We start from the raw sequence: 262,306 nt of genomic DNA, 5'->3' as shown, positions 1-262,306 counted from the left end.
CAGTTCCATGGGTCTCGCAAAAAAGTAAAACCTTCTAAGCAGAAGCCCCTCGCAAGAATTTTGATAAGTGATTCAAAGGTATAAATTCCAGTGAAAGTGTACCTGAAAAACAGCAGAGCAGGAATAATGAATTTTTGCATACTTATGCTTATAGACAATGCCATTCTTTATCAAAGATGACTTACAAGAAAAGAAGTATGTAGAAGTGAATGGAGGAAATAATGAACTTAACTTGCCCCAAACATTTAAGAATATAATCATTGTTCAGTAGATGAAATTTGAACCTGACACATATACACTGTTCATTTTCTAAAAGGTTGATCTAATCTCGGGTTTTGTGCTTGCAAATAATTTCAGACTCTAGTATTTATAGATATGTTCAGACTTTGGTCTTTATATCTACATTCTCCAGCACTCACAGAGCTGCTTATTTGCTTGCATTCACAAATCGGGTAGATGTCTAAGTGTAACAAAAAATGAAGATATTTTTTTTAAAATGTAGAAATCAGAGAGCTTTGTGAAAGTCAGTTCTTGGTAATAACTATACTCATGCCTTTAATACAAGTTTATTTCATAAATAATCATTAAATATAAGAAAGCATGCCCAGACTGCTCTTTTTTAAAGGTGTGGAGCATGATTACCAATTTACCTCGTGTGAGAACAACCATTCATTTAAAAACACAGAATAGTCAGTTATAACCAGCGAAATGCAGGGACTTCCTCAGACCCACACAGGTCTGTGTGGACCTCTGGGATAAAGGAAATCTGCCTACAGACCCTACTGGTCTCCTTTCAGACTCTCAGCAACCCTAACAAGCCATAGTCACGTTGAACATACTGGGAACAGAGTGCAGTTTCTAAATACAGCATTCAGAGTAAGATTCCTTAATGCAGTGAAATAAATAAACAGAAGTCAATAATGGTTATTGGAGAAAAGGGGGTAGTGAAAGAACCCACAAGTGGTTAGAACCAGGTTTTTCATGAGTAGTATTATTTCAAAGAAAAAAAAGACACTCAACCTGGCTTGTATCCAAAAGAGTGACCAGCAGGACAAGGGAAGTGGTTGTCCCCCTGTACTCAGCACTGGTGAGGCTGCAGCTCAAACACTGTGTTCATTTTTGGGCCCCTCACTTCAAGAGGGACATATTGGTGCTGGAGCGTGTCCAGAGAAGGGCAGCGAAGCTGGTGAAGGGGCTGGAGCACAAGTCTTATGAGAGGCGGCTGAGGGAACTGGGGCTGTTTAGTGTGGAGAGAAGGAGGCTCAGGGGGGAACTTCATGGCTCTCTACAACTGCCTGAGAGGAGGCTGTAGGCAGGTGGGGGTCGGTCTCTTCTCCCAGGTAACAAACGACAGGAGAAGAGGAAATGGCCTCAAGTTGCACCAGGGGAGGTTTAGGTTGGATATTAGGAAAAAATTCTTCACTGAAATGGTAGTCAAGCGTTGGAACAGGCTGCCCAGGGAGGTGGTGGAATCACCATCCCTAGAAATGTTTAAAAAACATCTAGATGCGGAGCTTAGGGACATGGTTTAATGGTGGACTTGGCAGTCCTGGCTTAATGGTTGGACTTGGTGATCTTAAAGGTCTTTTCCAACCTAAATGGTTCTATGATTCTATAATATTTGAAAGGAAAATGTGTATCTGTATTTGCTTAGAGAGCAAATATGCATGTATAACTGTGAACAAGAAAGAGAAGCAGAGATACTTTGTGGTTTCCTTACTCTGCCAGCTCTTTGTTACTCCTTCATAGGTACGGCCCCTTCTGAGCAGTTTGAGTTTCTAGTGGTTTGAGTGCTGTGTGTGCTTGCTGTGGCTGGCAGTTGTGAGTTTGCATCAGTGAGCCATGATGAATGTCCCACTGTGCTGAGATCATGGATACTCATGAAATACATGGCTGGCCTCACCATTGGCATGCAACAAATTTAAATCACATTTGTAGTTCTGGAGCTCCTTTTCTGATTTACAGCTCAGAACACCCAAGGAAAAGAGCTCATGTTTGTACATTATGGTAGAAGTTCAGATATTCCTCAGACATAATTTTGAAACAAGACATTACTCTTAAACCATTTGAATTATTCAGGAGGGAACCAGAAAGATACTGATGATCTCATGGAAACTGATTCTGCATAACTCTGGAAAAACCCATGCTGGCATGCAACTTTCCATAAATGCTTCTGGTTTGGAGTTACACACAAAAAAAGATGTAAAAATAAAGAAGTAAAGATGTTTAACTTACTCTACATTCTTTGTCCAGTCTGGAGGATTACTCATGGTCATAAATACACAGTTGGTCAAAATAGTGCACATGATAAGCATGCTGAATAATGTAGATTGTAGTCAAGGCACGTAAGTAAAAAAATTACGGCAGTTTTATAACACTGAAATTAGTACTAGAAATATTAAGTGTATAAAAATATGTACAAAGAACACGACATTCCAAATAAAATCTGAAAATACAGTTTCACACGTAATTTTATCCATTCTAAATGGTATACCATCTGGCATGTTATGGTGCACTTACTGTAAAACAATGCATTACTTTTGGAATTATGGCAGGTTTAGGATTTAAATGAAACTTAAAACACATCCTTAAGTCTGTAAAAATATGAAGTAAGTACCCAAACGTAATTACTCATTGAAGCCAGCGAAATCATTCTAAAAGATCTTTAGGCAGAGGTTGATTGTTTACGCCCAAGTTGTTCTTTGAACATGATTGAAATATTTTTGAAAATACTCTCCTTCATTCTGACCTGGATCTTTTATAGGACACCTACCCCAGTGCTGAAAACACAATGCTCAAGAAGGATTCCTGACAAAGCAGCCCTTCACTCATACTCTTTTGTCCTTGCTAAGTGAGTCTAGCTCATGAATAGTACTGCTAGTCTTGGTAAAAGTGTGACCTTAGATATATTCAAGTGCAATGGTTTGTTCCAAATTTGGCCTTAGCTGCAGGGCTTAGTATGGGATATGGTCTCCTTTTGTATATAAAGCCTGATATTTAAACTCTGACAGCTTTAGGTGGCTCAGTAGAGAATTCTCTCAGTAGGAATGAAGATCATACTGCAATTCACATGTGATATTGCTGCTTTTTAAGTGTGATCAGCATATGTTTAGTTGGCATAGTACACCCACATGGACATAATTTGTATATCTGTATGAAAAGTATTATTTTGTTAATTACAGTTTTAAATGGCAACCCTTAAATCAACATTAAGAAAAAAGGATATGAATGTACCAAAATCTTGATGGCAATTTTTCTGATGGGATTAAAAGGAGTTAAAATGTACAAGGCAGATGTGGCACTGAACCGGAAAATTGCCTTTCCTTTATTCAATACTATGAAAGTCTGCAAAAAAAGAAATACAAAATTAAAATACAGTGCTGACTACATAAATGTCTTTACCTCCTAGAAGAATCCATTCTCCACCTGGAAGTTTCACGCTCCATTCTACTGTCTACCTGTGATAGGAAAATAACTGATTTCTATGAACACAGTCGATTAAGCCTTCTACTGCCAGTTCTCCAATTTGCTAAATTTCCCAGCATGTAGACTGAATATTGATGTTATTAAAATTGGTGGGAAGTATCAGCACCAACTTCAGTTAATAATAGCAAAATGCAACATTTCATCACTAAAATATTTTCTATTTTATTTTTAATGAAGTCTTTGATTAAAGTCAGAGTTTCAAATTAATCAAATATATTCTACCTTGTAAGCAAACACAAACAAAACCAAAACAGCAAAACAGCCATTCTAAACACCAGTTTGAATTTGGAACAAATACTTGACAGAATTATATTCACACATATATATGGTGACAAGGATGAACACCTGTCACTAAACAACCACAATTTTAAAACAAATTTTGCTATAATTTCAGATTGTTAATAACAATATCAACTATTTGTGTCTTCTAAAAATATATCTGTGAAAAAATAAAAGGGATTGATAAATTGCCAGCTGACATCATTCTGAGCAGTCTGAGGTGTACATATGCCAGAATTTGGCATCCTATAACAACAAATCTTTTCTTCAAAAAAATGCTGGTTTAATTTTTAACAATATGCTCTTATTTTCCCTATATGTGAGCACCAAATTTAGGTAGTTACTGTATTTTAAAACTTGACCTGATAAACCTGTGGTTCGTGCTCATTTCATTCTGTTCCTGTTGGCGGTCATTGCCTGTGTTTTCATTTTTATTCCAAGTGTATTTGTGTGTAAGGTTTACTTGCATCTTTGGTGCTGTTTGAAATATCCTCAGGACATGACTATTCTTCATTCCTTTTGCTCTTTGTCAATGGTAATGGCTCTGCTTTGTGTTACCATAATAGAGTCTTTGTTACACTCTCAGCAGAGCTATATAGTATCACTGTTCTCCATGTTGATTTCCATTGTCTGTAAAAACTTGGCTGTGATCAGAAAAATGCTGCCCTCTCCATGGCCTTTACTGCCTATCTGGTCTGGCATCTCTGGAAGAGAAAGCAAGTATCTCTACAGTAGGAAAGAAAACAGGTAAAGAAGTGTTGCCAGTGCCTGTTCACAGAATAACATCAAGCACAGAGGATGGACTCACACTCATTGGCATTTGTCTCTGCCTTACAGTCCTGCAGCCAGATAGAAATGCTAGAAAGATGTTGCCTGTCCCAAGGTCACTGCTGTAGCAGAGCCTGAGGACAGACTACAATTCACGGATGATTTTCTCTGCATTGACAAGTTGATGATTAAGCATAGTTTCTGCTCTAAACTGGAGGAGGCATGACTAATTCTAGTTCATCATTTAAGATGTCCATTTGTTTCCTGTTGAGCTTATTAGACTGGTAAATACAGACGTTACCTATGACAAAAGATTTTGCAGTTTACAAATTACTCTCATAGACTAAGTCTATCAGTAGGCAGAGTTTTTATGCTTTTGTTCCAAAAAACCTGACTGCTTTGGCATTTAGAAGTTATACTTCACTACTTCTCAGGTTTTCTGATTCATTTGTAGAAGACTTCTTTAGAAAACTTTACTCCTAAACTTATTTACACAACTTTATTCCCGATTTTTTTTGCAGCTAGTCAAGAAAAGGGCTTAGTGCACACAATTCTATTGTAAGTAAGGATCTGCATGGAACTGCCGATATAACCAAAAGCATATAAATGAAAATAAACCTTGGGAACACTCCTTCTTTGAGATTTCATTTCTTTAAATTTTCTTAATAATGTTAATATTTGTATTATCTACAGCACTGTTTATTTAACTTTGGCAACTGTTAGGTTATGCTGTTACATATGGATTCTGCTTTATTTTCAGTTCCTTTTACTGAAGCCGTAATTTTAAAAACAGGTTTGTGAACCAAAGGTAAACACAAATTTAGCCACAAAATTGAGAGTACTATTGGCATGATTTTTTCCTAACAAGCTGAGCTTCTTTGCAGTTTAAAATATTTTATGTCTTCATTTTTTTGTAGTTGCTCAACATCGAGTTCCTTATCTCAATGGTAGCCTGGGATGTTTTGTCAGCAGAGCGTCAGAGCAACTGTGTTCATTTCCTTCTCTGTTTCAAGAGATGGGAAAAGATAATCCCAAGCATTTGTCCATAAAACACCTTCCCCATTTTTTAATTTAGGGTTACTATCCACAGCTTCGTCTTCCTTCACTCTTATTATCCACAACACTTTGCAGGTCTATCAGGAACTGATCGCATCTTGATGTTGCTAAAGGAGAATGCAGAAACAAGCAGATAGAGAGTTCAGAGAACCTGCTTTTACTGTCAACTGTAACTTTCACTAAACTGTGCAGGACATAAGGTGTTTTTAGCTATTTGCAGGCTGGACTATTTCAGATCCTAGAGTAGTTTAACAGTTTACAACTAATTCCAGCTATGGAGATGTACTTGTTAGTTCCTTGTCTTTCTCTGAAGTCATATAATAGTAGTCTGTTTCTAGAGTGCACGCATTATTGTTGCAAGACCAGAACCCATATACTCTACTGCCAATCCTGACATTTTAAAAGTTCAAGGGGCAAACTTTTTACTTGAATGGATCTGTTTGAACTAGCCTTCCTATCTCCAAGTCCTTGGCTTGTGGATCATGTGAAAATGAGGATTTTGTATGACTGTGCAGATCAGAAGGGGAAGTACACCTGGTTTAGTTCACATTCTTCATGGAACACATCTGTTGATATTCTAGTTGTGTTATAGCCTCACACATAACTCAGGCACATTACTTTTCTCTCACAACACAGAACTCTTCACTGTGCTCTATCTGTATGAAAACTTTCAACAAAACTGTCTTTTTTTTTTTTTTTTTATTCCTTCCTCAAAACTCAGCTTTTCTGTTGTGTCTGCCACAGATGTCCAACTGACAGCTGTGCAGCAGAGATCTGTCATAGCAATCCAAAGCACCTAAAGCAACAGTTTTCATTGTGGTAGTTTTATATGACCCAGGATTTACACAGAATACATGCTACATATATATATATATTTTATACATACATGCATAGATATAGGTTTACATTTGTTATATTGCTGTAACAGATACGAAGTATAGTTACAGTCCTTTATTTCACTAACCTGAATGGATGCTACCTGGTTATCTACAACGATCTCCACTGCAAAGCCACGCTTGGAACACCTTATTTGTCATACCAGTCTTACTGCTACCTTGAAATCAGGAAAACTCAGTCATGTTCTTGAGTTCAGGCAAGCTCAAGGAAGCTATAACTTCCTTACAATGAAGTAAGTAACAAGTAACTCCATGGAAGTTGAATGATTCACAATATAGAAGAGCATAAATCTGTTAAATGAAAAGATGTTTCTGTTTCTGCATATTTAGTGACTTCACGGCTCTAACCATCCTATTTTGTGATTAAACTTTTCCAGTGTAGAAAATTATATTCTGTTTTGTGCAAAAGATTATTCACTCACTTTTTTATTGATATAATATGGGTCCAGGTCTTCCAAAGGTTCTGATACCATTTCTGGAGGTATGTCACCATAAATAAATGGCAGTGTCTTTCCTGCTTCCAAGTCACTGTTTGGTTTTGGACCATTTTCATCATCATCATCTGTATGTTCTTGCTTGGGCTTTTTAGCTTTTTCTTCTGCAGAACGTTTTTCAATAGCTGTGAGGGAATCTCTAGTAAAATAGCGGAAGCTTTCAGGTCCTGGTGGTACCAGCAGTGCCTGTGCCATGTTTTCATCCTGCAAATTTAATTACTTTTAGCCTCTTGCATAAGAATGACCTATAAAAGAAAATTAGATGATTTAGGAAAACTAGATTGTACCAACAGAAAAAGTCCAACATTTGCTCAGAAACCCTTTCCAGGCCTGAAATAGAAGCAGCATATTTCAAGGCTGAATGAAAGTTAAAAGCAACTGCTCAGAATTTATTTAGATATTTCATAAATTATTTTTCAGCTTTTTCCTGCTGGTCTAGAAAAAGACACTACTTCTGCCCACAAACAGTGCTTTGCCTACATCCTTAGACTCTCCCAGTTAGAACAAAATACTGATACAGGTGTTTTAACAATATATATATTTTAAAGATTTTTTTTAAAGCATAAATATATATTCTATGAGGTACTCTTGAAAATTGTAAACCTATATTTTACCAGTTAATACATTATACCTTCACTTATTTCTTCAAGTATCAGTAACCCAACTTTACACATGTAAGTACTTTCATTAAACACAAAAGAAGTTTTTGTCCGATTAATGCTGCTTAAATGACAGCAACTGAACTATGGCAGAAACAAGCATACTTCTTTCTTACTGACAAGTTTACTGTGCTGAGGGTTAATGTTAGATACCAAAGCAGGTTAGGTTGCATTTACTGACTGTCCGTGAGCCGTGAACCAAAATCACAGGCCTTTTAAGTAAAAGGAAACAGGATGTATGATCAACACTGTGGGAAAAGAATGCCGCTCCTTTTTTTTATGTCATAAGATTTATATTTATGTCATATGCCGCACATGTCATAAGTTTATTTCAGGCTAAAACTACTTTGAAATCTGAGATTCTGGTTCCCTACGAATGTCTTTGGTGCCAGTGCTGGATGATTTAGTCCCTGCTGCTGCTTCCTGTTCTCCGCACCAAACTCTCCACTCTACAACAGGTCTTTTTATGAAGCCCTGCAGTGCATCAGCTGAAAATAATATTCTTTTCTCTCTTCCAGGTCCTTCTACAGCAGGACCAGTTGCTTAAACTGATGCACTGTACAGCACAATGGAGACGGTTGAATCGTTAGAGGGAGAGAACAGCAGAAGGAAAGCAGATCTGGTTAAGGAGCAGTGCCACCAAGTAAGAAAATATAGCCTTATTTGATGTCTACTTTGGAAAAGTTTGTGACATAGTGTAGTAATAAGTTTAATTATGAAAACCAATCTTTAAGAGTGAGTTTCAGTGCCTGAAAAGAGTTCTAATTGTGATTTCTGTACATGAAGCCATGTAGTCTTCCCTACGTTACCTCATGAATGTGCAACATCTGGTTGACACATCTAGATTTGAGACATAGTATTATATTAATTTGCATTCATTCAGTAGTCTTTCTCCTAAAGCTTATCACCTTCCTGGAGCAGTTTGTAGGAATCACATACACACACACATGAAGCGCTACAGTAATGATCTTACTGAATAAAGGATTCCTTTTCAAATGACCCCCGCAAAATGAAATACTGTATGAAGGTAGAGGGGCATGTTAAGAAGTGCTTTAAGAATCTACAATAGAAAACTGGAGGAAAGACATGAAACTGCACATTCCTAAATCTAAATTACCAATCCAATGATATGATGGGTAAACCTGCTCCTGTGCCACCTCAAGTCTTTATCTCTGGAGCACAGCACAGCATCAGTGTGTACAATCAGCACTGAGATCACTGAAATAATCTAGGTGGGTAGATTATAGCACTAAGCATCTAAGTGACACAAGACCAGAACTGAGGTACTTGTCCCTAAATTCATAAATAAAATATACTAGAATGTAGACATGGAGAAAGCTTTTCTCAAGGAAGATCCTGGAGACCCATGAGTTAATGTAATGTGTGGAATCACAGAGATCCTGGAGGGGCTGGATGTACTGATGCAGTAGAAATTGAAAAATGAAGTGTTAAGCCAAACAGAGACTCCAGCAGGCAACCTTATCACCTGTTGCTACACTGAAACTTCTGCTACTAATTTTTAGTTTGCACAAGATGGAAGCCTTTGCTCGTACCTGTTGTTTAATAATCTAACTCCCAGTTATAAGGATCCTAAATCAAAATTGTCCTTTATTTGAGAATTAAAAGCACACACATTCTCTGGATACAGTCCACACTCCTTTGATTATTGCTTTTGCCCATCCAGTATTAATAAACATAAGAATATGTTTGAGGTTTCCCTTTGGTCTTTCTGGATAATCGATTCCTTTATTTCACATTTTGCAGGTCTGTGATTCAAATTGTTGACCTAGGTGCCCTTTCTATGAAACTAGTCTCAAAAGGTGCACCCTCCTAGAGTCATCAGTGGGTCTGTCTTCTTTTTATAGTTCAGTGCATTTGGTTAGGCTGCTTTTCTTTTGTTAACAGTTACAGTTATGAATGGTGTAACAAAATACATTGTCCTCACTAGAAATATATGTATCTGTATTGCTAGAAGTTCACAAAGGGGTCAATGAATGACTGGGAAAAGTAATATTAGCAGACTTGGGGTTTCACTGTATTTCTCAGAGAGTCATAAAACAAGTTTTTAAAGAAGTTTTCTTGACAAATTGGAAACATTACTTGAGTCCTGCCTCCACTACTGTCTGGTGCAGTTGTGTCTTCCCTGGCTGCTGCTGTTACACAAGATTTTTCCTATACTAAATATGCCCCAAGTGTTTTCATTCAGATTACAAATCTTAAAAGAACAATACACAAATATGTAGTTGACTACTATTGATATACATGCAGTAGTTTAATAGAACAATGAAAGAAAAGTAATTCTGTTTCCTACACTGAGCCCTGAACAAGAACCATTCATTTGTAAGTGATAGCTTTCCTCTTCTTCCTTCACTGGTTTTAAAATCGCTTGTTATCCAGTAACTAAACTGCCAGGTCATGAATGATACTGGACAGAATTCAGACAAAGAATTCTGTGTAATACTTTCAGAATAGCCTTCATTAGCAATCAATCTTTAAAGGAATAGTCTCAAAAATGCATGTGGTCCAGGCCCCTCAGTACCTGATACAGCTCAGCAAAAAGAATTTCAAATATTTGAAATACAATTTGGACCTAGATACCATATGTGTAATGATCTAAAATTTGATAGATTTCATTAGAAAAAAAAAGCTCCAATTTAATAAAGACATGCTTTTGCCAAATAGATCCATTTTGTTATATTTGAGCATTGCATTCTGTAAATCCTTCTCCAGTTTTCCTTCAGTCCCTTACTTTAAATAATAAGATCAAGCAATAAGCAGAATCCATATGTTCTTAATTTTATGCATATTTCAGTTAATTATATTATGTCCACGGAAAACTTGTTAAATTTTATTTTTTTATATAATTATTGTCTCACCATTTACACAGAAGATGACTCAAAGTAAGTGAAATATCTGTGCTAATGATGTCAAGTTAATTTGTGTGAGTCTTTGAAAAAGCCAGAAGTGGCCTGAAAGTATCTATTCTTACAATATCTTAAATCAGGCAAATGGTAAAAGTGAAAGTGTCAGTGTAAGAACCAGGTGGATACTATGATTATTTATTAAAATCATCAGGTCACTGAACAGGTTATTTGCATTCTGCATGAAACAGACCACATACACCCTTCACAATTTTCAAGGTGGAGATATAGCAAGGCTTGCAGTCTTTCTTCTGGTATGGGGTTTCTTTTGCTTTTACAGGGCTGGCATTAGAATTATTTTCCTGCTGAAACCTTGAAAGAGCTGACTACTGAGATTTTCATTCCATTAAAACTGCAACATTGGCAAACACACATGTATTTGATTAGAGTTGGAATAAGTGCAAGGACAGCAAATTGAATCTGTAAAATGACCAACTATCGTAACTTTCTTATGCTAATCCTTTATTCAAGAGGCTGTAATCTGGGAACAGTATCTTCCTCTGTGCCAAGCACAGCAATAGTGTCTCAGATGCTAAAACCTGGACTACAAACTCTGCTCTAAACCATTAGTGTTAATAAGACCGGCTGTCTCACATTAGGCCAGTAGAGATCCTTGTCCAAATCAAAAAGGTGGGGCTCCCACAGTAGGAGAGACAGAAACAACAGGGCTAGTGGCACCACTTCAGCATCAGGTAGAGATTATTTTCTGCAGCTTTAGAGGTAAAAAGTGTAGCTGTTTTGTGCTGATGTTGTCAGGAAATTGCCTCAACAGAAACTACCCCTGTCCCAAGGAGGAAAGGAGTACAGAGGGAGGGTATGCAGGAAGAGTCTAAAGAAATGAGTTATCTTAACTCCCCCTCAGTATTTGCAAACTTATTTTGCAAAATTCAGGCATTAGTTTTCTGGAACTGAAGATTATTATGTTTAAATTACTATGCTTTGATAAAATTTCAATTGGGTAATTCAATTCAAATTGGGTAATGGTGCATTCAATTTGTCCTAAAAACAAAAGGATAGGTAAATATTAGTTCATTGTGAAGATGATCTAAAATACTTTAATATATTATATAGATAAAAAAATATAAAATATTTTTATTGAAATTTCTCAAGGTACTTTTGCATGGAGGATAATTTCACAAAGCAAAAACTATCCCCTTATCTGCTGAAGCACACTGAAGTATTTTTTACAGTTATAGATTATTATCTTTTCATAAAAGATTACTTTGTTTTTCCTGGCATCTTTACACTATTTTTTACTGCTTTAAAATTTTTTGAATAAGAAACAGAACTCTAAAGAGAAAAAAAGAGCTCTCAAATGTCACTGTAGTTCAAATTGGTCAATGCAATGAATTGCAGGTTTGAGATATATAACGAGATACCACATCAAAACTATGCACAGGTCCTAAGGCAAGGAATCCATGAATGTTGGTTCCACAAAAGTAGGTATTTTCAAGGAAAGGAATACTTCCTCAAAGCTGAAAACAGCCTCCAGCATTTAGCACCTGCTAAGAACCTGCTGATTATTTAATCTACTAGTTTAAACTATGGTAATTTATGTTTACAGGTCCTAACTGACTAATATGTAGGATTTTCTTTCTTTTTTTTCCATTCCTTCCAACATTTATCATTCATCTATTGTCTCATTTTCCTTAGACTATAATTTATCTGTAGGAATGACTATGATTTTTGTTTGGATTTGTGCAGTCAGCCTCAGTAGCCTATAGGCATTAGTGTTACGTAACCATCCAAAATAAAAATAATTAAATCATCACCAGGTATTTATTAATAAAATTAATAAATGACAGAAGACAAAAATACTTCCTTGTTATGAAACTATGAAATCAACTAATAAGGGTATGTAACAGAAATACTACATCCTTAATAAAACCTTACTTTAGAAGGATTTAGAATAGGATAGTGGTAAGTGGCTAAATATGAATTGGTAGTTCACATTGGCTGAAACCTGTCTGAAGAACAGTAAATAGAGTAAATACTAATGAATTAATACTAATGTGGTGCTTCAGGGATCTTACATGCAATTTTATTTAATGTCCTCAGTAATGACTTGCAATAAGGTGTGAAAGCACATCAACTAAATCTTAAGAACCTCAATAAAAGTACTGTAAGAGTTTGCAGATCTGGGTAGAATGTAATACATGACGTTCAGTCTGACGAGCGAAATTCTAGGCCAATGGGAAAACACTCAGATTAGATTAGAGACTGGAAAGTAATCTCAGACCTGTCTGAAAGATCCAGAAGCTGCTTCTTGGGAGGATATTTTTGGACGCTGCTCTACCTCACCAAGACATTGCTATGGATAGTCTTTCCCCCCACTTATTTTTTTTGGTTTTGCCCACTGCCATTCTACACTCATCTCTTTTCTCTCTACCTGCAACATTCACTTTTGAATTAAGTTGTTCCTGTTTCTTGTCTCCTCTTGCATAGGAGTGGAAATAGTGGATTAAGATTCTTATATCAAGGCCATATATGCTTACTTAGTAAACTGGAGTAATCCAAACTAGATATGTAAAGAAATGAACCTGCATTTCTCAGTGCACAATACATACTCGCAAGCTGTAGAAACCCCAAAACAAATCATTTGACCCATTTAATTATAAAAAGTGACCAAAACCTCTAAGAAGTCTTTAAATGCAGGTCTGCCTTACGTTTTCTTTAACACCGTAAGCTGCCTCTGAAAAAGTGTGGAAAGAGATCTAGTGTGAATACTTGAAGTATTGGAGAAAAAGGCTAAATGAAAACCATATGCAATTTAAGAGGAAGAGTGTCTTAGCCCATCAGCCTAGTTGGAATACAGTACTTAATGAATTAATTACTTAATATTTTACAAATATATTCCAATGTTAAAGATTCTTACATTCTAAAGGAAAATAGCTACAATACATGTAACACAAATTTCTACTGCTAGACCTCATTAAAATGTTTGTTTCATTTCCCCACCGATATTTTAGTGAAGATATATAGTGCTATATCAAATGGTCATCTTAACTGAAACATCACTTTTGTTCTGTTTTGGCTGAGCAGAAAAGATAGTCTTACCTTTATTTTTCTAAGAAATGCCAAATCTCAGAATTTAGCCACTGGATCTTTTGCTATCATGAAAACAAAAAGGCCGCATTTCTAGCAGAAAATGCAATTGGTAAGAAAAGTTTCTCCTTGGGAGCTGAAGCTTCTTCAAGACTGAAGTTTCTTCAAGACTCTCTAATTCTTTGTTCCTGTGTCCAAAGCTTCTCAAAATTAATTGTGGCAGACAAAGATAACTCTACGTATTCGTGTAGACACATTTTTCTAACCTAAAAGCAAAAAGATGTAGGAAAAGCAGGATGAAACATGGGTTTGTCCACAAAACATAACATAGACCAACAGTCCATTTAAGAATATCCTTTGAGTGATATGTTTCAAAAAATCCATTTATTCTTTTACCTGCATGCTTTAACTAAAAGGGGAAAATGGGTCTTGAGATTACTGCATAACTAGTGCAGTCTTTAGTAGACACAGGATAACTGTGCCCAGGCTAACAGGGGTGTTCTCATCTGTCACTTAGGGAACTGCACAGTGTAACATTATTCCCTAAGGGATTCACTGTCTTTAACCAGGAAGAGAAGCTAATTCAGTCTATATTTGTATGAAAATATGGACACATCTTCATGTTACTTATCTTAGAGAATGTTGGTATGAGTGTTTGTGTGACAATTTTTTTTTTCATCTCAAGCATTTTAATAGCAGAAAAAGATAGTTTCTTCTCCACATTCTTCAATTTAAAGCTTGCTCCACTGCAAGAGCTGACCAAAGTTTGGCTATGGCTTCCTCAGTCTTTAAAGCTTTAATAATCTGAGTATCTGGTTCACTAACTTTAAATGGTCTCCTTACAACTTGCAAATTTTAGTCTTCAGACATTGAGATTGAGATGAAGTGTCTTTGAGGCATTTATTCTTACTTGAACTAGATAAATTTATGGCTCTTTTTGTACTTTTAAATGTTGTTATTTTGGTTTTACTCCTAGAGAAGAAAAGAAACAGACATCACTCTCCTAGGTCTCTGCTCCTGCCAAAGCAGCCCTTAATGATACTTTTCTCCAAATGTAGTAAGAATGAGTAGCCACTGTAGAAACTCTGTAGATAAAATAAAATCTGTGTAGACACAGATTGGGTCAAAGAGAACACAGAAGGTGGGAAGACAGAAAGTGAAAGTTTTCTACTAGACCACTGCTGCTCTTGTTTTTAAAGACAGATCTTCAAGTACCCCTACAGAAAAATATATTTCAAAAACTAACACAGAATTTACCTAATACTAGTTACTATTAATCTATAATTATGCTGCCTAAAGATACAGCAAGTGGTACCACAATTATTGCTTCTATTTATTTGATAGTCACGTAAAGTCATTCCAACGATTGCTAGCAGAAAACTCTTTCAATGTTCTGGTCATTTTGAGTAATGCACTGATTCAGCACATCTTACTGTGGTGAGTCACTACTGGAGAGGCTCCACTGAAGACATCTGAAAGCTGTGCCTCCAGCGCTAACCTCAGGGGATCATGACTCTCCTACTGCCACCAATGATACTCATCCACCAATGCATATTATCCACTGAATGCAACTTTCCCTGGGGGTACATAGGGGATTTCCCCATCCCTTTGCCTATTGGGTGCATCTGGATTCTGCCCCTGAAGTAGCCAGCTGAGCTCACGGTCAGCTACAGTGCAAATAGGCAAAATGTGTAAGTGCTGTTACGTGCAAGTTTTAAAATAATATGAAAGGGATACTATAGCTTCTTAATAAAAGAGTAATCACTAATACTAAGCATTGATATGACATTTGTTTTCAAAAGAGGGAGCGTAACTTCTATCCAGTTAAAATATTTGCCCATTTGCAAAATGTAAGGAATTAATAGTCAATGTGTGTTGAGGAACTAATCTTTATGTGAAAATTGTTAATAACACTAATAGCGCAGGTTAATTTCAATAAATCCGTATTTTGAATTAGAGCACAAGGCAAAGAACCTTTTTTCACATGTAACCCTATCACCTAGTCTCCATCTCCCTATTTATTACATCCTACCTGTGTTTGTACTTGCTGTATCTCCAACGGATAAGAGATGCAGGTTTTTATCTACTAATGCCATACATTATTGGTAGTATAGTGGTATCAATGGGAGTCACAGCAATAATTGAAGGAAGGAGGCTGGCAGAATTGTGAGCCCTTTCTCCTGAATTTATAATAGGCCTGGGCCATGTCAGAGTAATTTCATTACAGGATTTCAATTAATAATTCATCTCATATTTTTTAGGCGTTTTTTTTTTCCCCTGTATAATGCAGATATTGCAATATACCAAAAAAAAAGCCAAACTTTTGGGTTTTTTTAATCTAATGACTTTGGTTCTCACCCCAAGACTAGAAATTTTTATAGGTAGGTCCAGATCATACAGTTTTACTGTAGCTGAAGGTGATGATAGAGAATTATTTTGGCTGATATTGACCAAAATAATTTTTATTTGGGGTAGATTATCCTGATTCAGCTTCTATGACTGAATCATAGGTAAAATCTCAGGCCTAGTCAGTGGTGATTCCTGATGGACAGACTATATATGTTCTTTCCTGGGGGACTATTTCTTAAGCTCTTCCATCTATATGGCATCAGCATTTATTTTAAGACTGGTTAGAATATCCTTCAAATTCTGAGACATGATATTGCTTCAAAAAAAGTTTCAACCTATATCCTCATGCACTTGAGCTCCCTTTCAATGTAATGATGACCTGGAAAAGATAGTTGCATATTGTTGTCACTTTATCCTGTGGCAAAATGTGTGATTCCATCTGAAATGTGATTTAGAAAAGAAATCAGGTTGTTCAAAATTAGATACTCTTGTAAAGACAGTTATAAGACAATATGACAGTGATGGCTTCAACTAAGTGAAATCACATGTTAGAGACAAATGTCAGACAATGAACGGAAATTGTGGGCAACCATATGGACATGTGAAGTGTTAAGTGATTATAGAAATGAAACCCATTTTTAGATTGACAAGAAACAGAGTTACACACAAAATTAATTGTCCAGATTCAGAATTATTTGTTGAGTGTTCCCCATAATCTAGATTTAGCTAATTCCTAGTAATTTTTGTACTCATATTAAAATTTAAATGTGCTGATAAGTGGAACACTGGAACATACCATTATCCACTGTGAAGGTATTAAAGAAGTCACAATAAAACATCAGTTAGCAATATCTAAATAGATCACAGTATCGATTTTGCTTTGTAAAAAAAAATCAAAAGCTCTGTTTATAAAGTAATACTCTTCTAAATTTTTCTAGGGAAACTTATGAAAATGCATTTGCAACAGAAAATATTGCTTATAAACCTAAAAATATGTAAAAAATTAAACTCAGAAAATTAACTGAATCATTAAGAACTATGCAGCTGGAACACTTACTTTCCTAGCCTTGCTAAGCCCCAGAAACTAATCAATACAAAATATGAAAGAATAAATTTTGTATAGCACAAGATTAATGGATCGTATTTAGACTCTGACAGTTGTCTAGGAAACTGAAAGGGAAAAAATTGGAACTTCTGGCTTGAGAGGCTTACACACAATTCCTGGCTGAATGTTGTCATTACTACACAAGTAGGAAAAAGCACAGAAAGTCAACAGGAAAATAGAGTGCTTTATATCTGTGGTTTAACACAGCATATGAAAACTGTACATGGATTTCTTTAAGTTCATTCAGGCATCATGGAAGTACCTAATAAAATTTAACCAAGCCCTACGTTTGGAACATTTTCTAAATGGATTATGGAAGTATGACTTTGACCTAGCCACTACCCCTATGTAATAAATCCAAAGAGGCAAAGCCTGTGAGTTACAAGTTCTACCACTTCTTTAAAAGGTGTCTCTTGTAATGCTGAAATTTCAGTACATTCATGAAATATTGTACTGATTAGAGGCCTATAGCTTTAAGTAATATACACTACAGAATAATAGCTAGTGTTACAGCAGCTACTAGAATGCTAGTATTCTTCCTATTGTAACACATACTAAAGTGAGTTGATACGTAGGAAATACACAGCAAGTAACTTAAACTGGTGTTTGTAAAAACCTTCCAGGAAGACTCGTGATACTCAGTTACATCTTCACTCAGTAGGAAGAAATTGCTTCCTAACACAGGTTGAATTTTTTTTTATATTGCTTTTGGTCAGAATTTCTGTCTCGAGACAGATTTCTTCACATGAACATTTTGGCCTTAAATATTAGTGACAGACATTTCATATGAACGAAGGTTAACATTAGGATTGCCCTCTTTCAGTTAAATCTGACCTTGGACTTTTTGGCCTTTTTGAGATTAACTACTTATTTCTGTCATCAAGTTTTTTCCACTCAAGACCTAAAATAACAATTGCCTTTCTTAATGTAAACCCTAGCACTTTTTCTTTCATCTACCATACACAAGTTTTACAGCTGTTTGGGCTTTAAGTTAAAATAAAATTAATGAGAATTTTTAAAAAAGATTCAAAGCTGTTGGCGATGAGTGCAATTTGCTTTGCTCCTTGATAGGGTGCAAGAGTGCAAGTTAGGTGTATGCCTTCACTCATCATTTCAAAGTGCTCTTTCTCTGTGTAACATAAAAGCTATCACAGGAAACTTGAGGTTTTGGATACAGTTTAGATTTAGGGTATTCTTTCCCTCTAAAGAGTGCTTTTTAAGAAAACACAATCAAATATCTGTTCAAATAAGAACCAATTATCCATGGTGAAAAATGTCTTCTTTTGACTGTCACTGTGGAGTTAGGTTAACTTTTCTAAAATGGATAGGGCTTCTTCATTCCTATGACTTAATACCCTGATTTTGTAGTCCACCAGCTTGACCCTTATTATTTAACCACAGCACAATTAGATATACATTCAAAAGCAAATGCTGTTAACAGTAGTAACTGTAGAGAAATTTCAGTGCTCAAGGAGATTGAGTTGGTATCATGTTAACTACACCTGAGAAAAAAATTCCCGTGTTTTAGGTGGGACACAGGTGAATTCATCTTCAGGTTTCCAAGATTGCCACACATATATTTCAAATATGAATAGAAAGATAAAAATATTCTTGTATCAAAGTCTTGGTACAGTTAACACAGTTGTACTCTGTGCCTGTCTTTTGAGAAGGCAGTGAGAGATGTTTGCAAAGAAAGTGCATTCACTTTCACATCTGAAAACTTCTTATTTGGACATATTTAAAACCAAAGCAAGGACTTTCGCTTTCTGAGAATGTATTTTTATTTAACATAAATTTGAAATTCCTCAGTGTGTCCAAATATTAAAAGACAGTACAATAACGAATAAGAAAGGGCAGACTTTTCAGGATACTCGAAGCAATGTAGGCAAGAATTTGACACAAAAGGGCCCATATTCAGGCTATATAGGCTCAGAAAATTTCTACTCCTATCCCAGGACTACCAGACAGTGAAAAGACACATAATTGATGAGAAAAGATGGCAGGTTTTTTCTCAATGACTACAGTAGCCAGGCCACATAGTGCTACAGTGCCCTATATAAGAGTAACTATTTCTCCTGTGAACAATTAATTTCCCTTTATTCCTTGCTTATTTTAATTCACAATCTGCATTGCCGTAGTGGTTTTGAATACAAATTTCTTAGAAGTTCTTGTAATTTCTTAGAAACATATATAATCATATATAATCCTATTTTATAGTTAAGCAGAGCATGCAACAATTTGTGCTAGCCCCAAATTTCACACACACATAAAAGAAGTTTCTCACTTTACATTGTTCTTAAAATAAATTACCCTAAAAGACCAGAAACACTGCTCCCCTCTCGTTTCAGAAAGGAGGGCCTAATCTTAAATAAGCAATGTCTAACAAGCATAAATCATCCATACATGGAAAATGCCTGCTATGTATCTATCTCAAGATCTTCCTGTTAAGTGGTTATACTGGGTATATAAAGGGGATCAGAGCCAATAGTATTGATACTCTTCTCAGCCATTTTCCATACTGTCATCTGTGACATCCTTCCAAATCTACTAGTGTCCCTCATACTTTCATTCAAGAAATCCTGCAAAGAAATATGAGGACGTGCTTGATGCAGTGCAGGTGTAGGGAGTCAGCTGTATGTGCTGTTCATCTGATCTATACATATATAATGACTTCAACACATGTTGAACATCCAGCAAGTTGACAGATCAAGTTAGAAATCCACAGAAGTAGCAAGATAAACAATTCCAGATTGAAAACAGGACCTGTGCACATGGCAGCTCTATGATTATACTTGGCTAAGTAAAACTACTCAGTAAGAAGAGATCAATAACAATAAAGAATGAATAACCAGACAAATAATTAATCTGAGCATAACCTGTTCCTTAAGTTTTGTACATGTGAAAGAGCTTCATAAAACCTTAAGCTCTTCAATTAAATTTTAACTTTTTAGTTGCATTTTTTACAGTAAAACACATTCCATTATCTGTCTTTGTTGGTAGAGTAAGTGAACAGTAAATTTTGTAGCAAGACCTTACCAAGACTGGCAACCACCTTAAAGTTTAACAATTTGAAATGACAGTGTTGGGGTGGGTTGGCTGGTACTTCTGTTTCAGGATTTTTTTTCTAATGGAATTAAATCGTTTGAGGATGGATAATGAGCAAAAGAGAGACCAGATAGTTTTGTGACCTAGAATTTAACTGGCTTACTTCTGTTTAGGATTACAGTGGTAGTACACACAAGTTATGGTTACTCAAGAGCATATGGTGCTCCTACTCTATATTTATATTTTGAAGTAATACAGTCCCTGCCTGAGCCGCTCTTATCCCTAGTCCCTGAGCTTTACCTCATCATAAGACAAGGAAAATCAAGCAATAACACTATCACAGTAATATACTAAGGTTTCCAGTTGTTCATAAAGAAAATTTTGATGAAAGCAGATGAACTGGTTGCAAGATACCAGCTGCAATATCAAGGTCCTATGGGAGGGCAATCAATAGCAAACTCGGAGAGAGATGCCATTGGCAATGCGCTTCAGCGCTTTTAATCAGAAGTAGTAGCTGTAATAAGTAACAGCAGCTTTCCAATGAAGAGGACGCAGTTTCCTATAGATGGATTTTATGATGGTTGACACTTGGTTTGATGGACTCACTGAAGCCACAGCTCAATGTGTATATTTGTTCTGTAAGCAGTCTGAACTAGTGAGCATCAATTTTATGATGATATTTTAAACCTTTTATTTATTTGAGGATTAAAAAGCAATATTCCCTGCAAATAGCAACAGTACGTATTACTGATTAACAGCTAGAAGCTAATAAAATATAGAAGAGTTACACTGAGTGGCAAATAACCTAATTAGACCTTTGAAAGTTAAGTTTCTAACTTCTAACTAGAATTTCCTGATAAAGAACAGAGTATATGTAACTTCCTGAAACTTACTTTCAATAGTCATTTTCAGAGTTCAACAAACAGATCATCTTAACAAATCAGGTACCAAGTATCAGACATTTGCATTTTTTTCACCTTAGGTTTAACTCAAGCACGGTTCAAGCAATTTTTTTCATTTGTCACCTTATGGCAAGAACAGAATACGGATAAGAAGGGCCAGGATCTGCACTTTAGAGAACAAGATAACAGCTTTCTTGCCTTATAAAAAGAACTCTCTTAGCATCTGCTATTCTGTGATCCATCAAAAGTTGTGGGATTCCAGCACTGTAATTAATACATAGCATACATATAACAAATTATATAGGGCTGAGAATGTGAGCAGCAGAAGGAAATGGATACCATCAGTCAGAAAGTTCCATCTCACATCCCACCATCCTTTTTGCTTCTAAAATCCTTACTCTTCTGAGGGGAAATAAACTTATCTCTGTGCCTGATCTTCTTAAGGTACAAGTTAACTCATTTAATGATATCTGATGAAGAAAAAGAGGTGAAAACACAAAATTTGTCATTCAGCATATTGATTAAAACCCCCATGTTTTCTATACTTTCTCTTTTCCTTGATCCTTCCCCACTCCAGGTTACCTGATAATAAAGGAAAATGACCAGACTACCACTGACAGAATCTGAGAGGGCACAGAGGAATCGTTTCATGTTCTCCATTGAAAACATGAAAGTCTCTACCTCTGCTAGCATCTAGTATTATCTAAACAGAACTTTACAAGACTGAGTTTAATTGGCACAGCTAAGAAAATCAGTACAGGCTTCTAATTTCTGCTCATTAGAGAGAAAAATCATAACCTAACAACACAAGTGTAATTTCTATAAATATCAAGGCCTAATAAACAACACATCTGTTTAAGAGGTGCTATGAAGCTTCAAATTACTGCAGCAGGTCGCATTCTAGTCTTTAACAATCTTTCCACCCAAAATGAAGATGTGCAAGAAGCAAAGATTAAATATTAAACTATTAAAAAGTCCTCTGAAACTGTTTTCTTGACAAATCACTTATGAAATCAAAAACATGGTATGTTTTTAAAACAAACATCATCACTATTATAAATTATTTATTTTGAAGTTACACAAGGACACCACAGGCACAATGATTTGGCACCACAAAAAATACAAATTAACAACTTTTATACTTAAAAACATCACTACTTTAGGTACAGGCCTCAGTTGCTGCTCTGAGTGCCACCTGAGACCAAATCCTGCTTTCTGTTTTTTGGTACGTATTGAGATGATGTTTTGCAAACAGTAGGCTCTTTATTCTGTTGTATAGTTGGGTTTTTTTGGCTCACCCCCGCCCCTCCCCCGCCGTTTTCTCTTGGAAATAATTTCCAAAATAACGCTATAGTAACATACATAGTTTTAATGTGAATATGTGTCTGTAGAACCACAACTGGTAAAAAAATTCACATGTCAAAGTGATCTTCAATATTTTCCTTTTACCTTTAATAAATGACAGATATAATTATTACTGATAACAATGAATGAGACAATATATCAACGGACAATAATATGAAGAAATATAATAAGCCTTGTGCTGATTTCTTTCAACAGTCATATTAAGAAGCACGTATTAAACTAGACAGTAATATTACAGGCAAAATGTGAACTATCATCAGTGTGGACCTTTGCTTAATTAACAGTTGGTCAGCCTGTTCTCTCATACACACAGACAACCAACCATGCAAAAAATGGCACAGAAAGAAGATATTTTCTTATACATCTTTTCAAAATCTAGCTAATAAGGGAATTTCTTCAAATACCATATATATATTGAAAATAGCTGTTACAAACCACACAGATTTTATTCCTGGATTATCAGAATCTGAGATGCTCAGAATCTTATGAGACCTGCTGCTCCTGAGCCTGAATATCACCAGATTTTTCTTCTTAGGAAACAAGGTCACTTCTACAAAATGCTAGGAATTAATTTAGTATACCTTGATTATGAATTGATCTGATTTTGCAAGACTACTGCATCACAACATCACATTAAGAGTAAGAGGCCAGATATCAGATTTAACGAGGTTAAAATGAAAAAAAAAAATCACACCATCATCACAATCAGTCAGTACAAAATGGCTTTGAATTCCCTATTCCATCTTTGGCTCTACCTTAACAGCAAACCAGAGGGTACAATCTGATTCCAAAATGTGGAAAAGATTATATTGCTAAGATTTATTATGGGTACAATTAAATGTTTTGCCATCTTACCTGATTGAAAGAGAATGATAAATCACTGCAAAGCCCAGCATCCAAGAATAATATGATAATATATGTCTCCTCCTGAAATAGTCCAGGTTTCCATCCACAAAGCTTTACTAATTAAATATCATTTCTGTATTCTCAGTGGAAAAGAAAACACAGAGACCTTTCCAGAATCCTCTCTGATTCTGCCTCCGCTTCCTGTTCTCAGTCTCACTCGATGGTACCCAACATATATCAGAAAACAGCTTATTAGGAGAAGGAGGGGGTGAAGGGTGGGGGAATGGAGGGGGAGAAGTGAAAAAAACGCAGCACCTAACGTGGCAGCTCCACCTACTGGTAAAGATAATGAACACGTACAAAGCGTCAGCTTAGGAGGCATCTTTATCCCAGTTTATTCTGCATTACACTTGGAACAGCTCCTGTGTAGTAAGTTCTTCCAGGCAAGAAGCGGAACAGACCAATAAAACCACAGTGACTATTGAATAACCCTATTAAAGATTTTTTTCTTAAAATAATTAAATTTAAAAACAGTTGCCTGTATACATTCAGCAGAGCACTTAGTTTTAAATGTGCTGTTTCCTTTAAAAATCCACAGGGAGACAGAACTGTAAATAAGAAAGCACACACACTGACTGCACTGCTAACTCATGTATGATGAACTTGCTGATTGTCTTGATACTCTTATTCATTAAATACTACCATGCATTTTTGGCATCATGGTAATTTCTTTATTGTGCATAAAATGTACTATGCTTATGTAAAAAGCATAGCTCAAAGTCTTTCCCTTAGACAGGATTCCTGGGCATGTGCAGCTTTCCATCTGATTACCTAGGGTTCCTCTGGCCATCCTGGGAAGAATTATTAGAGCAGTGGCTCCATCATTGCCTGGTCCATGGGCAACAGTATTGAGTGAACAATGTGCTTCAGGCAACATATTCCGTTGTCCTGCATGTCAGTTTGAGGAGTATTGTGTCAGTGGAAAGCAAGATGTAGAACCGTTAAGCAATGTCTGCAAGTGTGTTCAATATAATAACTCATAGCCCTGGGTCAGAGACCACTGGAGTTCCCAACTAATTTAAAATCAAGCTACCAGCTTTATTCAGTCATGTGGGATTTAATGAACAAATGTTATTCCACAAAACAAGAAAAAAGAGTATATGAGACAATATTTTGCTCTCTGGCAGCCCCTGTATTTCCTTTGCGTACCTTTTCAGCAGTGGCTACAGATAGCCCCTTCTCTGTCCCACTGGTCACATACTTTTGGAAGCAAGGATTCCAGGGCAGCCAGCATGTATCCAGCCTGATGGCTGCTACCGTATCACAACTACACAAAGCAGCAGTAGTGGTGACAACTGCCTACAACTGGTGTCCCTTATCTCTAATATCATACAGATATCCCTATTTAATTTAGCATACATAAACCAGAATCCTTAAGCATTTATGCTGAGTAGTCCATTTCAATTAAGCTTGCTGCATGATCGACAGATACAAACACCAAATTCCTGAATTTGGCTAATAACAGCAAACAGAAATACATTTTCAGAGGTTGTATGTATTCTGTATGTACAGAATAATCTCTGTATATTAAGTGAGAGAGATGTGCCCCCAGCTTGCAGTTGCAGCTGTATTACTTCCCTTGTTTGACTGGGGCACATCGTGACGCTCCTGATCAATCTGTTCAAACAAATCCCCCCTTTTATTTCAAAGAGACTTTGAGGGTGTGAATATATACCCCAGTTTTATATGAAAAAAATATAAATATTTGGTCTCCTTTGATTTTATTATTTACATTTTCAAACTTCTAGAAGTAAGGAATATATTTTTAATAAAAATGTTCATTTTTCTCTAAAGCATTGGTTTTGCTTTCATAGGTTGATGTTAATTTAGCAAACCCTTGGATGAACGGAAGATGATGTCTGGATTTTAAACTGCTTGGGAACATTGTTTTGAAACTGTATTGTGTTTTGAAAATCAAGCCAGTCCTTGGATAGAACTTTCACTTGCTTACATGCTGCATTTCTTTTATTTATCATTTTTAATGATAAAAATTTTTCTTAGTTGTCTTTGCATGTTTTCTTTAGAAAGTCTTTATGCCATGATTAAAATATAATTATCATCTAGTAACATCATAGTTAAGAGTGTGTTATACATGTTGAATCTGTTTCTGCTGGAAAAATAAGAAATTCTAACCTACATAACAAAGATTTCAACCTCATTAAAACATAGGAAACAGTCCTTAATGCCAGCAGTATAATTCCAGCAGAAAAGGGTGTGTAAAAACACGTTTTAAACCTGAGTTGGTTCAGAGATTTGATTCTCTGACAACTTTTATGACAGGGTTGTCTTAGAATAACTAATTTTTGTGTGCTAACTTTCCAAAAGATGGTTAGGATAACATCGTATTACTACAGAACCCCCAGTCCTGCTTTTCTGTGGTGGTGTCCTTATATCGATTGCGTTCTTCTGTAATATACCAGTTGGCAGAATGACTATACATAATGTATTAGTCTATACCAAGATAGCCTTCTCATAGGCGTAGGTCTGATATTTGAGCAATGTTGCGTCACCGATTTAAACAGTGCAATTGTCAACCCTCACACTAAAAAAAAAAAAAAAAGAGCCAGAAAAGTAAAGTTTTATTTGTAGAAATGATCATGCCAAACAAAGCCATGGTAAATATTCATTTATTAATATGGCTCATATATGGCTCATATTCTTTTTTAATCAATGTACAGGATTGCCTGTATAGTTCATTGAAACCAGTCAGAGTCTTTGATTTAATGAAACAGAGTTTGAATTGTGTTCTTAAGAATTCCTTTGCACTTTTTTGATCTACCAGTGAAACAACAGGGCTGAAACAAATAACTATGCAATATGCATAAATACACATTTACACTATAAATACACCAAACCATTTATATGGAACAACCTCCCCACACACACCCTTAAATTTCTTAACATGAAAATTTAATTTTAAAAAATCATCTTTCACCACAAATCTATATAAAATGTATATATGCAATGCATGCTATGTAAGTACATGTATATATGCAATATGTGTATACCAAATATATACATGCTACGTATACAAAAGCTCTCTCCCTCCTTTCTTCTGCCTCACTACACCCCACCGAATAGTTAACTGCCAGATGTGAAAATCAGAAGTGGTCATTCAAAAGACAACAACAAATAGACTATTTTGACAAACGTCATTTATAACAATGCCAGCCTGGCACTGGTTTCAATTTAAAATATTAGTACAACTTTTAAAGAATCATCACTGGAAGTTTATTTCAGAAGTTACATTTAACAATATAACTTGAAAAGCCCTGACATTTCTAAAGAATCTGTTTGTCTGGGAATCCTGCCCCAGGTGCAGTTATGCTTTCAGTCATGAGTGAATAAATGCAAAGCTATTCAGTAACTTTTAATTAAACAGCTGAAACAGAAATGTTGAGGTATCTTAGTTGGAAAGAGAAAAATAATTTTGAAGTGTTAAACATGGATGGATACAGCTCCTGTATGAGGTCTCATATAAGGGCAAGTCCTGTACATAGCCTGCATGTAACTACTCAGCAACACAGACATCAGCTTGTTTTAACATCAAATATTTTGTTTGACTAATAGCATTATTTTCGGGCAATAGTTATCTTGAATAATTCTCAGGCACTTCTGTGAATATTAACATAGTTAAAGGCGTCAAAATATAAGACATGTTGTTATAACTATTCCTTCAACTACTTACCTGTATTAGCCTTTGAAAGTGACCTAAACAGCAGTATTTAGCTAAGTGTGGTGGATATGACTTTAATTCAAGTTCAAGACTGGCTGACACAAGTGTATAAACCTATTTTTCCACCTTTGGTTTCTCTCTTTTTCTTTCTCCTTTTGTCTCTAGAGTGCAAAATAAGAAAAACCCTGCTTTTGTACCAGAGTTAATAATGCATATTTACAAGCCATGGACCTGATGTAGTGGGTTTCCAGCTAATAATCTGCCTGCCGCATGGGGTGGTAAGCAAATTTTAGGGAAGGCAATACACTCAACTGCAGTGGAAGAATCCGGTCTAACATTTAAGGAAGATCTGTGGTAGGCTGGCAAAGGAGTTTCTACAGTGTCTGTCTTTTTATTCAAAAACATGTAGGTTGCACATGTGGAATTTCAAAACTGGGAAAGAAAATACAAAAAGTGGCAAGCAGTCAAATGCTATAGCACAGAACTGCAGAACTTCTTGAAATAAAGAGGAGCCTGAGGCTATGCCTCAACTCCAGTCCTCTCTGTAGGATCAGTGAAAACATAATGTTCTGTTTGTATAGGATCACTTAGAAGTATAAGGACTTCATAGTATCTTAAGTCTTTGACTGCTCAAGTAGTTTAACAGGCCATAAAGCATACTATCTGAACAATTATCTGCTTTAAGGTATTCATAATAATATCATAATAAAGATATGTGATTAGCAATCTGTACTTTAACAGTTGTAGCTTTCAATAGCAACAGAATAGTTCTAACATTAATGTAACTACTAATAGTCAGACCTCTCCTATTGTTGCAGAAAAACGATATGAAGGCCATACCAAATAATTCCACCATTTTAGTAATAAGAATTAAAAATAAGTCTCCAAGCATAAACCACTCTGACCACCTTCCACATGTGCCTAAGTGCTTCCGAAACATTAATCTCCAGTTACAACTTTCCTGTCATTCAGATGAACTACAATCAAAATTATAAAATTATTGTGAGCTGAACTAATTGTACACAACAGTCAAAGCTAAGAGATGTCTTAAAATATTCACATTATATGTACAGTATATACATATACACACACGCTTTAAGTATATAGAGTAGGATTCTTTTGTATCTATGTTTTGAGTAAATAAGATCATCATATGAGACTGATATCTGTTTAGTCTAGTGGTTTAACAGTAGCCAGTGCCACAGGTTTCTAAGTTCAAGACAATTAGCAGCAGACAATAATAAAATAACTGGTCAGTAAAAAGATTTTTTCTTATGCCAGTAATCCCCAGTCTAGAGGTGGGTCTAGCTAGCGTGATACTCGGTTGCAGGAGCTTCACAGCCAACTTCACCTGGCATTGTTAATTACTTAGTGAGAGAGTGCGTGAAAAGTTCTGTAGGTTAACTGGGAAAATGTAGCTTTCCCACCATGTACATGCTAGATGTTTCTATCCTCTAGCACGTAGCACTGCATCTGTTGCCACCACAACAAGTAGTTTAGGAATTTCTAAGTGCTAGAAGCAACATTCCTTCTAATCTTGTTAATCTTGCTTGATAAGACTTCTTTTGTATGTTTCAACACAACAAAGGAGAGTTGTAGAAGGCAACTAATTCAATAGGAAATACTTTTTTGTATGACACATAACTTAAGAATTTACAGATATACAGGCTCAGGAGGATTCTGAAAAACACTAGATATTTATGTGAGTAATAAGAGTTAGAATAGGGAGCAGGTGCTGACTCAGATAATAAGGTTTCAGTATCTAAGGCCTGGAAGCTTCTTGTGTAACTTCCAGAACATAACGTATGTTTGTATCTCGGTTCCTCACCTATGGAATGGAGATAATAATTCCTGACTTCAGAAGGGGCTATAGGATAAACTAATTTTGTTAGCCAGCCATGCTGTAGAGAACAAGACTGAAGAAGTATTTTAATATTCCTTGTAATGCCCAAAGAGGCAGACAGGCCTAGGAAGTTGCTGTTTTAGGCACTATATATATATTTTTTCACAGGACACAGAGCATGTTCAAAAGAATCTACTATATATGTATGACAAGACCAATAAACAAAGATGAAATGCAAGCAAGCAATTTCAGAGTGAACAAATACAATTTCAGATAGACAGATTTTAAGAGATGGACAAATGAATTAAATGATACCTCTGCAACAAGTGCAGTAGTGCTCTCAGAGCTAGTAACAAAATGTAATAATGTTCTCCCAGGACACCTATAAACAGAAAGATTGCATTCATATGTTTTCATTCCATTTATTGCTACTGAGTCATGTGGTTTAATTGGTCAGATGAAAGGTAATCATCACTTGGAGAGAGGGGAGGTTTTGTTAAGCAAACCTCAAGTTATGATTTATTTATTTGCCAGTCTTTAAAAGCTGGAATGTCTAGAAGCATTGCTCTGTTTAATAACATACACTTGCCAAGCTGATTTTGCATTAGACGGTTTCTCTGCATCTCACAGTAAGCCTAGCAGTTATCCACACTAAAAATAGTACCATTATAATTAAACCATGAAAATATACTATGCTGAGAGAAATGATACAAAATTTCAAACAGTTGACTGTAGTATTTTAAAGGAAAATAACTCTACTTTCATCTACTTTCAGCCATGAATGATAAAGATACAGAACATGTAAACTCTTTGGTGCATTGAATCATGAAGTTAGCACAAGTGAATGCCTTAATGGTTCTGACTATGGGCATACTAATGTCTCAAAGAGCAAATGGAAGTGATATGTACTTTCAAAAACTGTTGTACACATTCCTTTTCAAATCTGTCTTCACCATTGGCCATTAAAAGTGACTTCAGTATTAGCCCTAGGCAGCCAAGAAATGACTGGCTTTACAATTTGAAAACATGAATGTGATTTAACATATTCTATTTTTCAAAAGTAATTATCAAGATTGCCAAATAGTTTTCATCACGTAGAAAAATGTTCAGAAATCTTTTAAATTCCAAATCTATCTTTCCTTTTAGGCAGACATAAAAAACTGGCAGCCTGCAGTAATACACCTCAGATGCAAAGACGTCAGATATGAAAGAAATGTAATAAAATTAAAAGATTGCCAATTTTTAGTAGTCACCAGGGTAATTTCTGTTAAAGTAACTCTGGAACAGGTCAAAAAATATGCTTCATATTTAGAATCATCTTAAAGTTCAGTTTCACTTCAATGAGTAATTTGCCAAGTTGACTCTCAGACGTTAAAGGCAAGAATGATAGGCTTTCTGATTTCATGAGAACTAAACAAAGACTGATAAGTTTTGATTGAGATTCATTTATGTCTTTTAATAAGATGACACTTCAAGGAACCATGAACCTGCTCACTCTGCAGACCTGTCTTTTGCCTTAGCAATTTACAGATTCAGGTCTAGAGTTTAAAAGTTGAGAGATTTATGGATAAAAAGACAAGGAAAAGTAAGGGTTCTAAATATGTGAAACAGCTATTTCTTTGAGGCATGTAAAAGACAAGCGTAGATAAGTGTCTGTTGGCCAGAATAGCTATTGGCATTACTCCTTAGGCTTAACATCCCATGCACTGTGGAAACTGAAGGTTGACCTTTTGCTCCATCTCTTCCGGGTAAATGTTTTTGCATGATTTAATAGAATGGTTATTTTTTATACAGATGACTGTTAGCCATGCTCTGAGAGGAAAAGAGAAATTTCTGGTAGAAAGGAGCTCTATCAGCCTGGTTGAATAAGCAAAAGACTCCTCTAGCTATCCTAGTTTTTAAGATATTTAAATAAAAAAATCAGAAAATCAGAAAATGAGATTTATTCAAGGGCTATTTTTATGCCTATACAATTACTATTACAATGATTACTTAACCCATAAATAAACGATGTTTGTAGGTGTTATTGGAGAGCTTTAGTAGATGCAGAGCCACCTCTGAGAGATTCACTGAGTTTTGTTGATTCTTACAGTGTTCTGAATTTTTCACAGAAAAACCTATTTTCTCATGTACTTGTAACTGGGCAAGTTTGTGCCACTGACAAATGCAGTCTTTATAGGAAAATGTAAACTTAGAAAATTCCTGTGAATTTCAGCAGTTAAATTTTTATTGTCTTTCACTTATTGTGGCATTTTATTGTGGTATATATGAGATATAATCATATTTCATTTTCATTGTACTCTTCACAGAGATACAGAAAAGCAAATGTATCTTTGCCAATGAGCTTTACTATTAAGATGTCATTGTCATATACCTACAGATTAAAAAATTGAAAGAGTGATAGGCTGTAGAAGGATTAAGATTACAGAATATAAAAAAGAATAACAGTTTCTTTGAGTTTGGGAGAGAGAAAACAGTGTTTATAATGGAGCTGAAATGCATATTTCTTCCCAGTACTCCTTTAACTGAATGGCTGCTCTACAGCTAAGTATTATATATTAGTATTATTATAAGTAATACAGTTTCATACAGCCTCAAAATCTCTTATAATACTTTTATCTCACTTTTAATATTGCAGATATTATTAATTCAAATGATCTTTGGGTTTTTTAGATGGCATAGAAATTTTTGTTTGGTTTGTGAAGTAGTTTAAATTAATATTCGAAGTTTTAATGTTACATATGCCAATGAAATAACTGTTTTGTGAAAAGTACATTCAAGGGGTGACTTCATTAAAGTAAGCTTTAGAATATCACCTTCACCAATATAGGTTTATAGTAGGCCTAAATCCTTTCATGGTACATTTCCATGTTTATACAAAGTTGCCAAAGTATATTCACAAGCATTTAAAGTCACATGACCTTTAGACCTTTAGACTCCGGGCATTTCGAGTGCCAGGTCCCGGGGATGGCAGAGTGCGCTTCAGCACCGCGGACAGCGCCCGAGCCCACCCCCCTCCCACCCCCACCCCCACCACCCCCGCCGTTCAGGCGCTGCTATAGGGGTGAGTAAAAATCGTCTGTATTTTTCAGTGAAATCCTTTTTCGAGGTATAACTATTACTTTTAATATAAATTAGTATTATAGGGGATAGGGGAAAATTTCCTTAAAACAAGGTCAAATGAGAGCGTATTTTTTTGTGACAATAGGATTTCTAAAATACTCAGCCTATGCTCACACATGAGGTATTTTGACCTATTATCATTACTTGAACTATTTTAGGACTTTGGAGTTCTTTCATGGTCTAAGATCCCATTGTAGGGATTGGACAAGCATACAAATTGATCTTTTTCCTGAAGAAGTGTCACTCCATGGATTTGTGATAACCATGAAGAATGGTTTAAGCTGATACAAATATGAGATGCTACTGAAAGGGAGTCTCCCCAGCAACTTCCCTGTCTTGACATTAGTGATCATTTTGATGAGTTAGATCGTGGATCCCAATTAAAAAAATCCATGTGTTTCATCTAGATGCATTCCTAGTTAACTCTTGCACTTTTTCCTCTCCCAATCCCCATGTTTTGGTGCAATGAAATTTTCCTCCAGAGCTGAGAATTGTTGAGCCAGCCCTGCATGCAGGTGTGTGCTAGCTGTTTGACGTGACAAAGCAGGTTTAAGAGATAGAAAGCTTTTAAGGAAATAGAGAGAGAAAAGTAGATACACTCAGCTATATAGCTCTCCAGTATAAGGCATGCTTTAGTAACAGTAAATCCAAAACTGCTGTCAGGTGGATCATGGCTAGAGACAACTGAAGTGAGGCAGACAACTTGTATATTAGTCTTTTGCAACTAATAGCTTCCAGAGTATGAAAGAGCCATTTCAGGATGCTATAAAATTCAGGACAGCCTGGGATGAAAATAAGCAAAACAGATCACCACAAAGAAATTTTTATTGAGCAACAATGTAATAGCCCTTGCTAAATCCAAGCATCCATTCCTTTCATCTTACGGGTTTTTTTCCCTCTGGCTTTTTATAAAGATATAAATGTAATTTATATTTTGCAGAATCAATAATCAAACAGAAAAAAAGTAGGTGCTCTTATTCTCAACCACTTGTAGTGGTGTTTCTGAATAAAGAATTACTTCTTTATTTTTAAACATAATGGCGTTAGTACATAGTGAAACAAAGACATCTGGCAGAACCTTTAGTTTTCTGCAATTATTTGTGTACAGATGTATCCAAATACCTACTTCGTTATTTCAAAAAAAAGTTTTGCAGTTTAAATCTCAAACCAATTTTTAAGAATATATAAGCATTCGTTAGTCCTAACCTACTTACTTCATTTAAAAGCTGTATAATCAAGGGCTAATATACGACTATAAAACTGAAATACAGTTTTGACGGCGCAAGAACCCGGCCGAGCTCCCGTCCGCGCCGGCAGGTGGCGCTCGCACGCAGCGTGCCGCCGCCTGCCTCCCCCTCAGCCCTTCCCTCCCCTTCCTCTTTTATTCCCCACAACCAATTTTCTGATCGATGCTGGGATTCAAAGAGTGAATCTCTAGAACAGGAAGCAGGCGAAGTGACTACAGAATACTGCAGAGATTCCTTTGTTGCTTTGATGGGGAGGTTCTTTCTTTACTTCTTCCCTTTTTCATTTCAGTGAAATTAAGAGTTACAAGCTTCTTTTCCCAGAAACCTGAACCTGCAGTAGAAGGAGCCTCATCATCTACAAGTGTATGGATATTTCTTATACCATGATTTTTAATTCTCTTTTGATCAGGTAAGACAATACAATATTTAATTAAAATGCTTAGTCAATAGATTCCAGTTATTTTGTACCAATATTCTTCTCCTGTGGTGCCACACCTAGCTTTCAATTAATATTAATAGAACAAGAGGAGAGGCAGTAATAGCCATCTTTGCCACTGCATGGATTTTTCATAGTATTTAATTAGGTCTTAGCACAATAATAAAAAATGTTGTTGCTCTTGGGAGTTCTCTGGTCCTATGTATTTTTAAGATTGTGTGTTTATAATTACAATTGAGTTTGTATTTTTCATCCTAATAGTGGTAATTTGTTGCTGTTGTTTTGAGGTGGTCATCCACAAGTGTTCTCTTTTTCTGCTGGAGGCTATATTGGTGCTGTATCCAGAATACAAATTGGACTGTAATTTAAAGCATACAATTAGATCTCTGGGATTACCCAGTTTTAATGCAGAAATGTGCTGTTGCTTCTTTATACCATATTCAGTCAGAGGCTTTCTTTACTTCCTAAATTCATCATTTTGTTTCTGTGAGGTATAGGAGATTTACAGGATTTTCCCCTCCCTCATCTCCCAAAACAGCCTCTCCCTGATGGAAGACAGAATGGAGGACTTCTCTGTGACTAAACATGGTTTTGCACTGCTGCAAATGTCATATGCAACACATGTGTTTTGTAAATCATTTTATAGATATAAGAATGATTTTTTTATTGTAAAAACTTAATTCCATATTGCATGAGAAAGGAAAAAAATATTCCTTTCATTATCTTTTTAGATGATACATACTGGGAGAGACAGCAGAATGACTCAGGAGGTGGGAAGCTCATGCAGTACCCCCTGACTCTTCTTTCAAACCTCCAGTTTTTTTCTTTTACAGCAATAATTTATTTAGTCAGGGAAAAATAATGTAGAAATGCAATGATTTACACAGTCATAAACCAGAGAAAGGGCTCTGTAGTCAGTATGTGAGAAAAAAGAATATGTGATTAGTTTAAATGCATTTTGCTTTCTATTATAAAGTGGTAAGTAGGAAAGCACTTAATCTTACCTGTGAAAAGGTAAACTTTTTTTTTTAGTGGTGATTAGTGAAGCAACAGAAAATTGCCTGTTGGGATTTGAATGCTAGATGCTGCCTTGGCTTTAGATGATTCCCTAGATACATGTGAAATGTTAAGAAGGTTCACAGCATTCTTGCCACCTATGCTCATTTGGATTTTTCTGACCAATGTTTACAATATGTATATATGGGTACGGCTCAGCCATTGTAATGTCTGAAGATATCTTGACTAGATGGTAAAGGATCATCCATTCTTGAATAGATCTGGAGAAAAGACTAATAATCGCATCCAAATGCTCTGCAATTTCCTCCAGTGACAAAAGCATTAAATAAATGATGTTCTCTTATGTCTATAGGCCCCAATTCAACAACAAAAAGGCATGTCAATAGGATGACTCACGTTATTAGTATTAGGCAAGTAGATAAGTACCTGGCTCTGTTCTCTTGATTTTTAGACTACACCAATGTTCAGGGAGAGAATATTTTTTTTTAATCACAGAAATTTTGCAGTGTTCATAAAATGCAGTTAGTAGGGTAAACAAACATATAGCTTTAAGATGAGTTATAGATTTACTTTCACATTTAAAAAATAAAAAGAAAATCCACTTGGCTTCTGCAAGCCTTAAAGGAAAATATTGAAGCTGAATTCTTACAGATTTTGAGTATGTTACTTGTGAACATTAGTCTTGGGGAAATATGAACACATAAATAGTGATATTGCCTCAAAGCATGATCCAGTTACCCTTCAGCAGCAATGAAGTCGGATGTTTCTGGAGGACTTCAAGTGAAAGTTGTCCCCAAAAGAAAGCCGGCCCTGGGAGGGCCTTTTGTGAAACTTAATTTTAGGAGATATTTAAGCCCTCTTGTTAGTATTGTTCATCTGAACTACTCTAATTGAAGTGTACTTTCTATACCTATAAACATCAGATCCTGCAGCAGGGACCAGCAGACCCACTCTGCAGCCAGAGCAAGAGGCCAGCAGCAGTTACGCTGTCAGCGCTGCTTGCTCAGTTTCTTCATCACGGACCTTGATGTGTTGGGTCATGACCTGCAGCCCTGCTCTACCCCTGAGTAGCCCCTAAACTCTCCTGCAGAGGGGACAGAAAGGACACTGAAATCTAATATAGCCTATTTGCTTGAATCGTACTAGGCTCCAAATGCAACTGCAACCCCTTCTTATGCATACAGCTCTCCGCTGGAGCCTGAAAATCATGAACAAGCTTTTTACTGTGTGGCTTCCATTGTTTTAAGGCCATGCACAGCTTCTCCAGAGGACAGTGTGGATCCTTTGCAGCAGCAGACCCTGGTCCTGTACTCCCCCAGGGTGGGAGCAACCTCTCATGCATCAAAGCCCCCCCCATTCCTCTCTCTTTGCCCTCGCTTGCTGAGCAGGCGTCGGGGATTGTGAAGGCCTCCTTTCTAGAGGCTTCCTGAAGCCACTCGAAATAATCCATTTCTTATGCCTCCTTCTCCTTTCGCTGACACCTACGAGTCTCAGAAGTGCTGGGTTAAAAGACACTTATGCCAATGGTGGACTGAATCTCCTGTTCTTCTTCAAATAATGTACTTGATTTCAAAGAGACATTAATGTGGGGAGGCAAATGGTGGTGTGAACCACTAAATACCATAAGGCTTAGAATCATAAAAAATAGCTAAGGAGGAAAATAATAATTCTGTAATCACTGCATATTAGGGAAGACATGCAGTAAAGAGGGTTTGGGACCAAAATACTGAAAGAGGACAATTTTAAGAAGCATTGAATAACTACGTTCAAGTTATTCAGTTCAAATTCCTGTTGTTTCCAAGCTCACAACATTACCTCTCTTATTTCTGCTTCTGAACCTACTATTGTTCTTTTTTCCTACCCTTACCTCCAATTTGTTAGGCTGCTTCCTCTTCCTGCCTCCAGCTGGTTTGGGACCAGCAGAAGGGCTTTGCTTCTGCTCCTGGTTTCAGCATTTGATGCCTCAGCAGCTATTGCTATCAATTGCACTGAATTGCTAATGCTAGGCAGAAACACAGTCAACATGTGGCAGCTCTGTAAGTATTTATTGCAAGCTGCTAAGAAGCTTTTTCTGAGCGCATTTAGCAATTATTTTAGAGAGATGCTGAGTGGCCAAATTTCAAGAAATTTAAACAGGAACAACAAAATACAGACTCTTATATTGCTTGAGCAGCCTGCTTGACAAAATTCAGAGTAAAGAGATTGTAGCAAAAGTTCTAAAAATATGGCAGGAAATATATTTTAGTGCTGCAGTATTACCAACATACTCATTAAATAATTACAAAAATGGTTTTTAATCTTCCTATTAAAAAACCTAATAACATAGATTCATTGTTCTTGCCTTTTGGTTTTTAAACTTGTAGATTAGTAAAATAATACTTTCAAACTTTTCCTAATAAGCAGACTACAAATGTGTTTTTTTCTATTAAGTGGTGAAGTTTTTGTTGTTATAAGCATTCAAGCTGAAAGAATTAAGTATCATGAGGACACGTGGATCCACATTGTCAAGTTAAGCTTTTCTTTGTAACTTCATTGAAAGAAGTATCTCACCATTTATAATGCCATTAAAGAAAGAAATCAGGATGAGACCAACAGCACAAAGAAATTCAGTCCCAACAATTAATGTCTGGCAAAGCTGAAAGCATTAGGAAGAGATTCTCATGATGGAAATCATTAAGCAAACAAAATTTTGTCAGCTCTGTTCATACTATATAGAAAAAAAGATCAAAAAATATTAAAAAATCAGTAATAAATTTTTTAGGTCTTTCTGCATGAAGTTCGGTGATTGTTTCTATATGAAGTTTTCTTGGGTTTTGTGTAATTGCAATTGCAGTTGCTTCTTGATTCTTAGCTCAGATTCCATTGAACGTGGGCAGAATCTGATTTTGGCCAGGTGAGCTCTTGAACTGCTAGCACTAGCCAGTTCTCACTCCTCTTTCTGGACATCCCCACAGCTACTTCCCATTATGCAGCAAAAATGCTGACTTCCACCATCAAGAAAGAGGCTCGTGTTAAAGAACATAATGATTGCTCTATGCAGTGTATACTCGGAAAAGCTCATAACATGTAACGTTAGCAGACTGTGTTTTAAGACGATGGATGTCCAGGTTTTGAACATACAGTAAGAGGTCTTCTCGTGGTCTAATGTGGACTTGTCACATAAGAGGAGATGCCTGATTTCTATGCCATATGGTGCTGCTTGTCTGGGCTTAAATGGAGTCGTAACGTACAGCTTTTGAGTATGTTTAGAGGATGTCAAAGGACTCACTTTAGCCAAAAATATTGGGTACAATTCAACCCTGCAGTAAAAAGTACAACTGCAGTAGGTTTAGCCAGCTCTCAGCTTAGTACTATGTTTTCAAATGCAGTGTATGTGCTTTATGGAACTGTACCAACCCACCTGATTATTTTGGCTACTCATTCGGCCTGCTAGCCTATCACTCCATAGCTTTCTGGTCATTGGTACTGAGCTAACTGAATTAAAGCTACAATATTTCCACATCTGCTGCTGTCATTCTTCTGACATTATTACCAGCAGGCTTTGAGTGGGGCAGAAACAGTGTTCCTGTTTGAATGGGGGTTAGTTAGACACTACTTCTTTCTATGCCATCCTCACCACATCTCACCTTCCTCAGAGTAACTGCAAAATCCTGAGCAGACTTTGACCCTAATGCAGTTTTGTTTGATGATAAATGTAAATGACTCACACTGAAATTAGGAGTCTGACTCAAGTTCTCAAAAGCAATACACCATCTTCTAGACTCCTGCATTTTTCTCGGTAGGATCAGAGATATACTAGGAGCCAGATTCCACATATGTATACAAAATGGAGTCACATCCATGCAGAAAAAATTTGATAGTCTGATCTCAAGAAGAATAGTGGCCAGTTTAATGCATCATAAACTTCATACAGATAGAGCAAGGTCAGAAACAAGTGTCCTTGCCCTAGACATTGGTCTGAATTTGCTGTTTAAAAATGAGTTCCATAAATAGATGCCAACAAAAAGAAGGTTGAAGTAGCACCTGAGCATCTAAACAAACGATGTGCTTATAGGGGAGTGTATGGCAAATTTCTATACAACCACAACTATTATGAAACAAGAACTCTGCCCAGGGAATTTGAAATTTGACAGCCTATCTCTAAGTATACTCATTGTATTTTGTTTATTAGTAAATACTTGTACCAGATGCAAACCAGTGGAAAATCCTACCTTTTGGGCCACAAGGCAAGCTTTGTGAGATCAGTTTTCCACACTGGAAGTCTGGCGAGGTTGTTCTAACTGGGACTGTGGCACACAAGGTCATATCACAAGAGGATAACAGGTATATTTGTAGAGTGTGTGAGCTTCATATGCTTTCTCTTTCCTGATAGTCAATAATAAAACCATGGAAACTAAAAGATAACTACCGAAACCAGGCAGAATGAAAAAATATTCCTTCTGTAGATGCATTAACCTGAAAGCAGACATGGGGCAAACACTGCATGATTGTATCCAGGCTGAGCTTTCAGTGATGGCTGTGCAAACAAACTGATAGCAAATGTATTCACACAGGTTACATTTTGCAGTGCAGGGGCAGGTTTCCATTTTGTAGAATGGGAAGTAACACAAAACTGCTGACAGCAGACAGCCTCCTAGGTACCGCAATAATACTACTGAAAAATTCTCCTAGCAAAGCAATGAGAATATGCTTTGAAAATGCTGAGATGCAGGATAAGCTGTTTTATTTTTATTTGGTTTCTGCAAAATACTAATAGACGCAACAGAAAATGCCCAATTTTACTATCAGTAGCAATGGTAAGATGCAAATCTTTAACATTATTAAGGAAATCAATTTTGTTAGGAAGCAATAGACTGTTACTGGGCAGATTTGAGAGTCACTTTTCAATAGAATAACATTTTACATCTTGCAGACAGTTTGCTTTTGTAGTTTTGTTGACTAAACATACACAACAAAATGTTTTCGAGAGTTATTGTTTCAAATTATTTTTTTTCAAAATTTTCTGTGAAAGTTAACATTTAAAGCATTTTGCAAAATTTGTGACTGTAAAAATATACTTGTGCTTTTGCCAGCTGTAGTTGCTATGAATTACATGATCTTTGATCTGAAGCAAAGCTTTGGCCCTCTAAGCCAAGCTGGAGGCAGGCTATTCTTTGCACAGAGAGAAATTTGTTACTCTACTCCACCAGTATCCTTCAAGAAAAAACAAATATTAAATTTGAATGTAAGCCTTAGAGTATGAAGATGATGACCTTTAATATTATATAGGACACTTGGGTGCTATTACTCATGTTGATATCTTGCTCTATGGAGTGGCAGAGGCTGGGAACCCAGAAGCATTCTCCATTGCTAGGAAAGGGATTATATGGCTTTTCTCAGTATTGACCTCACTTCCAAATTAATTTAAGGATTCACACGTTCTCAAAATAATCTGTCCTTAGTGAGAGAGATGATGGATACAATGCAGGAATCGAGTGAGCTGGTATAAATATTGTGAAGATGGGCAAACAGCTCTGAAACTGTGATAAGGAAAGGAAATATCCTCTGGGAATCTAAAAGAGAGTGATTGATGGGGGAAAGCAATTTATTGTGGGGCGGGGGAAGTGAAATTTTAGGAGTGTACACAAATTTATTTCATACGAGAAAAAAACAGAATCCATTGTAAAGCAAATATTGAAACGTGTATCTGTGTTCCTGTACAAAGGTGAGCAGTGTGGTGTGCATGGCTCCAGTGGGAAAATTTTGCAGTGGTACAGCTCCAGGTGGCAGGTGATGCTGTGAGCCAGGAATGCTTCTAGGAACTCTTTAGGGAGCTCTTGTATTCCCTCTAATCAGAACCTGTTTTGCTGGCTCAAACATAGTGGGAAAGGATAAACTCTCCTGAGGAGGTTTTCAACATCTGCTCCCTTGCTTTATTCACATGTACCAACAAATGCAAATGAAATATACTCAAATAAAATTTACAGTTGGAAATTATTCCAAACTGGAGTAAATTGTCAAACTCCACTGAACAAATCTTGGTTCCAAAACACCCAGCTATCATGGGCTGCAGTTGTATTTTAGCCAAGACTTCCGTAGATTATCTTGAACAATCCTTCCTTTCCCCATAGTTATAAAAGGATACTATAATGAACAAGCCTCACCTTTTTTTTTTCAAGTTACCTTGAAACTGAATCTGCTTTTTTAAAGAGAGTGATTGAATTTTACTGCTGTTGGTTCTCTGAGATATGTTTCATGAGGTTTTTTCTCTCTTGTGAAAAAAATCAGGAGATAGTTAGATTTGGGTAAATATATGGTGTAACTGTTCAGCTTTCCATTTCTGACAAATCCCTATACTTAAAAGGAGAAGCGGCACAGAAGTTTTCTTGACTTCACTACCCAGAAAAGTGATGTCTAAGTATAAAATAAGGCACCCATGTTATTGGAATAATACTTTGCCATCAGGTGACACAGTAAGAGACTCACATGAGTTTGGTGTGTTCCAGCTGAGGGTCATGTTAAATCAGGGGACTGTTATAAGCCACACTGTGCAGTGTCAGAATAAACACTCATAGTGATCTCTCTGGTCCTGTATTTATGAGTCTGGGTTGCTCTCTCAGGCCCTTCAAGTTTCTTGATGGAATAGTGATATTATCTTTCTGTTCTTGCTTAACTGCATATGTCTGCCATATGCACTTTGTCCCTCAGGATAACTTGATCCATAAATATGATGTTATAGTGTTCAGAATATTCCTAATTTATTTCTTGATCTGACAGGTTATCAGGACACTATAAAAGGCAAGCAGAAACCGGCCCTGGCAAGCTGTTTGTTGGTTTGGTTTTGGTTTTTTTTTTTTTAATGGCAATTCTATTTAATTGTGGGCCAATTAACTACTCTGTTTCCTTTCAGATAAAAAAAATCTTCTAAATTTAATAGAGAGTTGTTTGTTGCTTCCTAATGTTGTATATCTGTCTAAGCTTTTCATTACTCAGAGAAACAAACATGCTGGTCAGGTCACCGGGGAGTAGTGGTGATGTTTGCCGTCCTCCTTTGCATGGGAGGCGGAGGGGGGATGAAGCTGTAGCTCTTAAGTGTTCTAATGGTTCCTGCATGATAGGCTGGGAAATGCTGTGTAACACCTGGCTGTTCTGCACAAGTCACCAGCCATATTATTCATCATGGGATCTAATTTCATGCTGTTTGGTTTAATTTTTCCTTTTTGGTTGCCAAATTTTGAATATACATCCAACCTTGTCACACTGGTGACATCTTCATTTAAAAGATATACTTACTCATCTGTAGAGATGCCTGTAGCGTGAAGTTTTGGACAGTTGGTAGAGCTGCAATAAATCATAACTATTAAAATTACAGTAATTAACATACATGCGAAGTACTAGAACAGGAATATTCAGTTCCCGCCCTGCCTCTGTTAATGTGTATCAGTATGCAACATATATTTTCATGTCATTCTGTTTCCAAAACCACATGTGCTTCTGTTTCTCAAAATGTGAAGTGGGAATAATGTTAATAGCTGAAAAATAAATGGCTGATATTTAATAAAGCAGGGCAGAAATAAAAGTTTCCACTAAATATTTCACATTTTTAAAATTGCATTAAAAGTGTGTTAAGTGGCAGATTCAAGCAGTCAGTTATGGGACACTGAACTAAAGCTGTCTTTACATTCTGGAAATCAAACATATGATTTGTGAAAAGAGTGATTTGAGTGAATTGCCTGCCATCATATTGGAATACTGAGTAGAATTCATCCCATCTCCCTATACAGTGGAGAGAAACAGGCACTTCTAGGGCACAACTTGCCTCCTCGAGGTAGATATCTAAAATGGGTCAGAAGAATGGCTTATCGAAGGACTAATTTTTCTCCAGTGGATATGAAAGGAGTTCAGATTGGCTTAGACGTGCATGCCTACAGATACAGACATCTGACACCACGGAAGGTGAATCCTACTCATGACACAGGTAGAGGTGACATCCAGTTCTCTGGGACAGCATACAGACCTTGCACAAAGGACAGTACTTTTTGCCCACGTAGTTATTGTCCTTTTTCTCCTTCCCACTAGTCACTTCTCCCAATCCACATGCAGCACCAATGAATCAAGGAAGTCTCCAAAACAAATCTCACTGCTTTTAAGAGCTCATTCATATTGTGTACTACAGAAGACAGTGAGTGTTGCATTATAGTATCTACTGACAAATGGACTGAAAGTGAGATCTTCATTCTTGCAAATGCTGTCATTTGAGTCCTCCTTCCTGCAGTAATAAGTGTTTCTTATTGGAGTGTCTGTACACAATTTTAGGGAGATCATACTGATACCCATATGAACAATCAGGAGTTACTGAAGTTATGTTTAAAGATGACAGGTTCAGGGGTCTGTGAAGTATGCATATAGTACTCTATAAACTCAGTTTCAGATCTTATTGTCCATCCCTCCAATTAATTGCAGTCCAGTTATTTCAGCTTTTTATTCCCTTTCTTGCCCATCGAGCCGAAGCTTTTTTGCTTTGTCCTGTCTCAGCTTGCCCCCTTATACTGACTCCTCCCTACCCCTCTTCCCTTTTCCATCACTTTTTCCCAGTCTAGTCTCCTGTGAGGCCAAACTGATCAACCTAGATTATTTTCTTCGTCATAATAATCTGCAAGTCCTTGAGCTTTTCACGTCTCTCCAACCAGCCTCCAGGACTACTACAGCTAATTTTGAGACAATCTCTTTATCCAGGCTGACAGTTCTTCCACATATCACTTCCCTGGAGGTTTTTTCTCCTGCCAGTCTTCAATCCCAGATATGTCTCTGTTTCTTCCTAATTTTTTTTTCTGTATTCTTTCTTCTTTCTGTATTTCCTTCTGGTTTCTTGGTTTTTTTGTTTTGTTTTGTTTTGTTTTATTATTATTATTATTATTATTATTTTCAAATAACCAATGTATAGGGTCATTAAGAACAGAAAGAGGAAAACATTCCCACTCTTAGGTCAGCACAGTCCACACAGACTTCAGCTGCAGGAAAATCCTCTCAGCTGGACACTCAAACATCAACAGAAAAGGCATTATCTCTGGAATTCACACCTTTAAACCTCTGGGGTGTTCTTCCAAATATATGCAAACTACTTTTTCAAAAGCTTTCAACTCTGAGTAAATGTTATAGATATCACGCCAACAGAAAAGTCCAAAATGCAGAATGCTGTTATGCAAGAGGTTCTGCAGGGCTTCATATTCATGCTTCGAAAATTGTCAGCTATAAAATTTTAGAAAGAAATATATATCTGTAGCTTTTTCTTAGAAATAGTTGCATCATTTAAGTTGCAGCTTCCATCCAAAAATCAGCCTGAGGCAAAAAGGAAATTTTAGCCCCAGTGCTTCAAGTTTGGCTTAAGTAAGCAAGGGAAGGGTGGGGGTGGCGGCATAAAACGAAAGGAAAATGGGACAGGTCAAGTATCTCAATAACAAACAGTACCATCAGCCCCATCTGTAATTATTATGAAACAAGACAACCTGTAACTAGTAGCTAGCTTGGACCCATCTGCACTTTATCCCTAAGGATATAGTAACAACTGCTAACCCATAAACCACTGTAAGACTAAAAGAATATTTAGAAGTAAATATGGGACTTCATCTATGACTTAATTTCCAGTATCACTGAAATGACTTTGCTTCTGGCTTATTTGAAGTGGCATTTCCCTGAAACAAAGCCAGTTCTTCCATTCTAGTGGCAAAGGGAATCTGGTGGAGACCAGGTGTGGGAAAGGGAGTTGTGCTTTTCAGTCATGCCTTTTTCTGTTTCTGCCTGCTTCAGAGACCTTGGTATGTTTCCAGGTGCAGTTATATAGTAGGACATGGAGGTAGGGGCATGAGTAGTGCTGATGAGGAAATACAGTCTGTGGCATCTTGCCCTTGGAAGCTGATGGATATCCAGGGAGTTAATGCTTCTTTCAAGCTACGTTAACTCCTGCAGGATCCCCTCGGCAGCTGGTGCTGTGCAGCTGCAGGGAGCCTGTCAGCGGCAGTGCAGTTCCCAGGGGGAAAATTCTCATATGTTATCCATGGAGATGTTTGTTTCCCCTCTGTGGGATGGTCCTCACGCTTTTAGTGTCTATTGTGTTTTGCTTTTAGAAATAAGTTCCTCACAAGGCAGTTGTCTTTGTTACTAATGCACTATCTTTGCAATTGCAGGACTATTTAGAGAATACCCCATTTAGATTCAGATTCTCTTTATTTTGCAGAGTTACAAATTAGATACGTACCTCCTGATGTGCTTTCTATAGACCAAACCTAAGGTCAGGGTTATTTAGCATGTGGTGGAGGAGGTTATTTTTTTTTTTTTAAACATACCAACAGCTTGAAATAAGGGCAACATCTTTTAAAAGGGAAGATGATGTAAAAACCGTCCCAGCATCCAGCTCCCCATGTCTGTTTCTATGGTTTTAGTCACCATTTCGTAGTCAAAAAACCAAACAAACCCCAGAAAAACAACAACCGCCCCCACTTGAAGAAGGGAACTGGCCGCCCGCAGGCAGGCGGCAGCAGCATGGCTGACTGTCCGCACCCAACACAGCCGGTGAGCACACCTCACCGGAGGGATGGTGCTCCCCGGTTCCTGGCCGCCTGGGTGGGACAGCCCGGACCGGGCTGGGGACAGCGCTCGCCGGGCTCCAGCCCCTGCCCAGGGCCTCGGCTCCTTCTGGCCGACGCCCCCGGCAGGCGCAGCCACCGCGGAGCGCGGCCCCCTCCGCGCCTGCCTCCCCGCAACCCTGCCGCTACCTACGCTACGCTAAATGCCCGCTCTTTTCCGCCCCTCCTGCCTCCCCCGTTTGATTAGGCCCCGCTGAAGCAGGCTGGGGACGCTTTCCTTCTGGAAAAAATCATCTGCCTGGAGCAGGTTTTCGCGGGGAGTTCCCGCAGCCCGCGGGCGGCGCTGCCGCTGCGCTGCGCTGTCTGCCAGGCCGCAGCGCGGGTGCCGGTGCCGCAGCCGCCGGGCCGGTTGCTACGCAACCGCTCTCCGCTCCCCTCGGCGCCGCTCCGTGCCGGCGGCCCCCGCCGCCATTGCAGAGCCGCGTCCCCTCACAGCCCGGCCGCTCCCCGCCCGCCTCCCCGGCCTGGCTTTTCCCTCGCGGCACCGCGCTGCCCGTCTGCGCTCGTTGCAATCCCGTGTGGCAACGGCAGCCGCGGAGGCCGCGGGCGGCGGCCCGGCTGCCGCACCTGAGGCGCCCGGCGGCGGGGGCGGGCTCTGGAGGCGGCTCGGCTCGGCTCGGCTCGGCTCGGCACTGCGGCGTGCGCCCGGCCCTGCCCTCCCCCGCGGCTGCCGCAGCGCCCGTGGCGCCGCTCGCCGGCTCCGCCAAGGCCAGAGGAGCCTTTGGGATTGGAGTGGAAGCTGGCTGCAGCCCCTGCGCCCTGGCCTGAGGGGTGCTGGGCCCCTGCGCCCTCGCCTGAGGGGTGCTGGGCCTGGCTTTTCTGTGGCAGCCTGACCTAGGCTCATGTAAACAATAACCACCACAGCAGTTTTGTTTGTAGGTTGTGTTTGCAACAGAAGATGGCAAGAGGCTATAAAAGTGGAAATGTATTTTCCACACCACTTGTCAGTAGGTTCAGAATCACGACTGAAGTTGTTCATCCAAAATTTCTAGGCAGTTGTTAGGGGCATTTTAAAATTTCCCATCAACCTGGCATCCTTTATCCAAAAGGATCTAAATTATATATGACTGAATTTTCTGTAGCCATGCTGTAGTTACGATTAATGGAGATTTTATTCTAAACATCTTTACATAATGCCCATACTGGGAATGTTAAACTCAGGGTTCTGGTTTTTTGGGAAAGAAATCACAGCATGTTTTATTAACAGCATAAGTAATCAGCACATTCTCCTATTCAGGCATCTGGAAATATCTAGCTCATCCCGTACATATGGCACTTCTGTTATCATTACATCTTTGAATTGTATAGTCACTCTCCCCACACAAACACACTAAAAATGGATATATCTCTAGCTTGACACTTACTTATACAAGAATGTACTTGTGGGGATTCATTCTTCACAACAGATATCAGGGCAAAGATTGATTTGATGAAAAGCCCACCTCTGATGGCTGAAAGGCCTTAATCACTTAACCAGCCTCATTAGGGATTTGGCAAATGCTCTTCTCCCATTACTTTGTCTCCCACTTTGCTGTTTGCTTTGGAGACAGTCAGTATGTATCCCTTTTTGTAAAGGGGAAACTTGAACTGTGGTTTTGAATCTTTCCCAGGTGTGAATTGCCCTTTTCTTTTTCCTCTAGTCCTGGAGAACTGGAGGAACTTATCACCTGAGTCTGGCAGAACGCTTGTTTTACTGTACACAGAAAGAGAACGGTATTTTCAACAAGTGAAAAATACCAAATTGTCTAATGCTAGAAAGAAGTACTTTAGGGCGTCTTACCTGAAAAAAACAAGTAACGTTTTTGTTCATTCACTGACATTTGATTGAAAATCAGCAATTGTTCAGAGATCATTTCTGATAAAGAGGAAAATGGAGCATGTAGCTATAACCAAATGCAAGTCATTGCCAATTACTGGCTAACAGTAAGCAAAGATAACAATCAACCGAGTTTTAGCAATGTATTTTTCATACTTCCTTGGAGCACTTCTTGCCATAGCCCTATGGGCAGTACCCTGAAATAACTTTTAGACTGAGTGAGAAAACTGATCTGAAAGAACGCCCAAACTTTCCCAATAGAGGTTTTTGTATACCTATTTTCACGCTAGATGACTCTTGCCACATATTTTGCATAAAATGCTGTCCTGATGTCCTAATATCCATGTTGAAAGGTGGAGGGTGATCCTGGTCACCTTCTGATCTTGGAAGAGCAGTCCTGAGGCTGCTGTTTCTGAATGCTAGCCCTGTTTCATCCCTAGATTTGCTAGGGTTTGGGCATTTTAAGAAACCTTTTTGGTTTTTTATTCTACCTATACTGGGTTCTACACTAGGTACAGGATCCATGCTAATATTTGTTGACTGTACAGTTGTTAAAGCTCTGTTCAGCTTCAGCATTCAGGCACTGAAGGTCTGTTTGTTCATACTCTGGCTCTTTAAGCCCTATTGAGCTTTGCACTTAGGAGAAGCACTAAAATTTGGAAGACACTGTAGGCAGGTAGCTAGTCCTTTGCACTCTAAAAGTGAGGGGATGTATTAAGCCTCTTAATTTCTGTAGTGTGGTGGATCAGCTCTTTGGTCTGTTTGACATCTGGCCACTTATTTGTAGTTTTCAGGCAGACCAGTAAGCTGATACGGCTAAGATGCAGAGATGCAGAAGTGCTCGAAGCCATCACAGTGGGAAATGACCAGGACAAGAATGGGTGGAGAATGGGGCTGTCCCTTCTGACAGCACCACCTTGTATCAGCTTAAGATTTTCAGAAAATGTATTTTCAAAGGTGACTTGCTAGTTATGCATTCATTTAAAATGTTGGACAATGTGTAGGAAGCTGTATTTTTATATAACTCTTCCAAGCCATTTGGAAAAAATTGTTATATAGAAACACCTACTGTTCAAATTCACAATTCAGCACATAGGTACTGGATGAAGAGACCTCTGTCAGAGCTCTGACTACTGATGACACGATGCAGTGTAGCATGAAACACACAAACCTCAGTTGCAGGAAAACTGATTTTTATTTTCTGTCCACTAATTTCAGCAGTGGAGTAGTAAGACCGTAAACCTTAACAGATGTACCACACCAGCTGTAAACCTTCCACCTTCATACAGGGCAATCATATACAATCTTTCATGCAGTGCCATGGGGTGCTGACATATCCAGAAGGTCTATAGCCCTTTGAGACAGAACAGGGTTTTTTCCAGCACTTGTTCTACCCATGTATAGGAACAGTAGTGATGCTAGTTGCAAGTAAGAGAATGGACTATGAAATAGCTTTTCTAAATGTGATTGGTTTTATTTCTTTTTGTTGGATTAGGGGAAAATGAAAATGCTGGAAGGAGACAGGGGTGAGCAAAGAGAAACTGGGGGAAGATCTCTCCTATTCCACACCAATGCTTCCTTAGGCGCCCTCGTCTCTTTGTAAAGAAGTCCTTGGGACTTTCCTGCATATGATGTCACTCTTTTGTATCCTGCACCCCACTGATTCTTCAAGAATTTTCTCAGCCAACAGTGACTGAAATCAAAACCCCATTATTTTCTGCTGCTCTGGTATATAAACAATAAGCTTTTGCTCCCTTGAGGCCCAGGGAGAAACTAACAGCTGGAGCAGCACAAAACAATGAGAAACCTATGCTCATTAAGACCCTAAAACAGTAAGGGCCTGTTACAAGTTTCTTGATTCTCATTCTGATCAGTTTTGCTACAAATCTCACGCTCATCACTGATCTTTCTTTTTACAAGGCCTAGCCTTTCTTAAAGGCCTTGAAGGGTTGCGGTCTGTCTGCTCTGTTCATTCTCTATTTTCACTGGTAAAAGTGAAAATAACACTTTCCTAGCAAGTCCCTCTTGCTGCAGTTTAACCCCACAACCTGTTTGCCTATATGCCTCTTCCTTGGAGGAGCTTTCTAGACATATGAAGACTGTCATTGTCTCCTCCATCAAACTTTTCAATGTAAAATAAAGACAGAAAGAACTCAAATTCCACAATGCCTTGGATGTTTTCTCTTAAGTTTTGTTTTTTATACTGTGGTCTGAATTCTTTCCAGGTGGCCCCATATTTTTTGAAATGCAGTACCCAAGTTGGACATACTGCTCCAACTAGAAGGGTAGAAGATGATTTCACAAGTTTATAAATTTAAGTACTTGCACTTTTTTTCCAAAACTGACAGTTTTCACTCATGCTTGGTATGTAATGCAGTTAAGTACTCTAGATCTTCTCCTGTAGAGCTATTGGTGGGATTTTGTTCCTCATCCGCTAATTTTTTAGTTGTTTATTCTTGCCTAAATACAAAATGTAGGACTTGTATCTCTTGAATTGCATCATTTTTCAAGACCATTTTGTTATTTGTCAAAACATTTCAAATTCTAATCCTCCAGTTTACCTGTAGCTCTCTCAGTTTCATGGAGTCTGCAAAGCTAACGAACATGTTTTTCAGTCATCTAGATCATCATGAATACTTTAGTAGTATAGTAAGTATTTTAAGTACCAGGGGGGGAAGAGGTGTCAGGAATTTCTTTAGATTCAGTGTACTTGATTAAATGTATACAATTTACAAGTTTGAATGTATATTACTTACAAGAAGAAAAACCTCCATTTTCCCTCCTCTACCCCTTTTTCTCTTTAAATGCAAAAAATACTACTTCATTTTAGAGTATAAATTTCTGATTTTTTGGCGTTTTTAAGATTAAAGTTCTCAAAGTGGTATTAACGTTATTTGCAAACTACAGCAAGTATCACAGTAACCTACACTTTGCTCAAAGTTGCTTGTCACTGTTATAATTTTGGGACAGATTTTATTTAAAATTTGATTGTTTCAGCACAGAAAGTAGAAATATGCCAATGTAATTTGCTGCTATCACAAAGTTGGGAAGCATTGTCAATGAGCAAGCTATTGGACAAGATGAGCTTGATGACTGATGTTACTGGAATGAGATGAAATTCAGAACTATATAAATGAAAAGTCATGCACTTAGGGACAATTGTAACATAGTGTAGGAACACACAGCTGGAGAGTAAAAGGATTACAAAACCCCCGAATGATGGCACATTGCCACTTGTACATTTTAATGCTTTGCTTTAACATTGAACGTAGACAGTTAATTTTTATAGATTTCTGAGGAGAATCTGGTAATCTGTTTGCTTTCTGATTTTATTAATCAAGATTGTCTGTAGATGAAGGGCTCCTAGACTGCCAGGAAAAAACTCAGAAGTTTCTCTCAGCTCTGTCCTGTCAAAAATCATTCACCCTCATGCAGATTTTCTTTACATATGACACTGAACACTTCTTTAACTCTGCCCTTTATATGGGCCATGACTGTTTTGCAAAATGATTAAAAGTCAAAGTCCACTTCAAGCTTTCAGATGTGCCAGAGAGGTGGGAAGGTGGATAGCATTGGTGATAGAACTACTCATAAAATGTACCCAGGGCTGTAGGTAGGAAGCTAGACAGCAGCTGGAAATTACATATTACCAGAATTATTCTTGTTCAGTTATTATATTTTAGGTAAATTTTGTCCATGTTTTTTGAAGCAGGTTATGTTGGATTGGTTTTTGATTGGTATTTACTATTTCATTTGATCATTTTCCCTTCCTATATCTACTAATTTTATCTGTTACATTTACTGTAGTATGTAGTATTTAATTTTTTCAATATATTTTTAAGGATTGTTTCTAGCTTCTCTAGATGTAGTACTGTGGTCTCCTCTTCAAAAGTATATATATTTCTCTTTTAGACTACAAAGATCGTATTGCATTTCCTACCTGTTCTGTCTCTCTACAATACTTGTTCTTTTCACCTTACAGCCTAGTAAGACTGTACACACAAGAATCTAAGCAATGGGATACAATGTCCCACTAGCTATTTCCTTTTTGTCTTTACTTTTCACTGTCCTTCCTAATACTATGCATGTGGATTGTATAGCATATAGCACTGGTGGAAATCAAATTGAGATCTCAGGTAATTTCAGACTCATACAATAAGAAACAAATAATCAGACACTTAATATACCATTGATGGCAGAACGAAGGTCCTTTTCCATATTGTGAATTAGCCCAGCTTCTCAGGTACTTGGTTTACTGCAACTTTCATCAGTAGCTGCATGCACACATATGTACATATCCACACATATAAATAATGAAAATACTTTTGTAGTTAGAAGCTGCATTACTACTGTGAATCTGTGCTGTCTCATAATCCTCTTACGTGAGACTACAGAGCAGCTCCAAGTAAACCACAGTCCCAATTAGAGCCAGCCAGAAGTTTTCATCCAAAGCTTTTTAACAAAAAAAATATTGGTTACATGGAAGTGTTTACACAATTTCTATTTATTTCATTGAGTCATTTGTGAAATTAGAAAACCTTATCAAATAAAAGACTTTTTAGAAAAGGCTTTTAACATTATTTTAAAATATTGTGTAATGTTTAAATGATCCAAACCCAAATCAATATTTGTGATGTCGTTAAATTACATTTGACACATTTTCTTCTTAGTTGCCGAAAATTTCAAAAACAGTGTTTGGATCCAGTCAGACTGTTCATTTTCTCACTACAATTACCAAAGAACCAAATTATCAGTATTTGTCCCTCTCTTCATTGTCCTTTTTTCAAATGCACAGTGGCATTTCTTCAGCTACTGTATTTGTTCCTTCTCCAACCTTTCTCACTTTAGAGTGACCCTTGCTTTTTTTTCTTTTTTACTTTCCACAGCTCCTTTAGTCCACTTCACAGCTGAAGGAAAGGAGATGGCAGAGAGGCAGAAGTAAATGATTGCTTGAAAGTCTGAATCAGGAATGTGTTGCTTGAAAAGTTTGAAAGAGATTTGGGTACGCATAAGACAAGGAGGGAATGACAGAAGATCGATGGTGGGGAAAGAAAGAGGCTAAAAAAGTTTTATTAGTGCAGTGAGAGAAAAGGTATGATAGAATCATAGAATGGTTCGCGTTGGAAGGGACCAACCTGCCATGGGCAGGGACACCTTCCACTAGACCAGGCTGCTCAGTGTCCCATCCACCCTGGTCTCGAACACTGATGAAAATCAGTAAGAATAAGAAAAACAGAGAAAGCAAGAGAGTGAAAAGAAGTAGGATGTCATTTAGGTGATGTGGTGCCCAGAGGTGTTGTCTTACTGATTTGTTACATGGGAGGGGCGTGCAGTGCTCCTGATCATCCAGTCTGGCTCCCTGCTACCGTGGGTGTTTTCTGTACAGGCATTCATCACTGCAGTGAACATTCAGAGCTGCCATTCTTTCCTCTCTGGCTTTCCCACATTTAGAAAGAATACATATCAAATATATTGTATGAGTTTACTTTAGAAAACTCATACAAGCTATATCTTAAAATACTCCAGACTGCTGATAATCCAGACCCGGGAACTGCTTTGATGGTACACTGCCTGTGCAACCTCCATTTTTCTGTTTCTCTTACTTTGCTATCCCACCCACTTTCTTTCTGTGTCACCTTCACAGTTTAACAGCTATGGTCTCATCAGCAGTAGCTGCTATATATTCACAAGTATGTTTGAGAATCCTGAGACCTGGCTGGTTATATAAACCCGTGTATTTTAGTCCCAGAGTCTCAGTTTAAGCAAGTGTTCGAGTATGCAAAAATTCTTTACCATTTCTAAAACCGTTTATGGATGTCTATCAGTACCATCTAGTGGCCATAAGAGTTATAGCACTTAGTAGGCTCGCACAGGAAATGCGAGATTTGACTTCAATAACCAGGATCCTTCAGCAGGAAGTTAGGTGTGGTCTGTAGAAGGAGACTTTAAAAAAAAAAAAAAAAGGAAAGAAAAAAATGAAAAAGGAAAAGACATGATGGAATTTTAGCTGCAGTCTTCCTTGGTGCCATTCCAAACCCACATAAGTGCAAGATTCTTCACTGGTAATGAATTTTTAATTGTTTCCTGCAGTATTGAAACAGGATTATGCCTTTTATTTTTTTTTTTCTTCTTCTGTAATTAACAATAAAATCTAACAGGATTCTGCTGCAGGACCACTTTCATTTTCCTAATTAACCCTTCTACTGCTAATAGTGCAGCTTCCAGCAGCAGTTTGCTACAGACCGTCCATGACAGAATGCACCAGGTGCATTTGCCCGCAATGGAAGAGCATGCTCACGGGGAGACCTGCAGGAGTTGGGATGTGTGTAGATGTCCGTATAGGTGTAAATGGCTGTGTGCGTATGGTTGAAAAGGGGAGGAAAGCATCATGTTGCAATTTATTTAGCGGGCTTCAAAAATATGAATTTGTTGCAGCTGTACTGGAATATGTATATTTAGTGAGACAGTAAAATAGGATCATGCTGATTGTATTTCTAACTATTGTATTGTTTTAATTTGGTAATTGTTTCGTGGGTATATTGTCTTACTCAGAAGTTGTTACTTTTTTGTTGCATTTGCTATATTTTTAATGTGCTTACTCAGGAGGAAGACTCTTAAGAAAGATTCTTGAAGGCTACAGGAAAGATGCCCTTTGTGTTTTCAGATCAAAGTATTTGCATTGGGAATATTTTCCACTTGTTCTTTTTAACTGAACTGTCTGGAGACATTAAGAAGAGATGGGTCTGCTCTTGTTAGTGAAAACTGTGCAAAATATATACAGCCGATATGGTATCAGACATAAAAGATATAAATGCAGTATGTAATGATTAAAGATCATTTTTGTTTAATTCAGCAATTCTTCCAGTGCACAGTATGTTACCAGGCAGGGGATCTGAATACAGGTGCTTATGCCTGAATCTTGTTTCCTGAGCTGGCAGCTTTGCAAAAGCAGCATATTTGTACCCAAAGAAAAAGAGCATCTTGCATTGCTTGCAACTGATCCCTCTGGCCGTACATGGCAGTAGTGGATTCTAGGAGTCATTTCTGGTCCTTGTAGCTAGAGGGAGGGTTAGTCCAAGGTGCAGCTTTTGGGATAATAAGGATAATTGTCTGGAGTCTCACTCCTCAACACAAGACTAGAAACACTTCAGGATTGTTGATTCCTCACACTGAATGCGGTGGAAAACATCTCCTGCTTTATTCACTAGAACAGACAGCATTATCTTTGATAAAGGCAAGATGTTATTGTATTGTATGTGACTTTTTTTTTTTTAATACAGTCTGTAGAATCGATACTCTATTGTCATAAGCACTAAATGAATTTGAAACTAAATATTTTAAGAATTGATACCTTCAAGACAGCTCTAAGAGGCCAGCTCCAAAGGAAAATGGTTTGTCTTGAAATAAAAACAAATTAAAAAATCTGTTTCACAGCAGCCTCGTCTTGGATGATAATTACTGAATTTAACAAGATGTTCCACAGAAAATTCTATGAAGGTATATTCTTTTGTATTATTTGTAGCTATTTGTGTTGCTCTAAATTTTTTCTGTGTTTTTTTTTTTATATATATATATTTTTAGCACTTTTTTATGAGAGAGGCTAAACAGTAATTAAGAGGTGCAGGATGAAAAGATGGCACAATCAGTGCTGGTACCACCAGGACCTGACAGCTTCCGCTACTTCACAAGAGAATCACTTGCAGCTATTGAACAGCGTGTTAATGAAGAAAAAGCTAAAAAATCCAAACAAGAACGCAAAGACGATGATGATGAAGATGGCCCAAAACCAAATAGCGACTTGGAGGCAGGAAAGACACTGCCATTTATTTATGGCGACATACCTCCAGGAATGGTGTCTGAGCCCTTGGAAGACCTGGACCCATATTATATCAATAAAAAAGTGAGTGTGTTGTATATTTTTATCAGACTTTAAGAAGTTTAAAATACAAGGAACCCTCTCACAGGCATAATATTCCCAGTATTTTGGACATGGTCTGTAGGTATTATACATTTCCCCCATTTCATTGGCAGAAATCTTAACTGTAAGAACAGAAGTTAATAATGAAAGTTTGTGGGACCTGGTTTGTTTGTAGAGATGCATTTAGGTTTATTTTAATATACCTGGCATTATACTAAAACTTGTAACTTTCAGTGTTTTACACACAGGAGAAATTAAGAAGTAGCACAGGGGTTATCTTTAGAATTATTATTTTATGAATTGCTGTATTATAGATGCGAAAAGATCATGTCTTCACTATGAAACCCATCTAAAAGGTAGCTGAATGCCTTTTCACTAGCTTTCTTCACAGTCACGTGGAAAGTCTAGGTCGCATTCTCTTGTTGCTGGGAAGGATAGGGAAATACGTGAAGGTAATTTCTCAGGATATGCTGAAGATCATCCTCTTCTGTTTTGTACTCTGTAGAGGCATCATATATCTCAGTGAAAAACTTTTCACATCCAGATTTATATTGTTCTATGATTTTTATCAAAGAGATGTTTGAAAGAGGGACAAAAAGAGGAGGCAGGAATTAATCTTGGAGTGTTGGCAGAATGTTGCGTAATTTAAAAAAATATTTTATAGATATGTTCATTTTTGAAAAAATAAACCCACATATTTACTTTCTGTTTAAAGTAACAACAATTGTTGTGGCCAAGCACAGAAGTGCTGAACTTTTAGACTTTTGACCAGATGGCCTTGGGTTTCCTCCAGAATTCCAGTAGCTCAGATTCTGGCATCCTATGTATTGCACCATCATTATTTTATCAGTAAAGAACAAATTGCCATTATTTTATTTTCTGTCTTCACAATTTTTTCTTGTGCTTTCTTTTCTTTCCTGTGGAAACTAGCTAGTGAATAAAAACAAGTGAATTTAAAAAACAACCATGAAAGCAAAAAAAAAAATACTTCAAAGAAAAAGGAAGAAAACTCCCAGCGATTGTTAGGAGTCAAACTTGAACTAAGTAAAAAAATACAAATTAAGATACCTCCTGCAGGAATTAAGGGTATGCCTCATCACAAATATGTTGAAACAATAACAACATAGGCATACTGTGATAAACTAAACAGACAGAACAGCTTTAAAAAAAAATCAGCTCTACCTTAAATGTTCATTGCAGAATTTCTAAAAGCTCAATTTGTGCTACAGGGAATCAAGAGTTAAATTTGAAAACAAAGTTTTCAATTAAATATAATGTTCTACTCCCTTTACTCAAGTGATTTACCCTGTTGAAGTCTGGAAGTAAGGCAAATGGAAGTTGGGTCAAAGTGCTGATCCCTTTCCTTCCTTCTTTCCCAGTTCTGCAGTATTAAAACTCTCAGTTCACTGTTGGAAATCCTAAAGTTAGTACACATATTATCACGCTTTGGAAACTAGAAAAGTAATTCTGCAATTAAGTGTGGACGTAAAGTGAAATCCTGCTGAATTTCTTTTTCCTGATTGAGAAATGCCTATCAGTTGTCTTGATCTTTTCCAAAAGCATAGTGGTTTCTAGTAGATGAGGTGTAAGACTCCAAACTATACATGTATTGCCACAGTAATTTCTCCCATTATTTTTCTTGGTGTTCTTTGCATATCTTTGAACATCCTCGTTTAGGTCAGGCTCCATTTAAATTTTTTAATATGTCTTTATGAGTCAGCATCACACAACTGATGCTTCATCAGGTTTTTTTTTTCAGAGTAAAGGGAACAGAAAACATATGAAAAACTTTGATTTGAGGATATATTTTCTTGAACTCCAGGAAGAATAGTAATAGAGTTGAAAGGCAATGGTAGCAAAGAGTACATTACAGACCAATCCTTTCTCCTCTACAACAAAGGACCAGGGCATGGCTTGTGAATCAATGGGTATCTGGGAATGCAAGTATGTTCTGTTTGGAAGCGCTGAAATGATTTCAGGCAGGGGGAGGCATTTTGTTTTCAGGATTTCAGCTGCTGTATTTGGCACACCTGCTCAGAAAGTAGAGCATAATTTTTACAAATGCTGCCCTCTGATTCCAGCAGAGGCAGATCATGGCTACTGGCTGTGCTCCAGGTTTGCATGGCTTGTGTTCCCTTTGGGCTTTTTAGGGCTGCCACAATGCGAGCTAGATCCACTTACCTTCAAAGAGCATGAACTTTCACCCACGTGTAGAAAGAAGTGATGATAGAAATAGAATAGGAATTTCCCCAGATGCATGGAAATCTAAATAATTTTAAAACTTTCTGCATGTTAAATAAAGGCTTTATTCTTTATTTCCCAGGTCTTAAGAAAACTATTACATTTATAAATGCTTCTTAAAATGTTGATAGTATGCATGAGCTATTGCTGAAACTGTGGAGACACAGTGAAAATACATGGATTATTGAATTCTGTATTGGGTAAAAGTAAAGCATAACAGAAGGAAAATAGACAGAATTGCAGGTATGAAACTCACAAGAAATAGTTGAAAAGAGAACCAATACGTTTACTCTTGCCTTAGAGTACAGCAAAAACTGTTCAGTACATCAGTGTAATGTTGAAAACTGGTTATTGAACACTCTTCCTTATTTTCATGAAGGTCATTCATGAAATTTAGATCACTTTGTAAGTACTATTGCCTTAGTGCTTTAATGTGATTAACTAATGCTGGCTATTTGATCAGGGAATGCTGAAGTTTTAATGGCTGTCATGTTTTTTAAAGTTACATACCTCACTATAAGGGACAAATCGTCATATACTAATTCTTCAGAAATTATGTATTATGTATACCTCTCTGTCTTCTAGGTAGCAATATCAGGATTACTTGTAGTATCTAAATGAACTTACTTGAATGTTTTCATGCAACTGTATTTATAGTAATTTGGGTTCTGGACTCTCCTATGTGTGAACTGGACAAGGGAATTGTGATTCTGGGGGAGGTATAAATGGAAGAAGAGTTTCACCAAATATGATTAATGATTAAATGAAAATGATACTGGACTTTAACCTGTAACTTGTTTGTAACTTGGTGCCTTTTAAATGCTTTTTCATTCTGTCTTTTTCCAGACCTTTATAGTATTGAATAAAGGGAAGGCAATATTCCGATTCAGTGCCACCTCTGCCCTGTACATGTTAACTCCTTTCAATCCTCTTAGAAAAATAGCTATTAAGATTTTGGTACATTCATATCCTTTTAAGTGGTTAGTCTAAAACTGTAGTGAATGAGATGTTATGTAGTATTTACATCATTCTCTGGCACATGTCCCAGGATCAATGTGATCTATAGTGTTTTGTCCCTCTTCTCTCTACTATTTGTCTTGCATTCTTTCTGTTATTCCCTTTTTACATTTGTGTTCGTTGCTGGATCTTAATATAGTAGAATCAGAAGATAGACAGCCAGTCATTGCCCTTTACAATTTTTTCCTGTGTCCTTTCCACCCCAACACACCTGTTTTTTCCCTTCCCGCTTATTTTTCCTGTAATCATCATATTTTTTTATCTTTTCCTCTCCTCCACACTTTTCATAAATTGCAGATATATTGCTCAAAATACTTTCAGTTCTTCACTGACACTGTGTGTTAAAAAGCAAATCTTTGATCCCACGTTTGTGCTTGCATGAATATTTGGTGAAAATACGGTTTCATAATTCCTTTCTTTCTGATTCAGATCACAATTGCAGAAGGATAGGTTGATCAACAGCTTAGGCTTCTTGTTTTGTTACGCATTCTCAGTCCTATATGTATCTTACTTGTCTATTTTATCTCTTGATCGTTATTCAATTATGCACTCGTAATTCTGTAGATGTTTTCATTTCAGTCTTCAAGTAGGATGTGAGACTTCCACATTGCAGGTAGACATTTGCAAAACTAAATGGTAATAGTGACTTATGTATTCTTTTGTCTTTTTTAGTGTTTTGATAGCTGACTATAGTAGGCATCCCACTGGTCTGATGCCAAATGCTGATCTGAACAGTGAGGGCATTGACTTCAGCAAGGCTGTTTACTTAAGGAGCAAATACAAAAGTTTGCACACTTACATTTTACAAAAGTCTAACATAAGTGCACTGAAAGTAGTTTTGTGATAACATTACATACAGGGATACTAAGATCGCATAGAATAAATCTTGAAAGGATTTTTTTTTCAATCTTGGTATAATGGAATTCTGATAATTACAATGGTTGTTACATGTTGGATGTGTTATCAATGCTAGCTTACAAATGGCTTCAGGATCAATCATGACACTACATAGCCTGTTTTATATTTGCTTGCTACAGGTGTCACTACAAATAATTGTCAGTTATCTGACATTCCTTAGGAAGTTATAGAGCATTATTCAATTACAAGGAATAATGGGAGATCATGGGACTGAGATGGTGGTGAAGAGCTAGAGTCACCAAAGAATGTTAAAAAACATTGTTTAAATTTGTGGGAAGGTATATGCTAGTTATTTTACCACTGATGAAAGAATAGTGACGATTTGCGGCTCTGAGAGGACATTTCATCGAAAAGGATTTTGAAAGCCTATGTAAAATACAGGCTTGTGGAACACTTTAATAACACATGATTTTCTATGTTTTTTAAAAATACCTTTCTCTTCTGCTTTGCTCATATATGAATTACATAGTGAGAAGCTAGATGCTGAGTAAAGAATTTGAAATATATTTACTGAGCAGAAAACCCGAAGAATTGTTGAATGTAATGCCACACAGTTGTTTGAAGGTTGAGAAGGCAGAGGTATTTGCTGTCACTTGAAGGTTTTCTTCATTAATGTAGACATGCAAAGAGAACTTCATGTGGGGAACCTCACAGTACTTCCCACCCCATTATACTTGGACTTCTATTTAGAAACACCATGTGAACCTGCATTTTACAGTTACAGAAGCTAAAGCTCTTCTCATAATCGAGCTTTGTCCTTTCTAGTTTTAGGTTATCGTGCCATCATGTGGACGTTTTGTGCATCATCATTATGGTTTTCATTTTGGTGTTTGTATGTTCATTTCTGAGAAGAATGTAGTCAGTCCAGAGAGTGAAAGGTTGTAGATCCAGAGCAGTTCTGTTAAAATCAGTGGAATTATTTATGACTTGGACCTGTTCTGGAATTCTTTTTAGATTTCTTTTCTTTTAGAATATCATGTGTCTTCCCTCTGCCAACATTTATACTACAAAATCTATATATAAAGCAAACAGTAATAAAATAATTTTATCACTAAGATTTCCCTATGTTCTCTCCTACTATATAATAACTAGCTTTCAATATATGTATTACAATGATCAGCAAAAACATTGATGTGTGCCAAATTTTATGGTGAAACATAGAAAAAGAAAAGTCAAGAAAATTTATTTTTCACTGTTTTGTATGAATGATTTAGATCAGATTTGGCTGGATCATCCAAAACAAGTGCCTTTTATGTTATTCTACTAAATTAGGAGCTACTACTTCAAACTTTCACATTTTTATTAAAAAGAAAAAATAATCTAAGGTCTTCTTAAAATTAAGGGTTGGGGCTTTTTTAATATCTTTCATATTTTCTAATTTTTAGTATGTGATTGTTCTCTTTTAGCTATAAAACAGTGACTGTGGAAGCTTTTTACATATTCAGGGCTTTTCCCCGAGTGTGGAGGGATAAATAGCTCCTGATAGTGGAAATCTGCCAAAGCAGTGTGTTATTTGATAGTCTTTTTATGAGATTTTCTGGCTTACATTCCTTAACTCTTAACCTACATTATTCAGCATGCTTATCATGTGCACTATTTTGACCAACTGTGTATTTATGACCATGAGTAACCCTCCAGACTGGACAAAGAATGTAGAGTAAGTTAAATGGATTTTTTTTTTTTTTAAATAATAATATTCGGTAATCTGAAATAAACTGCTGTAAAATTATTTTATATTTGGGTGGCATCCACTGGCAGCAGCTACCTGGTTGGCATATCCTCTCAACAGATATTCTGATGCTAGTTTCTTCTGTGCAATATTAAGTACATATATTTTACAATGCCTCATTACAAATTGTTCAATGTCCATCCTCTGTTTGCAGTACTAGATGGAGAATGTAAGAAGAGAAGTTAGACTTATGATCATGCAAAAAAGTGGATTATAAATATTTTCCACTGCATTCTATGTTATGTTTGTGCAAAAATGCGGGGAAATACTCTCCCATGTCTGTTGCAATAGCCATTACAGATAAAGGGATCGTGTGATGGATGGCTGTGTTCACTGTAGTGCAGCTTTCCTTTACCAAAGACAATCTAACAATGGAAAGTTTGTATGGAAAAAAAAGAGCTATTAAAAAAGCGTTTAAGTGGTTGGCTAATATTCCCATAGGAAAAGAAAAGGTCTAGCACGGTGTCAGCTACTTGGTGCTGATACACAATTGGTGTATATTTTGTTGTAGTTCCAAGGCTGTAGACCCCAGTGTGAAACGCTGCTCTTCATGGTGCTTCATTTTTGCAATAGCATTTTATACTGCTGCTTCTTCATTCCTAACTGCTTTGGATGATACTTACCTGCTTAAACTTCAGTATTCAAAAGTGAAGTCATAGAGCTGTTAAAGTCAATGCAGGCATCCTCATTTTGAGTTCGATATGAACATGTATGTATTCAGGATGTCTACCATCTAGTAAATATTTATGAATAAAGATATCTAGCTTCAGTATTTCTTTATGTCATTATATTGTACCATTTAGATATACAACAGATAGATACATGTAGATACTCAATATCTGTTGAGTAAAGTTGTACAGGAAAGAAATTTTTTAGTAATTAAACTGAAAATACTAACATTGGAAAAATCATTTCAGTTTGACTCAAGTTTGAAAACCATTTCAAACCTTTAAATAGTTTAATTTGAATTCTTTTTTCATTAAAAATATAAATGAAACTATATTTCAAGATGACATCATTTGCAGGTAGCAAATTGAAATTACTCAGAATGCCAGAATTAAATATTATTACTTTTTAAATTTCAACCACATTTTTTAGTCAAAATGAGTAGCTGAATTTTATTTGTATTTGTAAAAAATGTTTAGTTGCTCTTACACAGGATTTTGCATCTGGAAACTCTTGGTTCATTTAGGTACTATGCCTGTCTTGCTGAAGGTGAAGTACTGGATACAGCTACTCTGTAACAAAGCCAAAGAGGACTGATGAGGGTTGGCACACTGCCAGCTCATGGTACTAAACATTTCAGCATAAAAATAACATTGAAGGAAGACATTTTTAGTCTGGAAACAAATTCTGAAATCCTAACATGATCTATCCGCATGTTTTGTTATAACATGGATTCAGATTGGACATAAACATGCATCAATGATGTAACCAGGAGTTTTGTAGCTGTCTTACTGTACAGATTATAGAATTTGAACTTAAGCTATGGGTTGTCATATAGTCTTTCAATCATAATTTTATTCCTCCTTCCTTATGGTATGCATTCTGCAGATGTTTAAAGTTGGTTGTAACTGCCATTAAATTCTTAGGCAACTTAAAAAGAAGAAAATGAGAATAAAGCAACTAAAGAGCATCATGTGTAAAACTAACATTTGTGTGTTTCTGTAAACTCTGTCTTGCATATTTTCCTCAGATACACATTCACTGGAATTTATACCTTTGAATCCCTCATTAAAATTCTTGCAAGGGGCTTCTGTTTAGAAGATTTTACGTTTCTTCGAGACCCATGGAATTGGCTAGATTTCACTGTCATTACATTTGCGTAAGTCTTCTACTTATTTTTTTATAAAAATATCTTCTGATAGCATGAAATTAGTGACTAAAAATTGCCTCATATTTTGTCAGCCAGAACATTTGGAGCCTGGACTTCCTGCAGTTTCAATATGTTTCTTTTACCTCTTTTACACATTTTAGTATTTCTAACTAAGCATGTGCTGCAGAGGCCAGCATGGTGTGCCAGCCCATTAGGATTGTGAATGCCATCAGCCTGAACTGTTCATATCCTGTCTCCTTTCTGCATCCCAGAATTAAAGGAATCCTTTTGACTTCCTGCTATAAGCTGACCAAATTAGGTTTCAAACACCAAGTCAATGTGGTTTATTTTGATAAAACATATTTTAATTTCATGGTCAGGAGCATATTTATAACACAGGCAAAATACAGTGAATGGTGAAGAGGTCTTGATCAAAGACCCAAGCAAATAGGATAAAATCTGCCTCAATTCTGAGTAACTGTGATTTAATCCTACAGGTATGTAACAGAATTTGTAAACCTAGGCAATGTTTCAGCTCTTCGAACTTTCAGAGTATTGAGAGCTTTGAAAACTATTTCTGTAATCCCAGGTAAGAAGTAGTTGGTGTAAGGTGTTAGGCCCCTCGTATCTCCAACTGTTATTTGTGTGCTGTCATTGTGTTTGTGTGTGAACTCCCCTATTACAGATATGTGACAGAGTTTGTGGACCTGGGCAATGTCTCAGCGTTGAGAACATTCAGAGTTCTCCGAGCTTTGAAAACAATATCAGTCATTCCAGGTGAGAGCTAGGTTAAACACTGAGGCTGACTTTTGTTCTACAAAGGCTGTACTCACATTTTTAAAGCATAAGCCTTGTTTGCTGCACATTGTTAACAAAATAAAAAAGCAGGAATCAAGACATGTAATTTTATTTAAATTGATTCTTGCTTATATTACTTGTATTTTCTTTTCAAAAAAGGTCAGCCTTTGAGTTTAACAAATTCTTGCATGAGATATTTGCAGTAAACAGCCTATGTGATTTGCATCTTATGACATCAAGCTTTCCTGTACGTGTTTTAAATATAAGTTATTTTTAAGCTTTCATACTGATGCAAATTTTATCATTTATTGCAGGCACTTGATATAGCAACTCAATTCAGTTTTAAGTCATGTATAAAAAATTAAACTCTAAAGGATAGCATGGACCATGCATGGGGTATTTTTTTAAAGATGTCTTTCTTCTCCAAACCATCACCCCTCTTATGATACCATTCAAATATGCACTTATAATGTCTTGGTACTGGGTTTACTAATGCAGAATACTTTTCAAAAGGTTCATATAAGAAAGGTTTGGGCAAGAAGCATCAGCTACAGTAACGATGCTTTTCTATGCAGGGTTGAGATATAGCATGAATAATAAAATCACTTGTTTTGGCATAAACAATATGTTTGGTATATGTAGTTTTTATTTCTGTACACTGTAAAACAGGCATAAACTTACAGCTTTTCATTCATCTTCACAAGTAATAAGGCTTTTCATGAAAATTACTGTATAATAAATATTAGACTCATTTAGTTGTCATTTTGCATGAAATCTTTATCTTGTCAGGTAAAAGCACTTGAATTTTTGTGTGTTTAGTATCTGTTTAACATCATAATAAAAATCTTTTCTCTTTGCAGGCTTGAAGACTATTGTGGGAGCCCTAATTCAGTCTGTGAAGAAGCTCTCGGATGTAATGATCCTGACTGTGTTTTGTCTGAGTGTATTTGCACTAATAGGGCTGCAGCTGTTCATGGGCAACTTGAGGAATAAATGCCTGCAGTGGCCTCCAGACAATTCTACTTTTGAAACAACTGTTATTTCCTACTTTAATAGCTCTATAGGTGAAAATGGTACATATATTAATACAACAATGACAACATTTAACTGGGATGAGTACATCGAAGACAGAAGTAAGAGTTAATTGTATAATCTACTTCATTGATTTTTCTGGAAATTTTTTAAACAGATACAAAAGCATCAGTATCTGTTGCATTTAAAATGGTGTAATCTGTCAAAAAGACATAAAAGCACTCATTTAGTGTAGTAAATAAAAGAACAGTCATAATGTAGTTTAACATACTCATAATATTGTGTTTGGTACAAAAATACCTTTTTTACCTTTTACTGAGTATGACTTTTAGAGTAAATCCCCATTGCGGTACAAAGCAGAAATTTCCGTGCTAGCTTCAAGCTTCCTGAAGTAGTGTGACAGTCCTACCTAATATGGGATCTAAAAAAGTATAGCTACAGTAGCGCAAGATAATGCCCAATATCATAAATCCACATTTGAAGATCAGTTAGCTCATGAATCCTGTCATAGCACGTAAATGCAGCTGCATTGTTTCCTCTGGAACTTGGTGTTTCTACAGTATAGTCCCTTGCACAGCATAGACATGCCTTGATGAGAGTGCTGATGATTTATTCCGTGCTTGTTCTTCTAGCAAAATAAGAACTAGATTTCATATCATGTGTCTTCTAATTCGTTTCTTACCTGTGGAAAATCAAAAAAATAGCATTTTGGTCTCCTTTGTACCTTATAATACAGTATTTTCACTGCTTTAGGTAGTTAACTTCACTACTGTGTTAATGAAAACTGTTTTAAAATTCAGACAGAACAACTCTGAACATATCTATGGGAGATTGCTATTCTGTCTTTCGTCATGGTAAACAGCTTCAGTCTCTCCTGTTTATTCAGTGTTTTCTATTTATTTTAGTGTATTAGAGTTTTAACTTTGTAATTAGGCATAATCTTAATTTTTTTATAAAGTCTGTATAAATGTAACTGATGCCTGTATCACTGGAAGTTAGGAAACCTCAGTTTGACAGCTAAATGCTTTTGGATCCAAGTCTCATTGCCTTATAATCTTTTAATACACTTATCTCAGCATGCTTGTAGTATCATAGAAATGTCATCTTGGAGAAGAGCTTGGATGATAACCTATTCTTACAAACGTCTGAAGAACAGATTCTATTCCATTCCCCTTTAGCTGTTTCTGGTACTACAGAACACAAATAGAAAGTTTTTTTTTTAAAATGTCTAATGTAAATTTTCCTGATTTCAGGTTGAATATATTACTGCTTCTTCTGTGGTCTTAGAAATAAGATAATCTTAGACTACTTTCTATTAGTCTGTATGATATTTTAAAACCTTTATCTTCTTTATTTCTGGTCTTTTCTAAACCAAGCAATCCTATTTTCTGTTTTACATTTTATAAACCTTTTTTCACATTTCTTTGCTTTTTTGGACTCTTTGCAATTAGTCTGGGATTTGGGTTGGTTTGGGTTTTGGTTTTGTTTTTTTTTATGGTTTTGGTTTTGATTTTTTTTTTTAATAAGATGCTCAAGTCTGGTACTTCTCTAATAAAGGGACAAATCAGAAGTAATTATCTCATGTGCCATATATGAAACATTCCTGTTAACACATCTGAAAACTTATATCATTTTTATATCAGCACTGTATTGTTGATTCACAGTCAACTTGCAGTTCTTGAGTCACTGCATCTTTTTGTACAGCAGTGGCTGTGGCTAGATCCTGTCTATTTTGCATTTACGTATTTGATTTTGCCTTGTCAGCTGTAGCATTTTCCACTTGTCTCTGTTGAAATAAATCAAATTGCTTTTGGACCAGCTTGTCAGTTTGTAAAGGTCATTCTAAATTTCAATCATCTTCTCTCCTAGCTTGATGTCTTCAGAATACTTGGTGCATTTTTTCTATTATTTCATGTCTTGAGTTGGTAATGAAACTTGTTGTGAATGTATAGCACAAATCCCTGGAGGATGTTTAGAACGATGCCCTTGTGAATTGACATTGCGCCACTGGCAATTGCTCTCTGAGAATCTTTTTTCATATATTTTGTGATGATTCCAGCCAGAACGTATCTCCTTTATTTGCTTATGAAAGTGTCATGTAGGACTTGCACCCATGACTGTTGTCCTGTTACTAAGTTGGCAGGAGACAGCAATAGTTTTATATATGATGTATTTTTTACAAACTCATATGGACTATCTTTATTACTTGATCATCATCATCTTTGTATTGAGATAATTATTATGTAAATGTTTTCCAAAATAGTGGGCTGAGAATTGAGCTGACTGGATGGTTTAACAGGATCATTTGCTTACCAGTGGAGGAGCTGTGCCACGTAAGAACGTGAATTAGGCCCACAGACAGTTTTGAAAATCCAGCTTGGAGCCTATCTGCATCTTTAAGCTCTTTAAGTAGGGGTTAGATCTCTCACAAGGCATGACTATGTGAGCACTGGAATGTCTGAAAATCCACTATTTTCTTATCTGATATCTGAGGGTAGATTGCAGATGCCTAAGTTATTCACATAATATACCTCTCTCTAAAGTAAGCTGATTTTATGCTGTCTCTGTTGTATGCTGGTGGTGACAGAGGAGAAGCGGTCAATAGGAATTGGTTGCAATTGTCTTCTTGTCTCCTTAGCATTAGCCCTCAGTTAGTTCATGCCAGCTAAGCTAGTTCATGCCAGCTGGAAGTGAATCTCAAAGGAACCATCTGCTTCCTGGGAACAGCTAGAACATACCTAATTCTGGCAACTTTAGCTTAATATGCCACCTGACCCAAAAATCTCCACTAGAGATTCCCATTTTACCTTAAAAATTCCAAACTAGGAATTGATGGCAAATTGATTTTCTCTTTCTGCCTCAAAACATAACAAAGAAAAGAAAACAATGTGCCAGGGGCTTTTAAGACTTCCACCTCTTTAAATTATATTTTACCTTATTTTAGTAGTTAGCCTATTGGCAAAATACATATAGATATTTCAAGTACATTCCTCTGCTATAGAATTTTGTGTAGTAATTTTTTGTAATGTACAATAAAAGCCTGGTTTCTCCCTCAGCTGCTCAAGTCAAGATCCAGTTAGCAATTTCTTATGCATGTTGTGTTATGTTTTCATGCTGCAAAAATTTCAGTACTTTTTCAAGTAATATTTGGATAAAATAGTATGTAATGAAATAACACTACATGATATATATGAAAATGCATGAACAAAGGCAGGGAATTGCCCTCATCCTTTGTCTTGGTTTGCTGCTATTTGTTCACTCATTTGTTGACATAAACAATTTGGTATTCCACCCATTGTATCTTACTAATTTGGGTAGGCTACTGAGAATTATCTGTACAACTACCTTTCTATTTTCTAAAGAAAGGCCAGCTTCAAGACTCTATAGTCAAAACAGTATTTTTCATGCTTTTTTTTATTCCTAATCATTATATATTGCAGTTAAACTGTTAGCTCTGCTTATTTCTGTAAAGGTCTGTATCATTGCTCAATTTCCATTTGGTATAAATGATCTTTCTCATAACCTTTTTCATTTATTTTTTTTTTAAAACAGGTCATTTCTACTTCTTGGAAGGACAAAATGATGCTCTGCTGTGTGGCAATAGCTCAGATGCAGGGTAAGAAAATGATCATCGTTTTTCATCATGCATCAAGAAAAAATAATTAGCTACTTAGAATAGCTCAGGTGGTCAACTGTCGTATCAACTGTACATGCAGTTGCAAATTACCAATGTTTTGCCATTGAAGCTATTATACCTGAATATAACCATCTATGTGATTTGAGTTTACACAGGCACCTTCATCAGCATCTTAGGCTAATTTTGTAGACGTAACCACATGATTGCTATGTGCATAAATGTTGCTGCTAGCTTGCTGACAACTGTTTATCATCAGCCATGCTAGTTGACATTCTCTTTTCCTGGTAGAGATGTGTTGATATGACAGATTGTGGGGAAGGGTAGATTGCTATTAGTTATATTATTGAAGTATTAAAATATCATTAGGAAATGGAATTAACATTTGAAAACCAGTAAGACATATATTTTTATCTTAGGTATGTAGAATAAAATTTTACTTGTTCATAATTTCATTAGCAATTGGTACTCCTGAACAATTTTGTGATTTACTATAGCATATCGTAATTTAGAGTAGTTGTTAAAAATAGCATTTCCTCTTCTTTTGTAGTCAATGTCCAGAAGGATATATATGTGTGAAAGCTGGTAGAAACCCCAACTATGGCTACACAAGTTTTGATACATTCAGTTGGGCATTCTTGTCACTGTTTCGATTGATGACTCAGGACTTTTGGGAGAATCTTTACCAGCTGGTGAGGACTTATTAAAATAAACAGCACCATCACCAATACCATTACTACATAGTACTTGCATAGTTATTTTCATTCCCATGTCCCTAAGGTCTTTGGGACAGAAATCATCTTTTATTTTGTATATGTAAGCTGTCTAAAACAATAGGGCCCTTGTTCATGATTTAGGTTCTCATGTGCTACTCAAATACATAATAGGAAATAGCTGCTATTTTTTAAGGTGGTTAAGCGTTATTGTTTCTTTTCACAAGTGAGTAAATGAACTTAAGTTGTTAAAGCTTCTTACCCAAACATGCTATAAATAGATGCGAGTTAAATTGATTTGAAGTTAGTACAAATACGTTGTCTTTAAAAAGGTTACATCTTGTCCCTGAACTACATGTATCCTTAACCTGAAGGACAGTGATGTTGTGCAACGTGACATTTTGTATACTGCACTGTCTTTGTGGCATTGTAGTTTGGGACTGATGAGACAAGAAGGTAAGATGCTGGTTAGTGGCCCCACTACTGTTAGATTTAAAGGCTGTAATATAGACAATATAGTGGGGGCAGCAACTGCTACTCATTGGCAGAAGTTCTGAAGTATTCAAGCTACAGAATCTTACTTACCTTGACCATAGTATACACAAAACTTGGATTTTTGTATACATAGCCTGGATATAATCCTATTTGTATATGGAAAAAATAATTTTGTGCTAATACAAAACAATCTTATAATGTGTTTCTAGATCATGACACAGATGCTACCATATTATGCAACAGTATTTAAAAGTCTGCTAAAAATGTGAATTACCTCTTTTTCTCCAGACACTGCGTGCTGCCGGGAAAACATACATGATATTTTTTGTTTTGGTCATTTTCCTGGGTTCTTTCTACCTGATTAACTTGATCCTGGCTGTGGTCGCCATGGCCTATGAAGAACAAAATCAAGCAACCATGGAAGAAGCAGAACAGAAAGAAGCAGAATTTCAGCAAATGCTGGAACAACTGAAAAAGCAACAGGAAGAAGCTCAGGTATCCCTGTAAAGTAAAATTCCTTCTTCCATTCATGATTGTGATTGGATACTTTATGTCTACATATCAGAATACTTCTACTCCCCTACTCCTAACAATAGATTAGCTTCAGCCTTATAAATTCCTTTGTTTTGCAAACAGTCTTTAATGTTTTCCATTGCACTGCTTCTGCTGGCTTGAGTGAACCTGTTAATTCGTGGCAAAAAATGATAATAAGCCAAAGTACTGGATTTTCAAATTGGAGATGGAAATTAGCTTTTTTACTGAGCACTTGAACAAGTTGCTCAGAGTGCTTGTGGCATCACCATCCCTGACGATAATCAAAAGCTGTTTGGATGTGGTTCTGGTTGCCTGCTTTAGGTGATCCTGTCTGTTCTGGGGAGTTGGACACGATGGCATCCAGAGGTTCCTTTCCAACCTCAACCATTCTGTGATTCTGTGAAATGGAGATGGAGATGTGGGGGAGAAAATCCCAGGAATTCTGCTTATTTCAGCAACAAAAGCAAATATATTTGAGGCGTTGTGGAAGAAATATTTTGCTTCAGCAATATTTGGGTTTTTTTACTCCTTTCCCAGCTCTCACAGCAGAAAGCCGTAGTGCTTCAGTTTTAAAGAAAACGGGAAAAAACTGAGAAACTGGGGAAATGCTTCTGTGGTACAGAAATCATGATTACATACTGCTTTGAATTTCCTTTTCATTTTTTGAAGACTCTGAGAACTTTAATAGGATAATTGATAATGTCTGCTTGGTGTGTAGTCACATAGAGCAGAAGGTGCTCTGTGTCTTCCATGTAAGCACATGACTAGTCAGCAATAGGGGGTTTTGTTTGGTTGGTTAGGTTTTTTCTACCACAACTTATAAATAACTGTCAATCAAATCCTCCACAAATGTTTGAAACTTCAAACAACAACAGGCCTCTAATAGCCTGCAATTTAACTCAAATCTCTGATAATGATTTGCAAAACTGAGACAAGCAATGTTACACCAGATCTGTAGTAGACTAGAGAGCATTCAAAGTCCAGCAAAATGGTGTAAGAGTGTTGCTTTCTGTTAACAGGGATTTTTCCTGTTGTTTGAGCTTTGATCCCTTCCTTTTACATAGTATTTCAGGTGAAAAATTCATTGCAACATATTCCTCCCATCTAAAACAGATGCTTGTTAACTCGGTTCTCTGACAGCACAGTTTTCCCTTGGGCTGCTCTAGCTCCTGGTTTACAGAGCAGTGGCAAATTATGGTTCCTGTGCTATTTCACAATTTATACTTGTAAGGATATGCTGGGTTCAGTGAAGTGGGATCATTGCTTTTATTTAAAAGTATTTTTTTTTAAGAATGGCAATAAATTTAAAATAGTGAGTGGTGTGTGTTGGTATAAATGTTGTAAATTGCATATGTGCTTGTACATATAGGCAGCAGCAGCAGCTGCAGCAGCTGACTCAAGAGATTATAGTGGAGTAGGTGGAATAGGTGGATTCTCCGAAAGTTCTTCTGAGGCGTCAAAACTGAGCTCAAAGAGTGCTAAAGAGAGGAGGAACAGAAGAAAGAAAAAAAAGCAAAAAGAACAATCTGAAGGCGAGGAGAAGGACGGGGAAGAATTTCACAAATCTGAATCAGAGGACAGCATCAAAAGGAAAGGTTTCCGATTTTCCATTGAAGGGAATAGACTGACTTATGAAAAGAAATTCTCTTCCCCACACCAGGTACCATAGTATTATTACCTCTTAAACACCTTTGTTGTTTGCTTATCATACAAAATGAAACACTATAAAGTAGTTTGGTCAATTCTTGCAAAAGATACTACAGATTCTTTAATACCTTAGATCAAAGTATGACCAAGTTAATATTTGCAGCCAAAGATGAAACTGTAAGAATTTGAGCTATTTTGTTTCGTTCTTAATTTGTGTGAAAAATCAAAATAATGTGTATTAATTAAAATGAGTTGTATTTCAACTTTCTTAATGAAAATGGACCTATCTCCCCATCAAGATGGATGTATTCAGCATTATCAGTGGCCTCAAAATTTGGTGCACACATACAAAGGAATTTAATGTTTTACATGAGAAAGGTACTAAAATGTGGGATGCAAAACCCCCCGTAGAAATTGCATAAATGTTCATGTGAAATCTGACAAATTAATTGATATTAGACCGTTAATTGTGTTATCTTCAAGAAGGTGGAAATATGTGTGGCAACGTGTCCTTGCATGTGTTCTCTTACATTGAAACACCATGACTCAGTGCCATCTGCATCTCTCCATCCAGACATCTATTTAATTTGTTAGTTTTGTTATATTACCCCTTCTAAACTTTTCAGAGCTCCTCTTCATTTGCCGACCTCCGACTCTCTCCTCTTCAGCACTTCCAAGGCCAGATCTCACATCCACTCTCCTTTTGCTGCTCCTTTGTGTGCCTCAATATGCTGCTTCCTTTTATGTCCACCTTCTTGATTCTCCCTGGTCTTTATGACTTGCTTTCTCCCTCCTTTTAGTCACTGTTACTAAACTCATTCCTTCCTTTTTAATCCTCTTCTGTTACTGTCTCTGGAAAGCCTGTTTCATCCCTAAATAGATCATGAGCATTCATATTCTCTTCATGTATCACTTTCTCCAGCTCCCATTCTCAAAGAAGCTCAGACCTCTTCATCCAATATTTTATTAAGGACTCTCCTTGTTAGATCAGACTGTGGTGGGAAATAACACTTCTAGCTTCCTGCTTCTGGCAAGTTAACTCCTCCTTCCACTTACTTCCTAATGTACTTCCTTTTTTAATAGTACTGCATCCTTCCCCACCACCCCCTGCCACCCTTGGTCTACCACCATTTTGTGTTGTTAACTGTCTAGCTAATCTCTGTAAGACTTCACTGCTGAATTGAGTTAGTTCATGATTCATTCTGTTCCTTATGCAGATTTTCACACCTATATCCATTGACTTCAACTTTGTGTTGAAGACCCATCTAATCCCTTAGGTACATATTCTTCCTTGTGTCTTCATTCAGACTGCAGCCTTATTCAACTGCAGCTCAATTCATCCATCTGGTAAGAAATGAAGCATTCCTCATACAATTTGCTTCTCTTACCTTTCATCTCCAAGTTCATTTACAGCTGTTTACTCTGACAGTCTAGCAATCCCCTCCCCTCTGGTTTTCCAGCTCTAGTTCCTTTTCACTCTGGATTCTAGCCACTCAACAGAAATTCCACTCACCAGTTTTTAATAACCTTTTTCTAGACAAAACTCAAGTTTGTATCTCATTTTGACTTTTTCCTTGACATTTCACTTGCCTTCAATGTAACCAGCCATTATGTTCTTCTTGAAAACTTATTCTTCCTAATGTTCATTATTTCATTTCCTCTCGTTTCTCCTGGTGTAGTTATGCTTTAGAAGATTCTTTTACCCCTTTATCCCGTTGACAGTTTTCTAAGGGATTTCCACATGACCTTTTGATAGTTCCTTCTCTCTTTCCTTTTCTTTTTCCTTTTCTTTTTTTTAAACTCTAAATGTACAATTGTAAATCATTTTTAACTTGGACCTTTTTCCATGTCCCAGTTACTGCTGTATTCATCAACAATGTTGTTGCAAAGAGCACTAACCTATCTCATTGCTTTTACCTAATCTGCTAGTAAACATAATCTAACTAAAGATATTTTAATACCATAAAACGAACTGTGCCTAAAGTTCCCTCCAACCCACCTTGTGTACTTTACAGTAAACAAGTCCCAGCTTTGATTGACCCATGCCAGCATTCATAACCTCCTGTTAAATTTTCAAAAGTTTCTTTGAGCTCTTTCTGGTATGCTGCCCCTCATGCTTGGAAGAAGCTCCCATGGGTTTCCACAGAACACTTCATTGCTTTCCTCAAATCCCTCTTTAAAACTCTCTTTTACCATGCTGCCTACAGAAAGCTTGACAGGGAAGTGACTTCAGGTGAGCTAAGACCACTGTTTATCATACCCATCAATTTTGCCTCCTTGTATTCCCTCTCTTTTTGTTTCCATCTGTTGTGTTACGCTTAGATAAGAAGTTCCTTGCAGAGTGCCTTTTTGTTCTGCATTTTGCAGTACCTAGAACAATGGGGCTCAGGTCCATAAAGATAAGTTGCAGAAGAGAAACAAAGACACTGCTTTGTTATTTATCATCTCTGCTGTTCATAGAGGTCTTGGGTGAAATCAGGTACTAATGCTAATCAATCAAGTCAAGAGAATCATTGATATGAATTAAAGTTAACAATCTGTAAAATTGTTTGCAAGATTAGAGCAAAATTTGCAAGATTATTTGCAAGATTAGGGATTTTTACTCTGATCTTGATGGCAGAATGTTTACTCACATGGGTAAATTGGCAAACATTAGTGAGACTACTTATACAAAATTACAGGCATATGTTTGCATATTCAGGATAGCTAAGACAAACAAAAGATAAGATAACAAAAAACTTATTGTGGCCTACTTGACTGATATCTGGGGGAAAAAAAAGTATGTTTATTAAACTAGGCAGTATTTGGAGCTACCTTTGTGTGCAGACTAAGTCACAGGAAACTTGCCTAAAATGTTATTTACTCAGCCTGTTGGACTAATGCCAACCTGGGATAAATAGTGTCTAGATGTGCTTGCTCAGTTTATGAACAATTGGTAATAAACCGGGCAGAATGGCAGAGGAAATAAGTCTGTCAAGCAGTTTCTTTTACTCTAATTAAACCAATGATTTAATATATCTGAAGTGGTGAAACAACTAGTCTTTGTCTGTCACTTATGTGCTCTTTGTTTACTACCCAAAAGGGAGGGTACAGGGGTGGGGGGTGAGGAGGGCTGTACCAGTTCATTTCTTTGTAGATGACCTTACCCTTAAGACATATTAACACTGTGGTTTTTTCCTCTGTATGAAAACATTATATTTTAAATTATTTTTATCTGATAAACATTGTTTTTATTTGCCTACAGTCTTTGCTGAGCATTCGAGGCTCCCTGTTTTCCCCAAGACGCAATAGCAGAACAAGTCTTTTCAGCTTCAGAGGTCGAGCAAAAGATGTAGGATCAGAAAATGACTTTGCTGATGATGAGCACAGCACTTTTGAAGACAATGAGAGCAGAAGAGATTCTCTCTTTGTTCCTCATAGACATGGTGAACGGCGCAACAGTAACATTAGTCAGGCCAGTAGGTCATCCAGGACAGTACCTCCACTTCCAGCAAACGGGAAGATGCACAGCACTGTGGATTGCAATGGAGTAGTTTCTTTAGTCGGTGGGCCGCCAGCTTTGACGTCACCTACTGGACAGCTTCTGCCAGAGGTGATGATTGATAAAGCAGCCACTGCTAGCAATGTAAGGAAGTCTGCAATAGCTCAGGCATGATGTTCTCCCCCTCTGTGATCAACTACTGTTTCTACAATATTTAGTCACTTGGGAATGATTCCCTTTCTGACCAAGCTGTGAATGCTCCTTTCATATATTCCAGTTATAAGCTAAAGTAGAAACTGAAATTTTATAGCTCTCTAACTAAATATGTGGAAAATATATGCTAATTTACTGGGAATTAACAGAATAAGATAGAAAACCACTGAATAAATGTAGTATGTGTAGTCTTACACCCTTTGATTCATTATGCTAACTGAAGACTTAACTGGAAGGTTCTCATTCAAATATCAGACAGGATATAAAAATAAAAAAATATTAATTTTATTTACTTAATGGAATATATTAAATGAGTATTTAAATTCCCACTGACTATATGTGAAACTTATGAGTAACACTGATAGTACAACTTACATGGGTTGTGATATTCTTCCTGTAACACAGTTAATTTTTCTAGTTTGGTTTTTTTTTGAGATGTCAACATGTCAACATTATGAAATATTTTTGCTTTTATTTTGTTTGAAAACGTGCTAGAAAATTGATAATTTATTATAAATTAAGAGTTATCTTAAGAAAATACACTTATATGTGTTTTTACTGCTAGCTGTGTAGGGTGTGCATTTTCATGTTTAGAAAAAGACTTCACTGCCTAATTAGAAAGATATTTATGGCAGAGCTTATTGACAAGCATTGTGGAACTTTTTATAGTGTAAAAACTATTCACAGTCTAAAATATGTTTTAAAATCTCAGCCCTGTTTCAGAAAAAAACTTAAAACCGTTTTTTAAGCACAAGAGCAATCCTATTGATGTGTCTGACTATTTACAATATACAAAGTTAAGCATACAGTAGTCTATTGCAAAACTACAACATAAATGGAGCATGGTGCAGGACAGCAAAGTGTTTTAAACCATTGTACTTCTATAATAATTTACAGTGTTATTCTTACTAAATGAACAATCAATAGGTTATTTTATCAGTGTTTTATTTTTCAGGGCACTACTACAGAAACTGACTTAAGAAAGAGACGGTCTAGTTCTTATCATGTTCCTATGGACTACCTAGCAGATCCTAGTGCAAGGCAAAGAGCAATGAGTATAGCCAGCATGCTTACAAACACAATGGAAGGTACGTAACACAGAATTGTTATATGATGATACCATAAAGTGCTATTAAACATATGATAAATTAAGTAGTAGTGGTGGTTTAAGGCAGCTATTTCAGCTTAAAGGGTACCAGCAAGATGAGATTTGTATATAGAGGTAGTGTTTTGATTTTTTTTTTTAGAATGGACTGATGTATATGGAAAAGCAGTCAAGCTTTCAATATACTAATAGGTTTAAGGTGGAAGCAGCAAAATTCCAAGTTAAATGAATGCAGAAAGCAATTGATCAATGCAGTGTTTTCTAGACAAGTTATATTTTGGTGTAAAAGGTCTTTTTAGGTTAATGAAATGGCTATGCTTCTTGCAGTAGAACAATCCCCTTCTACCACTTCAACAGACATGCTGTTTCACAAAGGAAGGATTGCATTATTCTTTCTGTAAGGCTAAATACAATGAATCTGAATCATGGAATTAAGCAACTACTTGCAAAAAAGGGCAAAACATTACTCTGAGGCTTAAGTGACTGCCCAAAATAGCAAACAGGAAGGTAATAATGAGCAGTTTTGCACATGTGGACCATAACACTGTCTAAATACTTGTCTGACTTCTGTTTTTTTCTAAGCATTTATCTTTTATGACACTTTTAAATATTTTATTCATTCTATGTGTAGAATCATAGAATGGTTTGGGTTGGAAGGGACCTTAAAGATCATCTGTTTCCAATCCCCCTGCATGGGCAGGGACACCTTCCACTAGACCAGGTTGCTCAAAGCTCCATCCAGCCTGGCCTTGAACACTTCCAGGGATGGGGCATCCACAGCTTCTCTGGACAACCTGTTCCAGTGTCCCATCACCCTCACAGTAAGGAATTTGTTCCTAATATTTAGATCTACCACCTTTAATCTTAAAACTCTTACCCCTTGTCCTATCAGTACACTCTCTGATAGAGTCCTCCCCATCTTTCCTGTAGGCCCCCTTTAAATATTGGAAGGCTCCCTGGGGCCTTTGCTTCTCTAGGCTGAACAGCCCCAACTCCCTCAGTCTGCCCTCAAAGGAGAGGTGCTCCAGCCCTCTGATCATCTTCATGGCCCTCCTCTGGCCCTACTCTAACAGGTCGATGTCTTATGCTGGGGACCCTGGAGCTGAGCACAGTACTCCGGGTGGGGTCTCACAAGAGCTGAGCAGAGGGGGAGAATCACCTCCTTCGAACGGCTGGCCACACTTCTGATACAGCCCAGGATGAGACTGGCTTTCTGGGCTGTGAGTGTACGTTGCCTACTCATACGCAGTTTTTCATCCACCGATACCTCCCAAGTCTTTCTTCACAGGGCTGCTCTTAATCCACTCATTGTCCAGCCTGTATGCCTGATTTCTAAGACAAATTTCTGTTTTGCATACTATGTGGCATTTGCTTGTGAAAGGCTATTTTATCTATTGAATATTTACTATTCTTTTTATATCAAATTCAAAAGTGGGACAGATTATTTTTAATTGTAATTTCTTTTGACTGACAGTATCCTTTGTTTCTAAAGGTCTACAATATCAACACAGTTTATCAACAGTACATTGGAAAACAGCATTTAGGCCTCAAGGAGATACCCAGGTGATAATAGAATAGAAGAAATATGTTTAAAATGTTATTTGATTTTTCTTTCTAGAACTGGAAGAATCCAGACAGAAGTGCCCACCATGCTGGTATAAATTTGCTAACACTTGCCTGATTTGGGACTGCTGTACTCCATGGCTGAAAGTCAAACATATTGTAAATTTGATTGTGATGGACCCATTTGTTGATCTGGCCATTACTATCTGCATTGTCCTGAACACCCTGTTCATGGCCATGGAGCACTACCCAATGACAGAACAGTTTAGTGGTGTGCTTTCAGTCGGAAACCTTGTAAGTCTTTCATGATGTGCCATGTATGTTAAATGCATTTTTTTAAAGTAAGTCCTTTGTGATCTAGGTACATCTGTTTAAAAGAAAACGTTGACTAGACATTTATAGGCTTGGGATGGTTGAGTTTAAATTTAAGCTGTACTGAATCCCTCTGTTGTCATGTGTGGATTTTGCCACTTTTGCTTTATAGAGCAAAAAATAGTAAGATCTGTTGGGTCGATGTGCATTTTGGTTTTTAAAACCTTCAGCTTCTGTAATTGAAGCTGGTTAAAGGAATTTATCTAATATGTTTTCTTGGATGGATACTTACACATCACAAGAGCTTTTGGTTCTATTCCCTCACCTGTTCTGCTCCACACTAGCACCTCCTGAGGTCCTGAGTGTTCAGGGAATTGTAGAGGGGAAAGACCCGGTAAGCACAGAGGATTAACTGCAACTCTGCATGAAAAGGTGAAACGGCATGACAATGCCTTCTGTGGGTCATTCTGAAGAATAGTTCCGCTCAACTTTCAGTATATTTTTTTTTCATAATAAAATAATTGTCCCTCTCATCAACTTATCTTTATCCCTAGAAACAAAAAGATTTCTGAAGGGCAAAGATGAGATCTAAGGGGGAAAATCTGAGCATTAAAATCAGAAGAGATTCCGTGTATCAGTATTTATATATGCATGTTAGCATGCTAGATAAAACCCATTTTTCCCATTTATCTCTTTTTCTCTGGAAACCAAACATTGTCATGCATATGTAAGCTTTAAATCTGAATTTAATTCCTAACTCCAGTATATGGTAATATAGAGAAGCTATTCAGATTTATCATGGATTGCTTGTTAAAAATATAACTTAACAACGGTTGATACCATTAGGTTTACTTTTTAAATATTTTTTCATTAAATTGGAATAAGAAACTGTCTTTTTCTTGCAGGTGTTTACTGGAATTTTCACAGCAGAAATGTTTCTTAAGATAATTGCCATGGATCCTTATTATTATTTCCAAGAGGGGTGGAATATTTTTGATGGTTTTATCGTGAGTCTTAGTTTAATGGAGCTTGGCCTTGCAAACGTAGAAGGATTATCTGTCCTTCGATCATTTCGATTGGTAAATATACTAAATAAAATATATTTTCATGTTCTGTTTTTGTATTTATGCAGTTATATTGTTCATTTTTCATTTGTACATTATGTATTTGGCTAACACAGAAGACCTTTTCGTAAGAACTTACAAAATATTAAATTGCATACCCACTAGATGGCATGTATATATTATGTCAGGTTTGTCTTACATATTAACATCTATTTACTTAAATATTAACATCTTACATAGTAACACCTATTGCTTCAAGATATTGTCAACATCAGTTCTGTTCTTGCAGTGAGTGTGCTTTAAGGATTAACTTTTTTTAATAGTAGTACCTATTAGAGTCTTTTTCTCCCTAGATGAGGAGAATAAAAAATGCAAAAGCCAGAGGCCCTCACTACCTGTGACTGAAGATTAGTAAATTACGTAGTAAATAATGGAATAGTCAATAAAACTTTATTGCCAGTTTTAGTTGATAGTCTTCCGTTACCAGCTGGCTTACATAGTTTCAGAAGAGAGCAGTGTAAAGATTTTTCTTTGGATAGGGATTTTTCCTCACTGCAAGCCTTCTCTTTACCACCCTCTGCAAGGGTTCATCCACTAACAGCTTTTCTCTTTGGAAGTCACCACAGTATCTCTGCCTTTTATTAGATATTTCTGTCATCAACAGGAGCTTGGTAAACCTTGGTCTTGCTGAAGACTAGGCTAGCATGCCAGCTGATGTTCAAATTGTTTTCTGAGAAGACCTACACAGTAAGAGACATGAAGTTAGACGTCCTAGTCATCAACCAGAAATTTTGCCTTAAATAAAGCAAAAAATATTTAACTTTAAATAAAAGCCCTTTAAAAAATGACAGGGGTTAAATTTGTTAATTTGCTGGTTCTCTGTATAGCTTTATATTGCATTTTGCCTAAAGTTGATTACATGTCTGGATTGACCTCTCCTTCAATAATAGAATTCTGTGTTTAACTTCACATCTATATATTTTAAGTTTCATGCCATGAAATAGTATTTAGATTTAGATTCTTTTTGGTATTCTCTTTCAATTGTCTGAACATTTGCTGTGTCTTTCCAAATAATTGTGTTTTGTCATTTTGTTTCAAGTTGTACTTTAATGTAACACTTTTCATTCTCTGGTTTTCTCAATGTTGACAAATTTTGTAAGACACATCACACTTATTTTAAATGACAGAAAAGACATTGTTAAAGGTGCTTGCGAGTAACTTGTATGCCTGTCATTAACAACTCTAGCTTGTTTCTCTTTCTAGGAAAACCATGTCTTCCATCTCTGCCCGTTAAGATGAGAGAGATCTGGAAGTGTGTATACACCTACAATCCTGTTAAACTGATCATGTTTCATATGTGCGGGTGTATTTTTAATAATACTCTTAGAGTTAACTAAAGGAAAAAAAGTGTTGTTCAACTTGTCCAGCAAGTGCAACTTGTTTATAGATATCTAAAGTGACCAAAAGAGGTAAAGTCTCAATTGGAGACTTTGTGATAATTGCAGTGTAATTCAAATGAGCATAGAGATGGCATTTTTGATTTCTTATGACTTGCATCAGGGCTTAAGACCGCTGATGTCATTGTAGATAGAACTGGAAAAAATTTACCTAAAGTATCTAATGGTTACAGGAGACGTGATTTAGACACAGGGTAACTGAAATATGAAATGTATAGCAATAATTTCATTACAATTAGTAACACAAATACCTGTATGCTATTATTCTGTTTTGCAGCTTCGAGTTTTCAAATTGGCAAAATCTTGGCCAACTCTAAATATGCTGATAAAAATTATTGGCAACTCAGTGGGGGCTCTGGGGAATCTGACCCTGGTGCTGGCCATCATTGTGTTCATTTTCGCTGTGGTTGGGATGCAGCTCTTTGGGAAAAGCTACAAGGAATGTGTCTGCAAGATCTCCAGTGACTGTGAACTTCCACGCTGGCACATGCATGACTTTTTCCACTCTTTCCTGATTGTATTTCGAGTGCTGTGTGGAGAATGGATAGAAACGATGTGGGACTGCATGGAGGTCGCAGGCCAAACCATGTGCCTTACTGTCTTCATGATGGTCATGGTGATTGGAAACCTAGTGGTATGTAATCAGTGGGGATTTTTAAAAACTATTAGAACATATTTCCTATTTTTTATAATTTTAAAGTCTGAGAGAACTGGAGATGGACATCAGGAGATCATGCAATTCATTTGCCCTTTCTCTAAACCAGGTTCAAATATACCTTGATCATTTTTGAAAAATGTTTGTCTACCTTTTCTTTTAAATCTTCAGTAAGTTTATAATCTCTTTAGTAAGATCCGTGCTGAATTACACTTAGAGTTAAAAATACCTTTTAAAAAAAATCTGCCTTAAATCACCTTTTACAGCCAATTAAACTGGTCTCAATAGTGATGGAAAACAGTTGGTCTTCATGACAACATCTATAATACTTCAGGGTTTACTGTTTCCACTTTTAATCTTCTCTTTCTGAAACAAAATAAGTCTAGCTGTTCAATTTTTTCTCATATGTGATGATTTCTAAACTACTTATCCCTTTTGCTGCTGGCCTCTGAATTCTTCCCAAACAGCATTTTGGATAGAGACACAAATACCAAATAATGTGGAATCATTACAATTCCATGTCTTACACCAAACATTCCTTGTGGTACAGCCCGAAGTGACACACAAAATTTCTGTACCAGCATTGCTTTCCTGATGCAGCCTATATGCACTTTTCCACAGTGCTTCGACCTTGCAGTTTTCATATCTTCTGTATATGTACCCTTCATTTTTCATAACCAACATTTTCAGAGTAGTGCGTCAGAATTAAATGCGGTAATGATTTTGAATGATTTCACCAATTTACCATGGTTATGCCTATTTGTAGTTCTTTTTTGTTGAGTGCTAGCATCCCTTCTCTTTTTGGTATCACCCATGAATTTTATAAAGTTTAAATGGACTAATGTGAGAGTCCTGTGGTATACCCTCTAAAATGTTCTTTAAGTTTGAACAAGAAGAATTGACAAACATAATTTAGATACTATTTTTAATCAGTTTTGCACATAATGTTGTAATTACATCTAGTCCAAATTTCTCTTGTATGTTTGTAAAATGTCATGCAAGAAAGTCTGAAATAGTTTCCTAAAATTTAGGTGTGTCACATTTGTGGACTCTTTATCTCTTAGCTAGTTATCCTGCACAAAACAAAAAGAGACTGATATATTCTTGGCAAATACATAAGTTTATTATTTTCTGAATTAGAGACACTGAAACTATGGCCTGCTGAACTGTAGAAGACTGGGGTCTCTCTGCATTCCCCTTGTCTATGAACACTGTAGTGGATGTAGCTTGCATAAATTACTACATCATGTTGTATCCTGCTTGCTTATCTCATTCTCCATTTTGAGGCACAGACCTGAACAACTTCCAGTGTGGAGAAGAAAGTCAAGTAACAGCTCAGATTTTCACCTGTTAGTCAAGTTAAACATGCTAAAAATGTTTGTGGCAATTTATAATAAAAAATGGGGGACAGGGATTATGGACTGGAAAGAATAGTAGGAAGGTGGGTTGAATTAAAGTGCTAGCTGTGAAATAAAAATTATGTCATATTGAACATCCCATAATGGAATTAATTTTATGACTTTAAAATAAGAGATCCAGTATATTTTTCTCCTTACTGTCTTGTAGGTACTCAACCTCTTTTTGGCCTTGCTGCTGAGCTCATTTAGTTCAGACAACCTTGCTGCTACAGACGATGATAATGAAATGAACAATCTACAGATTGCTGTGGCAAGGATTCAGAAAGGCATAGATTATGTGAAGAGGAAAGTGCGTGAGTTCATCCAAAAAGCCTTTGTTCGGAAGCAGAAAGTTTTAGATGAAATCAAACCTCTTGAAGACCTAAACAACAAAAAAGACAGCTGTATTTCCAACCACACAATAGTAGAAATAGGTAAAAACCTTGCCTATCTTAAAGAAGGGAATGGAACTACCAGTGGCATAGGCAGCAGTGTGGAAAAATACGTTGTTGATGAAAGTGATTACATGTCATTCATAAACAACCCAAGTCTCACTGTGACAGTGCCCATTGCTGTCGGGGAATCAGATTTTGAAAATTTAAATACAGAGGAGTTCAGCAGTGAGTCAGACCTGGAAGAAAGCAAAGAGGTAAGAGTATTTCTGTGTTTAAAATTGATGCTTTGCTTTTCTTCCTAAGGTTTCTAGTGTTGAGTTCAAATCTCTATATAATTACTCTGTAACAGGGTATACCAACTTGTAATGGCATTTAAGGTAAATTGATGGAAGGTTGTGGGTTTTGAAGAGATGGTAGTACAGTATTGCATTTACAGTAATGACCAAGATGCGTAAGACATTTTTTTTAATTAATATTTTTTTTCTATTTTATTGTGTTAAGTTAGCAAGAAAATGAAGCAATTTAATAGCCCTGGAGACCAAAAGTCTTACAAAATATGTGTGGGTTGTTGGAGTTTCTGCATGCTTATTTTATTAGTGCAATTTATTTACTCTTCTGTCTGCTTTCTGGAGTGCCTCCTGTCAAATTAACAATTCATTCTGATACTTGTAACCTATTTGATATAGTCAAAATACATCTAGATAACATTATAATTACATTTGACTACTGCACCAACATCACCAAATGATTTCATATAAATCGCCAATAATCTTTCTGATAGTAGCAGAACCACTGAAGAAATAATGGCCTTATGGTAAAAAAATGATGAAGCTTTATGTCTCAGTATAAGACCCTTTTATGCAGCTACCCATTGCCATTTTCAAAGCTTTAAGATATTTGAATCTGTTACCTACTGTGACCATAATAAAATATACCTCTTTCTGGCACAACGTGCTGCCAAATGGACACATCCAAGCTAGGACTTAGTGAGTTACAGTGGGTGCTGAAGCCATTAGTATTGTGTTAACCCAGTGCTCTGTCCTGCACAATTGTACGTGGTGGAGGCACATCTCCTCAAGTGGAGTAAGTCTATACTATGCTTAATACCAATGCTAGTTCATTCAGCTTTAGCATGTGTATTTTTTAACAATACTGCATGCTATGGTGCAGACATAAACTAACGTGAAGGTTTTCATAAGTGATACCCCTGCAATTGAATCTGAGGGTATAAATATGAGTAAGATACGGGCTGAGGCCACAGAAAGCCTCCCAGCCCCATCCCAAGTGAGCGAGAACGGTTGGCACATCTCACGGCAAATCTAGTAATTCTCACCCTGAGATCCTTTTCTGTACAGACTGTATCACACATTTAGTCATATTTTCTTGTTTCTTATAAAAAATGTCTTTATTTATTATTATAGTTCTTTTGAAAATATTTCTTTCTGCAGATTGTTTGTATTAGTATTTCTCTTACTCTTCAAAACCATGACTTGGGTGTAGAACAAAGCAGAATTTATTGTAGTTTAACCTTTAATTGCTCTCTGTAATGAAGAGGGTATTTATATGAAAGTTTCTTGGTCTGAATGTAGGATTTTTGTTGATTGTATTTTATCTTTGTACATAAGATAAGAAAAGGAGTCCTCTTCAGGCGCCTTTACATCACATAGGGCTAGTGCATTGTTCTGTGTTCCCATTGTTCTGCTGTTCCATTGTTCTATTGTCCCATCCTTAATTGTTTCAAAACTCACTGCTGCCAAAGGAGCAGCAAATTCTACTGCAAATCTGGTCAAATTCCACCTATCCGTGAGATCATCCATAATGATTGCATACCACAGTAGTGGCACAGGTTATTCTTCTGTCTTTTTGTAAATCATGTAGTTTCTTGTTATACACCTGGTCCTTCTGGATTTGTTCTTTTTTCCTGCTATTCTTATGTTCAAGTCCATCTATGACTTCCAGCCCTTTCCCTGCTTAGCAACTAGTGATAGCCAAAGGATGTACTGAATGTTTGGGAATAAAGTGTGTTAAGTTTAAAGTTCAGTACTAGGTAAGACAATACTTTGGATTTCTTTATTACAAAATATTTAGTGCTTAGTGGAGTAACAAATACCTATGTCATTCTTTATTTGTCTGTAAAGTTAGTATCATATTTTTATCAGTGTCAAGGGTGCTGTCAACCTAAACCTGTATTTTTTTTATAAAACATTCTAAATGCCTCAATTGCAACGTGTGAAGAAGATACTCTTAGTTTATTCTACAGATATATTGTAACTGGCAATGATGCTTCAGATATTACTGTACAAACAGTATGAAAAGAAAATCTGACACAGATACAGTCAGATGTTGACTGTGAAGTCCCAGTATGATCATGAGTATGCACTCAGGAAACCTCCTCTCTTAGTTTCTTATTTTGTTCTCCCACCCATATCATATTAATTCTGATAATGTTACTGATTCTGATACTGCCGCTACTCATGGTAGTAGTAAACCATGTTTTAAATTGTCCTATATACCTTTCCCATGCTTGTTCTTTTTTAAAAGTTATGAAGTTATGTATGTATTAACTGAAGTTTTATCGACCTAGATTATAGCTCTGATAATTTTTAATTGGCAACTTTTCTGTAAAAAGTAATTTGTAAGTTTAATTGGATTCTACTAATTTAGATACTATATGTCATTAAAATGACTGAGAAAGAAGTAACTTAAATATTTTCATTAGTGATTATTGGATTAATTAGCTGATGAAGTATGTTCTTAAAACTGTAATCAGGACTGTTCTGTACTAGTGCACTATTCTCCACTTCTTATTCTGAAGCTGCAATTGTGCAGAAAATAGTTTCTGATACACTGAACAGTGGTGGCAAGGAGGAACATGATGTTTGGTAGTGCCTAATGATTAAGGCATCTGTTTGAGAACAAAATCTTTCCCTGCTACAAAATCTGTTTATAATTTTTAATGTGGTTAAAATTTATTAAAAAATGTAAAAAATTCATAAAAATATAAAATTAAAATTTATATTAAAAAAAAATCAGTGGCTACAGTGCAGAAACTGCCTTGAAATAGGGACCAAAATCTGAATTTCCCATTTGAATTCCCTGATCACCAACTTTCTTCCTTTTGTTTCTTTTTGTAGCCTGCTCAGTCTTTAACTATTTACTGCACAAGAGCATTATGTCAGTAGAAGAGATGGAGGATGTAACTTATTCAGATCTGTTGGCTGGTGGTTAGCAGGACTGAGTATGACCACAATGACAATGGTGCATCTGTTTCTTCATTGTATAACAGGATGGTATGACTGCTGACTGTCTTGATTAGCCAAATCTTTCCTTTTCCTGATGGAAGGAATTCAATTGGGTGGTTCTACGACATGACAAAAATATTGGTTTGAATTCCTATAGGGAAAATTTTAAAGTCAATTACCCATATTTGAGACATGAGCTCCAGTCATTAAGCTTCGAGCATAAAAGAAAGGCTTTCTCCTCCAGATACAGTATTTAAAAGAAAATGATGTCTTAACTTCATTCTTGGAGGCACTTAATCCTGTAAATGTGTGTGTTAATCATGCTTCAGGAACTGCAAATTGATCAGGTGGTAAAACAAAGAAATACATATTCACAGAATGGCTAGGGTTGGAAGGAACTGCTGGAGATCAGCTAGTCCATCCCCCTGCTAAAGCAGGTTCACCTAGGGCAGGCTGCACAGAGTCGCATCCAGGTGGGTTTTTAACATCTCCTGAGCAGGAGACTCCACAGCCTCTCTGGGCAGCCTGTCCCAGTGCTCTGTCATCCTCAAGGTAAAGAGGTTTTTCCTCATATTGAGATGGAACTTCTTGTGTTGCAGTTTATGCCCATTGCCCCTTGTCCTGTCACTGGGCACCACTGAAAGGAGTCTGGCCCCATCCTCTTGACACCCACCCTGAAGATATTTAGATGCATTCATAAGATCCCCTCTCAGTCTTCTCTTCTCCAGACTGAACAGGCCCAGCTCTCCCAGCCTTTCCTCATCAGGGAGGTGCTCCAGTTCTCTCATTGTAGCCCTCCGCTAGACCCTGTCCAGTAGTTCCCTGTCTCTCTTGAACTGTGCACAGTGCTCCAAATGCAGCCTCACCAGGCCAAACTAGAGTGACAGGGTCACCTCCTCCACCTGCTGGCCACGCTCCTCCTAATGCACCCCAGGATCCCACTGGCCTCCTTGGCCACAGGGCACACTGCTGGCTCATGGGCAACTTGCTGTCCCCAGCAGTCCCAGGTTTGTCTCCGCAGAGCTGCCTCCCAGCAGGTCAGCCCCCAGCGTGGACTGGTGCGTGGGGTTGTTCCTCCCTGGGTGCAGGACCCTACATGTGCCTTTGCTGAACATCGTTAGGTTCCTCTCTGCCCAGCTCTCCAGCCTGCCCAGGTCTGGCTGAATGGCAGCGCAGCCTCCTGGTGCATCAGCCGCTCCTCCCAGCTCTGTATCAGCAGCAAACTTGCTGAGGGTGCACTCGGCCCCTTCGTCCAGGTCACTGATGAGTCAGTTGGACAGGACTGGACCTAGTACTGACCCCTGGGGAGCACCACTCGCTACAAGCCTCCAGCTAGACTCTGTGCCACTGACCACAACCCTCTGAGCTTTGTCATTCAGCCAGTTCACAACCCACCTCACTGTCCACTCATCTCAGCCACACTTCCTGAGCTTACCTATGAGGACGCTGTGGGAGACAGTGTCAAAAGCCTTGCTGAGGTCAAGGTAGACAACATCCACTGCTCTCCCCTCCTCTACCCAGCCAGTCATTCCATCACAGATAGTCTTGGTCAGGCATGATTTCCCCTTAGTGAATCCATGCTGACTTTTCCTGATAACCACCTTTTCCTCCACATGCTTCAAGATGACCTCCAGGATGGCGTTCCATCATATTTCCAGGGATGGAGGGGAGGCTGACTGGCCTGTAGTTTCCTGGGTCCTCCTTCTTGCCCTTTTTGAAGACTGGAGTGACATCAGCTTTCCTCCAGTCCTCAGGCACCACTCCTGTCCTCCATGGCCTTTCAAAGATGATGGAGAGTGGCTTGGCAATAACATCTGCCAGCTCCCTCAGCACTCGGGGGTGTATCCCATCAGGGCCCGTGGATTTGTAGGTGTCAGGTTTGTCTAAATGATTCTAACCTGATCCTTCTTGACGAAGGGAGAGTTTTCCTTTCTGCAGGCTTCTTTTCTTGCCTCCAGGGTCTGGGAAACGAGAGGGCCGGCCTTGGCAGTGAAGACTGAAGCAAAGAAGACATTCAGTAACTCTGCCTTCTCTGTGTCCTTCGTCACCAGGGCACCACCTCATTCAGGCACGGCCCACATATTCCCTAGTCACCCTTTTCCTGCTGATGCATTTGAAGAAGCCCTTCTTCTTGTCCTTGGCCTCCCTTGCCAGATTTAATTCCAAACACACCTTAGCCTTCCTCATTGCCTCCTTGCATGTTCTGACAACATCCCTATATTTCTTCCAAGTGGCCTGTCCCTCTTTCCACATTCCATAAGCTTCCTTCTTCTGTTTGAATTTTGCCAGAAGCTCCTCGTCCATGCAGGCCTCCTGCCACCTTTGCTCGATTTTGTATTCATGGGGATGCACTGATCTTGAGCTTGGAGGAAGTGATGCTTGAAAATTAGCCAGCTCTCTTGGACCCTCTTGCCTTGTACAGTCATAATGCATGGGATTCCTCTAAGCAGGGCCTTGATGATGCCAGCGTTAGCTCTCCTGAAGTCCAGGGCTGCAATCCTACTTGTTGCCCTGCTTCCTCCATGCAGGATCTTGAACTCCACCATCTCATGGTCACTGCAGCCAAGACTGCCCCAGCCTTCACATCCCCAACCAGCACTTCTTTGTTTGTGAAGACAAGGTCTAAAAGCACTCCTTGCCTCATTGGCTTCTCTACCACCATGTCAAAAAGTTATCATCAGTGCTCTGCAGGAACCTCCTTGGCTGCATGAGCCTAGCTGTGTTTTCTTTTCAGCAGATATCAGGGAGGTTGAAGTCCCCCATAAGCACAAGGGCTTGTGATCATGATGCCATCTGCAGTTGTCTGTGGAAGATCTCATTGACGTCATCTTCCTGATCAGGTGGCCTGTAGCAAGCACCCACACACTGACCCTCATTTCAGCCTGCCCCTTAATCTTTACTCATAAGCTCTCAGCTAGGGAGAGGTTGATACATTCCAGTTGCTCTGTCACATAAAGAGCAACTCCATCACCTTGCCTTGCTGGCCTGTATTTCCTAAAAAGTACACAGCCATCCATGACAGCGTTCCAGTCATGTCAGCTATCCCACCATGTCTCTGTAATTCCAATGAGATCATGGCCCTGTGACCACACACAGATCTCTAATTCTTCAGAAATCAGTCAGGAATGATCTAGTACCAAGTAGTATTGACTGGTCAAGCCTGAAACTCTTCTGAGCACAAAATTTCTTACTCTTGCAGAAGCTGCAGTTGGAAAACTGAAAGAAAATGTTTAAAAATTTGAGGCACCTTCAAGAAAGCACAGCAAAGGTGTTGCGAGCATATTTCTTAAGTGCCTAAATTTCAAATAGATTTTAATCACAAAAGTGCATATTTGTTATCTTAACCCTAATTCCTACTCTTCACTAGATAATTCTTATCCACCGTGGCTTTTGATATAGAGAAAAGGGATGGCTTATTAGTCACAGGCCCCAGACTCTTGTCACGAAAATGATCAATAGCAAAAGAAGGCATTTTTTAATTTTTAAAAAAGTGACTACAAATGGCTTTTTGTTCAAGGCTTTCTCTTTTTTTGCCATGCCATAACGTGCCTTGCGTTTTTGCCCTCTCATGTTTTCCCATTTATATGATTCTGCTGTTGCTGAATATTGATCTGCCAGTCACTTCATTGCTTATACCATAAATTAAAAGAACTGAAATTAGAAACTGCCACCAAATCACATTCAATTAGCAATATCCCAAATGAAAGGCAACTGAGGCATCCATGTACTGTGAAAACACTGCACAAGATAGCCAGATGCTAATGAGTGTGTGTCTGTGTGCTTTTGCTTTTCTTTATGTATAAACATGCATACACATATTCACTGTGGTATAGGGCAATAAGCTGAATTTCTACAAAGTAATTATAATTTATTAGTAAGTTTTAATTAAGTATATTAATGTTTGGTGAATTCTTTATTATATCAATCAAGTATTTTGATTGAAATGTTAACTAGATTATGCCTTTCTAGAAAGAATACATACATTATTGTACATGCTTGTAGGTGTGAATTTGCAAGAAACTTTCTAGATAATTGCCTGAAACCTAAAATAGAATTAACTATGAGAACATTGTGTCCATAAGACTGGTAGCAGGGGAGTACAGTGTAATAAGGGAATTAGAAAACAAATACTAAATAAAACTTTACCGTGGAAGTAGTGCCATGAACGAATATGGGGCTGCTGTGCTGAGTCTGTTGTCCTATATGTAAAGATACGTGGACATGAGCTGCGTTACTGCTATCCAGTGGAGAAACTATAAAAATAATTTTTACTTTTTTGGTCCTGAAGTACTATGGGGATGGTTTATGTAGAAAATTTTGTAGTGCATGTATAGCTGTGTAATAATTAGGTTTTTATGCTAAGTGTAACTTCTAGGCTAGTAATTGCACCAAGATAGACCAAGTTACAAGATATTTTCAAATGCCTTGAAAAATATGGGTTCTTCTAATGCTGTTGCAGACACCTTAATAATGTATATTTTACTTTAAGCAGTATTCAGTGCAAAAAAAAGCAGAGGTGCTGTATCCTGAACTTCATTTCCTACCATTCTTACTTCTCACAGGAGTAGAACCAAGCTGGATCAGTCAAGCGGGCAGCTCTGGTGCCTTTTAGCGAGGCAGAGCGTCGTGTCACCAATTTTACACAGGTTACCTAAGCAAGTTATACATCTATATGTATATAGTATATAATCACTTTTTAACGGATATTGACTGGCCTGCATGCTATTCAGCTATGATCCTGTCCCATTCATTGCAATAAAGTACAAACATGCACAGCTGCTCTCTGCTGAGTCACGGGACTCGCATCACAGCATGGTCAGGCAAGATTGGCAGCCCCAGTATTTCTGTGGTTCAGATGCTATACTTCCCATGATATTTTAACAGTATTTTGCAGTGCATGCTATGTACCATTCCCAATCTTGATGGCAAAGTTTTCAAGATTCTATTTTTGAAGGGTTTTATTTCCTTTTGAAAGAAGACAGAATATGTAACTCATAAGCTATGTTTCTCATCAGAAGCGTATATAAGTCCATCTGTAAATTGTGTTGTAATGAAAAACTGTTAGCTGTTTTGGAAAACTTTCATACTATTGTATTTTAGCTTATAATGGACGTAACTTGAAACTCATGAAAGTCACATTTTTATTTTCCCCAATTTTTTTTTTAGAAATGCTTCTCTTCAGTACTTGTATAAGCATTAAGCTATTTCAGAGATTAATATGCAGTACTTGAAGCACCATTAAGCATGAAATTCATTTAATTTTCACAGTCAAAGCATGTGACCATCATTTGGTAAAAAAGCTCATATAAAACTGGTATTTGGCTGGTCAAACATTCAGAGATCAGTTCTGCTCTTACTTACGCCCACACTTAGAAGTGTAGAGGTGCAAAGAGAAAACTGATAGCAAGATCTGGCCCTATTCAGTCTTACCATAGCTCTTTAATTTATACTCAGAAATTGACTACCTCCCCAAATGTTGTCTGCCCTGAGAAGCTTTTTCTCATCTTATCAGTAATAAATAAGGTTCAGCAGTCTAGTAAATAAGCTACTGATTTTGAACCACAAGGTCCCCAGCTTCAGCAAGATTTACATCTCACCTATTAAACATTGCCATAATATTTACAACACCATAGTTGGATGCTGATGCTTTCAGTTTGGTAAATCAGTAGAGTTAAAATATACTATTGCATAGCTTTTTGTCTTGTATTTTCCTTATATTTTGTAAGGAATAATCTGACAAGTCATATTTTGATTTTAAAATATTCATTATTCAAAATCCTTTGACACTGAAGAATTTAGGCTTTAGATTGTGAATTGCTCACATCATATTGGCATACTGTGATTCATAGCAGATATTAAGTTGTTAATATTAGAGTTAATTGGAGTTCACTTGATTAATCTTTAAAAACACCAGTCCCTTGCTCTGTTTCAGAAATATTCTTTCGATATTGCCTGTGTGAATTAAAGAGCCTTTTAAAGTAGCTTCCAGTGAGAGTGCTTTTTCAAATACTTCCACTGCTACTTATGATGCTTTTGCTTTCATCCAATGTTCTTGCAAATATTTTCTTTGTGAAATGCTGGCAAATAAGTAGATCAAAGGAATTACGAATAGCAATAAAGTACAGTGGATTGTAATTTAGGGATCCTGTTTTTTTGCAAACAATAATAATCACAGAATTGTTTTGCTTTTACAATATTCTGGTTTTTTTGAACTGATAGAGTCATTATGCCTGACTGTATAAGCACTAGAAAGAGTGAGAACCGGATTCCACTTAATTATACCAGTGGAACTGCAATGATATTTACCACTTGGTTGATTTTATAGGTGATGTAGCTGTACTGAAGAAGACTGGATAAATTTGGATATAATGCCATTTACATCACAGAACATCTCATTTTCATACTGACATCCACACAGCACTGAAAAAATAAAACCAATATATTTTCCATTATTTAACGTTTTCACAGGTATTTGGGAGGAAAGGAAATCAAAAGCAAAACCAAAACGGTGGTTTCTCTTGGTGCCATCTTCCTGCTTATGTCTGTTCTGCTCTTTGCTCCTTCAGTCCCTTAAATTATGATTTCAACAGCTATTAGTGGCTTCCTGGCCAATCATGAAATTTCAGGCTTTGTTAAAAATGTTAAACTAAGCTGTTCAGCTACTCTCAGATCATCATTTTTGAAAGAAAGAGAGAAAGAAAGATATGTTAGAAGCTCAAAGTGGCCTGGCTGTAAGTGAAGCAGAATTGTATGAATCTATGAGATGTTGAGGTTCAGAAAGTAATTATGTCAAAAACTTCCTGACCTAATTTTGGCTGCTGCTTTTTGCAATGCTGCTCTGATAGGCAAGCTGCTTTCCACTTCCAGTTTCTATCTTGAAAGCTAAACTAAAATCTGTATCTCATACTGTACTGTATTGCTGACTAAAGCATGACTGGCAAGGCTGTTGGTAGATGTGACCTAAAAAAAATATATATATATATATATATCTTTATGATAATCAGGATACTGCTGCTTTAGAACCATGTAAGTACTTTTTTCCCCTTACTGTCTTCTGTGAAAAGGAGATGGAGTATGTAGATTCTGAGGGTTTTGAAAAGTAGATTTCTCTTAAGAATAATTTCCTTAGCATACTATTCAGAAAAAATCTAGCGTCATAACTCTTGAAGAGTGTCTAATACTTGACCCTGATAAATCTCTTACAATATGGGTGACTGAATACTTTTAAAACCTAGAACCATGGTATAAAAGAGGCTTGCAAAGGACTTAGTGTTATATCAAAGATAACGTTTGGGTTTGATGATTATCTTGTTTCCACATGTTCATTTTTTAAAAAAGCTCTATACATGTTAAGTATATAGTGTTGCCTAAATCCAGTAATGCTGGTGAACAGAGTAGAATTTATCAGGTACAACGGTAACTGAGATATGTTAAGATAAAGAACTGGGACATACACTACATATCTAACATACCAGGGTCTGCAGTTAGGGGGGCAGTCTAGCTATCCAGCTGGATTTCATATGTGAACACTGGCAAGTCACAGTAAGTGGCAGAAAAAGTCTTCCTATGTATTAAAGCATATGGACAAAACATAATCAGCAATAACATGGTCCATTCCCAGGTGATGTCGTGTTGAATACGTAGAAATCAGTACAACATCCCTGGGTCAGTTGCTTTATAATAGAACAGAAGTTCGCTGTGGAAATAGGCGATTGTCACTGTGAAAAGTTTTCCTAGCATACTGAACTTAATTGATTTGGTAAAATCTTGAGATGTTGTATTGTAAAACCTTCCTAGCTGTTTGTAATGCATACTAAATTTTATGAATATTATATAGTGTGCCATACAATAAATACATTGTTAACAATAACAAAGAAAAACAAAAAAAGAGTAATTATTTCTGTTGAAAAATTCTGATTTTTTTCTTCCCCAAATGATACTGAATTATTAGAGATTGCATTTATTGAATAATTTTTCTAATATGCTTCTTCATATACTGATCGGATTGGGGCCAAATTCAGGTATAATAGAACAGCATGCTAAGGAAATACTCTGTTACACCAACAACAGAAGAGTAACTTATCAGTGGGATAAGGCATTTAATTGTTGTGTTTCAAGTATCAACTGCTGTTGATTAAATTTAGGATTTTTCTGTTTAGCTTAACTCCTGTGATTATTATTACAGCTCTTTAAAAGAAGCATACCAGATTTTCAGTGAGAAGAGACTTGTACAATACAACTCGCCATACATACTGCCCCACATAAATAAAGATGGCTTTCTGATGTTCCTGATAATTGACTGTTCTACTGATCACTTTCTACTTTTTCTACCTGATTTTTTGGTCTCTCCTTATAGTGGATATCTCTAATCTTTCATCTTGAGTTAACTGTTAGTCTTACACAATTTCAGTAATAGGAATTCTTTAGCCCTTCTTAAAGTTAATATGCTGATTACATTAACTGCGTAATATCTGTGTTACTGAACTCTTCATTTCCTTGTAAAAGAATGGACAGTAGGTCTTTTAAATTTATGTTTTAACCTGTTCATAGTTTTTGTTTGCTCTGCTACTACTACAGCATTCTGCTAGAAATGCTGTCCAGATCGGAATGATGCAAGCAACATTTTAAGAAAATGCTACATAATCAAACAGATAGTCACTTCTCAGTTTAAAAATTCTTTACTGTGTATTATTGATAAACATTAATTTTTAACACTACATACAAATTTCTTTGGAATGTACCTTGCGTTTATGGTATTTCTGGCCTTTCCTTAAACTGATGATTGACTTCCACTAATGTTTAAATGCTGTGGTCCTTACTTGAGGACTACAGTATTCATCCCATACTTTCTAGTTTCTCCCTTTTAGAGGCAGTATTCCACAATGACCAAACTGCCATGCATTATCTATAATCTGAATACTTTGCAGTGGGAAATTTGAAATAATAATCTGCAGAAAAGTGTGCATCCATGTCTTTGTATATTGGACCTAACCTCGTAGATTCTAAATCTCATGCACAAACATGAGACATGAATACATAAGATGGGATTTTGAAAGAAACATAAAGGAAATGGGTGCACAGATATCACTGAAAGTATGTGCATAATAACATCCCACAATACATGTTTCCATTTGTTTGGTCTTCCTCTAAAATGTGGGCTATGGTGTACCATGGTACACAAAAATCAAAGTTAAAAATCACAACACAATATACTGTCAGTGTGATTTGATAAAATTAGAGTGGAGGATAAAGGAATCAATCTTTTTTTGTTTGAAGAACATACTTAATATTGTCTGCAATGTAAAATTCCATTGAAGTCTTATGGTACTTTCTGTATTCACATACTAATAATGTTTAATTTCCTTTACAAAAAAAGTATAGAATTTGGATCTTGTCAAACATGTTTTAAAGGAATAATGCCTCTAACTTAAGTTTTAAATTTCAGCAAAGATATAGCTTTAATGTTACCACGGACCATCTCTCTGTCTAATATTAATACCCTATAGACTGTATTCTATAATCTGCTTACATCATTCCCTTTATAAAATTAGCTACTTATCAATGCAGCCATTTTACTGATGTTATACTCCACATAGTGATAACATTAGAAGAGTCATAGAATGCCATGATCAAACTACTTTTACTTATTATAGTACTCATATTTGTCTGTTGCCAGCATAATGCAATGGTGTGAAAGAATCACTTTGAAGATTTGGATTATTTGCAGTATTGTTTTATGACAGTATTGTTTTAAAAGCATTTCTTTTCACTTTAGTCTTAAAAAAATAAAGATCTTTGGGGGCTTTTATAGTGATTGGACATGTATGTGTACTGTACCAAAGTAATAAGTAGTTTCAAAACGCACAATAAATTCAGAAAATGCATTGGCAAGTGAGAATGCAAAATATCAGCTACTGCTCTTAAAGTAATGTGCTGCTCATTTGGAAGTAAAGAGGATTAAACTATCCTATACAATTAAAAACATGTGTTTTCATGTCAATTATAATGAAAAGTTTATATTAAAACTTTTTAGATTTTACAGATTTGATAGAATAACTTTTACTTGAGACATGAAAATACATCTGTGTAGCTTGCTGTTGGTTTGGTCATGACGTTGGAAAATTATTTGTATTAACACATGCTATCTGAAGTGTAATCCAAAATGCAGCCACATGATTGGAATAACTAAACAATACGAAGTGTGGAAGGCTCCCATGCCTCTTACTGAAATTTCATTTCAGAATTCTTATGTCTGGCTCAGAATATTAGTCTAATAATTTCTTCAATTCCTTGTATGAAAATACCAAAATATTTTCAATAGGAAAAACGCACATGATGTAGTTTCTAATCTTGTGACCTCACCTGTAGTAGAGCAATTTGGCATTATAGATTGTAGATAAGAAATTAGTTTAATATCAGAGCACGGAATACATGCAGAATATTTTGGTATGCATTTCAAACGTGAACTATTCAAAATAAATAAAACTGAAAAAAATAATTATGTGGGGTTTCATTCACAGAAATTAAATGCATCCAGTTCATCAGAAGGCAGCACTGTTGATATCGGACTACCTGCAGAAGGGGAACAGCCAGAAGCAGAACCCGAAGAAGTTCTAGAGCCAGAGGCTTGTTTTACAGAAGGTAGGTGAAGTAAAATATATGTGAAGTGATTAGACCTCACTCTGTCGATTTGGACTGGATTCTATTTTTATTCAAAATTAAGAAGCAGCTTTGTGACTATAGTTGTATTTTCTGTTTGTATTGTTTGTATTAGTAACTCCTTCAAAGGTACTACCATAGATGTACTGTTCTTGTGCTCTCTCTGTCCTTGGAAGGTATTGTAAGAATTACAAAGCTTTAACTTTAAATATTGAAACAAAAATCCTTTAACAGGAGATGCTTATTTACAAGAATCTATTGCAGTAGCACTGAAATAAGCCAGATTACTTCCACTCATTGTGATTCCTAATAAATATTTACCTTATACTAACATCTCAAAATCTATTATTGCATTTAGGCTGCGTGCGGAGATTCAAGTGCTGTCAAGTCAGTGTAGAAGATGGGAAAGGGAAAATCTGGTGGAATCTGCGGAAAACCTGCTACAAGATTGTTGAACACAACTGGTTTGAGACCTTCATTGTCTTCATGATTCTTCTCAGCAGTGGTGCTCTGGTAAATTCAGTGTGGAACTATTGTATCTATTTTAAGCAGCAGGCAATTAGAATTACAGTTAATTATAAAGCTGCACATAAAACATCAGAACTTGATATTCAATTCATAAATGTTCTAATATCAACATATATATATCAACAAGCATTGAGCATGTATTGTAGGATACCTAAGAGTGCTCACAGGCTATGCAACAAATTGTTTGGCAAGTTCAAAATGTAGTGTTAATGGAAATAAGAAATTGGTTATATCAGACTGGTATTCACATGGTTTCATACTGATGATAATAGCTTTTTTTTGCCTTATACGCATTTAAAATAAACCACAGTTGAGCTAGGAACTTATCAACAGCAGCTTGAATTGTGAAACTGAGATGTAAGGTGCCAATGTGATTCCCTCAGGTATTTTACCAGACTGATGTTAAATCAGGTGCGCTAAGTACCGAGGTAATTAGTTCCTCATAGCAGGAGCAAAATACAGCGTACTTGCTACACTTGAGTCAACGCAGAGTGATTCACTGTCAGTGTAGACATTTTCTTTTGAAAAGGAGTTATTAATCTTTGTTATTCAAAATCTTTCTTGGCTACTATATACCACACTGCAAACTGTGACAACATTTAATGATACCTTCAAAAATCTTTTTCACAGGCATTTGAAGATATATACATAGAACAACGTAAAACTATCAAGACCATGCTGGAATACGCTGACAAAGTTTTTACTTATATCTTCATTCTGGAAATGCTTTTAAAATGGGTGGCTTATGGCTTTCAAACCTATTTCACTAATGCGTGGTGCTGGCTGGACTTCCTGATTGTTGATGTATGTATTCTTTTTCATGTCCTGTACAACAAGCTCTAAAAATCAGAATATTGTTTTCAGGGTAAGCTTTCTGTTCTATTCAATGGAAACTTTATTTTAAAACTGTTGCTGTGGTACAGTTTACAATTCTGTTCAGAAAAGAAAAAAATATTTAGATATACTTATCACTCCAGAGAAGGTTTGTTGATGTTCTCTAGTTTGGTCAAGTTGTAATGCTTTATTGACATGATGCTTTTCACTTTTTTTTTTTTTTCACGGCGTGGAAAGGATGCTGTTCATCCTCTTCAGTTTTTGCTGTATATGGAGCTTAATTATTTCAGAGCAATTTCTTTAAAGGTTTCTAACATTCTGATCAAATACTGTAAGTGTCCTGTCACTTACTCTATGTAGTACGGAAGGAAAATACTGGTAGGAACTCTCAATTCCATTGTACTCTTGCACTTTTCACTGCATCACGTGGGCGATCTTAGAGAGACACTTGGAGAACTGTAGATGAGCTCCCTTAGAATGGGTTCTCAAATGGTTTTCAAAAGGCTGCACCACCAAGGAGGAGATACACTATGCCTGAAGGAGACCTAATGAGAAGTGCATTGTAATTTCAAGTATACATGCTCACCAATGTATGCACAGTACTGGTAGCATAAATGGAAGTCTGCAGATCTTTAACCATATAGGAGATGTTCATTTCCCTTCCATCCCCAATAGCCTTACTGCATCTGTCTGTGCTAATAGGCTGTCTCTCAAATGCACCTATGTAATTCCCATGGAATGCCAGGTAAGAATCTGTTTTGAATCACTTGTTTGTTCATTCCGAAAAGCAGCAGAATTCTATAGAAATCACACTGTATCTCCTTAAAACTATGATATGATAGACCATGAAGTTTTTACTGCACAGAGCTTGGAAAACATTATAACTTTTACATCCATACCAGCATTGCAAACCCTATGATAAAACACGACTCTATGCACACTTAGTATCCTGTGATTGAGTCTGTACCAATGTAAAATATTTGGCTCAATCATCAGATGTGTCAATTACTATGCATATAACCAGAGCTTTACAGAGACACCGTGAACAATACTTTACACTGTCATTATATGTTTATAGTATTTATGAACAAATATGTAATTCTTATTTGATAGTCTGTGTTTAGTTACTTTTGTGAACTTTATAAATAACTTCATTAGTTTTTCATGGCAACCTAACGCTGGTGCATTTTTTTTCATGGAAAAAATTAATCTCTGAAGCATGTTTTTTAGTCTTTAATCAGAGGATGGAACAAAGAAAAAAGATTAATTTGGAAATGAAAGAATTAAAAGAGAACAGGAATGATGTAAGGGAAGGTCATTAAATGGAAAGAAACAGAAGATTGTTGGATGTTTTTTTTCTTTACTAGAGCCACTCCTTCCCAATGGTTTACTATAAATATATTTCTAAGGATTATTGATGAAGGATAATTGTATTATTTATTTTACAGCTATTCTAGTTTATTTACTCATCTGCCTGCAGACCAGACCAGCGTTATGCAAGCCAGAATTGATGAAGTGGTTGAAGGAGTCACAGGGAATGAATGAAGTGTGGTTATGCCTAACAGTGAAGCTTCTACCATTGTCTAACAAACAGTTGGATATCAGTGTTGATTAGTCTGGTTAAATCTGAACACCACTGGTAGCTGTGGCTGTTGAATAAGATTTTCTGGAGACTAGAAAGTTACATTTGACTGAAGGCCAGGTCTGGCTGTGTTTTTTGAGAGCTTTTACATTCCCATCAGGTTCTGAAGATATCATGGGAAGTCCTAACCTAAACTGATCATTCCAATTCACCCAACTTTTGGGATTTTTCTTTTTGCGTGTGACTTCATTTTTCTTTAAATACCACCAAATGTTGACCAGTTTATGTGAATTTAAAAGGCATTTTTATACCATTCTACCAACATGATTTCACCAACAGGTACCTAGAATATACTCCTATTCTACTTTGTCTGACTTGAAAGATCTTTCTGCATTATAGAGGGTTTCCTGGAGAAAGAGGTCCAGCCTTGAATCTGCTTGAGAAGTTCAGGGCACATCATTCCCACCATTTGTATTGAAAGGATATACAAGATGAATGAGCAATATTGCCTTTCTGTTTTTGTGTAGGTCTCTTTGGTTAGCTTAACAGCTAATGCCTTGGGCTACTCAGAACTTGGTGCGATTAAATCCCTTAGGACACTAAGAGCTTTGAGACCTCTAAGAGCCTTGTCGCGATTTGAAGGGATGAGGGTAAGACAAAATGAAAGAATCGGAAATAATGCATGCATACACAGAAAAAATGCATGCAGAATAATCAACGGCAAATCCATGCAGAAATGCTACACTATCATCCTATATATTTTACATTTGTCACTAACATATAAGCAAAAGTCTTCATCTGCTTATATGAATTCATGTGTTATCGCACACATTGTTACACTTATTTAGGCTCCTTGGCCTTTCACCCTATTTCATATTTTCCTGGAGGGCCGAAGGATTTATCAGCTGCATGGATCTATACAATGTTACTACAAAACTGGATTTATCCCATATAAAAAAATGCTGCTGTAGTCAGAAAAGTTTTGAAAAAACAATACTTCTTCACAATAGTGTGTGCACATGTACACACATATGTATGCACATAAGTATTGCACACTAGTATAGAATACCACGTGTAGTCTATCAATATATTTTAACTTACTGTTCTGTAAATATTGATTGGGAATTTCTGTTACAATTTAAAAGTTTTGTGATGAATTCCTATGTCAATAAGTAAATTGGCAGTGTTAAAATACCTTCTTTCTTTCAGATTAGAGCTATTGCATTCTATTTAAGACAACTTTTCTAGTATACCAAAGATGGAGCTGGTTTTATGATTTCTGGCCTAAATTGGTTGCTTGCTGCTTTCCATGTTGATTTTAAAATGTTGATTTTAATCTAGAGAGCACTGAGCATCCTGAAAACATATCAGAAGACTTTTGCTGACAGAGTTGGGTATATTTGAAGAATTACTGTCTCCAGCTGTTATCCCCAACTGGTATCGCCATACCAGTTACTGCAGCTGAGACCCTCAGCCGCCCAGCTGGGCACTCTCATGTCTATTCCAGTGCAATGTGAAATTGATTAGTTTAGATCACTTCTTTAGTGCACTGAATGGACAAAGACCTTATGTGTTCTGCTATGACATGAAAGCTCTAGAAGGGTCTCTTAGGGGGAGTAGTTAACAACTAGAGATAGTAGATATTTCTAGCTCCAGCCACAAGGAGATGTCTGATTTACACCTTCAGAGTCTATCTGTCTGCCTTGGACATATTGCCACAGATCTGATCAGCAGGTGCACCTGAGCTGAAACCCTATTGCTAACTAAAAGGGGTCCTTGTGGGAGCTCCCTGTGCAGTCACTGATCTTTAGCACCACAGGTTATAAGCTGCTTAGCAAATTTATAAGTCATCTACAAATTGGTGAGCTTCTGAAGAAAATGGGATGCTCTGTGTGTGGCAAGTAAAAGACTTCAACTAGAAAGGAAACAGGATTTGATGAAAGGTTATAAATTCAAATAGAAAATACCACTTCCTTGCCTCCAGCAGGTTTCTGGAACTTTGCTGAAGCAAATTTTAAAATTTGGGATGTTTATATTCGATATAAGGCCTATCTAAAACATCAGTAATATCTCACTAAAAAACCACATTAGCTGTTGTTTTTCTATGAGAATGATGAGGGAAAATGAGCCAAAGACAAAATATGTCACTTTTTATATGCACAGTTGCTTAATGTGGCAAGGAAGAAACAATCACTTTGTCAAGAATGTTAATGGGAAATTGTCAATCCCGTAACTTTCCTGTTGGTATAAACTACCTATTAATTTTATACTGATCTGCTAACTGTAAAATACAGTAAAAATACACAGATAAGGAGGAGATTTATGACTTTAGCAAAAGTTACAATCAAAAAAAAAGTTAAAATAAAAAATAGTGGATGAAGTCAGTTAAGTTCAGACTAGAAATGCAACCTATGTTTTTATTAGGCAATCAACCATTGACATTTTCCTATGGATATAATGAATTTTGCCTTATTTAAAGTAAATAATTTCAGGCTTAATGTCTTTAAAGGTAGAGTAGCTCAAGCTGGTGAAGAAATTAATATGAGAAGATTTTAAGGTCTGATACATGGAAATTGAAGATGTCTGTTCATAACATAGTAATATCATTGGTGTTTCACATCTGTGGACTGAAAATATGACAATATAGTATGGTGCACATATTTGCATAAGCACTTAAAATTGCTTCTAGTGAGCATTATATTTCCTACATACAAGCAAGAAATTCCATTCTACACATCTAAAAATTTTAATCCACCATACTGTTCTCTAGGATCAGGGCTTGCACCTGCCCGAACTAATAATTAATAGAAAACATTGCCCCTATGGAAAACATGGTGTTTCCCCTGCATCTTCCCACCACTAGTATTGCTAGGAGAAATACATTTTAATTTGCACTTGGGATTTCATGGCAGTAGCCTGTGGGAGTATAATTAATCTGTCTATGCTCTGTCCCAAGCAATGTCACTCACTGCTGTATGGTGCTAGGCACATACTACCTTTATTTTAACCAGTAAAGAACACTTTTAATGTCTTTCTAACGCTTTCCCTGCTTTAACTTCTCTCAGGCCTTGGCCTGTTTTCTCACACTCCTGCTACCAATGGAGGCTAGGAGGTGTCTGGATCAGTGTTTTCAGTAATGCTCAACAGTACATTTTGAGTGTCTTCAATTGGTTCATATTACAAGCTGGTTCTGCTATAGCTTCAGGAATCAGATTAAAAACAGAGAAAGTAGGTCAGCTGTAGAAATCCAGCAATTACAGAAAGAAGAACATGACTGGACCTGCAGCTGTAGCAGAAAGAGGAACACAGTTCTCGGGTGTAATGAGACTGAAAGCTCGAGGACAAATATTTTCACTTCATTAACTGTCCTTTTATATCTCAATAATTATTCCTGATGGATTATATTATTATGTTTAAGAAATCTGCTTATATTTTTAAGTAGAAGAATTGAGATAACTTTAAATAAAAATAATGTAAAAATAACAGCACATATATTTGGAAAATATTCCCAAACTGGAAAAAAATGATGTCACAATTTATTATTCCAGTCAAACTTCCCACTAAAATCAGTGGGTTCATGGATTTCCAATTTAAACTAATTCAGCATTATTATTAAACTATTTGTTTGTTTATGTCAAACTACTCCTCATCATGTTTCACAGTCATGTCGTAGAGAAAGCTGAGAGTACACGTCTGTCAACATAAGTCAGCACTGTTGAAATAGTCACAAGGGATTTATCCGGTAGTCTGGGAATCCTCTGTGCCCAGCTGTTGAGTCATAAAATGCTGTATTACTTTTGCTTATTGATTTTTAGTAGGTATTGCTAAGGAGATTTTTAGTATGAGTAAGAAACTAATTTGCTCTCTTTTTTTTCAATTTCCCCATTAGAAATAAACATGTATTACAACATGTGATTTAAAACACGTGGCAAAAAACCAAACAAACATGGAAGCTTTGGACTTCATCCACCATTCTGTGCTTTTATAAAGTCATAGAGTAATTTACATTGAAAGGAACCTAAGTTGGTCCAGCTCCTAAATTTAACATAATGACAATTTCATTGAAGTCCTATAGGATCTCGAATATTTTCCAAAGTATGTATCATCCAAAAGAGGTATTGTTTTGGCAGGAATGGAGCCCTGCAAGTTGCAAGTATTTCTCCTTTACATCAGCCTAAGTCTACTATATGCTATACATGGTGGTGGTTCATCACCTACTCTAACATTGAAAGGGCTTATTTTCTATTCTGTAAAATGGCATCGAATGACAGGTGACCTACCTAGATGACTAATTTTACAAGTAATTGATTTATGGAACATATTAATTGTAGATGTAAGTGTAATGCCAAAATATTTTTCAGGCTTAATCTACATATTTGTATTTCAAGTAGAAACAAATAGCATAGTGTGCTAGAGGATCTGCTGTAGCACCTACATCATATAAAGTAAATGAATTATAAATAATCTCTTCTATGTAATACCTAATGTCCTGCATTTTTAAAACAAAATCTTCATTAGGGTATAAGGACCTGATTTGGTTGTTTTGGCAAAACTGGCAGTGGTGATCCATAGTTATTAAGTTCTCTATTTTAGACTTACTTACAAACACATTTAAAATAGGAGTTAACTAGTTTAGGAGTTCATCAATTCTATCATTAAAGAAATAATTCTCATTCATAATGGACCTACTTTCTCCCTAATTTTTCTTCACCATTTTATTTTTATTCTGGCATGTTTTTAATCATTGCTTGTCATCATACATAAACTCATTTTCATAGTTTTCTTTCCTGAAACCTGATTTTCCCAAAAAATAATTTGGGAATTAAATCAAGTCTCTTCTTTTTTCAAGTCTTATCTGCCACTTGTCTGAATGCTACCAGCTTTTCTGTGCTCAGACACTCAGCTGGCTTCCTGGTTTGAACATGTCTTTTTCTGATTTTATGTAGAACCATCCGAATGAATATGCGTACATCCCTGAGTTTTCTTTTATTTAAAAGAACTCTTAAAATTACTTTCAATTAAAGATTTGCTCAGCAACATTGATTTTGAATCTTTATCTAGCAAGCATGTAATAAAAAAAGATTTATTGTGTTTGATGCAATCAGTCATTAGAAATATTATGAAGATAATTTGGCAGACATACATTAAGTAAATATTCAAAAAAGAATTAATTAACAAATACAGATTTTTTTTCTGTTTGGCTTTTTTTTAGCTCGTTACCTGTTTGTTCTTCTTTTTCCCATTCTTTAAAGCTACTGTTTGTATGTTTTTCCTCCTAAATATGTTGATGTTTTATCTTTCCTCTATACTGCTTTTCTCACTTCTTACTCTCAACAATTAAAAAAAAGTAACACTGATATTAGAGTTAAAATAGAGTGTTTAAGAAAGGCTGATGAAATATTTGTAACATACTGGTGCCTGTGTTCTTACACTCTTTCTCTTTGGTTTCATCTATATACTAGGTGGTTGTGAATGCCCTGTTAGGAGCGATTCCATCCATTATGAACGTGCTTCTTGTTTGCCTTATATTCTGGCTGATCTTCAGTATCATGGGAGTAAATCTATTTGCTGGAAAATTTTACTACTGTGTTAACACTACAACTGATGAGAGATTTGATATCAGCCAAATCAACAACTATAGTCAATGTGAGGAGCTCATAAAAAACAACGAAACTGCCCGATGGAAGAATGTGAAGGTTAACTTTGACAATGTAGGCCTTGGTTATCTTTCTCTGCTTCAAGTGGTAAGTCACCACTCCTTAATTTCTGTTTATCTTTCTGTATATCAATTGTTACAGTAAAAAGTAATTTTTCATTTAGAAATTTTGTTTCTTCTTGGTTTGGAATTACAAAATGTGGGATAAATCCATGGCTCTACAGAAATAATATGAAGCATATAGGCTATGCTGACTATGAGAAAAAATACATAATTCAAACCTAATTCACCCTAGCTGCATTGAATCTGTATCAAGTACATCTACTTTGCTCATACACAGAAAATAACTTTTGTATCGGATATAACTCATAATGGATAAAAGTTCTTAATAGATGTTGTGTCCTCTATAGTCAGATATTGGAATTTGCTTGCAACTCTCATATATGAATAAAACATAGAATAGAAGGCAAGAGTTACGTATTAACATTTCTCTGTGGTGGTGTTTATGATAAGCACTAAGGACACTTGGTCTTCAGCTCTTAAACATGTTTCTGACAAGCTGTTTTCCAGAAAAAGCATGAGGTAAACACCAGTGTTCTCTTTATAGGCTACATTTAAAGGATGGATGGATATCATGTATGCGGCTGTGGATTCTCGTAATGTAAGTATAGCCCCTTGACTCCATTTGTTTTGACTGTAAGAGCTCCAAGATTTAACAATGTAATTTTTTAACATCTTTCAGGAATAACAGTAACAGTGAGAGAACAAGGAGTTATTATGGGTTTGTAGTTAAAGAAAATGGAAACCATAGGAAAAATACGAGACAAAGAAAGCAGAGGAGCAGTCCTAAAGGATTCCATGTTCTGTATGGTGCAGCTGGACCAAAATTCCTCTGTTCCACAGCAGATTCCACTATTTCCATGAAATGCCTTTTCCTCCTCTCATTATGTGCGCTGAGGCATTATTTGCATTTAGAAAGAGGCACCAATACACAGATTACAGATATTTTTTGTAATACTGATCTTGTTTTAAAGTTGAGACTTCCACTGTGCTGTCCAAGTTGCCTGACTCCTTTCTTCAGGGAACAGTTCCTATTCTTAAGTCGGCCTGTGCCTTTTCTTACCATTTTGCCTTCCCCTTGCTCCCTTGGTGCAACTTGTCCTCTAGTTCTAAGTAGATGACTGAATAAACTGTACTGGTAGGACTCCAGCTTTTTTTGGTAAGCTACACTCACAGCGGGAGGCCTGTTGTAGTATAGCACATGTGCTTACTCTAAAGACAGCTTGGATGCTTCTCTTCCATAATCCAGCACAGTTTCCTAAGTGCCTATAGTAGTGAAAGCTCCACAAGCCCACATCAGAGGCCTCTCATGAGATACACAGAAAATTTTGCAGCTTCACACACTGGTGTTTCTGGTTGTCTGTAGACACAGACAGATGATACTATACTAGTTTAAACCAGTTGTGTCTTCAGTATTTATTCTACGCTCATGTAGGCCAGTTACATTTTCTTAAATGTAATATGAGGTTTGATAGCAAAGCTCTCTGTCAAGAATGTAACTTCATAGACTGAAGATCAGTGGAATGGATATGTGGGAACTTGACCATAAGAAGCAAAGATCAGAGTGACAGAGCCCTAAATTCTATCCAGCAGATTTTTGATTCTCTGCTCACAGTTAAACTAAGGCTTAGTTTCTATGCCTTTTTTGCAGGTTTTGGATCAGCCTAAGTATGAAGATAACCTGTACATGTATCTTTACTTTGTCATCTTTATCATCTTTGGATCATTCTTTACTTTGAACCTTTTCATTGGTGTCATCATAGACAATTTCAACCAGCAGAAAAAGAAGATAAGTACTTCATGATTATTCTGGAAAGAAAGCTAAAAAAAAATGCTTATTTTTGGTTGACAGAAAATAACTTTATTTCTAAAATATTATTTTTCTACTTTATGATAAATTACTATGTGTTCTGCATATTAAATAGTTTACATTATTAAAGCATATGATTTTGCTTGATGAGGGTTTGATGGACAAGTGACAACATATGTCTGTCCATGGTTAATGAAATAGTAATCTTTGTAAAGATGTGGATTTGGGGCTGAAGTCTGTAATAGACTCATAAAAAGGGAAAGAAGAGGTTCTGAAATATCAGCATCTGGATACCTTCTAATTCTCCTTTGGTATTTGGCCAAAATCTAGACTAGAGGAAAAAAAAAAAAAAAGAGAAGGGGATTGGAATATTTTATTAGTTTGTGCCTCTGTAATAACTGATGGAATTTAGTAGAAGAAAGATAAAGCACCTCTCCTTCCTCTGTACGAGCCCTCTCCCCAAAGAAGAGCAGAGGTCTACCACAAACAATGCACATTCAAGGGCCTCTCAAAAAACTTCCCAGTCATTAAGAGTGGAATATGTAAAGCAATTCTTCTGTTAACAAAGTGCTAATAATCACAATAAAAGGGTCTTTTTATGTCTGTCCTAACTTTTCTCACAGATGAGAATGCGAACACTAGTGATTATTACTGTTCAGTATCTTTATTTATAAGTAATCGGTAGAGATATGTGGTTGTCACCAGTTTTTGTCTCTTTGGTTTACTTTGGAGGTCAAGACATTTTTATGACAGAAGAACAGAAGAAATACTACAATGCAATGAAAAAACTGGGTTCAAAGAAACCACAAAAACCTATACCTCGACCAGCAGTAAGAATAAAAATATTTTATGTTATTTTTACATTTCTTTAAAAACAGGTTTGTTTCAGTTATGCCTCAGCCTGAATTAAGTTGTAAGCTAAAAACCCAAGTGACATCAGAAAAGCCTTTCTCATCTGAAATCCTATTTTTTCTCTTTTCTAGTCTGAATTTGGAGGACTCTTTGCCTTTTTTGCTCCACCCCCCCCTTTCTCTCTGTTGGTGGCAATGACATTTTATGTGGCATTTTTTCAAAATGCTGGTTTGACTAGAACAATAAAATCTGGCAGTGCATTTGTCAAAACACATGAAAGTCTTAGGGCACAGGCTTTTTCAGTCATTGAGGAAGACTCTGAAACTGCTGTATGGGGGCAAGGTACCTTATCATTGTTTGAAAAACAGTCCTTTTGCCCCTCACATTCCTGTTGCACAACCCATATAATGCTTGTGGTCTGGAGCAGGGCTACCCTAGCACTGCAGAGCAGAGTCTGGCTGGGGCAGAGAGCGATTCCAGCTCTGCAGTTCTGCTTTGGACTGTGTAACCTGCTAAGTGGCCAGTCCAGCCATCAGTAAATTTTTCTATAGCTGAACAATGGAAGATATTGTTCTAAAAGTTATTTTGGTGACATGAAGAGTGTGAAGTTTTCTATCAAATGAAGCGCTATTAATTCCCAGCCTGCTTACATCACCCCGTTACTTACTTATATCCAAATTTTGCCAAGCTAGGCATCAGTTAATAATCTGTGTCACAAGAGGTTACAATTAACTGGTTCAGGGTGGCAAAATCTCCTTGCAACTTTAAAAAAAAGTAGCGTGCATATTTTGAAACCATCTTTTGATGCTTATAAACACAGTAGCTGTAAACAGAAATTAAATATAAATGCATATACAAACTGGAAAATTCATGCAAATGGAGGAATTCATGGAAGACATGAAATCCCTTTCATATTAGATATAAATAATTTGTAGTGATTTTGAAAAAGAAATTTTACCCAATGCATATCGTAATGGATCTTATTTTTTCTCCCCCCCAGAACAAATTCCAAGGCATGGTCTTTGATTTTGTAACAAAACAAGCATTTGATATCAGTATCATGATACTTATCTGCCTTAACATGGTCACAATGATGGTAGAAACAGATGATCAGAGTGAAGACATGGAAAACATTTTATATTGGATTAACCTGGTATTTATTGTACTTTTCACTGGAGAATGTGTCCTGAAATTAATTTCACTTCGCCATTACTACTTCACTATAGGCTGGAATATTTTTGATTTTGTGGTTGTGATTCTCTCTATAGTAGGTAAGAGAAATTCATTTTTATGAAATCACTAAATCTGTGAAAATTGAAACATTTTTGGCATGTAAAGTCTATTTCTGTTTTGGTTTGACATTGTCACTAGGAAGTCTGACCATAATTTTTCTTTCTTCTGATTTCATATTATCCATAAAATAATGGATCAGTATAGTAAGAAACTTTTTAGCAATAGGTTTTCATTTCTCTAGGACCTGAAATTAGATCTTTGTTCTGAGTTCTGTAGAAATTCCTCAGCATAGAAACAAACTCACACATGAAAGTCAATTTTGATATAAACTGATGGTGGCAAGTGCAGGAAAAGAGTCCATCAATCCAAAATCCAAGAGCAAAATCTGTGCGGGACTGTTAGGCTCGCATGCAAGCACCCCAGACAGCAGGGTAAACCCTTAGATTGCTTCAGTTTTGTTTGATTCTGAGAGGTTTTAGGCGTGAGCTAGAGTGAGCAACTGGAGAAGCAGAGCTGAAGCAGAAGTGGTAATAAATACATGGCTCCACCAATCTTTGCTTTATCTATAGCACAGAGCCTAAAAGAACTTGAGTAAAAATTCTGTCATTTTAACTTCTCAGAGCTCCTTATATACAAATTTGTTTTGCCATTTTTGTTTGGATTTTTCATTAATACTAAACTTGTGGTCCATTATTTCATGTGTGATTAAGAAGTTGCAGTTCTCTTCAAACTTACATATTTTCTTTGAATACCATAACTTGATTACACAGCATTTTAATACTACTGTAAATATGATCTTTCCTTAGATTAACTGAGATTATATTTCTTACAGTTAAACAGAAAGCTGTTCTTCTGGTCTCAGCATTTGCTAGTCTACATACACTAGTTATCAGTTTGTCCTAAATTTTATATGTTTCTGCATCTATCTGCACATTTATGTAGTCATACAGTTAATACTTAGAAATGTCATTGATGCAGTTTTTCATTATGCTGTAAATTACATCAGAATTTCTATTGGTATTTATGGGTTTCCAAAGCATACCAAACTGTAAAGGCCTTGTAAAAAGAGCTGAATGGCTAATTCCTAAAATCTGTTCAAATATTCTATTCTTTTTAAAGTTCTACAATGTTTGTAGGATAAATCTTTAGCAGTGTTTTTGAAATTTAATAATATTCTTTATTAATTTCATCTGGTTTTCAACAGGTATGTTCTTAGCTGAGATGATTGAGAAGTATTTTGTGTCCCCCACACTATTCAGAGTCATCCGACTTGCCAGAATCGGTCGAATCCTGCGCCTCATTAAAGGCGCTAAGGGAATCCGCACTCTGCTTTTTGCTTTGATGATGTCGCTTCCTGCTTTGTTCAACATTGGCCTGCTGCTCTTCCTGGTCATGTTTATCTATGCGATATTTGGCATGTCCAACTTTGCCTATGTCAAGAGGGAAGTTGGGATTGATGACATGTTCAACTTTGAAACGTTTGGCAACAGCATGATCTGCCTCTTTCAAATTACCACGTCTGCTGGCTGGGATGGTTTGCTAGCCCCAATTCTTAACAGTGGGGAGCCAGACTGTGACCCCCATAAAGACCACCCAGGGAGCTCCGTTAAAGGCGACTGCGGCAACCCTTCCGTTGGGATTTTCTTCTTTGTCAGCTACATTATCATATCGTTCCTGGTAGTGGTGAACATGTACATTGCTGTGATTTTGGAGAACTTCAGCGTTGCTACTGAAGAAAGCGCTGAACCCTTGAGTGAGGATGACTTTGAGATGTTCTATGAAGTCTGGGAGAAGTTTGATCCCGATGCAACACAATTCATAGAGTTCAGTAAACTATCAGATTTTGCAGCTTCGTTAGATCCTCCTCTTCTTATAGCAAAACCAAACAAAGTCCAGCTTATTGCAATGGATCTGCCCATGGTAAGCGGTGACAGAATTCACTGCCTTGACATCTTGTTTGCTTTCACAAAGCGTGTTTTGGGGGAAAGTGGGGAGATGGATGCCCTCAGAATACAGATGGAAGATCGGTTTATGGCGGCCAATCCTTCTAAAGTCTCCTATGAACCAATTACAACCACATTAAAACGAAAACAGGAGGAGGTATCTGCTGTCATTATTCAGCGTGCTTTCAGACGTCATCTTTTAAGGCAAAAAGTCAAAAAAGTTTCATGTATCTTTAATCAGGATAAAGGTAAAGATGAGGACGATCTGCCCATGAAAGAAGATATGATTATGGATAAACTAAATGAGAACTCCACTCCAGAAAAAACAGATATGACCCCATCCACAACCTCCCCACCATCCTATGACAGTGTAACAAAGCCAGACAAAGATAAATATGAAAAAGACAAATCAGAAAAAGAAGATAAAGGTAAAGACAGCAGGGAAAGTAAAAAGTAACACAGAATTCTATTTGTGATAAACTGTTTACAGCCTGAGAAAGTATGTATTTGTGTCAACAGGACTCCTGTAGGAGGTACATGCCAAACTGACAGTTTTTACATAATATAAATATATATATAATTATATATATATATATATATATATAAAAGGTCAGTGCCTATAACAAGACAGTGACCCCTCGTCATCAAATTGCAGCTCTGTAAAACAGGGTAACATCTTGACAGGAGGTTGTTGTTTTTATTACCAGCTGACACTGCTGAAGAGAAGATAAAATGGCCAATCAGACTGTAGGGACCAGTTACAAAAGAAAGGTGCAAACCTATGAATCTCTGTGTTGAACATGAAACACACAGTACAAAAATTGTGTCCACTGTTTGCATTTCAACAGCCACATTTGCCATATTTTTACAAAAATCAGTGTTGGTGAACTTATCATTTTTTAATTCACAGGTTGTTTACTATTATATGTGACTATTTTTGTAAATGGGTTTTATGTTGGGGAAGGGGGTACGAGAACCAGGTGTTCTACTCTCGGATTCTCTATAATGTACAGACAGAAGTGATTTGCATGAAGGCATGCTGCACTTGTAGTTCATGCATGGAAAAACATGACGTCGCACAAAGCAGCAGAGTCTGACTACTTCCATGTTTCAGGGTGGCTCTATATTTTGAGGTGCTTACTAACAGTATCCATCTAGTATCCCATCCAGACAAATCTTAATGTGCCTGTAAAGTCCCATAGAGGCTAATAATAGAACAGATGTTTTATTTTTTCATAAGTCATTTAACTGTAGTTGAACGAACTCTGCGTAAAAAAATTTACTAAGGGTCATAAGAGCCCGTTTTTAAGTACTCCGTAGAAAACAGCTTACCTGAACTTGGGAAATTGAATTTACCAAAAACCCGCAAAACCTAAGGATTATGAAGTTGTTCTGCTTCACCCTGCAGTATTGTTTAGCCATCTTCTGCTCTCAGCAAGGTTGACATTGTATGTGTTGATTAAAAAAGTACCGTCTATGTAAATAGTTATTTTATCCCGTGGTGCATGTTTGAGCAAACAAATAATGACCTGTGCACAATATTTATTGCATCAAATATGTACCACAATAAGTGTAGTTTGCAAGCTTTCAACAGCTAATATGAAGTATTCTGTACCATTATAGATAGTTTGGAAGCTATCACTGATGCATGTTTATCTTGCCTTTGCTGCTGTAATTTTACTCCTTCCACTGTTAAAAGTCTAATATGGGAAGCCATATCTCAGTGGTTAAGTGAAACAAATTGTTCAATCGGTCATCATTCTTTCATGACATCAAGCAATAGTTTGCAGCTAATTAAAAGCTTCTTGCTTTGCATTCTAAAATTTTAAGTGACTACTGTACGGTGTATAGTCAGACTGTACAGGATATGTTGCAAACTGCTTAATCTGTTGAAAAATACATGGATAGAATTTTCTAAGAAAATATAAATATTGTAAAAAATACCATTTTATTTTATTTTTCAGCGTTTTGTACATAAAATAAGAAATGAGAATTATCTTCAGGTTGATGTCACTGTCACTTTTGTTACTTTCTATCCATAGCACTTTTTAATTCAAGAACTTCACTAACTAAGAAACAAAGGAAAGAATGGGGTAGCTTTAGGTTTCTGCTTTTTTATTAGTACTGTATTTTTGCACACATTTTAATGTGAAATAAGTTTCAAACTGATTCCAAAATGCACTTGCTTCCAAATAGATATAACTTGTAATTGAAATGTGGTGGGGAAGATTTGTTTAAAATTCTAGCACTGCCTGCATCAGAAGTTTCAAGGTAGTCTTTTATTCATGAAATCTTTACCAGTGTTTGTTTACATAGACTATTCTTATTCTTGTCGATTCATGCTGCACTAGAACTGTTCTAAATATAATATGGGATCCACAATGTTGTTTTCTTTTCCACAGGAATTAAATAGCAAACTTGTATAATTGATCACATCAGGACATTTTGTGTTTCTTACACAAGCAAAAATTTGATGTTGACTCCTCCTTTTACAAAAATATTGACTTGTGTGTCGGTGAACTGCATGCAGGAAAATGCTATTACCATAAAGAACAGTAAACCACATTACAGTTGAGCCAAAAGAATAAAGACTTCATTTTTTATTGTATTTATTTGTTCTGTCTTTGTTTTCATTACTAAAAACTATTAGCTGTCAAGAGGTGCTATGAAAATAAGATATGAATCTATAAAGTGAATCTTAGAAATAAGGAGTAGCGATTAACTCATAATAATAATCTGCAAAAAGTAAAAATTTGAAGCCATATGCTTTCAGAAAGATCTTTAACATGATTTCAATGAACAATCTTCACATTATTAATCCTATTTAAAGATATTCTTTAGTAGGATAATGTTTATGTGTACATAATGCCTAACCCCCTTTTTCATGTCAGGTATTCATAGACAACTAGAAAAACACATGTTAAAGAAAGTAGCTATCAAGGCTGCAAACCAGTGTGCATAATTTCAATGATATTTTAACATTTTAAGTGAAGAATTATCTTTGTGTTATAAGAATAATTTTGTTTACTACATAATTTGTAAAAAAAATTACTTTGCTTTAAGATATGAGGGGTGGAAGTCAGGAGAAACTGCTGGAAGTTTTAGTAAAGCATCAAATTCATAGGGTTTTTATTAATCTTAGGGTGCTGAATGCCAATTATAATGTGAAAAATCCTATAATTTTAAACTTCTGTGGCGAATTTACAGACACTACTATTCACTGTCAGGGAGCTGGCATACGTATCGGTTGATGCGTACATACCCATGGAAAGGCTGATAGCAGAATACAGGAGACGGGTGTAGAACAGGCATTGCAAGAGCGGTGGCAGTGGAACTGAGAAGAATTTTGAATTTTGGGGGAAATAATATAAATAAGTATTTATTGTATCAGTCTTGTCAGTCAGCTAATCTGTCTCCACTTTACAGAATCCCTCATGAGATGCTTGGAAGTATGTTGGAAGAATGCCTAGTATCGAAGTGTTTCTTTTTGCCCTAGCAGGGCTTCCTATGCTTTGAGACACAAAGCACCTTCCGGAAAAAGTGAGGGACAAGAAATTGTCATTAGTCTTTCTTTCGACTGTGACATATGACCATCTTCTCGACACATTAAAATGGGAGTTCATTTATATTGTTGCAAAGTCATCTCTGATGCCATAAAACATGCTAAAATTGGTTCTGAATAAAATAGCACTTGTGACCCTGAAAGCAAGAAAGCTGAATTTTTAGGTAGCTGTCCTATTAGAGTACTATTTCTAAAACCAGATTGCCTCTGTTGTAAATGTAAAGGAATGCCCTGAAGGCAGGATACAGTGAACAAATTAAAAGCTAAGAAAAACACGTACAAGTGCTAACAAACATCCTAGGGGGTGCAGCCGTGTCAGTATGAAGTATCGGGAAAAGCAGAGGCACCCAGCGGCGTGTGTGCGGCGGCAGCCGCAGCTTCGGGTGCAGATCCCGTGGGACGCACCTGCAAAGGGAGCCGCGGGGTAGTGAGCGGCCTTCACCTGTGCCCCCGCGGGTCTGAGGCCCCGCGGCCCGGCCGAGCTGAGGCAGCGAGCTCTCGGGCTGCAGCGTTGCAGTGGGACGGTTTAGCTCTGCCGGTGCGAACAGCGAGGGCAGGGTGGGCAGGGGCCGAGATCCCGGGCGGTGGCAGCATCTGAAATGCCGTGATTGCAGCGCCAACGGGATGGGCGTTTGGTTGGTGTTGCGGGGGGAAAGCTATGGAATAAAATGCAGATACATCTATTTGTGCGAATTAGACGAGAAAATCATCGCTGTGCTTCTTGCAGGGATTTATACTTCACAGAAGACTCCTGCAAATAAAAAATAATAAAATTTCTCAAACCTGAGCCGCAGGTATGGTTTTGCATGCGCGCCCCCCCCCCCCCTTTTTTTTTATTATAGCTGTAGGTGTGCGAAGAACACCCGCTCACGCACCCAAAGGCAGCCACGCGCGGATGCCCCCCCGCGGCGCGGAGCCTCGGCAGCCCCCCGCTGCTGTAACGCGGCCGCGGCCACCGCTCCCTGCGGCCGGCTCTCCGCGGACCCCTCCAGCGCAGCGGCGGGACGCCCCCGGCCCGGCGGCCGCCGCCCGGCTTCCCCCCGCCGCCCACCGGGACGCGGCGCCCTCGGCCGAGCTTGCGGGTCGGCCGCCGGCCCCGCCGCCACAGCGCCGCCACCCGGCCGCGCCGCGCCCTGCACCTGGCGCAGCGCCGCCCGGCCCCGCGCGCGGCAGGGAGCGGCCGGGGTGAGGGCCGCCGCGCGGGCGGGCAGGTAGCGCGCGCCCGCTCCCAGCCCGCGGCCGTCGGGCTCCTCAGGACCCGCCGCGCCTGCAGCCGCCGGGGGCCGGTAAGGGGAGCGCGGGCGGGGCGGCGGGACGGGGGCTGCCCGCGTCCCGGGGGGGGCAAGCTCGGGCCGGGAGGCGGGGGCCGCGCGCAGCCCCGGCCCAACGGCTGCCCTGGGCGGCGCGCGGCGGCAGGTGGGGGCGGCCCGGGGGGGCGGCGAGCGGCGGCCGCCGGGAGCGCTCGGTGCCGCCCAGCCGCGGAGCCCGGGGCGGCGCTGGAGGCGGGGGACCGGCCCCCCGTTGCTCGCGCTGCTGTGGCGGCCGGCGCAGGGCCGATAGACCCGGGCGGGGGCAGCCCCCGCGGGAGCCGCAGCGTGTCAGGCCAGGGCCGCCAGCGCGCCGGGCGGCTGCGCCCGCGGAGGGGCCCGTTAGCCGGAGCCGGGGCTCAGCGGGGAGGGGGACGGACCCCCGCAGCGCGTGGACGGCGCCCAGCGGCGGCAGCGGTCGGCGAGTCACGGGCTCTCGTAGCACCGCCGGCCGCCCGGAGCCGTGCGGGGCGAGGCGGGGCGGCTCGCTGCACCCCGGCGGGGCTCCGCTGTCCCCAGGCGCGGCGGGCGCCCCACAGCCCCCGCTCGCAGCGCAGCCGCTCCGGTGGGCGCCCGAGCCGGCCCGCCCCGCCCCGCCGCACGGGTGCCGGCCCAGCGGCCCGAGGGCGGCTGGCGACCAGCCGGGGTAGCCACAGCTGCCCGCCGGGATGGCAGAATGACTAGGAAGCGTTTCGTGCGGCTGCAGTGGCTCTGGGGAAACCTGCGCCGTGTGCCGGCCCTGCGTGAGAGGCGTGCGGTAAATCCGCCTGAGCGCGACGGGCTCCGGAGCAGCCGGTACCACCGGTTCGTTCTTGGCCTGAAGCACCTTCTGCACGGAGCAGGCAGGGGAGGCAGGCGGCGGGGCAGGGCAGCGCCTGCCGGGGCCTGGCACAGCTGAAGAATTAACGGATTGCTTCAGGGTGGCCGGTACCGTGTGCCTTCAGTCCTGCCGGTGAGTTGTGCCCACCTGGTTTTGCGGCTCTGAGTGATGAGGGTCTGTTTTACCGGGAGATTTGTCAGCTGAAGTCCACCACAAATGATTGCGCATCCACATCTGTGGCTTTTGTTTCATCAGCGTGCAGATTGAAGAATGGATTTTTTTACATACTATGTGTGGAAAATATGAAGCTCTAAGAAGTTTGTAAATTTTAATAAGTTTACTCTGCAAAGCGGTAAAGTAAATGAAGACACAAGGGTAGTAGAGTGGCATACTCTAGGGTGACTCCAGGATGACTTCTGTGCTTTGTAGTCTTGTCAGAGGAAAGCAAGCTATAGCGATGTCAAAAATAGCGTTTTAAAAACTGACTATAAGGAAAGGTCTGCCCTTTCTGTATGCCTGTTCTTATCTGTGGTTTTTGGTTTAATGTTATTTTTGTGTTTATTGTATGAAGTGTAGTTCAGGCTCACCCAGCAACATACCTGGGTAGGTGAGGGCAAGTCACAAAAAATGTCTGTCTTTTGTTTAAGATAGAGCATTCAATAAAGAGCAGGAAAACCAGAGAACTCTGAGAGATTGTTTCAATTTATCTTTGTGATGAAGCATCCTTTATTTTAAAATAAAGCTTTTACCATGAAATAAACAGAACTTTATGCAATGTGTAGCATAAGTTTCATTGAACCTAGAGAAGTCTATCTGTAATTTGAGTTAGGGAGTCCCAGAATTCTGGAATATTAAGGCACTTAAAACTAGGCTGGCTTCTTCACTCTGTGGGAGCCCTTACTTGTGCAATAGACTTGAGAAGCGTTTGCAGCATGCAGCGTTATCTTGCTGTGAATTTATGGTCGTTGTGTGTTCTGTGCTGTACTGTTTAGATTTTGGATTCTGTCAGGTGTTTCTAATGACAATTTAAAATTATTTCCTGCCTTTGTGATTGCATAGCGACGGCTGGGAGGGAAATAAGCGATAAGCAGCTGCAGGAGGGTGTAATTGTGTCCTTACAACACACATCCACTATTGTAAATTGTCGTACTTTGGAAACAAAAGGGCTTGTAGAGAGGCAACAGATCAGAGTACAGCCTGGTTTGTGTTTGTCACATCGATGGTACAGCAGTAGAAGTCGCTTACTTCAACCGCAGACAGATGTTATAGCACTGATGTAAATACATCGATCTATTTGTTCAAAGTGGAGATGGGGGTGAATGGGGCTGAGCTGTGGTTTGGTTTCTATTCTAAATAGCTAAATATAAATAAGGGAATCTCCTACAGGTTGGAGATAATGAGTAATTTAGAGAAACAGTGAGCCAGAGGACAAGGAGGGTTGAATATCCCTGGCAGTGAAGACATCTGCCTAACGTTTCTATGAATCTGAGAAATGCAGAGCATCTGTATTACTGAAATAATGACTCATCAAAGAGGTGCAGTGTTAAGTGAAGGACTGATAGAGGCAGATAAAATGAGCTAGAAGATTAAACATTCTCCTGAGTTTTTTTACTATTTGTAGTATAATACTAGTTTCTTACTCCGCAGCCCTTTTTCCTCAGCAGTCACCTCTTAGGAAAAGACACTTGTATTTTTACTAATTCTAAAAACTTGGCAAATTAAGAATGCGCGCTATTCTGAACATAAAATTTTACCTTTAAGTGTTGCATGCTTAACTGTTTCACTTGATGGTAAATTGCTTGAGTTCTTGAGTTCAATTTAAATACATTTGCAATTTTTGCAAGTCATAATAAAGATGCAGGTCACCTGCCCACCCCCTACCCATCACTGGAAGTGCCTTCTATTACTCTAAAATATCCTCAGCTATGTGATGATTTGTCCAAGCATTTCACAAGAGCTGTGCAGTTCCGTGCCAGGGTGTGCAGGCTAGGTCAAAAAAGAGAGTGGGCATGGCTAAACTGGGGTTAGGTGCCCTAATCTGTGCTCTGAGTTAATCAAAACTAATTGCTTTGATTGATACTAGGTTCTGTATAATGTGTTGTCTGATAAGCAAGTGGTGTTAGAACAAATGAAAAAGTATGTATTTAAGAACACGTGAAAAAGAATGTATTTCTTAAGTAATGGTTCTGTAGAGCCATCTGGAACCAGGAACCAGTTTGCAGAAACTTGTACTTAGTTTCCAAGGTTTCTTTTTAAGGCAGTTGTCATAATCTGATATTTAAGTAGTTATAATGTTAAAAGAAAAATGTGTTTCAAATATATATTGAGATGGCTTCGATGTGCAGAAGCAATTTTGGCAGTTACTCTTATGGAAACCTGTTTTCTCCAGGGTTCTTCCTAACTTCATTCTTGTGTTACAAATCAGCATATGGCCTAGAGGTTGCATAGTTCAAACAGCATTTTTATGCAGTATTCTTCATGTGGGGCGCTTGAGACGTTTTGTATCATATACATATTTGACAGGAAAATAAATAGCGCCTCTTTAGACTGTAACGGGGTGCTGAAAAGGGTATGCTTGATACTATGAATTCCATGTTATTACATGACTCCTTTGATCAGCCTGTTGACTTTTTTTATTCATACTTCTGGGGACTGTGTTCAAGCAGGAATTGCATGACTAGGTTTGCCAGTGATTTTTCATTTTGCTTTGAAGTGCCAACAGCCTTCTCAAAAGGCATGATATTCCATTTTAATATCAAATGTTAATGTTTTGTTACCTGAGAACGTGGATACAAAGGGCAAATTGCAGGTATAACTAACCTTGAAATAATGTTCTAAACATTTGTATTATAAATCTTGCTTTATGCAGTCTGGTTTATGCCATGTTCTTTTTTTATGTATGCTTTGCATAAAGTGCTATAGTTTTTTTAAAAAAGATCTGTTTATTGTCCTATGTGTAGATGGACTGAGCAATGTAAGTCATTAGTGCATGCTTTGTACCAAGTGTACCTGGAAGAGACATATGCGGAAGTTGGTGTTCTTGCATTGTATATAATACATCTTAAAAAGTAATCATATGAGCTGGTTTTAGTGAAAATTTGCAAAATACTTTTGTAAGGAGAGTTTGGAAATTAGATTTGAAGAAGCATTTTGTTTTCAGGCTGAAAATGCCCAAGCATTTTTGATACAAAAACCTGGACTACTGGTAATTTCCCAGCAGACATGTTTCTGTTATAGCCTTGCTATGTCATCACTGGCAGTTTTTACAGTTCCCATGGCAACGAGGATTTTTGATCTGCAAATACTGTATATGGTTTGAGGGGGTATAGATTTTCTTTATTACTGAAGAAATTTTGATTCATGAAAGCTGACCAGCTGTGCCCTCCCCGCCGCCCCCCCCCCATCCCTCCCCTTAATAATTTGTGTGTTGCCAGTAAGCTTATGTGTAAACATGAACTATTTGACAGGAATACAGTTACCAGTTCTAATTTTTGACATAGTATAAGAGATGGTGGAAAATTTGTAAAGACTTACTGTAGTGATAGCAGGGAAAATGTCTCATCTTCCAGGTGGAGTCTTGACAAACAGGAGACCATTGTATATGCATATAAATTTGTATGTGTATGTATTTGTGAACATTGTATATGTGTATAAAGAGTAATGAGAGTTAAAGTTGCTCAGGCTTTGCCTTGGCTTCTGCTAATGTTTACTTTGGCTTGGACTGATTTCCAAGGTGCATTCATAAGATATTTACTTTTAAAATGGACTTACATATATTAACTAGAGAATCTCAAAATCCTGTATCTGATTCACAAACTAAAATTACTTCACAGTGGCACTACTCTTGCGTGATTTTTTGTGTGTGCCTGTCCTTCACCTTCTCAGATGAATACATGGGCTGGTATGGGATGTTTGGGAGGTATCCTGAACCAAATAGGTATAGGATAGAGTAACTTGTGCTTGGGGCATGAGTCTTTTTTTTTTCCTAAATTAGATAGGTTTTCTATGTTGTTTTTGAGCATTCATTCCAAAAAAAGAAGCCAATTCAGATTTGTCGAGTTCCTTCCACACCCTGTTGGTTTAGTTTGGGGTGGTTATTACTGGGGTTGAATGGGTTTTGGTTGTTTTTTGGGGGTGTTTTTTGGTGGTGTTTTTTTTGTTGTTGTTGCTTTTTTTCTTTGTGACTGGTAAAAAAGAAAATGGGAATGACGTAGTTACTGAAATAAATGGCATAGGTAAACTAGGCAATTACTGTTTATGATGGAAAAATCTGTGAATAGTGTATCTAAGACAAATATTTTTATATCTGAAAGGGTGTTTAGAGATGCATTAAAACAAATTTGGAAAGTAAAGTCTGCTGCCAGTGGCCTGCTGGTCTTCATGTGATTTGGGCTGTGAGACCTCTGTCTTCCCGTGCTGCTGTTCACCACACACACGTAGGATTATTATGGAATCATGAAAATGGAAAAATGCTGCATTGAACTCTGCATCTGAAGCTACTTATCCAAAGACATGTAGTTCTGCTGTAGAAGTACTGTACTGGAGTAGGGCAATCTAGTATTTAGGTAATAACTTCATCCAAATGCCAGTTTGTAAAAGATTTTTCTGTCACTAGTGTATGTCGTAGCTGTGACAAAATAACTTGCATATACATGAGAGAGAAATCGAGCTTAATGCCCATACCCAGGCATGAATACCCTGGATGCATATCAGTTTTTTCAAGTGAAGCTAGAAGTTCTGAAATGACTAATTTACTTTTTTTCTCCTCTTCCCCCCCACTCCCAATGGCCTTCTAGGAGATAGTTTGAACATGGTGGGTGCATGGTAGGTAGTCCCTTATCATGAAGAACAACTTTCAAGTCAATTCAGTGCTAATGTTGAAAAAAAAGCGTATAGCCTGCAGTTGTATATATTCAGAATGATGTATGTGATTCTGGATCGTTCTTATATTTGTGAATTCAAGGAAACAAAGGTATGAAACCTGGAATTTTTAGCATATGTCTGCAAAGATTTGTGGGGACTGATAGCACCTGGCAGTGTATTGCATACCACCTCCCTCCCCGCCTCCCAACGCAACCTCAACCCATTTATTAGAGCTTGAAGGTTTATTTTGATATTTTTCTGGCTTTGCTTGTAATACTAGGCAGTACAGGTTTTCATGGAACAATTTGTCCAGTGCTCCTTGAGAATTCAGGAGAAAAGGTAGTTGCTGGCTTGGGCTTCATGTTTGAGAAATGTGCAAAGTTTAGGAGAAAGGGATCACTTAAACGCAATTAAAGAATGCAAAGAGTTGTGAGTTGCAATGTCAGATATTTTCCATAGTATAAGGAGAGGATGTGAGGCTGGTGATGCTGCGTAAAACTGGATGAATATGTCAAACAGCTTCTGCATTTCTGTTGAGACACATTGAGTTGTTGAGGCTGTTAAGGACTGACATTGCGATGACATAATCGCTGACCCCATATTATTCTGTTATAAATCCTCTGGTTGCAGTCTCCACTGTTCCTCAGCATGTGTGGTTCACACTTAAGGGCTTTGCCGATAAGCTCCATCACCATTTCCTACATAATGGAAACCAAACAGTAGTGCTGTGTGTGGGCCAGCTGACTCCCTGAGTGGAGATGGAGGCTGGAGAATACACCTCATCCCTAAGAACTTGTTTGTCTGGTTGGTGTCATTGGCATACTGTGCACTCATTGCTAGGCTGTCGTTACGGATCAAAATTAAATGAGGTAGTGACTCATTTACAGGGACATACACCGTTTTTGAACAGGTCAGATGCTGCATACTGTACGTGTGTTCTTATGCTCGTGTACAAGAAATACTGCGCATCCTAATGTTTCCCTATTAGAAGAAGGGAAACATAGTCCATATGTGAAACATCTTATCTTATAACTTATGTATATAGTGGTAGCACTTGTCCTGCGTGGGCAATGGAAAAATAAGCAAAAAGATTTCTTAACTGCAAGTATTCACTAGGTGTCAGTGCATGATCACACTGAACTGATGTTCTCACAGTTCTTTGATGATTGTGGTGTCTCCCTTTTGTACAGGGATTTTTAAAGAAAATGCCTACTTCTGTCTCCAGCATGCAGCTTGGATTGAATTTAAAAATAACTAATGATTAGTAGTAATTAATTAAGTCTTGTTTTGGGGAGCAGCCTGATAAAAATGCTGATTCTAATAAAAACCAACATGTTTTGTGCTTAATGAAAGGTAATTTAAAGACTTAAAATGGCCAGTGTTGATCATTATCCAGCTTTCTTGTCAATATCTGCTATATTGCTAATCAAGCACTTGGTGATACTGCTGCTGATCCTGGGTGTGACTAAAATTCCTTTTAAGATGAGGCAAAATGACAGTTTTCATAGTGATACATGATCTGTAACACAAACACATTCACTTAATTATTTGCAAAAATATTATTTTCCTTGAGGGATGTAAAAGGTCAAGTCTGTAAATGTAGTTGAAGCAGAGGAAAACCTCAATGAATACAGCTAAAATTGCCTGGTTTCCTGTAAGGAAATCTTCTTGATCTCTTGCCGTATAATGTCACTAGAATGAAATATCCTGTTTATTGAAGTATCTCATATGACTTGCATCTCAGTATTATTTTTTTTTTATTATTATCTTTAAGCAGATTTAAGTTCATAATATTTAGCCTAGTTTTAGTGATATATGATTAGGGAATGTATCTTTTCAATCTCTATAGAGTGATCAGCATTCATCTAAAATTTTAGGTTTTGAGAAATGGGTATTTTCTGTCTTATATGTAAAAGTATTTGGTTAGAACTGTACATTAGTAGGTTAAAATAGCAAAAAATTGTCATTCAGCTGATAAATGCAAATATTTGAAATGGCTCCCTTGTGTCTTGCAGTTCATACTGACCTTTTCCTATTGTATTTTAACCATAGCACTTAGTGAATGGTAAAAATATTCACACATTTTGCCCTCTTATATCAAATCTATTTACGAGTGTGGCCTTTTTTAGCACTACTCCCTGGTACCCTAAGGGAAGCGTTAATACCTGTGGTAATAGGTAAGAGGAGTTAGTTTAGTTACAATTACACATTTTTTGACTTGAGCTTAACATGATATTGCTACCTATTCAGTATGTAGCAGAAATACCGATGTGATTGTTTGACGGCCGACCTTCAGCATTTTCCCTATTGTTGTAGCTGTATGAGGACTGTCTTTGGTGCCATCTTTGTTTAGTCATGCCACTTCACTGTCAGATAGAAACTATCTGATCATCAGACAAAGGCATATTTCTTCCACCCTGATGTCCCTCCGGTTACATCATGCAGTGACATTTAAGCACTGATCTTTCATCATGGGACGCAGCTACCTGCCTGACCAGATACTAAGACAAGTTCTGATTGAGCTTGTACAAGAACTCCATAAAAGATAAGGTAGGAAGACTGTAAAGATTAAAATAGACTGTTGTCTAACATACACCTCTCCCTTACACAGATATGTGGAATACTAACACATGCAAGAAGTTCTAAATAAAGGAGAGCTTGAGTGATTTCGCATTGCGTATGACTCTGTGTCTCTGAACATTGCATGAAAACCCATCCTCCAGCTTGAATTGCTCATTAATTTCAACAGATTATCTATTCAAAATGATGCAAAATAAAGCAGATTCTGTCACTGTCTTAAAAATTGTTCCTAACTGAGGCTTAATTATGTATAAGAAGTGCTGATTTTTGTTTTTAATGACGACTTCAGGATTCTTCCAGGACCTCTCTTCAGAAGTTGATCTGTCTGAAAAGAGCTCTCTCTGCCCAATGACAAAATTTTAATCTTCCCTTGTTTGACATGTCTTGAGAAATTTGTTTAAAATAATTCCTGGTGCTTGCTTTCTACTGTCCTGCTTTTCAGTGCCAACTGTGACATTCTGTTGGTATGGTTCCTTTGAAGTTCATGATTCTGCTAAGCATTTTCTTGCAGGCCTACTGAAGGTGATTAAAAAGGCATTTGCAACTCAGGAAATCAATTTGATGGATCTCTGCAGCTGCAACTTTTGGAGTAATACATACTGTGTTTTTAGCACAGAAAATGGAGCTTGTGTCTCTGCAAAATATGCAAAGAGAAATTCCATCATCCTGCATTTTGCTGGGGTTTCTGCCTTGCCGAAATGGACATACTAGCACAGTAGGATGTCTGAATTTCTGACCTTTAAAGTATAGGCAGCTGTGTGCACTGAGAATCCAAACCACTAAGCCCTCTTCTGTGGGTGGACTCTTAACGTAATAGGATTTTCTCTTTCACCAATGATAGACAGGTACTTGTTTATTATAGTTGACAGCACTTCCTAAGAAGGTGAGAGACTTGGTTACTGTTCTTTCCTTAGCCTGAAATTGTTCAAATCCACACCTGAATCTTCCAGAAATGTACCATAATTGACAAGCTGTAAAATAATTTGGGGAAGATAGTGCTAAGCAAGGGTCTGTCGTTTCTTTAGGAGGATATTGGATGGAAAGGAGTATAACACTCTAACCTAACAGTGGGCCATTCAGTTGTGTGGAGGGATAGTTGGGCTTTCTTGTTCACAAGATTGTTTTGGAAATGGGGACTAGACCCCTGTTCTCTTCTAGAAATCTTTCGCAAGTCTGTATGTGAAGACACAGGTGGATTGTTTGCAGAGCACTGTTCTTTGGTGCAGCTGAGGTTCATGTCACTTGGGAAATGAGTACATTTTAATTTATCAGCAAAACTATGCACCAAAATCTTGAACTCCACCTCAGCTACAACAGAGCAAAAAGGTAAATAATGACCTTTCTTGTTGCAAGAAGCATGACAGATTAGCACATGCAGAATTTCTGAAAAGGCAACTGATCTCTCATATAATTTCTTTAGGGCTTTTTTCAGCTCTGCTGCTTACAAGCTTTATATTTGTTTACTTTTCATTCAATAGCTTAATTGAATGCTGTACTGATCATCTGGTAAGATTAAAGATCTTTACCCAGTGGCAATGTGATATATAAGTTCTTACGTTTGTTGCATGTATGATGGTGAATTTTACCTTAGAGAGACAATTATGGTTGTTTTTTTGTTTGTTTTTTTGTTTGTTTTAATGCCTACTAGAAAAAACATAAATGGTACAGGTGAAAAAATGGCTGCAAGAAAGCAGTAATAGTGAAAGGATGGTACGTACTGGTTAGTTATGTGTCCTTATGGACTGGATGTGATTTTCTTAGATGTTCTCTTTCTGTCTCTATTTTGGGGAGCTATGCATCAGCAGCACTGGGGAAAACCAGTGAGTGCTATCGATAACACCGGTGCATGTCCTTTCTTAAAAGTATGCATGGGGTAAAGGAGGAGCTCCTTCAATGACTTCTGGAATTAAATTTTGCACAAGTATATTTAAAAATGTAGTACTTGTATTGGTAGAAATGCAAAGCAGTGTTAGGGTTTTTTTAACCAGAAATTTGGTTACGAATCCAACCCCCCCCCCCCATGTTTTATGCTTGTATGATGTACTTGAGGACCAGATTCACCAGTTGGTCTCTTCTCTTTGATCGCTGGTTGGCACATGGATGTGCAGAAAATCAAAAATCTGGTGCAGAAGAAGGGTGACCCTCAGATATTAGTGTAGCCTCATGAGCTGTCTAGTAGTATACCTGATTGTGGGCAGTCCCCCAATATTAACTGTGCCTGAGTATAAGGCTGGTTTTAAGTGAATGCAACCAGTATGTGAGGCTGAGGACAGGGTAGCTGTAGAGTCATGCATGAAGCTGGGCTGGATGGAGAGAGCAGAAAGATGTAGGGAAAAACCGAAATAAGAGGTGCAGGACACTGCATGTGTTTGAAAACAGGATGGTAGCACACATGGCATAATTTATCAAATAAAAATTAAATTGATTTTTAATTTTGTTCCTTGAAAAATGAGAGATGCCCACAATGCTGACTTGGGGTCAGCATCAAATGTTTGGAGGGAATGAATGTTGGTATTAACCCTGTCCTTAACGTTTTTCACCTTTCCTGTCTGAATGAAATGTTTTTTACTAACTGCAGTATAACTACTTACGCTTAGTATATTTTGCTTCATACGTTTATGTCTTTGGACTTTTTATTATGTTGTAGTACTCTCTTCAATTAAGATTTATGAAAGAACTATTAAAGACTGTAAAAAAAGGAAAAATATTTATATCTGATTTAATAAACTTCCAAGAATATTTGAATACCCGCACATATGATCTCTCAGATAAAATTTCAAGTATTTTCTCTAAATGCAGGCTCAGTAACATCTGTGGGAATCAATTACCATGAGCATTCCATGTAAACCATGCTTGCTTTTGAATAGGAACTTTGATCCCATGACAGCAATACAGGTATTAAATGATGTTGAGTTCCTTCATCAAGAAAATCCTGTGTTCGTCACCCTAAAAGGGGGGGTGGGGGTAATATACATTATATTTTTCATGTATGGTCTTTGGTTTATTAAGGTAATAATTAATTACAATCTCCAGGCATCCTAGGACACATGGAGGCGTATTTTTTTCAGACATCTTTAGGCATAATTGCCAGCTAGGTCAGAACTGGATTGACTCAAAATCAGCTTAAAGGTTTCATCCAGTTGGTGCATTAGTAGTGGAAGAAGGAATATAAAAAGAAAAACCAAAACAAAAAACGAAACTCGCCTAACCTGCAAAACAAGCAGAAAGAAAAAGAACCCTTATTAATCCATCAGGTACTCGGTTGTGGTGACTAAGTAAAATCTCATAAGGCGCCTGTCATAGCAGTGAAAAGTGGTACTCCTCCCTGACCTAGCTGTCAGTCTGCGTCTGTGTTCCTTCCAAACGGGGTAGTACCTCATCTTTTCTTACCGTGCTGTGCCAGCATTATGCTCTCACTGAAGCAGATATGGCTGAAACCCAAGAATTTTTGTTACAGCTAATGAAAACTAGGTTAATAAACTTGTTCAGGTTTACTTAATTTTGCCTTTCAGTCGTGAAGTCTGGATTATGGTTCAAAAGAAACTTGTTTTTAAAGTCTGATGTTTTAGGCTTGTGGCTGTTATTTAGTTACAAAAGTCGATTCCTGATTTTGGGAAGAAATTACCTGACTTAGTTGTTGGTATGTAAATAATTGGAAATAATTTCCATGCTAGAAAGCTGCTTTATAAGATAGTCACAGATGAATTAATGAAAATCCATGTATACTCTTGTGCAGAAGTTCTTTGCTTGCCTTTTCTCTTGTCATTTATTATACCACTTTTGATTTCACTGAAGGCAGATGACACTACTTGAGTTGATTAAAGGAATATAAATGGAGGTTGGTAAGTGGGTGGGAGTCTGAAGAAGCTGAAATTTATGTAACTTGCATTTCTAAGAGGTGAAAATTAGTCTGCCTTGAATGTGTTTCTCAATTTTACCCTCGGATTTGTTTCCACCTGGCACTATTTTTGTGGAGGTTTCTGTTTGTGTTTTTGGTATTTGGTTTGTTTTGTTTTGTATTGTTACACAAGCTATGTTTGTTTGGTTTTTTAAGAGGAAAGGAAAGTTTGTTTCGGTTTTGCTTGGCTTTGTTTATCAAGGAGTAAAGAGGAAACTGACTATTGTCACAGAGGTGCTGCAGTACTGTTTTTCTTAAAGCTAGGGAAGGTACTAAATCACTCTGCTTTCAGCCTCACCACCCCCACCCCCAATCTTAGAATAGTTTTTAGAGCTCCTTGATAGATAAATCTTCCTAAAGTAAAATGTATTCAAGTGGCAGATCCACTGACCAGTATGGTCGATTTCTGGCAACCTTGTGTGCCATATAGAAAGGGCTTGGTTTGTTACTGTTCTGACTTGGAGCAAACACTCTTTGGCACAGCTGCTTCAGAGACAGCAGAGTCTTCTAAGATCTATTAAAGAGTAAAATTGTATGAATGCTGTGGTAAAGTAATCCTATTCTTTTTTCCTGAAGCAGTTTTGATTTTCAAACTATAGGATGATGTGTTTTCGCTGTGCCTTGCCGTAATTATCCAGCTTCTTCTCCAGCCCGAACAGTCATCCCTTCAGGCTTCATTAAATGCAGTCAGTAGGGCATTGAAGCTGCTATAGCTTGTTGTATGGCTTCTGAATTTTAATACATTGCTATTTCTGGTTGTGTAGTTCTGGTTTTTTTCAGAGACTAATAGAAACTGTATCACGTGCATCCTAGTAGATAGCTTCTCGCCATTTAAACCTCAGACTACTGGAATTGCATGTGCCTTGAGAGATTTCTAAGGCTAGTAGGCGATGGCATCTGCCCACCACTTGTGAGAAAGAAACCTCAATTCTCCATTTGTATTCAGTCATAAATCACAAGTAATTTCCGTGCAATGGCAATAGCTTCCAATTAAGGAAACCTTAACCTGGATTTCATAATGAAACATCAGTGGGTTCCAGTTCTTTTGACCACACAGGATTTTTCCAGGCAGCAACCCTGAGTACACACCAGTAAGTCATACCTAATTCATTCATCACTTTCTTCTTTTTTCTTCTATCAGAGTTTACTCTGCCTGGGGACCGTGTTGGCACATTTCTTGATGGCATTGGGTGCTGAGTTGCTGCATGGTGGCTGTGAAACTCGGATAGTCCTGTTGCTGCCTTACCAGCTTTGTCCCTCCCACTTCAAGGATCTTCCCACAGACATATAGGATGCTGAAAAACAAATGTCTCTCCCCATTCAGGAGGTCTAGTAGATCTGATGTGTGGAATATGACGTAGCTTCCTGGGATCTTGCTAGCAGAACAGTGAATAAGATCCTTATTTCTAGGCCATGTGTGAGAAATTTGTTCTGACATCCTAATAACAGTCTGTCAGGAGAGTGATTATGCTTTAGGAGATCTGACCTCTTCCAACTTCAGTAAGTGAGGCGATGGCTCTTTTGTTCCTGAGCTGGACAGTAGCTTCTATTTTTCTTACGCAAATGCCTGATCCTGCAGTCAGTAGCCTGGGGAACAAACTGGTAAGTCTCACATGTCTGCTTGTAACTTTCAAGTAAATATCAAGTTCCACCTGTGTCTTCATTAAGCAATATGTTTGAGCTGATCTCACACTTGATGGAAGAAATCTACAGTAATTGGTTTCTAATGAAGGACTATTGTGATCAGCTATCACAAAGTTGCATAACCTGAGGATAGCTGCCGGGAGTCAGGTGCTGTATGAATGCCTGTGCCCATTATTGAGTGGAGATCAAGAGAGATGTTAATTACTGGAAATCAGACTTCTCTGAGATATGTAAATCTACAACTATCTTTTGCCCCCCAGCCATTGTTTCCCTTCCCTCCTGCTTGTGAAGATGTATGTTTCAGAAGAAGCTAGAGTGATGCATAAAGTGCTACCCAGTGTCCTAAATTCGAGAGTGGTTAGGAAATCAGCACATCTTATACAAGTCTGCAGAAAGAAAAAGTGGTCTAGTCTCTAAGTGAATTTACATGTGAAGCACAGGGAACTCTCATCCCCATCTCACTATATATATATTTTTTTTTTTTCTCTCTCCCAAAATGTGAAATAAAGGGCACTAACAGAAAATTGTATGCAGAACCTAATAAAACAAGGATCCTCTTTGATATCAAATGCTGTTGACAACAGGTTTTAGTATTGATTTAGTTTTAAAGAATTTTTACCTCCTCTATCTTTTAAGTAAGTAAATCCTTCATGGTTCTAGGAAGGAAATGGGTATGCACACCAAAGAAGCAAGTGTGGACCAGATGTGAGATAAAGGAGAGAGAGAGGCAAATAAGCTGACAGAACAGCTGAAAACATTTTTTTATTTAAAAGAAAAGTAAAAAAAAGAAAAGCATAAGGTCTACAGAGAAGGATAACTGGACTAGTGATTAAGCCTGCTGAGGGAGGGGAGTAGAACAATTAGCTCTGCTAAAGGAAGAGACTGAAAGCAGATATTGTAGGAAATACCATGTTTAGTTTTAGCAGCATATGTTATGAAATACAAGAGGTTTGTTTGAAGTTCTAATTATTTACTAAGCTGTTTCAGTTCATATTTACAATCAGGGTTGGCTAAAGTGTTAAGATAAACATGGCTTTTATTTGTTTTTTCCAGTATCTCTGAGTGTGGAAGTGTGTATGGTTTAATCATCATTTAAATAACTTGGTGTGAGTGTCATTTTGCTTGTCTCCTGTGGGTCTGTGCAGCACCTTTCAACTTTGTGTCCACCATAGTTTATCATCAACTCTGGAGTGGGAAGTAAAAATCTTGACTGATAAGCCTGGATGTTACTAAGCACTGTGAGTTGTGAGTGAAACCTGAACTGGGATCTGTGAATGGTTCCTAATGCACCAGAGCCAGGAACCGCCTCCAGCCCGGACGGCACAGCTATATAGATCGCGTCAAAGGACACTGGCAGCCTTGCAGTTTCTGATTTCAGCGTAGATTCTTCTAATTTACTCGGTCAGTACCATTATATAGTAAGGCAGAGCGGATTACTGAGATGTATTTTACATACACTTTCTAAATTTTTTTTTTTCTGAAGCTTTACTTCAGGAAGGAGATGATCCTGTAGCATATTATCTTTCCATAAAGGTGTTGCCAAAAATAGCTTCGTTCTCTGTAGTCAGAGAAAATGGAAGCAAATGTTTTAATAGCAACGGACATAGGCAAGGAAAGGAGAAGTAAAGAAAGTCCTTGCAACAGTCTGTTTCCCGAGGAAGTCTTCCTTTTGTCTGATATATAGCTCTGGAGAAAAAAATAAAACTTATGTAAGGAGTATTAAATATAGAGAAGTTAAGAAAAAAGGTGAAATAGCCGAATGAATACAAACATACAGACTAATCACTTGAGTCACAGCAGGGACTAAGTACAAACCTGGATTCTGAAAGGACCTGCTTTCCCTTTCTCCATCTCTGTGTATCTGTGGTTGATTAGTCCAGTAATAGCACTTTGGAGCTGGAAAGCACCACTGAGACTTTGCAGGAGCTGGCTCAGGAAAGGGACAGTTGGGCTCAGGTGTGCTGGGGAGCAGCCAGGGCGGCCGGCTGCTTGGCAGGGGTGGGGGGGCTGGAGGCACCTGGCGGCACTGAGGGGGCCAGGCCTGGCCATGGCTGCTGGGCTGGCGATGGCCTGGTGGGCTGCCCTGCAGTGGAGCAGCAGGTCTGGGTCAGGCTCAGCCGCAGCGGCGTGGTGGCACAGCTTGGGCAGGGGCTGAGGGCAAGAGGCTGCATTTAAAAGCAGTGTCCTGGCAAGGGGTGGGCAGGTCCCCAGTAGGGCCACCAGCTGTGCTGTCTGCACGTTGGCCTGGATCCCAGGCAGCCAGAGCCCCCCGCCCCCACAGGGAGCGCCCTCAGTGCCCTGGCATACCAGCAGAAGTGAATTTCATGTATTTAAAAAGCATTTATCAAACAGATGAGTGTACTTAATTTTTGAGGTGCAAATTGAAGCAAATTTCACACAGACTCTCTGATGTTCCATAGAATTCTGAGGAACACTGGCAAGCGTAGGTTACAGGGGCTGCACAGACCCTGCTCTGCTGGGCAGACATGTGTGTGCAGGGTTTGGGAACTGCAGGGGAAACATCAAGCCTACTTAATCATTTTTTGTAGCAAGGCTATTTGTGTTTTACTTTAGAAACACTGACTGTATTAGAACTGCTTCATTCTGGGACTATTTTAGAGGTGTTAGATTTTCTTTTGTTAGTAACCTTTCTTCATAGTAGATTTTGCAAGGCATTCCAATTTATTTGTTTGTACCGCCCATTTCTCTGTGACTAGTTATGGTAATAGTGCTTCAGGGCTGGAATACCGTTGCACCTTGCCATCTGTATCAAAAAGATTTTTTAAAAAGTCCAGTTACGACCCTACAATTCTGCGACACACTGCGTTTCCCTCAGCAGTCAGGCTGGTTGAGTGGTGAAGCCTTGGTGCTCAACTCTAGATTTCTTTCTGCAGATAAAAAAGTTTAAGTTGTCTTCCAGCCAGTCGCTTATCAGAGCAAAGTAACTGTTTAGGTCTTTGTCAGTGTTCCCCACAGTTCCTTCCCACTAAAGAAGATTGTATTGGTTGTCTGTATTTGAAACTTAAAAGTTATTTTAGTGTTTAATGCTTACAGGAATGGATTTCCATTTTTCTAGGCATCTAGGAAGAGGTTTTATGTTAAACTGAGGTAATTTGGTTAAAAAGGCACCCGCTTTACTTGTTAAGGCAGAATCTGAATGTTTTTTCTCAGGATCTGCTGGCAGTTTGTTGTGATAAGACTGACAGCTAACTTTTTCAGAAGCTAAAACAGCTATTACTTTATAGTGAAAGTATGCTAATTTGTATAGTCTTGCTGTGTTTAAAGATCAATAATTCAGTGAAGAGGATAGATGCTCTTATTTAAAGGAATTCACAGTTAATTTTATTGGAAGGCTATAGCTGAAGATTGAAATTTGTAAACACAAAAGGTGTCTGCCAGCTTCTGCTGCTTAACGTTTTCCTTTCAAGGGGAAATCCTGGAGTAAAAATGCTTTGTTGTGGCAGTAAATGTTACCTTAGTTGAGACTGAAGATTAATTCCTGATTTTGATTTTAGTTTTAATTAAACTATCATAAAATAAATCTGATGCTGTTGTCTTCAGCTGAGCTGATACCTGATTTAGAGGGATATATAGAAAATAAAAATTCCCTGATCTTGGAAAAAAAATTTTTCAACTAGATTTAAGGGGCTACAAATAGACTTCACAGTATATTTGGGGCACATGAAAACTTTTCACCCAGTCATTTTTTGCATTTGAATTCTTAATTAGGTAGAAGGTTTTGCGTGGACAAAGTTCACGCAGCACACTAGATTTTGGCTACTGTATTATAAATACAGTAAATTAAATGCACACATACCAGTTACACAGGTAGAGCTTTATATAGGTAGAACTTCATGAAAAAGTATCTCGTAACAATCCTCTTTCAGGTATTGTATAAATACTGCCTTGAACAGAAAGAAAATGTATTTAGTAGGAAATTACTGGCATCCATCTCTGAATTACTCAAATTTGCATTGAATTTCAGATTCTTGCTTTGTATAAAAGCACCACTGTTATTTTGATAATCACAAAATTTCCTGAATACACAGCAGCACTCTTCACTGAAGATCTGAATAGCTGAGTCGGTCTCAAAGGATGTATGCAGGCAATAACTGTGTTCCTGCAGCTGTTTGCTTGTGTTTTCCATACAAAAAGGAGCTGAAGGGGAGAACAGCTATTCACTAGTGGAGCTGGAGGTTATTAATGGAGAGGCATGTTTTTTTCTTGTCTCTAAATTTTGTCCCTACCTTTCAGTACAGAGCATCCTCACTGATTACTAAGTAGCTCATTAAAGTTGGATTTTAGATGTGCTTTTTTGTTTTGTTTTCTTGCTCTTTTCCCATTTTGCGAGCATGCAGATGGGGGTGGGGAGTGGGAAATAAGGGAGAGAGCATGTTCTAGAGGATGCCAGGATGACTTCAGTTATTGGATGACTGCTGTCTGATGGATGGAAAAAGGAGGAGTAAACCTTTCAGTCCGCACTGACAGAGCTGAAACACAGAAACCCGATTTACAGGTAAGGGTGAAAAAAATTCCTGTTCTGAATAGCTGTTCTTGATCCTTGCCACAATACTTTTTGGGTGTAAAAAAATGCATGTGCAAGCATCTTGTTTGTTCCTTAGTAGTGACTTTGAAGCAGCTTTTCAGGTTATTATTTCTCCTGCTTAGGAGGTTTCAACTGATGTGAGATCCATAGATAGGGAAATCATAAGCATGCCTGATGCTATCTGACAACTTTCTCATGTGACGTGTAGGCATTGGATCTCATTGATGGCTGAAGTTGTTCAGTAAGCTGTAGGAATAGAGGTCTTTTGTGTGATGGAAATACTGGCTGTTGAAAATACAGTATGTGCTACCAGCAGGAAAATAGTGGTGGAAGATCTGAAAGTGTTTTCTTTTGAGTTTGGATAGGAAAGGGGCTTACAAATGAACTGCTTCTAAAACTGTATGTGTCTTATTTAGTGTTGAACGTACAGTACGAATGGTATCTCAGAGCAACTCTTAGGGGTTTTGTGGATTTTTGCATTATTTTTAGGTTTGGAATGAATACAACTTAAAATTCAGTTATAAAATTACCTTTCTCATAAAGAAAAAGCATGATATATACAATTAAATTATGTGCATGTGGCAGATAGATCTTGTATACCTACAGCAGTTACATACCAGTTTTAATAAACTGTTGAATTAGCTCATATGAAACCTGTTCTGCTGATTTTATGTTAGCAGCAGCTGTTAATTCACAAACACTGAACATGACAAGTAGCAAATAACTTGGTACAGAAAATTGATTTGTTTATTAAGCTGCATTATTTGAGGATATAGGACTACAGGCAGAAGTCCAGGCCTCAATGAAAAAATCGGAGACTTTGATATTGGCCTTACTGGGGCAAGGATTTCAACATGCCCACTCTGTTGACTTATTTCTACATTGTAGGTGTAGAAAATAATCGTTATACTGCAGGACCCCGTTTTGCTGATTTGAAGCAGAAATATTCAATGAAATAAATGAATTGTAATTATCATTGGTTTGAGAGTATATAGTCATAAAATATAAAGTGAAAATGCTGGAATTTAGTTTTAATAATTTCAGCATGATCAGTAAATGCAAGTGTCCATTTTTGTTTTATTGACCAAGTGCATTCCCTTACAGCAGACCCAAAATTATTAAAAAGTGATGTTATTAAAGAAAAATTGGACCAAGTCAATAGAACTCTTGCTGAGTATTAAAAGGGACTGGAAGAAGCTTTCTCCTCTGTCCACTTATTTATACACTTTAGTAGCTGCAAGCATCTGGAGCGGTGTCCCTTTTTCTTGGCTGTTACTTCAGAGAATGGAGCCTGATACATTTGCTAAACAATCAATCAAAAAATCACTGACTTCGAACAAATGTCAACAGTCCACAAAATTATTCTAAACCACTGACAAACTGTATCTTTTTTATACTGGAATGTGAACACTGGTAAATAATACTGACTGAAAAATAGATGAGTTCATCCTAACATTTGTTATTTGTAGGGAATAGATACGTATCTGAAAGCATAAACACAACTGTTAAATTACAATCTCAAATCTATGTAATTCAATTGCTTCCCTCCCCCCCCCCCCCCCCCCCCCCCCCCCCCCCCCCGAGAAAACTGACTTAAAGCAGCTCCAGTAACAGAGAGGAGTTGATGAAAACAGAGATCTAGTTCCACATGTATTTAAATTATTCTGTCTCCTTGGAAACACTGCTGCTGCAGATGGATTTGGCTTTTGGCAGCTAAAAATATCTCCTGCTTAATAATGACAGCATAAAAGATACTGAATAAAACTACAGTGGTGTCATTAGTTTTAAAGTTCCCTAATGATTCGGGTATTCTACATGAAGTACCGATTTGCGTTTTCTGCCCAGAATTCCCTATCAGCTGTTGCCAGCACTCGCCAGCTTGGGGGAAATGAGACAAGCTCATTAGCCTTGGTTGGAGACCCTAATGAGAAGGGAGCATGTGGGTGGGAGGTAGGGTAGGCAGTTTGAAAGCAGGTAGAAAGTTGGAAAAAAGTTCATGGTGGGGGTGCAGGTATGTGTTGTCTAATACTTGAGGATAAAGCTTATTCTCAGGGAAGCCTGTGGTTGGAAGAGTATGCTTAAGCCCTGTGTTTGTAAGTGAACAATTTGTAAATAAAAGACTGCCTTTTTCTTTTATTTGTTGCAGAATCTATAGTGAATGCTTTATCAGTTGTATGTATAGGTAACTGAAATATCACACAATACATTTCAAGTCAAATACTAAATGACCTTAAACAAAAGCCAAAACCTAAATTACTAAAGAACTTGTTGTGAGAAATAGCGTTTATGTTACTTAGCGTTACTAAGACATTTCATCCTCTAAAGAATTAACTCTTTTCAATTAAGAAAGTGTAGCCACTACTTTTTTTATTCAGTGTTTTATTATTTATTCCCTCCATGTAGCACAACTTTTTTTTGTTGTTGTTGTTAGCTGGTATTCAGTATATACGGAAAAAAAAACCCCACTTCTGTTTTTTTGATCTCTCCTTCATTTCCATTGCATGGCTTCCTGCTTGTGCCTAGAAAACAGAACAAATGACAAACACTTTTTTCAGTGTGGCGTGGTGGGCTAAACATACCTCTTTCTTTATTCTTCTGTTTTGTTGGTGTGTATGTGAATTGTAGCATAGATCAAAATTGATGATTCATTTTCTATTATTGAACAAGGCATTTCTCCTGTTCTGCAGTGTCTTAAAGACAACATTTAAATATCATAAGATATTGTTACACATATAAAAAATTAATCCTCTGCAAATTAATACTAAAATCCATTTTTAGCTGACAACACAAGTGCCAAAGGTCATTTGAAGTAAAAGTTGAATACTTGGTTTTGATTAATTGAAATAAGAGGAAAGGATCTGGTATCTTCCATTCTGTAAGAGACTGTTAACATATTAATAAGGGAGATTATTAAATGGATTATAGAAACTTTTCTGAGGACAATAAAATTTAATCATAGCAGGCCGCCTTATTGAGAATAATTTATTTTGTTTTAAGATGAACAAACCCGGGTTGCTTTAATTTTAAGACCCTCTTGTAGTATGTAGTTTAAGATTTTGGGGAGGTTACAAGTAAGTCTAAACACTATTTGAGGAAGTTGTGGTGTGGTAAGTTGCTGGAAGTAGCAGCTATGTGTATTAAAGTGGTAGTCAAGTTGTGCCAGTTTGACACTTTTTGAATGCTTTGATTTCTGGATATAGAAGCAGAAGTTACCTGCTGAAAATAGCAATGAGAAAGTTTGTTGCACATGGCCTCTGTTAAACACTCCAGATTTCAGAGGAGAGAATGGCGAACCCTGGGTCAAAATGCAGAAATCATGGGGTGGTAAGAAGGGGAGAGCTGCTGAATTCATGCTCTCTCTGCTGGCTTTGATGGCAACGGTGAATGAGCTGCCAGGCTGTGTGTTAAATAGCATGCAACAGGGAGCCAAGTACCTTGTACTTGGGCTGTAGAGGTGTGAAGGCACCATTGGCATATACCAATCCTGACCATGCTGTACTTTGGCAGGAGCATACTGAGCTATACAAGATAACCTACCGTGTTGTGCAGTTCCTCTGCAGGCAGTACACAAGATTGATGTTCATGAAAGAACAGTGTGGAAGATCAGTACTGAAATAGTACAAAGGCACATCACAGTCTGGCAATTAGTACTGTTACTTGGGCTAATCTGGGCAAAATTTACGTTTCCAGCACTCTTAAGGTGACAGCATTTCCAGTCTTTACTACAGAGTGGGACACTGCTGCCATTCTTGTAGCTGGGAGCAGCATAATGCAAAGTCACCGTGCCAAAAACATGCTGAAAACACTACTGATGGTCTTGGAACCTCACTCCCGTTGCTGGGGAGGGGCTAGCCAAGCCAAATGTTGTCTGTCCTTTTGCAAAGAGGTGCAATAAAGATGTGGTGTTAGTATGCAGTCTCCTATATAGCGGACAGACCAGTTCTTCCTATTGCCTGCATGCTCACCCCTCTCTAAAAGGCGCTGTATCTGTAGAAGTCAGTAGGACTGGTGGTAGTGTTTTCCTGCTTTCACATTTCAATTTTATGAAGAGTTGTGACATCTCCTGGCCAGAGCAAGCAGTCCTGCAATACAGTCTAAAAAGAAGTAAGTCTTTTCTGGGAGCCCACATACAAACTTAAAAGTTTCTTTGGAATACAGATACTTCTATAGTGGAGGTGAAATACATTGCACCATCTTTTTTTTTTTTTTCTTCAAGCAGAAGCAAAAGAAAATATTTCACAGAGGGTTTGGGTGAAGAGATTTTTAATTGATGAAATTTCATCATCAAAGCTTAAAACCTACAAGAGAAGTGGCCAATACCAGGTCTTCAGCAGCGTTACCTGAAGACTTTGGAAAGGAGTTTGTGACAGGCGCTGCTGATAGTGTCCTAGATGACTTAGATGGAGGTTAGTCATTATGAACCTGAGTTTGTGACCCAGCTTCAGCATGACTTTTTCCTGAATCTCCTGTTTGCCTCTAGGACTCGATGTCGCTTATGCATCTTTCACTCTTGTAGAAGCAGTTCTTGCTGCAACAAGCTTAGAATATTGTTACAAATGAAACACGAGCTCAAACTAAACAGCTTTTGTGGGCAGATCTTACCTTGACAGGAAAGCCCTCTTGCTGAATGCCTCTGAATCCCCTTCTACAAGGTTGCACCTTTGTCATTGGAGACCTGAATGCTAAGCTTCTGGATGCCTGGTTGAATTATTGCTGCCTCTTACTCGTCTCATTTTGCTCTCTGGGGAGCATGCTGAAAGAAGACTTAGGAGAACTAGCCTAGAATTTTATTCTGTTGGCTGTATTATACATGAACATTTCATTTAAATGTTGACATCAGTTGGTGTAGCTAAGAACTGGACTCGGGCATCAGAAGGCCATTTGCTACTGTATGCAAGAGTCTTATATTTGGGTGATGGAGAGCAGGGGCATTTACATGCTTGGTGCATGTAGAAGCTTATGAGATGCTTCTGGAGGACTCGGGGAGCCAGATCTACCACCATTGCATTTGTACTGTGTGTTGAGACAGGTGGTGAGCATATGCCAACATCCTTTCTGCATTCTAAATTCATTGCCAGTGGAGCTTGTTGGTGTGTGTTAGAGTGCACAACAATGTGTAGGCAGTCTAGAAGATTAGTGGATTAGTAGTCAAGTGTGAAATCAGGAGTGCTGTAAAGTGATGGTATAGAAACCCTGCAAAGAGCAGGCTTGGCAGGATTTGGCGTGCAATGCCAGAACAGATTCCCCAGGTTGAATTGCGCAGTCTTATCCTGCAGGATTTACTTAGTGCTACAAATTTAGCTAGACTGAAGCAAACAAGCAGAGAAAGACTTTTCCTAGTTTACGTCTGTGTAACCTGACCACTGCTGTAAGCACAATTTTACGAGTAAGATTATACTAATGGTATAACTTCTGCCTATACAGAATAGTTTCTTTAAGTGGAATTAGCTTGCTACGCATTTTTAATTTTTACAGATTGTAATAGTGAACCTATCAGCCCTACCTCTGGCAACTGGTGCTGGTGATTAGAGCTGCCAAATACAGCAAAACATGTATTGCAAACATTAATTTGAATTCTGAACAGCTGTTTGAGTCATGTTCGTGTACCTCTGTTGTTCACTGTTTGCAAGCATTCATGCAAATGGATTTTTGTCTGCATTAATACAGTCCTTTGCATGAATAGACATTTTCACAAGCAAATAATATTCTTTGTGTGAATGATGATGTCACAGTAGATGATTTTGGTTTGACTCTTCCCACCCCTCCATCCCACCCGCCCCCATTTAAAACTGTCAGTTACACAAAGAGCAGAATGATTAAGCACAATATGTGGAACCAAACAAACACCTTGATGAGTTCATGACCATCTCTGCTGCTGACGTTTATTCAGCAGGTAAGAAAAATGTCTTTAAAAAAATCAAGCTTTTTTTGCAAGCTAAGAAAAAGACCTAAATTCAAAAAGAATATTAATCACAACAAATAACCCAAACATCTCTGCTTGTGAGCATCAATATTCATGATTTCACTGTGAAATTATTTGCCAAGTCTCCCTAGCATGTTATAGTACATGCTGACTGGCCAGTGGGTGGGAGTTGTTTGTGATGAGTACTTTGCAGTAATGTTTTATGTGTAACATCTGCTTTCTGCATCCTCCTGTTCAGTTTCCAGTCATTTGCATAAGTGTTTTTTGTTCAGAAGCAAATCTGTATTGTTGCTACAGATTTTGTCTAAATTTTTCTGTACTTTCACTTGATACATTTGAGACAAGGCAAAATGCATTGCCTCTCATAGGTCAAGTCTTTGGTGACTGTCTTTTTTTTTTTTTTTTTTTCCAGATAAGAATTTTTATCCAGGTAGATTTTATCATGGTACATAATCAGCTTTCAAGAAGGAATTAGTATAAAATAAGATTTCATAAATGAATGAAAGAAGCAATTAATTGGATCTTTTCCTCCCCTGAACGCCAGTGTGTTCTGGGACTTTTTCCTAAGCATTGGGCAATAACTGATTCGTATAGTGAGGCTTCTCTCTAAGTCATGAGGATACGTAGTCTGAGGCAGGGTCCTCTTTTATTATTTCTGATCTGTTTTGTTATGCTTACTGCATATGGGACATACTTGATGTTTATGTCTTCACAGGTATGTTCCCTACTTGTTCAGTTTCCCATGTAGTGTAGTATGAGCTGGATACTATAATGCTGGATTTTTCAAAACAGTCATTTATTTGAAGATTTTTACTAGGATGAAAACGTCTTTGAATTTGTCTGTCACTGCACAAAGATTTTTTCAGCTGCCTATGTCCATATTGCAGCATGTTGTTTTATTAGTATCTTTTAGCACATTTCAAAGCAATAGCTAAAGTGCAATTTAGGAGAAATGCTTGCCTCTCCCTGTAATACCTATCCAGTGTGGTCCTGGCACTTTTGTTTCGTGGATTATTTTTCTGCTTTACTTTTTCCTGTCCATGGGTGTCTGTGAAACACTGGGGATATGGCAACTTAAAAGTTAGGTTTTGTAGAGCAAGCTAGGCGGTATATGTTATGGGGATAACATAAGAAGCATCTTGGAGCTGGGAGCACGGACTCCATCACCCCTCCCCTCCCCTCAGTAATTCTAACACAACTCGTTTTTTGGGCTTTTCAGTGGGATTTGGAGGTTTTCTAAAGGATTGCTGCAATGAGATTTTAACCATGGTTCCCTAAAATTTCCCAGCTTTTCAGGTACAAGAGAAAACTCAATCCAGCCAGGCTTTTACAATAATTTACTTAGTAGGTTCCAGGTAGTATTGTGACTGTGTTAGATATATCTCCCACATTTACATGGGATTTTTGTCATCTAGTAATAACATGTTGCCTCTGAACTTTTAAAATGTATGGTGCCTGCCAATTATCCGGCATCATAGCAAGGCAAAGCCTGTTGCCATGGAGCTCTGAGGACTTGCTTTGCCAGTCAGCATACCTGCAGCTAGAGAACTGGTTAAATGATCTCTTTGTAGGAGTAGGTGGAGGAAAACTAGGAAAGGAGTTAAAAATGGAGCGGGGGGAGGGGTGGGGGAAATGTTTAAGAAAGCTATATGATTCTCGCAGCCGACATCCATCATATGCTTCCGTTGGGTTGCCATTTCCTTGAAGAATCCATAACTGTGTCAGGTGATTGGTCTTTGACCTAGAGTTCACAACAATGTGTGTAGCTGATTTTCCTTGCTTTAATACTGTTCCTTCTATTTCAGCTTTGTTTTGCTTTGCTGTGGGATAATGTCATGTTAGTATGGTGAGGAGCACAGCAGAGGATGACGTATTACATCACTGTGCGAGGGTTTCTTTGTTGTGAAGGACAGATCAACAAACAGGAAAGCTTCCAGTGCCTGCTTCTTAGTTATGTGAATCAGCAGGATGCAGCTCCAAATCAAACTTAGCTACTAGGGAGTTATTTAATAATTATCCAGAAAGGTCTGTTTCTAATTGAACTTTTCAAGCCAACTTTCTCCTTTTTTCACCTGAACTGACAAGTTTGATATAGCAGATCTCTAACGGCAGCTGGTGGCTGTTATTCTGTTTGCCTCTGAAGGCTGGACCTCACTGGTGTCTTCTTACTGGAAGTCCAAGAATATTGACTTAGTACTGTGCATTTATTTTTCTTAGTCAAGTGATGTTGTTTGGTTTCTGTAGTCAGTCATGGACTTTTGTGTACTAGATTCTATGCAGTAATACACACATTTACTCATTTTTCTTCAGAACATACGTATTGCTTTAGTAGTTTTTTGTGTTTGAGATTATTCCCATCCTATATGATGTACTGTTTTGCATGCTGTGACTTTTCTGTTAGCAAAATTGAACCACTGTGTAGTTATATTACCCTTACAATTCCTGTTATCAGATATGGAGTTTATTTATAGTTTTACTTTTCATTTGTGAATTAAAAATTAGACTTGTTTAAGCCTTTGGTGCCTTGTCCCCTAAACCTGGAGAGTCTTCAGTTCAGATGAGGTTGGATTTAGATTTGTGACTGCATTTCATTCAGTTTGATTCCCCAAAATCTGAAATTCCTTGTTCAGTATAGCTATGGTGCAGGAAAAAGGACAGAAATTCAATTTTTGGGGGAAAAAAACACAAGAAACCCCCCAACCAACCCCCCCCCCCCCCCCCAAAACAATCAAAAGTTCCCTGCCCTGGTTCTCTGATTCTGGACTTAAGGAACCTTTAGAGATACTACAAACTTTGTGGCCTCGCTGATGCTAGAAGTTTGACTTGCTTATTCCTGTTGTGCTCTGTCTTCCACTGGGATATATCACATCATCAACAGAGAGTGCAAAAAAATGCTTTCATGAACATTGTCGGGTTGTGTGTCACCATGCTTCTTACCTCTTAGTTCCTGGAGATGTGGATCTCACCCAGGTACTACAGGGTGCCTGTGTAAACAAGGCGTGGGTTAAATGGATCTGTGCAGATGTGCCTCTTTCTGAAGAGTATTGGCTTATGGAGTAGCAGCTGTTTATACAGATGTTATTCTGAAGGGATCTCCTGCTGGTACATAGTGTGTACAAACAGTTTTAGATCTCTTTAATCTATTTCTGTGATAGCCAAGCTCCTGAGCAACAGAAGTGTCGTCTTTCCCCTGTGTAGTGTTTTCCTGGGGAGGGAGACTTGGTAGCAGAGATCTTAGGCAAGTGGCAATGCCTAAATTTTTTCACGACTACTTTGTCAAACAACCTTCTTGATAATCTTATTGGAAGATATTCAGAACAAAGATTGAGCAACAGTGATTCCAAGTATATATAATGGATAGCTATGCGCTGTGGTGGTACCCAGGTTCTGCAGTATACCCCTACCTCCTGGCTTATCTTTCTTGGCAAGCTGGGTGCGGAACTAACGCATATGCTATTTCCAGGGATCCTGGGAATCATTTGTTACGGTTTATTACATAAATCTTCTTAATGAAATAGCTTTTATGTTACCAGGTGATGACATTTGGTGCAAATGTAGGCTATGCTAAATGCCAGCAAATTCAAAACCCTTTGGTGTGAAAAAAATTGTTTCTCTACTAGCTGTAAACAGATCTGGCAGTTGAGACTCACTATCTGCAACGACTTTACTGATGTGCAAGATGCATGTTAGGCATCCAGTCACTGTGTGGTATACTTGCAGAAGACAATGAAGGAAGAGCTTTTGTCTGGAAATCATCTTGGACTATGAAATTAGTTCATGCTCTCTGACAGTCTGCACACTAGTGATGATTGCAGCTATTAGGTTTGCCTCGCAGTGCAGTTACGACTGAACTTATTTGGACGTGGAACTTCATGACTCCCGTAGCCACAATTTCAATGGGCTCAGACGTGGATTTGACCTAGGTCTCACTTAGACGATAAACTCTTTGTCAGCCCATTTCTCACTGTCTTCACTGAGATGTTTGAATGTAAGCATTTTCTTTCTCACACTCCAGCTGCTTCTTTACCCTCTTCTGCAGTCAAGCTATAATCCTGTGGTTTTGATATTGCAGGCTGTTGCCATGGAAATAATGGTGATTTCACAATTTCAGTGCTGTAAGCATTGCAGGAGGCAAAGGAAAAGGTGGCTGGCAAGCGATATAGTAATGATGTGGGGGACAGTTCAGAGTTGTTGTTTCTGAACCTGTTTTTGGGGGGGGGTTCAGCCCCCTCTCTATGATTGTGGGTTTTCAGTGTGTGTGGTGATGCTGGTGTTCTGTTTCTCATGTGATTTTAATAAAGGTTGACGCTTAACAATCTCATGTATACTTACTTTTTGCAAAGGTTATTACAGAGCGATGTTAAATGCTCCTTTGTCCTCAGGATAAAAATACCATGTTTTCTTTGCAGTCTATAGTAATGCATTTTTGGACAAAAGGGCAAAGGTTGAGATGTAAGCATGTTCTGTTTAGAGTCGTAGCCTGAAGAAATCCCTTTCAGGAAAACATTTTTTTTTCAATAAATAGTAAAACAAGCTGAGAACATAATGACAGCCGTATGCATTTAAAGCTGTCTGTGTCACTGACAGTATTAAAACCTAGTATGTTTGTCATTTAATTTTTAGTGTGTTCTGCATACGAACAAGTTCAGTGCTGAAGATCATCTTATGTAGCATGTGTTCTTACCATTATGTCATGATTCCACACCTATCCTGAAATCTTTTTCTCTAAATTATAGACACATCCATAAAGGTAGAATGAAACTTACTGGAGGGAATCAACTTTGGTGTAAAATGAATTGTATTGGCAGCTTAACAAGCTGAAGGCAAGTGGCATTCAGAAGAATGATCATTTTTTGATACTGTATGCTTGAAAGCATCAAACAGCAGCCTTTTTCCCCAGCTATTTACAGCAACGTTCCACTGATTAGTGCAGTCAGTAGCTATTATCTGTACCTTTTAAATTAAGACCTTAAAATTAATTTTCAGTCTTCAGTAGGATGTAATCAGTAACGATGCTGTCAGTAAACTTTAAGATCTTTTTTTAATTAAAGATAAAGAAAAAATTGTTTCAGCCTATCAGATGCATTAAAATGATCTAGGAATTTTTTTAAAAGTATTTTGATCTTTTTCTGCTTGCTATTCCATAAATGGAGATGATAAGAGATCAGCTGTTATATATGAAAGGGAAACAACTATTAGGAAGCCAAGTTCATAAGGATAGATTCAGTCCCTTGATACTTTACTTGTGTGAATGGAAATAGTCTACATGTGTGCCAGTACTCATAACTGAATTTCACAAAAGCTCTGCAAGAAACTTCTGCATAAATTAAAATGACAAAATGAGCCAGAAGTGTGTTTGCAGGGCCCGGCCTGAAAAGATGCTAAATATCTCATGCTCTCCAATCTAATTGAAAATGTGGGCATTTGATATTACTGTTACATAAATTGGACCTTTAAATCAAGAAAGAGAACATTTTCTTTCTGCACTATATTTAGTGAACACTGATTTTTGTCATGTAATGTTTCTTGGTGCCAAATACGTTTTAAAGTGTTGTATAAAGGCACATTTCTGCTGAATTATTTTGGATTATATATACTTTATGCTTGGCCCAAATTTGATGCATAACTGAAATACTATTTTATTTTTTTTTTATGCATGCGGTTTGTCAAAGAACTTTGTGCTGGTAGAACGTAGGTAGCATTTATGTTTTGTCTTAAGAGGAAAAGACTGCCTGTAAGAAATTCAGTGAGACGATGAATATACTGATTATAAGCATTTTTGACTCCTTCCTGGAAAAGTTGTTTAAAACTCTTGGTAAAGAGCCATTTAGCTACAGGTAGTAGTATCTGGTTGATACATTAACTCCTCTATGATAAAGTAATTTGAAGACCTGGACAGCAGGCAGATGTTTCAGTGCCTCATTGCCTCTGTTCCTGTTGCAGGTGCATGTGACAGCATTGCAGCGATGAGTGGAATTTTAAAGAGGAAGTTTGAAGAAGTTGATGGCTCCTCACCTTGCTCCTGTGTGTGGGAATCAGATGATGACATTTCTAGCAGTGAAAGTGCTGACAGTGGAAGTAATACCCATCCATCCACTTCTAATCATTTTACTCGTAAGTACTAAAGTGGGGTGTAAGGCATGATACTCCTTTTTATACAAACTAAGGAAAGGTGTGTCTTACTTGGAAGAAACACAGTGTAGACTATCTGCTTTTATTTTGAAGCATTTTTCTATTTTATTACATTTGAATGTTGACACTATGATTAATTACTTCTTTTTCAAAAAGAACTATTTCCTCTGGTAGTTGTTTATGTAAAAAAATTTTATGTCAGTGAGTTTCAGAGGGAACTCCACTTGTATACTACATAATTTACATCAAGATAGTGTGAAATGTTTTAACTATTGTCATGATTTAACCCCAGTCAGCAACTAAGTACCATGCAGCTGCTTGCTTACTCCGCCCTGCCCAATGGGATGGGGAGGATAATCAGAAAACAGTAAAACCCATGGGTTGAGATAAGAACAGATTAGTAATTGAAATAAAGTAAAAATAATAACAATAATAACTGTAAGAAACAAAAGAGGGAGAGAGAGGAATAAAATCCGAGGCAGGGGAATGGGGACAACCAACCAACAAAAAAACCCAAAACAAGTGATGCTCAATACGGTTGCTCACCGCCTGCTGACCAGTGCCCAGCCAGTCCCTGAGCAACGATTGGCCCCTCCCGGTCACCCCCGGCCCTGTATATATACTCAACATGATGTTCTATGCTGTGGAATATCCCTTTAGCTAGTTCGAGTCAGCTGCGCTGGCTCTGCTCCATCCCAGCTTCTTGTGCATCTGCTCACTGGCAGAGCACTGAAAACTTGAAAAGTCCTTGATTTAGAGTAAGCCCTACTTAACATACTGATATTTTAGTTGTTGCTACCAACATTATTCTCATACTAAATTAAAAACATAGCACTGTACCAGCTACCAGGAAGAAAAATCAAGTCTATTCCAGCTGCAGCCAGGACAGTATATATGAGAACATCTTTCATTTTGGGTGATGATCTGGGAGAAGAGGGAAAATGGGCAGTAACAAAGCTTGAAGGCCAGAGTTTCTGCTTGAGCCCTGTCTGTTCAGAGCTGAGAACGTGCATGATCTGTGACAGAATAGCTGATCCCTCTGATCATTCGTCCTGCCACCTGAATCAATGTAACCACACAGCCCTCGGTCCTTTTCTTCCACTCATTACAAGAGTAAACAGAGGAAGAAATGTGTTACTCTCCCTGAGAAGATGTTAGGTGAGACAAAGAACAGAAATCCTTTTCTTGTTCCCACTCAACCAACTGAACATGAATAGCTAATTTATGGCATATTTTCCTTTGAACTTCTCATGTTGAGGTTACCAGTTCCTAAACTCACGTAAAGCCTCATACCTGCCACAAACCACATGTGTAAATGAGTAGCTGTAAGTGATCTGGACTTCAGCTGAAATTTCATATGTAGCAGCTACAAGGGTGTCTCCATTTTTTTTAATGTCGTGTCTAATAAAGTTAGGATAGAGCTATTTGTGAGTTATGGCTGGCAGTAGACTCAGTGTAATTCCTTATCTGATAAGGAAAAAAAGCTCCTCTGGATAAAGGACACTTCTGTACCTTCTCTTTGAGCAGAGTTTTCAAAGCACACAGCACACTGAGGACTTGGCACAGCTAAGTGTGGTGGTGAAGGGGTTGTACTCCAATTTGAGGGGGAACACAGGAGTCTGTCCCGAAACCTGTCCTGCTTAACATCTTTATCCATCACCTGAAGGAGGTGACAGTGTGACTTGCGTCAAGTTTGCAGAGAACCACCTTGAATGGGGGCTTCTTCCTGAAGGGCATCAGCTATTCTTCTCAGAGGGACCTAGGCAGGCTGGAGAGGTGGGCTGACAGGGGGCACATAAAGTTCAGCAAAGACAAATGCAGAGTTGGGTGCCTGGGAAGGAAGAGCCCCTTGCAGCGATCCAGGCTGGGAGCTGGCTGACCGGGCAGCAGCTCTGCAAAAAGGCCCCGGGAGCCTTGGCAGACAGACAGCAAGGTGAAGGTGAGCCAGCAGCGCCCTGGCAGCCAGGAAGGGCAACAGCCCCCTGGGCTGCACGAGCAGAAACACAGCGAGCGGAGTGAGGGAAGTGACAGTGCCCCTCCGCTCAGCACCCCCTAGCCTGTACCTGGAACTGTGTGCCCAGGTCTGCCCTCCCCAATGCCAGAAAGACACTGATAAAGCGGAGCAAGTTCAGCAGAGGGACACCAAGGTCATGAGAGGGCTGGAACATTTGCCCTGTGAGGAGAGGCTGAGGGACCTGACCTTGTTCAGCCTGGAGGAGGGAAGGCAGTGGGGGGAGTTGGTGGAAACCATGCAGTGCCCTTGTGAGTAGCTTACGTGGAAGGTAGGCATGCCCAGTGGCCTGTGATGTGAGGGTGCGAGGCAGTAGTTGTAGACTGAAACGAGAGATGTTCTCACTGAATGTAAGGAGAAACTTCTCACCATGAGGACAGCCAGGCTGTCCTCAACTGGAACAGGTTGCCCAGAGAGGCTGTGTAGTCTCTGGCCTTGCAGGTTCTCCAGAGCTGACTGGCGAAAGCTGTGAGCATCCTGGTCTGATATCTTAGCTGACCTTCCTTTGAGCAGGAGGCTGGACTAGAGACCTGCTGAAGTCCTTTTCAACCTGAATTACTTGTTGTGACTTTATGGCTTGTGTACGTCAGAGATTCAGAGTGATGAAGTATTGTTGCTTGTTCTCATCCCAGAACAAGCTCACTGGTAAACAGCCTGTGGTAGCAGCAAGCATGTCTCCAGGAACAGTTTGTACAGTGCTGTGAAACCTCAACGAGACTGCTTTTGGGCCTCTTCTGATAAGTCTGTAGGGAACGGTGTTTTGCTTCATCAATTTACTAGCTCAAGTCTTTCCTAGGTCTGGGATCCATTTGCAGCTTTCCACTGCCAAATGTGTGTGTATATCTCATGCTCTGATTTGATACTTTCAGTTTTGCTGCCTCACCTCTTTAAGTGCAGATGGTGGCCCAGTACTGATGATTTTCAGAAGGCCAGGTTTTCTGTAGGCTTCTTGAAGAATGTAGAATGCCAGTGGGAAGAACAAAGACTGGGATGTTTTGAGGCACAGGTAGATTTGAGATGTGCAGCTGCCCCCCCCCCCCCCCCATCATTACTCTGTGTTGATTGTGTTTGAGGCTCTTGCTGTTGGCTCTTGGAACTTGAACTCTCCAAATTTAGCGATGGGATTTGCAGCCTGGAATTTATTCCACTTGGCAGTCTGCCAGTGCTTTGTCTACTGAATAGGCTTCAGGGCGCGATGCAGATACATTTATTTTGCTTAGCCTTCATTTGTTTTCCATTTTTATGTGTGGGTTGGTTTTGTTTTTTTTTGTTTTGAGGTTTGGTTGGTTGGTTGGGTTTTTTTTTTTTCCCATTTTCATTGTTTCATTCTGGACAAAGCCACAACCTATTTGCTCATGTTTCTGTAGGCAAGGGCAGTACTTTTCTAATGCAGCTCTCTAGGTAAGTACTTGTGGGGAAAAAAAAAGCCACCACCAAACATCCCTGACTGCTGTGACAGCAGACTTTATAAACCACAAAGTAAATAAAGCAGTTCAAGTGTTTTGGTAAACCAGAAATAAACAACGGAGATTGAATTTAAAGAGCTTGGCTCTCTATAGTTGAAGCTTGTACAGTTTAGCAGCATCAAAATAGAAGCCACATCTACTTCTTTCTGTAGAGGTATTTATATAGGGTGGTGAAGGATCAGCCCTGTAGCCCAAGAAAACATAGTATTTCATGTAAACTAGCTGAGGAACTTCTGGCTATTTTCCTGCTTTTTACCTCAAAGAACATTTGACAGTTCCTATGTCACAGGATTTTTTCCTGATTTTATTGGAATCCATTGTTTTTTGGAAGTGTACTTCTATATTTTTCTGGGGAGAATGGGTTTATTGGAGTGGTGACTGCAACAGATTGCTACTTACTAAAGGTTTTTCAGAGGATCTGGAATGGCATATGTTGTATCAGAATTCATTTCTTTTCCATCAGATTCTGCTAGTAGTGGTTTTCAGATTCCTGTCCTCTGTTGTTGTTATTTTATAGAATCATTTAGGTTGGAAAAGACTTCTAAGATCATAAAGTCTAACCATTAACCCAGGACTGCCAAGTCCACTGCTAAACCATGTCCATAAGCACCACATCTATGTGGTATCTAAATGCTTCCAGGGATGGTGACTCCACCACCTCCCTGGGCAGCCTGTTCCAATGCTTGACCACCCTTTCAGTGAAGAATTTTTTTCTAATACCCGATTCAAACCACCCCTGGTGCACCGTGAGGCTGTTCCCTCTTGTCCTGTGGCTTGTTCCTGGGAGAAAAGACCTTCCCCCACCTGCCTACAGCCTCCTGTCAGGCAGTTGCAGAGAGCGATAATGTCCCCCCTGAGCCTCTTTTTCTCCAGGCTAAACAACCTCAGTTCCCTCAGCTGGTCCTTGTAAGACTGTTTGTTTAGATCCTTCACCTGCTCACAGGGGGACGGTCACTGCCCTTGTCCTGCTGCCACACTGTTTTGGATACAAGCCAGGATGCTGTTGGCATTCTTGGCCACCTGGGCACACTGCTGGCTCATGTTCAGCCGGCTGTCAACCAGCACCCCCAGGTCCTTTTTGTTCAGGCAGCTTTCCAGCTGCCCTTCCCCCAAGCCTGTAGCGTTGTGTGGGGTTGTTGTGACCCAAGTGCAGGACCCAGCACCTCTCCTTGTTGAACCTCATACAGTTGACCTCAGCCTCTCGATCCAGCCTGTCCAGATCCCTCTGCAGAGCCTCTTGCCCTCAAGCAGACCAACACTCCCTCCTTACCTGGTGGTATCTGCAAACTGACTGAGGTGCACTCGATCCCCTTGTCCAGATCATCGATAAAGCTATTAAACGGGACTGGCCCCATGCTGAGCCCTGGGGAACACCACCTGTGACCGGCTGCCATCCAGGTATAACTCCATTTACTACCACGCTTCGGGCTTGGCTTTCCAGCCAGCTTTTCACTCAGTGTAAAATATTAGTCATCAGCTTCTGGAAAATGGAAATGACAAATTTATTAACAGTCCAAAATCTCTAGATGTAAAGTGGAAATCAATAAGATTATCTGCAAATAGAGATGATTTATGTGAGAAAGTTGCAGGATTGAGTTGCATGATGTTTGAGTATGGGGCAAAATAAGAAAACTCGCTGTGCCGTTGTGGACAACTCTGTCCTCACTAGCATATGTTATATGCATAACAGCAGGCTTTTAGAATCCGTGAGACGTTTGCTCTAGCCTCATCTGAGATCAGTGTAAAATTGTTTCTCCTCTTCAGCCCACTTAATGCAGTAATCTGTTTATTCTGTACACATGTTCCCTGAAGTCTGGGCTCCTACTGTGTGCCGAAAGCTGCTCTGCTGTTCAGAACTGAAAAGATTCATACAAATTCTTCTCACTCTATCGATACATGTGCAGATTCATTGCTTCTCCAAGGGACTGCTGAGACACACAATAGCAATCTAAAAAGAATCTTTTATTATGCCATGAGCCCCACAAAAAATTGTGGTAGTGGGATGTAATATTATAACAGTATTTTACAAGCTGCGTGTGGATTAAGGCTATTGTTAACAATTAATACTGAACATTTTACATTAATCTTTCTTTTCCTGTGCTAACATGTTTTGTTCAAAAATAAATGTTGGGCATATCCAAATCTGTTAAATTATTACAGTAGCATTATATTGCTTTTCATTTCCTCTATGGCATCCTTGGAAAGGAATGTGCCTTTTTAAAGATACAGGTCTCTGTGTGTGTATGCGTGTACACGTATGGCTTGGAAAAAGCATAACTATATATGTGTGTATATATGGGCAATTTGGAAAAGCATATATATGTTTGTATACATATATCTGTACAAGTGCGATAAACGTGATAATGGTATACAGAAGTGTTGAGTGATATTGTAACTATAAAGCTTGTAACAGAATGCCACAGAACTGAAAAGTGAGTAGCTACAGGGTTTTATACATATGTTGACTAGGGTCTGGATTGTGGTAACTGAAGAAATATGTCTTGTGTCTCTCCCACTAAGGTTTAGGGATTTGTGTGAGTCAGGTGCTTGTTTTCTAGTAAGAAGCCTGCACGCTGTATGCAGGAAACAATCTAAATAATGCCGTTCTTTTTAAGGAGACATGATTTGTGTTTCTTTGCCCTTTGAAGGAAGATTACTGTTTCACTCATGGATTGCTTGCTACTCATTTACTAGAATCAGGACTTCAATTTGTTTTAAATCAGAACTTTCTTCTAAACTCATGGTTAGGGAAGTTGACAGGTGAATTTGGGCTGGGCCAGACTTTCTCAGGTGCAACTGGAATGTTTCTCTTATTTGTGTCCATTAACCTTCTGTGGATTGCTGAAGCACCTCACAGACCAGCTAGGCTCACCCCTGCCATTAAATACTATTTTTAAGCAGGGTGGGGTTGGGGGGGGATCAGTCAGTGGAGCTGTTTAACAGTTCTGGAAAGTGCTATATCAATCATGATAAAATGTTTTATATTTAAGGTAATTCTAGGAAAGCATAGGGAATACCAGTACCTGTTTGCTCTCTATTGAAAATATGTGTACCGTGTTATTTGAAAGAATAAATTAAAGCTAGAGAGTGAAAATATCTCTTAAGGAAACTAACTGAAAACAAAAAAAAGAAGTCCCTCAGTTTCTCCATAAAACTCAATTCAAGGCTTCTGAAGTTGTGTTTTGTTTGTTTGTTTTTCTTAAAAGGTCTGAATACTTCCACATTCACATTGCTGCTTTTCATGTTATTTGTGGTTAATCAACTCAGTTTGCTCACCCACAGTGAGGCCAGCCCAGCGATATTCCTGTGTATGATGATTCTCTTTTCAGCAGGGCGGTCTCTGCTTAAAGGGCAAATGATAGCAGTAAGCCAGTTCTGCCAGTTAGTAATCATGAAGTATCAAAGTGGTTCCAGTAAAAGGCAGGAAGACCTCTGGTGTGTGGAGTTGGTCTGTGCTTTGGCTCTGGGAGATGGAGAGTGAAAGACTCTTGTAGTCTTTGTTAGTCAACAGTAGAGTTTTATTTTACTGAGTTTCATGTCATAGGGAAAGAACCCGAAATAACGTTTGGCGTGGAGCTGGACCACCCTGGGTTGGGGCGGAGGCCTGCAAATTAGAAGTCATCTTCTGAACGGCATATATGTGAGAGACAGAAACTAATAGCAACATAGACTTTTGAAGTTATTTGCCTCAGTTTTGAAATGCCAAAAATGGGATCTCTGGAACGCTGAGGACGCTGTCCAAAAGTCCCTCCAAGGTATCTCAGACATGTGGTCAAAGAAATTCAGTCCTCTTAAGTGGAGCCTTGTACTGAATATTCTGGGAAGAGTGTCTCTGCTGTTAATGTAGCCAATGTGTAGAGCAGGAGTAATAAATACTATTATTTTCCAGGCTCTGACCAGATTATTAAAAAAAGTAATCCTACCTGTTGTTTTAGGATTCTTTGTTAGATTTGGAGAACCGGCTGACTCCCTAGTTAAATCCACTGAAGCATTTCCAGCATGAAAACCTGAGCCAGCAGACATTTTCCATTATCTTCTTGTTATGTCATGGCTGACTTCAGTTTTTACGGTTTCTATGACAACTGTGATTTCTGATTGGTAAAGACTAAAGTACTAACAGATTTTTTTGACTATACAGTATTTTTCCATCAAAGGAGTACAGTGAAAACATCAAGGTGCTTTTTGCTAATCAGTATTGTAATTGAATTGCTGCCTAAACGTGGATACCTGTTTTGTGGCAGATTCCACATACACTGATTTTTCAGATAGATGAGAAAATAGGCCTGTTACTGGTTTCTGGAAAATTAATGATAATTTATACTTACAATTTAAGGTACTCTTATTTTTCAAATCATATAGATACTCACGTTCCAATGTTAACCCTTAAAGAAATGTACTTATCAAGACATGGCTCAAAGCAACACCAGGTTGTTTTCTGAGATTCTTTGGCAATTCTTGCAGGTCAGCAAAATGGTACTTTGGAACTACTGATGAGATTTCATCAGGTGGGAATAAAAAAAAAAAAGTGAGAGGAACAAGAGCGTGACTTGCTGGATTATAAGAGAACAGAGAGAGTGGTCAGAATGCACAGGTGAACAACTAGTGGTTACTGGGGAAATACAGAGAGGAGCTAATGAAGAACTGATGAGGGTGGGAAGATGGCTTGTTGGCTATGTCATGTATAAAGGAAAAGAGAGAAGGAGGTTCCCTGAGACAAGAGGAACTTGACAAGCAACAGGGTGTTTTTCAGTGAGAGCAAGAAAGCAGTGGTAACAGATTTTACTTGATAAATATGTCAGTTTGCAGAAAGGGCTACAGATTGGCTGGCTCATAACTGGGAAAAGAGGGAGGGCTAATGAACAGAATGAGGATGAGCCAGTTTAACAAGATCAAAGGAATTTAATGCTCCAGCAGTTTGCAAATTCTTATTCAGTGAAAGTGACTCATCCTCTTTCACTACATCGATGTGTGTGGAACATATTCAAAAACACATTAGAAAATTACTGGGAAATGTTGATTGAGATTCTGTAGCGCTTCTGGATCTGTTCTGCATTTATTTGTTAGAGAAAAGCACCTTGCACTGAGAATGTATGTATAAATCCTGGTCCATATTCAGGACTATGTACTCTCAGTGGGTCTGCAACCATCTTCTGCAGGCAGATCTGGGATCCCTAGTTCAGAATGATGCTAACACAATGTATGAAAGGGTATTTGCTGATGGGCTCTTGTCTGTGAGATTTGCTAAAAATTAAACATGATGGTTGGATTTTGTCCTTGATTTGTGATTCAGAATAAAAATTAGATTAACAATTGGAGTATTATGCCAGATTGAATCTTAGTGACTAGTTTTAGGCTTTTGATAGCAGCTGATGCAAAATAATTTGAATAACTTTACAGTCTAATTCATAATTTCATTTCACATGTAATGTGGAATTTCTTTTTTCTCACCTGTGATGTGCATACAATTTTAGACACATGAAATCATGATGACCGTGGCTTTCTTGATGAAGAGGAATGTATCTAAGCTCACAGTTTCTCAGAAGTTGTTCTTTTCATCTGATTCCTAGCTTGAATTTGAACCAGTCTTACCCAACATCCTTTTCTGGAGAAACGATAAGGCTGGAGTGTGGATGGGCTTTATTTTAGAAGAAGAGTTGCTCCATGGTCTTTGACAAATAATATCAGAATTTTAAAATGTGTTTCTAAATGTGAAATCTGTAAGATGGCTTAGATACTAGGAGTAGCTGTCCTCTTCAGACATGAAGCATTATAACATTTGGATACCAGTGAAAGCTGTGGGTGGCCTGATACCATGACATCAGCTTCTGTAGGGAAACAATTGATGAATCAGATCACAAAGGAGGGAAAAATGGATTTTTCTGTTACCAGTTTATAACTTCTAATAGCTTCTTTTTTGTCTGAAATTTTTTTCTTCATGCTTGCTTTCTCAAGACTGCTCGATCCTAGCACTAGCTTTTATTTCTAGTGAGAGTCCCACTGGCCGTTCAGCAGCTTTGTTTGAATTTTCTTCATGTGCTCTCACAAAGCAAATGAAGCTTCAGAAAGATCCTTACAATATCCCCTCCTCTTATCTAGTGCGATGTTTTGTTTTGTGTTTAGTACATTTTTGGCATTTTATACTGGTTTACACCTTTTACCACCAATCTTTAAAGATGTTTTGAAATTTAAGGCCAAATTAGAGTTAGTGCTTTTAACAAATTACATTGTCTTACTGTCAATTACTGTAAACTTTTAAAGTAATTTTAGCATTTACCAGCATCGATACATGAGCCATTGGGTACTGTTTTCTCCTTGCTGAATGCTGCTCTGCTGTTTTTTGCCTACACAAGCAATTGATTTAGCAGTAGGCATGACGAGGGGAGGTCACACCAGAAGGACAGTGACATTAAGGCACGGTTTCTACTGGTAGCGGATCTTCTTTTAGAAGATAGAAGAGGTGTCTTCTATCCAGTGGCTTGCTCCTGCTCAAAGGTTTTTCCCTATCAGTTGATAGTTTCCAAATCTGTTGTTTGTGTGACCATGTTGTAAGAGATCTTAAGTCTCTAGCAGTAAGCTGGGAACAGCCTTCTGTGTGGGTTTGGTTTGGTTTCATTTTGTTTGTGGTATGGTTTTTTTAATAGACTAGTAGTTGTGCTTGCAAAGCAGAATTAACAAGCAGATGAACTTAGGAGTTTTTTCTTGGTGCTTCAAGATGAAACTGTTCTAATGCTTACAAGAAAGATGCAGCTATCTTCTTATTTGTGTTTTTAGTATTATGAGCCTTCAGGGATCAAGAGTTTTATATTCTGATTTTTATTATGTCATTTGTATTGTACTAGGGCTTTTTGGCGCTCTTGGGCCTAGGCTTGGACCTGCTTAAGGTGAAGGGCTGTGTCTGTACACAGAAAATACAGACTTGTTCAGATAATTTAGTCTTATAAGACAGCAAGCATATAGAGTAAATGTGGAACTGCAGGGAGGAATGGATCCATGGAAATTACTGACCTGTGAGCAAAAAATTAACGAACTTTGATAGATAGAAACATTAGGGAAAAACAAAAGTATTCTGCCTGCTGGAGGCTTTTTTGTCTTCCCGCTTTCTTCCTCTGTAGACCAGCCTCATCTCCCACATGTATTATAGTCTTGCTGTTTGCTGGTGTCCTGGTGCTCAAGGAAGTTTTCTGGTGTGCACCAAGCATGAGGTGTGTTGAAGATCCTGATCCTTACAGGAATGTAAAAAAACAGAGCATTGGTGTGTCGTCGCCCTGTCCCATGTCTGCCCCCCCACTCCCACCCCCAAATACCATAGTGACATTTTCAGCAGCTCCAGTTAGAACAATATATACAAATCATTATTTCTTTAGAATTTGCCAGTTCATTGAAGTTACATGGATTGTTTGATTTTTGCCAAAGCTCTTTTAGCAAAACCAGACAAATTTCTTTGTTCCATGACAGCTTCGCTGTTTGGCTTCCCAGCAGTCTTGCTGTGGTGTTTTGTGTTCATCTATCAGTGGTTTTGAGCTTGCAAGAGTTTAAAGCAAGTGAGGCGACATGATTCTTTGTTGATGCCATTTAACACTATTGATTATTATTCTTCTTTTCACTAAATATGTAGCATTTTTGGTGTTTTGATTGTGTATATGAACAGTGACGCTACCCTACCACAATATAGTTGTAGCACTAATAGCATTAAGGTGGGTGGGTAGCATCCAGACCTCAAAGCCTGTATTAGAGTTTTCATAATACCCGATCAAAATAAATAAATAAATAAATAAATAAATTAATAACTGGTTTAGCCTGAACTCACATAATAGTGAAATGACTTTTCTAAAGGGGAAAACCAGTTAGCAGTTGTCAAGGACATTGGCTTGTCCTATTATTGCCCAGTTCACTATCAAAGCCAATTAGAGTATTTTTGTAATGTGGAGTCTTTTGTATTTTAATAAATTCATCATCAACTGTGTATGCCCCAGAGCAATGGTGGTGAGAAAGGGGTTTTCACCATCAGACTGACTGAAGACTTAATACCGCTTCCTCCCAAGTGAGGTTTTAACTGCTACTATCCTGGCTCCAGCCTTATTAGATGACTGGGTTTCACTGTGTGCTTGTGTGCAAAACAATATTATGTCAACCCATTAACACCCCCTTGCAATGGATGTACTGAATACACCATCGCTGAACTTGGTGGGTGCTTGTCAAAGAGAGCTTAGCCTAATGTGAGTGCTTTCTGAACTTCAGTGTTACTGATGTTTAGCGGGTTGCTCTGTGTAAATATTTTTCTTGCAACTTCTTGTAAAGACAATTTTCTCCCTTTTGGAGACTCTAGGCTTGAGATGCAGATGAGAGAGTACACTTTTGGTACTGAAAGTTAGGTTTTGTGTGTTTCCAACTGGTTAGCCAAGTAGTTTATCTGCACAAGGATATCAGGGGATACTTTTGAAAATGTTAAAGCAGGAGTTATGTTTGGAAGTAAACTAATGGTAATTCCAAGCACTCCTTTAGCTCTTCCTTATTTTAACTGAAGGATGGCTGTATTTGTACATCACCTGCTAGCAAAGAAAGCCATAGGCAGTGGTCATCTGTAGAGCTATAGTTCAGCAGTGGTTACTATGGAAACTGTAGGTGACCTATATTTTACCAAAAAGTGGTAAAGTTTCTGTGATTTTTTTTTTTTAAATGCAGCACACATTGATATCTACTGCTGTTCATTTTTTACACATTCACTTAAGTAGTCTTAGTTTTGAGTGATTAGTGTGGAATGGACACAAAAATCTTGGAGCAGAGATACCATTTCATTCTTACACTACTATTTAATATTAGTGGAAATTTTTACCTTTGTTGTCTCGTCTAATTATGTATTCTTAGGAAGAAGATAACACAATTTAATTAATTACAGTGTGCATTATAATCATGTATTATTTATATAGCTACCAGTGTATGGTTTATAATGACTTGCAATGGAAAGGTGCATTCTTGTGAATATATCTATTTGACTAACATTACAAGTCAGTAGGATACTGTATGAATGAAGTTACCTAAACTATTGGACTTGGAGTAAGCATCAAAAATGCTTTTGGTTTTAGTAAATTCAGCTTTTAAGGAAGTGAAAATTTTCTCCAAAAATGAGAATATACTGCAGACATTGTTAAAGAGCAGCCAGAAGAGACGACAGTGTGTGACATTTGAAATAAAGCTTGAGTTGGCATTTTAAATACACATTCTTACAATGTGATTAACACAGAAGGGTAAGTGTTGGGCTAGAGCACGTGCCTAATGAAGTCATTAAATATTGTGATCTGTCTAGAACTTTGGCTTGCAGATGAGCCAGGCCTGGATTTTCAGAAAATGTTGTTATAACAGGTTCTCAGAGAAAGGATTTACATGTAATGGTTTTTATTTGGGTGGCTTTGTTGGTACTTAGAGAAAAACCCAGTTCTGCTTTGAATTGCTTATTGTAGTTTGCAGTGTGAAGGAAACGTGAGTTTCATAGAAATTAAGGACAGAAAAAAGCTAAAATACAGACTTGTTTGGGACCACATATTTTCCTTCGTTGCTTTACAGACCACCTGCTGATTACTGAAACTGTCTCTCTCTGCCGTCAGAGCCTGTCATGACATTTGATGGGACTATGAGTCTGAGGTGGAACTATACAGATTCATACTGCCCATACTTTGCAGTCCTTCCTCACTGTTCACATGTACAAGATCATATGCATCCTGCAGCTGACGATGGAACCACCTCTTGATTTCTCCTGTAATTCCCACTTTATCTTCTCTGCCCGCGTGTCTTTCTTTTGTAGTCCTGTTTATTGCTCTGAAGTTCATACAATGTGCTCAGTGTGATCTATATGGCCTGGCGTGCTATGGTCCATCACTTCAGTCATGTGTTATTAGATTAGCTACCAACCTACTGTTCAAATACCTCAAAAAATAAAACATTTTTTTGTTTCTCACTTCTTTCTTGCTCCAGAAGGCTTGAGTTGTATGCACTATGTCCATCCACCTACACTGCGATACATGCAAACAGCAGTAGTATTGGCAAGGGATATTAGTTGAGTAAAACAGCCAGTACTAAATGCTTTTGGGAGTTGATCTAGTTTGCCTTTATGATGCAGGCTTTAATTATCACCTAAACTTCCCGTATCATGATCAAACCCTTTGTTTTCCCAAATTATTTTGATTCTGAAAGTCTTAAGCATGCTTTAAATAGAGAATGGTGCAATAGCAAGCATTGCACCACTGATGCTCAAGATCATAGCAAAGACAGCACATAGAGTTGTATGCCCAGAGAGTCATGGCCTGTGCTGAAGGAGGATATGAAAATTGCCAGAGGTCTAACTGGAGTCTGTACCAAAGCTCTTTTGTAATCATGTCGTTATGAACTAGCTGTGAGCGCAAAATACCTTCCAGGCACGTTTGAAGTGTCTCTGCTGCTTCTGGCCATAAGCCTGTCTCCAGCTGTGCTCAATTTTTAGTGCCACAGAAGAAGGCGAAAAATTATCATTCAAACCAGAGAAACCAGATTCTACATTCAGAAATGTCGAAATGAATATTCCTTTCTGATCCTCTGCAGGGTGAGCTGAAACACTGAACCAAGATAAGGTTCCAACATTTTTTTAAAACACGGTCACAAGTGTTAGGGGCCAGAATGGGAAGTGACATGAACAGGCATCTGTAATGGCAAAGCCAGACCCATCGCTGGCTTGCACTGCCAGTCCCTTCTCCCTTTACCACAGAGACGTCCACAAGTGTGCAGTATGGATCAAATGGGTTTTTTCAAAGACTATATCCAAAAATGTCTTTTAGAACGATACCAAACCTTGCTTTAAGGACTTCAACAGATGGCAAGTCTGTCACCTGCCTTGATAAGCAGGATTAATGTTTAATTGTCCTTGCAGTTACTGAATTTTGTTCTGTTCAGTGAAATACAGGGAGGTTTTCAGGCTCCTTGTTCTGTCAGGGCAGAAGTAGCTCGTGTACAAGAAACCAAATGTGCATACTGGCTATGTGCTTAAAGGGAGCATGATCATTTATACTAAAAAGCCAGGTCTGCTCTTCTCAAATATACAATATTTCATAAATTAGTCAGTAATTGTTTGCAGTAATTATTTTGGTTAAAATAACTTCTGTGGCTTACTCATACATGTGACTCACATGCTGTTCTTTTTTTTCCCCTAATATGGTAATTGGTTTCATTGCAAACAAACTGAATTTTCTGTTTATTCTATGAGTGTGCGTAAGGCATCGCTGATACTTTGATAGAAATTCTGAAAGTTTGTTGGTATCATTTTAACAGTAATGAGACATGAATTTCATTTTTTTAAGGACAGATTAAGGAAATGTCTACAGACTGAAAACATGATTTCAGAGGTCTAAAAATCTCCTGAGAGAAACTGGCGTTCTTTGAGATCACAAGGTCAGTAGTACCATTTGATGGTACAAAACATGATGTTATATTTTACATCTCTGCAGAGATTTTATTAGCAATTTTGGAACAACAGTAGCATAAATTCCAGTTTCCAGCTGCAAGTTTGTGTAAAAATGCTTAAAATTCATGCTAAAAGCTATTGGATTAGTATACATTAGCAGCTTCCAATGTAATTAGATTTATTCAGGAAAAACGTTCCTAACTTGTTGCCTGTGTTTGTTACTGAATTACTTATTGCATATTTGCATCTTTCTTCACTTGCTTGCAAAAGTATGATCTGTTTAATATTTTGGAAAAGGGAATACAAAGTTATCTGAAGAAGTACTTTCAAGGCTTGTATTTTAATTTGTCACATCATGATGCGATTTATTTTTTCCAAAGACTGGAAGTAATGGATATGATTTATTCAGCCACAAAGAGCTAGCAAGCACATCTCAGGTAGTAAATGTGTTCAGAGAACTGTGTATAATCAGTACAATAATTTAATAACATCACAAAGTAATTTAAAATGCTTGATAAAGAGCAAGAAAATTATGATAGCATCTTCTCTTGGATAACATGTTCATAATTTGTTGTAAGCTTTGCCTCAGATACTGGAAAACATGTATAACTTGTCTTATAGGCGTTTGTTATTAAAATGTTATGTTTAAATGCTACATGTGTACTGATGAAGAAAAAATCAGAAAGTGTACAAGTGTAGTTAATCCTTACTCCTGAAGGGTCTGTTTGGATTATGGGTTAACCATGATACGAATGCAGCCATTAAACCTGGCTTCTCCAGAATGACTGTGGGTCTAAATATAGTAGTATGCTGCTTATGTACTGCATCATGTGAACATGCACACATAGGGCAATAGTCCATGACCACAGTTAGCGATCTCCTTTTCCTGTTTACCTTGTTGAATGTTTTTATAGCCTGACTCAAATGAACTGTTTATAGGACTTTTTTCCCTTACCTTGATTATCCTTATCATACATTACTGAAGGCAGTTGGCAGTTGTTTCTCTTTCAGTAGCTTAAGCCATGTATTATGTTGTGTCTGATTTTGATTACCTGATGAGTTTCTACAGTGAAGAGGAGGATGTATGCTGCTTAATGAAGGAACATTTGGCCTAGTTTTCCTCATTTTTAGTGCGTAAGTGAAGATGAATTCGCTAGAATTTTCACATAATATTCATTAAGAAAGAATAACACTTTCGATATTGAAATATTTTTCTTCTGCTATACTCAAGTGATGTGTTTTCCTCGTACTTGTGCGCTTGGCATGCAGGAAGGTGGAACTATAATGGAAAAAGTAAAACAACCCAGAAAACAGTACTGCTGACTTAAGAGGTGCTCCATTAAGTTAGATTGGTCAATGCTGCAGGAAAACTTTCCAAATGATCTTTGCTGTTACTGTTGTTCCACTACTGGGTGCAATTAAAAATGTGATTTAGAAAGGTAATAGACCAATATTCCTTCAGTGGCTGCACCAGAGAGTAGGACTGTGGGGAATTTTCAAGTACCAAGTAATTTACATTAGCATAAACTGAATAGTTTACTGTTAATTTGTGCCCTTCCTTAGATTGAATATATGTAAAATTTTGGGAAGACTTCAGAAGTGCGTTACATTTGTGTTGCAGTATAATAACAACTTCAACTGGTTTTGGATTATGGTATATAAAGAAATCTTGCAATATAAGGCTTAATCATAGTCATTACTGAAGAAAAACTTGAAAACATAAGGCTTAGTATCTACATGATAATACTGTATGTGTAACCAGGGTTCTGGTGATTTCCCATGTTCTCCCCTCCCCACTTCATTGACTCTTAATGGATTTTAGAGATTAGAGGAAGTTTGACGGTGACTCACTAGCAATGACAAATCTGTGAAGAGATTTGGCAATTAATAGATGTTCAAACATATAGAATCCTTTGCATTGTTCCTCCAGAGCATAACACTGGCAGTCACCAAAACCAATGCACCAAGTTATGTTCTGTCAACAAAATGGAACATAATTTTATATTAATATTAAAATTCAAATCTGTAATATTTACATAAAAGGAAAAATATGTTAGGATTGCTTAAAAGTATAATGTTTTGGCATCTAAGCCTCATTTTTAATAGAGTGAAGGCTTGTCTTGTGTACTTTTTATCAAATTTCTTTGAAATAACATTGTGTCACTTTGTTCAATCTTTTCTTGGTAAGAGTAATATTTTAAAGCTCAGAGGTACTGTAAAGGAACCGGTTTCTAACATAAACTGTTTACTAGATAATACTTGCCCTGATCTCGCTTATCATATGTTAGCTTTTATTGTTTTGTTTAAAATAGAAATAAAAAAAAAAATCCTCCAAAGCAACTTAGGTCAAATGCAAATGGTGGAATTGTTTGTGAAATGCAGTTGCACATGATAGGTAGGCCCTGTGCTACTATCTTAAGTGGAAAAATCTGTGCCACAGACTCAGAGAGTTGAACTTTTCGAGTCACTTGCAAAACATTCACAAAGCAGATAGATCGTTATCTGCTTCTGTGCAGGTAATATCCAGGAGAGCCTGTGGATAAAGAAAAGGACCTTACGTGGCCCCCGTAGAGGCGCCCTTGATTCTTGCAGCAGTCTGGACTCCCTAGTCCTCTTGCTTGCTAGTAACACACAGCCACTGGGTATAGGTTTGTGTTCTCATTCAGTGCCATGAATAAACATTTAGTTAAGAAATCAGCTTTCTGCCCAAGAATGTCAGATCTGATTCTCACAATGATGCATATAAGAGGAGAGCATGTGATTCTTGACTTACTGTGTGATTTGATAAGAATCTTAGACTTGTTGAAAAATCACTTTTTTCATAAACAAAATGCTTCATTTATTTCACTAAGCATGAAAACGTGTCAGATTTCTGGAATTAATTTCTTCGATGCTTAAATGTTACTGTACTTGCAAAACTTGATGCAATTGTACCTAAAATTCTGGGTCATCATCAGGCCCTGGAGGACATTTACTGCATACTACTAATTCCTGGTTGTATCTGCCATCATAATCCTGCAGTGTGGAGCCGAAGTTTTGTCATATTGTTCTGATTTGAGATGTGGAGGAAGGGTAAGAGTACCCACCTCCTCCCCACTTCTCCCTCTGGTACTTGGAATTAGGTTTCTGGACTATGTAAGAGATCAGATGAAAGGAGTTTCCTTTGCCAGGCTTTATTTAGTAAAGTAACATAGGTGATCTGTCTGATACATGAGATCATAGCATAAATAACATGGTAACAGAACAGTTACCTAGTTGTTGTTTGGTTGGGTTTTTTTTATGTTTTTTCTCCTTGCCCTTCCTTTAGTGAAGGAGAATTTTGTTCTGTGTGCTTTTTAAATGCAGGTTAACTGCTGTAGCTAATTCACAGGAATAAGCAAATTCCAAACCAAGGACAAGGTGGGAAGATTAATAACTTAACCTCAGATAGGTGGGATTTGCACAGAATTACAACGAACAGTTTTGTTGCAAAGGCTTTTGTGTTAACCGGTTAAGTTTAAAGTAGTTTTAGAAGTGCTTATTCTGCAGTTGTTTTGTGGCAGTCTGCCAGATCAAGGGTCCTGTCACTTCTGTACCTTCTTCCTCGGGCAGTAAGCTATTATTTCTGCAGTTTGTGGACACCCTCTCTATGCCTCCCTTCCCATACAGTGTCACAGCAGTCTCCACTTAATTTCTCCCTGTGGATCAGCCTTCCTCAGAATTGTCAGCAGTCATCACAGCCTCAAAAGAGCAAGTGTATTAAAGTATGTGCTTTGATGCATCAAGCAAAACCATTTTTCCATTTCTGGAGTGGTTTCCCTTCTCTGTTTCTTACTGGATTTGAATTTCTCTTTCAGTTATAGGACAGACAAATGATAGAAATTTCTGCATACCGGTAAGATGACAAAATTTCGATGGAACAGTTTTTGTCTCTACCATACTTAAGAGGGAGGAATTGCTAGCTGATAACACGTTTGCTTTTTATTTTTTTATTGCTTTCCCTGCATATTCAAAAGCAACGTTCCTTTCCACCATTTATCTCCACACCCCAGCCTCTGCCTAACAACAAAGCTGGAGCAGGGGGAAGCAACCCACAACAAACCAAACAAACCCTAAACTAAAAACCAAATGAAACCCCATCTACAACTCTTGAAATGATGCTGCATTCACAAGGTCTGAATGGTGATGGGGATGAAAAATGAACTTGTTCAAATCCCAGTCCACTGTTTTACATCGGGGGAATGGAGAGACACCTTAAATAGCTAATCTGATTGTGCTGGAACAGCTGCTCAGATACAGCAACTGAGAAATCTGTAGTAGAAACTTGATTAAGTTGTTTTTTAACCACTGTGTCGTCTAACTTAGCTCCGTGTGCTGTATCACAGTATCTGGATCCAGTGGCTGGTTTAAGACATTTTATCTGGTGGGGATAAACCCCAGTGAGAGTTACTGCACAAATCCAGTATATTCATGCCCTTCAATGGTGCTGGCTTGGCGCTAGCATGCGTACTCAGCACAGGAGAGGCGTGAGACATGCAGAGAGTTAGCAAAGGCTATAAATTTCTGAAGGGGATTCTCACCGCTATCACAAACAACAACAGTAGTCCTATGCCAGGATCTGTAAAACTGCAGAACAACTGAACAGAGGGTTTTTCAGGAACAAATGGCATAGTCTTTATTTTTTAAAAGGACATAATTTAATTTTATGTGACGGTGCCTGCATTTTAATGCATAGCGTAACAAAACCTGAACCCTTTGCCTGAGGTCAGCCTATCTACTAGTGTCTTCTTTTAGTAGTTAAGCATAGAAAGTAAAATTCTTCTCTTCCCTTAAACATTTTCCAGTGGTTCAGTACAAGAATTTTTAATCAGAAATCACAATATATGGGAACTTGAAAGATTTATGTGACTGTAATTTCTTTTCCTATTTTTCTCCCTACAAGCTAGAAATACAGAATAAAAAGATAAAAAGGCGTGTGTCCTGTGTTCCAGCTCTGAGAACAACCTCTGCAAACTTTCTCTGGGTAACTAGGGGCTTGTATTGCAAGTTGTGGGGCTGTGGTTTCCTTTCTGAGTTGTGCTCAGATACCAGAATTAGCTAAAAAAAATATTATTCACTGGGGATGACATAACCTAATATTTAGAGAGAAAAATGAATTTATGCATTTTGTACTGCTTATTATGTAAGCTATAAAATTGTATATTATGTGAAGTAAAGAATAAGCACTTTTATAGTATCTCTACCCTTTTGTCTGTGAAGATACAGATTTTGTTAATATGATGTAGTGTTTGAAATGTGACACAGGGACTTCAGAGACTTTTCTTCTAGGCTCTAGAGTTTCCTTCCTTTGGGAATTTGAAGAATTCATCAAATAAATCTGGCCAGGAGAGATTAAAGCTCTCTTTCAGCAAGGTGCTTAAGTTATATTCACGCTTAATGAGAATAACTGTGCTGGGACCATTGTTTTTAAATATCCGTTCTCACTCAAATGGGACCTTAAAAAATCAACCATCTAAAACTACAGCAGAAGAAATTGTTAATGATGCTGATGAACAATTTTTTTAAAAAAACATATTATTCACACTTAAAATATTGTAACAGTCTATTTCCTCCTACCTCGGTTTCATCATCGTCATCCCTATTATCATTTTGATTGTTTGAAAAGCATTATAATTCAGTGGTCCAGTTTAGTACTTAAGTCCTAGGCACATTCTTGTTATTTCTAATCCATCAAGAGTACCCAACAGCTCCTTTATTTTCTTTATAGCAGTCTAATGAGGTCAGAAAGGTCAGAAGGAACTAGCAAGAAAGGTCAGAATGGCTTATGCATGGGTCCTTTTCTGTAGGCTGATACTTAGCATGCTGGGAATGGGTCAGGCTATACTGTTTGGGTTGTGCAGCAAAATAATGACATGACCAATTTGACAAGTAGTCTTCATTATCCTTTCCCACAAAATGTATTTCCACAGCTAGAGCAATTAGTAGGGATTATCTTTGAGAAGAGAAATATATGGCTTTTAACCACTTTGTGTGTACTAAAGTAATGCTAGGTGGTTTAAATTTTTCCTATCAGAAGAATTTTTTTTGTGTGCGTGTGTAAACTCAAGTGACAGGCTATCACCCTGTTTGAGAAGAAACACTACTTTCCCATACACTTACTGCTATTACTTAGAAATGGAATTGTAAAGTTCATTATCAGGCTTAAGTTTTCAGACTTGCCACTACATTTTTTTCTTTTACTTTCTTATTGACAAAAGTGCAAAATAACTCCTGATTGATTTTTTTTTTTTTTTCTTCCTGCAATTATTTTGACTTGTTCAGTGAGACAGGTTCTCTAACTGGTGGTCTTGAAGCATACCTTTTATTCTCAGTCACTAAGAGCGCAATTGTGGGGTAACAATAAGATGTTTGGTTTGGGTTTGGGTTTTTCTTTTTTCCCCATATGGAGAAGCTAGGCATGGAATAGTTAAACTGCTTGAAGTCTCAGAAAATTACTCATTAAGAATGGATTTCAGGGTTTTAACTGTTTATGGAAACTGATTCTAGGTCTCTGCTGCCAGTCCAATGCTAACAGATAGGTTCTCCATTTTACAATCCAGAGAAAAGTTTTGAAATATAACCATTAAAGTATTAATAACACCTGTATAGTGAAAGTAACAGTTCTGTAGCACTTAAGTGTTTGGCAGCTTCATTGTAATACTTCTATAACAAGAATGTGTTCTGTTTGTTGCTAGTTGTTATTCCTACTGTTGAGTTGTATACAGTGAGGCTATGGCTTGAGTCCTCACTGGTTACTTGCTGTCTAGTAAAAATTCCCCTATATTGTAACTGACATTTAATGTATACACGGGCCTCTGAATTTTTGGCTGTTTCTGAAGATTTGGCTTTGGCTGATGACTGGGTGTTATATAGAGGCTCCCAGCATTCCTAGCATTAGCAGAGTGAGTTTGTTTCTGTGCACAGACTGAACAAAACACTGCGTGTGGACAGGCAGGAATCTTCACTCCAGTTCTGGTTCAAGCTAGATTTGACTCGGCTGTCAGCCCATCTAGTGTTTTCTGTTGGCTTTCCCCACCCCCATCCATAGTAGTCTGAAGCCATTGGAGTATTTTCACCAAATTCTCTGATTTTGTGTAGCGATGCGATACCTTTCATATCTTCCCCTTTTTGCTCAGTGCACATTACGCTGTGAGTTTTTCCTCTGAGTTTGCTGGAGGGTTTGGATGCGAGGGAATTTATTGCTTTTTTAATGGTGAGAATTATGTTCCTAGTGTTAAGTTGGCAGTTAGTGTCACAGTGTGGTATTTCTGGTATTCTCACTCATTTACTTTATTCTGTTATTCAGTTATTTTAGGACCCATGTGCCTTATTTTCTGTGTGTATATATATTAGATATAAATGCAATTCCTAGATCTCAAAATAAACACTTCAGCCTCATCTTCCACAACCCATCTTCAGGAGTTTACCATATTTAATCTTCTGAAATGTTGGCTTACCTGTGCTTTTTTCCACTCTTGGTTCTCCTATGCCTAATTGCTACTCAGTTTACTTTTTGGAAAGGCACTTGGTTTTTTCCTTCCCTGTCCTACAGCTTTCTATGCAATTATATTTTTAGTGGCCTTTTTATTTCCATCTGTATTTTTTCTGGCTAAATTAAAAAAAAAAAAAAAAAGAAAATCTCGTTTATGATGTCTATGCTAACAATAGATATATCCCTTTCAGACTTTTACTGTAAGATTGTTTCCCAGTAATCAGTTTCTCTCCTGTGAGATAGATAACTGAATTCAGCTGTGAAGCAAAAAAAAAAAAAAAAAATCTTACGCAGACTTTTTAGCATTTTCCATCTGAAGTATGGCAAATCCTGGCCTTAAAAAATACGTTCTTACTGTGTTCTCATGTATATGTAACACTGCTTCAAAAGTGGTGTTACTTTGACCTGCTTATGCATGTCTATGTATCCCCTTTAGCATCACACTTTTCTTGCTGTCGTAAATGTATATTCTTTGCCTCTGCTTCTTGAAATAGAGGCAAGCTCTTCTTGGTGTTTTCCTCTCCACTTGCCTGTCAGGGTTCATTAATACTAGTAACTTTTAAAATTTTCAATTCCCATGCTGTTTTTGTTTTGGAGCAGTTTTTGCAAATGTATTTAATGGATTATTAAATGATTTTGTAAAACTCATCTTTGTCACTATGTGAATAGAATTTTTAGTTGGCATGTAAAAATAACTTACGAGATGACAACTGATATCTCTTTGTTTTCACTGTTACCCCTAGGTCTTTGAATCCACCGTTTCCTGCTTGACATTTAAGATATTTAGCTTCTAAGGCTATATATCAGAGAACCTTTTAAGGCTATATGTTAGGTTATATATAAGTTCTAAGACTGTTAATGTTGTAATTATTGTGGTATGATAATTGAAGGATAATCATCAGCCAAAGTTTGCGGGGAAATTAGTATTTTTTAAATTATATTAACTTCTATAGTTAGAAAAATAGGCAGGCTTTTGTGTGTATGACCTCTTTCTCATATCCTCAAAGGGTTCAGTTTTCCTAGTTATCTCAGCTTGTTTTCTTAAAGAGACTGCTTTTCTCTGCAAACTCTATGTCATTGCTTGACACACTGAATGCCACGACTAGGCTAGAAATTGTTGATTTAGATCTGTTCCAGTATGATTAAGAATGCAATTTTTTTTTAAGAGGTGTTTGGAACTGCAGGAAAAGAATAAGAACAGCAGCACGGGGTATGTACCAATTTGCTGTTCTAAGTATGTTGCAAGCCAAGTATGGCAACTTTGGAGGAATTCTCACAGTACTAGAAACAGTAAGAAAACTGCAGGATACATAGTGCACAGTTATGAGCTAATTGCTATTGTAACTGACATGACATACGTTTTCTGCATGTAAATGGGGACACTCCAGTCTTTCAATCCAAGACATCCAGGGCAGTGAGAGTGTCTTTTGCTCTAGAAAAGTAGAACAGTTGGCCCTGGTAAATCTTTATACTTCCTGAAATCTTAAATGGCTGAAGTCTGCATTTATGATCCTGTATCCTGGAGACTTACATAACTGCTACTGACCGTGGACTTAGGGCAGAAGGAGAGCAGTTCTAGGCAGGCAGCTGGAGCAGTGGTAGGGTCACTGAATGCCACCCACCCCAGGAGATGGAACGAGGCAGCCAAAGACCTTGGCTTCCTCCTCCTCAGTCACAAAACTGGTGAGTTTCTCGATGAGCTTGGGGCTGTTGATCTGGTAAACTCCATTAACAGCAAATAACAGCTGTGCTGCCTCCTTCCTCCTTTGCTCTAACCTGGAAGGTCAAACCAGACAGGTTGACTATGCTCTTTCTAAGTATGTGAGAAGACTAGTATTATCTCCACTTACTATAGCAGAAGTAAACACGATCCTCATGTTCCTAAAAGGAAAAATGTGATGGAGACAGTATTATCCTCAGCACTTAAAAGATGCTGGGGCAACGGGATAAATCTGGTTGAGACACTGCATTCATTGCAGAGGTGCGAAAAATATCACTGAGGTAGTAATTGCTGCTTTTCTGCAATATAGGCAGTTGCATCATCTGACAGTTTCCTGGAAGGTGATGTTGATGGTCCCCACAGTCGAAGTTTTGTCAATGCCATAAATTGATGAGCCTTATTCAAAGTATTTAAATATAAACCTGATTGGAAGTCTTATTTATTTTTTTTAATCTGTTCAGTGGAAAAGGTGTCGAGTAATGATCTAAAAAAGAAAACCGAGGCTTTTCTCCACTGAAAGTGCACCAACACAATATAAGAAGCTGAAAAAACTTTAGTCTTTAGGGACTGTAGCCTGACACACTGGTAAGTGAGGTAAGTCAGGGTGATAAGTGTAGCTACTTAACGCTGTGAAAAAAGATCTAACTGGAACATTGAGTCCTGCATCTGATAGGTATCACGTAGCTTAATCTAAAAAAATTCATGAAGATGTCTGAAGTGCTGAAATCTTGAAAGACATTTGGATTATAAAAATGGTCTAATGAAAGTCTTTATTTAGTCGTGATGCCTTTTAGGTAGAACTCTTAGATAAAACAGTTACTTGGTAACCGCTTCTACAGAAGAACTTCCAAACTTGAGCACGTTGATCCTTGGACCCTTTCAGGGCATGTGACTGCTGCAGTTACCCTTTGTACTCGCGGAGAGCTAGACCAAAAAAACAGCGTGTCTTTCAACACCAGTTGAAAACTGTAATCAAATTGTAAATCAGCAATCTGTTTTGATCATCGAAGTTGTGGATTTATAGTAGTGCATCCTGGAACTGTCCACTGATTTGCTGGTATGAATGTGGTTATTTAAATATTACGAATTGATCTTCTTAAATGGAAGAAGTGGTGGTCAGTGTTCCTTAGAAAGCATGTCTCTAAGTTCAGGGGGCTTACTTTCTGAGTCTTTAGAACATTAGAATGACATAATAAAAAAAGCTTGCTGTAAGAGCATAGTGGTTCAGGTTTTAACTTGATGAAAATCTTGTACATATGCTACGAAATTTGTTTTGGATGCTAAAATATATGATAGGGGTTTTTTTATTTAATTAACACTGATTAATCATTACCGTGTTTTTAGGGTAAGAGGAGGGGAATTTCATGCAAAATACTTCTACTTTCTTAATGTAGTCTGCTGTCATGGAACATATGGGAGGAAAATGTGTTCTGCTGGTAAGGAAGACTCAAAATAAGCAATAAAATTCCCAGCGCTGTGCTGACGTTATCAGTGATGCTGGTACACAAAGAAAATAGTAAATAAAAATAATTTTCAGGCTCTGCTGGATACACATAAGGGGAAGAAATCAGTGCTGGCCAAATGGAAATAGACCGAATTATTAAAGGAGAGTCAGTTTCTAGGCTTTGAAGGTTATCTGAAACAGTGAAAAGTTACCATACAACCTAGAATTGTGTGTCATTTTAAACTTTAAATGGCAGCTTTAAGGTGGTATGTGGGATATCCAAAGGCGGGAAAAGAAATGTGGCAGCGGATTCAGTTCCTGGGGAATGAGATCCTTATGTTTAGCAATTCAAGGCAGACACCTTATTTTAGAGTTTAGATATCTTCTTGTCTATAAGATTAAAAGCCCACTATGTATTTTATTCTAAGTGGTGTATTGAAAATGTCTTGTTTTGTAAGTTGAGATGCTTCATAAACTACTAACTGCTATAAAATGTAAAATAGTTGTTTATGTTGCTGCTTAGATCTGTGTGTCTATTATATTTTTATTTCTGTCTCTGCTTGAATTAAAATACTTGTGTTTCTGGTAGACAGGAACACGTTCAAAGATTGTAACAATGAAAGATTCATCTTCCAGTGGAAGATAAAAATGAAAGAGTTTGTCTGCTCCATTGTGGAAATGGTGAAAGTGAGGAATGAGGCAATGCTGCTTGTTTAGCAACAGTAGTGCTTCAGAAAGTTCATTGATGACAAGTTCAGTAAGGAAAGATGGTCTGCTTCTTCCTGACTGGATTTTACTCCTATTTCATCTGCGTTGACTCAGTAAACTTCTATTTGGTTTACTGTTGTATAAGGGGGACTAGAAGAACCAAATAGTTGGAACTATCATGCTTGCTTCAAATATCTCTTCATTTTATTTATTTTTAAACTTTTTGCTGGTCAACAGCCAAGTGAAATTTGTAAGTTGAAAATGATACAATGGGAAAAGGTGTTTTTAGTAACCAAACAAAAGAAAAGGGATGGAGTAGGGAGTATATCAGCTGATTAAAAACAAGATAGCACCTTTGTTTCTTCTGTGTGTCTTGCAATTTCTAACTGCACCAAGCATAGCTCTCTAGTTCTAAATTACTCCCTGGCATGGATCATGTTGCTATGTCTGAGCTGTCATGGAAACTGGCTGGAGCAAAGCTGGCTTATGAAGCACATACAAGACAGCACAAGCAATCTCTCTTCTTAAAGTATTTGCCTTCCTCTAAGCCTTCATTTTTGGTGGGTTTTTTTTTTTTTCTTTTTAAAGAAGATAACAAAGTTTCCTCTTTAAAATAGGACTAATTTTGTTTAATTTTAAAAACTCCCTGTTCTGCTGGTGTTTTGGATGATGGCTGTACCAAGCATTACAGCACACAAAATTAATTGCTTTGATTATTTACATCATCTAATGCAACCACTGTCAAGAGATTGTTTTGCTGCGTGGCTATACACCTCTTAGTACATTAATTTGCCTGCCAAAGTTAATACGTTCTTTTATTTTGGTAGTTAACCAGCAGTTTTGAGAGGTTGTGGAAGGACAGAGAAACCTTGTATGTGTACTACAGAGGAGTATTTTTGTTTGCGTACAATAGCTCTGCTAACGCATAATACCCTTCAGTGTTTTTTTATGAACAGAGGTGCACTTTCCTCTGAGATACTACCCTGGTGAGAAAGTTTATTTTATCTTAAAAAAAATGCAGGTATTGTAAGATGTACCAAGAACATACAGTTAAAACCAAGGATGTTTTCAAAAGCTGTTGTGCTAAAAATCATCAGGGGGTGGTATGTTGTTGTATACCTCATAGTATGTGTAAAGAGAATTCACTGTTGCTCTGTGCCTGCTTTAACCACATGATCTAGGAAGTTGCTCTTGGTCAAGGAGATAATTTCTGAGAGTCAGAAGGAAAGGAAGCTATACGTGATGTCCTTCAAATTAACATGACAGGGCAAATGGGCCAGAAGTAGGAGTGACAGGTGGCACTGGCCACCTTACAGTGACATGCTAGTGGTCACTGTATGAAGTTTGGAGAGGAGATTGTTCAGGTGCCAGAAATCAGAACAGCTTTTCACAGGCCTGCCCTTCAGTGCTAAGTTGCTGCCTCCATCCGTCTGTTGAGCTGAGGATGTTATCTCACCTTTCAAATAGATTTTGTTGGTTTTCCTGCATTTCACTAGCTAGACTCTTATTTCAAAATATGATTGTACTTCTTTGTTGAAAATGTCATTTAGGAATGAGTACATTTTTCACTTTTGTGTAATTCAGGAACTCAAAATATGTTAGTCTTTCTGGCAGACTGCTGAAAACCATCTGCCCCAGTATCTGGAACGGAGTAGTTATTGTTGCACTACTTGCAGGTCGTTTAGCTGTGATGGTGAGGTGTCTAGAGAAAGCAAGACATTTGGAGCCAGGGTGAGGAAATCTGTTTCATTAAACTACATTTGATCTGGAAAGAACTATGCAAAATTTATACTTACTGACAGTAACTTCAGATGGAGAGTTTTAATTAATATTCCACCATTTTTTCTCATAGATGTGCATTTTTAATTTTGTAGAACTTCTGTAATGTCAGAGTTCCATGGGAGATTTGCAGCCATGCCTCATCCTGAGCTCAGTTACAGCAGTTTACATAGGCAAGGCTTACAGATCTTACCAAAGGAGTGATCGCAAACCATCTACTTCCAAACCTGAAAGCTAGTGCTGAGGCATTCAAAGTTCCTGCTGCTGTAGCTCATAAAACGCAAACCATGGCATGCAAACCATGCTGTTTCTAAGAGCTGGAGTCGAGCATGTATGGTCCACTGAACACGTTTCATAAATCCTGGATTCAAGATCTTTTTTGGCACTAGGCTACAAAGGAGAGTTTCAGCAAAACCCTCTTTTTCTCAGCTGGTGTGGAAGTTGTTGCATTTCTGGTGTACTTGGGAGAAACAAGAGCTTTTGCATTTTGTTGCAAGGTACAGGATTCAGCCTTTGAGAATAACAAGGTATTGAGTGCAAGTTGCCCCCCCCCCCCCCTTTTTTTTTGTGTGTGAAATTGAATGGTGCTGTCCCAATGATTGTTTTGACTCATATCTGATTTGTCCAACTGTGATAAAGGATACTGAACAGCAGACTAAGCTCAATACCTAACAAAATAATTTAGTCGTATAAGGTGGGAATGATTGGAAGTTCAGATCCTAGGCTTAGTCTGTTTTGTGATGCACGACTGGGTTTAGGTGGTTGTGGTTTCGTCTTGGATTTTTGTTTTGTTTTTGAATTCTGTGCAAGTTCTGTATTTCAGCGCACATAAACTTTATAGAAGTACTCAAGTTTAAATGCATATAGTGTAGAATAAACCAGGCTTTAAGTCATTGTTCCTTACTAATGACAGAGGTGATTTTGGGCAAATTTCCTTAGCAGTTCCCTTTTGCCATACCTTCTGTAGAATGGGGAAGCGTAAGAATGTTCCTTTGAATTGCTTTTCCTACCAAGTAGATGTGGGATCTGACAGTGCACCATTATTGACAATTTGTCAGCAGGTTCTTGATTCTGTTTTCATTTAGATTTGTAAGGAGCCTTTTGTTAGAGAAGAGAGAGCCCTTGCTTACCTTGACTCCCATGGGAGACTTGGGTGGAAAAGACTGCTGAACGTTTGCATAATCATTCTCCCGCTGCTGTTTCAAATAGCGGCGAATTTGGATTCTCTTGAAGAAGTCCTCTCTGCTATAGGAGTGGCATCAGAAAGCATTATCTTACTTGGAGCTCCTCCTACTACAGAGTGATAAGAGAGATCTGGGTCCAGCCTACTGTGAAACTCTTGGGTGATCTTTAACTCCTGTCATGGTGGCAAAAAGGCATTTTTTCAATAGTATATTTCGGCAGAAATTCAATAAAATGGCTCTGATGAAGACTTACTTCTATTTATTAAACCTGTAAGAAGAGATTATGGGATGGAATATAATTTAGCTGCTTAAAAATGTCAAGTTAGAATTAGGAAATCTCAAATTCCACTATGGAGGATTGAAGGTCTCCCCCCCCCCCCCCTTCCCCCCCCCCCCCCGCCCCCAGCTCTGAAGAACTGATTATCTGAGGCTGCCTTTGGTACAGCATGAAGACTGCTTGCTGCTATTGTCTCCTGCAGAAACAACACTTTCCTGCTAACTGGTTTAACTGTATCGCGTCCCTGAGCATGTTTTCCTCTAACCTGCTTTCAGGATTTGAGAAATGCTTCATAGTGTATATAAATGACAGCCAGAAAATGTGACAATAGTACTCTTTTTCCTGAACAGTTTTTGTTCTTTCCATCTGTCAAGCATTTGGTTTTTCTTGTTTCCCCTAGTGCTACTGCAGCAAAAATGCCTGCCTTTTGTTTATGTCTTCCTACACGGGCATCATGACATCATCAGTGATATTGCCAGGGGAAAAAAATATGCATAGCTGTAGCTAAACCAGCTGTTCGTTAGCAACCCATCTAGGCTGCTTTCGTTTCTTCTCATTAATGTATACGCGGTAGTGTTTCCTGCTTAAGAGATGTAGAAGGTTCTCAGCCACAAACCATCTGCTCGGTCCATGTCTTTGGGTAGATAAAAATTGTGGCACTTTAAAATACACTCATTCTTTAAAATGGAATTTTATATTAAACAAAACGAATGTGAAAGTCTAGAAGATATTTATCACTGGATTTAGTTGTGGGTAATTCTGTATCCTTTACTACCCATTTTTTATAATTCGGTGTAATCATGGAGACTGCATATCAACTGTTAGAAAACCTTAATAATATACGATGAGCAAGATGCAGAGAACAGTAAAAATATGGGAAATTTTGTCATTGATTTGCATGACGACACAGTAAAGCGCATGAATCTGTGTTGGTCACGCTTGCCCCTTCTTCCATGCAAATCAGCGACAAAACTTCCACTGATGTCCACAGGACCAGAATAATGCCAACAATGAGCAACAAGCTGTCATTTATTCTAATGAGGGAGATCTTAAATAAACTAAGTAGGTATTTCAGTTGTGGAATGTTAATGAGAAAACAATTTCTTTTTGCTGTCTTATATTTTCAAAATGCTATGAATTATTCCAGAGGTAATTGACTATTTCATAGAATAGCTGCATCTTTGCAATGTTAATGGTATGGTTAATTACGTGTTCAGTACCAGTTTTCAGGGCGGAGAAGAGATGTTCATTTATCATCACTAGCTGTATGTGAAGAGTTTACAATTAGAATATTAGGGGAATTCACTTTGCAGTCGGAGTTAAGCCATCTCCAAATATTTCAAAATGGATCGCTGTTACTGATAAAGTATCAAGTGAAAAAAATCATTAAATATTTATGTTTTTATTTAAGTGCTTCTGTAATGTTGAATGTAGATATTCACATATCCAGTATAAAATGTTTAAGTAAATACTAATTTTTAAGCACTATAAAATGTTATTTACATTTAAAATCTGTGTTCAAAAATAAAAACACCAAATCCAAACCAAACAATCCCCCCCTCCCCCTGCAAAAAAAAAAACAAACACCAAAAAAAAGCAACCACAAACCAAACCAAACCCCCGAGTATCACCAGCTGTTATCAAGAAGAGATTGGACTTCATTGTACTATAATTTGTCATTTGGATTTGAGGCTAATCCTTTCTCAAATGGCCAATTCTTATTCACCTGAATAGTCTCACTGAAAGCAGCAAAACTAATTTTATTGCCAAAGATTACAGGATAATGCCCTTGCCTGATGAGACAAATATAAATCAAGGGACTGCTTTTTAGGAACAATTTTACATTCAGAAGCTCATCCTCTACGTAACATTGGCAGATTAAGTGTTGGCAAAATATTACCTCTTCAGAATATTAATTTCAGTGTGTGCTGTGTGTGGAGCAATGCAGACAATGCACGGGTTTTGCCACTCCCCACAAGAAAAAATTACTTTGAACAACTCTTTTGAATTTCTGTTTGAACCTTGGTTGCAATGGGAGGAGTAATAATAATAATAATAATTATGATAATTAAAAAAAAAAAGTGGAGGGGATTTCCATGACAACTGCTGTCTTAATGAGCTAAAGAAGGTAAAGCAGCCTTAGAATTTGTTATTCCTTCCTCATAGTAGACCTCAGCTGATAAAAATATCCATAGCCGGTGAAATCAGTGGCATGCCTGGCTTTCTCAGACAAAACTCCCATGTGATCACGCAGGCAGCCTCAGTGAGCCTGAAGCTGCTCAGCAAGCAGTAGGTAATGAGTCTTTGTGCAGAGCGAAGCTCTTGTGGCTGAACAATAAAGCATATGGTACCAGCAATAAAACACAGTGCTGGGAAATTTAAGAAGATTCTGCTGGAACTAGGAAGACAGTGAATATGTCAAACGTTATAAAATGATGATCTGTCTGGTTTGGTTCCTAATTAATAAAAACAGTGCATGGATTGGAAAAACAACAATTTGAACAGGTCAGTTGTTTTATGGATTCTTCACACAGTTCACTATTTTAAATAGAAGCACGTTTTTTGCTATTTCTCTTTTATTAGTAAAGCCAGGTTTTTTTTGCATTGTGTAAGGTGGAATTGGAAGGATGCACATCAATGTGATACCAAGCTAAATAAATTGTGTAAGTTATGTGATCAGATTTCATTGTAAAAATGTTGTTATTATTATTATAATCTCGGTGCAATTCAGACTTCAGTTGTGCATGAAAAACTGGATAGCAGGTAAAATCATATTTATGCTAGATGGATCATTTACAATATCATAAAATATTTAGTAACAACAATCTATTATTCTGCTATGTATTTGAGACTAATTCTCTCTCAGTAGGAAATTTGTAGTGTCTGTGTTTGGTTAAAAATAATATTACATTGGAGCATATCTAACAGTGCACTTACATTTGATTTTTTTCCTCCGCATTTTTCTTGGATAGTTTTTAAAGTGGTGGTTAGTGTTATTTTTAATGCAATTGCATGCACACAGGCACGATACGTTATAACCCTCTGCATTTATTTAGCTCTAATATTAATGCAAAATACGTTGTTATTTTCCAAGCAAGTATTTATTTCTCATAGTAGTTCTCGGTCGATCGTACCTAGTATTTTATGGAGAACCGCCCCGGAAGATTTTAGTGGCCCGTGTGTGTTTTACAGAGGACAGGATAGGCGTTTAATTTCTCTGTTGTATCGCATCACATAGAAATTGGCCGTGTGAAAGTTTTTATCCGTAAATCTCTTTACAGTAGCGTTTTTCTTTCTTCTCCATCATGAACTGGAAGGGCCGGCGGTGCCTCCGCGGGGCAGCGTTGGGCTGGAGGTGTTGCAGCAGCGGGGAGCGGGAGCCCTGGGGAAGCGCTGGGGGCAGGGTGGGAGCAGCCCGCCGTGCTCCCGGGAGCGGCCGGGTTCCCCTGCGGACCGGTCTTTATAAACGCCCATGGGAATCGTTTGGGAACAGCTGGTTTGTGGCGGTGTAAAGCGGGGGGCGGCGGGGCCGGTTCGGCCGTGGGCCGGGCTATTGTGTCTGTGCGTGATGCTAATGCCGTGGGCGAGCCGGGCGCCCGCGCCCCGCGCGCCTTCATCGGGAAAGGGGCAGAAAGGGAAGGGGAGCCCGGGCTCCGGCTGCCCGGCCGGGGGCTGCGGGTCTCCTTGGACGCGGCCGCGCCGGGGGGGCTGGCTCTGGGGCGGGGGCGGCGGCACGAGCGAGCGCGGCCGCCAGGCTCCGGCGGGGGCCCGCGGCCTCGGCGGCGCAACGGGCGATGGCGGGTACCGCGGCACGGCCGCCCCAGCGGGACGCTGTCCCGGAGGGCTGTGGCCGGCATGCCCCGCGGCGGGGGCGGGCCCATGCAAATGAGGAGGCGGGGCGGGCCCGGCGCGGCGGGGGCTGTTGCGCTGCCTCCAGGTACGGCGGCGGGGCGGGCGGGGGAGCCGGAACCTGCCCGCTTGGCTGCCCCGCGGGTGCGGGTGCGGGGCGCCGCGGCTCGGGCCCTGCGCTTCCTGCCCGGGCTGCGCGGGTGCGGGGCGGAGCGCGGGTGACCCTTGCGGATAGCTCCGGGCGGCGCTCCCGGGCGGCGGGCCGCGCAGCCCCCGCGCTTCCAGGTGCGGCAACGCGGCCTGGCTCGGAGGGCGAGGTTCTCCAGCTACGAACACTGCTAAAACCGAAGCGAAGGTGCTGTGCGGTCACTGTATTAAGATGCTTCTTCTGTAAACAGTAATCGTGTATCAGACCCCAGGTACAGCTTGGCATCTCTCCGCAAAGGGCCTTGTTCGGGTGTAGACAATGGAGCTGGAAGGCCGGCCGGGTCGTTCCCGCATCACGCTGCTCCTGTGCAACCAGCAGTTTGCGCCACGGAGAACGCTGGTAAATCCGTAGTGACACCTGCGGTATTTACCATCTGATGCCGTGAGGTAGCACTGAACGTGCCCCTCTGCGCTAATCTCAATGGAGAAAATAAAGCAGCATAGAGTCATGCAATTATCATATAATTACCATATTTGTCTAAAATGAGTACAGCGGATTTTAAGTTTAGATTTATGAGGCAGTTAAGTACTTACAGTAAGTATGTATATAGATGAAATTAACAGCATGCACTAAAATAACAATAGGAACATCCCTTTGGAATAGCATTCCCGCTGTTATAATGGAGTCACAACTTTGCAGTACACCTGCCTTTTCCATATATGCATGCAGAAAGCAAAACCCCAAACGGTTTTCCTATGGATCTGGCACTCCATGTTCTAAAGTGCTCCCAGTATTAAGTTATTTGAAGAACTCAAAAAGATCCAAAGAATTCCTGAAGCAAACAGGTGTTCTGTGCTGCTGCCAGGTGATGGTAATTTGAAAATACACTGTTTTCCCTCATCTAAGCTCTGTTGATAAACTGTGGTTTGTATAAAAAAATCTGTGCTGCAGTTTGTATGCTGTATGTTGAGCTCTTTTAAGCATCATAAATAGAACCAGATCTTTTTGCATGCATTGGGCATTTTGGAGACACAAACATGATTCTGATCTGCTGTGTTACTGAAGTTCAGTCTTAATTCTGCTAGTCTTAATTTACTCGCAGACCTGAGAAGCCTGAGTGCGGTGTATAATGTTTTGGTTTAGATAGGCACGTTTATTGTGTATCTTAGATTTTTGGTCTCCTTTGTTTATTGGAAAGAGGAATTTGCATTTGTTGAAAAACATGTTGAATGGGACAGATGCAATATTTGCATGATAAAGTTTTAAGTTTAATATTATTTGAAGACATGTAAGTCATGGTGTAGGGTACATAATGGCAATTGTTTGGAAATTCATTCCAAAGCTTACATGTTTTCTCTGAAATAGCAACAGATGATTATGCCGCCTAAAACTCTTATTTGCCCATAGAAGGTACTTCTGGTAACCAAACCTTGACGCTTAGGGTTTTTTTTTCCCTCCGAACAAGCAGATGGAAGGTCAGGTTAAAGTGAGGCAGGTAAACTCTATTAAAATTTGGTAAAGCTGTCTGAAATCAGATAAATTTACATGTAGACAAGAATCAGTATCTCTCTTTATCCTTGCTGTGAACCAGTTATGCTGAGAAAAACTGGGTTATGAATTTGCCTTTCCCTCAGTAAAACATCACCAGACACCATCACATCTTTAAAATGTTGATGCCATTTGAAGTCCTACAGGTAAATTTTGATTACTGTTGCTTCATTACTCTTTTGTAGGGATTGAGTGTAGATGAAAGACAGGTATGACTCCTCTGCAAATGCACGCAAGCCAAAAATATTTACTAGGGTAAAACAGCTCTGGGATAAATATGACGGCTTTGGTTTCTCCATCTCTTCACAAATACAGATACAGTGTTCTAATGAAATCTGTGATAAATGGGAGTTGTGAATAATTTCGAACAAAAAAAAACCCCAAACTGGAACATTGTGGGCTTTTTCCTCTTTCAGATATACATAGAATTTTCTCTAGCAACTCCACTTCCTCTAGTCTTAGCCCCTATCCTCCAAAAAAGTTTGCATTTCTAGCACCTCTGCTTTTGTTTTTCATCACTTCATATCTTTTTTTTCCACAATGAATTAGGTAAGATGAAAAAAGGAATATAAATGTGTGTCACCATAAAAATTTGCTAGAGAATCCGCTTAATATATAAATTGTCTAAAAGTGGAATCAGGGATAAAAGGAAGAGGATCTCCTTGAGTTTTTCAGGGGTTTGTATGTTTAATGCAAAAATACAAGCAAGGATACTTCTTAAAACTTAACATGAAAATGTATTGGAGCACTTGTATTTAGGTTTTCTGATAGATGGCTTTTGGTTACTACTTCATAAATCATTTCATGAAATGCTTAACTTGATGTCCTGGTTCAGTTTGGGGCTGGTTGGTATCCTTCTCTTTCATAAGCAATAGGGATTTGCATATTTATTTTATTGTTTAATGTGAAGTAGGAAATACAGGGTGCATGGTACGGAGCCTGACCCTCATCAGTCTTTCTGAGGGATGTGGGCAGGAACTAGAACATCATTTACTGATTGTAGCATCGCCATCCGTGTAGTCCTTGGATTTTGATGAGGAAATGCAATCAAGTGATACTGTTATGTAGGGTAAGGCTGCAGAGTAAATAAACCTCCGTGGTAGTTGTACCTTTCATTAGCGTGCTGCCCCTTCGAGGGTAGTGAGGGGAATTTGGGGTCACGTTACATTTATTTATCTCATACTGGTAAATCATTTCTGTGCTTGCCTGTAAATAAGTGGTGTTTTTCATCTGTGCTGTGAATCAGGATAAATCGGTCTGTGTTGAGCACTGTGCTGCTGTGGCTATTCTGGTGTCCGTGCCTGCGCTGGCTGGTCTAAAGCTGGTCCTGGGGGCCGCAGCCCCTCCGATAAAAGTGCTGTCTGTGTAAAGCAGCGGGGGCTGCTGTGGTGCCTCTGCAGCTGCTGGCACAGACCACCGGGCTGTGGGGGGACAGGGGGGCCCTTCTCCCAGCTGGGGGTCGCAGCACGGGGAGGAGGGCTGCCCCTGGGGGGGGGCACAGGGCTCCGCCCTGCCCCTGGGCATCTCCCACCTGGCGAGCGGCTGGCTAGTGGTGCTCCTGGGGAGGGTGAAATAGGCTGACGTGGTGGTGGCTTCAGGAGGAGGTTGGGTTTTTTTTGACTAGGGATCTGAATTTTGTAATGAACTTCTCAGTGATTGAAAATCTGTTCTTTATTATAATTGAACAAAGTCTCCTTTTAATGTAGTATGTTAAAAAGCTAAGCTGGTTTGCAGATGTTTTCAGTTGTACTGCCTAAGTGATGGCAATCTCCAGTAAATACCACTTGTGTGGGGGTGAAAGGGTAAACAAAAAAATGTTGAAAGCCACAAAATGTAATTTATTCATTGTTTTCAGTCTGGACAGCAAATGATAGTGCTCTTTACTTCCAGCATGAACTGTGACAGCTGAGCAGGCTATTCTCCAGCAAATATTTTTGTCTTCAAGCGTTCTATTATGGGGGGCGGAGGGTAACCCCACGGCTCTGGGGGGGCTTGGAGTGCTTGCAGAGCCACCGTGGCTCTGCTTTCTTGTAGCACCAGAGTCTTTATTGAACCATTCACTTTCAGAGTCGCTCAAGGTTCAACTTTGTAGCTTTCAATTAAGTCACTCAGTTGTTTACCCTTATGCCCTTCTCACAGGCTCTTATTTCTAAACAAACATCTTTTAACAATAAAATGGAAAAGTGAAAATTGCAGAGTCTTAACCCTCTCATTTTGGCTCCCCCGGAAATCACAGAATCACCAGAGATTTCATAAAGCAGAATATCATAAAATATATTGAATAAAATAGAATATCTCAGATTAGAAGTGTAAGCCACATACCTTCACAGCAGTGCTTTTCAGGAGAGCGTAGGGCAGATAATTAATTTTGTCCCAGCAGAGTCCTCCGGCTGAGGTGTCGTTGAACGGTCATAAGGTGCTTCCAAGTCAGGCCGTGCTGTGGGAATGGGCTAGCGGCTTGGTTTCTATTCATCACTGTCCTGGTGACAGGAGTGCCTTGGGAATTGAATGGGTACATACTTATTATTAGACCTGCAGCTCTTCTGTCAGCGTTCTGGAAGAGTTTTCAGCTTTGAATTACAAAGTGAATGGAAAGGGATTTTTAGGCATGTTTATTATGATGCCAAGTCACTGCAGCCATAAACTCCAGATTTTCTTCAGTCTTACAAAAAAATTAAGAGAGTCAACGTACAATTCCAGTGCAGTTGGGATCTAATTTTAGGCCAGTATTACTGTGGTCTGTAGCTTTACATATTCATGTTGTGGTAACACCATATACCCTTCCTATGTGTGCCTTTGTGTCGGGTTTATGAAGGTGCATGTGCACAGGTGAGTAAGGACCTACGTGTAATTTTTGCTGGCCAAAAGTGTGACGTGACTGTTGCAAAGATTGGCTGTGAATACGCGCTTTAAAAATCCTACCTTTTGAGGTTGTCAGTTATTGAAATTAGTGAGGAGGATGCTGGCTTGCAGAGGAGCATTTTAGTTTATTGGTTATGCATGTTTTGTCTTCACAAAAACCATCTCATTCTGTGATGCTGTGGTAACTAACTTTGGGAATTTGAAATCTTAGTGTAGCTGATCTTTTTGACTGATTTCTTAAGGAAATTAGGCCGAGGCACTTATGACTTCTCTGTGCCTATTATGTGGTTTGATACATCTATCATCTCTTCCTTGTTTTTTTTAGCCCGTTTCAGCTGAGCTTGAAAGAAAAATAGTAGATCTTCTTCAAGTATTGTGCAAATGGGTGGTAAGGTAGAAAAGAAAGACTGTTAGTTCACACCAGTAAAAAAACAAAAAAAAATATTGTGACTAAATCCCCAGTTATCAGAGTAACCACACAGAGAAATGCTTAAACACTGTGACCCAGGGATGGAGCATCAGTGAACCAGACCCCCTACTGTGCCTCAGGTAGTCCATCCAGAAGAAGCAAATCCATAAAGAATCAAGTTCTGTTGGTTTCTCAGAATTTTTTTTTTTGGTAAACTTCAAATTAAATTCTACCTGTATTTTCTAGGTGATAACTGAGTAACTTATTTTTACCTTGTGCTGTTATTAAAAGAGAAGGTGAATTGTCAACACTGCTCATATGTGTCAGTGGCAGGAGGAATCTTATCAGTTGTGGTATTGTATAAATTCACTATTTTCTGCATGTAGTAATTTGTTGTGCGTGTTATGGGTTTTTGGTTTTTTTTTGTGAATTTCCCACATCAGTGTTTATTGTTGAAATAATGATATTGCTAAAAATCTCCAGGGTTTTTTAAACAAACATACTGGTTTTCTTGGTTGAATAGTTATACCATCTATGGTGAAAACTCAAAAAGCAAATAGAAACAAATACTAATTTGTCATCTTTAAGGTTTAAGTGCCGTTTTTTGTTGGCCTGAATGCCTACTTAGGACTGTCTTGGGTGTGCATTAAACCTGCAGGTTGTAACATTACAGGTTGGTTGTACGTTGTGCTTGATTTAGATAGAAAGCTTGAATTATTACAGCCATAAAGCTATTTTTGAAGATAGTAGTTTCAAAACATCACAGCCTTCCAGTAGATATTAATAATTTATATTTTCCAGTACGAATAGTTTTATTGACTCTGTTCTCCAGGGAGAAAGATGCACTTAAACATCTTTTTACTAACTTTGGCTTCACTTGAGGCCAAGCCTTGAATGAAGTCATGATTCTATGCTCATGGCATGGAGCTGGATTTATTTCATTGGTGGCAATGGAATGTTGGCTCCTGCTGACCAGAATTCTTTTTGTTAATATGGGCTTGTTTCATATACTCTTCCTCAAATATTTCTGCTGAAGAAAATAGTAGCGGTTTTGGTATTTTTGAGCTGCTGTTTAGTTTCTACCATTTTCTTTCCGCTTCCCAGCAGAAAAGGCCACAGAGCAACCTCTTCAAGTTGTGTTTTGGGCTACTAGAGATGCCAGTCTATCACTAAGTTGCTGCTAATAGCCGTGCCAGATATTTATCTGGTGCCTTAAAAATGCTCACAGCCCTGTGAAGTTATTAGAGAACTGGCTTAATGATGTTCTTTCTAATTTTACTATTTATTAGAAAGATGAAACCAAGTTTTTTGTGCTTTTGATGTTTAAAAAAAGAAAAAGGAAAAAATAAAAAGCTCATCAACCCAAAATCTTTTGATTGGTTGCTTGTCAGCTGCAACCAAAAAACAAGCTGCAAAGAACCAAGCTCATAGCCTAAGTTTTAAATGACTTGTTATTGAAGTTGGATGACTATTGTGGTATCAGGGGCTCCACACCAGTTTCTGTGTTCTCCCTCACTGCAAACCTGGAGGCTCCTGGAGATCCCAGATCTGTGTCAGTGCTTGCACAGGAGAAGGTATTCCTGCAGCTGTGCCTTTTCTTGGATGGATGTGACAAGACAAAGGCATCGGGTTGGACAAAATCATCTGCCAAGCTGGAATTTGAACACTGAATTAAGGAAAGTTGAAACAGTCTCCATTAGGGAACGTGCTGAGCATGCCTATTGTATAACGCTGCAGCGATACTAAAACACAAATGGCTGCTGGCTGCACACAGGCAGTTCTTGAATATCTCAGGGTTTAGTGCATAATAAGCTAAGACAATTTTTCATGCTACCAATGTGATGAATTCTTAATAATAATATTTGTTAAGGCATATTAAACATCTACATTAAATGTGTGTACATAATTAAATTTTATCAGTGTATGACAAAAGAAAACCTATGTCAGAAGAGCAACATTTGCAGAGCTAAGCAATGAGTAATTGGCAAACACCATAAATTTTGCCATCATGTGACCCTTTACTGTGTATTTATTTTGCTATCCAAAGCAATGTATATTCATACTTCAGAAACGCCTGTTGAAGCTAGGAATGTATTTCACAAGTGTACTGCAAATGGTCTTAACTGTATTAGGGCAGCATTCTGCTTCACAAATTAGATCTACTGGGAAGCTGGGTATATTAGTACAACTGATCTGGTTCTGCTGATTGTGCTGGCTTGTTCAAAGTGAGCAGAGCTAATGCAAATCCTCAGCGGTATGTTCAGGTATGTAACATAGATGAATACCTGCTGCATGGTAATGTTCAGCTTTGAGGACTCCTGTATTTTTTTATGTCTGCTTTGTTTACCTTCTTTGTATCTGGCCTCCAGTGATCATGACAGTGCATGGCTTTGCTGCTTCATTTATATTTCTCTTAAACAGTGAAGGAAATTTGAAACTCAGCATTTTCAGCTCAGTCCAACTTCTGTAGGAAAGGACTTTTTTTATAACCTTTTGCTTTGATCCCCTCTGATCTTTTTTCCTCTCTCCAGTTATACCTCTTCCACTGTGCTGTTGTTCAGTCAGTATTGTCATTCTCAAACTGAGTAATTTAGGTAAAATTTCATGTGTTTAGGCACAACTTTGACATTTGAGAGACGTCTCCCCTAAAAATGTCAAGTGTTTTCCTTAAAGTTCGTGGGAGTGAGACTGATTTTCAACCACTGTAATTGCAAGATTTTTTTTAATCATCATTATTTTTTAACACAGATAAAACAGTTTATCTCTTTCCACTTTGAAAATATTTTTGCCAAGTTTAAACATAAATGAAGGTATCTATGAAATTTTCAAAGGAGATGAGAGAAAATGAGCAAAAAGTGAAGAGAATAAGAGTGTTCCCCTTTCCAGAAGAATGTATTTAGAGGTCAGTATAGCCAGCATAATTGATTCCTGCCAGAGGCAGTATAAATTTATATATTTACCCTTGACTTGACTTTTAGCCTCTATTTATTTAGCCATTTAAATTGGTGTAGCCGTTTCTTTTGTCCATCCCTTTGGCAATCTCGTTGTTGACACTTTCACTTCGCTTTCTCTGCATTTGAAGTCATAATGGCCGGAAATATTTTTGAAAGAAAGTGTGTGGTCTTACAACCGAATACCGTGTCCCTGTAATTCCAAGTGTTAATGCTTTCTCAGTTGAAGCAAGCATTGTGTAGTACGAGGTTTATTTCCTCATAGGGAAGTTCTGACTAAATATTTAAATTGTAATTTTGACATTACGTTAGCTATGATATGCAAACTCAATGTTTTAAAGATGTAATTAAGGGTGTTAAGGGAGCTGAGTTGATTTTAAGGTGGCCAGAACATAAACTAAAGGAATCCGATTGCCTTTTATTGAAGGGGAGAGGGATTAATGTTCAGAAAAAGAATTTTGAAAGTGAACAGGCCAAGCTGTGATTCCCCTGGAGATCCTATTATTTAATACATCTGCTTTGTTTTTCAAACATTTCCTTTTAAAGTGCTTTAGAATTGATCGGAATCCCATTGTGTTTGAAGGCAAGGCAAAATTACAGTGCCAGCAGAGCTCATTTACTGATGCTGAGGCCCAGTGACATACTGCAGGGAGGAGCGTGTTTCCTAGCAGTGTCGGCACGGCTGTACAATACCCTGTCCTTGCAGTGACTCTGAACAGAAACACTTCTTGTAGTGAGGGTGGGCTGTGCTCGTTTCGGGAGTAGTCCCCAAGTCACGTCTCCTTAATGAAATAAGAAGCAAGGGAATTAGAGGTTAGATGTTTTAATCCCCAGCGTCCGCGTGGTTACCCTTCAGCATAGAACCACCGCTCGGCTCTTTGCTGCAGGAGCTCCCGGTGCTCCACAGCCACGGTCCAGTGCCCATCCCTGAAGGCAGGCACGTAAACCTTCCCTTTCAAGAACAGAGCATAGGTCACTCTTAAAACATCTGTCTTGTAAAGGTCTGCTGCTGAATGGGTTTCCTGTTAACGGACGCAGTAGTTTAACAGCTAAGGAACCCACCACGATTCTGGGGAGCTGAAGCTGTTGTTCGGTAGGTAATTGCTGCTGCCAAGCTATAGCTTAGTGCGAGCACCCGAGTCATTTGCTTAGGTGGGGACCATCCCACTGCATAGAGAATAATGCCAAGATTCACAACCCGGAGCGGGTGTGCGCAGGTAGCGTGCCAGGTGCTGTGCTGTATTTATCAGCCTTCAGGTACATAAACAGTCCCTCGTGGGTTTGGGCCTGGCCCAGCCTTTCTGCCCCTGTTCCTTCTCAACATGCTCTGCACTCATACTCCCTTCCCCTTTGTTCTTGGGCACCTTGCTTGGAAGGACACCAAGTTGCAGGCACCCAGGGAGACCTGGACTTGAAGTTATTCAGGCATCTCATACCTCTAACTTCTGGGTGTATGCAGAAGTGGCCTTTGTACTAGGGGAACTTCAAAGTGAGAAAGCGAGACCCTGAAAAAGCTCACGTGCCTTTGAAGAAGACAGTTCGGTGACAGATGGGGAGAGCCTTCAAGGAAAGGGGTTTTGATCTGAGGACCAGTCAAAGGCATTGGAGGCATTTAGTAAGATACTGGTTTCTTGGTTGAAAGCAGCTGTTTCTCATTCAACAAGCAGTAATCAGCCATGTCCCCTTGCAGGGGCTGGGCTGAGCAGGTGTCACTGCGACGTGGTGATGTGCACCTGCCGAGACTGCACATCACTCCTCCTGCTTTTGCTTCTGGCCCTAGGCGATCCGGCAGCGGTTCCCAGAGCAGTCTCAGGGCAGCTGTATTGGGGACCAGTGCTCCCTGTATGTTACTCTCGAGAGCTGGATACCTTCTGACGGGAATCCATGTCTTGTTCTGGGAATCGTTAACTCAGAATTGGGAAGAATCTGTTTGAATAGTAACCGAGTGCACAAGTGTGTTGAGACCTGCACAGTTTTTTGCTCGCTTTCTCGTCCTTGTTCTCGCTGATCAACACTTCAGTTACCACATTAAAAGTGGAATAGCGTCAGCAAGAGGCTCTGCTGCTCTGAGGAGTTCCCCAGAGGTGGCTCGTAGGGGTTGCACAGCGGTGAGCAGAGCGTCGGCAGTAACATGGCGGGTGCTTTCGGAAGCTGCAGCAGTTAAGCAGACTCCTCAGTTCTGGGATGAGTAGCTTGGTGCCGCAGTTCCATTTGCATCTCTGTCACCATTCTCCCCCTGCACACCTCCACAAGTATAAAGGCATTTCCTAATTCCATACAGGATCAGCAGATGCCCTGCACCTCCCTTGGAATATAATCGCTGTTGGCAACTGAAATGGGAACATCACTGTAAAACAGCAAGACCTCAGTGACTTCTCTTCAGCTATTTCACTTTGTGGGGAGTAGTTTTATGTGTGGAGTTCTATCCCGTTCACCAGGCTGCTAGACACCGGAGCATTTCTGCTGCTGTTCGCTGTCCAAAATACCGTAAAGACAAACGGCTGTGATTTTGAAGTGTCTGTGGCTGTAGTTTTGGGAGATGTGTTTTGTTGTGGGTTTGCCCCCCAGCAAACTAATAATGAAACTTGTTGCCTCAGGAGAGCAAGTCAGATGAATTTAGAAGAGACTGTGCACTGTCATATAGCAACATTTCAGCCTTGTGCTTAGGGGAAATTGACTGCAAGGATGAGGAAGCATAGCCATGTATCTGCAGTAGTTGTGGCTGGATTTCTCATCCCATTGCCTTCCACTGAGGCGTTAAATCGTGACTACTGCTGGAAACAGGATATTAAACTTGGTGCAATCATGTATGTGCTTCTCAGAGCTTTTGCTTTCTAAGAGGTGAATGAATTCCCTTATTGTAAAACTTCTGTTCTAGTCCTTGTAATTAAATAATACCATAAAAATGTTGTATAATGTATCCATAATTTCTAGTTTTGACTTCCAAAGGCAAGTTTAAACTTGGCCATGACTCCCTCCTGCTGTGCTTAGGAGCTGGCAGACAATGTAAGATGCTTTGTCAGCAAAGCAAACGAAGTAATTAGAACTAAATTTCTGTTGTGCTGGGATGAAACCATGAATTCTTTGCCACCTCAGTCCTGGGATTTCCTATAGAGAGACTTCAGTGTTTTCTGAATTATAATTCTAAATTAGTCCTATGGACTCTGTAACCTGGTGAGCCTATCAGGTTTTTAATTGCTGCGTTTTTTTCTCTCAGCTTCATATACCTACCCTTATACTGTTCAAGCTTCATATCAAGCCAAAGTTGGTTGCAAACCTCTTCACACTGTTGTTTTGTTTTTTTCCAGGAGGGAAACTGGTGTTGGAGCTTGAAGGGAACTGTAGGATGCATGGGAGACATTGAAACGACTTGGTACTAGACCAGGTGTGAGCAAAGATACCAGAGGATCTGCTGAAGTGCTGTGCTTACAGGGTCAGAACATAGCAGCTACATCACTGAGACTACCTCTGTATTAATTCAAGAGATAAAAAAAGATGCAGGCTAAGGACAGTGTTCTCTGGCTTGTGCTGCCAGGTGGCAGGGTATGGTTCTTGTCCACAGTGGCTAAGCTGTCAGCCCTCTGCAGAACCCCAGTGCCGTCATCCTGGCTGCCTGCTAGGAATGGTTCTGGCACCTGCTTCATCTTGTGTTATCAAGGAGAGTGCCAGGTGGCCTGGGCCAAAACTCTGAAATGTGCTAATTGTTAAACAGTATGGCCAGTGCTGGAGTCTCTGCCTTAACCTTGTCATCCTTACTAGTAGCCATTTAGCCTAGCATATGTTAGCTTCCTGACAGATTTATGGTTTTTTAAAACATATAACCATAGAAATGTTGGTTGGAAGGAGTCTCTGGAGGTTATCTAGTGCAGCTTCCTAGATGGAGCAGAATGCAGCAGGCTCAGAATTAATGAGTCCTAAAGGTAGCTGCAGGGATTTAAGAAGTTCTGTTTCAGTGAGGAATGTACATTTCTTTTCCTTTCTTTTTTTCTGGAGTTCAGTGGGATTTGGCAGAAGCCTGTGGTAAGTCTGTAGTGCTAGGCTGTGTGTCCTCCTGGGCAAGTCCAGCACGTCATCAATACTGGACAGACTTTTTGCCTGGGTAGGTATCAGTGCTGCTGGCCTGTGAAGTGCTGCGGGTGGCATGGTGGTAGCTGCGTGTCCTCTGAGCAAGATCCAGTTGTTCTTGAACTCTCCCCAGTTATTTAAGGGGATTTTTCTTTGATTATGTGCGGTTCATGTTACATTTCTACCTCTGCTGCTAAATTTCTGCTTGAATACTTTGCTTTATAATCTTCTGCTCAACTTCAGGAATATATTAGGCATCCTGTTTCTTAACATGGGAAGGAGGGAGTTTGAGAGCCAACTGGGTCTCTGAACGGGGTGGGGAATTTCTGAATTCCAGGCATTTATTGAGCACTAAAACATATATGGTCTTTGTGGCTTCATTGTCTCTTTATCTGTGTGTAGTACTGGAATTGTCAGATGGATGTCTTACAGGGGTGATGTGAACACTGAATAGATGTCATGTATTTGGCAATGGGAACTGTAGTGTTCTTGATTTCTTCTTACTTAATTTCATCCCTGATTGTGAGCATTCCTTCTTGCTGTGGCAGCCAAGGAAGGAACCAAATACGGGCGTTTCAAAAGTCCCTTTTTTTCCTTGTTTGAAGTTTCACAACATAACCTAGCAATCAGGGATGCCTTTGACATCAAAATGGGAAAAATACTCCCTGAAAGCAATCTGTTACACATTGTTTTAGTGAAATAGCCATCTCCATACATGTCAAGTTAGACTTGCCACGGGTTTTTCCTTTCCTGTGGCTTCACTGTCTCCTAATTAATTATATCTCATTTCATACTAAATGTTTAGTGAAGACTGGAAGTGGCAACTTAATGGTACTTCTAAGTAAAAACGCCTTTGGAGGTTATGACTGCATATTCTACAGTTGGATGTTTCAGTGCCTCATTGCCTCTGTTCCTGTTGCAGGTGCATGTGACAGCATTGCAGCGATGAGTGGAATTTTAAAGAGGAAGTTTGAAGAAGTTGATGGCTCCTCACCTTGCTCCTCCGTGCGGGAATCGGATGATGACATTTCTAGCAGTGAAAGTGCTGACAGTGGTGATAGTGTCAATCCATCCACTTCTAATCATTTTACCCGTAAGTACTAAAGTTGTGTATCTGGAGAATTCTTTCCGTTCCTCAAAATAAAATAAAATAAAATTTATGGTTAGATAAACATGATGATTTTAAATTGAACAGATGATAAAATGGACTCTCTGTGGTGTTCAGTTTGGGACTTGCTGAAAATGACTTAGCAAACTTGCACTCTTTTGCCTTCTTGTGAACTATATAAGACTATTTGTCATTTTAAAAATTTGATTTCACTTGGAAGACCCTACCTATCCTGCTGTGTGAATTATGTAGCTGTTTGTAGTTAACTCTGGGAGTTGTGCTTAGGGTATTTCAAACAGGTGCTGCAGGGAAGATGCTTTAGTTGAGTGTGTTTAATTTCCTTAGGTAAGTGTAGTGCAACTGTCATCTATCTGCAGTATTGAGTTGGTGAGAGTTCTTCTCCAATGAAAATAAGCTTTCTTTTATTTGGAATTGTGCAATAATGTGCGTGGGACACATTATTGCAATAGTTTCTATTCTTCATGTAGGGGAGGGTGTCTCTAATACCGGGCAATGGTTTGGTGTACAAATAAGAATTTGGTTTTAAGTAAGCAGAGCTCTGCGTGAAATGTATATATCTGGGAAGAATGCATTTACCATTTGTAGTTTACGGTATTTGTTTTATGTGGTTATACTGTTAAGAGTGAACAGCATGTTTTAAGAAGCAGGGGTTTGCCTCCCTCGGCTCTTGAGTATAGCCCTCGCCACTGGAGTTAGTGGCTGTAAGGCTGTTCTCTTAAGACTGTGGGTGAGGCTCCTCGTCACTGCCCGTACACAATGTGATCTTTATAACTATGTGGTTCAGATTGTGACTAGAAATCATGTTTGTAGCATGTGATATGAATGTTCTTGTAACTGATTCATCTACCTAACGCTGCTGTGCAGTTTGAGCTAGGGTTTGGATGTGCGGATCTGAATCCTCTTTGCTTTAGTATGAAACATTCCTATGCAAAGGGTTACACAGGCATTAATTTTTCAAATGTGTTTACATCTAACAATCTTGATGTGGTATATTATATTTAAGATGTAGTAGTAGTAAGGGAACCAGTTTTATTGAAATGTCACAAAGGGGTAAGTGACCCAGGGAATCTCTTTGGTAGTATTAAGAAATAGCTTGATGACAATATTATCTGCATGCTGATCTTCTAACTTTGCATCTGTTTAACGACTTAGATGATTATTCAGCCTAGACTGAAAGCAGTCCTTTCACATGAATCAGTCATTGCCACCCACATCAAGACAGCAGTTTTATTGTGCATGTACGGATAGAATGTTTGAGCATTGGAACAGGCTGCCCGGGGAGGTGGTGGAATCACCGTTCCTGGAAGTGTTAAAGAAATGTAAAGATGGGGTGCTTAGGGACATGGTTTAGTGGTGGATTTGGATCCAACTGGGTTAACAGTTGGATTTGATGATCTTAAAGGTCTTTTCCAACCTAAATGATTCTGTGATTTCATGGTTCTGTGAATACAAAGGCAGCTCATAATTCAGGGGAGAAACGTGGAAGCTGTAATGCATGCATGTAACAGTAAGCTTTGATTGTAGTTGACACAATAAGTAACTTAGATCTGTAAGGGAAACATACATTTCAGTGTTATCATCAACGTATTATGGATACTTGTGGCCAGAGCAATAAACATTTATCTGTGCACATGCTCACGCGCATATATTTTACATTTTTAAAAAATACATACATGTGTCAATTGGCAATACAGAAATAAATTATTGCATGTGCATTGATAATACTTTTTTAAAAGTATTGTCTTTAATATAGAAGCAGCAGCCTAAATTCCATGTAATCAACACAGAATAATCCCAGTGTTATATAAGGCTGGTTTGGGAAGGCAAGAATTGAACAGTTGCTTGGTGTTACATTTGAATAGGCAAATCTCAAGGAATAGACTTCTGGAGACTAGTTTCTGTACCACTGGAACATGGCATCTTTCAGTGTCATTGTAGTTCAGCATACTTGCTTGATAAACGTGATAATTTTTTGTTGGTAAGAAAATAGAGGATCCTGATGCTCAGATGAAGTATAGAATGGAAAGGTGGTTTTATCCCTACCTAATGATTTGCATCTTGCATCCAGACTCTCTTCCAGTATGCATCATTATTTTGTAACTATACCAAGGACACTCCATGTTGCACCTGGTGGGGAAGTCAGATTTTGTTAATTTATTGTTAAAATGCTGCAAGTGAGATTTTGTGCCGCCTTTTTCTTTCTTAGTGTTGAAGCACATCAGTTACTTACATGTTTACATGATCAAATGCACCAATTGAGCAGTGTTAGAAAATCACTTAGCTAGCCTCAGGCACACCTGCTGTATCTAAGAGCAACTCTCCCTGAAAAGGTGATGATGTGTGATAGTAAAAGTTAATACGTGTTTGCAATAAAAATTAATCATGCTTATATTTAATATAAAAGGAGTAAAGATACTTGACAAACGCTGAAAGATGTTTTTAGCTTGATAACTGACTACCTCAGCAAAAAAGCAGGGTTTTTTTTTGTTGAGGTTTGATTTATATTTCTTCGTAGATTTTACTAAGTTTTCATGTGCTTTGATTCTGGAAAGAATGTTTTAATTGGACAACTAGTAAATTTTTTATACACGCAGGATTTGTTTTCATTTTGGTATCGGTTGACATCAGTTGTGTATGATGGATGCTTTTCAAGGCAGGAGCACTTTTCTTTGCACATACTTAGATACTCTATTTTTTTTACTTGCAGATCTTTTAAAACAGTATTATTTGGAAAAGCATATTTTGAGTTCTAGGAGGTGATAAAATATGAACTGATCCTGGTGAAGTACTTAGCCCTGTCTTGTCAAAGCAGAATATGTGGAAATTGTCAGTGCTCATATTCCATGAATACAGGTGTCTTAACAGAGCTACTGAGTGATGCTTGCTTGAAAACTACCTGCAGATGTGTTGTACAGTAACAAAACTGTTAACAGTGTACACTGAAAGGTGTTTTGTTCATTCTTTAAGCACATTCATCTCCCATCATAAAAGAGCTTTCCTACATTGAATATTTGAATCTGTACTTTTAAGGGCATATGGGAAGGAAGAGTCCTATGAGACTTTTTCAGTAAACACACTGAAAAGAGCCAGTGCAGAAGAAAGGCTAGCTAGATTCCTTGCCTCCGTTACATGCTTGAATACCTCCTTGATGGAAGTTATCTTCCTAAGCCATTTCCTGACACTTTTTACCATTTTCTTTTCTCCTTTGTGAGATGCTGTCACATCCTGCATACTGTCTTGCTTCCAGCCTGTTTTCATATAAGTAAACCTGAAGTTGAGCATTAACTGTCATTTTAGTGACTGGAAATGTAGGAGTTGTGGGTGACCTGAAGTCAACACCAAGATCTGGATGTTAATTCTTTAACTGAGCTTTTTAAAAAAACCTAACGTGGCCCTCTAAAGTCTTATTTTCCTTTCTAATTGATCTGACAAAGAGATAAGTTTTCAATCACTTGTAGCTACAACTTTCAGCGCTTCAGCAAGCAGGCAGTTTGTGTATAAATCTATCTAGAATAGCTGATGCATCTCAGTATTTACACAACCCTTGAAACAACGTGTACTGGGTGAGATAAACAAGAACCTTTCAGCTATCCTGCTCCATTAGCCTTAAGGTCAGTGTAACCTGCCAGCTAAATGAGGCACACAGCTGCTGTGGATCATTTGGGTGAGGCAGAACTACCAGAAGATAGCTTTGATCCCAACAATAAACCCTGTTGTGTGATGGCAGAAAATACATGACTGAGACATCCCTAAGTGCTGTCCATTGTGACTACCACACGGGGGTGAGTGCAGTTTCTTTAACAATGCATCCATGTAAGCGTCTTTTTCTGAGTCAGGAAATGAAATCACAGTCCATAAAGCACAGGTAACTTTTACCAGGTTCGTAACCAAAAAATAAATAAACGCAGTATTTTCTTGGTCAGGTATGTATGTATATACATCTGCACATTTTTAATTATCAAATAGTGATGGAGTGCCTTCATTACCACTGGCAGGTGTAATCCCTACTGTCTTTTTATGTACTTTTCTCAGTTTGTTGAGGCCATTTCAGTTGATTCAGCGGGTCGTTCATTAGTCATAACACAGATTTACCTTTGTGGACGCCAAAGCATGGTACTAACCAGTCCATGTACCTGTCCCATTTCACAGCTCCTTTTCCATACCAGAAAGAGGGATGTTCATCTTCAAGTAGCAGTCCAAGTGTGCATATACAGTATTAGTTAGGACTAAGAGTATTTGCTTTCTTTTTCCTTAGGGGTACACGGAATACAGGGCGGGAGCGTGCCCAATGCCATTTTAGCTCCTTTAAATTGCCCTGTTGAGCTAGGGCACCCCACTGCTGTGTTTCATCAGCTTCACAGCAAGTTGTCTTTGGAATTGCCATTCAGGATGTCAGTACCATGCCCTGACAGTTCCTGCAGTTGTGTGTGCTGAGGGATGCTGGCTTCCATGCTCCAGCTCAGGTGTGGCGGACTCTTCCTGCATTGGGGAGGTGCCTGCCCCTGAATGCTTGATCTATTTTGCTGACAAAGAAAAATACCCAAATGTAAGTCGCAGAATGGTGTGCAATTGAAAGACCTGGGAAGACCTCATCAAGTCCTGTTTTTTGCACTTTTGGTGCTGGTAAAAACTCCCCATACCACGTTAATCGCAAGTGCATCTCTTAAGAAACGTGCTTTTAGGAGCTGCTGCTTTCCTCTGCCATTTCAGCTTCAGTGTAATGGAGCTGAAACTTCCAGAGTAATGCCTTTATTGCAGAGGTTTCTCTTCTGCACCTGCAGAGGCAGATGAAATCTCCAGCACCAGCTTGTCTGATAAGATGATCTTCACCAACAGGAGGTGGAACCATTGCACAGACTAGCTGATAGCCATCATCAATTATCTGTATCTTGCTATTAACATTATCGTTGTCATTGGCAAGGTTATCCTGCAGCAAGCTCTAACCATAGGTCTTGTCATTCTGCTAATAATGCTACCATCTTTTAAGAGTATTGGATGCCCTAAGTTCATTATGAACGTGGCTGGTCAGTAAGGGTTCTGAGAAAAGCCTTTGATGTCTAAATGCTCTTGCCATCTTTTGATTCTACTGTTAAAAATAACAAGGAGTTTGATAACACAGATACATGCCTGTTGCACTTTCAATAAACCCTTAGAAGTACTGTTTGACTATTCTAAGAGTTGCAAAATACTGAGATTGCCTCAGCTATGTGGCCATGCAGAACTTGTGAGACGTTACCAAATCCTTTGGAATCCTTAGGAAGGTCTAGCTTCTCTTAAATTATCTTTACCTGAAGGTCAGTACCACAAGGCATTACCTGAGCTTTGAACTTGAGCTGTGTGTTTAATTTCTAGTTAATGGTAGAAATCTAAATTAGTTAGATGTAGTGATGCTGTCTTGTTATGGGAAAACACTTAGAAGTTGTAGCTAAATGCAGGCATTCTCTTTTCATGGAGTCTTGCAATTATTTATATTGCCTGCAACCAGGCTTGGGGTTTCCTTTTTAATGATGAATACATTCTTATTGTTTTTTTGTTGATTCACATTATGAAATGCAAACAGGTTGAGAGAGTCTTGGTTTTGATTTTAAAATCGTTGTGTTTTAACCCCACCTGGTGACTAAGCACCCCGCAGCTGCTCACTCACTCCCCTCACAGTGGGATGGAGAGAGGATCAGAAGAGTAAAACTGAGAAAACTTGTGCGTTGAGATAAAGACACTTTAATAGGTAAAGCAAAAGCCACACACATAAGCAAAGCAAACCAAGGAATAAATTCACTGCTTCCCATGGGCAGGCAGGTGTTCAGCCTTCCCCAGGGAAGCCGGGCTCCATCACGCCTAATGGTTACTGGGAGGACAAAGGCCATAATGCCAGATGTCCCCCCCCTTCCTTCTTCTTCCCCCATTTATATACTGAGCATGACATCCCATGGTATGGAATATCCCTTTGGCTAGTTGGGGTCAGCCGTCCTGGCTGTGCCCCCTCCCAGTTGCCCATGTCCCTCCAGCCCTCTTGCTGGCGGGGCCTGAGAAACCAAAAAGTCCCTGACTTGGTACAAACATGACTTAGCAAAAGCCAAACCCATCAGTGCGTTATCAACATTGTTCTCACACCCAATCCAGAACATGGCACTGCACCAGCTGCTAAGAAGAAAAATAACTCTATCCCCCCAGCTGAAACTGGGACAAAAATAAATCGACTCATCTGGGCAGTAAAACCCAAGAAATGCAGAGAATTCGGTGAAATGTAGTGCAGGGTTTGCCATGGCAGGATCTCCCCTGCTGTCTTTCATCTGGAATGATGACTACTGTAGAGGGAGTTTTTTAAAAATATGAAGAGGGGTTAGGAGGCAGGCTCCTGCTGGTTTTTTAGAAAGATTTTGCAACTAATTCCATTTCTATATTTTTGAAAATTTCTCTCCTATAAATTACTGCATTTCATATACTATATAAACAGATGGACAGTTTTTGCTTTATATGATTTTTTGTTGGCTTAGATAACATACAAACAACATTTCTTTTGTTGAAGATATGTTGAAGGTATCATGACAGATATGCAAAATATGTTTGCAAATCCAAAGTCACGGCTGGCTGAATGGGTAGTTGTGTTTGTATCAAATGGCTATTCACAGAAGTCACCCATAAGGTGGGACAAAGGATTGCCTGTAGTGTCTTAGGATCCCAAGTTCAGCAAATACGATTGCTATGCATGGATGTTCCTGCACGGATCCGTGGTAGCGGCTTTCCTTCTCACACTGTTCGAAGCTGGGGCCAAGGTCAGAAATAATCATCCACGAAACAGCAGCTGGCATTTAGAGTAAATGGTGAGGCAGAGAGCAGTTAACTGTCTCCGCTTCTCCCCACAGGCTGATTATATTTGCAGAATGGAGAAACTAGGCTAGTGTGATGAATGCCACAGAGAAGCGTTCTGGAGATAGAGGGTGCTGAGGAAGTAAACTTAAAGCTTTCACTGAAATTTTAGCAGTACAATTCCAGCTGTTAGCTTGTGACCCAAGAATTTGACATTTCTGTGAGATTTTAGACAAAACTCTGAGAGTGTGGTAAAATGTTTAACTAAAGTACAAATGAAAAACCTCTCCTGTTCATGTCAGATTTGTCTGTGAGCTAGTATTTTTTAAAAACCTTTTCAAATGTGACATAAATCTAGCATTAGGCAGTCATTCCCATCGAGCCCCTCCTGTGAGGTGAATTTAGCTCTGACTTTACCCAAGAGGCAGGTACCAGAAGGATGGAGCGGTGAAATGCTGCTAGGGTAGGTGTTGCTGTTCCACAGCATTGTCCTTGTCCTGTCCAGTTTCCACTGCTCAATTTATGCCCGAGTATGTAGTTCCCTTCAAGACTTTTAGGTTCAAATTTATTTTGGAAAATACCTCCCTGCTCTCAAGCCCACGTTTCCTTGGGAAGGTATATTGTATGTCACAGCATTTCCTCTTAATGTGGATTTTCAGCATGTGGGAAAAGTGTTTCGTCATTAAGAGATTAAAAATTGTAAATCTAGCGTGCAGAGACTCAGAAAAATCTCTTTTGGGAGGCAGTGGCGTAGGAGAGGTAGGAAACAGAGGTAGCAGCAAGTTCTGGAATATGACCTTTTCCCAAGTTTTTGTTTTCTCTGAAGATTGCCAAGTGAGCTGGCTTTTGTAAGTGATGTTTTGACCTGGATTACCATGATGAGTTAGGCTTTGCTGTTCTGTGGTGTTAGACGTGATGCAACACTGCGTGGCAATGCCATGAACAGGCGGAGAATGTTGTTAATGCTTCTTCCATGGTGGTTTATATGGCACTAAGACTATATGAAAAACAGAGAAATGGGTAGTAGAGTAGAAGAAAAGCAGCATTTCCTCCAGTCTAGGAGAGCTTTAATCCAAAAGGCTGCTTCATACACGTTTTTTCCAGCCTTTTGAAATTTTCATGTGCCTCAAATATTTCTGCGCTGGTGACAATGAATTACTTCGCCCTCATTGATGCAAGAGTGCTAGTAATCTGCCGGGTAGCCATACGGTTCACATTTACTTTAATGTGTCTCTGCTGACATCAGGAGAATAGCTGAGACAGCAGAAGAAAGTGCTTATGTCTTGGAGTTCAGCCAGAATTGAGATCATTTATATTTTGTAGTCAAAGAATTACCAGTTTCTCAGTAAAAAATGTTTGAAAAACATGACGGGCTTAAAATGTCATTGCTATCAGGGTTTTCTAAAGTTAGGAACCAGGTTTTGCATTTCATAGACAAATACAGCCAGAGCAGGATCTCTTCCCAGATGGGGGGATTTGGGTTCTGTTTTGGCCACTAAACACGCAGAAGGAAATGCTCTGTCTTTCACTGGCTTCACACTGCTGTAGCTCCCCTGTCCAGAGGAAAACAAGGATGTGCAAAGGAAAAGTGCAGCTGTATAATGCATTGTATGTATGCAAGAGCAATTCAGGAAAACTTTGTTTCAGCCTGCCAGCACATCATTACCGTTCCTTACCCATTTAATCAGTTACAATTTATTCATATACAAATACAACTTGGATGGTTCTCATTAGGATGCACTGGACTGCTAGTGTCAATATTGATTTTCCCCTTTGCAAAGTTACTTTTATTGGGATTTGGGAGTGGGATGGGCACACGTTGACATCTGTTATCAACACACAAGAAACATAATATGAATAAATACGATAAAATGGGAATTTTTCAAATGTGGAAAGAGTTGGGGGGGTTGTGCCTTTAATTTTTCACAAATTTACAAATAGATAAATAACGGTCACTCTCAGGGGAGAGAGCAGAAAATACGGCTTGAGGTGGAGAAGGAAAAGGCACCAGAAGCAGCTTCAGGACTTCATACCATCTGTGGGAGGAGGCAGTGGCTCACAATATTGGGTGCAGGTGGCAGCCACCAGTGTCTTCCCTCTGCGCCTCTCTGGGCTGGGGACTTCCTAGCTTGCTTGGCTCCTGTGGCTGGGAAGGGCTTGCAGGTACACAGCTCACCCCCACGTGCAGAGGTCAGTAGGAATCTCTTCTACTTCTAGCTTTCCACTCGGTGCTTTGAAAATACCTTGGTGCGGCACAGGGAAAGGGAAGAAGAGCACACAGTTTCAGAAGTTAGAGAGCTGCTGATACATAGCTTTGAATAAGCTGTCGAAAATGAACTAGTAATAAAATTCTTCAGTCTCCCAATAATACTGAAAGTGAAAGTAAATTTTATTTGCAAATCAGAAGGCAAGTGAAAACAATCTTATAATTATGAGCCTGTTGGTAGGAATAAAGAGGTGGTAACCATTATTTGAAACTAACTTACCACCAGGACTTGGTGGTTTCTTCCATATAACTACAACACTAAAGAGACAGTCTCTAACCGTAGTGTTCTAGTTATATTAAAATATATTACAAAAATACTGACACTTGATTTGTCATAAATCTGTGTATTGCCACGTCTTTCTTCACCCTTGTTTGTTCATACATTCCTCTTGACGTGTTTAAACTTTTCTGCCATGTAAATTGTTTCATTCTCTTTTATTCACTGTTGACGAACAAGGGCCCTTCTTTATTCTCTAACCTCACGTGACTTGAATGGCTCCCATTTTTCTTACCTTCTCTGCTGAGGAGACTTTTTCCAAACCCAGAAAGTATTTCCTCACTTGCTGTGTTTGTTTGGTGACAGAATTCTAGCACAGATCAATACTTTGTACAACATACTTTAGCCAGGATGAATCTGACGGGGAAGTTTTATTGCCGGACTGCTATTCGTAATATTTGCCCTTCTACCATTAATCAACATGGTGATGGAGATTTATGTGACACAGCAGCCTTGGCAAGAAAGAACAGGAGCCATGGAAGCTATTTTACAGAACAGTTTTATTTTTTAAGGCTCTTGTTGTTTTCAGGTTTGCTGTATTTTTTTTTATATTGATACTTTTTTCAGTTCTGAATTTAAAGGTTTATTTTCACTGTATCTTTGAAAAACGAATTAATGGGGCCTCCTGTTTCATGCAGATATATGGGACATGCTGTGTCTGGAAAAATCCATTTAATGCACTTGAACCGGTACCTATAAGCTTAAAAAAAATCTGAGGAACACTTAGTCTTTCTGGTAAAACCATCTTATATGCCATTACTGTTAGCCAATGGATGATAAAAATTTTACTTTTTGTTTTGATAGGTAAAACGTTGCCATTTTAAATTGCAACCATTGTAATAATGATGGTCATACCAGTCACGACTTGGTGTCCCAGTATAGGAGATGGTCCTCAACCATGTGTATAATTTACCACCTATGGGAATAATCATAATGATGTTTGTGTTTATTCTATTTTTAATCTTTTGACCATTGATCTTCCCGTGTCTAGTAAACTACAGGTTGGGTAAGACAGCCTTAGAGCCAAACCTTAATCTGTGTAATTTGGAGAGGTAGCGGTGTGTGGGAGTGGTAACGTGTAGGAAAAGGTTGTCTTGATGTGACAAAACTTGTTTCATGTCAGTGTGCAGCCTTATGAATAAATCACTGAAACCTCAGTTTCTTGAATGACGGCTGAACAGTTATCTCTGTTCTGTACTACAGCCAATGCCTGAAAAAGGGCCTTACTGAAATACTGACAACTGCAGGGCTATAACAAAAAGAACTCGCTCTGTAGCATTTAGGCATTGCACCATTCTGCAGGTCTCTGGCTCACCGTTCAGGTGAAGTTGGGAAACTTTAGGAGATGCCCTGTATGCTCAATAGCCAGAGAAGTGCATAAGCCAGGAATTGTGCAGAAAGGGAAGTGGCAGAAATGCCATATGTAGTCATGAAATAAAGTATAACTGCTGTGGATAAAGAGAATTGTTACAAGAGAGGTTAATAACTGAGAAAAAGATGAATAAATGCATCCTACTGTGTATCTGTGCAGGCACATCATGAACAAAGATAGCAAAAAGGGGAAGCACAAAGAGCAGGTTGTTTCCAGGGTGGATTAACCATGCTTGGGTTAAACAATTGTTTGCTATTAAAAGTTTTCCTTTAATTCTTTTGGCCACACCTTTAGGAATTTTGTTTACAGACAATTCCCAGATTTGCCATAAATGGTCTGTGGTGCAGATGACCTGTGCTGTGGCTGTTAGCTCGGGCCGCGTGCTGCACGGATGCTGCACGGATGTCTGTTCAGACACAGCCCTGATTCTGCAGCAGCTGCTTTTGCACAGCGAGGAGCTGATAAGCTTGTGGAACCTGACTTGACGTCATGAGGAAGCAGGCTAGTTGCAAGCAGGTTATTAACTCGGGCTCTGCTCTGCTAAACCCAGAAACTGAGCCATTCAAATGTCAAATGCCAAAAATCAAAATTTCCCCAGTTGATGGTATTTCAGATGAGGAATTCTGACAGTCCTGTTTGAAGATACCCATGTCTGAAGACCATGTTCAGATATAGTGACCTTTTCTGAGAAAAAGTTCTGTAGCAGTAATTACGTTCTTAGCAGTATAACCCTTCCCTCTGATAACTGATATATTTTATGCATTACAGTACTTCTGTATCTGCCAAAAATACTTAATTCCATATAATCTTGAAACACAGAACTGAAAATTATATTAGTTGTTTAAATATATGAGAATGCAGTATGTTTTTTCCTTCCATGGAACATAGCAGACTTGTAGTATATAAATGTGTTAAAGACCCTGTGTGATCCACAGGAAAGTTTTAGGTGGTGATAAATATTCCCATTCCCTCTGGCGTCCTCATTTGCCATGAACTGCTAGACTCAAGGTGGTGGCATTCATTTTCAACCCCCCACCTTCTAGTTCCTGTTGGCAGTGTGTGTCCAGCACCTGCTAAAAACCCACGTCTCTGCCTAGCAGGCTCTGCCTGCAGTCAGTGTCACCCTTTTTATGCAGAACAGATGACAGTGGCATTCACTGATACCACTTGTTACACGGGCAGATGGCATGTAAATACTTCTTTGAGACTGGCCAAGCAAGGAAGCCATTACGAGATCTCTTCTGAAAAAGTGGTGTTTACACTCTCTATGGATACATTTTTAGGTTACGAGCTTTTGTTTCCTGCGAAAAAGGCATGCAAGCCATGCACAATCTGCATCCCTCATTCTAAAATAAGTTTACTAATTGATTAATGTCAATACATTTTGTCTGGGCATATGTTCATGCTTTCCAGTTTATCAGAAAATACGTATTTTGCGTGTCCTTCTGCTCTGTCTTGAGTTAAGCAGTGTCCTTCACAGTGAATACAACTGATTTGCACATACTATTAAGGTACAGTGCATGCAAAATAACACATGTCTCTGTCTCTTGATAAGATGATCTGAAAATCTGAGTTCTGGTTAGTGTGAAGCAAAAGGACTGAATGAGTTATAGAGCACTTTGTCCCTGATGTTGGCAAATATTCAACATTTCCATTCAGTATCTAATAATAATCTTTTTTGAGGTCACATTAAGGCAGCCCTCTGCTCAGAGATTTTAAGTATAGTAGAGCAAGAACATAATGCCTTTGCAGTGCTGACTGTGCTTCCTTTTGTGTCCTTGGTTACTGAGGTGATTGCAATTCTCCAGTCCCCTCACTGACAGCTCTAATCTGTGCTTTTGAGTAATCAAATAAAATCCTGTAATCTTCTGCAGTTCCTGCCTGATCTGCTCTTGTAAACAACATTCTTATAAATAGGAAGATATTCTGACTGCTTCCTAGCAGCAATGTAGAAGAGGTGGCTATGGAGTTACTCACAGAGCCTTAGCTCATCCCTTTCATGAGCTCTTGGGTGAGACAGAAGCAAACCCAAAAGACAGGATGTATTTCAGGAAAAAAATAATCACATAGAATCAGAGGGCTCTAAATGTTTACATGCTTGTTTACTTACACAGTTTATCCTATAATTTCTCTCACTCAGAACTATATTGTTAATAAATAAAATAATGAACTTTAATGACATTTACAACAAATTATATCAGCTGTCATGCTGTCTTCAGTCCAGTAGCGTAGTGCTGGATTTATAGTGCTAGCGGTGTTGCAGTTACAGTATGCCGGCATTTTCATAAAGTTCAACTTAATTCTATTTTAAGACAATTTTTGTCAGTGATATATTAAAAAAACCCAAGCAACTTCGATAGTGTGGCATTGATAATTTAATTAGTAAAAGTGGTAAGAACCGTAAAAAAGCTGAAGGAATGCATTAATGGGTTCTTTAAATCAGCTGATGTCAGCTAGTCTTACTGGGAGAGACTGCTGATGAAACTTTTAGGCATAAACTTATGGCATTGTACGAAATTCATGTTCTAACTTTTGACAGCACACACACGGCTACCCCCACCCCTCCCCAGAAAGCCACATAGTGGAAAAGCTCGTTCATGTAACACAGTTTTTATCATAGATGACATTCTTTTTTTTTTCCAGCCGGAAGTAATTAGGTTGCAGAGCTGTCTGCCCAGCTTTATTTAACTATTAATATTAGTGTGTAGTGCATAAATAAAACTTAAGGTTGATTTATGTATAGAAAGGCATATAGAAATATTATGGAAGTAGTATCTCTTCCATAAAGAGATTGTCAGACTTAAAGTGGAAGCACTTTTATTCCAGCATTTGGTATTCCTGCCAGTAAGCAGCCATGTCATGAGTTCCACAGCTAAGGTATAAACCAAACTACTGTCAACGTAGACCTTGTGTGGTAGGTACTGCAGTTTTCAGATGGAGATTCAAAGGCTTTCACTAGCTTGTGCGATTTACAGGCACAATTACCTTCTGTTCCCTCATGAAGCGCATATATATATATATATGATTTTTTTCTAAGATTAACCTTATGTCTTTTCTTTCCTTTAATAATTTACTGTAGTTTTCTCTCTTATTCCATTTGTGGCTGGTTCTATTACATGCTAAAAAAAGCTACTTGCCCTTCAGTAGCTGTCAATGTTTCTTCCGAAATAGAGGTCCAAATAATGGACAGTAAACACTAATGCTGTTATATCAGAAATTGGATACATCCCAGAATGGTTTAGATGCCTTCTCCAGCAGAAGCAGGATTTTTAAATATGCACTTTCCTGTGTGGAATAGAGGCAGTGAAGGTTCTGACTCAGAGTATTTGCTTTCACTCTAAATTGAAAGAGAACATCACAATATCAAAACTACCCTGTCTTCCATACCCTTAAAATTTGGTTTTATTAAAGATAGTTTTGTTTTGAAATTGTGGCATATATGAAAAACAACAGTATGTTAAACCAATATTAATATCATGCAAAATTGACACATCCCTCTCAGGTGGGCTCTTCTAACAAAATAACCCTGTTCCCCCACCAAAAGCTTCCTGTAAAGCTTTCTGACAGGCTGTGTTGATGGGAGGTTGGCTTAAACTTGGATGTAAGTTTAAACATGCCCAATGTAACAGAATTTGTCTATTATTCCTCTGTGTACATCCTACACCTTTATTGGAACACCCTTTACTGCGAGCATGTAAGCGAATATAGGACCTGAGCTTCTTATCTGTTTTGTATTTATAATCTGACATACCTGCAGTATAACTGAAGAAGTGTGTGTTATTTATATAATAAAATATACTTTTAGCTGCTTATCGGTATTTAGGAAAAATAACACTATTTCAAGGTTTTACTCAGCCTCAAATAGTTTTATGATCATGTCAGTAGGACATATGTCTGTATTTTTGTTACGGGGGTATATTTTCTAGTATACTTGTTTTTCATATAGTTGGGTAGATCATGCTATTTTTTTGGACTGAATAACTAAATGTAGAAGTTTGGGGGGTTTGTATTTGTGATGATTAGAGAATGAACTATGGTTTAACTTTGACAATAAACCAGACCTGTTAAACCAAGGCTGAAGGTCAAGTGCTTCCAGTCTCTAGAGATGGTGCAATTTTAGATTAGCAGTGTACATCATGTTGCTCTTACTGCTTGTATAGAATGGTTCCAAGTCTTTCGATAGTGGTCAGGCACTTTTAAAATCATTTTACTGCCAGGATTTTAGCAGTTAGGTCCCTCATTCATACCTGTCCAATTGTTGCCTGTAAACTGCAAAGCAATGATTTATCTACATTCTCAAATCCTATTGCCATTTTGCAATAAATCAAGTAAATCAGGCTGCTCGTCTTAAAAATCAAGGAGTGTCTCCTGTCTTTCTTGAATGTTAGTGTCTCTTTTTTTTCCCCTCTAAAGGCTTACCAGTGTTAACAGTGAGAAACAATAGATCAGTATCGCTGCAAGGAGTTACTAAATGTCTGTAGAAAGAGAACAATATTTAACAGTTAACATTTGGGATTTTTTTTTTTTAAATAAATCCATTTCATATGGTACTGCATGTGTGTATAGAAAAAGCTGAGCACAAGTGTGAGGGGAATCAGAAAAGAATTAGAAATACTAGATTTAACTTTTTGTCACAGCCCTACACATTAGAATATATATATGCACACACGTGCATTCAGTGGATGGCAGCAAAAGAAAAGGAATGAATGTAAAGGAAAAAGGAAGTGGATCTGATTGTTAATCAGCATTGTTCCTATGTTTTTCTGTGATGATGACAATGGTATGAATTTCTGAGACAGTCTGAAAACACTAAACATACTTTATAGTTTTTCTAACACTAATTTCTCATATTTTAGATTATAAGAGAGAGGAATCTTTTGTGCCAATGTGTTCCAGTGCTTTGAAGATGTAGTTACAGATCTCCACAGCTAAGCCTTGCTGACAGAACAGCGACAGTGTATACAGACCTGTGAGAGACTGGGTCAGCTGTTCTCACGGCTGTCAGCCGCACTGTGAAAGAAGTTCCTTTTGCTGGGATTTATTTGCTTCCTTTGTACAGCAATAAAACATTTTTATAATGCTATGGGAAAAACACAGCTGTCCTGGCCAAGGATTTCTGTTCTAAAGTAGACAAACGGTGTTCACGATTGTAGCAGTTTGTCATGGCTTCTAGGTTTGCATATATGGTAAATATTTTTAATGTAACCTCCTTACGTAGATTGCACACCTCAGAACTCCAGTGTGTACGTAGTCAGGTATTGCTAAGGCAAATAGAACTACACAAGTACCAAATTTGCTTTGACTTCAAGTTATCATTCATGCTGTAATTCTTGTCTGTTCTAGCTTCTTCAATCCTGAAGAGAGAGAAGCGGAAGAGAACAAAAAATGTCCATTTTAACTGTGTTACTGTGTATTACTTCACGAGAAGGCAAGGCTTCACCAGTGTTCCCAGCCAAGGAGGAAGCACACTGGGAATGTCTACTCGCCACAACAGTGTGCGCCAGTACACACTTGGAGAGTTTGCCATGGAACAGGAGAGGCTTCACCGGGAGATGTTAAGAGAGCATCTAAGGGAGGAAAAACTCAATTCTCTAAAACTGAAGGTAAAATTGTTCAAGACTTTGATCCCTGCCCTATTTATTTGAATGAACAGTGTCAGAGCTATGTGGGCCCAGCATGTGTGTGTTAAGCAAAACCATTTCCTTTCTGTCAACTCCGTTTCCAACCAAAACACTGGCATTTTTCCGTTTTTGGTTTTTTTTTTTTTTTTTTTATATTACTGAAGATGTATTTTTGTTCGATATTGCCATGTGCTGTTGTAGCTTTTATCAATGTGCACCTCAGAGTCCTTTACAGGGAGGCTGTTGTTTATTCTGTTTTCTGCAGAGGGGAGAGCACAGGCAGAAAGGGAGGGATGTTAACCTTGAACAGGGTGTCCAGCAGAAGTCTAGAACTGCTGGGAAGAGAATGAGTCCTCTGAGCCCTTACATGGTGCCCTGTTAGACAGGGGCACTGGAGGTGAAAGTACTAAGTTCCTAAGTACAGAAAGTGAAACAGCTTATTTTCTTGGCCAGCTTGAGCAAATTTGGCAAAAAGTAAGAAGCTAATACTAAAAATACTTTCTTTTTTCAGTGTACTTATTTATATGATCTTTACATGTCTTTAATATTTCACCAGAGGGTGTCCGTGTTAAAGAAGAAATGTCAGATTAACCAGCTCTATCAGTTAGCTAGTCGGAACAAATTTTGGCTACAGTTTTGAAAGCTGTCTTTTTAAATACAGCATAGAAGAGGTAAGAAGCTGTGTATTTGAGTAGAGGAGAACAGAGAAGGGGATTGTGTTTTTGGAATTGTCCCTTCTGCCTCTTTAAAATGGTTAGCAGAACTTCTGGTTTTGTAATATTTTTGTAATGGATGAAACACTTCCTGTGTAATGGCCTGTTACGTGTGTTTGGGGCTCTTTTTCAGATGAATCCTGTCATTAAGAGTGAACAATATTTAGAATAGTAACCCTACCGCTGTGCTCCGCAGCCTCTTTTCTGATATTGTCTCTCTGTCTCAGATACTGCTACAGTTGTCCAGAGCCAACTGGCACCCTCCAAGTTTAAGAAGAGTCTTTCACAATTTCCCTTGGAGTGAGCTACATTCATGAGTTCTGTGTCTGAACTCCTGATGAAGCTTGTATGACCATTACTATTGTAATTACTTTTTTCAGTCCTCTAATTGTTTTTTTTTATTTGAATAGCTAAATAGATTTTTAAATAGTTCATACAATTTGAACTGTCATAATGAAAACAAACATAAAACCGCTCAGGACAAAGGCAAATTAAAGATGGATATTTGGACAGGTTGGAAACCAAAAGCTAGAGTTTTAGGGACTTATCACTAGATAGAGATTATACCTCTATAAACATCTCACATTGCAGGATCTTCAGAGCATCCAGCGTGAGCTGAGCTGTGTCAGTGCAACCAATGGCTCATATAGATCCCTTGGCTGACTTCCAGGAGTCAGCTCAGAGGAATCGCCAGTGGAGTGAGTAAAGAATAGTAAGGCATGCAAGTATTTCACTTTTCCTTTTCTTAAAGTAAATTAAGGAAAATTACAGATCCTGTTTACCTCTGAAGATGGGTTGAGGCCTTTTAGCCTTCACCTGTATGGAGTAGAGCTTGGCTTATAATTCTCCTCTTGGCTGAGGTGGATTTCTTTTCTTCAGTAACTTACATCACTCCAGCCCAATCTTCTTTTTGGGACGGACGCTACTTTCTGCTCCTCTTCCAAATACAACATGTTCTTCCATCTCCCGAGTCACTTCTTTGAGTGGGTGATAATCTTTACTGTGACTGTTAAGTTCCTGCAAAATCTCTTCATAAGTATTCAGTGAATAAGGAAAGCCTGATTTTCATTCCTGCTTCTGCCCTAATTTTAATTGTTTCCTTTTACCAAATATGAAAGTCCTTTCCCCTACACCGAATTCAGCAGTGTTGGGATTCTTTCCTCATTGATCCTCAGCAGTTGATGTGGGAGTAGTTTACTAGCATCTTCTGAAACTGGTAAGCTGACTCCAGAGTTTCAATTCAAATATTAAGAAATTGTGGTGAGGTCTTCAGAATCCTGAGAGTAGCTTAAAAATGGTAACATCTTACTAGTGATAAATCTTTTACTAGAGTAAAATACTTCTCTTCACTCTAGAGCATGTATAAAAACAGGGAATGGAAAACTTCCTTTTTAAATATTCCATTAAATTCACTTTATTTGCATCCCTGATTATACATTTGGGGTAAAAAAAGTAAACCCCGCTTTACCTCCTAGAAGCAAATCCAGGACTCACAGAATTAGTCACTGTAAAGCACTGAGCATGTTTTATTTGCTTAAGACACTGGGCTTGCCAGTTTCCCGTTATAGAGATGGAAGAGCTGCTTGGTCATTCACATGGTTTCTAAATGAATATAAAAAGGAAATGTTGTAGTGTTCTAAGGTGACAATGTCACCTTAGGATCTGTCATGAAAATGTACCAGCCAGGATTTGCATCAAAATTACTGTAAATCACAGAAAAATGAAGACTGAGAAAATGAAGTAGGGCAGAGTTTGCTCAAAGAGGTTTTGCTGTTTGAAAACCATTATGCAAGCAGAAAGTAACACTTTTGGTGTGGTTTGTAATTTCAGTTTCCCTTTTAAAAATGTTTGCATTGGATTAAAATATGCTAGTCTGTAGGTAGAAAGCACTGTCTCTTGTAGAATGTGTTAAAAATAATAGAAATACAGGAATGTATTGAAATTGACATAATACCCAGGTACTGTTTATTTTTTTACTTGCTGAAGTTGAAGAGCCAAACAAGAAACTTCTTTTAATGAAGAGCAGATAAAGACTTAACAAATCATCTTCCAGTCACTTTAGCCATTTAGCACCAGCACTTTGGTGTAAACACTGCTGACAGCGGCATAAACACTTGTTAGCAGCAGTATGTGAAAATTCTAATGGCGATCTGGACATAAAAGCCATCGTTTGTCAAGATGAAAGGTACAGGGTAGCCTTTACTTTATTGTCTCATGGGTAAGCACAGTAAATTAGCTGGAATAGTCCTTATTGCTTAGCCATAACGTCTCCTCAGATTAAGATCTGTTAAAATGATTAGTATGATGCTAGTGATGTTAAGGCTTCTGGGTCTGTGGATGCAACGGTAAGGAATAATTTCCATCCAGGGCAGGCAGAGGTGTCTAACGTAAATTTTTAATGTTTTACAGAATGGAAGTGAATTTTACCCAAAGGCTTCACAAACTTACTGGCCTTTGCCTGGTTCTGTTGTTAGGACATTAACCTTTAGTTTTATGAGAGAAATTTTACATATCAAGTTTAATTCAGATGAGCAATATTGTCACAATCAAGAGAACTTAATGTTTCCCTGAAGTTCTGTATTGGAAAGTGCATTTGATGGTTCTTGATAATCTTCCTCCCTCTGTAGTTACCCAAATACTTGTTTGAGCAATGTTTGAATCTTTCATTAATTCATTTGTTCTTTGTGTGACAAAATCGAGAAAACAATATCAGAGGAGACGATAAGGAAGTCATCCAGCGCAGGAGGCAGGAGCTGTAGTGCTTTGAAATGGCAGACTGCTGTGTAATCCCGCTTGCTGCCCAGGCATTTGACTTTCCAGCCTGCTGGACGCACACGGGATTCAGCATGTGACTGGAGCCCATTCCCGAATGCTCTGCGCTGTGCAGCAAAGCACTTACGATTGGCAGCAGGAGGAGGAGAAATTCATGGCAGGTTTGGTATGGTTCCACAGGTGCCTTTGTTAAGCTGAGCAGTTACAGCATTCACCTCATGGAGACCTGAAACTGAATTTTTATTAAATAGTAATGGAATAAAATACTAAAATAATTACAGAAGCAGGGATTAGAATTCCTTCCCTTTCCGGTTTCAAACTTAAAATCTGATAGGCAATTAAATAACAGCGACCTGCTTAAGGACTGATTTGAGCCTTGTGTATTTAGAAATGGAGAAATCAGAATTCTTAGGTAGTTCATACTCCTATTACATAAAATAAAAGAAAGCAAAGAAACATAAATACACTGTACTTAGTTGTACCTAGCTAACAAAAAATGAAAAACATAAAATATCAAGGATGCCATTCTGGATTTGAACATTCAGGCTGAATTACATGTACAGTGGAGTATTCCCTCCCACTAGCTTCAGGCAGCTAATTCAAGAGGCATTTAATTACTCTGTGGATTTACATGTCTCTTACTGTAGATTTTACAGAAAAAGGATGGCTTCTTACGTCTTTCCTACCTTACTGAATGAATATGTTGACATACCTGCTGTAAATAATCTCTCCATTGTCCCGGGGCCAGGCAGAACTGATTAGGGAGCTATTACCCCCTCTATTTTTAGCCACTGTAAAGTGAAATGAAAAATAGAAAATAGAGTAAGGAACCAATCTGAAGGAAGTTTGAGGACGTTTTTGAAAATACCTGCGTTTGAGATGAAGAAAGAGCTAGAAGTACATACATATAAAGGGATTTGAATGTTACAGGGGTAACAGACATGGTAAATAAACAAACATGAAATAAAATGAAGGCACTAAACTCTGAAGGCTGCAGTTAGAGGATTGAGATAAACTGAATAGAGAAGGAAGCAATAACGCCTATAAAGCAGCATTGCGGAAGTGGCACGACACCTCTGCATGAACTAATAAATACGATGCTGAATTGCTAAGAAGGGATGATTACTGATCTCAGGGTAGTTTTTCTTTGTGCAGTGTAATGTGTACACATATACTGTGTGTAAGGGCTACCAGCCATGACACTGAGACTGTTTGCCTTCAAAGAGAAGAGTATTATTGTTTTTAACCTGACTTCACAAGTCAGGAATAATTAGTTTGGGGTTTTTTTCTGTGATTGTCTTACACAGTTGTTATAAACACAGAATAGCAATTACAAAAAAGAGTAAGCAGTCAGTAGGAGTCCATCATCAGTAATTCAGTAACACCATAAATGACAGTTACAGTCCGAAAGATTGTGGAAAGGACAAACTGTTAATATAAATGGGAAAAAGAAACAGCTGGGAACATAATGAAAGCAGAAGTAGTGGAATGGGTAAGATTCAGGACTGCTGTCTTACACCTAAGAAGCATAGCTAGATGGAGATGACAGGATTTAGTAGCAAAACAGGGAGTTACCTTTACAGTGATAATTGCTAAATGTCTAAACATTGAAATACACAAGAAACAGGTAACGGTAGTTATGACTTCAGCATGTTATCTCTATTTAAAACTGGTGTTTAAAAATTTATTTGGGATGACAGGCCAAGCTGAAATTTTCTGCAAGTAAATAAGGCAAAACAGAAAGTATTCAAATGACTATTTTTCTGTAGGTAAGAAGTGTTCAAATTACATTCATGGGGGGCTGTTTTTATGAGGTCATAGTGATGCCCAGGATGAAACTATTAATGCCAGTGAGACGTGAGACTTCACCAGTGTATAATTATCACATAGTTGCACCATGTTTTTTTTCACAAAAGTATGAGACCAGGTGCTTGGCTAATATAATTAAGCCCCATCAATTCAGAACATTACATAGAGCAGGGAGAACATTGGCAATCGGGGTTTTTTTTTTTTTTGGTTGGTTTTCCATTTTAAGCAAAATTATTCCCTAGAACAATAATAAAAAAAAGTGTTGTTATTAGGTGGCCAAAAAAAATAATCATATAACTGCACTTGCTTCACATTTGCTGTGTAGTATGATGCTCAATCTGAGTAACCCGAGATGGAGAAAATACATATTTTGCAGTGAATGTCATCCTCTCTCTGAACTTGAACATTTGATATTCTTTTGATTCTCAAGCAATTTTCTCTGTAGAAGAATTTTTATAAATGCTGTAGTTGTGTTATCTAGCAGAAGTAACTAGTGAGCTCTACCATGGATGGGAAAATTAACTTTCTTTCAGTGCAGTATTTTTTTGTTCTTTTCTTCTTGACTGTGTACACCCCTTTCTACATGTATGGTACAGAAGTGTGGTATCTTATGAAAGTGGCACTGGATGTTTGTGCTTGATGCTCATGGCCGTTTAATTTTGAAACAAGTTTTGAAAGGTTTGAGAGCCAGACTATACGTAAGTAAATACTGTAGTGCCAGGATACTTGTATCTACAGAGACTCAAAAATTCATGTTTCTAGGAAAGGAAAATGAATCCTCTAAAAACTTTTCAAGGTCCTCCACAAGAGGTTAACAACTTCCTTTTTTTCTAAGTTTATTTTCATTAACTACCTAGGAATAATCTGGAGTGGTTAGTAAAGTACCAAAATCTATGTCAACACAAAGGGTTATTTTCAGGACCAGAGACAGGAACTAGAATCAGTTAAGAGCTCAAAAATTATCTTATGAAACGAAACAATATAGAAAAGATTAGAATTTTAGAAAGGCATGAGATCTGGCATACGACAACAAATGATAAAGGACATACAAGAACAGATGAGAAATTAGAAACTTAGAAAAAAATTAGCTTTGTGACAAACATGAATCTAAAAAAGTGTATTTAATTCATATGCTGAATGTGAAAGAACTGCCTTTTCATCCCATCTGTAATCATATTCTGGAACTTACTGGTAGTCATGCAGCATTTTTACATATGGCTTTCCACATTCATAATGCATTATACATATTTACATCTATGGCATATATATGTGTGTGTGAGTATAGTGTAAGGACTTTGTTAATTGTTCTATGCAACAGATGACGAAGAATGGTACAGTGGAATCTGAAGAAGCTAATACGCTGACACTGGATGACATTTCTGATGATGATATTGATCTAGACAACACTGAAGTAGATGAATACTTCTTTCTACAACCCCTGCCGACAAAAAAGCGAAGGGCATTGCTGCGAGCTTCTGGAGTGAAGAAGATTGATGTGGAAGAAAAACACGAGCTGCGGGCCATCCGCCTGTCCAGAGAGGATTGTGGCTGTGACTGCCGTGTGTTCTGTGATCCAGAAAGTTGCACTTGCAGTCTTGCAGGCATAAAATGTCAGGTAGGTGTCTATATTATTGTCATTTAACTATCGAGGGGATGCAGAGGGGTGTACGTGCATGCACACGTGTACTTTTTGCTGTTAAAAGTCATAACTACTAGAAATTAGTTAATTTATTTATTAAACAGTAACACTTAGGGATCTCAAGCCAGTTTTCTAAGGCTCAGATTTAAGAGTATATAGTGGGCAATACAACCAGCCTCCTCAAACACTGTATTTTATGATTGGTTTAGGGTTTGTTGGGGTTTTTTTGTTCTTATACAAATATCCTGCTCCTCGTATTCCTCTCTGGCCTTTATCTAAATAGGCAGATGCAGACAACAGAAGAATCAGTAGCCTGCAGATTTCAGAAGGGATATTACCTTTTATGTTAGAGACAATTCACATACTGTCTAAATGTGAAATCCAGTCCAAACTCAATGAGAAACCATAAATGACACTGTGTGGTACTATCCTTTATTTAACACGCATGATACTTAAAATGCACGTGTGATGAATTTGCATGTAGGCAATAAAAATATCTGCTAATATAGGAGGTAATTTCTCCTCTTCAGAGTGAAAAGGTATTTTGTATTTTACATTTACATAGTTTCCTGTGTGGAGCTGTAAATGTCCCAAAATGCTCCCTAAAAGATGTTTCCACTAATTCTCCTGAGTCGCTGTTATGCAGTTGAGTTAACTTCTTCCTGAATGCATTTTTCATCATCTCTTAAATCCAAGCTAAACTTCCTCTGCTATTTTAAATAATGTATTCTCTTTACCGTCCCTGTTTTCATCTTCGTATGTGGGGGAAGATGTACTAGATGGTGTTACACGGTTCTCTTCTGCATCATATTTGATACTCAGGTATTACAGTGTAGATGAAAATTATAGACCTTAAGCTGTCTAACTGAACTACCAGACATGTGGATTTAGTCACATTTTTAGAAATTTAAGATGGTTTAAGGTTAGATAGAAAAGTTCTACCCACAGTCTGTTGAGCTTGTAATACTGCATCTGCAGTTGGCTGGAATATCTTTTAAATTGTACTTGCGTTTTTATTCCTACTGTGGTCAAGCATCCCCACTGGCAACTTCATAAAGGTTTTTTATATATAGTTCATTTTGTTTCAATAGATTGCTAGTTTCCATGATTTTTACCAAATTTCAGACTTTCTGGTAATGCTTTTGCCTGGATTTGAGCATAACATGAAGTAAAGCTGTAGCAGATCCATATATAGAAAAACTACCTATTTTTTGTTCCATTGTGTAATGCTTTCACCTGTAGAGCTGAAACAGACCTTTCCTGTTCTGCAGCACTGGCGCATGTATGGGTCCCCCACTGTCCCATCAGTAGTGCTAAATCCCAGGGCTATCTGGCTGAGTTACTGTTAGCTTTGACTGTTCTTACGGGTAATTCTCAAGTGAATTCCACTTCACTACTGTATTTTTCTAGGCTGTCTAGGTTCTGTTAGAGCACAGGCTTATGCTACGTATTGTTAATCTGTGTTCTTTTTTTTAAAAGGTGGATCGTATGTCTTTTCCGTGCGGTTGCACTAAAGAAGGGTGTAGCAATACAGCAGGTAGAATTGAATTTAACCCAATCCGTGTACGGACTCACTTTTTGCACACAATAATGAAACTAGAACTGGAGAAAAATAGAGAGCAGCAAGTTCCGACACTAAATGGCTGCCACAGTGAGATAAGTGCACACACCAGTTCTATGAGTCCAGGACCCCATCCGGTTGAATATTCAATTGCAGAAAATTTTGAGATTGAAACTGAACCTCCGGCTGCAGTTATGCATTCTCAGTCAGCCGAGGACTTGGACTGCCCAGGGGAAGAGGAGGAAGAGGAAGATGGGAGTAGCTTTTGTAGTGGAGTAACAGATTCTAGCACACAGAGTTTAGCCCCTAGTGAATCAGATGATGATGAAGAGGAAGAGGAAGACGAGGAGGAAGATGATGAGGAAGAAAAAGCAGATGACTTTGTAGAAAGCATGGGCTCCCATGCTGATATGGTGCCTCTTCCTTCTGTTCTTTGCTACTCTGATGGAACTGCTGTGCATGAAAACCACTCTAAAAATGCCTCATACTATACTAACTCTTCAAATCTGTATTACCAAATAGAGAACCACGTTGCTGGCACTGCTAACCAGATCGGTGAGACTTACTCAGAAAGGGATGCTGTCAAGAACGGTAGTCTTTCTCTGGTGCCTTACAACATGACTTCAGAACAGTTTGTTGGCTACACACGGCAATCAGAGGAAACTTTTAGCAGCCCTCATTACCCTTCTGCAAACCCCTCAGTGATTGTTTGCTGCTCATCTTCTGAAGGTGATAGCAGTGCTCCATGTAACAGTTTATACACTGAGCACAGGCCAAGTCACCCTCAAGTGGAATTTCACTCATACTTGAAAGGTCCTTCTCAAGACGGCTTTGTTACAGCGTTGAATGGCGAAAGTCGTGTACAAGAGCACCCTGCTGAGAATTCGCTAAACCTCCCAGAAAAGAGCAGACTGCACGAGGAGTGCATCAAATCACCAGTGGTAGAAACGGTACCTGTTTAATATTAAAATTATTCTAAGACTGACTTCCTGTATTAAAATGCACTCACATTGGATTTCCTAGAATCTTACTTTTTTAAGAGGTAGACAACACTTGGACTATAGTCAATGTTCCAGACACATTTTGTTTTCTCAAGCTACACTGGCAGTGGTATTGCACAAACCAGTTCGTATAAAGATTTAAATAATAATATTCGAACTGTCTTTTGATAAAAATAAAATGTGTAAGTAAAAAACACACCCAACGTATTTCAAAGTAGCCTACCTATCAAAGTATGTGAAACCTGCCAAGCTATCTGAATCAAAGCTTCGTGTTTTTGATTGTCGGGCCTGTGCAAGATTGTTAAAAACGATACTTTGAAATAATCATGTTTAGAGCCCTAATTTTCAACATATCTGAAAAGATGGTAAGTTTAACGTAAAAGTAACTACTGTACAAAAAAGTTTTAATTGTTCTGTACTGTATGTATTTTATTTATGGTAGTTTAGTACTCATGTTTTGATAAAAATGAACAGCATGTTCATTTGATCAGAAGATCCATGGCTAGTTACAAAGAGCATGTCCACTTTTCATCTGGAGTATCTTGTATTCTTCTTTTTCCCATATTTTTTTTTCCTTTTTTTAAATACCATGTCTGGTAGATTATCTTGAAATGCATTTTTGGATATACTGTTTTCTCTTTTACTGTTCTTGACAAACAGAAGAGTCAGAAAGGGGGCATTTACGTCTTATAGAAAGGTGAACGGTAGACAATCCTCCATTAAAATTAAAATTGGTGGCATTCCAGAACTAGTACCCCTCCCCAAAGAAAAATGATCTTGTATATAATGGCAAAGCAGTAGCTTAAGCTTGCACAGCACCTTTTAGCCCAACAAACATTCAGATACTTATGCACTTTAGTGCCATTTTGCAGTACGGTATTAACTGCGGGAACTGTGAACTATTTTGGAGAAATGCCATAGCTCCAGACTCTGAGGTGTATGCAAGATCTTAAAATTCATTGTAACAAAACCCGTATGTTTTTCCCAAGCCAGTTTATGAATATGTCGGTAGGTGATTTATGAAAGCAGAGTCTTGCTGATCAAAGTTTAAATGAAGCATGGGAAAAAAATGTGGAAGTGTCTAGATTTCCTAAATATTTAGCAGTTTTAATGAAATAAGAGACTGGCTTTTGTGGACTTTTGATCGTATCTCAAATTTAGTCATTTGGTCTAATTAGGCATCAGCAGATTCAGTGAGGATAAATAGCTTCAGAAATTCTCTCGTCTGCAGTTTACAAGCAAAATAGCATGTGCATCCTATGGATATCCATTACCTTGTACTCCATTTGTTTTTAAATGAAATGGGAATTAAAATACCTGCTGTATCTCAACCTTTAATTTTATTAACCAACCTTGCTTTCTTTCAGAAAAGGAGGTATAGGAACCTGCTTTTCTCTACACTGATAATCCTGCAATGCCTTATTTTGATTTCAAAATCTATTTTAACACTCCTGTTCTTCTAATACTGAACTTTTATTTATTATACATCAAGTGGGTTAAAATGTAGACCTGTCTTGTTTGTCAAAATAAGGATCAGCATCTTAGTTTGTATCTGTGTCAAACCTAGATGGTTAACAGTATGCATGTAAACACAGTGTAAATTTTAGCTCTGTAACAGTGACTCTTCTGGTTAGAAGCTCTTTAAAACATCCTGTACAGTACTCCAGTAGATAAACTGCCAGATTTAAAATATGCTTTTTAAAAAAAAATAAGCCGACTTAATTGTTTTTATATGAAATCTGGACAAAGTGATTTCTCATTTTTATGCTAAATTAGCAAAATATTTTTACTCCATGTAGTAGCTGGAAAGGTTTTTTATTTACTTGTTTCCACAAGAAGTCCTACGTGTTTTATATGAACTGCATCAAAAAGTCCTAGTTTTCTAGGGACCGGATTCCACAGTTGCAATGTATTCCATCTCCTGGGAAAATGCAGTCACGCTGGTTATCTGGCTCAGCAGCTCCTTAGCCTCTGTTCCTCTTAGTCCCACAACACTCTAGTCTCTTTCTCTAAAGGCTGAGTAGCCAGGTAAGTGCATGTATTCTCCAGTTCCTTACAGCAAATGCCCATCTTTATTTTTAAAGAGCAACACGTTAGTCCATAAAGTTCTGCATCTAGGAATAATATTATTCTATTCAAGATACTCTGTAGGCAAATGTCACAAGCCTCTGTGTATATAGGCATCTTGCATTAACAGCGGGCTTGAATCTGGCACTCAACACCAGCACCAAAAGCACAGATCCCTTCTACTTGAGCTGGGACAGTAGCTGTGAATCAGTAGCAGCTTTTTAACCTCAGAGTGTGGTGGAGGATCATGCACACTTTACCAGGGTGTTTCTCTCAGGGGAAAGCTAAATGAAATTTTTTGTTTCATTATTCACCCCCTTACTAAGCAATAAGAAATTATTTTCTTGGCCCCTGTGCTTTCACATGAAAAATATCTTTAATAATATTAGCAAGCACAGTGTGATTAACTTTATAAAATACGTCTTAGCTAGCTTTAAAATACTGAGATGATGGTTATTTAATACTTTCATTGGCACAGGCTTCAGACCCCAGGCCTCCTTAATACTAGCATCTGTATAAACTTCTGAGTACTTAGATGTATATGCTTTGTGCCATTGGGGCATCAGGGATGAGCCAAGGTAGCTAATTCCTGGGAGTCACAAAGTAAAATGTGCAGAATAAAGATTTATGTTGAAAAAATATTCTAAACGACCTGGTGATAATGTAAATAATAATACCTTTCTTTTGATCTGATCTGATGTTTTGTGATCAAGAACTGATCTCGGTATACAAAGTAAACAAATCTCATTTAGTTCTTGCAACAAGTTACAAAGTCAAGTCTGTTTATAACTAATGGAGATTTCCTGGTAGCTCAACTAATAATAATAATAATAATAATATCAACAAGCCTTCGAACAGAGATAAACTCATACCAAGGGAAAAAGAACACCAGAAACCTCCTTTTTTTTTTTATACAGGCTAAACCTGTTCCCCAAACAATTCCATATCAGCAAATAGCAAAGCTAAGGCCTTTTCTAGCATTTATATGTTTACTGGAGTGAAAAAAAGTCACAGCCCTGACCAAAACAGACAGGCTAATTCTAATGTGAAATCTAAGCTAGAGTAGGCTGTAGAAATCAGGTGAGAGTCAAGATTCCCACCCTTTGAATAGACATCGAAGTTTTGTTTAGAAGAAAAAAAGTACTCTTCATATAATGAAAATCAGACTTAAATTATGGGATGGAAAAATGTTCTAACGTATTTTCTGGGCTAGTATGTAATAATCTATGATGTCTCCCATTTCCCAGTTGGTTAATATTAATGTTGATAACCAGTCCTTTCATTTTGGCTAAGCTTATTTCTTTGTGATAAAAGTATTATGTTACTAAATGACAAGCAGCATTATTTGCTTCTGTATCGACAGTACATCACTTGTGGAAATATTTACTTCATTAATAGCTCTATCAGGTTTATTTCCCAAAATATCTGGCTACTGATAATCACTCTTAAGAAGCCAGGTAATAAATCAGATATTTACGATTACGCTATGTAGTTCAGAAAAATAAGTCATAACACAAGCATTTCCCTCTTTAAAACAAAACAGAATTTTCACACAGATCACTGGAACAGCACCTAAAACTGGATACCTTTTTGCCTACAATGTGAATGTTGTCTCTCTTGGAAAAAAAATGCATTGTTATAAGTTTATATATAAGGCTGTAACTGACTATAGACGTAAAACTAGAACTTTTCTGGCAAAATTGCAGCAATTGCAATTGTTTCTTAAGAGCTATAACTCATGCCTACTGGAACATCCTTTAAAAAATGAAAAGCTGGTCAGTGGAAGTTTCTAAGCTTTCTTTCCCCTTTTCTTTAAAGAATTCTTTGATGAGGTGTATGCCATTTATGTTAGAAAGTGCTAGATTTGTAAAGTTTAACTAATTTTCATTTACTCAAGATCCTGCTAGTGAATCATAATTTGAGTTGACATTTATTTATTTTAAGGCCATTGATTACGCTATCGCAGTAACTATCACTTGCTATAAATACGGTTCAGCCTGCTCACTGATCTGTTAACTGTCAGTTAACAATGCGATCCTGCCTTTTGTCCAAGTTCTGCAGAAACTGCATGTAGTATTCATGGTGTTGTTACTCACTAGGATTGCTAACTGATCCAGATCCAGTTTCTACTCTTTATCTGCGTGTCGTATTTCAGTAAGCGTGCTAACAGACAGATCATGTAGCATTCCCTGCCGCACAGTCGGGAGGTTATCTTCATGAAACACAGCTAGTTTGTTAAAGATTGTGTACATACATTTTTAAGCAAAACAGAACATGTATTATGTTTTTAATATTTCCCAGGCTCTTTGATAAAAATGTGATATACTGGGTAGAGAGTACTGGGCTTAGACAGAGGAGACCTGGGTTCTGTTGGCTTTGCCTTTGTCCTGATGTGTCATTTCCATTCTCTGTGCTCTGGTTTGTAAGGTACTTGGAGATATGGTGATAAAAAAATAATTCTATAGAACAGGCAAAATACAGGGTTTTTTCTGCCTATTTTGGTATCATAACTAAATTTTTGTACTGCAAACTAAGTCACTTTCCCAATAAAGCCCAGTCCAGCTCAGAGGCGAATAGAAATCTTACCACTAACTTGAAACACAGCAAAAGCAAGCTCTTTTTTCCATGGAGGAGATTAACGAGCGCAAGTGTAACAATAAATTTCGTGGTGAATATTAGAATAAAAGCTGTGTTGAATTTAAAACACTTACCTGTTGAGTGCTTAACATTTGAGCAGCAAGATTGTAGTTTGCCTGCAACGCTATACTTGGCAGCAACAGGCAGTCTTATTCCCCCGCGTGTTATCTTCTTTTGCCAGCTGAATTCTCTCAGTTGAAACTGCTTCCCGAGGCTGCTCCTGCAGGAAAGCAGATGCCCTTACTCAGAGCTAAAGCAAGAGGCGCCCATGGTACTGTTTTAAAAGGCATTTGCTAAATAAGAAACGCCCATATTATAGCTCATGTGTTGTATAAACTCATGAAAAAAATGTGCCAGTTGTTTAATTTCCTGAAGCAGTTGGGAACAGGGGCAGAAGAGGATGGTATGGGAAATGGTTCAATGTTTAGGGGTGTGAGGCTTTCCCACTGAGGCTAAAGAGTAATTCTGTCATCTACCGTACTATGGTTGCACAACATTTGATGTAAAATACTTAGAAAAACTAGAATTAACTCAGAGAATATATTCTATAGAATTTATTTCTAAAATATTAAATCTGATTACTATTTTTTTAGAATGGTAGAAAGCTACTGTTATTTTCAAAACAGAGTCTAGTTCATTAACATACTCCTTGGTAGGAGAAATCTCAACATTTGCTTTCTCAATGTTCCCAAATTTTTTAAAAGTATTCCTTAATTTTGCTGTTCTCTGTAATCGCTGTCCATGTGCAAATTATTAATTGTCCATTTTCTCCAAGAAGTGTGAAATACAAAGCGTGAACATTGTGAAGTGATTAACAAGTGCTATTTAGTTGTAAAGATGTTTGAGTGAACAAAAGCTTGAGTTCTTTGTAACTGCTTCCTGCTCACTGTCTCTTCCTACTCCTAAATCAGAGGCAGCTTTTGCTTTTACTTTTGTTGCTATTAAATTTTCCAGAGTACTGTTTTCGCTTAAGGAGAAATGTTATAAAATCCTAGAGAACTTTCCGCTACCCTAATGGCTGATACCAGGAATTTTACTTTTTATAAGAACATCCAATTCATGAAACAGATGTTTTGCAGCCTTAGTCCTTTCTTTTTAATTCCTTCCTCCCTTCATCTTAGTGTCTGGAAAGGTCTGTTTTACAGTAAGGCTCTTCATTAAAATTGAGCACAAGGGCAACTCTAGTGTCCTCTCTGCTATTTATCCTTTATTTTGCTAAAAAAAATAATTTCATTTTCCACTTAGTATTAGCATGTAAATAGATCCAAACTGAGGTGAAAAATAGTCCTCTGTTGGCTCTGAATCTGAAAGTCACAAGGTAGCAGTCCCAGTGGGGGTCTGTAGACTCCCCCTTCACACACACACAAACAAACAGGAGGAAACCTACCCCGCAGGCTGCAGAGATGTGGTAGGAGATCCTTGTTGCCTCCTGAAGCATGTAGATCCAGGGGAAGAGTGTCATTCTTGATACAGCACAGCCCAGTACAGGATGGAAATCCAAGACTAGGGAAAGCAGAAAACCATCACTTAGGGGAACAAAAGTTTCCTTCAAACTACTGTTATGATTTCTTCTTCTTCTTTTTTTCCTAATATAAGTAAACTAAAAAAAAACCTTTTATAAAATAGAAGTGAACTAGATCTTAAAAAGGAAAAGTTAAAATGTATATTGCTCTACTGCTGCATAGGCTTTATGGTGAGCAGGATACCCACTACACAGAATTCCACTGACTGGAGAACCATATTCATGATGCTCTGTATTGCTGCTTCTCAATTGAGAAGATGATAGTCCTTCATCCAAGGCGGCGGGGTGGGGTGGTGGTGGTGGGAGAACAGCAAGAAAACAGGCAAAAGGCAAACCTCATTTATTTATTCAATTATCTTAATTTGGTTCTTAACAATGACACTTGTTTTACTTGGGTATTTTGTGAATGAGCGTCAAATGGAACCGAGCCAAAAGAAGTTTGCCTCATACATATGATCTCTTCAAAATGCATTTTTCCAACAATCCAACAAGACCAGATTAGCTTTTCTCAATGGAAAGGAAAAACGGTGGAAGACACAAATGAACACCGCTGTTCTAACACAAGGATCAAGATAATCCTTTGTCTTGAGGCATGAGTGGATATGCCCTGGAGTGAGTGAGGGTAGGACAGAATGGGCAATTTAGAGAAAAAGAAGGATGAAGGCAAGAGATAGATTGACGAGGACAATTTTTTCTTCTGAAGGGCAAAAGAAAACATTATATATGGAAAGAAATGAAGGAAAAAAGGGAAATTAAGATATCCCCAGAGCAAAGACGGGAAGGTATATGCATGTTCACTACAAGCTTGGCCATGTTAGATCATAATATTTATTCTGTTATTTAATATATTTTAAACCAAACCTGAACTCAGTGCAAACAGGCAATGTCATTTTTCCACACTGGTTGTCTACAGGCAGACATTAAATAAAAGACTTATCCAAAAGCATGGGGTAAAAACAAAGCAAAGCAACACCCTAGAAGCATTGATACCATGTCTTTTCTTTACCTATGGCAACTGCAAAGTCATGTTCAATGTCATTTCAGTTAACTCCGCTCCCAGGTTCTAATCTAACCTGTTCTTCAGATAACAAAACACTAAAAGAAGAAATAGCTGCCCTCTTTATTAGCATTTTAGCTTAGGATTTTCAAATGAGACATGGTATGTTATGGCAGCTACTTTTTTTTTTTAGGTTTCTCTATCTTAAAACTTTTTAAAGATGATCTAAAGAGTGAAATTCTGGGTTGGATTATAGGTGAAGGTCAGCCTTGCTGGGGTACTGGGGGACCACTGTAAAGAACCAGCCATCCGTTTGTGAGTCTCCGACACGTAGATTGAGCATGAGTTTTAAGCTTCTTGAAAAGATTGCATCATTGTGTGCGCTGGCAGCTGGTTCTCTTAAAGCAAAACCAGAAGCAAGCATGCTGTTTTTTCAAACCATTTCACACAGATGCCACCACTTTAGTTCTCACATAACAATGTCCACATAAATAATGCATAACAACTGGGCCCTTTTAATTGACTGATTATAGGCACTTCTACAGAAATATGTCTGAAGTGTAGTTTGTGAAAAGTGTTTGATGTAAAATAAGCGCTAGACATTTAACAGTGCAAAAATAGTCAAAAGCTGTAGATTACAAATCTGTTCCTAAGAGCCTCAGCCTTTAATATTGTCTTAGTAAAGTTGATCTTTTAAGTTAAATTGCATTCTAGTGTAATAATCTTTTACAAATTAAAATAATTAATAAAAATGTATTGGTTAATACCTGTTGACATAAAACATGGCAGTTGGTTATTTTGATTTGTTTCCATCTACAACTAATAGATAGCAATTTTGTAAAAAACAAACAAACCCGACGCTTTATACGTTTTTTGATTGAAGTGTTTTCATTGTTTTAACAAATACAAACCACATAACATTTACACTGTCTAGTCCAGCCCTGTCATTTAGGTGGTTCATCTCTCTGTATATATGTATTTCCCCATAAGAATATAAAATGCTTTTGAAGTCTTTTGTTGGCAAGTGGTAAGTAGCACACCACGGCATGGATTCAGAAGCACTTAAGTTGATGGTCTTTCAGACATGTAATCCATTCAAATGGGACTAGTAAAATTGTGGTGTAATTGCAGCCATTTGTTTAAAATTTGTATATCATGTCTAACTTTGCTAATTTTTGAGAAAAATAATTGCGTTAAGTACTTAACATTTTCCATTACAGATGATCTTGCATACTAAAATTGCGGAGATTTCAACAGTAAAGCAACATATTTAATTTGACTGCTGCTTTTAAAACTGTTTGAAGAAGCAAAGGGAAAGAAAGTTCATCTTAAAATCTGTACATGGAAATAATTTCAAGCTTCACGAACTACACATTTCCTTAATTTCCTTTCTTTTTTTTAAAACAAGTTGTAACATCAAAGATGCCAAAGGGTAATATAAGCTACAATAATATTCAACATAACTTAACTTAGACCTTATGTTATAATAATTTATTCAAATTAACTGTATTATTCTGTATTTATATTTTCAGTATTTATTATGAATGATATGGAATTTGATGTATTTATTGTGGCTTATTACTGCGGTGTATATATTACAAAAAATGAGCATTTTTAAGTCTTAACATTAGTTTTTTGGTTAATTAGTGGCACTTGTATCAGCTGTATTTTTATTATATATTGTACAATATATATTGTCCATTCGTTTGCAATGAAGTAAAACAGGTTTCTACGTTACATCATGGCTGCCAGTGCATTGTGCATCTTATTTCTCCCATGCAGTCACTAGACATTCCTCTAACGGAGCCACAATTTGTACTGCACCTCCTCCCCTAGACCTGCAGAGCTTCTGAAGGTGCTCTGTGAAATTGTAAGCATTTCTGCCGTTCCCGAGAGTCTGGTAGATTATGGAGAAAGAGTTTCAGTTTGGTTTGTGGGGTTTTTGTTTTGTTTTCATTTAATCAGCATATAAATATTTGAGAAATGAACCAAAAGGCCTTGTTAGGTATATCGCTTTGCCCTTTAAATTATTTTCTTTGACCAGTGGAATAAACTACATGATTCATCTGCACCTGTCATGGTGAATTTAATAATTTGGGTTATAAATCAATGAAATAATCATGTTCAACAGCTGTTGGAAAAATTTTGCAACAGCTCTCTCTGGTGGAGAATTTGCTGTAATTCTATACAAAAAATAATTTCAATGGCTACAATGGCATATAAAGCATACTGTTAAACCTCAGGACAACTGCTTAATTGTTTTGAAAACTACTGATCAACATTGCTGCATTATGAAAGTAATTAACAATCATGGATCTCTGCTATCTTATTTTGATTGTTATTGAAAATGAGCTGTAAATTTTTAAAAGGTAAGTTGTCCTTAAGTGTGCATTAATGACAGGTTACATATGGCTAAATTATTTTTGTATTTACAAAAACTGATAAAGAACAGATGTTGTGCTCTAGATTTTTATATATATATATAAAAGTTCTCACAGGATTTAAGGTAGCATTTGTTTTTAATTTGTTAGGAATTACTCAGAATAGAATAGACTAACATCTGCTATCAAACTGCTTTTTGCACTGCCATGAACTGCAGTTAACGGTGCTGCTCCAGGGCTTGCGATGCTATACTGACACAAAATTTTTTTCAAAAGACCTTTCAACACTAGTGTTTTAATTCAAGACAATGGAACCTTAGCATTCAGTCTTCTTACTTCTGAACTGGTATCCTATTAAGAGTACTCATGTTAATTCCGTGTTCACGCTGGTGTAAATCAGCAGTTATTCCCGAGGCTGATGGAACAAAATCCTCATGTGCAGTGAGCTGGTGAAGTCCCACTGCAGTTAATGGTGTCAGAACCAGGTAGAGCCATGAATGACCAGTGGGGCCTTCTGTTCATGGGCGGGAGCTGCAAAGAGCCACAGGCCCTGAAGTACTGGAACATTTAGGACCTGCTTTGTCCTGCTAGGAGTAAGGCTGAGCTGTCCTTACCTGAAATCAAGCCTTCTTCAGCACTTGTCATTATTTTCCTGAAGGTGTAAGAGAGCATGATGAGACAGAGGTTAACACTGATGCTTCTCTGGTAACCATCAGCAGGTTACCAGCATCTGATTGATGCATGAAATATGTAACAGTATTTATTTCCCCTGCTGCCCACCCGTCCATTCCCCCCCACACCCCTGGGGAGAAGAGAAGAGCCTAATACCATTGCTGAAAGTGCTTTAAATTAAAAAAGGACAGTAAAAAGCCAGAGAACCCCCTGTAACAAAGTCTGATTTTCAGCATGCCACTTATGTGACTGTTAATGACATCTAAAAGAGCTGTAGATAATGTGAGGCACTTGAAGATGTTTTAGTTGGTTTTTAGAGATGTAATCCAGCATTTTAAAAAAATAATCTTCAATTTGATTTATTAGCTTAGAGGAGCCTAAAAGCTTACAATTTATGTTTCAGCGTGTACTATGACTGCGATATCTGCAGGACAAATGAAGATACCTGCTGAAGGAACAAAGCTAAATATTTTCAACAGACATTTCAGCAGAAATTTCCTGCTAATGAGAGAGAAAGGAGTTCTGGGAGGAGGGTGACATGACAGAGTGAAGCGTTGCCCAAGGGAATATTCAAGTAATTTAAAGCTGGTGAAGGTATGGAGATACGGAACCCTAGGCTACTTTCACTATAAATGAATTATTTCTTTACTATGTCATTACTAAAGACTGTTTTGGATTATGCAACAAATACTTCTTAGTTTCTGATACTAATATGGGATTTAGCTTGCTTGCATGAACTTTTGTTTGTATTGCTTAATTTTATATGCCCAGCACAAAATGCACTATGTAGTGCAGACTGCAGAAACCATTTTTATTTCCACATCTGGGTTTAACTGGTTTGAGTGCTACAAGCTGTAGATAATGGCAGACCAGATTTTGTGGAAGAGATCTCCCACTTAACTGGAAATCACCAGGCAAAAAGCATTTTTAGTTCTGTTTCTTCTAGCATTCCCCTTGGGCTTTTGACTGCAGTCCCAAGCAAGTATTTGAAAAGCACACTGGAACGGCACATTACCTCTGCCTCTTCCCTTTCATGTCAACGGCACAGACTGCCTCTCATCTCACTTGGCCTTTACGTGGCTCCCTTCCTCCCCAGACCCCATCTTTCTTAGACCAACTTGCTGCCAACAGGCTCTGCTCGTGGCAAAACTGAAGCAGAAGCCCAGCTTCTAGGCAGGCCCAGCCAGCCCACAGAAACCAATTTTTGTTCCACAGCCAGCAAAAACATTGCAAGTCTACACTTTAACCACAGGCCTTGAATAAGACGGCCTTCAGCTTTTAATTTCCAGTTACCTAGACGGAGGTAATAGCCATGATTTGTCCTAGGCTCAATAGCTTTCTTTCCCTTATTTCTTTTTCCTCGTTACATGTTCCAGTCCATTTTGAAAAAATATACACAGGAGCTCTTGGATTATCAGTCAGGCAAATAATATTCAGTGAATGTTTCCTAGTCCTAGAGTAGCATAGTTCAACATTTTGGGTAAGTGCGCTGTGTCACCATAAACTGTTGTCCCCTGTTAAAAATCTTACTATCTCACAGAAATCATTTAATAACAAAGCAAAGATTAATACTAAAGCAAAGATTTTTTAATTTAAATGCAAGGTGATCTGCGTGGACAAATGGTATCTCACTGAGTGGTCTTTAGAATCAATTATACCAACAAATGACAAAACCTTGTATAAGTCATCTTCCTTGGCAACAGAGACTGCAGCTAGCAGCCTGTCAACTGACCAGTTAATAGTCAGAAAGGCATGTGATGATTTCTGTGATAGCACATCCACTGTCAACCACTTACCTTTTTCCAGACAGCACCACATGTTTGAAGTACAGAGAGTTCAGGCAAGTGGAGAAGAAAGCATCTAGAATTCTCAGACATATATAATCTAGGAGGCACTGAGGCATTCCAAAAGAATCACTAAATCAGTGAAAATTTGGTGAAAGTCATCGTTAAGAAACCTCAGCAGCACTTCATGATTCTAACCCTGGACCTCTTCCTTAAAGTGCCCACATGCATTTCCTTTGTGAATGCCATTTCTGACAATATTCTTCCCACCACAGGTTCCAAGTTCCTTGCTAATTCACTTTCCAAACTTCTCCTCAAACACCCGCTGTCCTTCACTTCCACTGATGTCCCACGTGCACCGGCAGAGGAACCTGTCTCCCACTTTACTTGCTTCTCCTCCCACATACCTTCTTTCCCCCTAGCATTTCTCATACTCCACTCAGTCCTTGACTTAACCACCCAGCTTTCTGTCTTTGTCACTGCTTTCCAATGTTATGTTCCTGTCCTTCAGGCTTCATCATTTTTTTCCTTCCATAAGACCGGCAGGCAGCCTCCTTTTCTTGAGATTTGAATGTGCCAGAAAATTATTTTCTCTTCCTTTTACACAAGTTAACATCTGCTAGGTGCAACCTACTCTTCTTCTGCAGCTATCCTCACAAGCAATTTGTACACGGCATAGACTGTTTATATTCCCTTATGCAAGTTACTATGTTATTTTCGCTTTAGTCATTTACTAGTTTGAAACATTTCTCCATCTCCTACACATTCCCCAGGACTTGTTGCTATTTGCAGTGGTTTCTGGCCTCAGTCATTATGACTGAACCTGGATGGAAATCTGACTACATACCATATAGCTGTAGGACTGCTGAGCTTCACAAACCACAAATCCATCTGTGTTGATCATCCTTTCTGCAACTGCATTGCCAAGACATTACCCACCGTACTACTGGTTGACACTGGACTGTAACACATTGTCTAGTACTCCATTTCAGACTGCTTGAGACTTCCACCTTCCTGCCTCTTTTAAGCCAAAAAAAGTGAAGGGAAACAAAATATGTCATAAAGGAAGACTGGGGAGGACAACCCCCCAAGCTCCCACTTTGGGACATGAGTTTTCTTTCACTTAACTTCTGTCCTCCCTTTACACATCTTTCCTGGACAAATACTGTTATCCTTTCAGTCACCCAATCCTTCATACTACTGCAGGTGTTCCCTTACACCAGGCACTGCCGCATGCATTTCTCCTTCATGAACCCAAGCATCAGATACTCCTTCCTGGAAGTTCAACATCTAACAACTTCATCCACAATATTTAAGACATTACTGGCAAGACAGGATTTACTTCAACTGCCTTTAGAGTCTAGTAATATTAGATATCAAATTATAACTTAGTACATAAAGTATTCCATTCTGTAGGCTTGAAAAGAATAAAATGACAGTGTGAAAATGTTTAGCCTTACTGACAGATAGCTAGAGTTGGACAAGAGTAATGACAAAGAATAACGATTTGTTAAAACTAAAGTATTTTTACAGAAATTTTACTGGCTTCAGAGAACATTCAGTGAAACATCAGTAGAAAGAACCAGTATTTCTTGCTAATTCACCAGGTATACTTACTAGAGAACTGAGATTTTTAAGATCTGCAGAGCAATCCCATTAACTGTGCTAACTAGGGACAGAGGTCTCGGTACCTGTCACCACTTCAGTGGGTGGTCTCAAAAGGATCCACACCCCCTCCAAATGCAAAAATCAGGTCAAGGAATCCTGGGGAACCAAAAACAGAGCAGACACCTGATTGACTCAGTTAAGCAAAACAATTGTTTCAAAAATAAAAATGGGCATTTCCAACAAATTTTATGAAAGACATTCAGGAAAACAACATCACAGGAAAGTAAATTCTAACAAGCCAGAAAAGCTCAGTGTCACATATGTATTAACTTATGGCTGTTGAGTCCCCCACACCCTGTCTCTCTTACCTTCCATAGGGTCCTATTTTTGCGGAAAAAAAAATAATCACTTAAGCCTTTGACATTATGCTACTGCATACATCCAGTGGCACCAACATTCAGGCTGACTTCCTAAACAGAGTTAAGGACAAAACAGATACTGAGAATCTAGAAGTCAGGTTATCTTTGTATTTAAACCGGCACAAGCAAGCATGAAAACCAGCCTGGTTATAGCAGTGGCTTCCTTTCACCCTGAATAGGCGGATGGTTACGATTGCTCACGGTAAAGGGATCATGGCAGAGACAGTGATGTCCACTTAAAAGCTGGGAGGTTAAAGGGCTATCAGGAGGTAGAAAAACCTAGTGGGACAGTCACATTCAAAAGAAGAACTACTTCATTCTCATCCCTCTCTAGATACTTTGGAGCAGTCTAACAGTAGCAACATACTACTAGCAGTAGTTTGTATTGCTGCTTTGGGGTTGTGCTGAGTCAACTTACTATGGTCCAGAATTCAGCTGTTCAATGAAAGGAGACAGTTCTTCGATCACCCTGTTCCTTTGGTCTGGTAACTGGTTCTACCTGAAAGACTGAGAAGATGCTTTTGAAACCCACCAAATTACAATGAATTTCATATTCGCAAGATGATCTCTAACCTGCCTTAACCAAGTAGGCCACATCATAGTACTTCAGCCATCAGTTGGTATCTTCCACAATTAGTTTTATCTTAGGACAAGCCAGTCCAATTGAAATGAGAATAAAATTTCACATACAATATCTAGGAACATACTATTTTAGGGTAGCATATTTGTTTTGAGGTCATTATCCCTAGGAAATTATCCGCTTTTAGCAAAAAGGTTTCCTTATGCTTTGTGCACTCTAGCACAATGCAGCATGAGAAACACACCAGGGGAAAGCAGAGGAATTTTTAAAAAGCCGTAACAACTAGCCACTTCAGTGTGCATCGTTTAAATATAATATAATGAAGTATTATAATCATTATTAAATGAAGTGTGTAAAAAGTAGATCAAATATGTATCTAAAAAGGGAAGCCAGGATATACAGCTTTTGTGATACAGTGACAAAATCTGATTTTTCACGTCAGCCATCTTCTAATTCAGTTGCAGACAGAAACAATACCAAATGAGAATAAAGTTATTTCATATTAAAACAAAAAACACTCCAAACAATTTGAAGTTTCAATTCCAGTTGATGCCCCTTCAAAAATTGTTTTTGGTATTGCATTGAGCTGTAACCCAGACAGGATAAAAGTAACAATCTGACATACAAGCCATAGATTAGAGTGAGAAAAGAAGAAACTAAATTACAAACAGAAAAAAGCCCAACCTATAAAAATTAAAATATGTGAACAGGGGTACTATTTGAAATGTCTATCTCTGAGATTATATATCTCTGAGATTATATTTTTTGTAGGGTTGCTTTAAATGCTACTTCAGCATCATAAGCATTATTAGTTAAACAATTCTTATTCCTTACCTACAAGCTTTTATATTCCTGGAACTCCTCTGTCCTATGTAACAGATGCACTACCTCTCAGAAAATACAACACTTGAATTTTTCATTTTGCACAAAGAGCTGTGTTGTTATTTCCTAGCATTTCAGTGTGTAAATATAATGCTGAACTGATTGTAAACAACTTTTATATGTGATTTCCCCTCATAAAACTGATCAACCAGAACCTCTATCGTGTAAAACTATTTCATGAGGAAGAGGGTTGGGCAGAAACCTGATGTTCACATTTTTTATGGGATTTTACTTCTGTTCGCAGAGCCTGGAAACACCGGTGTGTAATTCTAGTCTCTGTATGGAGTGCTGTTCAGTTTTAAAGCATTCTGTCTATTTCTCACAAAAACCTAAGGGCACCCAGTCTATATAGTGGTATTTCCAATACGGCTCTTTCCCCATCCACCTAGCTCCTTCCTATTCTGATTTTCTCCTTTTCTGGTTTCCAACCCTTTGATAACTCTTTACTTTTGAAAGCTTTTATCTTCATTTAAAAAATTCTAACCTTGTATTAGTTTCTCCCTCAGACTGAGGAGATAACTGAACAAGACATGCAAAAGTTATTATTGCTACCCCGTATAAAATATAAAGTCAACCTAACGTTTACATTATAAAAGACAGAATCAGATACTGTAGTTTTAACTTTAAAAATAGACTTCTAAGAAACTTTCAAAGAGGGCAACCTGAAGTGAAGAGTTAATATTTATAATGCAGCAAAGCTTTTAAATAAAACTCTATAATTATTTTTTAACATCATAATATTAAACTACTACTTGAAATATTAATTGTGCTATTGACACAAGTGCAGTTTTGGACAGAATGTTTTAGCAATGAAATCCCTACTTGAAGAATTCAGGAGATACATTAAAATACAGAAAAGATTACATGTCCCTTCCTTGTAATGCGTTATAGAAAGTACAACCTAAAGGAGATCCATGCACATGCAGTTCAAAGGACTGGCTATAGTTCTGACAACTCAGCCACTGAAATCAAGCTCCCTACGTCTCAATCTAATGATTATAATCTTATTCAGATGCATAAGATTATAAAAAGCTAATTCCCAAACCGTGGCAGATTATTCTTTAAAAGGAAGTAGTGTCCACAAGTTCTTTCAGTTTCATGCACTTCTCAGAGTAATTCAACATATTTAAACAAATGTATACAGCAAAATATAAAGTACAGAAAACTCAGTACTGCATTGTAGAATGTACTATAATTACTCAAGGGAATAATGCTGGAGGAATAAGTTATGCCAAGGGGAAGATCTGCTTTGGCCTTCTAAGAAAAAACCCTGTGAAACACTTTACTTTTCCAGAAAGACTGAAGACTGATACTAGAAAAGCACAGAGAAAATGCACAATAACTAATACTTTAACTACTTGCAGTTTTTCTTACTGCTGCTTTGTTATTACTTTTGAAAAAGTAGGTTTTAGATAGCTATATAATACATACACATATATATGCATCTTTAGAAAGGCAATACTCAACGGAGACACAGAAATTAATTACAAATCTTTGAACAGAATAAAACAAAAAAGTCACTTGATGTCTTTCTCTGTTTATAGATCCACTTCCCTCTTTTCTGGCAGGTAATAGGGAGTCCAAGTAAGACTGAATTGTTGTAGTACTAAGTACTGCAAAGATACAGAGTAGAATGTCACTCAGTTTAAAAAACACATAGTAAATACATATAAAAAAAAAGAGTGTTTGCAATAGTAGGAATAGTTAAAAAAATATGTTGAAGATCCCTACCTTCAAGTGTAACAGTACATGTAGAAACACACAATCATTTAGGTTGGAAAAGACCTTTGAGATCAAGACCAACCATTGTTAACCCAGGACTGCTAAGTCTGTCGCAAAGCCATGCCTCTAAGCACCACAACGCTTCTAGGGATGGTCATTCCACCACCTGTCTGGACAGCCTGTTCCAATGGTTGACCACCCTTTCAGTGAAGAAATCTTTTCTAATATCCAATCTAAAACTCCCCTGGTGCAACTTGAGGCTGTTTCCGCATTCTGTTGCTTGTTACTTCGGAGAAGAGACTGACCCTCACCTGTTTGCAGCCTCCTTTCAGGCAGTTGTAGAGAGTGATAAGGTGTCCCCCTGAGCCACCTCCTCTCCAGGCTAAACAGCCCCATTTCCCTCAGCCGCCTCTCATAAGACCTGTGCACCAGCCCCTTCACCAGCTCCGCTGCCCTTCTCTGGACACGCTCCAGCACCTCCATGTCCCTCTTGAAGTCATGACCCAATAGTGAACACAGGTTTAGAGGTGCAACCCCATCAGTACTGAGCACTGGGGGACAGTCACTGCCCTTGTCCTGCTGGCCACACTGTTTTGGATACAAGCCAGGATGCTGTTGGCATTCTTGGCCACCTGGGCACACTGCTGGCTCGTGTTCAGCCGGCTGTCAACCAGTACCCCCAGGTCCTTTTTGTTCAGGCAGCTCTCCAGCCGCTCTTCCCCAAGCCTGCAGTGGTGCAGGGGGTTGTTGTGACCCAAGTGCAGGACCCGGCACTTCTCCCTGTTGAACCTCATACAACTGGCCTCAGCCCATCAATCCAGCCTGTCCAGATCCCTCTGGAGAGCCTTCCAGCCCTCAAGCAGATTAACTCCCCGCCAGGTGTCATTTTCAAACTTACTGAGGGTGCACTTGATGCCGTTGTCCAGATTGTTGATGAAGATATTAAACAGAACTGGCCCCAGTACTGAGCCCTGGGGAACACCACCTGTGACCGGCCACCAGCTGGATGGGACTCCATCACTACTGTTTTGGCCTTTTCACTGCTACTTGCTTCCACGCAATTTAAATTCTATCCTGGTTTGGAATGTTACCTCTACAAAGAAAAACTGGTAATCAACAGATATATGATGTTTTATATATACAAATTCCAATCTGACATGTTTGTGAAACAGATTGCATGAAGAAATTACCCTTTAGTGGTATCAAAAATAATATAATGCATTTGTTGTATAACACATACTAGGAACTAAAAGAACTCAAGTCCTTTTGAACAGTTATCCTAAGTACCTTGTCTTCTAGAATAGTTCATTGAACAATCAGTTTCCATTTCATACCTGGGGGTCAGCACAGCACAGCTGCTACCTAAGTAATCTCCCATCCTATATCCATAATTGTTGAATAATTTTCTCATTGACCTGCATCCTATTTTTTTCTCAACTCCTTCTCCAGTTTGTCAAGAACATTTGTTGCCCTTCCAATATTTGTTTGATCTGCAAAAGCAATAAGAATACTTTGCATTCCATGACTGAATTATGGAAATATCTATCAGAGGGCACAGGCAGATCCTGGTGCAGTGCCATTTGATACAGCCTTCCAGTTTCACAGTGGTATTAATAACCCTTCCCAGTACAGCCTTTTAACAATTTATGTCCACACTGTAGCAAGTTATCTTAAATCATACAGTTTTAACTTCACAGCATATTTTTATAGGTGTCACCAAAAGTCTTACTGAAGCCAAGACTCAAAGGCATGATTATCAAAGCAGAAAAAGAAATTAGCTCAAGTTCCTTATTCAGTTGTCTTCTGGATGACTTAGAACTACTGAAAGGATTTCTTCTTGCTTGTCTTCAGTTTAACTCATTAGTCAGATACCATTAAATTAACCAAGACAGGCTCTCTCCCCCCATTAGAAATAAAAAAAACCCCACACAACACCATCCATTCATCCACCAGACTCTATAGATAAATAAGCATTTGTCCGTAACGATATTATTTATTTACCAGGACGAAAAGACAAATTTAATATTAGTGTATTTTTTCTATTCAATCTTTAATACCCACCCCTTTAAATTTATTCTCAGCTTTATAATTGATCATGCAGCCAAATACTTTGTCTTCACTTGAAAAATTTAAATTTTCTTTCCTTTTGGAAGCCATGACTTTTTTCCTTAATGTCCTTCCTCTTAGAAGTACAGTGCTTAAAGGAAATATTAAGCATTTCCTAAAATACCATTACTAGCTGCATCTAACTAGGCTTGATCTTGCTGCTCAACTTTCCACTGTTATGTGCACCTTTCTTGAGATTCAGATCATTAAAGAGTTCATTATTAAGCTGGTTGCTATTACACCTCCTGTTTTCTTCCATTTGAACAGATACTGTAGATGTTCAATACAATTCTTTCAACAAGCTGCAAAGTACCTTTTAACTGTTGATGTTTCCCACCCCTAGTTAATAACAATACTGGCACTTCTAGACAACAGTCTTTTCCTTGTCTTTATTCTGCTGCTTCCTTCCCTTCCTAGAAGTTTATTATTTTAATTTCATAGTAATTGTCCTCCATATCATAGCACAGGCAAATTTAAGGTTATTTTTAAGTTTCTGTAATTTGCATAAACCAATTAAGTCTTCTCCAAATCACAATACAAAACTTTAATAAGGTAAACTCTATTTCATAATAAAGTGCAATTTTATGTGACCTTAGATTCTTTGAGGGTGAGATGCCCATTAATCTCACATTCATACCCTGAAGTAAACGTTTTCAAGTAAGTGTACCTCTCTGTTCGTAAAGAGCACATTTCTTGTGCAAAAGAGTTGCCTTCATTAAAGAAGTCCTGAAATAATCACAGTCAGAAAACGGGCATGATTGGTGACTGCAATGGAAGACTAACTGGAATGTTTTTAACAACTATGCATCCAGTAAAATAAGCAGTTTGTTTGTTTGGGGTTTTCAAAAACTTAATCAAAGGAAGTCTATTTATGAAGTCATAGCTCTACATGATCCATCAAAGCATACTTGTGGATGCTTACAAGAATACAGTATTTCAGGAGAGGAGCTAGCAGAATATTTAGGAAGGCCACAGTCTCGCTTGGACTGATAAAACTTAGGTCAGTACTTTGTAAAAGGGGAAACAGCAACAAGAAGGAAAAAATAAAGATCAATGTGCAAGTGTTCACACGAGAAATTATGTACAGATCACATTATAAATCTGTCGGGAAATGTTGCATAAATCACTAAAAGCTAGAAAAAAAGTGGGTTTAGTAGATAACATGTAATTTAAAGCAATAACGAACAAAATGCTGAAAAAAATGTTAATGTTACACAGCTCGGAAATGTATTACAATGTAACTTTGTCATAAAGTTTAAATTTCATGAAATATAAAAAACCTATACAAAAATTTTTGGCTAAAAAAAAGATTAATATCAGAAAAAAGTGATTTTGCATTAAAACAATCATACATACATATTTCAGTGAGAATTATTTTTTTCTTCTACAAAAGAACTGGCTTGCTAGAAGCTGAGCACAGTGTGGTAGCCTATTTGGCTTTAACCTGAAGGTCAAATATTTAATTTTTCAAGTGAAGCAACTTAAAAAATACTGAGGAAGTTTCACTGAGTAAAGTAAATGATTAAAAAAAAAATATGAAGTCAACCAATTGAGCACAAAAATATAAACATAAAGTGTCTTGGTTTTTAGACTGTATACAATAATGTCTCATAACTCTACAGAGAAAACTAGTCTTCTTCAGAAGTTCTTACAATATATGGAAAACCTATAAATATGGTCCCCAAGGTGAAAAAGGACTAAGAGGAACCATGAATCAGTGATCAACATATGAAGTCTTATCACAGAGATATTGTAAACATTGGGATCTCAATCATCTTTGGTATAACAGACTCCTAGGGAATCTCTGACAACGTATTTTATATCCAACTTAAATAAGAGGGAAAGGAAACTGTTTAAACATTTTGCATTTAAAGTATGCATCACTTAAAAATGCAGTATATATATATCATCACAGTTTAGAATACATCTTTTCTTTTAATAAAATGATCCTGGCCTATAAATATCAAATCTTAATTGTTCTGGCCAAAGATCCACTTCTGGAAGGGGTCTGATGGATTACAGGATGCCAAACTTGGATGCTCTCCATTTCCTGTAAGGCACATATGTAGTGCTGCATTGTACAGAGTTTGATCCTAAAGTGAGTGAAAAAGGAGGGGGGGGGAAAAAAAAAAGTGAACAAACAATGAGCATGCTATTTCTCCCATTCTTCAAAACTGTAAATATTTTTAAAGACACAAAACATTTGGATTGGCTTCCAGATGGATGCCCAGTCACACACTAAGGGGTATCAACTGTTTTTGTAACTTTAAATTTAAAACAGTGAAAACACAGTTTTGATCTGGTAACTGAAAAGCTGAAGTTGTCTAAATTTTCCTCCCAGAAATAAACTTAGTCCTTTTTGGCTTCAGAGTTTTGTTTCATTGGGGTTTTCTCTGTTATTGGAAATCAAAAATCCACTCTCATAAAAGATGACTGATAAAAATACCAATTCACTGCACAGTCTAAATACCTTTTGATGCAGCCATTGCTCTTCCCCAACAGCAAAGGTTTTCTGGCCTTTGTAGTTACATTCGCGAAGCTGCACAGGTCCTTTAGAAGCATGCAGACAAAGCTCCTTCTGAATGTTATGTCGAATTTCATGGCGTGCAGAATATTCAAAGTACTATTTAAATAATTTTTAATAATTTCAGTAAACAAACACAAACAAGAATATTAAACTAAATTAAATCCTCAAAATTCCAATACAAAAAATAGGGTTTTTTTCCCAAACAATTTGAGACTACAGAATAATTTCCCTGACTTTTAGCATATATGCTTTAAAAGCATTTACAAAACTAAAAGCATTTTTTAATGCTAATGCAATAGAATATATTTAAAGTACTTAAATGTATAAATTGTAAATGACACTTGGAGCATATACATTATGATGCAGGATCTCATTGCTTGCTCCCCCAGGAATCATATATAATTCAAGAAGACAAACAGAAGAGTGGAGATAGTTGCATGCACAACTTAACTTTTGTAATTTCTTAACTTTAAAAAATATTTATTCAATTTTGTTGCTGGATTTTGTTTTTTCTTAGAGCAACCAAAAAAAATAATTGTCACAGATCAATACTGACTGCTGTACATCAACTTTTGCTGCTTGATCTAAACAATAACTGCTAACAATAGGATGCTGTTATGGTCTCCTGTGAGCTAGCCATTAGAAAACTAAGATAAAAATGTATTTTCTAAGTGAATTTTACCATTAATTCCTGAAAGCAGAGTGCTCTTAAGGCTCAGGAATTCTAGGCTATATTTCCGGTCTTAACAGGGATTTAATTCTAACAGTTACAGACGCAGTTGTCCTTTTATACCTCTAGCTCTACCCTACAATCCTGGTCTCTTCCTCTTCTTTCTCATTAAATGGCAGAGTTCCTATCATTACATCTCACTACCACTGTTTCTCAGTTCTGTATGTCAGCCTTCTTCACCATATCTTTCCTTTGACTAGTAAGTCTAGGCTCACTTAGCTCCCTGTGACTTTCAATTATCTGTCCAGTTGGTCAGCTTCTGCCTCCACACTGCCTTGGCTTCAATGGGAATAGCACCAAGGAACAAACAGGCATCTCGCTCTTAAGTTTCTGCGCCCACCATTACTCCCCGAAACAGGTACTGATAGGAGTGACCTGCTTAGTCACTTAGCTCTCAAACACAGTAATTTATTCTAAATCTCTTAGTCTGACTTAATCTGTTCCGATTTATCTTTTGAACTGCAAAATCTCTGCAAGCCCTGAAAAATATGGCTTGAAAGCTAGGTTTAAAACTCCACTGATTTTGGACATTGAGATGGACATGTTCCCAGCCCAAGAATATTCTAAAAAAGGAAGAATGATAAACTATTGATGCACAACTCTGAAAACTAGGTTCTCTCTTCCAGTCCCTTTTCCCATCTCAGATACAAGGATGAAGATGACAGGTGGCATGGAAAATCTCAGCCTACATGACTGAAGTCTAGTAAAGAACATAAAACAACTGAAAACAGAGTATTGTAATGAGAAGGGTGAAGTAAGCAAACACGTACATGCCTTAAGTATTTCCAGCAAAACCTGTATTAACATTCTCTGAAGGCTGGCATTTAAAGGGATTCAGGCTGTTATTTTATGGCAGAAGGAAAACCAACAAAGCACAACACTTGAAAGCACAGAGTTTTAGTACAGTCCAAGGTAACTTCAGAGAGAAATGACAACAGAAGCATACAGCAGATCTTTTAATACAATTTCTTGGTACAGCGTTCCCACATTAATGACTTTGATAATGTGAAAAGGCTAACATAGTATTAATCCACAACAGAATAAAAAAAAAGTTCAATACTGTAATAAACTAACATAACAGGATAGTTGTTAATCTAGACAGTATTCCATCACCCACAAAAATTGCCTAGGAAAGCATCAACTGATAAGATCATGTGTCTACAGTGCCATCAATGGATGGCTTTTTAAGACTGAAGATTTTATTTAAAGAAAATTTCAACTATAACAAAAACTCTTCAGTCTTTGTTGACCTTTAGTTATTAAGGATCTACATTTAATAAATTTTATTCTAAGTAACTCTTTAAGGCAACAGCAAAGTGTTAATTTCTGGGAAGCGAAGGAGATGTTACTTTTATTAGTATTACAGTAGTGCCTGAAGGATCCAGTATCTGACATCTATTGCAAATTATACTGTAGAAGAAACGGAGCCCTACTGCTGCCTCCAAGAGCTATGCAGCCGAGAGCTATTCTTGGACAAATTCAGTCATATTATTCACTTGCATTAGCCAGTACAGGATAGACCACTTTGACCTCACACTATGAGGCTGCAAGCATGATAAGGAAGGTGGCTCAGGCCTGGCCACTTGGTCTCCCATTGGCCGGATTCCCACCAACATCTTCCTTGATAGTGCGAGTCCTGGTGGCAGAGAAAGAAGCAACAGGAGGAAGCATAAGGGAAGGAAGAATTAAGACGACAACATTTACAAGAAAGTAGTAAGGGTAGGATGGAAGGGTTTTGCACAGAAAGGAGAGATCAAGTGAAGCAGTGCAATTGTGTTAAAAATCTGAATCTGTATACTGAACATAGAATGTTAGAAGCAGGATGCAACATGAAGAGCAGTATGAAATTTTCCTTGAACAATATATAGAGGAATTAAAAAAATAAAAGAGGGAGAGGGAAATTTCTCTAAAATAAATGAAAAGCTCCAACATGGTACAGTTACAGTTGAATACATCATACAAATCAGGTATCAAATATTTTACCTGATTTCCTCCAAGTCCATGACAAGAATACATAATCAACGGTTTGCCACCATGGTTATGTTCACCAACATCCAGACACATGCGATTACCTGTATTTTTTAACTAAAGGAAGGATGTTATCAGAAAGAAAAAAAAAAAAAAAAAAGCAGCTCAGCATGGATAACAAAAAATTAAACTGCCTCACTTGCATACAAAACTAACCTTTGGATTAACAAGAATTACAGCTGTTAGTTCATTTTTACTTTCTGCTCTGCTCAATCCTAAAAATCCTGGGCTCAGTTAATCCTTTCTAACCAAAAGCCTAGTAACTACATTATCATTGTCTACAGCCACACACTGTGGATTATTAGGCTACTGGGGTGCAAGGTTACTGTTATTCAAATTACAATTTGAAGAGATATACATAAAGTATTCAAGATTGAAGGAAGTTTTATTTGTAAATACATGCTAAACAGTCGCATTCACCTCAAAATAATACTTATTAGTTGTTTAATTTTTCTTTGTTTGTTTTAGCAATACAGTGCCTAAGAAGTTACTTGGCAGAAGGAAATGCAATGGTCTTCAAAAAAACCCCCAAACATATGTATAACGTATGAACACACATTTTCCATATCATAAACCTAGTTCTGAGAAGCAAACAGCTGCCCAGTTTTCCTTATTAGCATGAACTAAAAATTCTCTCAGACTTCTTACTATAGAAAGCTAAATTTACCTTGATAATTCAGGAAATCTCTCACCACTGGTTTAGTAATTTTGTGTCATTTTTAACTGTTAGTGATAGGCAGAATGTTGTTTATCTTAGCAGGTTGTAAGATCCCATTAAGCAAGGTTACTGTTAGTTACAAAGCTTTGCTTAAATTTCATATCACTGTTAACAATGCTATAAAATATTCAAATAGCAAGGTATGCAGAAGAGATTCTTTGTCCAGAGTAGGGACAGAAAACCCTAGAGCAGCTAATGATAGTTAAAATGTAAACACTCTGGCTAAGGTAGCACAAAACATTACTAAACCTCCTGGATTATAGAAGACTATAGAAAAAAATTAAACTTACGTATCCAAAAAACAAAGGATTTAGGTCTGGCACATATGCTTCTGGATAAACATTTCTGAGATACCAGGTAAAATTTTTACACTGCAGACGCTGCCTTAAGTCAAGTCTTTTTGAGATGTCTCCAAAAGTTTTCTGTTAGAGTAAGGGAAGCAAGGATGGAAGAGAAATACACTAACGTTACTAGTATCAATTTTGTCCATATAAATCTATGATATTCTGCACTGTAGCATTATCAAGTTTTAATCTTAATCTGATTTTTTTTTTAAAATACTGTACTACTATGTTACTGAAAAACAAACAGCAGTAACCATAACACCACTGACATCCAGCCTGCAGCATTTCAAAGCACATGCAAGAAAAATACATCGCAACATGGACACAGTGGAAGTACCCTCAGTCCCAAGAGTTTTAATACAGCGCCATGAAGCAGGAAAGTATGAACAAGACCATACTGATGACAGCTATAGCGCTATCTGACCTCACTAAAGAGTGAAACAAAATAATTAATTGTATTAATTAAACAATTAGCCTAATAGTCAGTACAATGCAGAATCTCCCAGACAAAATTCAGTTGGTTAGCTGCTAAACATGCTTAGGAAAGCTAATGCTATTAGTGATACAATAGTCACACAAATTTATCATATGAAAGAAGAAAAAATAGCTTCTCAAAAACACTCTTAAATTCCAGCTGGTGAAAGATTAAAGTTCCAGAAAAATTACAAAAATAAATAAACCAACACCCAAATTCCCTGAACTTATGTTTTTAAGCAGATAGAGAGAGGATGGATATCTAGCATTGAACAAGATTTATTCTGCACTTCACCTAAAAAACAATAAAAGCTGCTTTCTAAGTAAAAATGCTAAGCAACTTGAGACTACTGAGACATTGTGCTTCTCACTCCAAAAAACAAATTAGTTTGCATTTTCTATGCTCAGTAGCTTTTCTCATGCGCTTCTGGTAGTTCCAGTAACTGTTCAATGCAAACAACCCCGGATTTTAGAGAACATACAAAACCCCCTACTAATCAAAAAAACCTGCCACACAAACCAACACTATCACCACCCAAACACTAAATTTTTTTTCATGTTTGTTGGAGCTACAGCATTAAGCAAACTGAACTCTGTCTTCTCATTAAAATATCTAGAATCCTTACATACTTTGTCAATAAATAACTTTTGCTCACCAAAACTTTCAATGCAGCAAGCGTGATTTCTAATACCACCACCACCACCTACTTGTTTCACAATTTTTGCTGCCTCTGTGTTTCTTCGGTAAAATATTTCTTTATATTCATCCATCCACACTTCTGCAAGGCGGACTTGATTACGTGTGATCACTTGAGTACCTTTTGGGAAAGTATGGGGACTCTTGCTGCGAAAGACATGGCCAACAACAGAGCAAGGCATGATCTCCAACTGTCCACCACATTGCCATACCTAATAATAACATTTTGTGTGTAAGTGCACTGCAATTAGAATTAAGGGGGTAGAAAAAAAATTTCAGTAATGTTATTGTTCACCAGAAAAAACCTCTAAACCACTAGCAAGAGTATACTATCAAGTATACCATAAGTGAATTTTCTAATCAGGTAAATCCTGGAAACATATATTTCAGCTATCAACACTAAACACATTTAAAAAAAAAAAAAAATCAGTTCAGGAAGCATATTTGCATTTTATTTCATAGGTCATTAGTAATTCATTTTCCATGTCCTAGTTGGCTGATTCAGTAGAGGAGTCAAGATCTAATACTCATTTGTCCTCAAAAATCATGTACACTGTCAGATATAGAGACCATTGCTAATGAAGTAGCTAAACTTACTCTGAAAGACATTTCTATATTTTCACCTCCCCATATTTCCATTTCTTCATCATAGCCTCCAATGTGTTCAAAGTAGTCTTTTGATATTGAAAAGAGACCTCCAGCAAAAGTAGGTGTTCTGCAAAAACAGAAATTTACTGAGGAACACAGGATTCAAATAGGTAGGGGGTTTTAAATACAGATATAAAAACATGGTATAACTGTTCTAGAAAGCTTCCATGCATCTGTCACTGTTTCATTACATTGATACATTTTCCTGACATAGATAATACTTCAAGCAATTATATCTGCCCACATCAAGTCTCATTTGACAATTTAATTGTCATCTATTAACAACTGGTTTGACTAATGACTGCTGGTATAAAAGACAGCATCAGGAAAAAACCATACTTCCCCTTTACGGAGGATATCAAGCAAAGTTATTACTCCTCCAGACCAGTAACGTGTCTGCGGCCAAAGCACGTACAATTATCATCAAATGCACTGCTGTAACAGTCTAGTATTTTGATGCTCTGAGTCTTTGTTGCCATCCTTTCAAGGAGACAGAATCTGTCTCTTGTGGTACTGTCTCTGAAAAGAAAGTTTATAACCTCTCTCTCCCCTGCTCCCTCCTGATGAAAAAAATACAAGATATTGCTTATTACGTTCCTAGTGTATACAGAAAAAAGGTAATGCAGAGCAATTTCTTAAGGGGGCTATATTTTTATGGAAGCTTTAAAATTTACAATATGGTCCTTAAAGAAAGTATTTCAAAAGCCATCTAAGATGTTAGGACTTCTTATCACAGTTATCTGAAGAACTAGCTCATTTACAAACTGTTGTTCATAACAAAAAACCATGAAAACTGAAGGATTTAAAATATTATTCAAGTTATATTTACCTAATGGGATAGGTTTCATCTTTTCTTCTTTTATTTTCATCTTCAGGAATAGATTCCCATCCAAATGACAAACTCCAATCAAAATTTCCTCTGTTGTGGCTATGCACGTAAGGAGATGGTTTATTGAATTCAAAAGTATTGAGATCTATAGAAGCAATATCAGGGCTTACAACAGCAACAGGGTTCTCAGCTATTCTTGCCAATAACGGCTCTAACCAGCCGTAAAAGCATTCACCTATGGAGAAATGGGAGAAATGGGAACAAGTTCTGAATTTTTACTTGGCAATAAACTAGTAACACAGGGAGTATTTTAACACACCCACAGCAAGCCAATATGCGCTGCTTTTAAGTAGCATTGCTAATTATACTTTCAATAATATAAAATAGCAATAGGTAAGATGATACATTGTTAATGTTCATAATTCATAAAAAAATCTGCAATGTTAAATCAAAGACAACAGCATTATAAACCACACTTGGCACAGTTACAGGTTACACTTACAATGAGCATCCAGAAAGGTAAGGGTCTCTCCTGTTGCTACTGAAGCTCCCAACAATCGTGCTGTGATTAGACCTTTTCTTTCCTTTTGACGGACTACTTTAACTATTCGAAATTGTTTCACATATTCATCTAGTTTATCATGCAAATATTCTAGAAAAATAAATAAGTTTCAGGATATTTAGTGTATATACATGCTACTGCCTAAAAATTTACATTATTAAACTAAGCAGATAAACAATTCACACTAATTCCAGGAATGACCTCAATGTCAAAGTGGTAAACAATCCCCAGCCACTGAACGTTAATTTTAGGGGTTGAGTTTTGTTGGAGGTGGGACCATAGGAAGAGAACTGGCAAAGAATAGGAGATCGAATACCAAGAATATTCTAAACAAGAAAGGACATGTGCTCTTCTGCAGTATTAACACCTAGAATACAAATTCAAAATCCATTTTCAGAGCAAATGGATCACATATCTACTTATACAAGTTATCTGCAGCACATGCAAATTTCTCCCTTATGACACATTTTACAGTTTTCAAAGGCTACAATACATACAACAGCAAGAGAAGCCACATAAAAAGCTATTTAAAAATGTGCAAAATTTGACAAACAACGCCACATCCCTCATTAAACTTCCCACATCATCTTCCTTCCTCAGCCCATCCTTAGAATTAAACTGTACTACTGAACATACTTCACATCCAAGTGTGTCAGTATGCTAAATACAGACTTGCAAGAAGTGTAAATACATTAATATTAGAACGTATGTATAGGCATGTTCATCTAAAGTTCAGCATATCAAGTTTTTTGAACTTGCATTCCTGATCATGCTCAGAACACATTCAATTATTTATAGCACTAGCTTGGGTATTGAAGATTATTTTTCCATTAAATAATTTTACTTTCTAGGAAAGACATCGCCCTTCATTTTAATGAAATTAATTTACATAAAGACAATCACTATGATAACATGCAAATTGTGTCAAACATTGGCCAATTTATTCTTGGATACTTTGTTCTATAAATTGTAATTGATTTGAAGCACAAATTACAGAGCTACTTGTCATGCAACCAGTTAGGCAGCTTAAGCAGCACTAGAATTAGAATAATCAGAAATGGGGCTTGAAACCTTTCCAGAGGAAAGGTATTTCATATTTGACTACCTTATGAAAAAAAGATGCAGGAGAACTATTTTATAGAAAAAGAAAGGAACAAACCTACTTAGAATACCATTATAAGTATTAATGGTAATAAAGAGATACCCTCTTTTAATCAATTTATCTGCAATCCTAACATGACAAATTATTGGGGGGCGGGGAAGAGAGGGACTAGAAAGACTTACCATCTACACTGGCATCGTCCACCAAAATAATTTCCTTTAGCAGTATTGCAGGAGATGTATACATCACACTGTGAACAGTTCTGAGCAGAGTGGACCAGGCTTCATTATGAAAAACTATTATAACACTTGTGGTTGGCAATGGCGGGCAACGCTTAAACTTTTGTTCAATACATCTACAGATTAGAAAGTGTGAAATATTACAAAATGGACAAAAATTTTTGACTCAGACTCTTAAAAGAAATTCTTTCTAGTACAAAGCTTTGTAAGTATGGACATAAATATTTCAGCTTTTCCACTTTCTATCCCAGTTTTGGAGTGCAAAGGCAGGTGCTCCAACTGTACAAAATATTTTTTTAAAAATATGGTGAACAAGAATTTCACTTACAACTGACTCAATTCTGCTTCTGTCTCACAAACATTTGAGTACATTTCATATAGCACTCAGGTCTTCTTCAGAAAAAAAAGGTTATTGACAGCTGCAGATACTGAGCTGCAAAATCAGACTAAGTCACCATTACTGTTAAAACCTCAAAATACAGAGAGTAATATTTATTAGAAGGAAAAAAAGGAACATATTAATTCAGAACTTAAAAATTCTGTAGAAATACCATATAATCCCTAGGACAGCATATCCCATTCGAGGGAAACAATTTTTAACCCCCAGTTTTTCAAGACTGATGTATCCTGAACAGAGCCAGAGACTTTAAAGTGTCAACTTTAGAGACTAGAAGATCCCCAGGGTAATTATCACAGGTGTTGCCTCACAAAATGCACAGGTGAAAACTCACCAGTTAGGCTCTAGCAAAGGTTACGCCACATGTAATGTGATGCTCATCCTGCCAGCAGCAGCTCAGTAAGATTAGTCACTTGTGGCACAGAGCTGAGAACATACAATCTGACAGTGAGAGACTGCTCATAACCAAACCCCCACTCTATCCATGTCCTACAGCCTTCAATACAAGTCAATACAGTCTTTTCAATACAAGATTGCTGAGCTGTTCCGTTGCCTTGTTCAACAGTTTACAATTCCTAATTTATTAAATTATGCTGGTGGTTTTATTAACACTGAATACTAAAAAAACAAAAACAACAACAAAAAAGGGGGTGGGTGGTTGTTTAAATCGGGAAAATTTTAAACCACATTTTTAGTTTTCTTCTAAGTAAAACTTAGCAGGCTTCCAGAAAGTCACTCAGAAATTGTAGCTTAAAGGCAAAACAAGAAAACCTTATTTAAATATGGTTACTTTGAATTCAAAACCATGAAAGAAGTGAGCCTTTCTAAACGTTCTTGGCTTTGGCACTGTGGATCATTATGTACAGCCAATCATTATGTATAGCTAGGAGGCTTTCCTAAACTACCATGTAATGCTGAAGCGAAATCCCTTTGCAGTCTGCATTTCCAACAGATTTGTAACTATCAGGACATACACATTTCAACATACTCAGGAGGTCGAGTATCTGGTCCAAGATCTCGGTGTAAAGAAATCCTATCACTTGCAAATGCATTAAAACAATGTTTTTCTTCTCCATGCTGTTTTTCTTTCTGTTCTTCTGAATTTAAATTGATGGTTTTAAATCCTTTACCAGAAGCTCCAGGAGCATTAGGATCTTGAAAGGGTCGATCCAGAAAGGGTTTTAGTTCCACTGCAGTATAGTGTCCTGGCAAACAGTGTCTCTCTCCAGGAATCTTGGTTTGTCTAACAGGTGCTTTTATCTGCATTTTTGGCTTCGCACCTTTGATATTGTTCATAGCATTTAACACAAGACCTAATACATGACTTTTCTTTCCAACAACTGGCTCAATCCCCTCATCTTTAAAGTCTTGAATACCCACTTCTCTTTGTAATAAAAATAAAAATATCAGAAAGACAAACACAATAATGCTAAACTTCCAAAGTTTCCAGTGAAAAAATAATTTCTTGAATAGTTTAGGTGTTTTTTTCAAAGCCATTTTAGTTTTAAAAAATTATCACAAAACAAGAGTTTCTGTAAATTATGTTCTTCAATAAGTCACAGCATTTCTTGAAATTATAGCACCTGTAAATGAAAACAAAAAGTATTAGTTTAAACATCTAGTATATTCAACGATGTAAAACCACAAGAAGTTAATGGGCAGGAATTAGATCACAACACCCAACTGTCAAACATTATGAGTCCTTCACATACAGATATATCAAACCTATCCATAAGATACCAAAGATGTACTTCCCCTGGTTTTTGTTTCACATTTGCTTGAAGTTTTTTTAATATACTTCAAATAGAAGAACCGGAAGGCAGGCATACCACTAAGAATAAAACACTATTTCGACACAATGCCACTACCTCACGTTAATTTTCTGCCAAATCTTTAAAATTAAGTTGTTTAAAATTAAAGGAAAGTGTTAAGTCTTACAGAGGTAGGGAATTTCAGTTCAATGATGGGATAGAAGGAAAACATGGAATCAATATGGTAAGTTCAAGTTACACGTAAGAAAGATCCACATAAAAAGCAAACTATAAAGACAAAAAGGACTTCTCAACCAACTTATTTCAAGAACTCTGCAATTTCCAATATTTGAAAAAAAATAAAACAAGTAATCAGACTTCAAGTGGGAAACTTTTAGTTTAGTAATCTAGTATACACGTTCAATTCGGCCTTAATACAGGTAATTTGGAATAGGTTAATTTAGCCTGAGGATCAAATAATCATTCTGTATATTATTTCAGTCACTTGTACTGCATTTTCTGGCATGTGCTGCTGCAACTCATCAAGAGAACATGTCAAAGAGCTCTCCTCTTTCAGGAACTCTGCCACTATTTTTTTCACAGACAACCAATTATTCAGTGGCTTTCAGAGATGAGGAACTATGAAAAACATTTAAGGACTATCAGAATCCAAGCGATTTGAATTAAATTCTGTCTGCAAAATTGGCAGTTTACAAGAACAGGAAAAATAGCAACCAGCCTAAATTCAAAGCACAGCTTTATTTTTGTGGAAGTTATATTTATGTGAACTGAAGAAAGAAATAAGCAGCATTTAGATAAAAGCACAATTAATTCCCAACCAAAAACCTACTTTTCTATTTCATCCTTTGAAATACAAATAAATTCTGTATTCCTTAATTGGAATAACATATACTCAGGAAGAGATATAACTTACAGAATACAGGAAAAAAACTCACCTGGTTTCCTTCAAGAATCTGCAGGATAAGTTAAGAATCCCGACGTCTTCACATTATAGTTTATTTCAAAGCTTATGTCAGCTTTTTTAATAAACCCATACATTCAAACCACAGTAGTTTTACCACTGAGCTATTGTTATAAGGATGCAAAGGGAAGCTCATTACAGCATGGCTATATGGATACTAAAAGGTACCAAGAATGTGCTTCACAAGGCTCACAAAATTTCCAAGAACATCCATAAAGAAAATACAGTTCACTTCTGTCTCACACATTATTTTCCCATTTTTCTTTAGTGCTGAAAAAAACGTTCTACAGTATGGATACCTATACACTGCAACACTAAGAATAAAAACTTTCTTTCCTGGTGAAAGGATTGCAACCAATTTAACAAACTGTCAGATTAAAAAAAGCCTTGTTTTCTCACAACGTCTGGTGGGTTGATCATGGCTGGCTACCAGACACTCACCCAGCCACTCTCTCATGTCCCCTCCTCAACATAGCAATGGAGAAAGTAAGATGGAAACGCACACGGATTGAGACAAGGACAGCGTGATCACTTACCAGTTACTGTTGTGGGGAAAACAGACTCGAGGATGATGAATCTAATTTATTGCCAAATAAAAATAGAGTAAGATAGTGAGAAAGAAAGACAAAACTAAAATCACCACTCCCTGGCTCAACTTCACCCCTTCATTCCCAACTCTTTTACCTCCTTTCTCCCAAGTGGTATAGAGGAGATGGAGAATGACTTCATCCCTTAACACTTCACCTCTGCCACTCCTGCCTCTTCATGTTTCTCCCCTGCTCCAATATGGGTCCTCTCTGTGGGGTACAGTACTTCAGCAAAAACTGCTCCAGCATGGGTCATCCGTGGGTTGCAGTTCCTGCCAGGATCTTGCTCCTGCATGGGCTCTCCATGGGCTGCAGCTTCCTCCAGGGCATATCCACCTGCTCCTGCATGGTCTGCAGTGTGGGTATCTGCTCCAGCATGGCCCTCCATGGGCTGCAGAGAAACATCTTGTCACTATGGTCTTCTCCATGGGCTGCAGCAGGACAACCTGCTTCACCATAGTCTTCTCCATGGGCTGCAGGGGAATATCTGCTGCGTGCCTAGCAGAGCTCCTCTCCTTCATTTGGTGTCACCTTGGTGTCCGCAGGTTGTTTCTCTCACAGCTGCTGTACAGCATTTTTTTATCCTTTCCTAAATACCTTATTACAGAGGTATCACTTGCTACAATGGGTGGCTCAGCTTTGGCCAGCCGTGGGACCATTTTAGAGCTGGCTGGAACTGACTGTGCGTGTCCAGCATGGGGGTAACCCCCTGTCTCTTCTCACACAGGTTTCCCCTGCAGTCATCCCCACCCCCCAATCTTGCCCCGAAAACACTAAGCACACGTACAGATCAGCACCCAGCAAGATGACTGTAACTTGTAAAACTACCCTTGCTTCATCTGCGAGGGCTCTGCCTGAGTCTACAGCCTCTGCAACCGGTTAACCAGGAATGTTTTTGTAACACCGTAAAAAAGAAAATCACATTACTGTTTCTCAGTGCACCATGCACAAGCACATATGATATTAGTAAATATTAAAGCCTAGGAATCAATGAGCAATATAAATATATCTTCCTCAACCTGAAAAAAAAAACCCATTTTTTTTTTTTTTTTATATTTGAGGTACTTAATATTGTAAGAGAGGTCTGGCAACTTCTCCATCTCCAAGCAGTCATTAGGCATAGTCAATAAGGCAAACACCTGGGGAGGGGGGCAATAGCACTGGTGGGCTAGTTGGTTTGTTTCCAAACACTGCTGTCGTCAAATTTCTTTTATATCACTACACATGCAACAATGTTCTCCAACTTCTTAGGCTTCTTCGTCTTTGTAAAGAGACTTAAATTTGTCCACACCAAGAGAAAGGTTAAGCTTTAATGAACATGATGGTGTAAGATGTGTCAAGAGAAGAGAGGTTAAAGTTAATTCTATGTAGCAACATTGACAGTTTTACACTGAAATTATGCTTAAATTTGAGAACTCAATCAGTATTTGAGTCAACTGTTTACAAATGTTTCTTCGTTTTTTTTTAATGAGCTGGCATCAGACTACTCAAAGGGTAGAAAAATTACATGGTATGGCTACATATCTGTTATCTGCCTTAGTATCAGAGAAATCTTTTAACTAACAATTACTTTGAGACTTAGATTGTCATTTCAATTAACACAACAATATTTACTTATGCTACTCTCACTACGTCACAATTTTTTCTAGTTTTGTTCACTACATGAACTTTGGCTTGTCTCCAGCAACAAAAAAGAAAAATGAACTAGAAGATGCCAAAGATTTCTTCCACAGATTTTTAGCATACACTTCAGACATCTGCTGCTGCTGGCTTTGATGCTGACACACTAACCCCTACTCTTCGCAAAACATCAAAAGTACGTATGTACATTTTACCAAAAACTTTAACTAAACCACTAGTATCTTCATTTGGGATTGTTTCCTGCACAAATTGAGTATATACAAATGCTTAGAATACCCACGAGCAACACAACAGTCAAGATATCTGTATATCAAAATAACCAAAATCTAAAATGCATTCCAAATATTTCTTGTACTACCCTTGTTTTACATACATCTGCCTTCAGAAAAGTAAGTCATTACAGGCTATAACAAGCAGACCTAATGACCAACCAAGAACATAGAGCCATTTATTCAGATTTGTTTTTCGATGTAACTATATTAACTTTTTTCTTCATATACTTTGACTTCTCTTTGACAACCTATTTCCTTGTATTGGGTACATCTGTCTTGGCTGCTCAGGTGCAACTCCAGCCGTCTGCCCTAACACACAGGTCTGTCCCTAGAAATGAAAAGGCAACTCACCTGAGTTAAGTGGGTTGTGCAACAGAGCAACATAACTTAACCCTTTCAATGTGGATTAGTACACAGCAGCAGCATACGTGGCAGCATACTGTGCACAGAAACGGGGGCAAGTGATGTTTCTTTTCTAAAGAAAGGATCGAGTGATAGCCTCGAGATAGTATGTGCAGCAAAGGTGAAGTGGACAAACACAGGCTTGTTTGCCACAAGCATACAGCAAACTTCAATCTAGACAAATGCCAAGTGTAGTTTTATTGACAGAATGTCTGACAGGGTTATTGTTTACAATAAGAGAAGAGCTCTTTGTCACATAAAATAGTAGCAGTTTCCAGAACACAGACTGCATTGTCCAAAGAACTTCTGCCCTGAAAGCTGTATCTTCCTTAGGATTTTTACCAGGATAATTTTGTAGTCAGAAATACAATCTTTATTCCCCACAAATGCTTTACATGTTTTTATGGCATAGCAATGTGAGTAAGCACAGACCAAGCTACTGTTCCATCCTCCAGGACATGCTGAAGAAATATGTGGCATGATTAAACTCCCCGAGGTGACTGTTTAGCGAAGTGTTTAATCTTCTATTCATTAGTATTATTTTCACTAACAGCACTGTGGATTCTTACAGCACTTCAAAATAATTAGCCCTAAACATCAGAAGTTGGATTTCAGGGATTTTTTTCTTTAAAGAAGAAAATAACCAGAAAACCAATATGTACTACAAAAATATTCTAGAAGTGCCAAAAAGCAGCTGCCACACTGCTTCAAACCACATCACATGGGTGGTGTGTGAATTCAATACACAGCCTATATTACATTATGCCACCCACTAACTCTGATGTCACTGTCTGCAAAAACTCCGGCTTACAAGAAAGCCTCACTACAGTAGCCAATATGCAGAAAACTGACTTTTTGTTAGCTTGGTCTGAACACCACCATAGACAATAATTTTAAAAAAATAAAATAGTGTCAAGATAACCCAAATCTTCATAAATTCTTTCAGACCATGCCAGTGAGGAGAAACGTATTGGGGTTAGTATCAACAATATACTTGACCTCATTTTTTTTTTTTAATAAAACTGTTTTATAATCTATTTTTCTTATATCTGACTTCTAAACAGGGTCCTAATGTTTCCTGAGAGTGTTGCCTATGGAATATAAAAAAAATTAAAAATACAAAATACTAAGCAAAAAATACTAAATAAAGTTAAGGAAAAAACCTAAAAAAGATAAAAATAGGGAAAAAACCCTTCAGAATTATTCTAATCACAACTATTTAACTACACAATTTTGCTCCACCCTTGATTTAACTCCTTCTGTAACTCCAGAAGAACAGCTTCATTAAAAAGCTTGTCTTATTATTTCTTACTATCTAAGCATACAATCCCTCCATCAAGACTGTAATGTCACCTTGATCAGAAAGTGGGTGTGAACAGAAACACTGAACAAATTCTTTAGGAGAAAAAAAAAAGACCTCACACTCATAATCAACTGTTCTCACCAAGTTACCAAACATCTTCCAAAGATGCACGATTACATGCATTGGAATAATTTACCTGTAAGAAGTCTACTTTCACCACTGGCATTTCTGAACATAAAATTCATTTTGTTTCCTTTGCATGAATGTAAAAGTTAATAAAACATTAGCTACTGAAATAATCAGTTTGGTCAGTGATGTTCTCGTCTTCTACCACCATGCACTTTTTTTCTACCAGCAAAAAAAATAATAAATCACTGAACAAATTCCACTTCCTAGAGATACGTCCCAGAAGAACATACACTCACACTACCACCTCCTGTGACAGACTAAGAAACACCTAATTTGTCCTGAACTTTTCATACAGGTTTAAATGAATATGGACTACAAAGGCTCTCCATAAATCAAAAACATGCAAAAGCACTTCAGAATTTGGGGAAAACAAACAGTTGTGTAAGTTTACCAAACTATGCTTCTTTTTACAGGAATATTAGCCCTTAGCTTAAATAAAGGAACAAATCATAAAATGAAGCGTATAGAAGTTGAAGATTAAGGCTTCACGTGAAAAGGAGAAAGAGAATCAGCTGACCAGTTTCTATCTCTACACTTGCAACAGAAGATACTTGCCTATCTGTTCCACTAAAGAATTCCTACTGAATACACTTCTAGATAGGGCGCACGCAACTAAAAGAAATACAGATTCACAAACCCCAGATACTGTTCCTCTGGGTACATTCTTTGAAGCTCAGCTAGTGGAAATGTGGTTCTACTGAAAAAAGTAAGTTACAAGAGGAATACGGAACATATTCAGTTCCTGAGTCTTAGTTTTAGGAACACAGATCATTCTAGCAAAGACTGGACATAAACTGCCCAGTGATTATTACAGAAAATTCAGAAGCTGTAACTGGACGTTAACACAGCAAGCTGAAGAAATTCAGAGCAGCAGCAGCAACCCAGAACCCTTAGCTAGAACTTTGTAACCAATCTTCTTCTGCAGTTTCTTTGAGATTAAAAAAAAAATAAATACAAAACCCCCCAAATACTCCTTCTATGTATTCTTAACGGAAGTGCTTCCAAAAATTCTTTCAAAATGAGCACAACTGCTATTTTTCTACAGCTATTCACTGTGCTTGACAGGCAGAAACATACTTTCCTGTGACAACAGATAGCATATGAAAGGCATACAGTAACCATATATTATAGAAACTATTTATGGCTTATTTTTACAGTCCTGGGACTATAAACATGCATGAACTCAAATTTAAATTTCACTCAGCTCTGCAGCTTCCTTTTTTTCTTGGCCAGACTGACTTGGGCCTCCATTAAAATCATTTTAGACTGTCCCTAAAAATACCATGATGACAAGTGAGCACCATAGCAGCTGTAAAGCGCTGTTTTAACATAGAAGACTTAGTGTCTGATTTTCACTGAAGCACCAGAAAACAATCTCTGAATCATAATCAAGGGAATTTTTTGTTTTGTTTTCCTGATTGTAGTAATGTTTCTAAGATAACAAAAGCATCTGAATATTAAGAGCGAGGCTTGAAATCACAGTTTTACACCCTAACTGGCCTTGAACTTTTGTTCAAATAATAAGTGTAAAGCATCAAAAGTCTCCTTATGGATTTTTTGAGATTTCCTGAAGTTTATTGAGTCAGTGACTGCTAAACTAATCTTTATCAGAATCTCCATGAGGTGTCTTCACTGTGTCTTCGCTTTCTTCCTCCCCCCAACTTGACTGGTTCTTTTCCAGCTACAATTCAGTGCTGAATAATGTTACCTAACAACAAATAATCATTTGACCTAAGAATTTAATTACTAAGTCACCACCAGTAGTTTTGCAACATGACTTCTCTTTGTAAGCAGCGCTATTTCCTATGGCACATGATACCAGTGAATCTCAGGAAAAAATATCAGACAGCGGCAAGACAGACAACAAGCGAGTAAAATCGTGCTTTACAGGAGTGGCCAAAATGTAGCCCCTTGTGGTCTAGAAACTTGGGGTGCTTTCAGTTCATCTAGAAGATAAGCACAGAAACGAGCAGATTAGAAGTAGAGACTCACTAGTGCCACCAAGAACCTGGTCAGCAACTGATACCCTCAGCAGGATTCTCTACGTTAATTCCACAGAAAGGGGGAGCCCTGCACTGGGGATCAGCTCTTGGAAAGGACAGACCAGGCAACAACTTTATACAAAACAAAAAGAAACGTCTGAATTTGTCACCTAGAACCACAGACTCTGGGGAAACGTCACAGAGAACAATTATACCTTTTCCCTGTTTTGACAGAAGTCAAGACATCCAGGCTACTGCTGGTATTACCCCAGCCCCAAAAAAGAGGCAAAGTTAAATGGCAGTAGCGGTTACGAGGAGGAAAATGGTCTGCTGCTGCTTCCCACAGCGCAACAAAAACAGCAATTTGGGCTCTCTATAACTAACTTAATTTTTACTTTGCTACGTTATTGAGAAGCCTTGAGATGAGAGTAGCAGATGCCAAACTGACCAGGCCACTGGGAAAACCTAGTTAAAAAAAGAAACCCAAAGCCATAGCTGGCTGTTCAGTTGCTCAGTCTAACTCTGCCACTCAGCACAGCAGCACGACACTGCCTTTACTCACGACTGAACTGATTACCGTAATTTATAATTTGTTAAACAGAAGACGTTGTTTTGTACAGAATACTAACGTGTAAAACGCTACAGAAATACATGCATAAAATTTGTATTTCTGGTAAGATTTTTTTATTTAATAAAACACCCATGTATTAATAAGTTCTTCTTTGTACAAGCATATTTTACACGAAATTAAAGAAATAAATCTGTGACACTAAGGTTACCTATGCTACAATTCCTTTTTCCAGTCAGTTCTCCAGAGCCAAGAAAATATTCATAAGCACTGTCACCTGCTGCGTAGAAGGCTGTCGCATTTCTCCGGCAGTTTGTTAATCTGGCAATTTAAAAGCACCTGATAGAGGCCGAAACCTCCCGGAGGAAGCTGGCAACACACCCGATCAAACTGTCGCCGCCCCGCTGCTATCACATCAGCGCGGTACCGCGGGCAAATGCCTGGGCGGCTCCGTACGTGGCAAGGGACAACTCCCTCGGTCAACACGCCGGGTTTGGCCAGCGCATCCGGCTGGTGGCCAGCGCTTCCCGGAGACCTGTTTGCCCAGCTGCCGGGCAGCAGCGCCCTTCCCCGGGGCCGCGGCTCCTCGCCCCGTTCCACGTTTGCCCCGAGCGGGGCGCGCAGGGCCGGGATGTCCCGGGCCCCCGGGCCGGCTGCGCTGGGGGCAGCGCGGGGGCCGCGCGCGGGGCGGGGGGCGCGCGCGGCTGAGTGTGCGTGCGCGTGCGAAGGGGCGGCCGAGGGGGACCCTGCAGCAGGCCCCAGCCTGGCGGCTGCCACGGCACCTTCCCCCCGCCCCCCCCCCGACTCCCGCCCGCCCGGCTGTGCCCCGCGCCGGGCGCACCCGCGCAGCCGGCGGCGAACGGAGAAGCGGCCCCGGGCGCTGCCCCGCCGCCGGCCGCGGCCCCCCGCCGAGCGGGGCGTCAGGCCAGCGGGCTCCCCCCAGCGCGGCGGCTCCCCCACTCACCTCGTCCGGCGGGAGGGAGGCGAAGGCGCCGCCCGTGCGAGCGGCTGCGGGGACGGGAGAACGCGGCGCCCTCCGCGTCCCGCCCCGGCCGCGAGGCCGCCCACGGCGCGAGGAGGCTGCAGCCGGGCGGGCTGCCGCGGCTTCCGCTCGGCGGCCGCCAGGTGCGCGCGGGCGGGGGGGGGGCCTGCGCCTGCGCCCCGCCCTCACCTGGCGCCCCGCCCCGCCCTCACCTGGCGCCCAGGTGCGCGCGGGGGGGGGGGGACACGCGCGCCCGCCGCCCCGGGGAGCGAGGGCCCCCGGCGGGGGACAGGAGGCTTCAGCACGGCCCCTGCGCCCGCCGCGCCCGCAAGAAAACGGCGTTTCGGGGCAGCCGCACCCCGCGCGCAGCCGGGCCGGGCCGGGCCGCGGTTCGTCCTGCGGCACCCCCGGGTGTTACGGCCTCTGCGCCGCGGGGGACCGAGCGCGCCCAGCGCACGGTGCCGGCAGCCTGACCGCAACATCCCTGCGCCGTGAGATTACGGTCTGAGAGCCACGGCAGGACACCGCGCCCCCGGCCCGGCCCGGCTAACCCCGGCGCACCCTAGCAGAATCACTTTTCTAGGCAAGCACGCTTTAATGGCGGGCAGAAAATAGTTACCGGCATACAGGTTTGCTCCCAGCTTCCCTGAACACAGCAGAGTCTTCCTCCTTCCACACAAATGCAGCGCAATCACAGCGCTCCGAGGGCGCCCGGGCAGGAGCTGACCCGCAGGCAGTTACAGGGCTCAGCAAACGCGTGGTGCTGATTCTACAGCAGTGACAAAAATGTTCATACCACTATTATAACTGAATTCACCTTCCCCAGGAACGCTTAATGAATATTTTGACCGGAATTAATCACAATGAATATGTCCTGCTATTTTTAGCGTGTTGAAATCCTTCCTTATACCTTTGGAAGCTGAAGCGAGTTCGGCGCCACCCAAGGCACGCACTGCCCATGGTCACCCTTTCATAGCACAAAATTCAAGTAAGGCAAATTTCGAGTATGAACACTTAGAAAGCTGCCGTTTTCCAGAATAAAGCCTGCATGAACAGGCTTACTTTAAAAAACACCATACTTCAGAACAACACAGACCACTGTCTTAGCTCCTCTGTTAAGCAACAGCATGTAACAATTAGCAAACCAAGTTTTAGCAGAGATAAAAACATGTAATTTTTGCAGTAATGGCCCAATTCAAAAAGTTTTAAGGCAGGTCAATGTTTAAAAACACACAAATGTAAGGTTCCAATTTTGCTGCAAGATGAAGCAAGGGGTGAATGAAGCCAGAAATCAAAGTCACAGTTGTAAGGAGCCTAAGCTGACAAAATAGCAATCTTACTTTAAAAAGTGGCATAGTCGCAAGCTGATGGAGAAGTACTTGCTAGCAAAATTTTTCCATAATTTCTTCTCCTATTTTTCCCTGTTCAGCATTGTATAGGGAACACACTACGAGGTCTTTATGGTCAACTTCTAAAGAGCCAGAATCCACCCGCACTATCAAGACTTCCCTGAAATGTCTCCTGGACCACTTTCAAAGATAATTAGTTCAGAAAATTTGCAGCAAATTCTGTAACACTATAAAGTCTCTTTGAACTACTCACTCATCTAATGAGTAACAAGATAAAGGTTTAAGTTACTAAATCAGAGCTGCCTTATGTACGAGCCTTTCTGAAAATGGCTGTAGCCACGTTTGAGAAATGACTCACAGTAGTCAAACCTACTCCAAAAATGAGAAAAAATCCACAAATTACTTCTACTACATTTTTCTATGAGTCTTGCTAGTT

General features: G+C 38.3%; 4 protein-coding genes and 1 long non-coding RNA gene across 10 annotated transcripts in view; 2 read left to right on the top strand and 3 right to left on the bottom strand.

Moving 5' to 3' along the window:
- Window positions 1-23,420, bottom strand: part of LOC101917509 (sodium channel protein type 2 subunit alpha) — a 78,708-nt gene extending 55,288 nt beyond the window's left edge. Inside the window, exons 1-6 of the mRNA XM_027782712.2 lie at window positions 23,226-23,420; window positions 13,617-13,870; window positions 6,908-7,224; window positions 3,227-3,345; window positions 2,236-2,325; window positions 1-102 (exon numbers count right to left, since the gene is read on the bottom strand). The exon at window positions 1-102 is cut by the window's left edge and continues 27 nt beyond it. Of these exons, the coding sequence (XP_027638513.1) occupies window positions 1-102; window positions 2,236-2,325; window positions 3,227-3,345; window positions 6,908-7,174 (578 nt within the window). The 5' untranslated portion in view covers window positions 7,175-7,224; window positions 13,617-13,870; window positions 23,226-23,420. The remainder of the gene's footprint in view (window positions 103-2,235; window positions 2,326-3,226; window positions 3,346-6,907; window positions 7,225-13,616; window positions 13,871-23,225) is intronic.
- Window positions 23,421-33,320: 9,900 nt separating this feature from the next.
- SCN2A (sodium voltage-gated channel alpha subunit 2) lies at window positions 33,321-114,197 on the top strand. The gene is made up of 27 exons (XM_055811624.1): window positions 33,321-33,574; window positions 54,638-54,956; window positions 58,062-58,180; window positions 60,718-60,807; window positions 62,576-62,704; window positions 63,381-63,472; window positions 64,354-64,626; window positions 68,078-68,141; window positions 68,710-68,851; window positions 69,656-69,862; window positions 71,271-71,561; window positions 74,793-75,173; window positions 76,198-76,330; window positions 77,966-78,204; window positions 79,128-79,301; window positions 81,021-81,377; window positions 82,965-83,444; window positions 96,953-97,073; window positions 97,450-97,604; window positions 98,250-98,423; window positions 100,563-100,685; window positions 105,498-105,779; window positions 106,299-106,352; window positions 107,403-107,540; window positions 108,287-108,391; window positions 109,414-109,684; window positions 110,851-114,197. The coding sequence occupies exons 2-27, from the start codon at window positions 54,690-54,692 to the stop codon at window positions 112,044-112,046; spliced, it is 6,057 nt and encodes a 2,018-aa protein (XP_055667599.1). The 5' UTR covers window positions 33,321-33,574; window positions 54,638-54,689; the 3' UTR covers window positions 112,047-114,197.
- A 2,135-nt stretch (window positions 114,198-116,332) lies between these two features.
- CSRNP3 (cysteine and serine rich nuclear protein 3) lies at window positions 116,333-228,150 on the top strand. 5 transcript variants are annotated; one of them, XR_008748329.1, is made up of 7 exons: window positions 116,333-116,437; window positions 146,676-146,846; window positions 193,146-193,316; window positions 209,418-209,677; window positions 216,308-216,604; window positions 218,108-219,555; window positions 227,634-228,150. XR_008748329.1 is itself a non-coding variant. In XM_055811619.1 (7 exons), the coding sequence occupies exons 2-7, from the start codon at window positions 146,699-146,701 to the stop codon at window positions 227,685-227,687; spliced, it is 1,962 nt and encodes a 653-aa protein (XP_055667594.1). In that variant the 5' UTR covers window positions 116,333-116,437; window positions 146,676-146,698; the 3' UTR covers window positions 227,688-228,150. The 5 variants fall into 5 exon arrangements, 4 of the variants coding, with proteins under 4 accessions (XP_055667594.1, XP_055667595.1, XP_055667596.1 ...); XM_055811619.1 differs by having other exon boundaries at window positions 218,108-219,139; XM_055811620.1 differs by lacking the exon at window positions 227,634-228,150 and having other exon boundaries at window positions 218,108-220,889.
- LOC114011384 (uncharacterized) lies at window positions 212,908-227,638 on the bottom strand. The gene is made up of 3 exons (XR_003553252.2): window positions 223,969-227,638; window positions 213,893-213,971; window positions 212,908-213,412 (listed from the first exon to the last, which is right to left on the bottom strand). It is a non-coding gene; the product is annotated as an uncharacterized LOC114011384 (long non-coding RNA).
- A 10,323-nt stretch (window positions 228,151-238,473) lies between the features above and the next one.
- Window positions 238,474-260,654, bottom strand: GALNT3 (polypeptide N-acetylgalactosaminyltransferase 3). Of its 2 annotated transcripts, XM_055811622.1 has the most exons (11): window positions 260,504-260,654; window positions 250,851-251,445; window positions 249,409-249,581; window positions 248,065-248,214; window positions 247,563-247,797; window positions 246,683-246,800; window positions 246,097-246,297; window positions 244,861-244,992; window positions 243,808-243,909; window positions 241,038-241,190; window positions 238,474-240,660 (listed from the first exon to the last, which is right to left on the bottom strand). In XM_055811622.1, the coding sequence occupies exons 2-11, from the start codon at window positions 251,357-251,359 to the stop codon at window positions 240,538-240,540; spliced, it is 1,896 nt and encodes a 631-aa protein (XP_055667597.1). In that variant the 5' UTR covers window positions 251,360-251,445; window positions 260,504-260,654; the 3' UTR covers window positions 238,474-240,537. The 2 variants fall into 2 exon arrangements, with proteins under 2 accessions (XP_055667597.1, XP_055667598.1); XM_055811623.1 differs by lacking the exons at window positions 238,474-240,660; window positions 241,038-241,190 and adding an exon at window positions 241,705-243,460.
- Window positions 260,655-262,306: the final 1,652 nt, after the last annotated feature.

The sequence above is a fragment of the Falco peregrinus genome, chromosome 8, assembly GCF_023634155.1.
Source record: "Falco peregrinus isolate bFalPer1 chromosome 8, bFalPer1.pri, whole genome shotgun sequence".
Lineage (NCBI taxonomy): Eukaryota > Metazoa > Chordata > Aves > Falconiformes > Falconidae > Falco > Falco peregrinus.
This window is presented reverse-complemented; position numbering and strand designations above follow the sequence as displayed.

Bases quoted from the DNA above. Each gene is read 5' to 3' on its own strand.
- SCN2A (XM_055811624.1), top strand. From the start codon at position 54,690: ATGGCACAATCAGTGCTGGTACCACCAGGACCTGACAGCTTCCGCTAC. The intron at 97,074-97,449 runs GTAGGTGAAGTA...TATTGCATTTAG, and splicing joins AGAGGCTTGTTTTACAGAAG to GCTGCGTGCGGAGATTCAAG. The intron at 106,353-107,402 runs GTAAGTATAGCC...CCTTTTTTGCAG, and splicing joins CGGCTGTGGATTCTCGTAAT to GTTTTGGATCAGCCTAAGTA.
- GALNT3 (XM_055811622.1), bottom strand. From the start codon at position 251,359: ATGGCTTTGAAAAAAACACCTAAACTATTCAAGAAATTATTTTTTCAC. The intron at 249,582-250,850 runs GTATGTTGAAAT...TCTAATCTGTAG, and splicing joins CCAGATACTCGACCTCCTGA to ATGTATTGAACAAAAGTTTA. The intron at 244,993-246,096 runs GTAGGTGGTGGT...TTACTCTAACAG, and splicing joins CAGCAAAAATTGTGAAACAA to AAAACTTTTGGAGACATCTC.
- CSRNP3 (XM_055811619.1), top strand. From the start codon at position 146,699: ATGAGTGGAATTTTAAAGAGGAAGTTTGAAGAAGTTGATGGCTCCTCA. The intron at 216,605-218,107 runs GTAGGTGTCTAT...TTTTTTTAAAAG, and splicing joins TTGCAGGCATAAAATGTCAG to GTGGATCGTATGTCTTTTCC. The intron at 219,140-227,633 runs GTACCTGTTTAA...TTTCCATTACAG, and splicing joins AATCACCAGTGGTAGAAACG to ATGATCTTGCATACTAAAAT.